This window comes from Sciurus vulgaris, assembly GCF_902686455.1.
Source record: "Sciurus vulgaris genome assembly, chromosome: 3".
Lineage (NCBI taxonomy): Eukaryota > Metazoa > Chordata > Mammalia > Rodentia > Sciuridae > Sciurus > Sciurus vulgaris.
In genome coordinates, this window is record NC_136463.1 from 9,815,385 (window position 1) to 10,103,742 (window position 288,358).

The following is a 288,358-nucleotide window of genomic DNA, read 5'->3' on the forward strand; positions in this document are numbered from 1 at the left end:
GCAGCAGCATTAGTCTTCACTTTCAGAAGGGAGAGCAACATTATGTCAGACATGATTTAAACATAATAACAATCGCTTGACTTGCGAGGCAAGGAGAACATGCGGTACCCTTTTATAGTGTCTGTCTGTTTTTAAAACGCAAACCACACCAGTTTTTTCTTCATGCTGTATCTGTGATTCTTGAGTAAAACTTGGAATCAAAAACTTTTTTTTTTTTTTTTGAGTGCTTGTTTTCTTCGTGTTTTGGAGATTTTCTTTTGAATTATGAAAAGAAAATCCTCCGAACATATGTATAAACAAAACCTGCTTTTGTCACTCGCACCCTGTAGAAACCAAAGATGAACATTAAATTATACTGAGTGCATGGCTACTTGCCAGTAATTATTCAATACGAGGTTTAACCAAGTTTATCTAGAATACGAGGACCGTGTATACACAGCTAAAAGGAAAGACATGGTTAAAGTAATTATCTGGCATATTCCCACAGTGTAGACAGTCAGTCTGGCTCATTTGGACTAAGAATAATAACCCAGCACATTCTTTTTGCCAAAAGGAGTTATTTGGCAAATCACCTCAATGTGCCTCAACAGATGAACATTAAATCTACAAGATGCCAAAAGAGAAAGAAAATATGACCGCCCTTGGGTACTGGAAAGCCTGCACTCAGGACAGCCGTAGGGAGCACTGAAAGAGAATGTGTTGGAAATCAGGCAGTTGCCTTGAATTTCTGTGCCCTTTCCTGGGGCTTGTGAATTAGGTTTCCAGAGTCTTCGCATCGGTCTTCTGTGATTTGTCATTAGTTTTCTCCATGAGACTTCTGGTCTTTTCTTAGGTGTCTATTTATCTGGCATGCAAAGATCAGACCTCTCTTTCTCAGAGCTACTGTGAATCTGGTGACTAGTTCAATGCACCGGATAACCCCACCTTGAAATTTTCTTTTTGCTGGGTTTCAACACGGAAAGAAAGCGGCCCTGGTTGAGAAGCACAAAGCTCCTTTGCTTGTTAACAAACACAATGCAGACCTTGGTGTGTTCTGCAGATAATAGTATCCTCTTACTGTTTTCCACTTTGCTCTAATTTCCTTGAGATGATTCTTTTTTTTTTTTTTTTTTTTTTTTTTTTTTCTTGTTTGCAGAGCTGGGGATTGCACCCAGGACCTCGTGCAAGTACTCTACCAACTGAGCTATATCCCCAGCCCGAGATGATTTCTTAAATGAAACAACATGGGTCTACTATCATATAAATGTTCTCTCCGTGGGAGCATATAATCCATTCACGATAGTAGATTTTTCATTTCTAAACAGCAAAAAATAATGGTGATGATGATGATGGTCGTGGTGGCTCTTCTCTTTTCTTGGTTTAGGACAGATAATATTTCTGAAAAATTCAATTAGATTTTCTTCTCTTTATTCTCCTGTAGTAGACAGATCAACAGGACAGATGCTGGAGGTAATTTTTTCTAGGTTCAAATCTTTCCTTTCCTGTCACTGGTTGTATGAATTGCCTTGTCTTTACCTCAATTTCCTCATTTTCACAAGGGAGATGATAACAGTCTCTAATACATAGGAATTCTTTGAGGAATACATACAATGGTGTATAAAAGCTTAGTACTGAGCCAGATGCGATGCATGAAGATGTGTTGATAGGTATTAACAATTACAGTCAATAGCATGTCAAGAACTCCTACTCTCTCCACTCAGACTGATTTTGAGTCCTTAGTCAAATTGCTGCGTAATGTTGTTTGACCTAGTTTCCTCATCTGTTAACTAGAATTATAGAACAAACTTCATAAACAATTAGGCATTACAGAGATTAAATGAGTCATTTCATAAAAAGCAAGAGTATAATGTTTTATGGTCTATGGTAAGTGCTCAGAAAAATTAACTACTACAAATATTATTTATTCACTTGCAGTAACAAAATTATTCAAAATTAATGGAAAATAAAATTTTAAAAAAAACATGAAACTCTACACACTCAAAAAAGAAATGCTTAATTGTCAAATTTTTAAAAAATGAGTGCACTTAAATATACAGTACAATAAAACACAAATATCTTAACAAAGAAAACATTGTTAGCAAGCATATTGTCAGTCTCCTCTCTGCAGTGAAATGTAATAGACTATAGATGATAATCAGCCATAATATTCACATTTTGCTTCCAGAAGCCAAGTTTAGATTTTGCATACAGAAATGCATTTGGAAACACTCCAAAGACCACTTTCCTCATTGCCATTAATAGTGTTTTACTACCCGACTTGAGCATGACATACTGTATACATGTATCAAATTTCACACTCTTCCCCATAAATTTACAATAAAACTTACATATTAATAATTAATGAAACGAGTCAATTTACTCAAAAGTTTAAGAAAGCCTACTGCATACAAAATCCCTTATCATAATAATGTTTAACTTTACTTATTTATTTTTGCCTCCTTGGGGACCCTTATGGATACACCTGTCTTTTGTGATCCAACGGAACAAAGTGGAACTGTATTCTTTTGGAAATGGATTCCTAACATCATTTCTAGTCCCTCTCAAGAATCAGGTTTAGGGCTCATTGTTCTCCCAATCCCTAAAGTTCTGCTGTCTTCGTTCAGTGTGTGGATGGTTTGCCAGACACTGTGGATGGTGGCCAGGTTTTGAGCTATTATCTCCAAGTCTCTGCTTTAACATTCTGCCCTTTGATATTGTACAGATCACATTTCATTTCCCCTTGGCCATCTGACTCTCTCCTAGAGATCATGCGATAGATGAGATTAAGGAGAGACTGGAAGGCTGGTGGAGGCAGGGACCACTGCTCCCTGCTGGTGCCCTGTTGTCAGAAGCACCATCCAGACGAGATCTTCATGGAAGGAACAGCATTTGCTCCCAGCACACAGTTTCATCCAGCATGTCACATTCAATTTCCTCCATCATCTGGAACACCCAGCACCAGCCTATAATTCTCCTTCAGAGGCAGTACCCACTGGGAAGCACCTCTTCTCACGATTCCGAGTCCAGCTCCCAGTTTCAGATCTCTCATGTGAATTCCAGAGCTTACAGCCCAGCAGTAGTCTCTCCTCCTTGGCTTGGGTCCCAGCTGCACTGTCTCCTTGAAGCTTCCAGTATTTGAAAATGTCTAGCAACTCCTTCCCTTTGTTCTTGCATCTTGAACAAGATGACCCTAACATCCCCTTCACTACATCTTGACTAAATGAGACCAGGTCTATTTTGAACATAGGCCCCTGAACTCCTTTTTCCTAAGGCATTTACGTTCACACCAGCAGTGAAAAATTCTTTCGCTGCCCCTTTTACGATAGAAGAATGTCTTTGTCAAGGACATGGGGACCACCCCTTTGACACACAATCATCAGTGAAGATAGCGTCCTTATCTTCCATTCTTTGCAAAGACTGTTAAACTAAAGTAAATTTGTGCTAAACCAGTCTCTGTACTTGGATGATGAAGTTGGGCTCAAAGCAACCTCTGTACACAGTGACCTGTACCTTAGGTTGTTGTGTAAAGGAATCATAACCTAACCTAGTAACTAAGCGACTGAGTCTCAGCCAATCCCTTCTGCTGAAACTCCAGTCAATCTGAAAACTGACAAATCCTTCCCACATAAGACAAATGCCACTGCAGCCAATCAGGGACATGTCACTTCCTTTTTTCTGACTATCAATTATAGATAGATAGATAGATAGATAGATAGACAGACAGACAGACAGACAGACAGATATAGGTATAGCTATAGATAAAGATATAGATAGATGTAGATATAGATACACCATCTTGGTCTGGATTGCTTCCAGGTCCCAGAAACTTTTTCTTCCCTGAGTAAACTTTGTTCAATTTAAACTGGTCTCAGTTTTTTTTTTTTTTTTTTTCCTTTAGCGCTTGAATAAGCAATAATTAGCAAACACAGATGGTCTAATGAATTGACCAACTTTCCCCTAACTTCCTCCACTGCTTTTCTGCTTGTTTTCCCTGACATTTGAAAAGTCCTCCTCTTTCTCTTGGGGAGTTCCGTCCTGTACTGAAGTCTCTCTCCTCTTCTGCTGTAACAAATAAAACTGGCCTGGCCCCTTTCCTAACGCTACAGTTCAATTTCACTATTATAATATTCACTATTATAATCTTCACTATAATTTCACTATTATAATCTTCTCTCGCAGTGTTACTTCAGTGTATTTCCTTTGCCTTTTTGATCTTCCCACATCTGTAACATTGATTCTTTATGTTAAATTCTAATAAAATAACTAATGCTCCTGGCTGCACTGTAACCAACACTATCCCTGTCCCTCTGTGTCAAAAGGAACAATATTCATCATTTTCACCTTATTTTTATAAAAATAGAAAGACACTCCCTGCAACAATTTAAAAAGCATACGCTTAAACTTAATAATAAGAAAAATATTAAGTGTAGCAAGTTTTTAAAACATTTATGTATGTAGAAAGTTGTATAACATTCAGATGTCAAGAATATAAAACAGAGGAGTTCTACCTGTGTGCTCAACAGTTCTTCATCCATTTCAATAAATTTGAGTCCCCAGCTGTAATCATGACTCCTGGTTTGCTTTTTCCCTCCTTGCAGGAGGACAGGGGAACACAAAAATACTATTTTCTGATGTGACACAACTCAGCATTTGGAGATGTCCTGCTGTCCCTCCTGGTCCCTGTTGGTCACCTACATTTTCACACCTAAATGACTAACTATGGCTTCTAACTAAAGGGGAATTTAGGTGCCAGCTTTTAAGACAACAGACCCACAAAAACTTCTCAGTAAACAGGCAGTCCAGAAATGTGTTCACTGCCATCTTGCTACCCTCCCACCCTTTCCAAAAGGAGCCACGTGAACCAGCAACTGCTGACGTTTTCAGCAGAGCTATGGACAAAATTTCAGTTGACAAATGAGAAAAACAGTATACATGATATCTGTCACAAAATTTCGAAGTTTTACTTCAGTGCTTTTTAAAAATTTTTTTATATAAAGTAAAATTTAGGATGTTCGAAACCCTGTAACCCTTCTTTGCTGATGCAGGTTATGTTTCTTCCTAGCTGGGCTGATTCCTTGCTGTGATTCGAACCTTTCCAATTGACTTCCTACAAGCACCGTGGTGCAGTTTAAAGGCAACCCTTTGCAGGGAAGGGAAAGGAAAGAAAGAGGAATTGAAAAGGGGTGTATTTCTAACCTTGGTCATAGGTATCCTAGGAGTGTTTCTGTTTTAATAATTAATTAGCTTATCAGTTCAGAAATGTTCCAATGACTCTTGGAGTCCCTGGCTGTAGGCCGGTTGGCACCATGCGTGTTTCCTGACCGGTTTCCGTAACTTTCCACTTAATATTTTTCCCCTTGAAACTGAAATCATTTAATGAAACCTGACACTTCAAGGCCACCGACCGATCTTCTGAGCAGAAGGTATGTGAAGGTGGCCAATTCCATTAAATTACAGCCCCTGTCCAGGTTGGGAGATATCATTTCTAGGCAGACAGAGCGCAAGGGAGTCAGGAATGCTAGAAGACATAACTACTAACAAGGAAAAAAAAAAAGGAATAACATGAAAAACTTTGAAGGAAAAATGAGTTCAGCACACAGAAAAAGGACGATCGGGAGGTGGGGGGAGGAAAAGGCACACAGGCAGGTTTTTTTTTTTTTTCTTTTTCCCACTTATTCTATTTCCTTTATGCTCCCTAGTTCAGGGCTGTTGGTAGAAGATTGATACATTTATTAATTCTCCATGCAGAAAGACAAACAGTGGACTTGGTCCGGTGGGACCCAAACGTCTAGCTCCAGGCGTCCCTGTGGAATCTTCCAAAGATGCCTAATGGTTTTTGACCACCACAGACCCATTCAAAGATCACGGTACCATTTTCCAAAATCTCATTTAGACTCATATATAAAATAAAATCATCCTGTCATAATGCACTGGTTTTCTCTCCGGTTCTTCTTTTTATTTCTTCTGCTTAATTTAAAACACAGAGCCAGGAAAAAGAAAAGACAGAAAAAACAATTTAAAGGATGTTCAAGGTAGTCTTCTTAATAGGATTTTTTCCCCTTCCTTTCCAACTGCAAGGACACAGTAAAATGACCCAATTCTTTCTACATAGAATGATATTTATGCCTTCTCCCTTAGAAACTATTTTAGTATTCACAAAGAAATATTTTTACCTCTTTTACATTTTTTTTTTAAACTTTAGATCTGATGGCAAGGGCAGAGAAAATTATGGAATCTATTTTATTAGGGTTAATACTGGCATATTTTAGAGCAGGGTGGAAATTATGGTTCATCTTTTACTTAGTTCCTGGAGTGGAGCCTGGCCGTATTTCATTTTTAGAAGCCATCTTGGATCTTAGATTCTTACTGAGTCTTAGTAAATTTCTATGCATTAGGTGAAGTGTAAGTGGAATCTTAATTATGTAGCAGGTATTTGCCTTTTTTATATGTCCCAGTACAATGCTCACAAAGAAAAGTCACTAAGTGGAAAAAAATCAGAAGATCAGAAATTATTCTGATTTTAATTTAGATCTTGAAAATCAGTAAGTTTAGTTCAGTGGTGTTGAGAGCCCCTTAGGTAAATTTCTGAGATTTCCTCCACACAAGATGAGAATAACTGCTACTTTTATATTCAAGAACATTCAGTTTTGTGAAAGAAAAATATATTAGGATATTACTAGGAATGAAAAATCGCCTTTTGAAATCAATTTGTACATGAACCTGAAAAATAAACACGATTTAAATTTGTGTTCTGGATAATGAATTGCAAAGGGTGTTATTTTACTGAAGTGCTCCGTAATGCCTGTTTATGTTATTAAGTGGGATGAGATAAAGCATATACTCAACTCTTTTTTAAAAAGGATCAAATATATCATTTTAAGCAATTAGGTTCGTTTATCTTAACTTTTTATTTATTTGAGTCAGTTCCTGAAATAGAGCATGAAGCCAACCTCTTTATAAGACTTGCAAAAAAAAAAATTGAAAATTGGTTAAACGTAGAATACCTAACACAAATTTCCACTATATTAGGTGCAAAATTATAAATTTATATTTTATGTGTAAATTTATCCTTTTTCATTTTCTAAGATGTATATTTTGGTAAAGAATTATTAGTTTAAGGTAAATTAAAATATTTGGTGGGCAGATAAAATACATATGTATACAAGATTACAAGAAATAACAAATAGTTTTCTCTGTGTATATGCAAATGAATATTTGAATGCTGTATTTGTTAAATGTGAAGTATACATCGTTAAAAGACTTCTTGATATTTTCCACCTAATATATACCTGATGGAGAGTACTTTCCTCATTGCAAACTATTAGATTTTGAGGATAATTATTTAAAAAGTAAATAAATGCAAAAATTTTTAAAGGTTCAGATGCCTAGCTCACACCACATGCCAAATAGTTAAATGTAAATATAAATCCTTTAATGGAATGAAAACAAATATAGATGATGTTTTCAAATAAAATTTAAGTGGAAAATTCTTTTTAAGAATGTCATTAACTAAATAGCAGAAGGAGAAGTTTAAATTCATTATTCTAACTAAATGAAAATCTAAAATCTTGTATAACAAAAGAAAGCAAATAAAGACCAAATAGCAGAATGATTCTTGAAAAAAAACAAGGAAAATATTTTCAACGCAAGTGGTAAAAAGTATTAATGCCTATAAGGTATACAAACTATCAGAAAGTCCATTAGACATCAATCTATATTCCAGTAATAAAAATATACTGAATTATGACTAGGAAGTTCACAGAAGAAATATGCATTGATAATAAAATTATGAAAGGAAAGTTATTAATGAGGGATGTACATAAAATTTGGAATGAGAGATAATTTTTTATTCACCCAATTTGAAAGAACACAGGGACCATATCAAGTTCAGACAGGGTTAAGAAAAACAATCATTTGCTTTAAACTGCTGGTGGAAGTCAAAAGTCTTAAAATTTGTGATAAGCAATGAGCTTATATCTATAGCATTATGTAATATATCTACACAGCAATTGTTTCTAATTCTAGTGGCTTTCAGAAATACAAAGAAATGCATGGACAGATGTGTCTTTTCTTAATATTTAGTTGTAGATGGACAATATATCTCTATTTATTTATTTACTTTATGTGGTGCTGAGGGTCAAACCTAGTGCCTTGTATGTGCTAGGCAAGCAATTTACCTCTGAGCTACACAACCCCAACCCCAGATGTATCTTTATTTGTAAAAAAAAAAAAAAAAGAAAGGAAAAAGAAAAAAAGAAAAAGAACACTTGAAAATTTGCATAAATTTAAACCATAATATTAGAAAATGCAGTTATTAAAAAGAATGAGATTCATTTGTGACAAATTAGAAAGCAGCACACTGTATGTTTTAACATGAAAGGTACTACAATGACATGTATTTTATTCTGCTATATTTTACAAATATTCGATTTATAATTGGGTAAAAATAGCTTTCTTTAGAGATATCTTTTATTTATTAGTATTACAGAGATATTTCTGTATATTTCTTAACAAAATTTTTACATTTAAGATAATATTTCATTTATGAAAATAAATTCTGTATGAGTTTTCGTTTGTCTTCTTTTCTGTACAGGATGAGTTGGCCACAAACAGCACAAAGCTGTGTATATTATCCACTCCTCCAAAGTCCCCAGAGCCTGAGGCACAAGAATCTCAAGGTGTTGCTGATCCTAGTCCCAATCTATGCCAAGGGACAGTGTGACTGTGAATGACATTGAATATCGAAGTCACATTCTTACGTTTTCTCTCTCCTTGTGTGTCTCTGAATCTGTCTGACCTACAGTCTGTGCCTCGATCTATCACTATGTCTATGTCTTCTACTCTCACGTCTACACTGGAGAGTCGTGAGGGTCCTCATGCTGCTCAGGTGCAAACACCCTGTGGCCACACAAGCGTCACTTCGGAATATTGCTTCATCCCTCCCTTGGTTCCCAGGTACAGTTAAGTAGCCTGTGCTCTGCTGGCTAGAGGGCTTCCTTTGCTCTAATGAAGAGCATTGAACTTATTGAATTCTTTAGAAAAATGGGAGAAATTACACAGGAAGATAGTAATACTGAACAAAATCAAGGACTTGTGAAGGCAAGGTACTTAGCAGCACATCTTCCAAGTGAGAGGAATTCAGCTATTTTAGTCTTCAACTATCCTTTGCCTCAGGTTTCTTTTTGGCATAAAATAAATGGAGAAGAGTTTTAAGGGTGTCATAACACAGAGACAGCCGTGAACATGGAAGGACCCAACTAGCCCAAATCCTGACAGCCATGATCAGTAACTGAGACGTTGAAACAGAGGGTGCTGTCTATGCGAGTGCAGGGACATGGCCGATTTCTCAGTCAGGACCACATGATTGGGCGTGGCAAGCCGGTGGCCGTCAAGCCTGTTGGTCTCGCTATGTTCCTTGGTAAAAGTACCTGACAGTAAGAGCAATGAGAAAGGATGGAGCGAAAAGAGCAGGATTTTGGGAATAACAGAATTTTAGAAATGCAAGCTTCTTCCTTTTTATGCAGAATGCATTGTAAAGGAGCAAAGGGCGGGCATGGCTTCAGGCCCCTCAGTTGGTCTGGGCATGTATTAGAATAAAATTAGCAAGTTTCTAGGTCAGTTAAAGAAATCAACAGCTCTCCCAACCCCACCAGGCAGGAAGGGATCAGGATGGATCAGGGGCTTATACAACTAAGGAGAATACTAATGGAAGCTGTCAATTTAGTAAAGTCCCCATTCATGACTTCCAAACTGTCAAAGGAGGCATGCAACAGGATAGACTTGTTTGTTGTATGAATCTCAGAGCCTCAAAGAATCTTTTTTAGGTACAGCAGAACGAGATTAATGTATCCAACAACCACTGTTGACACCTGTCATGCAAGGTAGGTCACGGTAGACACACGCTTTGGCCTGGAACTATTGCTACTGAATTAAGAATGGAGACTGTGATCTGCTTCCTTCTTGTATTTATTTCTCAACAGAAGTTTTTTATTGGTCATTTTGTTTTCCTTCGAAATCTTGAGAAACCACCAGAGTTCTCACTCTGACTTTTCTCTCTCAAGTTTCAGACTACTCACACACACTCGAGGCTGCCCACCTCCAACATCCAGAGCTTCTCCCCTTCTTTATGCGTGGCAACCCGGCACTGAATCATGCCCCAGAATCGGTTTATCCAAAGATTTTATCATAACTAAACACCATGTATTCTGTATGCATAATACATAAATGATATAATAACATCATAGTGCACATTTTGGAGTATAATAATGCTTTATATTTTATTAAGTTATTCTTTTTAGCTTTAGTTAATGTAATAGACACTTATTAATCTTGGATGTATCCATGACTTCTTTTTCTCCATGGGTGCCTTTTTCCTATAAAATCCCTTCTCTGTTAAGTTTAACCCAGGAGGCAACTGGGCCACATTTCTGGGCCTTGGAAGACCCTTCCCTATTGGGACGTGTGGATGGGTTTTCAGGAACAACACTGTCAGTATCTCACTCAGCTGCTGTGCTCCCTCTTCTATTTCCTCCCTGCTGACAGGGGTTTGCTGTGGTCTTTCCAAGGGCTGCTCTTTTTCTCTTTCCACATGCTGTTCTTTCTAGTTCTTTCTATAGGCCATTTCTCCTAGCCATAGAGCTCTTTCCCCTGGACAATGCAGGCCTTATCCTCCCGACCTTCTGCAAGTTCCTGGGTGAAAGTCACCTTCAAAACAAGGCCTTCATATCCACCCTCTGTAAAACTGTAGACCCGTTGTCCCTCATGCCTGTTTCCCTCATCCCTGAGCGCTTCTCCACATCACTGATCATGTTGTAGCATATTTCATCATTGGTTGAGCCAATGGACTCATGGCTGCATAGGGCAGGAATTTTGTCTTTTTTGTACTACGATGTGTTTCAGTGCCTAGAGTTGTGGTCAACACAGTTGTAACTCAATAAATCTTTGTTAAGTAATGAATAAACCATCATCAACCCCATCTCACAGTGTGCATTTGAATGTTTTGACTTAGTACTACAGCTCTGAGCTGAAGGAATTCTCATGAGTTTCGACAGTAAAAACCAAGAGTACTGAAATTTCTCAATATGAAGAGTTTATGGGTAGTTCTTGTAAGATTCAAATATACATTTTAAAAGAATCAGTAAATCCTTGAGATGAGAGTCTCTGACATTGGTAAAAGATGTAGAGAGAGAGAAAAAAAGATATAATGTGACTGAAAATTATCTAAATAATAGAAAAAATAAGCAAGGGCATACTTGACATCCTCCAGTCTGAAGATACAACAAAGGAATTAAAATAGCATTTTAGAAAATTGAGGACTGGGGTTGAAGCTCAGGGGTGGAGCACTTGCCTAGCATGCACCAGGTCCTGGGTTCCATCCACAGAACTGCAAAATAAGAAGACAAAAGTTGAAAATCATGACCATTTTCAATTTTCAAAAGTGTGGAGCAGCAAAAGGAGAACTTCAGCCCCAACACTCCCCTTGTGTGCCGGCCCAAGCATGCTAATATAAGTTTCCATGTTTTAGAACTTGGCAGTGAAATCCCTGTAAAAATAAAAGCGATCCACTAGACATTCATTGCAGCTGGGGCCTCTATAAGTTATGTTCTTGTCTCTAGGCCAGATGAGGGTGGCAATGAAAATATCTGGAGCTGGTCCTGGCACACAACTTTTGACATTTAGGTAAAATTCACCGGGAAGAGAGTCATTTTAGGTTACCCTGAATGTGAAGGCTCATTATATTTGAGACATAAGCATTCATTTTTGTAGCCCTGCGTTTGGTCTTCAAGCCAAATGTAGATGTGACTGTGGTCCTAGAGGCAGAGAGGCAGGAAATACTGGGGAGAAAGAGAGAGATCATTTTGGCTTTCACCATCTTGTCTAGAAGAATGGCCACCTTTTGCTCCTCAAAATCCATAAATTTAAGAACATGTGTAAAAATTATATGTATATACACGCATTATCATCATCTGACCATCGTCTCTACATTTATGGATCACCTGGTTCAGAGCGTCTTACTTTTTCTGTTAAAGGACTCCAAGGCACTGTATCTGAAACACTGTAGTGGAATATACACCGTGGGCATGTGTTTTCCTGGGATGTACTTTTGTTCTTTCATCCCTTCAATTTGGAGACATCATAGTCCAGGGGAAGGTGGCTGACACCTCTTACCAGTTAGGAGATGGGTAGATGTCCTTAGCCTCACCAGTCAGATGTCACTACTGAAGACTTTACACATTTTGTCATTTTCTAAAATCATGAACCCCAGTTGGTGATGGTGTCAGGAGTAAAGGTACTAACCAAGCTGGTCAGTGTCCTGGGAAGATGGTCCAGGAAAGGCACTCAGATCAATTCCTCCTGGGCTGTGGTACAGTTTCTAATTTGTCTGCTTCTGTCTTTACCTAAACCTTTGTCTGCCATCTTTCTCTCAATGATGAGAACAACTTAAAATCTTTGTAATAATCCACTTCAATTTAATCTGATCTAGATTTTGTTCTTTACATATGAATATTCAGATCAGCACAATATAATATGAATGTATCTTCTGTACTTAGGGATAAAACCTTATATTGTCTCAGATCTGGAAAATATTGATGAAATTTAGGCATTTGTTTTCTTTTTTCTCCTTAACATTCCCATTTACATATTCTTTAAATAGTCTCACGTACACATAATGACAAGACTTAATACTGTATATTTAGGTGGCTTCATTGTTCATCCACATTTCCTTTCTATCATGTCTTTCCCATGAGTGAATTATTTTGGTTTATTTTTCAATTGGCCAGAGAGTTTCTCTCAGGAAAGGCATTTTCAGCCTTTACATTTCAAAAATGTCTTAATGTTTCCTTTACAACGAATGTGGTTTGTTTGCTTATTTATTTGCTTTCCTTCTTTATTTAGGTATGTATTGAGACAGGATTTCCCTATGTTCCCCAGGTTGGCCTATAATTCCCAAGCTAAAGTGATCTTCCTGCCTCAGCCTCTCAAGTAGCTAGTACTATGAGCACCCAGTTCAAAGCAATAGTGAAAATGAACATGAAATTATCAGGCCTCTTTCTTTGTTCCTTAAATCTCTTTGTTGTATGCTCCACTATTCCCTAAAATTTAGTTCTGGGAGAAGAAATTTCACATATATGGACTTCATTTTTATGAATTGGCAAGTTTTTTGTTTTTTTTTTTTTTTAAATCCTGCTACCTCTTATTGGATGTAGATTTGAAAAACTCTCCTAATCACTTGCAAGTGTATTTGTAGACCTGAGTGAATGTGCAGGATCAGAGATGTTGGTGTCTACCTAAGAATTTGAATACTGCAATGTCCAATATAAACCTTGAAGTTAAAAATGAAAGATAAAGCAAAGCATGTGGATTATATCCTTAATTTAAAAGATAGCACATTTTTCTTGGCAATAAGATGTGTATATTAGCACAAACCAATTTATTGTTGGGACAATTATTCAGAGGGTTCTAACTTTGCCTAACCATATCTTTTTTTATTTTATAACAGCTACATAGAAATTATTCTATTGGCCCTCTCACTTATTTGGCAGGTATGTTGTTGTTGGAAAGTTGCAGAATGGACCATGAGCTGAAGGAGCACATGAAGCAACGGGCCTTAGAACCCAGTCTTTTGAGCCTGAGCTGTCCAAAATCACCCTGAGGAAAGTGCTAAAATCACCCTGAGGAAGGTGCTTGGCACGGGTTTAATGAGCAGACTGATGAAGAAACAAAGCAGAAGTGGGCAATTCTTTAGTTTCAGAAATAGAGGACAGTAAAGCAAGAGCTGGAGCTTGAGGTTTTCAGTGCATAAGAATTAGTAGAAAAGGACCCAGGCTCCATCTGACACAGGTCATGAGAGACAAGTATTTCCACAAAGGCCCTTTATTCTGAAGGGATGGACGAGTTCCACACTGCAGAACGTTACCTAAGGATCTGGAAGTGTCTATAAAAAGAAACCTAAGTAAACTGGGTGGAAAGAGACTTAGGAGAGTGAACTCCTGCTCTGGCTACTGCCTCCCTAATGAGTTCTTTGCGTCTGCCATTTGTAAAGATGGCTGGCCATTGCAACGTTGAGCTCCTGGTTTCAGAAACACCACAGACCCTCACTTGGTGGTTTCACTCCTCACAACCTCTCCAGCCTCTCAATGGCCCAAGAACTGAGTACCACAAAATTAGGACAAATCAGAGAACCACAGGACAAAAAATCCTAATGCATGTACAATGGGAAAGAGAACTCTGTATCTTCAGTCTCAGTAATGTGCACATTTTTTTCCCTTCCAAAGCAGTTGCATTTTTTTCTATTATTATCAAGATTAGTGTGTTCTCATGCAGAGTCATTTTGGATGGATGCTTCTAAAGTGAAGTAAAAATGAAATCATGTGACCCTGTGGTTCTAAGGTCATGGTTGGGAGGTATGGAGGCTTCTGCACCTTTATCCCATAACATGAGATTGTAGAAGGCCTCCAGGTCTACACTGTTAAGGCCTATGTCTGGTTAGGGTTAGGGTTAGGGTTAGGGAGGGGGGCAAGAATGGAGGAAGGAAGGACTGTATAGAGGGAAAAGAGGGGTGGGAGGGGTAGGCGGAAGGGAAAAAGAACAGAATAAATCAAACATTACCCTATGTAAATTTATGATCACACAAATGGTATGCCTTTGTTCCATGTACAAACAGAGAAACAACACGTATCCCATTTGTTTACAATAAAAAAAATCAGTGAAAGCATTCACTTACCTTTGTGAATTATAAGTAGCATCTGATCTTTTCTATTTAGAGATGATTTTCTTATAGTGTTGTCGAAACAAATTTTTTCGTGTTGTAGTGAAATTTTGTCTAAAAAAACGACCATAATGACTTGCATTTTAAAATTGGTATTAATTTAGCTGAAGAAACAGCATTAAAACAGACAAAAACTTAGTTTGCATTAATGCCAATTTGTCCTTGCAAACAGCTTTTTCTTGTTACAACATGGATACAACTTAATACATATTTTCAACATAGAAACGATCTATGGTCATTGCATGGCTAAGTCAAGTTGGAAATTCCAAATTTCCTTAAATTGTTAAGCTATGTATAATAATTTTATTCTTCTAAACTTATCAAACGCATTTTTATATGTACCATATTCAATTTTCTAAGCAGCATACTACGTCTAAAGAGCAAAACTCTTCAAAATATTTAACCGCTAAGTAAATTTAAATGTATGAAGATGGTGAAACTGAGATTGGCTTAAGCATTAAAAAAAACAATTAAAACTTTAACCAAGTTCACTTAAAAATTTCAACTTAAAAACCCCAGTTCTTGTGGACTCCTTCAGTAGCAATATGATTGCATACTAGATGATAAATTCCTTGAGAAAAGAAACTACTGAGTCTAATATTTTATAAAATTTAACAATCTGCAGAGTCAAATGGCAAGTATTAAAATATTAATTGAAAATACTACTTTAATTTATAGAAAAACAGAAAAACATTTGAATTTACAGCACATAAAACATGTTTTCCAGTTGTCATCTACCAGTTTTTAAAAATACAGTTTTTTAAACTTTACAAATCCTATTCACCATAAGGAGCTGTAAAGTCTAATGATTTCTTTCTAAACCATGCTTTTACAATATATAGCATTACTATACCTTAAAAGAGAACATCCATTTTAGCTTTAAACTATTTTAAGTTATGTGAATATAACAAATATATTTTTCTTAAAAATGAAAGCATTTAAAAATATATAGCAACTGAACTCAACAGAGAAAGAAGTAACCTGTGCACTAGAAAGAATCAAGAGTTTTTCTCAATTGCTTTCAGCCTAATTTAGTTAGAATGTCAGAAACCACAACTCTTGTAGAAATACCGAGGCTCCAAATTTTACTAAAGGTTTCTAGGGTAAGTTTCTTGTCTCCAAACATCAGATTCTTATGGTTTCACCAACTGTGACCTTTTCCCCATTCCCCATCCTGAAATAGAGAAGTAGTGTGAATTTTTTTTCCTAATGTCAGTTACTCAATTATTTATTTTAAATCATAATCCCAAAGCTAATCAATTACATTATCCAAAAAGTAGCATTTTCTTTAAACATTCCCAAAGCTGGGAAAACCAGTTATTCCACAAGATAGGTTATTAGTGGGTACAATTAATTTGCACATCTATATTTCAAAATTGTTAGAATTAAAAATGAGTGATCATTTATAGAAATAATTATGCAATTGCTGAAATGCTGGGGTGCCATCTCACTAGTCTGAAGCTCTTTACTGACAGATCTTTGACTGGAATGTGTTCTTGCAAGATCATTATTCACCTGGCACTCAGTGAAAACCTGAGCTCATTATTGCAGTCATCATGGGGATTCAGATTCCTCCAGATGGGTTGATCTTGGAATACAAAGTCCCAGAATCAAAATTAAAGCACAACCTACTACACTTCATTTTTTAAAATTTGACTTTGCTCAAGTTATTTAATTTCTTTATTAAATACTATTCACTGCCTGATTCTATCTGAATAATTTTCATAGACTTCTTGGCATCTGGTTCTCAGCTCTTGCCAATATTGAAATGCACTTCAGTGAGATTCTGCCTCTATTGCTTGTGTTTGCTGGCTTTGCGAGCTTATTAATGACATTCATCTAGAGGGTCTTCTGAATTACAATCGTGTTTTATTTTTCTTAAAAATATGCTCTAGCATGGAATGTTTTGAAAATGGGACATACAGAAAACTATTCATAGGAGATGTGCTATAAATGAACGATTAACAAGTAAACCCCAAAGCAACAGAATCCTCAGAATTCAGTGGGTAGCTTTCAGCTATTTAAATATCTTTTAACATAAACGACTTGTATGGAAAGTGATGTTTTATACAACCCCCAAACCACCAAACCACAGGTGTTTAAGTAAGAATGAACTTCTATTATTTTTCTATTCAAATAGATTCTTTGGGGTTCTAGGAAAATACTAGGCAAAACATATACTATGTCGCCAGTATTGAGGTGAAACATTTTAGAGTTGGCAACTCTTCTCACTTTCATCTCCTCTGCAGAGTATACAGACATAAATCACTTAAAAATATTTTTCTGAGAATTTATATGCAAAATATTCTTCATCTCAGAAACCTTGAACCATTCATTCATACTAAGCATAATTTTAATCTTTCTTTGGCCTTTCCACCTATGTACTGTCTAAAATACTCTAATTTTGTGATAGTGTTGCCAGAATGCTTTCATTATTGTTCTGTTTCTCCGTAAATCGTGGATCTATTCTAGATGGCTGCAGAAAGGATTGCTCACAGGACCTTCAGTCATCAGACCTGAGCAACAAAAGTGCTGATTTAAGTTGGCAATCAAGCTCATGAGACACCACAGTCTCCACCCAGTACTAAGCTTACTTAGTTTTACGAAAGAATAAACACAAATAATATAGAATATGCATGCCAATCAAGATATTGGTTGTGCACCTTCTAGATTCAGTTTCCATCTTCTCAGTCATCTTGAATTAAGTACATGTGTGATTGACAATCTTTCTAGGAGGCATGGATCACCATTGTTCCAGGTAGCAACAGACTTTAGGTCCAATTAACTTTCATACATTTTAATTTGTGTGCCTCCCTCAGGCTTAGGAGTAGCTAGCTTCTGTGTGTTCTCTAGTGCAACTGCATCTTGTCCTTATTTGTTACAAGGTTCTTCAACAACCTTGATCATGAAGTGGAAGAGATTGGTCTGCAATATATGATTTTACTTCTATTTGGAAACTGAAGTCAGTGTGTCAAGGAAGATGTAATCAGTGGTCAAGGTCTCAAGGATCTAGCTGGGAATCCTTTTTTTTTTTTTTTTTTTTTTTTTCCTGGAAATAGTCTTCAAGAGGTTCTTAATTTCAGTCTCCGAAAATCTGATAGTTTGTAACTTAACCTATCTTCAACACTTCTGTTGGTCTTTTCCCCCAAATCTTCTTAAGAACCATTGATTTCCCCATTTGCCCCCAATTTTTTTTGCCTTTTTTATTTGTTCTAATTTGTCATACATGACAGAAGAAGCCATTTATACATTTTGAAGATCGTACATAAATGAAGTGTAATCTCTCATTTTTCTGATTATACATATTGTCTTTTAATCTCTTCAACTTCTTCCTTTTCAATTCCTTTTTATATGGACCATATATACATGGATGGATTTTTATAAAGGAACTGAAAAAAGAGTCTATCGGTCCTCCCCATTTTTGCTCCCCCTACCCTTCTCCATCATATAGGAATTAAGACTACATCCCATGGTGCTTTGCTTCTATGCTTCCCTTCCCAAAGGGTCATGCAAGTCAGAAGGTGCTAGCCTATTCCCATACTACCTCAGAGAATAATCAGCTGCTCTGCCTCAATGTGCCCAGCAGCTTTACTGTCCAGGTTTGTCTATAATGTAGGTAGAGATGACATTGACTACCTGGTAAGCACTCATCCAAATACACCATTGCCACACATCCCTGGGAACATCTCATCTTATCAGTTATCTTAGTTGTTTCAGTGGCCCATGCACATAAAGTCCCATCTAATTAAAGCCATAGATCCATTCACACTCATGGAGATGTTCTCTCTCAGGGTGGGTTAGGCAAACCCTTTCACTGCTTCCTGAAAGCTGTAGCCCCAGGATTAACGATGTTTATATGCTTCCAGGAAGGATAGATATTTCCAAGGTGAAGCTCAATGCACAAACTCAAGTACAGGACAAGCTGAGTGCAAATGTCCTCTAGACTCTCACTATTTCATAAGATGTTTGCTTTGGCTGGATATTGACACTTGCCATGAGTTGCTGTTAGGCAAATGTGGCCACTAAATCCCTGCCTCCTTGCACAAATCATTTTACATAGAGTGAACATGCATCTTTCATCAAATATGGAAAAATTCATGTTTGTGTCTTCTGATGTGCTACCACAAACAATGTGATGTTCTCCCATAGCTAATATTTGGGCAATTTATCTTGAAACTTCAAAGTCAGACTGGTGAGCCAGTTCATTGCTGGGGTGCATATCAGAAAGCCATCCAGGTCACTGCAGAGACCATCAGGGCTGTTTTTCCTCAACAATATGCCAAGACGTTCAATAGAAAATGTGCTAACCTCTGTTGGTACCTTAGCACCATCAGAAAGATCCACGAAACGTCATTCCTGGCAAGAGTTGCCTGCTATCTATCCTGGTTGCCAAACTGAATATAATTTAATCCATATGCTCTTTGAATAAATGGGGAAACTCCCAGTTGCTCCTCAGAAAATTCATTGGTTGTTAATTTATTACTTCAAAGGTTATATTTTCATGATAATGCAAGCTGGTGGCAAACTATTTTTGCACATCAGGGTGTGATCTTCCCTCAAAGTGTGTCTCCTGGTATATAAGACAGAAAATAAAATACAGTTTTAACAACATCTTCACAGAAGTGCTGTTTTCCAGTTAAAAATAAATATCTCAATTCCAATTAAATAGCACTCCACTAAACACTGGCAAAGGCTGATATTATTTCCCCACATTTTCTACTCATATATTCACCAAGTTTTATATGTACTAAAATATTTTATGCAATAAGTTTGCTATGAGGTTTTATTTTCAGTCTAATGTTCTTTTCGAGTGCCATCCTTTTAAATTGTACAAGTTGCATTGGGAGTATCGCTCAGTGGTGGAAACTTTGCTTAGCATGCATGAAGCCCTGGGTTCTACCCAGCACCCCAAAGACAAAAAACAGTTTCCAAAGTACTGCTACATATACAACATTTTGGTATTCTCCCATCCTCCTGAAAATCAAAGCCAGGAGATTATCGTCCCCAGTTTACAAGTGAGAAAATTAATATCCTAAAGAGACAGACATGGGAGCAAGAACTCAATCACTCAAAGAGTCGAAACTGAGGAGTATCCCAGGTCCCTGCACTCTGTATTTAGTGGGACACGTCCACATGGCGCTGCTTCCTGTGGAGTTCAAAAATGACAAAAGAAAAATGACTATTTCCAAATTTCTCAGAAGAAACAAAAGGGTAGGAAAGAATTCCAGCCAATTTGAGTGGATGGCAAAGAAGCAGATCTGGATTCGGAAAAGGGAAAGGGAAGGAAATCATGCAGCCAGGGAAGGCTCACTCCACACTGCACGTCCGTTTTGCCATTGTTTAATCTTCTTAGTCGAAGCCACTCATCTTGCACAGGGATCAAACAAGCTGCTGGTGAATCGGCAGATGGTGGGGAGAGGACACGAGCTGAGGGAAAGTGGGGCGGTGTTGGGAATCCTGGTCCCTGAGATTCGCTGCGACGATCTGGCCACAAGGCTCCAGGGAAAATATTGATTTTTTTTTTTTTTTTCATACAAAGTGAAAAAGAGAAATATAGACTTCTCCTCCGCAAAACGTGCGCCAGGGATTCCACCACACACAACCAACCCCTGGTACCCCTAGACCTGTATCAGTTTCAAAGCCAGATAGTTTTCCGCTCCCAAGATAACAGACAGCCAGGATGTTGTGAATCACCAGTACCTGCTTCCGGAAGCATCTGTTCACAGCTACTCCTGGAACAGCAGGTTACCAGGGCCCTTTGGAAACCAGAGATGGAGAAGATGTACTTTCCTTTATTCCTAGACAGCTGCTTGAAGGCTTCTGTGATGAACAGTCACTGCAGAGCCCTGGGTTCTAACTCAGACAAATCTTACTGGAAGGCGAAAAGTGGCTTTCATTATTTATAAGTGTATGAAAAACTTCTGAGTATCTTCCACACTAGAAGGGGAGAGTCTTCCAATAAGGTAGATCATTCCATTAGTTTTACCTCTTCCCTTCAACAACACCATACAGAGATACTGGGGGAGCAGGGTGTGAACTGAGAACCCTCCATGTCAGTGAATTGATTTCCTGCCCAAATCCATACATCCAGACAGGCTTTGAAGAAGTGGGAGTAGGAGAGGAAACTGGAAATCTAAGTTTTTTCCTGCCAGAGAGCAATTTCCTGGAAAAAAAAAAAAAAAAAAAACTGTTTAAAATCAGAAAAGACTAAGATATTCTCAACTGCCAGGTCATTATCCCTTTATTATTATCAAAGTGCAAATCCTATGTATTCTGTGAAATTTTGTAATGTGATGCATTTTATGAACATTTTCCATATCAGGTAATTTCCAAGAAGTAGTTAACAACCAAAACCAACCAACCAATAAAAAAAAAAAAAAAAAAAAAAAAAAAACCCACCAAGGTAAGGCCTGCCAATATGGGAAGGGTGTTTGAATGGAGACAAAATTTTGAGTGTTAGTAAACCTGAATTGATGATTAAATCATATATGTACTCTCATTCAATGCTTCCCTTTATAATTGTGAAAATTTTGGTAATGAATATTTGGAAATTGAAGAAATTCTGTGTTCAGTTCAAATAGTAATTAATTAAAATTTCCACCCAATGAAAACATCCAAATGTCCAAAACAATAGGTCTAGTTTGTTGCTCTCATTTTTGACCTCGCTTGTCCCAATCATAATAATTGAAATGGGTGAAATTTTTGAATTAGGATTCACTAATTTTTACAGTTAAGATTGCGTAGTTAGATCACTTATGTAAGATTTTTTTTTCCTCAGAAAATGCGATAAAATCCTCTTAGCCACTGCCTGTTTAATCTTTACTACTCATTCCAATCTTGGTACTTCCATTGACGTCAGTAGAAATCCTTGATATGAAATAAAAATATATAAAAGAGAGTAAGTATAAAAGGACTCTGTATTTCATGTTTATAGTAGGTTATAGACGTATGTACAGGGCTCTTTGCAAATTGGTGTACTTAAATAAAATGTGTGCTTTCACTTGTACAAATATAGTTTACTTATAAGATGAATTAAGTATGATGAAGAAAATAAATTTGCAGTAGGTTGTAAGTACCCCCAGTTTTCTTTATTTTTTTCCAGAATTATCGTCTCTTACCATGGAGACATTTATTCTTCCCATGAAGTTGCATTCAACTGTTTGTTTTAACATGTTCTAGGGCCCCCACCTAATGCTACAATAAAACATTTATACTGACAAACATACAGGCGAGATGCTAGATGGTGGCTCAGTCACTGACACGTTACTTTTAGAGAGGAAATATTTTATATTGAAAGAACATTCAATAGTAGATGTTTGTGTTTTGTAAAGATCAGAGAAAACTGTATACATTTTAGAGATGAACTGTTAAGTTATAAAATTTCTTAACTGAAGAAGTAGTACAAGGAATCAATACAGAATTTCTTATTTTTGCAGTTTGTCGGTTCTTTTTATTTTATTTTTTTCATACTGGGGATTGAACCCAGATCTTTATACAAGCCAAGCATATACTTTATCACTGAGTTATACCTCAGCCTAGATGCAGACTTTTGAAGTGGTAAACTAGATACCAATGAAATATAAAAACCTAAATTAATCCTCAAAGATTTAAGGACATCTCACAGCATCAAGTGTGTTCAAACCTTTTAGTGACTGCTTTAGGATTTTTCTGTAAAAAATTAAAGATATCATTATAGACACACACATATCTGATAATAATCTGAAAATGTTGATGCACTCGCTCTTAACATATTTTAAGTATCATTCTGTCTTCATAATTTGAATGTTTCCAGGAAAATTTTCTTTAAATAAAATACCCAGATAATTGTCTCCATTTCCCATTAGTCAAATATACTTGGATTAAGCAGAGAGAGAGTGTCCATAAACTAGAGCGAGGCTAACAAGAAATGTTGGTAGCTAACCTGTTTCACATGTGGCAACCACAATTACATTTCATACCGGAGCTTGTTTGCTTTCTTTGCCTGCCCCAAATGGATTCCACGGTAGCTGGGAACTTGCAAAATTATTGCCAGTTATAACTAGAGGAAAAAATATATTGAGTTTAACTTCATTACGCTACAGCACTTGTATCAACAGGGCCTGGCATAAAATGGGAAGGTTGCCGAAATCTATCCAGTGACGTTACTGTTTAGAGTAGGTGGGAGCGACTGTTCCTGCTCCTGAGTTCAGATCTCTGCTGGATCCTGTTTCTGTGGTCTTCTGGCTCCGAGGTCTGTCCAACCCCAGACGGAGAGTCTAGCAGGCAGGGACTGTGACTGAGATGAATCTACCCCACTTAGACTGGAGCAGAGGAAGTTAGGGATGTCCAGAAGCAATAATTACATAAGTCTAAGCAGACTGACAAGATCCAGGGTCAAAGAGATTAAGAGAGGATGTCAGTGATTAAACTGAACACTGATTCTAGTTTAACGCATATAATTAATGTGAATGTTTATTTTATTTATTCCTTAGTCACTTATTGAATTCTTAATAAAAGCAAAGCTCTGGCTTAGCATTGTCATAGACTAGAGAAGGGCTCCTCCACTTCATGATAATTGCCACTCTGTGACAAATAATTCTTTGTTGGCAGCGGGGTGAAGCTGCCTGTGTATTCTGGGATGTGTAGCCATATCGGGCCACTACCCACCAGAGGTCAATAGCAACTCTACCCCTATTTGAGTCCAGTAAAAACATCTGTAAACACTGACGAATGTCCTCTGGGGGTCAAACTCTTCCCTGAACTACAGGGATAGAAATTCCCCTGCACCAGAGTCTGCAAGAACTCTGCTTTTGCAGCTCTTTCCACTGATGCTTATGTAGAATTCTGGGTTTGCATTATGTCTAGAGAGTTGTCTGATAAAAACAGGAGAACCATTTCACTCAGATCCTCAGGAGTTACCCCTAAAATCCACCAGGCAAGCAGGCATGACATTGAGAGGCTCTTCTTGTCCCTGGGTAGCCTTGTACTGGAAACATTTCTGAGCTTCATATACGGGTCACATTGTCTGACTGGTGAGGAGAAAGCAACACACTGGAAATAATTAGAGAACATTTAATGCTGAACTTTTGGATATTGACTTTGTATAAAATTGGGCTTCCAGAAAGGTGAGAAATCACTTGAGTAATTGGAAATGAAAGTGCAGGAAGAGAATGCAATTCAAGAATGGCATGATCATATTTGCTGTGATAAGGGGGCTGACTAAATAGCAATACACACGTCAGGACATAATGAGAAATCACTTTAGAAATAGAAGCTTTGTTCTGCCCTGCAAAGGAAACAAGACTGTCAAAAGGAAGCCAATAGATTGAGAGAAAAATCTTTGCCAGTTACTCTTCCTACAGGGGATTAATATCCAGATCAAAGATATCAAAAATTTTACTCCCCCAAAATAATCACCTACTCAATGAATGGGCCAAAGATTTAAACAGACTTTTCTCAAAAGAAGAAATACAAATGGGCAACAAATATATGAAAAAAAAATTCAACATTCTTAGCACTCAGGGAGATGCAAATCAAAACTACAGTGAAATCTCTTCTCACCCCAGTTAGAATGGCAACCATCAAGAATACAAATAATAACACAATTGCTGGCAAGGATGTAGGGGATAAGGTGTACTCAGACTTTATTGATGGGAGAGTGAATTAATATAACTTTGGAAAGCAGGATGGAGATTCCCCTAAAGGCGAGGGGAATCCTAAAAACCATAGGATCCAGTTATCCCACTCCTTGACATTTATCGAAAAGATTTAAAATCAGTATACTACTGTATGATGCACACCTAACGATGTTTATAGCAGTATAGTTCATAATAGCCAGGCCATGGAACCAGCCTAGATGCCCGTCACCAACAAATGGATGAAGAAAATGTATATAAACACAATGGAGTCCTACTCCATCATAAAGAATGACAGTTGCTGGTAAATGGATGGAACTGGAGAACATCATGCTAAGTGAAATAAGCCAGACTCAAAAATCAAGGGTCAATCGTTTCCTCTCATATGCAGAAGCTAGAGAGAAAAAGGAAATGGAAAAGGAGATCTCTCAAGAATAAAAGGGTGGACAAGAATAGAGTAGGGGTGGGGGGCAAGGGAGAGGGAGGAGGGAAGGGAAGTGGTCCTAGTCATGATACAAGCATGTAGAAATGAATTCTACTTTTATGTAGAACTGTAATGCACCAGCTAAAAACAATGAATAAAATGAAGACTAATAAATTAGAAGAGGGGAATCTAAAATGAAGACTAATAAATTAGAAGAGGGGAATCAGGGAGAGGGAGGAGGAGAGGGGAAAGGGAAGTGCTGGCAATTGGGATGGAACAAATTATGCTACATGCATTTTGAATTCAAAATGAATCCCACTAGTAGATATAACTATAATGCACTAAAAAAAAAAAAAAAAAAAAAAAAAAAAATTTAAAGAAGAGAAAAAGAAATGGAAGCTTGTCAATCCCAAGAAATCGAGTCTTTGCATTAACCAGAACACCTCTACTGCACTTGTTTCTTTGATCTTGATATAGAAAATTCTTGAAGGAAACACTTAATTCAGGACATTGGCTCCTTGAAGTGAAGCTCAGTCATCATTTAAATCTCCAGACATAATCTGCAAGCTGTTCAGTCGCAACCACTATCACCATGTTCCAAGATCGGGTGTCACTTCCATCATGGAAAAGAAACTTGAGCCTGACTGTGTGGGACCTGCTGAGTCGTTCACACGCCCAGAGCCCGGTTCAAGGCTAACAACATCTGACATGTAAAGTAAACACAGTTTGCAGCCTGTTTGTTGCAACAAGCAGGACTGCAAGCTGAGAAGAGAGTCCATGCACGGGGATCGCCTAAGCCCAGCTCTCCGTTATGCTTAATGAAGTAGTCGCATTGCAGAGCCCCTACCCCGAGAACGGAGGCTGTCCAAAGAATTCAACACAAAAAGCTGTAAAACAGAACATTGAAACAAGCACGGGGTTAAAATACACTCCAGGGGTGGGGAAGGCGGGCATGCGGAAGGGGTTCACTTGTTTTTATTTGCGGGTTTTATTCCAGAAGGCGATGTGGTGTTTCACCTCCTGCACTGCTGCTGGAAGGACACCCACGGCCCATGGAAACAGCAGTGGACCTTACCAGGCACCACTGGGAGGAGATGATTGTCAGGCTTCCAGGAGTTCATGAACAGCTCCCCAGATTCCCCCAGCTCGCTGTTATTGAAAGTGGCTTTCAGACTGATGAAAGTTCCCAGGTCAATAGCCTCAGAAAACTGCAGTTTAACAGCAGGGAAGATAGAGCAAGGACACCCTCCAGTGCAAAGACAGCCCCCCTTCCTCCCGCCACTGCCTCCAGCAGAGCCAGCCTTTTGGCAATGGACCTCAACCTTGGCTCCCGGATCCTAGGGGAAGAGAAAGTTATTCCAACACCATGACACTTTCATGCTAGACCCTGATTTCTATAAAACAACCATGGCTTGCCAGTGACCCTGAAGGTGTCTAATGAGGAACAGGGAGATTTCTCAAACATGGAGAAATAAGCAAAATGGAAGTTGTGGGGTTGTTGAAGCTGCTAAGGTAAGACAGCGAAGTTCTCATCATCCTCGCTTCTGTCAGCTTCTGACCTAGCTGAAAGAATCCGACAGGTCTTCCCTTATGTAATTTGGTTTGTGGATTATAGCTCTTTAGAAAGTTCCAGATAAATTTAATCTTTTCTCAGAGCTGGCTTATTCATAGATGGTTTTGTCTCCAGTAGCTTCTTCAAATGCCTTTAGAGTTGTAAGGGAGGGAATGTGATATTTGCATTTCTTTTGTTCATCTCTAAGGAACTTAGGCATCAATATCATTTCTGGATTTTTAGGGTCACTACGTTGTTTTTTTGTAAAATGTTTTAATGTTTTTATGGTTAATCTCTGCCTTACAAATCATGTGCCTGTAACTACTCTGTCATTTTTATTTGACTCCTGGTGGGAGAGTATTATGTTTCCAAAATTCTTTCCACTTTTTAGAAGGTTATGGCTTATGTTATTTTGTATTAATTGCTTTATTCATTATTAACTTAATGACTAATAATGGATTGCATCTGTAGGAGAGTTGCTCTTAATCTGGATTATGAAAGTTCCCAACATAGTAATGATCCATAGAATATTTCACTATCATGTCTGCTTTTCCTAGCCATCTTTTATCCAACATGCTCCTGGTATGCCACTCCAAAATATATTTAGAATGAAAATATTTTGTTGTAAACTAATTTTCAAAAGATATCTTGGAAAAAGTCCATCATATAGATATGTATTTGAGTTTGCACCTTTAAAAATACACAAAACTTAATAAAACCTTGTCTCTAAATAAAATATAAAAAAGAGTTTGGGTGTTGCTCGATGGTTAAGCACCTCTGGGTTCAATTTCCAGTACCAAACTCACACACACACACGTCTTCTAGGAACTACAACCAAATGATCTACATTTAGTGTGTGATTAAATCAGTTCTCTTCACAGCATGATGAAATCAGCTTGGAGGATTAAACTTTTGGAAGATAGAGAAAAATACCAGTTATGCATTTAAACTGTGGTGCTCCCAGGTCCTAGGTGTAGATACTGACAGCAGGAACTTGAGGTAAGTGTCTCATTACTCCCATGCTCCATAGTTACTCTGGCAAAGATGAGTGGAAAAAAAGAATAAATTGATCCTTTTAAGCACCTCAAAAACTTTGTTTGCCATAAACTCAATGTCCCGGAGATTTAGTTTTCTATGCATTTCCTGTGATGCACTTAAGTGGATAAAGGCCATAGATCAGAAAGGAGACCACATAGAACAGGAAGCCATGTAGAGATAATTTCACTACTGCAGGAGTTAAGGTCCATTTAGCTGACTTAGAAATGTCACACATTGTCTAACATCCAGCAAAATCCTAATTCCCTTAGCAAAAGTAAGATGTCAGTCAAGTTGAGTGGCAAATATATCCTTTTTCAAAATTTTCCTCTAATTATCAATATGTTTAAATACATGAAAAATTCATTTCCTCACAGGAAGCTATCTTAATTACCTCTGATAATTTAATTAGACTGATTCTTCTTTCAGAATCTAGGGAGCTATTCTGCTGTTATTGTTATTGTTTTTATCCATCATAAATGATATTAACAAAGATAAGAAAGGAATATTGTTTTTTTACCTTATGTTTTGCCTATAGTACCCTATTTACCTGTTCATTCATCAGATTCATTAAAAATTACTTAACTACAAACTATGTATTATGTATTATGCTAGAAAGTGAAATAAAGTAACAATCAGTACAGGTAGGATTTTCCTTTGCAAGGAGCTTGTAATCTAGTACAAAGCTCTTAATTGATACTATCTGCCATTCAGCTTTCAGAACTCCATGCGATATTTTTGTATATATCCACAATTTAATGATATTATTCTCCTAATACAAAAGATTTCACTAGACATTCTGGTTTTAAAAAACATCAAATAATGCTATAATATCCCTTTGGTTATTATCTCAACCATCAGAACTTACGAATAGTAGCTAGCATTCCACCTGTATGGACAAAGTGCTTTTCTGAGTGCTAAAAAGTATTCCTCCTACCTTGAGAAGTTGCAATCCAATTTTTAGAGGACAAATAATTCCCCCAAAATGATAAGTAATCCTCCAAGAAAGTTTTAGCTGAGTGCTGCTGAGCCTGTGATTCAAGTTAAAGGTTATATCAGACAGAATCTTTGAATCAAAGGCAAAATGTGGAATTGATATCACCATACAAGTGGAGAAAAATGAAGAAACCTGTAAAACAGGAGCAGGGCTTCTGATAGAGGAGATTTGAGAGAAGGTAAGAATGGCAGACACACAGATATATGCATTAATACATCTATATTGCAGGGGGAGAAGCTTCCACAGACTCCATGTTGCTTAGGGCAACCAGCTATCATGATTCCCTAAGAAAAACTTAATTCTGCCAATTTGTCACTATCGGACTATCAAAATTGTTAGAATAAAAGAAAACAAATATATGTATCTGGAACTAAGTTGACTGTAGAACCTCAATAAGTCACACATAGAAATGGTATTCCTTTATTTAAAAATAGAATTCTCAAGAAATACCTGAGCGTTAAAATAAATTTTCTGACTTTGTTTTCCAACTCCTCCCCCTAATTAGACTTTATGAAAAAAATGAGTGACATCCTAGTTAGGAAAACTGTCTTGGTTTATTCATAATGATTAATACTTTATTTTTATTTATCTGTCTCAGATCTTAACAGTATGGGTCTCATAGGCCAATGCTATCACAGTAACCTGTCAGAAACACTGAAGTCTCCTGAAGTTTAAACAAACCCGTGCATTACAGTCATGCCAAATTTTTCCTCTAGAGTTAATTCTTCAATTGTGAATATAAAAATGTTCTGTTAGCAAGAAATAACTGCCCCTTGTTATGAAATGAATTGATAAGCTAAGGCTAAGATATTTTGCAGAAAACATTGTTGATCCAAAACCTTTGGGTGTTATTAAGAATATGGCAAAATATGAGAATCAGCTCGTTCTGGTGTTCAGGAATCTGTAACTAGGCTGGCATGAAAGTATTGGGGGAGGAGGATGAGCAAGTCCCCGTCATGCAGTAAGTGAGGAGTGGAGGTGACTGGCTGAAGAACTGGAATAAGTTCATAGGCATTGAACACAGGAGACAGGAAGCAGGATGCATGGTTATTCATCAAACCAATTCTTCTGAGTGCAAAGAATTAAATCCGTACTGCTCAAAATACAGGAACTAGACCTGGACCTTACTCTAAAGAACCTACACTTTCTTGAGACAGGAGGACAATAACCTGAACACCATGGGAGAAGACCCTGGAGATAGTGTTATATTGGCCGTTGGGCGAGGAGGAATGAATTCATTTGTACAATTTCAACGTGAGGAAAGGGATTGCAAAATCTTGGTGGTCTGGGTGGGCTCCATGTGTCTGGTATCCATTACGATCCAAAATTTACTCGAACCTGTGGATTAATTCTCCTGCAGGAACTGAGGCAAACCAATAGCAGCTGAAAGTTAATCAAGTAGTGATCTCTCCCCAATCCCTCTAATCACAGCCAGCTGTGGTTTCAAACCTTTGCACCGAGGTTCCCTGGGGCACTTCTACACGAGCCCTGGAGTGAGCACCCTCAACTTTTGAAGGGCAAGAACGAAGTTAATAAAATAAAACTTAATGCCTTCAATCAAGCAGCTGAAGAATAGGACTGGGCTAGTCCGCAGCTTTTTCTCTATTAATCTCTTCCCTCTTCTCCAGCTGCTTGTTCTTAGAAGGCATATGATTTTTTTCTTAATGTCTTCTGGGAATCCTTTATTATAAAGGGTAATGCAATTGGGAACAGTTGGTTGTTTGTCCATTGGAGAATCTTTCCTTGACTCAGGAGAAGGGGCTATTTACAGAGCCTCGAGAAATTCTCATAAATGGCATAGGTATGTTAATGGATTTTTTTTGAGTTTTTTCAAATATGTCACCTAAATGAAGATGAGCCTTCGTAGCCAAAGCTTAAAGAAATCAAGATGCTTTATTTTTTAATAAAAAAGACATCAACATGAATTTTTAGTACAGGCATCAGAGTCTATTCAGTAACGTAAGCTTTAATTAAATACTTCACCAACAACACTTTGCAGAAGAGTGTTACATAAGGATGGTGATTTTTTTGATTTTGCTTTTTGTTTATGGATGTTCTCAATAAAGAATACTAGATAAAATGAGAATTTTCTCATTGTTCTGCCAAATGTTCATCCCATCTACTAGTCCTTGTACCTTAACTTTCTTTTCTGTGAGTTACTCTTCTTTCCCTGGCCCTCATAGTTCTTGGCCTACTAACTTGGATCTTCTCCCTCTGTTGTTCAAGTTCAGAAGCTACTTGTGCTAATGCTCTCCTTTGCCAAGTACCTAAAACTATTCTAAATTCTTCTCTTTCCTTCTCAGCTCTGCCATTGCCTTTTTCTTTCTTTTTCTTTTTCTTTCTTTCTTTTTTTTTTTTGGCACATTTGAAATCAGGACTCAGGTGAAGACACCATAATACAAATATCACCTATCGTCTATTGCTTGAAGTTTGGGACACCACATTTTGTCTATTAAACTAAATTTTCTTCTGTCATTGAAAATGGATTAATCTTTCCAGAATCAGCTCTGCTTAATTTAGTTCCAGGTCCGACTTTTCTGGTCTGCCCCATTTTCTCACAGTTGACAGATAATCCCAATCATGTTCTGAGAAAAGACATACTCCCTAACAGATCTTCTCAGGTGGCCGATAGTGGCCCTGACCACAGAAAATTTCCAAATTTACCAAAGTAGCATGCAAATAGAAATTGAATCCACTACACTGTCCATTGCAGTTGAGAATTAAATGAAGTCAAAATGGGTAAACTGATGTCTGGGCTAATTTATAAAATGATGAGATAGATACTCTACTGTTAGTGATTATGTTAACATGTGAATTTCCCTGAGAAGTGTTGCTTGGGGCACACGTGCTGAAGCCCAACGTTTAACTTATAATTCTAATAGCCAATGGGATATACAAAGAATGGAGAAGAAAGCACTCATATCAGATTTAGAAATAAGGGTGGCTGCAGTCCATGTAATTTTCAAAAAAGAAATTACTTCATCATACACAAATAATAAAGGATAAATCAGTTCAACCCATAATTCACTGCATGTACGGAAGCTGATTAAATTGAAATTACATGGAAGATAAGACTGCAGCAGAACCACATCAAAATTCCCTATCTCAAAACTGCAAAATCTGTGGGGACCATGGCAGGATGTGGGACCATTGGTCAGCCACAAATTCAGATCCTTGCCAATATCTTGGCATATTCTCCAGCACCAGAGAATCAAGAAGGGAGGGCAGTATCCTGCAGAAAGTCTTCCTCCTGCTTTTTATTTGATACAGACAGAAATGGTAGGCAAAGCCAGGGTTGGGCTGCACCTGATCATAATCATAGATGCTAGGTCTGACAGATAGTAAAGGCACTCCCCCAAGAAACTTTGATCGCTGCACACATACACAACTGTATACTCTCTGCACCTATGGATGAGTGAAGCCAAAGTAATCAAATACGTAGAAAAGGGCAGCTGAACATAGAAGTTTCCACTTTCCCTCCCCAAATCCCACTGAAATTACAATAAAGCTATTTAAAAATGGCGGACCTCTGCAGGTAGCAGAAGTAAAGGGTATGGCTAGTGGTCTAAAAACTTGATCTTTCCTAAAGAAGAAACTTGTGGTATAAATAAGACAGAGAAACAAAGTCAGAGCAAAGTGAGAAGCTGAATTGATGTTCCTGTCTTCAAGGCTCAAGAGAAGCTGGTTGCAAGCTTGGGTCTTGATAGCACAGAGCAGATTAGGAGTCGGGTTGTGAGGTAGTAAGCATGGGGGTTCCTGGAAGGACAGCCATAGGGGATCCCTTCCTCTTCTCCAGCAAGGGGAAGCTGGTGGCTGCTGCCATCACTCCCAGGCGAAGCCCTGAAAGCTGTTCTCTAAGTAGAGAAAATTGGGGAGATAGCCTGGATGAAAGAGTGGAAATTGAGAAAGGTCTCTACTGCCCAGCAGATCAATAGGAGAAAAACAGAAAAACAAGCAACAAAGCAAAACAAAAGCACCAACTCTATCCAGAAGTGAATCACACTACAGGAGTCTGATTGGAGTGTAGAGAATCCCCTGCAGTTATACTAAGTGGCCCATAGAAATCAGCACACAGCCACACAAGTCTCATATGGTCTGGAGACTGGAGATCGTAAATGGGCTCCAACAGTCTACAGCCAAAGCATTAGCAGGGCTCAGACTCTCCAGAGGCTCTGGGGAGAAACCATTCTCTGATATTTTCTCCTTTCCAAGGGCCAAATGCATGCTTTGACTCATTGCCTCCTCTTCTGTCATGAAGGTCAGCAACAAAGCATCCCCAAATCTAACTCTAACCTTCCCACCTACTTCTCTGATTTGTGAAGACCCTTATGATTACATGGAGGTTCACCTAGGTTGTCCCAGATAATCCCCCATCTCAGCATCTTTAACCTAATCGCAACTTCCAGATCCTTTTTTTTGCATAAAAAACATAGTCACATGATCCAAGAAATAAGTAATAACCATCTTTGCACTTCTGCATACATCTCACCAAGTAAAATGATTCTTAATCTGACACTTTGGAAACTGCTTCAGTTCTCCCTGTCCATACAATATATACAATATAAATGGAAATACGATTGTGGATGAAATCATGATTTCTAGGGCAAACAAACTCCACACAGTAGCAAAAGAACCTTAACCATGTTTCCTATGCAGACTTCGACAATGATCACTCACGCAGGGTTAGTCAGCAATTTTAAATGTATGTTGTTGGATTAATGCCTTAGCATTAGTCTCATATCACATTGGGGCATGTATATTTCTAGAACAGGGGATAAAGAAGAAAACTATAAATATAATTTTTCGGCATCTTGTATTATGCATTGTTAGGGTAGGAAAAGATAGCAAATAAATTGTTTTCATTGACTCTTTCGACAAATCTTTACTGAGTATATTCTGTGCACCAAAAGCTGTCCTTGTCATCAGTATTGCAACAACGAGAAAAACAGAAAATCCCTGCTCTCAAAAATCAATGTTCTAATGTGACATAAAGGCATATAGTCTAAAGTGTAGACATATTATCGGCAACATATTTTATATGCTTCTACACAGAGACATTTATTCTCATGCACCACGTAATAATCAGTGTTAGGACGAAAAATCAATCAAGTAGCAAATGTTTTAAGATTGTCCAATGCTTTATCCCATTCAGTCCAGAAAATTACAAGAGTAATAGAAGATGTTATTAATTATTATGCCACAACAAGAGGCATAACATGAGACTATCCTGGCTGATTGCAGAGTTTGTTGATTCTAGGTGTGACTGTGTGTGCACGTGTGTGTCTGCATGTGTGTCTATGTGAGTGTGTATCTCTGCACAGCGAGGCAACAGAGGAGCAGAAGTGTTTTGTAGAGAAAAGCTAGAGAAGCTTCCACTGATTCACAGGAAATCTAGGGAAGCTTCCATTGATTCACAGAAATTTTAAACAGTGTCTGACAGAAGAGAGAAAGAAATAAGAAGGAAGGAAAGTGTCAGATCTCGAACAGGCTGCACTCAGTCTTGAAATAGGCTGCTTTTTCCAAGACTTTGAAGACTACTTGAAATAAGGTCTGAAAAGTCTTACTAAAGAGGTGGCATTCTTGTTGGATCTGAAGGACAAGAAGAAACCAGCCCTGAAAATATTGAGTAGAAAAAAATTCCCTTTCTACTATTAGATGACAAATCCCAATTGGACTAACCATCCTACAAATAACAACAAATAACTTCTGGGCAAAATACAAAACCCACTCTCCTGCAGGCAGCAGAGAGCAACTCAAAGGAGGCAGAATGGAGTTGGGGTTGATGTTAGGAGGAAGTGGTACCCAAAGTTTTCTATGATGGTTTCTTCTAGCCTGAGGCATGTAGCACCTCGGGGCAAGACTGTGGGGGATGGCTAAAATTTCTGTAGAATATTCATAATAATGCTTGTTTGAAGATCCAGGGGACAGAGTCAGGGAGTTTTACAAAAATTACAAGGTTCAAATATACTCAAAAATATGCTGTGATTTAGAGCAATAGGTGAAAAGCAAAATAATAGTGAATTTGTTCTGAGGGTTTGGGATATTGTCCCTTCCTTCCTTTCTTGCTTGCTTATTAACAGAAACCTCAGGAAACCCAGATCAAGATCACAGTTCTCATATTTCCAGGAATTATATATGGTTATGCCCTGTTCTTTTGATGAAGTAGGTCACTAGGAGTGTATAACAATGTCACAAGATGGTCTCTGAAGGGTGAGAGCCGTCACCCTGCCCAAGCCCTGTCTGCCCTGCTTCTTGAAGAGGGACATGACAGGCTGCCAAGTTTGAGCAGAGACGGATCTGCCTCCCTCTGCACTTTGTTTATTTGAGGCAGAAATACCTTGCATTTATTTGTCAATACACTGGCTGGGATTCTTTACTCGTGACAAACCGAACCCTGACCACATGTTTATTCTCAAGTTATTTCCATGAGTGCTTTTATGATATCAATTATAAATACCAAGGACAACATTATTACCTCCCCAAAGAGCACCCCAGTTCTAAAAATCTCATATTCTGGACAATTTGATGTTTCCAAAAAAAAAAAAAAAAGTTACAATGTTTCTATAAAAACATACAAGAAGTATATACTGTTTTTAAATTATCCACAAAACAAATGTATCATAACCAGAATTTTACACTTTGGAGACAATGTTTGTGCCTTAATTCAATTATGAAAATATCATAATTATTCTTTTTTATTATTATTATTTTTATTTAGCTTTTAATTTTTTACAGACTGTGTTTTGATTCATTGTACACAAATGGGGTTTATAATTTCGTTTCTATGGTTGTGCACAATGTAGATTCATACCATTCGTGTAATCATACATGGACAAGGGCAATGGTGTCTGTCTCATTCCACCATTTTTCATAGCCCGCTCCCTCTCATTTCTCTCTACATATTCTGAAGTTCCCCCATTATTCTCTCATTCCCCACCCCCCACCCCCATTATATATCATTCTCCACTTATCAGGGGAATACATTCGGCCTTTGGGTTTTGGGGCTTGACTTATTTCACTTAGCATGATATTCTCCAATTCCATCCATTTATTTGCAAATGCAATGCTTTTCCTGAAATTGCAAAGTAGAAAGTTAAATCTATTTCTATGCAGTATTTGGCTCAATAAATTAAGGTTTTCTGAATATTGTATGGCCAAATAAAAATACAGTCTACTTCATGGACAACCAGAAAAATGAGAGGTTATTCTCCATTTATGTATGATGTGTCAAAAGTCATCCTTCTGTCTTATATATCTAATTAGAACAGATTCTAAAAACACAGGAATACATAGCAGATTAGTGTGTATGTAAAACTGCCATTATCATCTAAAAGGCATTACTCTGAGATATTGCTATGTATCAAAGTAGTTTCACAGTTCCCATTAAAAGGCTCAGTAAGAATCTGAAATTACAAACAGTAAACATAAAATAGATACACAATTAAAATACTTCCTTACTTGTTTCATATCTTAGGACTTTCAGTAAAATTATATATAAAATATTTTGCCATTAAAAATTTGCAAATCAGGGAACTAATATAGAATGTTCTTACTGGATCTAATTTTTATGGATGATCTAGCAAAATGTATAAATGCATAGTACTGTCATATACAACTAATGAGAACAAGTAAATAATCAATAAAAGAAAAAAATTTTTTTTAAATAAGTCTAATGTAGAATATTCTAAAGCATTACTTTTTTATTTTGATTCATTGTATACAAATGGAGTACAACTATCATTTCTCTGGTTGTACACGAAGTAGAGTCATACCATTTGGTATTCATGCATGTACATAGGGTAATAATGTTTGTCTCATTCTATTATCTTTCCTTCCCCCACCCCTCATTTCCATCTACACAATCCATCCTTCTTTCATTCTTCCTTTACCTACCCCCCACCCCCATAATGTATCATCAACCACTTATCAGAGAAATAATGATGTTTTTGGGATTGGCTTATTTCACTTAACATGATATTCTCCAACTCCATCCATTTGCCTGCAAATGTCATAATTTTATTCTTCTGAATAATATTCCGTGGTGTATATGTACCACAGTTGCTTTATCCATTTATCTATTTAAGGGCATCTAGGTTGGTTCCACAATCTATTGATTGTGAATTGAGCTGCTATAAACATTGATGTGGCTGCATCACTGTAGTATGCTGATTTTAAGTCCTTTGGTTATAGGCCAAGGAGTGGGATAGATTGGTTAAATGGTTGTTGCATTCTAAGTTTTCTAAGGAATCTCCATACTGCTTTCCAGAGTGGCTGCACCAATTTGCAATCCCACCAGTGATGTATGAGTGTACCTTTTCCCCACATCCTCGCCAACACCTATTGTTGCTTGTATTCTTGATAATAGACATTCTAATTGGGGTGAGATGAAGTCTTAGGGTAGCTGTGATTTGATTAAAAATCAATAAAAGAAAAAATATTTTAAAAAATAGGCCTAATGTAGAAATATTCTAAAGCATTACTTTTGAAGAGAAAAATTTTCTTCTCAAATATTGCAATATTTGTACAGTGTGTTTATATGTTAAATTTCAAATTCTAGTTGTTTTAATCCACTCATAAAGTTAGGTACATGCATGAATATTAATATATTAAATCATGATGATCATGCTAAATTTATAAAATAGATGGTAGTTAAATTACATTACTTATAATGTGAATATAAGGAGTCATTTTGATGATTTAGTTAACTTACTAAATATATGATCTTTGTCTGCAAATTTTTCCAAGAAGTTGTCAAAGCCTAGTTATGTCATTTACGGGATCCTATAATCATCTTGCAGATTGCTTTACAACCAGCCTCTGGCTACAAGCTTTGCAATGGCTGGTTCCATTCTGCATAAATGATTATTAATGACTCAAGCCATCTTATTCTCTGTGCATTTAAAAAAAAAAAAATCAGGGTTATCAGTAGTGCTGGGTCACCATGTCAGTGAACCTGAGGGGCTTCTCCCTGGACAGTAACAAATCCCTCTCAACTGCTTGGCAACTCCCTGTGTTTTCAGTAAAGGGAAGTTAAAACCCATTATGCTAAGTTACTTTGTCCTGGAAATACCACAGCTTTACGTTTCATAGCATTGAAATCAGACTATGCAGCTGTAAGAATATTCTGTTGAACAAGGGGAAGCCAAACAACGCTACACATTTGGGGATCTACTTGAACTTGAGTGGAGAAGGGTGTAAAATTTGCAACATGTTCTCCTGGTCAATCCAGTTTCTTGAATGTAATCTGCTGCTTCCTTCTGACCCCAGCAACACTACTGTGGGACTGAAAAATGAATGAACAAGTCTCAGATCTCACAGCTCCTTGAAATCGTGATCACATATGTCTTCCTGATTTTGAGAGTAAAACCAGAGTGGAGGCTGCCAAGTCCACCAGAATATGAAAGAAGGAAGCCACACAGCCTCTCTAGTAAGTGTAGCTACAGTGCTTTGTGGTTCTAACTCAAAAATAAAAAAAAAATGTTCTTGGATGATCCAGGAAGACTTAAAGTTCCAATGCTATCCATTGAACAACATCACTTGATTCACTTTGTTTTTTCAGATTCTTGCCATTTGGATCCTTTTTTTTTTTTTTTTTTCTTTTTTTTTTTTTCCAGTTTGTTGGAAAGTGTTACATTGGGATAGTGTAACGTTTTGCTGTTTCACTAGCACCTACTTGTCCCAAACAATGACAATATTGAGTGTTGAAACTTCCAGTCACCTCTCTCATGGATCATAATGAGATATACATTAACTGAGCAAAATCATGGAATGCAAAGACAATGCATCCTAACGTGTGGAAATTTGTTAAGTGAGGCAGACGGGTTTATGCTTTATGATAAGACAATGAACATCCAGATTCCATGTCTGTTTATTCAGGTCTCCTTTCACTGCAATTTACTTCATTCTTGCACTTTAAAGAAAAGAGAAAAAAAAAAAATCATTTAAGCATTTGGAGACATTGATGAGAAACCCTAAATATCTTTTTTATTATTTTTCTGATACTCCAGCTTTTCAGGCTAATATATGTATATATATTATTAATCCAAAAGGTTTTGCCTGATAATATGGTGTTTTGCTAAAATGTATACATAAGGTTTGATCATTTTGGGGGCATGCATGCAAAAATACAAACCTTACAAAAGTTTTTGAAAAACCTCTCATGGACATGAGCTAAATATGATTGTAGTTATTTGATATATGGGGAAAATAATTTAAAATAAAATATAGTCAATGTGTGCCCTCCATTGAGGCGGCGTAATGCAATTTTGAAGTGTTGGGGAGAAATGGAAAACTTTTGAAGGGTAATGGAAACCTAGGATGACTTTTTATCTTACAACACATTGTATTTATTAAGCTCCCATGGTTATCTTAACTAGAAGAGGATGCTAGTTGTTGTGGTTGCCTTTTTATTCCATCCTGCCAAAGGAATTTTTATTCTATCCCAGAATGCAGGTACTTTAGGTGATGATATCCATTTGTGAGTTAGTGCAGTTCATAAGCAATTCAGACTTGTCCAGAGGGCTGATAGGACTAAATAGGTTCTTAAAGAATCATTTTAGTGATAGCATCATATCCATGTCTTAAGTGAGAAGTTGATATTCCAACATTGCCAAAATCTGCCTTTAATTTTTTTTTTTCTTTAATTTTCTTTCCCTTGGAATAAAAATGTCTGCTTCCATTTATTTGAGGCCACTGGAAGACAACAGAGCAGAAGGAAAAGTTTAACGCTGGCACGGCAGTGTCTTGGAGTTAATCGTTTTTCACCAAACACACACATGTAGCAGTGAAACATCCTTAAAATGTAAAACATCTTGCTTTTTTTAATAACCCCTTGTGGTATGTTTTTACTTTAGCAATAATTGTATTTTCTTTTTGCACATTTTATTTAACAACATTGCAGTGCCAGATAATCGGTTCCATGTGTTCAGGGCACTAGCAAAATGCCTAACGGAGAAACAATTAACTTTATTGGGCTCCTGTTATTGGCAGACACAGCCTTACACCCCTACTCGTTCATGGTGCTGAGCCACATATGAGCTGCAAAGAATTCGGTGTCCTAAGCAATCACACAGCAACCTGTATTTAGAGCCAAGTTGTCATTAAAAAACATCATGATCATGAACTAGAAACAGAAGTTAAAGTCCATGACAAGATCAGAAGATAAAGTTCACTTAAGTAACAGAAAGCGCAATGATTAGTCCAGGGCCTGTAGCCAGCGTTTGATGAGCAAGGGCTTTTTGCAAAAGAACACGCAGCATGATTGGAGGCAAATGGGAGTTCTGTGACTGCAAGACTAGCACAAAGCTCCTGAAATAATAAGCATTGAAACAATGGTTAAACGCAGTTAAGTGCAAGGAGTAACATAGTGAGGTTTTATCAAACATTAACACTTGTACTGGAGAGTCCATAAAATTCTAATTGGCCTCTTCTGTGGAAAGCAGCCCCAAGAGGTTCTTTATGCACAAAGCGGCTCTGGCTCATGCCATGAATGTTATGAGAAAATAAACTCTTCCAGCATAGCTGCCACCGATTGGTCCAGGAGACGTTGTTCAGATTACAGCATTGAAGAATGGTTGGGGCGCGTGGTGGGGTCACCACACGTTGGTGACACAGCTTGAAATTCTGCACTGCATTGGACAAGTTGACTCGAACAACCTGTGTCTGAGGAGATGTGAGAATGGAAGGTAATATTTATGGAGGGAATCACTTGGGCTCGCATAATATCCCAAATAAATCTGAGTCCTGAGTCCGTTTCTCCACGAAGCTGGTGAGGTGCGCCCATGTTATATCCTCCCCTACCTCTTCAGGCACCCTTAGGATCAGCTGCCACCCTTGGAGATAAGCCAGACAATTCTCTTTTCTTTATGAAAATACACATTATATTTACAAAACATTCACCTGGGTCTATAGGACGGGTGCATGGAAAGTAGAGTCTACGGGCATGAAATGATTGGAGAAGCATTTGGTGACCTGTTTATTTCTCGCTCTGGTGATTCCTTCACAGTTGGGAACAGCATATAAAAAAAAAAAAAGAAGCAACTTCAGGGAATTTGCACAACTAAATGAAGACTGGCCTCTAAAGGAGGCATAGTGAAAGGTTGAAGACACAATTCTTTATACTTTTGCTCTAGATTTTCCCTCTTGATGAACACAAGTTGACTACGGTTATATAATGCATTTCATTTTTTTAAAATGAATTGATTTTTGTTTTTTAAAATGACAGGTAGAATCTATTTTTTGAAAATATGACCATATTGAGTTCTGAAATGCCTGGAGCTGACCCAAAGATTATTGCTGCTATTGCTAAAATTACCAGTCTTCCACTATAAAGGAAGACAAAGAATCAAAGGATGAAATTATTTCAGCCTTAGATATTTTTTCATGAATGAATCTTAAATAGTTTGTATTTATTTAATATTTACGTCTGAGTTAAATGTATTGGAATCAGACTTGATTTTACGCACATAGACTTTTCACTTTTACAGTACCAATATTCCACAAATGAGATTTCCCAAGTTATCCAGCCATGAGGGTCAGAATGTTCTTCAAGAGAGAATCTGCTGAGAGAATCTGCTGAGCTGGGGCTGATGGCCTCCAGCTTCCACATCTCTGGCTTCTCCCAGACAATGCCCACACACAGTGGGGTACCAGTGTGCACAGTGTGGCCTCAGGACTCAGTCATGCCTTGTGAATGCAGGCGTCCTCTTACAAACCTTGTTTCCTCCGGATCTCCCCCATCAGCCTGACTGAGATATTCTCAAACTGTGCTGCAATCTGAAGTTCTTTCCATCCTGGCCCCCTGCCTTCCCTCTGTGCCCCTGCACATGACAGATGTGTGTCTGCCCACTGCCAATCTCTCCAGTTCATCCTTCAAAGCATTTTTCCGATAAATCTTTTTCATGTCTAATTCATACTTGACATTACTTCACTTAGATAATGTAAATCCAAACTCTTCTATCCATGTTCTCTACCTTTTAATTTTAGCAATGACCCAAAGATTAAAAAGGGACAATATTATCTACCCTAGAAGTCATTGCTTAAAAATTTGAAAATCACCTAATATCACAGATAATTTAGGATGGACTGGTGCAGACTTATTATGGCTTGTAAATAAAATGTTTTAGAAGCAATAAAGAGGAATAGTTAGAGATTTATATACAGATACATTGGAATTGCAAAATTGAAAATCATTGCAGAGATATCCAGTGTGTGTGATTTAAGTACAAATATCCTTATCATATGTAGAAATCATAGGCAATTTTTATAACTCAACAATGTCCTCACAAGTAACCCCTCCTCATTGATATGCAACATTCCACTTAATGAAAGTGACCAAATGCTTTGCATGTGGTCTATGTTGACAGACATCCCCAGTTATTGTTACACACAGAAGGTTCTCATGTGCTCAGATGTAACATGGTTTACGAACAATCAAGTTCAGCTTAAAGTGTCTACCATGGATCTCTACATGTAGCAGACTCACCCAATAAGTTACATCATATTTAGAAATCATCCTAAGTAGTTGGAGTGGGTCCTGGATCATAATTCAATATTCTCTTTCTTTAACCATGAATACTTTTTTTTCTCCCTTCTGCAAGTAGATCTCATGGAGCATAACCCCTCTCTCAGACTACTTCACTCTATATCTGGAAAAACGATCTCACTCAGCTCCTGTGATTCTTTAAACAGATGAAACATGCACTAAATCTGTCTCAAAATGAAGTGCCTGAACTAATTAAGCTAAAAAATATTCTTAAATTCTCTTGGTCTTCTCTTCCACCCACCCGGAAGACATTTGGGTTTTTAGCAGCCCCAGGAAAACAAGAATCTTTTCTTACCCTCCGGGTGATGTGAGAAGGGAAATTGGTTTCATATTATATTTAGCACTTCATTGATTCTGCCTCCCCTGTTGAGAGACCCTGTTAGGATTAAACAAAAGACATCACTTTTATGAACTGCCTATAACTCTATGTCTTTGTTGGATTATGGAAAAGTCTGCCAGTGTGGAAAGCTGAAATTCAGAGTGCTCACTGAGGCTTGCCCAATGCAGGCTGCCTCAGTAAATCATATCTGACAGCCTTTTGTTAAAGGACTTTCTCAACTCTCCCCGTCTCCCCGTGCTGGCCTCACCGTCTTCACGCACACTATTGGAACCTGTGTTAGTATTTACACGTGGTGATTTTATGGTCCCCGCCAGCACTGACTTACCAAATACTAAGCAGCCCAGGACTTCACTCCGCCAATAATTTAGAGAGATCTTAGAAGTCCCTTTTGGGGGGGATTGCTCTGCAGTGATGACTCTCTTGCAGGGACTTTAGAAAACTTGCCAAGAAAAGTTCAGCAGAGGAAGAGAAATCCAACTGTCATGGTGCTGCGTCCCATGCACTATTTCCACCGTCTGTCCCTCGAAATAAAAAGATCGAAAAACAAGGCAAATCCTTGTATCTGGACACATTTGTAAATCAATCGATAAGATCATCCAGGGATTCAAGTTCAAGTACCACCATCTGTGTTTAAGTACATTAAGAAGTAAAACTGTCTCTCTGGAGAATGTCACCATTTTGCAGCCAAAGAGAGGGTGTTTTTGCCTGCACCCAACCTGTTGGGGGGTGTCATTCCCATCTTTCTCTCAGACCATCTCTGGCCCTGGACACCTGCTTGCATAGGAAAGCAGAGAACTGTGATTATCAATTGCAGTTCCACTTTCCACCTTAGCGATACCATCTTTGGGGTGTGGAAGTCTGGTCCCTGTCCTCTTCCATACAAGTCATTTTTATCTGACTCTCTTCAATAGGAACATTCATCTTAATATGTTCATCATTGTAGCATCACAAAACCTTCATGAATGCCCAGCATCCTCGGACTTAACACCTGCAATGCAACTGTGAAATAGTTTAACTCGGTCCTCTCTAAAAGTGCCTTTTAAGAAAAAGAATTTTTGAAAGAATGGAAATTGTAAACCGGGTGATCTTAAACCAATGTGGTAAAGATATTTCAGACAGTTTGTCCAAAACATTTTACTCTTGTTGGAGAAAAACTGACAATGTAGATGAAAGCTAGATGGTAATACTAGGAGGTGATTAAATCTTGAGCAGACAGGAGAGCTACATACATAATCCATGAGCATGGTTTCCTGGCGGATGACTCGATGTCTATATTGAAATTCTTAATGCTGTAGTTTATCTCCCCTTTTGCTTTTTACATAATAAAATATGTAAGAGAAAAATTGAATGGGAGCCAAAAGCGTACCTAAGAGATGACTGCAATGCCACTTGCTCAGGAGTGAATTATTGCAGACTCTTTTTGAATTTGAGGAGTCCCGCGTGAAAGGCTACTAAGGTGTTTTCCCCCCAGGGGAAGCCAAGTCGACCACTGTGAAAATTACCTTTATAATTCAGGCAGAGAAATGCTGTTATTAAGGAAAAAGTGAATATTTTGGCATGTTTCTGCTTTTTTTCTTAAATTATCCAGTCTTGCTGTCTCTATCAATTTAATAATATAGAAAATATTTACTTTCTTTCTCACTTCTAACAGTAATTGCAAAAGGAGGGCTGAATTAGGACCATTTTTATGCAATCAAAATCACCACCAAAAAGCCCATCCAGAGTCCAAATGGAAAGTGTAAAATCCTGATTTTGCAGTTGGTAGTTGTGATGCTAGTTAGGCAAGCCCTTGACTTACATTTAAGCTTCATGGAACTAAAAAAATCATACCTGTCCTTCCTAACTTGCACGGTGGTTACCAGAAAGGAAAAGAAAATCTTGCTGGGCGTAATTTGTTACATGCCATGGAAATGTCACCTACTATATTTATTGAAAATACACTTTGGATTGTTTAATACAAACTAACCCCAGATTTCATAGTTTTAAACCACATTCACTATCTTTTCCTATCCTGGTAATATTTTGCAGATTTAATGGTAAGAAAAAAAAAAAAAAAAAAAAAAAAACTAAAAACGATGTGTACTATGTTATAAATATGTTGTTTAAAAGCAACTAATAGATCAAAAACTCCCTGCTGCCAGTGTTTGTAGATACAGCCTCACTGGACGGAAGCTATGCCTAGTCATTTGCATATTGTCTGAGGCTGCTTTCAAATCACAAGGGCAGAATTCAGAAGTTGCCCAAGAGACCTCATGGCCTGCAAAATCTTAAATATTTACTATCTGGTGCTCTACAGAAAAGTTTGGCCGTGTCTTGGCTGGAGGGGCAACATGGGAGCAAACCTATCTAAATACCCTTCGCATGGATCAAATATTTTATAACTTTGTCCTTAACCCATCTCACTAAAGCTGTCGGGTTTGGTAAGATGTGTGGTGTTACACACACACACACACACACACACACACACACACACACACACATCACGAGTGTGCACTTGCTTGGAAATGTGCACCTTGTCTGACTGCAAATTTGGTTACATTCACTGGTTTAAATATTCTGACACCCAGCCAGAATGATTCCATGGTGATACTGAAAGGAGGGCTTGCTTTGCAAATGAAACCAAAAGCAGCTGTCATCCACTGTCACTTCAGCTTAATTATTAAAATAAAGACAATTGGTTTTGAGCACAGAGAACATGGGAGATTTGAAGATAATTGTCATGAAATAATTCTGCCTTAAAAACTAGCAACAGTACATGATTTTTTATTGTGCGCTTGTCAGTGCAAAAAACCTGACTGTCAAGCCCACTTTAAATGTGGACCCGGATAACGGGAGGTTGACCTGCATGTGTAAATGAGCAAACTGGAAAAAGAAACAATCACCTACGACAGAAAAACAGGCAAGCAACCTTTAAGGGCAACTCAGGAAAAACACTATTTATTGAAGAGAAAAACTCATGATGAAAACAAAAGGTGAGAGCTTGTATCCAGGTAGCATTCTGCATAGTTATTTCGCTGTTGAAGACTATGGTCCTTGGCCTGCTGTTCCCAGCACAGATGTTCATCTGCATCCCATCTGATCTGAGTATTTGACTTTCTTGGCACACATCTCTTTCTATCAACTGTGTGTTCTTCCTCTGGGCCAAAGTCCAGCACCACAGATGTGCGAAGAGAGAGAAAGGAAAGAGAGTCTAAGGGAAGGAAGGGTCTGAGCTCCAATTTATCAACAGGTCCTTCTGGGTACTGTTTATTTCCCTAAGCTCCACCTGTGTTGCTGAGAGTCTGATAGCCAGACAAATTTAGCAACAAATCTCCCAGCCGTGAAAGGATGTTTTAGGAATTTATGCTTCATGGAGTTGAGCACAGCATAAACCACCCACAAATGCTTCATGGACTTACTTATTTGATATAGAGAGGGAATACCTAATTCAAAATTCAATCTTCCTCGCTGGAATTTCAGAAACCTGATAAAATCCGTAGAACCTTTCTTTTCCCATCATCAATTCTTGAATGTAACACTGAAGAGCATCAAAGAATCATTTGCAGTTCTCTGTCCTAGAGGGTACAGAGTCTCTGGTGAGGGGTCGCTTTTTGTAAATATACATACATTTTCACTTTTCTAATCTCTCATTCTGCCAATGAAAATTTCCAAGTGAATCTCTTTTTAAGAACTACTTAGAAATCCTCAATGTAAAAACCGTGCTATACTAAATTTTACTTTATTTTTCTGACTCTCTGCTTTTTATCCACCACAATAACATTTGTCCATTTTTTTTTTCTTTTTTTTTCTGTAAAGAACCAGATGCAAACAAAGTGGCCCCTCAGTCTTGCAATTGAAGGACAAAAACATCCGTGGACAATATGTAAATGAGTAGGCGTGGCTGTGTTCCAGGGACCCTTTATAAACAGGCACCAGAGAGGACAGCCCTGCGCTCCCAGTTCATGCCTACTGCTGGGAGGTTCTGTTTCTGAGGACCGTGTGTTTGGTCATTTTTTCCATCAAGTGTATTTTCCTTCAGCTTTAAGACATTCTTTGAGAATTCTCAAAATATTGCAGTTAAGTCTCCTCAGCATTGGTTTGAGTGGTATTGTCTTCACCCCATTGTTTTTGAAGACTATTTTCAGCGATTACTGAATTTTTGGTCAAGTTTTTTTTTTTTTTTTCCCCCATGACTTTACAGATGTTGGATTGTGTTTTAGCATCCATTGCTTCTGATGAGAAATTTGCTGTTTTCATATAATTGTTTCTCAGTTGTATTTTTTTTTATTTAAAAAAATTTGGCAGATTCTAAATTTTCTCTTCAGCTCAGCTTTTCCACAGTATGACTTTGATATGCCTAAAGATGGATCCAAGGATCCTTGGATAGGAAAGTTGTTTAGACTTTTCTTTTTCTTTTTTTTTAAAATGGGAATGGGAAATTTTTCAAAATAACAAATTTCTGCTCATTTCTGGGAAAAGGACCCCAGTTGTCTGGTTTATATATACTAATTGATATTTTTGCATAGGTCACTGCAACTCTATTAATTTGTCTTGCTTTAAACTTCTTTTCATGAGTGATTTATTTATTAATTTTTTGTTAGCAGAGTTAGCTATATTTTGTAGGCTGGCTTAGAATTCCTGAGCTCAAGCGACCACCCCTCCTTCAGTCTCCCAGTGCCTGGAACTATAGGCATGTGCCATATGCCAGACTATTTTAAAATTTTAATTAGCATAAAACAGTTGAATTTATTTATGGGGTACAGTATGATGTTTATATAAATAAAATGCCATAAACATATACATATTGATGAATGATTAAATTGAATGAAGTAACAACTCTCTCACCTTGTACACTTACTTTTCAGTTGTGAGAACCCTTTAAGTCTACTCAGCAATTTTCCAGTATACATTACACTGATATTAACTATATTCACCAATTTTAGTTAGGAGGGATAAGGTCTGTTAATTTTCTTTCAGTCTTTTATTCTCTCTATTTTTTAGGGTAGATATTTTCTATTTGGTTAGCTAACACATTTGTAACCAGTATGAAAACTGCTCTTAAGCTCACTCAGTGATTGTTTTTCCATTTTAAATCCCTTATCATTTAGTGCTACAATTCCCATTTAGTTCTTTTCTTTAGATTTAATTTTTCTACTGAGATTTCCCATCTGCTTGGTCATTATTACTGTTTTCTCCTTTAAGTTCTCAAGCTTTAAATAGTTCTATCATTTAATTGCAGCATCTAGAATATTGCATGGTCTGTTTATATTGACCACTTTTTAAAAAAATCATGTTTCCCTGCTTTTTCATATATCCATTAATTTTTATTATATCCCAGACATTCGTGCGCTATAAGGCATCTGGATTACATCATCATTCTTTCTTGTTGGGAAGGTCAATTGCTGGCAGATCCTACTGCTCTTATGAGGTTTGGTTTTAATAGTTCTTAGGATACAATGATTTCGTTTTGACCTGATACTTTAGAATCTGACCTTTATGCTACAGTGTAGTTCTTATAACTAAGTTGTAGCTTTTCTTGGATCTCACTTTGATATCTGAGTCTCTTGGAGAGGTTTTTCCCTTCTTGTTGGATCCAAACTCCCTCTTCAATGGCTGAGAGTCTTTGCTATCACTGTTCCACCCACCTCTCTGCAGAAGGCAGTTCCCACTCTGCCTTGCTGTTGCTTGTCCTCAGAGTCAAGAACCTGTGAAAAACCCTCATATAGACACCTAGGAAGCTTCCCTGTGCAATTCCCTATTATATGGGATTGTGCTCTGAAAATTTCAGCCATATAAGGAGCCTGAAACTCCTAAATATATCTCATCTGTTCAGAAATGCTGTGTCTCCTCTTGAGCTCTCACTTACTGTGAAATGAGAACATGGTCCCCAGCAGACACCAGAGAACATACTTCTCCTCAGAGCAATAGCAAGGTGTGGCATGAACTCTGACTCCTGACAAGGAGTGGCTTATATATTTTGTTTTTTCTCATACTTGTTTACTGTGGACAGAGAAGTCCTGGACAAAAACTGAAGGGGAATATAGAATTAAACTTTCAATGAAAATAGCTAAAATACAAAAAATGCATCAATACCTATAAATGATAAAATATTTAAATAAGAAAATCTAAACAAGTTAATCCTGTTCAAGTGAGAAAGCTTCAAAGAGTAGAAAACAAACACAGGAAAACAAAACAAGACCCCCAAAAGAAACCCTGCCCATATCCAATTCCTACCAATAGCTTTCTAAGTGTTCATTACAAAATTAATAAATGTGAAGTTTAGAGTAAGGTCTCTGTGTTTTTATTTGCAAATGATGTTCACATTCCTATTCCCTCTGCACAGGAAGCTCTTGGGACATAGTATGGTGTAGTATTAAAAAGCATTCCTTGGCATGTAATCTTTATGCAATCAAATCTTGGACAGGTTCACTGCCCTTTCTGAACCTCACTTCTGTCTCAAATTGCAATGATAATAATTGTCTCAGTGAAGTATTAAAATAATTAAATAAGGCAATTTATGATACCTCTCTTATCATCTTAATTGTCACAGAATTGTACTTAACATCAATGTTTATAGCAGCTCAATTCATAATAGCTACAATATGGAACCAACCTAGATGCCCTTCAACAGATGAATGGATAAAGAAACTGTGGTATATGTACACAACGGAGTATTACTCAGCCTTAAAGAATAATATGGCATTTGCAAATAAATGGATGGAATTGGGGAATTTTATGCTAAGTGAAATAAGCCAATCCCAAAAAACCAAAGGCTGAATGTTTTCCCTGATAAATGATGATATTGGGGGTAAGGGGGTGGAGAGTGAGGGAAGAATGGAGGAACTTTAGATTATGTAGAAGGAAATGAGAGGGAGGGGGATATGAAAAAATCATGAAATGAGACAGACATCATTACCCTATGTACATGTATAATTACATGAATGATATGAATCTACATTGTGTACAATCATAGAAATGAAATGATGTACCCCATTTGTGTACAATGAATCAAAATGCAGTCTGTAAAAAATAAAAAAAGAAATAATTTAAAGAAGAAATACCAACTAGTAACTATATTAGCAATAATTGCATTAATAATAAATGAGAATGTTCAACCAAGCAATTCAATAAGATATTTAATGTTATTGATGACACATTAAATCATGAGAATAGTCTCTTGAATTTGAAAAGGAAACTCAAAATCCAGTTTAAGAAAAAAACTCTGCTTTGATTCTGGCTAAATATCCAATTAAATCCTCTTTTATCAGGCAAACATTTGATACAACTTAGACTAACTAATGAAATTGGGAGAAGATTATAAGTCATTGAAGTAGAGTCATCATTAAAATGTATGTACCGATTTGGAAAAAAAGAAAGGTTTTATTAAAATATTCATATTCATATTTTTAAACACATTTTAAAAATATTTCCTGTTTTGTCATTGACAAGAACTTTCTGTGTTTTATCAGCTCTCGTCATATTGCTTTGGTTCCAACTATTCTCTTTTGCTTTCCAATAGAAACAGAAATGAAGAAAATAAAAAGCATTTGGAATCCATTAATATACACGTCTGTCTACAGGAAGTGTTGATGCTGCCAGCTGTCATGGTGTTATTTGAGTAACTTTCTGTGCATACTCTTTCTTTACAGATCTCAACACTAATGGAAGCAAAATGTCATCACAGAGAATCTTTGAATTACAAGGATTTTATCCTAGGAGGGAAGAGTTGGAGGTCGCATGAACAAATGGAAAAAAAAAAAAATCATAACATAGAATGCAATATGCAGGGATATATTTTGAAGGTCTCTTTTTGAATATTTTAATTTCAAACTGGGCTTTATGGGAAGTACTCAAGAGTATAACGGGAACAGTGGTTAATAATCGTTAACTGGAAGTTTCTCTGCAAGACAGAGCTTTGATGATTAAATGTCACAAAAATGCTAAACTCATACTGAGTATGCCAAATAGATATGAGAACTCACAGGATTCGTGGTGCAAATAATACTTCGACAGACCCCAGAAATGTGCTTTTAAGAAAAGTTATGAAGTAGTAGTTCCTTGAGTTTCAGTGGTCTACCTAAATTTTAAGACTTTAATGTCAAATGATGGACTTTTTTTATTTTTTAAAGTCTTAGATGGTCGTTGTAGCAATATTTTAAATATTTTCTCATAAACTATACTGTTCACTTAAATTCAGGCAACATCTTTGTTTTTGTTAGAGATCTGATACATCAAGAAACACTATTATCCAAGTTTCCAGTAAGTGTGAACAAACACTACATAATAGCTGACAAAGGAACCTCATTCTAGATTTTAGTGATGAGTATATAAAGAGAGATGGGCATTGAAGTTTTCTATTACCAGTCAGAGAGAAAGAACTGAAAATGCTCTCTGCTATACTCACTCCATTGTGACTGTTTCTGATGTGTTCAATGATAGCAGCAAAATAGTATCTGTTCACATGGACTTTACATTGTGAAAATTGTCAAATCCTTTTGTTAGGGAGGCAGTAACTGCCGTCTCCACCTATAACAGGCAGGATACAAAAATGTACCAAAGACTACACACACAGCAAATTATTAATCCTGATACCGAACCTGCTTGATTTTCTTGTCTGTGGTCAGCATGTCCATTATTTCTTTTGTACCCCATACCATTCCTCACTTAGGACTTTACAGTAGATGTTTGGGCAAAAGGTTCTTGTTGATGAATTTCCTTTGACACGGAGGCTTTTTTTTTTTTTTAATCTTCATATGATCAAGAGCTATTTATTGAATATCTATTATGCAGTATATTTCAACAACCATAAATGGCGGAGCGTTGTGTAGCTGAGGAGATGGACAGGTAAGAAAATCACAATGCTGTGAAATGTGATTGGATACACAGGCAAATGTATGGAGGCATTGGTCCTGTGAAACAGGGACGCCTCCTTCAGCTGAGGGATGGACATTGATAAGGATGCTCTGGCAGGAGAATGGAAGATGTGGTGATGCATAGGCAGAGGATAGGTGTACTGCAGAAACAAATCGGTTGAATGATGTTCGGCTGCACATGGATGAAACTACCACAAACTCCAATACAACACACACAGCATACAAAAATACCTGCCCACAACAAAAATGAGGTATACCCACATGTCAATAAAAACCACCATTGTCTGGAGGGATTAGGGTGATTTTTCTTAACATTTTAGAGTGTTTATACTTGTGAAAACCAACATAGATTGTTTAAAACCAGGAGTTGGTGAGATCAAATAAGTCAAATAAGTACCAGACATCTCTCTCATGTGCTCTCTCTCTCTCTCTCTCTCTCTCACACACACACACGTACTCACACACACGTGCACATACATACAAATGGATGAGAAGGAAAACAATAACATATCAAAAGGAACTGGGGTATGCAAACCCAAGTAGACCACTTTGAGACTCAGGATATTTTGAGCAGAAGCAATTGAGAAACAGCAGATGCAGGGAATATGTCTGCCCTCTCCCCTTCTGTCCAACACAAAGGCATAAATTTCCATTTGTAAAGATAATTCAGATTTCTCTTTAAGTCTTTCCTTCATAAAGATATCAAAAATTTTCATCCGTGAAGGGGTCTCCCACTGCCCTGAGTAGGAAGTGGAGGCCGTCACTGGAGAGGACTCCTGCGATGGAGAAGGCCCCCACAGCAGTCTGATGAAGACCTCGAGGACACTTACCTTCTTTTACTTTCCCTGTATGTTTCCCTTCCCACCCCCGACCTGTCCCAGACATCCATCAACCTGGTCCTTTTGTAGTTACCTCTTCACAATTGATCACCTCCATAGACGGACATGTGAGCCTCAGATACTTACTTCAAGTACTCCGTTTCTTCTTCTTTGGTCCATCTGTCCATTGTGAGTAGAAGCAACAGGTTCACAACTACTGAACATAAAAAGGTAAAGGGAGATTTTCCTCCTTTCTGACACAATGAAACACAATCCCTGAATTAGATTTTACGTAAGGACACTATCTATGAAGGCTAGTGCACGCAGATAGATGAAGAACTTCAAATAGTCAAATCAGCAACTGAAAGTGCCCGTCTTAAAACTGAGTCTCTGGCTTTCATATCCACATCTGCTATGTCCACTTTAAATTCTATTTTTATGTATTTATTTTTAATTTTTCCAGATTAGAGCTAAGGGTTTAGATGGTGGGACAGATTTTAGAAGCTACTGACCATGATGCTCTTAGTCCCTCATCTCTTGACCTCATTGCTCTCTTGCTGAAGAGTGTGTATCTGCTTTTCACCATATATTGCAAAAAGCTGGGGCTGACGGAACTCAGAGCACTTGACATTTGTTCATACAGCTATTGATGTATTGAGTAAGCGCCTACTATACGGGATATACTCTCTAATGAAACAGGAAGGACATTTTTTAAGAGTAAAAGGAAAAGTTAAGAGGAGAAAAAGAGAACACGATTGAAGATTGACATAAATGGGAGTAGAAAACTCTTACTCAACAAGTGAATTAATGTCCCTGAGAAGCAGAGGTGAAATGGAACAGAGGAGATAAAGCTGGGCTTGTAACAGAGCAGTGGAAGGAGAGTTATCAACCAGTTCAAAAACAACGAAAAAGGAAAATATCGGTCAGTTTGCATATTTAAACTTTCCAAAAATGAGTCTAGCTGCTACACCTGGAAATCTACAGCACCACCGTCTCCTCTGCAGGAATTCGATAAGGAAGTAGATCCACAGGAATTGAAAGAACAATATTTGTTCACATGATCTGAGTTGAACTGAACTGTCAGAGAGTAATTTTAAGATAATTAAATGACACTGTATGGGAGAAATGGTGTCATGGCTCAGCACTGAGACGTTCCTCTACAGCTCATGCCTTGATGTCTTGCTCACCAGCTGGTGACACCAGGGGGAGGTGGTGGAAAGTTGAGGACACGATACCTTGTTGGGGGAAGGTCATTGGGGCTGCCCAGGTTTACTTGGTTTCCCCACCCCTGTCCTCTCTCCCTCTCCCTCTCCTTTCTGTTTCCCAGCCATCCGGAGATGAGAAACTACCCCCATGGCACATTTCCATCAAGATGCGGTTACTTACTCTAGGTCCAAAAGCCACCTGCCCCGCAACTACAGACTAAAGCCTCTGCAACCGTGAGCCAAAACCAACCGTTCTTTTTAAGTTATTTCTCACAGGGATTTTGTCCCAGTGTTGAAAAGCTGACTAACACGAATAGGGACCTGAATTTTGTGACCTGATGTGGAACTCTAACATAAAATGAACCTAAACCTCAGAGAACATTAACAATGGAACATTCAGCGTTTCAAAAACGAGGTCAATGAAAATGCAAACATGAAGTAAGTCCCAAAAGATGAGAGAGGAGGGAAGATATCAGGCAACATCTATAGATAAACCAAGGCTGGAAAGGAATAAGACCTGCAAAGATTCCATCTGATTGGATAGAAAATATTACTGGAAAATGGTAGGTAGCAGAGTTTTATCATGATATCTTAGCAAGTAAGAAACTGATAAAGGTTGGAATCACTTAAGGCTATTAAAAATAACCTTATTAAAAGTCAAGCCTGTATCAATGCATGTTAAGGGACTAATATTAATCATAGAAAATGCATTATGAACATGTGAGCTACTCACTCTAGCATATACATTTTATTTACGCAGAAACTTCCAAGACATTTACTGCCTTGGGATTTAATAATTATGTCTTTGGAAAACAGGAGGACACATTCAACACTCTAATGGAAATCTCTGAGTTCACATACGTAAACCTTTCAGATAAAAGCAAGAGGCACTGAGCCACGTTTCTACATCCAGTGTTTCAGTTATTCATTTGCACATGAGGCCGTTTCAACTCTGTATCTCTCACTATGACCATTTGTAAAATCCATTTAAATATAATATGATCAAAACTATGAAAAATGTCCTAGTAATCATGCTTGAAAATTTAGTTCTAAACCATTCAATGAAAACTTCCATTCTTGGAATAAGCAAAGACTTCAGTTAAAATTTCTAAACTTGAAGACATATGAGACCAGTACAGGATAACCCTTGCTGTGGGTTAACATGAGCCCCTAGCTTTGTACTCAGAAGATAGAGATAGATAAACTCAAAATGCCTATATCTAGGGAATTTTTCTTTCTGTGTCTATGATTTCAATAAGCAATACCCTCTTCATGACAATAACAACAGTAATTATATATAATTATATCTACCTAATGTTTCTTGCACAGCTAAGCTTTACAAAGTGTGTTCAGTTAGCACATGCCTTTTAGTGCTCACAATCATAAAAACAGGCCCTTACCAGGACTTCCACCCCTCTTAAGAGAAAACCAAACTAAACCAAAACATCAAATAAGTTTAGATTTAAATGGAGAAAACTGGTTGAGACTCAGATCCAGCCAACACCTAAGTTCATGGTTTGAATCACACATTATGCTTACACCGCTCTTTCTGAGCACTTTATAATAGTAACAAATTCAAGATAGCCTCTCTCAGAAATAGAGTTGGGAATAGTGGACCCAGACAAATAATGCCATCACCTTTTCAGATACAAAAGCATATTGCATTAGGATCTAAAGAACCTTGTGTGAAGCTCTGAGTTAGGTCACAAATCAAATGAAAGAGGACTGGTTTCACCCTGTGGTCAGTAGTAGGAGGTTCGGTAGTTGACTGTGCAATAGGCCCGTTGCATCAGTTCTTATGAAGCTAAGCAGTGCCCACACGCTTGTGTGTGAACGTGTGTGTGTGTGTGTGTGTGTGTGTTGGAGCAGGGCAGGGGGCCTCTTGTTTTCCCCTTTCTTTTCTTCTTTATTTTCTCCAGGCATGAGTTTGATGCCAAGCCTATTTACAAAGTTCAGCTTTGGGGTCATGAGAATTCTGCAGCGTACAGCTGACAGTTTTATGTTCCTGAGACTCACAAAGCTTTTATCCTCTTCCTGATCTTTCTTTACTGCCATGTATCTTAACCTTTTCTTCCCAGCCTGACCCAACTACTGTTCAGAGTCTTATAGGGAAGTACGTTCACAGACAGCTGCAAATTCACCCTATTACCTGAGTTCTATTGTAAAACACAAATGATAATATTTTGGTGAACTTTTCCTGCAGTGACATCTACTCAGGAGTTGGATATGGTTTTCCTTTTAAGCTAGCTAGACCTCTGGAGAGAAATGCAATTGTCATTTTGGAGAGATATAGCTTTTCTAAGATTTTCTTGCAGTCGGACAAAGTAGATGGGAAATAACTCAGGAGTCTTAAACATCATGCCCCTCTTTTACATGAGACTTGGTTCCTATGTACATATCAATAAATTTGTGGTTTTCATCAATAATCTCAAAAATAAAGTAATAAGCAAATCCCTGTGGAAACAATGGTCTACCCAAGGCAAAGTCCTAGAAAAAGCACTTTTTAACTAAAGGTCCAAATTAGTCCAGACCACAATTTCCAGATCTGGGTATAATGTAGTTGCAATTAATGATTTGGGGGCACCCACTAGCTTTCAGCAGTATAAGCAAACAAACAGAAAAACTACACAGAGGATCTTCCACCAACACACAGGCTGTTTGAATTTGCTTTGAGGTCATTTGTTTGAAACTTGGAACAAGTTTTCCCCATGAAAACAATGATGTCAATTATGGTGGTTAAGTTCTTATGATAGTCAACAAAAAGTCTATTTCACTAATAATGGATTTGAAGTGTAGTACAAATGGCATTAATCCAAGGTCCAGATTGTGGTTGTAAGAGACCACGAGGCTCCACCAGACAAAGAAAGATAGGAAAGTCTCTCCCTCTTCACTGGTCTAATACTGAATCGATCCACAAATAACACAAAATAACTTTTGCTGATTTTTTAAAAACATTATTTTTTGTGTTCTGAGGTTTTGAAAAGGAAGAAAGTCAATTATCATCACCAAATTAGAAATTGGAAAACACTATTAGTATATTGACGGGTAAAACTTTTGCAGTAGGTGTTTCTGTCTCCAGCGCTATAATATTAGCTTCTCCATGCCCTTTCTGAAGTCATTCTCCACACACACACACACCCACACACACACACACACACACACACAAACACTTTGGTTGCTTTTTAGTCTCCAATTTGGAAGGTCTCAGTACCTTCTATGTCCTCTAAGCCTCTTCTCAATACCCCGCCGTGGCCTCCTCTTAATTAAACATCCTGTTTCATTAGTTTTCAGAGATTACCCCTTGTCCAAAATCCCCCCTGGCTTCCAAAAATTGTACATCATCATCTGTGAAAATACCCCAAGTAGCGCATTTCCAAAATCAAGGAAAGATTTGCTTTAGAAAGCATGTTCACATTTTGAGGATCAAATTTTTCTACAGTATGTTTTATCCATAATTCAAGGTGTACAAAAGAATGTTTTACAAAAGAACCACTAAAATAACAGACTCCAAAAAGCACAGAAATGGTGAATTACACTGAGAAAATAGTCATCAATAGCCTTAAAGATATTTAAGTTTCCCTTCAGATAGTCCATTTCTAAGACACACTCAGGGATGAGCTCTAAAGTTTAAAGTAGCTTCATGCAGAAAAAAATTATACAGCTAGGCACAAATGCCAATTACAACCCAGTCCTGTGAAGGAATAGACACTTCCACACAGGAAGTTTGTAATGGCATATGGAAAATGGGAGCATGGGATTAAGTGAGACCTAGGGACAAAGTTTACATGCTCACAAATTCATAAGAGCTTGATTCATGGGTTCGTCCAACAGACCCACAGACAGACAGACCCACTGTGGGTCCTACTCAGCTTGGATGTTGGTCGTAAATAACAATATTGATTTTCTGTTTCAAATTGCTTCACCATGAGTTTATGCCTCTTTTCTAAGGCTACTTAGCAACAAAAACCTAGAGTCCAAAGTCAACAATACATGCTTTGGATTGTGTGTTTAAAAATTTCCATTCAGGGGCTGGGGAGATAGCTCAGTTGGTAGAGTGCTTGCCTTGCAAGCACAAGGCCCTGGGTTCAATCCTCAGCACCGCAAAAAAAAAAAAAAAAAAAAAAAAAAAAAAAGTTTCCATCCAGTGTAGACTGTAGACAAGCCCCCGGGGTAAGACACAAATTCAGGCCCCATAAGTCAATCTTTAAAGAAACAACAGCTTTGTCTTTACTCTTGCCATTTCCCATCTTTGAATGGGGCAGGTGCTTGTTTCTTTTTCCCATCTCTCTTCTGTTGTATGGAGTAAAAATAAATAAATAAATAAACGTGCGCACAAATGCACAGACACACACACACACGCACACGCACACGCACACGCACACACACACAAGGCTCCTTGTCATTGCTGTGCTCAGCAACCAGCATTTCAACTGGGGTTTATGAGGTAATAAATTATTGTTCTCTGTCCTGGCAAGTTGCTTTTTTGAAAGGCCACATCCGGTCCTTGGGGCACCAGCTTTTATTATGCATTTCATATTGAACCCAAGGTCAAATTAATTGACCTTATCTATGTGAAAAACCAGCTGGTTGCCTAGGGAAATAAAATCTTTTTACGGAGAGTTTAGGGACAAGGAAACAACAGGAAAACTCAATCCCATGGCAGCTGGGACCTCCAATTAGAAACAGCAAGATTAGAGAAACTTGATATTTGAAGGCTCAGTTAAGAATCAGTGATGACTTTGTTTTCTCTACAGAACAATAGAGCCCATGAGATTCCAAATGTCATGCACATCGTCACACGCATTTCCCATGTTGCCACATGTGACAAACTTGAGCAAAGCAGGAAGAGTTGCAGACCGTCCCTTGTGGACCCTGAGGACAAGGGTGGAGAGCCCCTCCGTGGAGGTGACTCAACCTTCTAGATTCTGAAAGAACTCAGGTGAGACCTAAAAGAATCAGTCACAGCAAAGGCTTCCCAAAAGCACAATGATGTTCCTGTTTCCGGAATTTCCTACAAGCAGATATATCAGCGCAAATACCTGGGCATCTAGTGGCACCACTAAACACAGAAGCAATAGTCCTTTATTTCCTAAAACATCTGTTTCTGGGCTTATTCATTTGGAAAATGGGATAATAATGACTGCATCTTACAATTGTTTATAAGACTCAAATCCGTCCCTGTGAATAAGCATCCTAGAAATTAAGCTCTGACAATAAGCAATGAAAACACCAGCCTTCTGTGTTACTTTAAGGAAAACAGGTGAAATAATCGTTGCCAATTTCACTCAAAGTAATAAAATATAATTTTTTCCATATGCAATAGATCTAAATAAATAAATAAATAAATAAGACACAAACTATGTTTCCAATTTATTTAATGTTTTACTTCTCGGCTTCTTAGTTATGTATGCAAACAGCTCGTAGCACAGTTTCATGTGGGAAAATGATTTAGAGGGGCAAACTCATGTGCTTGTTTACAGGTACTTTGATACCGCTGATAATTTGTGACTCTAATTTAAATTTGCAAATTGGCCAGATATGCGAATCAGCAAGAACAAGAATAAATAATGGGAAGAGAGACATAGCAATAGGACTTACGGGCAGAGATACTGGGGATAACTGTCCCTTATGGCCATTACTAAGTGGATCTTATGACTTCCTGTCTGTGTGAAAAAAAAAAAATTTGAATTTATCATCTGGGCAAAATGGGCCAATCAGATTTGATAAATGGGACTTTCATGCTGCAGCAGTACCCATATCAGGTGGAGTCCTACTGCCCAGAGAGTATGGAACAGATTAAGCCACAGAAAACACAGCTGCTCGGTGGCACTCTGAAGAAGTCAGTGGCTGTGAAACAGGGTTTGAACCTGTTGCTGAGGTCAGAGACAAGGTGAATTTGTGGCTTCAGTAAAAAGACTTCTAATAGGTAAAATAAAGCTGCTTTTATCTTTAACAATATATGCAGAACTTCGATAAGGTTTTCAGTGCTCAGAGATAAGTTGAAGACCTAGTTAGAAAGAGAACTGATTATAAAAACCAATCGTAATTGTATTGAACAAATTCATTGTTAATAATAAAATATTTTCATTTCCACCAACCCAGGAAATGCTTATGGAAATGGGATGTAGAGATGAAATTGCTCAGTGAAATTAAAATATGAAGATGAAACAAATGAATCCTCTGAAATTCATAGAACCCACTTTCAGGTCTTCTCCAAGTCATATGGTGGCAAGGAATGACATCTGTCAATCCGTAAGAAAAGTTGATGTAACGTTACAAAACCACGTTAACGGATTGCTTTTTGAAAAAATTCCTGTTTTTGGTTTATCATGCAGGATTTGAGGTTCATGAGAAGGTCAAAAATAAAAGAAGATATCAGAAATCAGTAGCATAGGCTAAGTGGTTAATTTTGGAACTGTGAATGTGGACAGGAGAGAGGTTAGGCTAAACGAAAAACCCCTGAAAAGAAGAAATGTCTGTTTCCAAAGACATAATAAGAAAAATTCTGTCTAGTCAGAAAATGTCTCCTCTAGAAACTCACATGCAGATGAGAGAATAGAAATAATCTCTTAGGAAACTCATCATTGGAGTTCAGCTCACGGGGATGGATCTGTTGGTTTATCAGATTTGCCGGAGCAGTTTGAGATCATTAGCAGTTGCTGATATTTTCAAGGCATTTTGTATTTCCTTCTGAGTCTTGAGAAGGAGCAGGTGTAGTGTCTTTTGGGACATAGAAAGACCAACCAGGGGACCTGGAGTTGATCAGAGGCCTGTGGCCTCCCTGTCTCCATGTCTCCCCCTGGAAAGCAGGAACATAGCAGGAACGTGCGGGAGCTCCTTGGGCTGCATGTACCCCAGGAACCGCCAGTGAACCTGAAAGCCCCCACATCTGGCTGCAGCTCGCCCTTGTTTGCTTTAAGTTCTGCATGCAGACCATGACCACCCTGGCTGGGAGGTCAGGGATGGCCCAGCCTCCTTTGTGCAAGGCCAGGGGAGGCGCAGGGTCTGTGTGCTCACCTGGTCCTAGGGTCAGGTCTACAGCATTTTGGACTTGTCTTTATTTTTGTTAGCGTTACTCCTTTTGAAAGAGATTTCTGCCATCAGGCACACATTTATCATCACCTCTCCTTTGCTTACTCTTTCTCTATCAGGTATAAACAAGGTTCCAGTAAAGAAATGGTCAGAGCAACGCCCCCAAACACCTTATCCTGCAAGAGCAGAAACTGCTGGTTCAGATGCTTCTAGTGACAACTGATTTTCCAGTGACTGTGTTTAGCTTTATGAATGTTTGGATTGTTTCTCTTCCCAGAAATGATCTTCTCAGAGAATTCATTGAGTATAAAAGCAGATTCTCCAGGAACCTTAGACAATGACCAAGGAGAGCGAAATGCACTCGAAAATCAACATAAAAAGCACAGGACCAGCAGATGCAGAAGAGAACAAAGTCATGAATGACCTGAGAGTTGATCGTTAAAAGAATGAACTACTCTCCAGGTTTTTCAGAACTTCTTAATATTTTGTTGTGAATGTTGTTCCTGAACATTCAGTGTTAGTCATTTTAGTCATCTATCAGTAGTAGTCATTTTTTTTTTTTGCTTTAATAGCACGTACAAAATTGAAAAAGAGGTTCCTCAAGCGATAATCCTTAGAAAAACATAAGACAGTGCGATTTCTATCTTCTTTTTCTCTTCTTCTTTTTTTTTTTTTAAACAAAAAGATTATGAACTTGGATGGGAACTCTGGAGCTCGAGAAACACAACATCAAAACAACTAGTTAAAAAAGAAAATTTGTATTTACTCTACCAGTTTTGTCACAAAACAAACTGGACTTATTTCTCAATGTAAATGGAAGAATGGAAGGTTATCTTCTCATATATTTAATACGTATGCCTTAAGTTTGATAGCAAGTAACTAAAATTTTCCATGGTATTCAGAAGAATAAAATGAAACAAAACAAAACAAAACAAAACAAAAAGAAACAGAATAAGACCAACAACAAAAATACAACCTACTTGTATTTGCTTTCTTCCTTTATATGTAAAAGATGTATTTGGTAACCCAAATAGGAAAAGAGCGGGTCATGTGGAGGAAGCACACCCGACTGCCACTAGCCCCACTACCAGCATCTCATTCTTTTTCCTACCACATAGTTCAATCAGGCTGTGCCTCTGCTACAGTGATAGATCCGTGGGTGCCCGTTACGCTGCCTCCTACTGGCCGGGCCCTGCCTTGCAGAATTTTTCCAAAGTATTAATTTTTCTTTATGGAACTTAAGGTCTACAAGTCATAATCCATGTACCCTTTGACTAAAAGTGTTGTTTTGTATTTGTCTAGAGGCTGGTGAGAATTTGTTGATAACTGTATTTATGCACTATCACTTAAAAATTAAGGAGAGGCAATGCTGTCCCTCAAAGTGGGGAAGACGGGGCACACTAATCCCACACCTACTCCTGGAAGCATGCATGATCTCCCTCTATTCATTTGAGCCCTGGAGACTTTACTTACTGGAATTTTTGCCCCAAGTAACAAGGATTAATATTAAATTCATGGGTTTGGACATAAAAAAAAAGAAGAAAATAAAGGGGAATATTGTAACTTTTCACTGATGAGGATGGCAAATGAATCTTTTGAAACTGATATCAACATCATGTATGTGATAATTCATCAACACAGAAAATGTTTCCCAAACTGGCTAAACTATCAATGGCAGATGATATGTGCATACACAAATTCAAAAAGAGCACCTGATTCTTAGAAGTCGGTAGTGTTGCATGTTATAATATTCTTTCAGCAGTGAAAGTTTTAATTTTAGGTCAGTTATTTCTAAATATCGATGATAGGTTTTCTTTATTTAAAAGAGTATCTATGATTAGTACTCTTGGTCCATGAATTTATCAATAACTGAGAGACAATATCTTAGAGTTCTAGAACATTTTTTTTTTAACCTCAAAAGTAGGCAAAAATGGGACATCAGCATGAAACACATTCCAAAACTTGTAGAACTCACAAAATGGACATGGACTTATTAGTACTTATTTCTGTATGGGTACAATTAAACACAAGGTGGCATGTGGCAGTAAGTCCATAAGTAATCTGTCAAATTATGACTGAATTGCTAGATTTCACTTTATGCTATGTCTAATAATCTTTCTGGAAAGAATTCTAGTTGTGCTTCAGACCAGTATCCATCTTCTGTGGGACAGTTTATGCAGAGAGTAGAGTTTTTGATTGACAGTATCCAGAACATACCAAAGCCTTGACTGTTGAAACTATTCGATGAAACTGATGTACTGGAAACTACAAAGAAAAAAAAATTTTTTTTTGATGGGAATACATTCTAATTCCTTTTTTGTTTCTGTCATCTGCCTTCCTACTTACGCTTTGCATTGGCTCACCCTACAAAGCTCCTGTATTTCCTGACTGGTGAAAAGTATCATCAGGAAGGTGGCAGGGGGCATGCAAAGGGGCCCTTCCACGGTGGCTTTCAGCCTGACAGCTTTGCCTGTGCTGGGAATATCAACCAAAGGGAAGCCCTGAGACAGCAGCGGCACGGAATCTCTGAGCTTTCCGTGCCTTGGTAGTTTCAGACATTGCATGCTACACTTATGTCTGGAGAAAGATAGATGTCCATTAATTCTCCAGATGTGCTATCTGTTAACTGCACTTATATCCCAGTCTGGAAATGTTTAAATAAATGGCCAACATATTTTTTCCTCAATAGTTGTGGCTTTCTCAGTATCTTGGAGCCCTGTCCACGGCTAGTTTATATATTTCTTGATATTCATCACAAGACCGGGAATTCTTCCTCCTACTCTTCATATAATAATGGCATATCATTACTTGTTTTCAAAAGTTTTTTTTTTTTTTTTTCCAAATGGTAGTTTTTAGCTTCCCAAAGAACTTTGTTTAAGTGATGTGGCAATACTGTCACCTGGTGGTCAGAGTGGAGAATGCCTGCTTCTCATTTTGAAAATTTCACTGTCTTTGCAAATACTGAACAATCACCTCTATATGTGTATTGAAAAGCATAGCATGTAAAACATTTTATGTGCGGTTTTTAAGAAACATTTTATTCTTACAGAAAAAAAAACTTTTAAGACAAACTTGAAAAGATAACATAGAGTCCCTGTGTACACACGATTCAGTTTCTCCTTTTGTTAACATCCTATGTTACTGTGGTATGATTGTTGAAACCAAGAAATCAGCTTTGGTCTTTTACTGCCTGTACTGAGAACCCTTAGACTTCTTTTGTTTTTTCCCAATACCCCAATATTTGCTTTTCTACCAATGTTCTCCTCTCCCCCTCCCCTACCCCCACCCCAGGATCTGATCCAGGAGAGCACATTGCATTTCACATATCACCTTAGTGTTTTCCAGTTCATTCTCTTTTAATCTGCATATTAGTATACCCTTCCACCATTATTATTTTGATATCAATGAAACAACAGTAAGATCAACCAAAATGTGAGTATCCCGTGTATATGTATGATAATTAACTATTTTGGTGATTTTCAAGGTTGAAAGATTTTAAGAATTTTGGACAAACGAGAAAAATCAAACAGGAAGAAAATATGTTGAGCACGTTTTCAAAAATAGTAATTTAAGGAAGAAGTTTTCTTTTGGCAAGGGATCAATTTTTATCCAGTGGTACAGCATTCTTAGTTGTTCATTTAGCTCACTCATGCTATTGTGTTTTGCCCACCTAGCTATTTTGTAATCGATCATAATTAAGTTTAATGTCTTTTAATTCCATCCTCTTATGTGATCAGCAAAGATATACGAAGACAAAAATTGTGAGTCAGCTTTCGGTCACTGTAACAAACACTTGAATTGAGAAATTTATAAAGAGATGAGGTTTATCTGGCTCCTAGTTCTGGAAGTCTCAGTCCATGATCAATTGACCCTGTTGTCTTGAGTCTGTGTTGAGGCAGCACATCAGGGCAGGAGCACGTGTCCAAGCAAAACGGCTCATCTTATGGCCAGGAAGCAAAGAGAGAGCAAGGGTCTGAGGCCCTGAGATCCCTTTGATGGGCATACTTCCAATGGCCTAAAGGCTCACTAGGCCCCACCCCTTAAAAGTACCACCATCGCTCAATAGCACCACCCTGGGGAGAAAGTCTTTAAGACACGGGCCTTTAGGGGACATCCGGGATCCAGATTACAGCATCACTGACTTCACAGATTCACTCCTAATCCTGCAAATGTGTTTGCAGTGTCCACTGAAGGCTCTGTGCTGCTTGTCAGGCATGAAGAGAGGACAATACACCACCCTGCTCTCTGGCAGCATTACCGACTCGGAGTTTAAAACGAAGGCTTTGATCAGTCATGAGAGACAATGCCTATCTACACCCTTGCCTTTCCTCTTCTCGGTACATTTCTTCTGCCATGATTTTCTACGAGCAAACCCAAAAGGATCTGTTAGAAAAATGTCTCAGGATCAAGTAGAAAAGTCAGATGGATTCAGCTGTAACACAAAATGAGCAGATTGTCCCTAAGTGTGTCACATGGCTCGATTTCTACATTTTGTGACCCCGTGAGAGAGACACCATGGGTAGGAACATGGAAGTGTGTGGTAATTAATTAGAACTTGCTGTTTTAGGGGAAAAAAAAAAATGAATGGAAAAACAAATAAATAAATTATTAAGGGCTCTGGATAGAATTAAGAATGTATAGGACCTCAGCTCGTGATCAGAAAGATATTTAAATAGGTGAAGCAAGATGGGATCATGTAGAATGTTGATTGAAGACCAAGACCTTTCTTTGAGGAAAAAAAGAGCAGACCACTCCCGACTCACTAAATATACATAAAAATTAAATTTTGACGATTCAACTGGTGCTGAGGAGAGAGAGCACCTATCTACACCGAAAAAAGAAGAACTGAATGTTTAGTCCGTTTTTTTTTGTTGTTGTTGTTGTTGTTGCTGCAAGCAAAGGCCAGACTAGAACAATTTTAAGGAGGGAAAGTTTATTTGGGAGCTTATGTTTTCAAAGTCTCAGTCCACAGACAGCCGACCCCATTCCTTGGGACCTGACATGAGGCACAAGGTCACGGTGGAAGGGTGTGGAGGAGGAAAGAAGCTGGAAACATGGCACCAGGAAGCAGAGAGACTAAGCTCAGGTCACACAGTACACACCGCAAAGGCATGCCCCAATGACCCACCTCCTCCAGCCACACCTTACCTGCCCACAGTCACCTCTCAGCCAACCCCTCAGGGAATAAACGCACTGATACGTGAAGGTCCTCATAATCCCATCACTTCCCCACTAAACTTTCTCGCATTGTCTCACACATGAGCTTTTGAGGGACACCTAATATGTAAGCCATCGCACTGAGTTTAGGACTTTCTTTAAGTAAAGGGGAGCTGTGCTCTGGGGACACGGTGTCCCTGGTTGCAAGGCAAGAAGCGTACTGCTTATGGAGATTTGGAAAGATAGAGTTCCAGGTCTGGCCGACTTTCAAAGTCAGGAGGGCGATGTCAGCTGTAGAAGGGAGCTGGTCGTTGTTTGCCTGGCTTTCAAAAATGTGTTTATGGAGCGAGGCCTTTGCTGATTGTTTGACCTGCAAGTACACGTGACTTCACGGGCTGAATTTGACAAGCAGGATCACTGACGAAATTGGTCATCAGACCTGAAGCAGATTCCACATACACTAGAGTTAAGAATGGGAACAAGATCTGAGGAGACACTCAACAAAAAAGAAATCCAATGGCAAACGAGAAAGCTGGAGGGGGGCCTTAGACAGGATTAGAGAAATGCAAACTGTACTGTAATTGGCTCCTGCTATACATGTTTTAAATTGGATTAAATTAAAAATATTGAGCATCATAAGTAATAGAACGGAAGCGAAGGAACTGGAGTCTTCAAGCACTTATTGGGGATAAGTACTTACTTATAATGGTAGATTCACTTTGGAAAACAACTTGGCAGTTTATGAAAAAGTAAACAAACGTGACTTCAATGTGATCCAACCATTTCACTTCTAAGTATTTAATAGGAAAGATGGAGGCATACACAGATGTGTACCCTAATGTTCACGGTGGCTTTAATTATATTAGCTAAAAAGTGAAAGCAGGATTAACAATTCCTCAGCATATATACAGAAAAAAATTTGAGCTATGTCTATATATGGAATATTACTCAGCCATGAAAAGTAAAGAGCTACTGATACATGTAATAATATGAACGAATCTCAAGAATTTAATTATGCTTGGTAAAAGACATAAAAGGGCCATATGTGGCATGCTTCTACTTCTGTATTTCTAGGAATGAAAACCAATTTCTATAAATTCAGAAAAAAATAGCAAGACATAAAATTAAAACCCACAAATCAATTGTGTTCCTCTACATCTGTGAGAAAGTAGGAAAACCATCCTATCCTATTCACAAGAGCCTCAAAAAAATAAAATAAAATATGTGGGAATCAATCTAACAAAAGAGGTGAGAGACCTCTACAATGAAAACTACAGAATACTAAAGAAAGAATTTGAATAAGACCTTAAAGATCTCCCATGTTCTTGGATAGACAGAATTAATGTTGTCAAGATGGCTATAACTCCAAAAGCTCTGTATGAATTTAATCTAACTCCTATTAAAATACCTAGGACGTTCTTCATAGAAACAGAAAGAGCAGTCATAAAATCCATTTGGAAAAATAAGAGGCCCAGAATAGCCAAATCGATCCTTAGCAGGGAAGGTATAAGCTGGAGGCATTGACGCACCAGACCTAAAATTATCCTACAGAGCTCCAGTAACAAAATCGGCATGGTATTGGCCTCAAACAGACATGAAGACCAATGGAACCGATTAGAAGAGACAGAGACAAGCCCACATAAACACAGTCATCTCAGACTAGACAGTTTTTAGTGACATAGAGTTTGCCTCCTTGCCCTTCTTGGTTTTCAGAGGCCACCAGCCTTCCCTGGCTCCTGACTCCCCTCATCCCCCTCCTTGAAGTCAGCAGTCCTGGGTCAAGTCCCAGCCACCTGTGGACTCTCCTCCTCCTTCCATCTTATGGGACTCGCTCTTGCTCCCTCGCCCACCTTTAAGAGCTCCCTGATCGCATAGACCTCACCTGGATAATCCAGGCTCTGGGTGAATTAGCAGTCTTCACTCCGTCTGTGTCCTCCATTCTCTCTGGCCATGCAGTATATGCACAGGTCCTGGGGTCAGGCGATGAGCAGTCCATGGAGTGGCATTTTTTGGTGACCCACACGCAGCTTCCTTTCGCACCTACGGCAGTGCCCCATTGATGCTGGCCGGGCCTCGCTGCGTTCCTCACCAGGAAGGTGGCGAGCGCGTTCTTGGTCCTGTGCGTGCTCCTATCCCAGGGCTTGCACGTCTCCTCTGCCACCCCTGCCCCACCCCACCCCCTTTTCCTGGGCAGCTCCCCTGCTTCTTTTCTTCCTTAAGGAAACTGCCACTTCCTCCTGCCGTCATTTCCGACTTCTCCGACCTTCACCAGCAGGTCAGGTCCCTTTGCTTTGGCATGATCTGCTCACCGGTTCCTTTCCCTGGTGAAATGTGATTTTACGTAGGTAAAGGAAACACCGGCCCCGCCTTCTCTGGGGTCCCTGCAGCTAGCCAGCTGAGTGCCCGGGCCCAGGACTTGCTGCCTCTCTCAGCCCATGGTGTTCCCTCCCCCTTGATCCACTTCTGACCCCCACTCCCCGGGCGCCCACGTGAAGCTGGCTGGCTAATTGCTACCCACTGTTTAGGATTCAGTTCCAGGTTTTCTCTGTTTGCAGGTTCACTCTGAGCACAGGCTCTCAGCCCAGGTTCTGATAGCGTCCCTCTGTCACTGCCTCGTGCCATCAGAGTTTCATCCTCAGTTAGATCTGGGGAACAGACCTGTGTTCTTCTCATCCACTTGCCTGCAGGGCCCAACCCGTTGCTGAATAGAATGGGCGCATTCAATAAAAGGTGTCAATGAAAGGGTTATTGTAAGAAAAAAAATATTGCTTCTCTTCATTGACAAGAAGAACATGAAGACACGCTGTGTGTGTGTGTGTGTGTGTGTGTGTGTGTGTTTCAAATTCCTTTGTTTCATTTATGTGGGGAGGGTAGCATGAATCCATGGCATTAGACGAAAAATCATTACACACGAGAAAATGATTCAACTGTCAAATTCCATGTCACCACCAGGTGGCAGGGCAGCATCGTGCTTGCCCTCTGCCTAAGTATTAACAAGTGTTTCTATATATTCTAGTAACACACGCATAAGACAGCTGTGTGTGTTACAGTCCCTGCTCTTTCTTAAATAATCAGGAGCTGTTAGTGCCGAAAAAAATCACTGATCCTTGTCTTTTTGTACCAATGAAGTTATACAGAGGAACATTCTGGCTCAACTTCTATTCTGAGTCAGCTAAAATTCAAGGCGTAATCACTAGTTAGCAATTCTGCTTTCCTCCCCAGCATTCAGGAGCTATAATTTGATGCATGCCTGCTATGAGCAGGGATCAGTCTTACAGGTAGATAATATCTATGATTCCTTAAGGAGACACTGATGTTAAGAAATAGTCACCACTTCATCTAAGAACACGTGGTCAAATTCAAAGCAACAATTTAAAGCCAGATCTTTAAATTTAAAAAATTCAAAATCATCAATATCTCTAATGAGCCATTCAGCCACTGTAGCTATTAATGTGTGTGTGTGTGTGTGTGTGTGTGTGTGTGTGTGCATATGTGTGTTTTCTATCCCATGTGGTCCTGTTATCCCACTGTTGTTTGTTTCTGAAAGATAAAGTTATGATCCAAACAACAGACATTTTTTTGTATCCAATCAAAACTTCAGGTTGGACTTCCTCTCAGGGTCCCAACCCAATGCCAACCCTCTGCCACTCCTCAGGCTTGCCAGGATGGGTTAAGCCACAGAACTCCCTGTGGCTTGGGGGCAAGGATGATGCTTGAACTGGTAAGTTGAGAACTCTGAAGTCAAAGAGCAAAGACATCCGAAGTCAAATTAGCAAAGATCGGAAAAGTATTGCTTTTTAAATCTCTTCTACTTGGACCTCGTGAAGTTGCAATGGGATCTTTTAGAAACAAAGACATAACTAACACCTTTGATACCCAGGCATTCCATTCCATTGGTTAGGTGTAGAGTTTTTAAACAGAAGCTTTGGAGATGATTCTAAAGGTCGTTAGAGCTAAAATGACTTTTGGTTGACCATGTCCCAGACCTCCACAGATAAATAGTCCCTGCCTCACGGTGGGCACCACTTTACAGAGATTCTGAATCTTGACTTCCTACTTCTGGTGCAGGTTACTCTCAGAGTCTTCAGACCTTAAACAACCAGGATAAATAATTGTATTTATTTTGCAGACAGCAAAGAGCTTGAAGCTTTACTTCTGTGATTCTAAATTGTAAGAGGGACACACGACTTTTTTGAACCCAGAGGCACTTAACTCCTGAGCCACACCCCCAACCCTTTTAAAATTATTTTTTATTTTGAGACAAGTTCTCACTACGTTGCTTAGGGCCTTGCTAAGTTGCTGAGGCTGTCTTTGAACTTGAGATCTCCTGCCTCAGCCTCCCCAGTCACTGGGATTACAGGCATGAGCCACCACACCCAGCCACACAGATGAATTTCAAGTCTGTTGCAGGGACAATAGCAGCTGCCCCCACTTGGGATAGGTATACAAAGATGCTACAAGTGCAGCAGTAGCTTTCTAGGAAGTAGTTGGAAAAGACTTGCTTTTAAGGGTTAATCAGATACCTTGATGCATTTATAAAGTCTATCTGCTTTGAAAGCCCAAGTTGATAGCTCCTCTTGCTGTCAATGGTTAAAGCAATTGACAGTGCGTGTTACCAACTCTGATGCACACAAAGAGCAAATCCAGGAGTGCATTAGGAAGTTAATATCTGCAGGAATGTATTATTAACTAATAGAATTAAACTAATGCATCAGGTTGCTTCATTAGTGGGTAGGAGAAGAATGACTTCTACCCACTGAGACATTTATTTACCAAGGAATGGAAGCATGCATTTTTAAAATTTAATAGATGTCTCATAAAGGTTCTTTAATTAAATATGTAAGTTTTAGCTCTTACAATGCATCAAATGCACAAAGTATTAATTACAGATACAATAAAATATTCTAGAAGTCACAGACATTGCTCTTTTTCAAGAAACCAGTATTTTATCTAAAAGTTTTATCTTAAAAGAAGAAAAAGAAGCACTTTAATTAGCTCTCGAATTCTCGGAGCCCTGTAATAAATTCTTAGTAACAAATTAAACTATATTCTTCCCTTCGTAAGACAGAAGTGACTTGTTCATTCTAAAAGTAATATGAAGCCAGGTGCCACGATGCTCATCTGTAATCCCAATGACTTGGGAGGCCTGAGGCAGGAGGATTGCAAGTTTGAGACCAGTTTCAGCAACTTAGTGAGACCCAGTCTCAAAAAAAAAAAAAAAAAAAAGAATTAAAAAACAAAACAAAACATTAAAAGGCTGGGGATATAGCTCAGTGGCAGAGTGCCCCTGGCTTCAATCCCCAGTACCAAAAATAAATAAATGAATAAATAAATTTTTGAAAAGTAAAAGCAATAGGAATCTCTCCTTACACCAAGGAGTAGCCCAGTGAGTGAAGTATAGCTGCAGCTATGTGAATGATTTCAGGTGTGCTCTGTAGGTGGAGAGACCCAGCGTGAACCGCCTGCCACTGTACTGTCCCTTCTTCAAGAAGAGGTGGCACTAGTAGTCTGACACTAGGAAAAAACTCCAGGAAGCACAGACAGGTCACATCAGTCCACGTGGGTACTAAAACTCAACTAAGCATCCCGAAGAAACTTCTGACTGATCCTCTATCTTGACATGAGTTGGTGGATCCAGTGTCCAAGGAAATATGGCCCAACTCTTGAAACTTAAACTCGTCCTAAAGGACCGTCCAAGCGGGAAGGGACGCTGATTCTGTCCAGAAGCCAAGGCTTTCTGCATGGGTTACTAATGTCAATGACTCCTGCTTCGTGCCGCCAGCTTCCGGCCAGCCAGTGGCTCTGTTCCAAAACAGGGGGGCTTTGCCACAGCGGTTGCTTAAATAATGTCCGACTGTGGAGGGAAAATAAAATAATGGAGCGATGTTTTCTTCCACATCATTAGCATTGGAGCCAATAAATAAAAGAAGGCAAAACAAAATCCTGAACACCCTCCGAAGATGTCTTTTTAACGATCCTTCGCCTGGGATTAATAAGCGTGGCCACTCATTTATAGTAATGAAAACATTTCTGGGAAAACAACTCCTCTCATTCAGAGCCGTTGTGGATACAAAGGTGGACACCATCATTGGCAAGGGGATCGTCCAGTGAGCTCCTCATCCGAATGAAAACAGTAAACAACTTTGATAGTTTTCTGGTGAAAAACCGCAACTGTGATCGACCTGGTAAGATTTTGGGCAAAACTGTCCACTAATGACTTTTAGTTCTCCTATTAGTAGCCCCAAGAATGATCTGGAAAGACCAAACCTCAGAGACCAAGCCAGGTTCTCTAATCAACCCCGTGACACACACAATAGCTTGCTGATTTGCTGTTCCGCAGAACTGCATGTTCTAGGCCACACCTGAGCATTTCCATGCAAAAAATCCCCTTGCTTAGTATTATCCCTGTTTATGTTTAACACTGCTTGCCTCAAGAAGTTGTGTTCCAAAGGCAAACACTCAATAATTCACAACTACGCCCGCAATTCCACTGTCATGTAGAATATGGATGCTGATTTTCTTCTCTTTTCTGCTTGCCATTTCTGATCCTAAGACAGTCTTCACTGAGATCAGTACAGTTTTTAAATTCATAGTAGTCAGTTTCTTGAAATTTATTTTTCCCTATTTCAGGCAACAATTACTCTGTTAAAATCTTAACAGGGATGTGTATGCTATGGTCCTTAACCCCCCAAAAGTTCTAACCAAAGGGGAAGAAAAGCTGAGAAATAGTGAGATTATTTCAATTTCTTTATTTTTCTGAAAGTCACTATGATTTGTTATGCAAGCTTATATATAATGTTGCCAGAAACATAGTAAGGGCAAAAACCAAACTTTTACCTTTATTATATACTCTATTACTAAACTTAAGGGATGTGTTTCTTATGAAATAGTTTTAAAAGCTTCTTTACATAAAGTGAAATGCATGGGCATTTTCTGGTGGCATCCAATTACTTTCTGAACCCAGCAGGAAGTACATTTCCAAAGAGGATGGCAAGACTAGTCTTCAGCCTGAGATGTCAGGAAGTTTCACCAGCATACAGAGAGGGACACAAGGCATGGGGGTTAAGCTTTCCGTGTCCTGGAGAGCATTCTTCCGGGTAGAACAGCCACATTATCTCCTTTTGCTTCGGATTCCTTCAGTTAAGTTTAGCAGCATAAAGCCAACCGCCAGACAAAAAGATCCTTAATGAGAAAAAACAGACTCCTTTGTTCTCTTATTTGACATTGTGGTGGAGGAGGGGCTGACTTCTCACAGAAATCTTCAGGGAAGGAAGGGAAACTGGGGAAGTCGTTGTGGTTGGTGGGCAAGGAGGGAACTGCTTCCTTATCTCAAGAGTAAATACTTCCCTTCCTCAGCAGGCCAGGGAACAGGTAATGATTTTTCTAGAACCACATTTGGACTTTCGTAGGAGACAGAGCTGGCCTGGAGCTATTTAAATCCTGCCCCAAATGACTCTTAGGAAGGGAGACATGGTACTCCAACATCTAAGAGGTGACAGGGGCTGTGACGTTGATACCGCCGTTTACTGGTGATGAGTTCTGCTCCTTCTAATGTTGAAGATTGAACACCAGAGAAGCACGCCAAGGCAAGCAGATTAAGCAGGTTTTATTTAAAGGTAATAATACAGACTTCTCCCGGCAGGGAGAAGGGGGCCATGGCTGATGTTCTAAAGTCCCAAGAAGTGAGCACACCCTACATCTTGCATAGGTTAAAGGCTCTTTTGTTCTCCAGTTCTCTGCCACTTATCTCTCCTTCCTGTGACTAGGCCTGGTTTTGCATAAAGTGAGAAGCCATGGGCAGGGGGAGGGCCAAGGTGATTCAGGCAGGTAAGGGCCCAGGGGCCATTAATTAGCAGCTCCATGCTTGCAGTCCTTGATAAAGGCAGGTAAATCAATGGGCTCCTGAGATCCTTGACATTCCATTCTTCCAGGGGCAGTCTCCAACTTCCAGAGGCAGATGGCTTCATGGCTTCATTTCCTCGATTTGATCCGATCCCCATTTCTACACTAACTACCTGTCCTTAATTCTGGCTTCAACATGAGCCTTCCAAGGTCCAGGGTGTTGGAAGGGCAGCAGCGGATAGAGAGGAGGCCTTGCACACACCTAGAACTTGCTGGAAAACCCAGCCAGAAGTTCCTCCAGGAAGCCCGAGAAAGTACCCCTGGTAGACTCCTCTCAGGGTTCACATTAGGTCCTCTAAACCTCTTCATTCTCCAACTTTGGCCACAGCTTCAATGATGGGTTGCACATGAGTAGGTGCATCCTGGTGCCACCTCACCTCAAGACCAGGTGGCCTTCCTGTTGCCCATCCTGGAATTTGCAGCAGACACTGACATGATGTCCATCACGTCCACCCTGGGACTCTAGGAGACTTCATGTCACACGAGCTGATCCCTTGAACAAAGGTGGGAAGAAGCAGCAAATAGCAGGCCCTCTTTCCTCATTGAATGGTTGACTCAAAAGCTTGTGCATACAGCTTCTCGGCAGGTCCCCCTGGACGGAACGCCCATTCATCCCGACACTGAACTGTTTGGTAAGCCATCCTTATTCTGCTTCCCGTTTTCTCTCAGTATCCTTGTTCTTCACTCTTGTTCCGAGGTTGCAGGTCCCAGTGGCTGATGCAGCTTCTGTTTGCAGAGGAAGCAGTGCTATATAGCTGCATCCTGGAGATGCAGAGAACTCTAAGCCAGCAAAGAAATAGTCCAGATTGGACATTTCACATTCCCATTTCCTATGCAACACCCTTTCATGCTCTACCACCCGCCTCGTAAAGTACTTTTGTTCTAGCTGATCACCAAAGGAAGAGGCAAACAGGACTGAGGAGGTCCCATGTCACCATAGGGACTACCCCAATAACCCAGCTGGGCAAGAGAAGACGATCTAACATCAACTACGTCCAGACACGTGAATCTTGCATAAGCCTGGGAACTCCAGCTTCAGAGTTGAAACAAAGTGTGTTACCTTGAAGTGATTGAAGAACTGTTCAATTTGTGGGCAGAAATCCAAGGGTCTGTCCAGTTTATCATCCAGAGTTAGGGACAGGCTATGTCCCTGGATAGGTTCTTAAGGGGCAGTAGGAAATGACATTAAAGTTCCATTTGCTTATACACCATCGATGATGGTTAGTCAACACTCAGATTATGTAACAATGGATGCCTTACTTAAGATTGCTGAGATTTTGAGTATCCAGCTTTAAGAATGCATTAAATGGACCCTACCTCATTAGAATAATGGTAAATAAGATCATGCAGGTCAAAGTATCTAGCAAAGGGCAAGTTTTATTCCAGTCAAACAGGCTTCTGCTTAACAGGATGGTCTCCAGTTCCATCCATTCATCAGCAAAAGCCATAATTTCTTCCTTCTTTACAGCGGAGTACAACTCCATTGTGTGCATATAACACATTTTCTTTATCTGTCTGTCTATTGATAGGCCCCTCAACTGGTTTCATAATTTTGCTATTTGTGAATTGTGCTGCTATGAACAATGATATGCCTGTATTATAATAGGATACTGATTTTAGATTTTTTGGATATATATACTAAGGAATGGGATAGCTGGGTTGTGTGGTGGTTCCATCTCTATTTTTTTTGAGTAATTCCCCTGCTACTTTTCAGAACAGTTGCACTGGTCTGCAGTCCCACCAGCAATGTAGGATACCTTTTTCCCCACAGCCTCACTGACATTTATCATTATTTATTTCTTGGTAATTGCCATTCTGAGTGGAGTGAGGTGAAATCCTAGATTCGTTTCCATCTGCCTTTCCCTGATTGCTAGAGATGTTAAACAGTTCTTCCTGTAGTTCTTGGTCATTTGTAATTCTTCTTTCGAGAAGTGTCTCTTTAGTTCTCTTGCCCATTTGCTAATTGGGTTATTTGATTTTAGGAGTTAGGTTTTGTGAGTGCTTATATATTCTGGATATTGATCCCTTATCTGAGGAGCAGATGATAAAGATCTCCTTCCATTCCGCAGCCTCTCTCTGCCCCTCATGTTTCCTTGGCCGTGTGGAAGCTTTTTAATTTGAGGCCATCCACTTATTGATTCTTGGTTTTATTTCTTGTGCTTTAGTTTAGTTTTGTTTTGTTTTGTTTTGTTTTGTTTTGTTTTTCTCTCGTATGAGGAAGTTATACCAAAATAAGGAAGGGGAAAAAAAAAAAAAAAGGAAATCCCTTGGAAATAGAAAAGTAGAGGAAGGAGATTGAGGGGGAGGAAGGTGGAGTGGATCCAACTACTTCCCTATGTGCCCATGTGAGTACACCACAGTGAATTTCACCTCTCTGTGTATTCACCATGCACTAATTCAAAAAATAAATAAGTAGAAGAAATAGCAGTAGAGAAAAGGGAACGGGGGAGGGAGGAGGAGAGGGAAGGAAAAGCAAAAGTACCGGAGAGTGAATCAGAGCCAGCTCCATTCTGTGCTCCCATGATTATGTCAGAGTGAACCCCAATATTATGTCTAACTATAATGAACTTAGAGAAAAAAACAAAACCGGGCTTCCTTTCTGGGTGACCATAGCCCACCCAAAGAAGGCAGCCCTTCTGTTGACCAGGTCAACAGGTGGCGTCTTTGTGCCGAGAAGAAGGAGGCCCTGTGGGGACTTGGTGGCCTGGCTCCTGTGGGGTTGGAGATGCTGCTGCCGACCAAGCTTCCGTTCGCCCCCTGGGCTCAGCGCCTGAACTGCACAGGATGACGCAGCGGCCTTGATTTCTAGTTGTTCCAGAATGTTCCTCCTATTTGAGCATTTGACTCTGCCATCTGAAGTTCTGTTACCTGGTGAATCGTGGCTCAGAGAAGGGCTGCTATTCTTGCATAGCTTGTTCCTTTGCTGAGGAGCGAGCAGAGCCAGTTTGGAGCCATGCAGCTTGCATTGTCATCTGGGTTTTGGCAGCCCTCGACAAATAAACGGTGGTTGGGTGAAATGTTATGAACTTTTGGGAAAGTAGTAGGAATTATGCAAAAACATAACCCGGATGACTTTTATTCTTTGCTCTTGGTGTTCTTCATTTCAAAATAAAAGTCACCCCCCAAAAAAAAAAAAAAAAAAAAACAGAAACAAAAACAAAACAAAACAAAGCATAGAACATTCTCCGGTGGTGTGTTTAAAACAGGCAGACTCTTTAAGTGATATCATTTAAATATGCATCATTGCCTTTCTACTACAAGATAAACCAGAGGTTAGTTCTCTTGATTTCATTAAAAATTCACTGCTTTCTCTTCAGAGCCTGGCTTTGACGATTCTCTGCCCTGGTACCTTCCTCTCCCCAGGGCAGTTTAATTTAAGTATATTGCTCTTCTTTGTTTCCTCCCACGCTGTTGAGAATTGTTGCTATGAGGCTGCTGAGCAGCTGCTGTGCCTGTCCCCAGGAGTGGCTGCTTTCCAACAGTGGGCAAAGGGAGTTATGTAAAGATGGTTTTTCAGGGTTTCCTAGGAAACCCGTGATGCTGGTCCAGTTTGAATTTGACATGGCAACAAGAAGATTAAGTCGAACTCGGGCAGGATGGAAGTGGGGGCCAGGGAACTCTGGAGGCTACTTGAATACTAGTTTGCTTCATTTTTATTTTCAAAGTACCTATTAAATTCAACTTCGGGGGTTGCAAGAGTCTAAGCAAGAGAAGTAGCAGTGCTGGGCTGAAGTTAATGGCCTCGCCCACACATTCACAGTGACCTAAATGGGCGTTCATTAAAAATGAGAAAGAAATAAAATCCAGAATGTTTCCCTTTCTAAACTTAAGAAGCAAAACCCAGTAAAAGTTGCAGCTACTATTTTAATATATAAAATACCAAACCTGGACAATTTGGCCCTAACCTTCTTCTAATTCATTTGTTCTATTTAAGCAGAATAGAGAAAGAACTTTATACTTAGTACTGTGTGAGATTTTGAGAAAACAGATTAGCATGAGAGTATTCCCTGTTTTGGCCCATTAGTTAGGAAGACAAAAGACTAGAACTAGACTAGTATAATACACAACTTAGAAACCAGTGAGGACCCTGGAGCGACTCTTTCTCATAAGGGCTTCCTGTTTCTTAGCAGATATTTCTAGTATGTCTACCAGTGCATGACACTTGCTAAATGCTGGAGGAAAGTGATTTAGAGTTGGTTCTAAAAACAGTCTACACGATACCCAACAAAGGGTCGAACACCCAGTCGATTGGCTGCATGATGCTCAGGAGCCTATGGTCCCAAACCAATTTCACTGTGATATCCAACAGCAGATGAAGTCCACTAGATGTTTCGTAAGTACAGGAACGTGACTAATAAGCTAGTCCTGACTCTAAGAACCTTCGCTCTAAAGACATAGATGCTACCCAGAGACACTGACTCTAAAAAGGGAAATTTGAATAATTGCAGAAACACATTCAAATTAAATTTTTACAAAGGTGTGACAGCTTGTAAACTTATTATCATCGTCATCATTGCTATTACATTTCAACTCTTTTTACAGCATTCTTTTTACACCAGTGAGGAAATTTTGTTTTGGCATCTGCCTCCAGGGACTGACAATATGCTTTTACAAATAACTCATGTATTTCATTTTCAATATTTTAATCATTAAAAAGAAGCTTTTATATTTCTCATGAGATTGGATTTCTCTGTTATTTATTGCTCAAAAAAGAAGTAGATATTTATTTTGAATTGAGTTCAGAATCAGAGAAATTCAGATTTGGTAGCTTTGATTGGTAGATGTAGTAAATACTGACTCTTTCCTATAATCCCATGACAAAGTTTTTTTTGCAAAAAAATAAATAAAAAAGAAGAAAAAAAGAATCGGTTACCATTGAAACCTATCACACAGAGTGAGTCACATCCCCTTTGTCATTTCTATGAATTGATCAGGGTCATTTGTTTTCCTTCTTGTTCTTTTCCTCTTCCTGCTTTTAAGACTCACAGTAGAGTCCTTAGGTGTCATCTGAGTCCTCACATGTAACTTAGCCAGAGCTGAGAAACTTAGTGAGGATGTTAAGGGTTTCCTAGCAGGGGCCCCCAGAACTCTTCTGTCGTATTTCTTCTGGCCAACTCCCATGGCCTAAATCCAAAGGTTGTAGCTGTGGCACTTGGAAGATCACATTCTTATAAATTACACCATTTCAAAGCAGGCCAGAAACTATGTGGCTTCTGGTTTGTAAATAGGAACTGTCAGTTCTGCTTGTTTTGAAAATATGAATTGGTTTCAATGCGATCGGTGTGTCTCTTACCAATTGAGAATAACACATTTTTTCATTTGCTTGTGCACATTTTCATCCATGAGAACCCTGGGTAAACAGAAAACTGAGTGGAGCCACCAAGCAATATACAGGGACACAAATGCACACACCTCCCAGGACTGTGAGGCACACTCATGCACAGCTGGTATGACATCTTTCTGTCTGACTTCAGAGAACAGTGTTTCTACCACTTGATGGTAACACACAGCCTCCTACCTCCACAAGCAAACCCCAGGCGCCACATTTATTGTAATATTTAAGCATTTCTTATTCACTAAACATGTGTAAAACTGTGCTACCATCAGATTCCTGTGTCACTGATTAAGTGTATGTGTGTTGTACCCCTAAACCAATTTATCCAAATCCCTGTGGTTTCAGTTATTGGATATTGCACTAGTAGTGACTTTTTGGGTTACATTATAGCAGAGATGATGACGATACACACGAGCTGATTGACCAAAAGATGGGCAGGGCATGTGCAATCAGTACCAGGAAAGATTGGCATGAGGACACTAGCCTACCATCCACAGTACAGCAGGAATAATGTTGGTACTCCCTGCAGACCAGAAAGGACAATCCTAAATCTTTTACATGCATTAGCAAATCCAGCCTCATGGAGAACCTATTAAGTAGACATTGCTGTGTGGAAAGAATGTTTCTTGCTGCCTTCTGATGTTCCCACTCATGGGAAAGAGGGCAAACATTTGCACCTTCTCACCACTCAGGTTGCCAACTGTGTGTTCTCTTTCCTGAGCCCTGAAGCATTCACCTGAACTTCTTCCCATCCATCCTGTCTTCCACATCTCGCCCGCTTCTGGAATGTTCTATTGCTCTGGGAAAACTCATCATGTCTCCCATGGACCCACAGTTAATTCATAGGAAGCACCCTGCTTCTTTTTTTTTTTTTTTTTTTTTTTTTTTTCTGGAAATAACTTGGAAGAACAGGGCAATTTCCATGGGGAAACAGTTCTTGTCTCTCCTAGAATTTGGGCTCTTCAGACGGTCTCTCACATGCCCTGTGCTTAAGGTACATGGATCCCCAACCTACTATGCCCCTCGCTTGAGAGAATTCAATGATTTGCTCTCCAAATAGCACTTTGGAAGGTTTGAGGTGAGGTGGATAGGTGGACCTCTCATGCTTGGGATAGAATGGGATGAGACCTGTGTATTTCTCCAAAAATTTCCCCTCCTTACTCTCTTGACATTTCATATTTTCAGAGTAGACAAGGACAATCAATGGCAGTGACACAAGTTTGACAAACTCTTTCAAGGACTTCTGGATGTGCCCTATCTCTCAATCTTCTAGACCAGGATATGTATGAAGAACGAGGATGTCAATTCCCAGCTACCCTAAAAGATTTAGGTATCGATAATAAGAAATAAAGAATAAAGGAAGAAGTGGAGTGCTGAGTATACCCACAAAGACATTTTTGATGTGGCTAAGAACTCTGATTTGGGGCCATGAGTTTGGTATGCAGGAAGAACATTCTTATGTTAGTGGTTTGCAAAAGTTTACATTAGCCTAAGCAGATTTTTGCCATCAAGACTGGCCCGTGGCTGCTGAAGACAAGCCATCAAGATTAGATCAGTGTATGGTGCTGTTTATGGTGGCTTCATCCACATGGTACCCACGGTCTCAGGAGTGTATGTACGGAGACTGTTAAGTGAAAGACGCTCAAGCTGTATCTGCCTTAGCCAAAGGGACAGAGCCCTCATCCACAGCCATGCCCCTGAGCAATGGAGGGCTTCTGAAGATACCCGGGTCATGTGGACTCAGGCAGACCATGCAGGCCATGGGTATGGCTTCAGTCAAGCCATGGTAGCTTCACAGGGGCCTCCGAGAATGCTGAACTCTCCACATGCCAGTTGTGTGTTGGCCTCAGCAGAGTCAGGTGTGGAAAGCCTCAGTGTCAAGTTCCTGTAACCTGGAAGTACAGCCTGTCATTAGCAAAAAATCAGCCAGGAGAAAATATCCTGCACACAGCCTTTTAGGTCTGAGAGGGTTGGACCACATTTACAGTTTGTGTCTGACTGAGCTATGTGTCCATTAGTAAGGGCCAGACTCTAAAGTATAGGTGCGAGGTCTAACTAGGCAATACTAGAACAGTCTGAAAAGAAATTGAGAAAATAAATCAGCCTGACAACTGCCAATACTAGCTCCAGAATCACCTCCCAACACAGGCATGGCTTGTGCTGGTTCTGAACTGAGGAGGAAGTTCTCCCTAGAGAGCCTATGTCAGACATATAAGTAATTCAAATCAGGATACAGAGGGAAGGGTCACTTTGACACAGAATTGAAAATGTTAAGGCCTGCACCAAGAGAAGAGTAGACTCACAGAGGAATGCACTGCGGAACATGAGGATCAAGGGGTAAATATAAATCAACAGGGTCGGAACATGGAGATAGACCAGAAACACACAGACAAAGATATGGGGGCAGGGACTGCCCCACAACAGAACTTCAAACTTGGCACTAAGCAGTGATGTCTAAGAGAGTAGTGACAGCAGGTGCTGATTGCCAAAGGAACCCTTTGCAAGGGGCTTGCTTCCAACAGGGCAAGGTAACATGTTGCAGACTCTGAGCCACTGCTGTGAACTCTGAGCTGTTTTGGTAAAGATAAGACCAAGGTGGTCTTCCTTAGCTCAGAGAACACTAGGTATCTTCTGCAGCTTTTGACAATGGCAAGATTTAGGTTCTGGAAGCAAAATATTTCCAGGGCAAATCTCCAGAGGCTGAGGATTATCTTTATCTTGTTTTCTAAATTTGCTGGTGATAATTATGTGAGCTTATTTCTATTGGATCCTTTTTCAAAATGTCATGGGCATAAGTTTTGGTGAGGAACTAATTTAACTTCTAAATCCCTGAAGAACCTTTATGGATACTTGAGAAAATCAGCCCAGGCTACAGCTGCTGAAGGAAAACGGACTCTATATTGGTGTTATTATTGGTCTGTTAGCTAAGTTTGAGCTGCAGAAGAAGTAGGGTTCCATCTGTTTTGGAATATAAATATCTATATATCTATATAACTATATCTGTGTGTGTGCACATGCATGTGTGTATAGTCTTTGGTGTACAAAAATTCATTTGCAAAGGAAAGAGAATTTGGCACTTAGTTTTTTTATGAACACCAAATATTGCATAGGAGGAACAAAATTATTACATAGGAGGAACAAAATTTAAATAACAAGGGGATATACTATTTGAATTGATTCCCTTCTGGAATGTCTAGTTGGGAAACTTTTATTATTGATCACAGATTATACTTTAATCTCCTGCAGCACCTTGATAGACTACATTGAACTCTGTTACTGGACATAGTTCTAAATGAGAAAAACCTTGGGTAAAATGTCACCTTAGAATCCGTCTATTTAGCATTTGCTTCTGACCCACTTCAGAAACTTCTGAATGTAAACAACTCATTGGGTCTTTTTGTGATCTAGTGGAGATACAGCTAGTTCTTGAAGTGTTAAAGTAGCTGGACACAAGACTGTCCTAAAATTTGCTTCTCTGCTCCTGCAAAAGGGTGGCCACTTCCCTGACATACAAGAAGCTCAATGACTAAGCACATTGGTGAATACCTCAGATACCTGGAGGGATGATATGGAAGAACAGTTCTCTCAAAGCTCTGAAGTTTTTCCCAATATGAACACTATTGTCCCTTTCTAGCCTTTAATTTCTGTTCTACCAGGAGAAACAAAATTATTCATCTGATCAGGAAAGTTGAGGACAGACTGATTTCAGCTCTTTTTCTTTTCTTTCCTTCTTCTCCTACTCTCCCTAAAAGAAGTTAGGAAATTAAGATCCTCCATACCCTAGGTCCAATCTTGGAGGTCTTTGTCTCTCAGGTCCAATTTGGCATGAGGTTAAATGTCTCAGTGTCAGACACATATTGCAGCTGTCCTTGACTCGGACACTAAGTTACCTTCTTTTCTCAGTCTCTGCCATCAAACCAAGTGAAAATTTAATTCCCATTTCTCCTTCTTTCTAACATTTTCTCCAAACTTGGGTGAGGAAGGGGGATATTATTTATTAAACCTACCAAATTTCCCAAACAACTGATATGATCCCAGTTTTCAGATATGAGTATTGAGTCTTTGAGAGTTAACAAGCTAATCAGGTTCCTTCACATCACTAGCAAAGGAAAGAAGGCCAATATTTTATGAAAAGTCTCTCTGACTCGATTATCTGAATTCTCAGTCACCTTGCTGATTTTCTGTTCCTTCTTCCTTCCTAAACTGAATATATACTTTATTTACTATTGAATGAAACTCTTTTAGTCAGCTCTTTTGATGGAAGGACCCTATCAGAACAACTGTAGAGGAGAAAATGTTTATTTGAGGGCTCATGTTTCAGAGGTCTTAGTCCATACAAGGCCGGATCCATTCCTGGGGGCTTGAGGCAAGGCAGAACATCATGGCAGAAGATGGTGCAGGGAAGCACCTCACATCATGGTGATCAGGAAAGAGAGAGAGAGAGAGAGAGAGAGAGAGAGAGAGAGAGAGAGAGAGAGAGAGAGAAAGAGAGAGAGAGTCTTCACTCACCAGATACAAATGTATACCCCAAAGCCATGCCCCTAATTCCCACTGCCTCGAGCCACACTCCACCACATCAGTTACCACTCAGTTAATCCCTTTCAGGGGATTCATTCATTGATTGGGTTAAGACTCTCACAACCTGATCATTTCACCTCTGAACCTTCTTGCGTTATCTCACACTTGAGCTTTTGGGGGACGCCTCACATCCAAACCATAACAGAAGCCATCTTCTTTCTTTAATTAATGAACCTATTTGGTAACAAGCCAAATAAATATCATGAATAGATGGTCTTAGAGCGCTTTGCCCTTCTGAGATAATGTTAATCCAGAAAGAGAGTTGAGACAGGGGAGAACAAGACAAAGGTTAGAGAGGGTGGACTCTGCAAATCTCAGTCTGTACTCTGTACTCTCCATGGTGAGGAAATGATCTTGAAAAACAGGGCATAACTTTTCAGTAGTAGCTTCCATGGAACACAGGACAGGGAAATAAGCTACTTGGTTAAGTACTATCTACGCTAGTAATTATTTTTATTTATTTACAGTCGACAAAAAAAAAAAAAAAGGCTACAAGACATCTCAGTCATGGATATACTTTTGAAAGAACATGTTTTATGGTATATGCACACTTTCATTCACTCAATGAGCTATTTGAAATCTTCAAACCCCATACAAAACAGCCTAAGCCAAAGATTTGAAAAAACATTTCCATCCCACGGAGTTGGTGATGCCAGATATTTCATTAGAGGTCAATCCACTAGATACCACTACAAAAGGAGTAAGGATTTCTCTTTGCTCTGGATGCAGAAGAACGGTTTAAGCCATTACAGAACAGGGGCAAGAAATGTCTTTCTAAAGTCATTAGTATGGTTGTTAAGTATCCCTGCTGCTTTGGGACTAAAGGTAGAACGTGGGGAGAAAGTCTCAGAAGGCAGCTCACATCTAGTGACTTATAAAGCCTGGCAGAAGACAGGAATGATGAAGCAGAGTCGCCTCATAAAATATCTAGCTCATTATATGCATGCATGCTTTCTAAAGTTCTAGAGCTCTCTAAATATGTGCAGGTTTAGATTTTTAAAGAACGTCATGGAGATGATAAGAAGGGTTTCAATGAAGTTTTATTTGAAATTTTCTCCAGTGTTTTTTGAATTTCCATGTCCAATAATTGATGGGACAATCCAGAAATTAATAAAAGCAAACAAGTAAAATATATCCATTCCATTCCTTGTTTGTAAAGTATATTAAAAAAAAAAAGAAAATGTAGTTAAAAACTTTCTATGATTGACTTGGTTAATATTGATGTCATCTGCTAACCCAGCCAATTATAAGAGGCTTATTAGCACATTTTCTACAGATTCAATCCCCTGTTCCATACAAAGAGAAAGAGAGAGAGAGAGAGAGAGAGAGAGAGAGAGAGAGAGAGAGAGAGAGAGAGAGAGAGAGGGATTGAGATTCAACGATCTATATAATTTGTAGGCTTTGAATCAGCATTAAGAAAATGATGCATTTTATTATCTGTCAAATCTCCCCTATACCAAAGCATAATGCTTACACTTCACATTTTTAGTTTGAATTATTTGAGCTCCTCACTAAAAAAATGTGAAACATACAGGTAATTTTTAATGTTTTCATTAGCACATATTAGTTATATATAATAGTGGGGTTTATTTTGACATGATCATAGAAGCATGGAAAATTATGAGCTCCAGTTCCATCCCAAGTACTTCCTGTTTCCCTCCCCTTATCCCTCCGCTTTCTTCCCTCTACTCTACTGGTCTTCTTTATATATATATATATATATTTTTTTTTTTTTTAAACATAGCATTTTATAGATATACATAAAGGTGAAATTCTCTGCAGTATTTATATATATGGCTGACTGGTACTTAACAGGAAAGCGCTCAGGCTTGTTAGGTTGTAAGAGCCACCCTGACTCCAGGGAAGGAGACTCTTGGAGCTCAAGAATTCTATATTTGCTGCCTCGTTTCTTCCCTGGGTCCTAAGGCCACTCCTCCTGTGTGTGGAGGACAAGGGAAACTTCCAAGCTGACTAGAGTTCTCACTTCTTCTTAGTCCTTTGGATTAATGCCTTTATTGCCAGAGTGGGTTAGTATTGTTAGCAAAGCAGGTTCAGCCCCTCCTGCTCACTTGCTCTCACCCGGTTTTGCCCGTCTACCTTCCACCATGGAAAGATGCAGAATGAGATTCTTGTCCAGGCCTTCACCAAGTTCTTACACCTCACAGCCTCCAAAACCATGAAGTTAATTCATGTCTGTTTGTTGCAAATTACCCAGTCTGTGAAACTTGAAATGGAATATGATAATCTGAACATTAAGACTGGCAGGGCAAATGAAATAACTCACATGTTTTAAATAACTGGTTTCTTATTTCAGACTCATCTTCATATTAGTCATAGGACCCTGGGTCATTTTAACTGCTACATGCCTTATTTTTCCTATTAAAAAATTAACAAAAGAGGGGTTTTTTTCAAGATGGTGGACTAGAGGGTGACTGCATTTCATGTTGCTCCAGGACTCAGGATTCCAGAAGAGGAGGTATTGAGAGACTCAGGACCAACTCAGAGCCACCGGGTGGGTCTTTCCCACTGGGAGAAGCTACCCGGACAGGGTGGTGGTCCCAGAACACAGGGAACTTCATGGGTTGGAGTTGCCCAGTGAGGATCCCAGGCTAAGGCAGCAGGACTGGATCGAGGGCAGCTTCTCGGAGGCAGCTTCTCCCAGCGAGAGACTCACAGGGCGAGGCTCCCTGGCTCAGGCAGTAGTTCAGGATCCCAGGGAACATCGCAGAGGAGGGCTGCCCAGCCCAGCTGGTAGTTCTGGACCAAAGGGAACTTCTCAGAGGAGAGCTACCCAGCGAGACTTCCCCACTGGGTGAGTCTTCCCCGCCGGGGAGGCTTTCCCACCAGGGTGGTAGAACCAGAGACCCAGGCCCAGACCAGCCATGCACTAGCCCGCAGTCTAGTCCCCCTTTGGCTGTCAAGAAGTGGAGGCATCTCTGCTCACTAGCAAGGAATATACCCCACCTGAAGGCCACCACTCTTAGAGGGGCACTTCTTTGTGGATCACTGCATTATCAAGTGCCTCCAAGATTTCAGGCTACTGAAGGCTAGAATGTGAGTTATTGGAAATCTACAGTGACACTATTAGTCAATAGAGGAAATCTGCAATATCTCAGAGTTTCACTACTAGAGGGGTAGATACCTGACCAATATGAGGGAAGAAAATGTCCCAAACAAACCTAGATGCTACATCAATAAATTCCAATGACAGCATGGCAGAAGAAATGTCAGAAAGGGAGTTCAGAATGTACATAATTAAAATAATCAGAGAAGCAAATGATGAGATGAAAGAGCAAATGCAGGCCTTGAGTGATCAGACCACTCAACAGTTAAAAGAGCAAATACAGGAAGCAAAAGATCATTTCAATATACAGTTAGAGATACTGAAAAAAAAAACAAACAGAAATCCTTGAAATGAAGGAAACAATAAACCAAATTAAAGACTCCATAGAAAGCATAACCAATAGGATAGAACACCTGGAAGACAGAACCTCAGACATTGAAGACAAAATATTTAATCTTGAAAACAAAGTTGACCAAACAGAGAAGATGGTAAGAAATCATGAACAGAATCTACAAGAATTATGGGATATCATGAAAAGGCCAAATTTAAGAATTATTGGGATTGAGTAAGGCACAGAGAAACAAACCAAAGGAATGAACAATCTATTCAATGAAATAATATCAGAAAATTTCCCAAATCTGAAAAATGAAATGGAAAATCAAGTTCAAGAGGCTTATAGGACTCAAAATACACAAAATTACAACAGACCCACACCAAGGCACATTATAATGAAAATACCTAACATACAAAATAAAGACAGAATTTTAAAGGCTATGAGAGAAAAAAATCAAATTACATTCAGGGGTAAACCAATACAGATATCAGCAGAATTTTCAACCCAGGCCCTAAAAGCTAGAAGGGCCTGGAATAACGTTTTTCAAGCTCTGAAAGAAAAACCGATGCCAACCAAGAATCTTATACCCAGCAAAACTTACCTTCAGATTTGACAACAAAATAAAATCCTTCCATGATAAACAAAAGCTAAAAGAATTTACAAAAAAAAAAAAAAAAAAAAAGCCAGCACTACAGAACATTCTCAGCAAAATATCCCATGAGGAAGAGATGAAAAACAATGTTGTAAATCAGCAAAGGGAGGAACTACCCTAAAGGAATAGCCAAATAAAGGAGAAACCAAGTCATGTCAAAAAACAAGAATGAGCCAAATGACCGGGAATACAAATCATATCTCAATAATGACCCTGAATGTTAATGGCCTGAACTCATTAATCAAAAGACATAGACTGCCAGATTGGATTAAAAAGAAAGATCCAACAATATGCTGCCTGCAAGAGACTCATCTCGTAGAAAGAGATACCCATAGACTAAAGGTGAAAGGATGGGAAAAAACATACCATACACATGGACACAGCAAAAAAGTCAGAGTATCCATCCTCATAGCAGATAATGTGGACTTCAAGCCAAAGTTAGAAGGGATAAAGAAGGACATTACATACTGCTTAAGGGAAGCATAAATCAGCAAGACATAACAATAATAAATATCTATGCCCCAAACAGTAGCTCATCCATGTATGTCAAACAAATCCAAATCAGAATCAAATAGACCACAACACAATAATTCTAGGTGACTTTAACACACCTCTCTCCACTGGACAGATCTTCCAAACAAAAATTGAACAAAGAAAACATAGATCTCAATAACACAATCAATAATTTAGACTTAACGGATATATATAGAATATTCCATCCAACAAAGAACGAATACACTTTCTTCTCAGCGGCACATGGACCCTTCTCCATTTGACCCAGCTATCCCACTCCTTGGCCTATACCCAAAGGACTTCAAATCAGCATACTACAGAGATACAGCCACATCAATGTTCATAGCTGCTCAATTCACCATAGCCAGAGTGTGGAACCAACCTAGATGCCCTTCAATTGATGAATGGATAAAGAAACTGTGATATATATATATATATATATATATATATATATATATATATATATGTGATATATATATATATATATAGAGAGAGAGAGAGAGAGAGAGATGTAAAATGGAATATTATTCAGCCATAAAGAATAATAAAATTATGGCATTTTCAGGCAAATGGATGAAATTGCAGAATACCATGCTAAGTGAGATAAGCCAATCTCAAAAAAACAAAGGATGAATGATCTTGCTGATAAGCGGATGATGACACATGATGAGGGGTGGGAGGGGGCAAGAATGGAGGAAGAAGGGACTGTATAGAGGGAAAAGAGGGTTGGGAGGGGTGGGGGGGGGGAGGAAAAAATAACAGAATAAATCAAGCACCATTACCCTATGTAAATGTATGATTACAACAAATGGTATGCCTCTACTACTTCATGTACAAACGGAGAAACAAATTGTACCCCTTTTGTTTACAATAAAAAAAAATTGACAACAAAAGTATTTACTAGTTTACAATAAAAAAAATTGACAACAAAAGTATTTGACCTGAAGATTAACTAAGAAATATGTGAAAATTAGTTCAATAAATGTCTAGAGTCAAAGTAGGTATCCTGTAACTGAAAGGTGTTTTACAGAAAAGAAGCATTGATTTGCAAGCACATAGTATGGAGAAAATGAATACAAGACTTCCCAAAATAAATTGGATTTGTAACGAATGAACATTTGACTGAGCAATTTTGTTCTGGATATTTTCAGAGAGATAAAATGATGATATCAGGCCAGTGAACTGTAGTAGTCGGTCTACCCCTGAGGTCTCAGCTCAATTCCAACCTACTGTTGGACAAGCCTGGCTTTTGCTCTGGCATCTAGTGCTGATCATTCAGCTGAGTGGAACATAAATAAAATCCAGTCACAGAGATAAAATAGATTTTGAAACAGTGTCCCATTGAGGAGCACATTATCATTCATCTATTCATTTCAAAACAAAGTGCTTTATATTCTCTTCATAACAAGAAAGACAATATACAATGAAGTATTGTTCTCAGCTGTTGGTTTGTTGTTGTTTTAATGAATCAAGAAGTATTTGTTAGTCTATGATAGAAAGAGGTAAGTAAATATCAAAATGTATCATAATACTTTGCAGACTCAGAAAGAATAAAACACTAAAAGGGATCTAAACAAGAAGACACTCTGACTGGGGAGGTTAAGGAAAGAAAATGCCTACCCTTGTTTTCTTCTGCCCACAGTGCTAATACTGATGCTGTTTAGTTATTAATTGCACTACTTCTCTCCCCTCATGTATCTTTCTCCATCTTATTATTCCTTATTTTGTAACTTTGCTGACTTCATTTTTATGTCAAGCATCCTGATTTCCATTGGCTTTAATTATCATAAAACCTACATAAGTAGAAATCATAAAATCTAAACTGCAGTTGCATTGTTTGTGCTATAGTAACACCAGAGAGTTGGTTAATTACCTTTCAATTCCAATTCATTTCCATTCAAGGGGTAATCTACGGACATTAAGCATAATAGAGGTCTCCTGGTATTTGTATCCCAAAAGGGTTTGGAATAATGGATTCAAAAAGGAAGAAAGCAGGATTTGGAGGGAGGAAAAAGTAGGACCTTGTGTAAGAATTCAGGTACTCCAATTCCACCTGTTCTCACCAGGAATTGGTGGTAGTGGGCTCAGACTTCTCTACCTTTAACGTGTATTTTTCTCCTTTGTAAAGAGAGCAGACAGTTATCTCCAGTATTCTTTGATAAACTGTGATTATGCAAAGGTTAGGATATACTTAACAATGATGAGAAATTTGAACACACTGAAGCTTGTGATAAGGTGGAGGAAAGTATGGAGATCAGAGCAAGGCCAGTTTGCATTCATGTCCAAACCAACAGCTTGTGGGCCAAGTGACCTTTCTAGGCTGCTGTTCATCTGTAAAATGGGATGTTCCGAGTTTGGTTGTAAGGCTAAAAGTATGTCTGAATTGTCCAACAAAATCTTTATACACATTTACTGCACAGTAAACATTAGTCTCCATCCTCTGTTCCAATCATTATATGAGAGAAACAACAACAACAATAACAGCAACAACAAAACTTTATGAATCAAATACTTGCTTAGTCATGTCTCATTGCTAGAGGCCTCAGACACACCAAGCACACTCTCCCCGACCTCAGAAGAGAGGTGACAAAGAAGTCTAAGACTCAGAAAGAACTCTGAGTGAGCAAGTATATTAAAGAATTGAAAAGGAGCATTGTGTCATTGTAGTTATTAAAGAAGGAATTTAAAAAGCCTCTATCTGCAAAGCATCTTCCCATTCATGCATACTGACTGGCATGGGGGAAGATTGCTCAGACACAGTGTCGAGTTAGTGGGTGCTCCTGCAAGAAGATAAGAGGGACTTTTAATTACGACATTGAGTAGTCACAATAGAGGAAAGAAATTATGGTGTCCACTGAACTGTCACTTCCATGATTTTAATTTGCTTTATATATTCTCTTATTGCAAAAGATTATTGCAAAAGTTAATTTCACTAGATTCCGTTAGCAGGTCAAAACCATTCAAAATACAGAATTATTGTACTTTAGGTAAATGAGGTTTTGGTACATTACATTTAATATCAGGTTTTTTGGATACTTTTATATAAATGCAATCACCACTTGCAAATTTAAAATCCTACTCTCTGTCATGATTTATCTCTTTTCCCCTTGTGGTAAGGGATTGTTTTTGACTTTCATTTAACTTGCAATGAAAGAGTCAGAAACTAAGTATGTGTTCCTACAAAAGTTAAGAGAAAGGGAATACCTGCATCTACTCTAAGTTTGATCATTATTTGGATACAATCAATTATGTTTTCTCCTCTTAAAGGGATATATTTGTGATCTTATGGTTAAAATTTATGTTTTCATATAAATTATAGAAGAAAATATAAGTTTGGTAAACATCTATGGCACAATAAATTAGTAATCTTTGACTTGATAGAGATTTTAAAAAATGGTCATTTATGCAAATTTTCCCCTAGTTGTGTTCATGGCTTTGTGAACTGTTAATGTTTGCTGAGAAGGATGACCCATGGTCCAAGAAACTTGATAAATAATTTATGAAAAAAGATATTTCACAGAAATTATAAGAATCTTTAATCCGCTAAAATATATTGTGATTCTCCCATTAGAGGACATAGAATGTAAAGTTTCTCGAACTTCACTGATACATAAGCCATGGAGCCAGAGACTCCAAAGCATCCTGGAGAGGGTCTCCCAGGCCTCTAATTCAAACCATCAACCCATTTTAGTAATGCACACACTCTGAGCACATCTTAAATAATTAGAAGACCCTGAGACGGAAAGGAAAATAGTAGATTTAAATTAGTCTCAAAATTGTAAGAAATCAGACCTTAAAATTCACTTGCACTGGGCACTTTTCTAAGAAGCCATTTCTTATTAGACCAGAAATAAATTAGTACCATTTTTCGCATTTCTTTGAGAAGGAATAAAAAAGTATGAGTAGATGGCAGAGAAATCGTTTGATGTCATTTAGCACCTGATCACCAGAAAATCATTCAGGACAGTAGAAATAGAAGGGAATTTCCCCAAATAAAGTATACAAGATAAGACAGATTAATTCGTGGAGTACGCCCCAGATCTTGATGTTGTATATGCCCTACTGCGTGTTATTTATCAACCTAACTACATTATACACAATTTCACCAAGAATAGAATGAATTTAGAAACGGAATATAATTTCTTTTATAAAATTATACAAAATGTCCCTGGAGAAAAATGTAAATAGAATATAAATGTGACCACAAACTCCACCATCCATTTGTTAATATTTTATTTATGTACCTATATTTGAAATAGTTATAGGTACATGAATATACATGAGGTATATATGTAGTAGATAAACACATACCCATAGACATGTACACCTATATTTACATAAAATTTACATGTACACTACATATATGTACATATACACTTATACATCAGAATGATGAAATCCTTATATTTTGTATTCTTTGCATTCAGCTTAAAATATATTTGTATAGTATTTGCTATCTAAATTTTATTTTCATTTTCTTTTTTCAGGGCCGCAGACCAAACTCAGCGCCTTGCACATGATAGGCAAGTGCTCTACCACTGAGCTAAACCCTCAAACTCTCTAAATAATTTTTGACTGTAACATATTTTTGTTGGCATAGTATCTCCTATCACAGATATACTATAACATATTCAATTAATTTCCATTTTTCAACATTTAGTTTGTTTCCAGTTTTTCATCAGTTTTAGCAATTACAGATTAAATAATAGAAGAATTGTCCTCAATGCATTTTTTAAAAATTACCCTCCAGAAACTGGAATACTCTATTTTTTGCCGCAGTGATTTATTTTTTGAACTTTCCAAGAATTTAGTTATGCAGTATCTGACTTTAATCTGTAATTATGACAACCTCAAAATTTTAAGGATTCAAAACCTTTTGTTTTAATTTTACAGATATTTTTAAAATTCACAGCTAGAATCCAGTCTTTTCTACTCATCAAGTAGCAATGCAAAAACTTAAATTTCTAACAAGATACACAAATAATGCATCTCATTCTTCTAAAAGCACCAGTAAATACACAAATTCAGAAAAAAATAAACATGCCCTAGTTAATTAACTGAATATTTTCTTTAAACATTTAAAGAGCTTGTTTAAATTCTAATGAAACAACATATTCTCATATCTTAGAATAGCAAGGGGGGAACATACATGAGAAAATTGCCACTGCTTTTAGTAAAAGATTACCTGTAAGACATTATTGTTTAAGTAAAAGAGAGAGGGACAAACATGATTTAGCACATGAACATACATTTTATGGTTCTGTCTGCTCAGTGGACCCAGGAACAATAGCACTGAGCACCAAGAGAATGGATTCTAATTACCATTTTCCAAAAAAAGAAACCCTCTTTTTGAAGAAAATTCCAGGGTTAGGGCAAGAAAAATAAAGGTTGAAAATGGAATGTTCTATGATGCCAGAAAATAAAAAAGTGACCAAAAAAGAATGGGGACATTTAAAGGGGATCTCAATAACCAAAGATAGAAAAATTTGGCAAAAATTAACGAAGAGTAATTTTGGTAGATTTTAACCTATGCAATAACCATCTGTGAGAGAGTTTATGCAGAGAACTGGAGCTTTTTTGTAACATAGTATCCAAAACATACCAGGTGCTTGATTGTTCAAACTAATAAATGAAACTGTTGGGCTGGAGTCTACAAACTGTGATAAATAGATGCATAAATAAATAATGAATGGAAAATAAGGAACAACTCTTTTTTGTGAAAGAATTCCAATTAGCAAAATTTAAAATTAAGGAGAGATACACAAACTCACCATTGGCAGACATTATAATGACAATTGCTAATAATTACCATATAAGTAAAATGAAATTCATATGTACTTGCATATTTTAAATATCATAAAATACTTCTATTACAAAATAGCATAACATTAAAATAAAAATGTAAATATTATATAATTCTTATATAGGTTACTATGTAAAATTATGGGAGTTAAAGTCAGTATTAGGAAGTTGAAGGTGCAATTAGATATTTGCACAATCTCAAATTATCTCCCCCAAGATATCAGATACTACTAACATAAACACAGTAAGTTTACTGTGAAGACAACTGCCAGGCAATCACTACTGTAACCAGGCAATGCCCAGTAATGACTTTGACATCATATCCCTGCAATGATACACAGAGAAGGGCACCATATCCAAAATGTGTATCTTGAAGCTAAATATAAGAAAGTATCAGGAAGACCCAAATTGAGAGCACTTTTCCTAAGCAACTGGGTGTACTCATAAAAGATGTCAAGGTCATAAGAACAAGGAAACCTGAAGGGCACTAGCTGTCACAGATTGAAGAAGACCCAGAAGGCACAATGACTAAATGCAGTGTGGAATCCTGAATGGAATCCTACAAAAGAAAAGAGGATTCTCATGGGAACAAAACAAAACAAAACAAAACAAAACAAAACAAAAACCAATGAACCCTAAACAGTTGGTAGTATTGTGTCAAGGTTAATTTCCTGGTTTTGTGCACTGTCCACATTAGGGGACACTGAATGAAGGATATACTTTCTGTACCATTTCTGCAACTTTTATCTAGGTTATTAAATATTTTAATACAAAAAATGTATTAAAACTAAGTGAGAGTTTTAAAGTATTTTCCATGATTTTCTAATGTTCTCATTTGCAGGTGTCCAGACAGGTCATGTCTCAGCGTGGATATGGACTATTAAAGGAAGACCTAGTTCAAAGAAATGATGGGACCCGTCCTCTGGTTTTAGCTCACCTTGTGTTATGACACCTATGAAATGTATTTGATTTTTAAGCTCATGAATGAATACAAAAAGGAATCATCCAAAAAAAATTTTCTCTTTTCCATGATGTTCCCTGGAAAATATTGGCATTTTAAAACAAATTTCACTTTGACTGTTTTTGGTTTTTGTCATTGCTTTGTTTTCTGTTGATTTGTGTAGTTTCTAGGAAAATCTGGAGTACATACTGTATTCATGGAGAAACTTTTAATAGAAGAGTTACATTCAGCCATTTTTAACATCGAGTTCTTTTTTTTTTTTTTTTTTTTTTTTAATCCAGGCATAATGTGAAACAGAACTACAACATTCAGCTCAAATATTGCTGCTTTATTTCAACTGGGGTATGTATAGGGCTTCTGTGGGTTACCTTCTGGAGGTCCCTGCAGAAGTGACCCTTAAGAATATTCTTGCAAGTCATGAGGTTATGGCTAACAAGGTTTGAGAACTATTTATGCAGAGAAAGTTTCAGAACATGGGAATGGGAGGAGGGAGCTCAAGAGAGGATAGCTTGGCTCAGAGAGTCTTCATTTCCTTAATGGAATAATAATATGTGCTGTAACCCCTTGGGGATGATGGGAATGAGCAAATTTGTGATTATAAAATATCCTGCAGTTTGAGAGTAGTATTTTGTTTTCAGTGCCTTATTGGCAAATGCAGTACTTGAAGTGGAATCAGTTGAGATACTTTATTTCTTTTCAAGACGTGTGTGGGAGAAAGAGATCAAAGGAATACAGGAAATGTGCAAATGAGTAAAGAGAGAGAAATTTTAAACGAGGACTCTATTTGCCCAAGCACAAAAATGCTTATGCTGCTTTTGAGGACAGAAATTAAGCTCGAAAATCAGAACCTAACAGTGTTAACATATGTGATGTATAGACAGAAAAAAATGGTGGGGGATTTGGGTTAGGGTGGAAATGGAATGTATGTTCAAGTAAACTGGGGCATAAAAACATGTTTACGTCCAAGGCAAACATGTTGAAAGGGTAAGGGGAAAGCTCCTCAGACAGATACAACCACTACAGCTTAATATTTTTAAGAGAAAAATAAGAATTAATTTAGAACTTTCAAAGTTGCTTTCAATTACAGCTATGGTCGTTTTTACATTATAATCCAAAAAGATCTATTTTTAAATGCATTAAGAAAAAACTAAAGGACGATTGATCTCACTGATAAGCGGATGAGGACATATAATGGGGGGTAGGAGGGGTTAGCGTTAGGGTTAGGGTTAGGGTTAGGTTTAGGGTTAGGGATAAGGAGGGTGGTAAGAATGGAGAGAATGGAGGAAGGAAGGACTGTATAGAGGGAAAAGAGAGTTGGGAGGGGTGGGGGAAGGGAAAAAAATAACAATGAATCAAACAACATTGCCCTATGTACATTTATGATTTTTAATTAAAAAAAAAGAAAGTAATCAGAAAAAAAAGATTATAAAATGTGTTTTCCATCTTCAGATTAAAACTTAAATATTTGAAAAGACAACTATCCAATTAGAAAACACACACACACACACACACACACAGTGAAATGACTAAGGTGAAACAGAAATAAAGTAGGTGGCAAACAATGAATAATAAGCCAGAGGAAGCAACTATTAAGCTTTGGTGATTAGTAATGAAAAATACTGGTGGGAACCATGGGGACCACATGTTCATCCAGAGACCTAAGGAATTGAGAAATTCTTTGATGTCTGAAAGGGCATTCATGTTAGTTCACTCCTACCTGTGGGGATTTTCAATTCACCTCCTGCAAGTTGAAACTGGTCTTCTTACTAAAGGAAATGACATTCCATGAAAAAATGCATTTTACATCTCTTTTTTAGTTTAATATTTATTTAGTTTTTATAGGTGCATTAAACTCCGATAAAATAGTGAGACGCATTATGATGTATTTGCACATGCATGTAACATAATTGGTCAATTTGTTCTTAGGTAATGCATTACAGTTATATTTGTTGTATATATTAGTATTCTTAACCCCAACTAACTTTAGAGACAAAAGCCATTTTTACTCACACTTGTAGAACCTGTAAGGAGACAGTGGGCTCTAAGTTAGGGTTGATACAAAGTTTACGAAGACTCCCTGTTCATTTCACATTTTCCCCTTGAAATTTGACTCATTTTGTAGCAGAATAGATACTAGCAGAAGTAGAACAATCTGTTTTCTCAACAGGAAAAAAGAGAGTTATTCCAGGGACATTATAAAGTATTCGAGAGTATGGAGAAATTAAACACTGTGTATTTTTGTTTCTCCTTAGTGTGCTTTTTCCAGATAATGTGAAGATGCATTGTCCCAAGATTCATGGCACAGTAAAAAAGGCATAGGCTTTAACCAGTGGGAGCAAGTTCATCACTGATCACAAAAGGAGGAGGTTTCCACACTATGACAGAAGAGATTAAGACATGCATGTTCAAGACCAAGAGGCTGACTTCTCAAGAAGTCAAAATCGTTGACTGTGATCCATTTTAGCTGGTTCACTTGGGAATATGCTACCATCAGAAGATTTTAGTAATGCATGGCATTAAAGTTTGGGATAAGAAATGGAAGATGATGAAATTGCAGGTCAAGTTCAATTTTCTTTTAAATGATGTGTCATCTAATAATTTAAAAAAAATTCAACATGGTGTGTTATGAAGCAAAATAAAATAGCACCTGCAATTCCTCTGGCTGATTTAATAACCAGAACACTACCAATACCACCAAAGTCATTGAGAGCTTCCCCACCTCATCCATTTTCCTCTTCTCCGCACAACATACACACATAAACATACAAACACACATGGACACAGACACGCGTGTGCAATCTCAGAACATATTTAGCTTCATTGTTTCTATGTATTAAAATAGTACATGATTATTGATGTTTAGATTTCTTTTCTAGGTTAACCAAAGACACAGTTTAGAATTATAGAGCAATGTCATTCATAAAAGTAAAAAAATCAGGTGTCAAACATTTTTTCATATATTTATTGACCTTTCACATTTCTTCTGTGAGGTGCCTATTTAGCTTCTTTGCCCATTTATTGATTTTTTTTTTTTTTTTGGTGTGAAGTTTTTTGAGTTCTTTCTATATCCTGGAGATGACTGCTCTATCTGAGGTACAGGAGTCAAAGCTTTTCTCTCATCCGGTAGGGTCTCTCTTCAGTTCTTGATTGTTTTCTTTGAGGAGAAGAATAAATATTCAGTATATTAGACAATGAAGGGGAGATAAGAAAAGGAAAGACAATGGAGTGCATTCAAGATAATTTTCCTGTGTACCTACATGAAAACACCATCGTGAGTCCCAGCATCTTGTGCATCCTCAAGAATGGGATCCGAAGTAGAATAATATATATTCCATGCTTGCATAATTATATAAAAATGATTTCTACCATCTGTAGAACTAAAAACAACCAATAAAATAAAATAAAAATCAGTGTGTTATCCTAATGCTCACCAACAGTCGAATTATCCATTAAAATCATATATAGCCGGGCACGGTGGTGCCCACCTCTAATCCCAGCTGCTTGGGAGGCTGAGGCAGGAGGATCATGAGTCCAAAGCCAGACTCAGCAAAAGTAGGGCACAAAGCAACTCAGTGAGACCCTGTCTCTAAATAAAATACAAAATAGGGCTGGGGACATGATCAGTGGTTGAGTGCCCCTGAGTAAAACCATATACATACAATTAATATATAATTATATATGAATATATATATAACTATATATGAATGTTTCTGTGGTAAAATATGAAATATACAACAACTTGTAACTGTACACAAGAATATTTTTTTAATTTTGAATCATTGTACACAAATTGGGTACAACTGTTGTTTCTCTGGTTGTTCATGAAGTAGAGTCGCACCATTTATGTAATCATACATGTACATAGGGTAATGATGTTTGTCTCATTCTGTTATTTTTCCTTCCCCCACCCCCATCCCTCTTTTTCCTCTATATAATCTATTCTTCCTCCATTCTTGCCTCCCTCCCACTACCCCCCCCCATTATGTATCATCATCCACTTATTAGATAGATCATTCAACCTTTGATTTTTGGGGATTGGCTTATTTCACTTAGCACAATATTCTCCAATTGCATCCTTTTACCTGCAAACGTCATAAGTTTATGCTTCTTTATGGTTGAGTAATATTCCATTGTGTATATATACCACAGTTTCTTTATCCATTCATCAATTGAAGGGCATCTAGGTTGGTTCCACAATCTAGCTATTGTGAATTGAGCAGCTATAAACATTGATGTGGCTACATTACTGTAGTATGCTGACTTTAAGTCTTTTGGGTATAGGCCAAGGAGTGGGATAGCTGGGTCAAATGGTGGTTCCACTCCAAGCTTTCTGAGGAATCTCCACACTGCTTTCCAGAGTGGCTGCACTAATTTGCAATCCCACTAGCAATGTATGAGTGTTCCTTTTTCCCCACATCCTCTCCAACACCTATTGTTGCTTGTATTCTTGAAAATAGCTACAGAGTGGGAGAAAATCTTTGCCACACGTACTTCAGAGAGAATACTAATATCCAGAATCTACAAAGAACTAAAAAAACTTTACATCAAGAATATAAATAACCCAATCAATAAACAGGCTAAGGAAATGAGCAGACACTTAACAGAAGAAGATCTACATGCAGTCAACAGATATATGAAAAATGTTCAACATCTTTAGTAATAAGAGAAATGCAAATCAAAACTACCCTAAGATTCTATCTCACCCCAATTAGAATGGCGATTATCAAAAATAAAAGAATATTTTTTAATCTTATCACTGAAATGTTTTGCAAAGTGAAACACATCAGAAATGGTAGCATACATACATACAATAACATTCATACAAAGAACCTCATAAGAAAATGAGGCAAATCCACCCTGTCAGGACCTTAATTAGGTGATGGAAATGGACTATGGAATCATAGAGAATAAGTGAAGAGATTTTTGTGATACTGATAATGTTCTGTTTCTTGGATGTCATTTTCACGATGTGTGTGTTCAATTGTAAAAATAAATAATTCATCAAGCTGTGATCTTACATGTACTTTATTGTGAGAATATTGTAAATAATAGAATTCCTAACGTAGGCTAGAGTAAATGTTTTAGACAATAAAGCCAAGAGAATCAGAGACAGCAGAGAACATTATGGAAAATGGACAAAGAAATGGCACTATGATTGGAAAGATGAAGAAATTGCAGGACAGTTATGGATTGCAGAATGCCCAGCATAGAGAGACTTTAAAGATGAAAGTAGAAGCTGAGATCACATGTGAGTGACCAGAAGTAGCAATAGCTTCTGACCTCTCGACATCAATATTAACCCCAAGGTCCTCAAAAGTGTGTAGAGAAAAGCTGTCCATCACAGGCCTCTATACCCATTCAGTTAGCACCTAATTGAACAAAGTAAGGTGTTCAAACATGCAGACTCTCAAAACTTACACTGTTCTTATGCTCTTAAAAGCAAATAAAAAACAACTTCTGGAAAATATGGTTTATGAAAACAAGAAATAAATCAAGGAACATGAAGAAATGAGATGTAGGAAGTAGGAGACCTTACTCAGGAGGGTGACAAAGGAAACTCTCAGCGTGAACACAAGACAGGAATGAGGTAGGGCCCTGAAGGTCACTAGCTCAGATTGCAGGAGGACAGAGGACTCCAGAAAGTCTTCAGGGTATGTGATGGACGAGATGGGGCTTGCTTTCTAGCGTTTCAACTTTGTCCACGTCCAAAACATGCTTGAGGCTGAACTCCTTACCTTCTCCCTCAGTCCCCTCCCAAGGAAGGCTCAATACTTACTGGACACCATGTGGTTGTCCAGGACTACTCTGGTCGCCCTCCACTTACAGTCATTTCAGAACCTTGAAAGCTCTTCCTTCAAAGTATTTCCCAGAAGATCCCTATTCCAGCCCCTTCCACTGCACCCATCCTGGTCCAGGCACCCGTCTGTCACCTGAATGATGAATTTACCTTACACTTTTTCCTGTATCTACCCAGAAGGTAAACAGCAGCCAGTGAGCTCCTTCAAAACCTAATCCAGATAATGCTGTTCCAAATCTCAAGAACCTTCACTAAGCTTGCTCACCGTGACTTCAAGGACCCATCCCACAACCTCCCTGACCTTGCTCAGCAGATCTCTGTTTCCTGGAGTACATCAGACTTATTTTGTCTCATGGCATCTATTTGCTTTGAAAGACTGCATTACCAACTGTCCTGGCTCACTCGCCTCCCTAACCCTTTCTTGACTTACCCTGACCATACACCCTGGACCATTTCCCTTTCCCTGGCACCAATACTTTCAATCTCCCCAGTTGACTCTACCTTCTCTTCTTTCATTTCCAAACACTTTTTTAAAATTTTCGCTTTCTGACATGCTGTATAATCAATCTATCTATCTATCTATCTATCTATCTATCTATCTATCTATCTATCTATCTATCTCGATTTCAACATAGATTTCAAAAGAGCCAGAAATCTTGAGCTGTTTTGTTCACTGAGGACCCTAAGAACTTAGAATGCAAACCTGGCATTTAGTTGTGATCAGGAAGTGTTTATTGAAGAAGCAAATGTGTGATGCAATTAAATCCTTAATGCTGATGATCATCCTGCAAGGATGATACACATTATCTTGATACAGAGAATATTTGGCTAAGATTATCTTTCAACGTCCCTTTGTTATTACAGTTCTGTTATTTTATGACTTTTGTTTCAAATAAATACCAGAAGTGTATTTTGACATGGTTGGCAACCTTTTTTTTTTTCATAGAACATTTTAAGATTGAAATGGATGTATTAATAAGTGAATATTGTATTCTCTGATTCCAGGAGTCTCTGTTGAGGACATCATGGGAGAGAAAAATGAGTCTCTGAAAGCATTTCAATTAGATCTGAAAGGCCCATTTGGACCAGGTAGTCTGAGCACACCCCGAAGTTCACACCTTCAGGTACAAAATCTCTAGGGGTAAGCCACTGGATGGTATTATTCTTTGTAAGTAAATTTTAAAAATTAGAATGCATTAAAATTGGTCAATCATGATAGTTCATCACCATAAAAGCAAGGATGATTTCTTTGGATTGTAGTACTTGATTCTCTTGACATATTAAAACAGGAAATATCTGTGGAATTATAAAAATCATAACTCATGGCCTTTTATTTATTTCATAGATAATTTTTTTAGAGTTTTTTCAGGATTTTACAGCATAAAAATAATTTTTGTTTATTTTCCACCTTGCTAGGTAGTTTTATCAAGAAACCACTTAGGGCATTAGGTGAAAAACCAACATGAAGAGAGATTTAATTAACTAGTAGGCTAAGGCTAGAAAGCTTGAGTCTCACAAAGCACGTCCCAGTTCCAAACTGCCTGAAGAAGTGGGCACAGATGCTAACTCCTGAGCCACTGACTATTAAGGAAGTTTTGGTAGAAAGAGTTACACCTGAGGTGAGTTATTTCAGCTAACATTCTCTCTGTGCTTTGACAAAAGACCCTTCAGTATATACTAGGGATACATAAGGGAAACCCTCATGAATCGTGTCCTTGAAGTGTGACTGGTGCTCATGGGGACCGGAGGGGATTTGGAGCATAGGAATTGATCAAAGTCTGATCTGATGTTGGATCAGAGATCTTGAAATTATTCCTGTTGGGAGTTTTGAGAGTTCCCATTGTAAAAAACAAACAAACAAACAAACAAACAAACAAACAAAACTTTCATAATGAGCTCTACTCTGAAACAGTAGTCCGACTTGGTTATAACAAACACACATGCTGATACACTAAGAAAGAAAGGACTCTGGCAGGGACCTGCAAGACCTCTAAAAAACCTTGCTCTGCCCCAGGTTGTGTATGAGTCATCAAACTTTAGTGAAACGTTGCCTTTCCTAACCTGAGGCCTCCAAGTAGAGACTCGAGTGTCTTCTCTGTGTTATTTATTCTCTTTAGTTGAGGGTTAATTTTGACTCTTTAAAGTCTTTGGACATAACAATCCAAGATTTCATCTTTCAAATGTAAAGCATAGGGACTGGGGATATAGCTCAGTTGGTAGAGTGCTTGCCTTGTATGCACAAGGTCCTGGGTTCTAATTCCCGGCACCACATTAAAAAAAAAAAAGAAAAGAAAAAAGAGAAAAACAGAAAGAAATCAAATGTAAAGCAGATTCAATAACTAAAAGAACAATATAGAAACATAAAGTGAGGAGTTCACCCCAACCTAAACTCTGCCCTGATAAAATGTGGGAAGCTTACGGCATAGTGGAGCGACTCAGAACCTCCAATGATTTAAACAATTTGTTTCTCTTCTGTTGAAATGTGTCTCCTTCAAAATGTCAGCCAGGCCCATGATTCCTCTTCCTGATGTAAGGCAGTAAAGGGTTGTTGTGGCCGCTCCTGCCCAGCTGGTATTCAGACAAGCTCCTCTGTTCTAAGAGCCCAGATTTGGCTTTATTTCTAAGTCTCACATTTATACATAATACTACCTATAGTTTAAAACAAACCAAAAAATGCCACCAACAGCCTTAGCCTTAATGGTGGCTTCATCCTCCTTCCTAGCAAATCAGGAACTCACCAGAAACAGGGAATGCAGACAGGTAAGAGTCGCTTCCACTGTTGAGGCTGTGAGTGTCATGAAAAGCTTGGAAGTGACTCATGTGGGAAGACAAATGAATTTGAAGAATTGAAGGATCTTCAATTGGGTCAGCAGATGTCCTAACTAGTAACACCCCAAGCGGAGCCTCTGCTCAGTCAGAGCTCAGAGAGGAACGTTCCAACTGTTCAAAGAGCACAACGTAGTGGCTTTTCATGAAAACGACATTATGTTGAGCTTGTTCTTAGGTTGCACCTGGGGGAAAGGCATTCTGCCTAGCAGTGTGCTTTAACTGATGAGCACATCCACACCAGCTACCTAGACCAGAGACACTGCTCTGCCCTCAGCAACAACTGTTACCACCTACCTCTTGGTCTCATTTCCTTTGTTTGATCCCCCATTGCTAAGTTTGGATCTGGAATGTACCCCAAATGCTTGTGTGTTACAGAGTGGGCTCCCAGCTTAGCACCATTGGAAACTGGTGGAAACTTTAAGAGGTTAGAGATCCTCGGTCACTGAGAGCATGCTGTTAAAGGGCAGCAGGGGAAGATATCACTTCCTATCTCTCTTTTTGCTCCCAGGCCACCATGACTCCCACATGTTCCCTTTATTATATGCTATCTTACCAAAGGCACAAAACAATGAGCAAACTGACCACAGACTCCCACCCCCAAAACTGAGGGCAAATATAAACCTTTCTTCTTTTTAAGTTAATTATCTGAGGTGTTTTGGCATAGTAACGGAAAGTTGAAAAACAAACTCATGAATATTTGCTACTCTATCCCACCACAGGTTACTCTTTTCTTTTTTGTATTGAGATTTCAATTTTTTGAGACTGTTTTAATACACTTAATAACCAGAGTTAAGTTTGGATTCTTATGTTTTTCTTCTTTCTGCTTCTGAGGACATAGATCTCAAAATAATGCCTTGATACAAATTTGACATGAAGATACCAGAAACTCACATAACAGACCTTTGATTGACATTTTCGTTTTATGTGTTGTTTTTGTTTTCCAGTGAAATTGGTTCTTTCAAAAGGGTGTCAATAGTTAACCAAAAATAAGGTTACTGCATGAAATCCTCAATAATAAAAACTCCAAATTGGGAGGTGTTGGATTTATAACACAGGATGAAATAGGATTAGGTAAGTTGATTGAAGGACTCATAATTGGGGAGGAATGATATAACTTTGTACAATTTACCTTTGAATCTCACTCTTGAGGTGTCTCACTGCCTATGTCCAAGATGCTGTTGAACTTCATTCGGTCAAATAGATTTCCAAAAGATCTAACAAGATAAACTTGTCTCAGTTTTCAATTTGCTATACTTCACTATTGCTACCAGAGACTATACATGTGTGTCACTGAGGAGAAAAGAGCTTTGTGTTCTCTCTGTGCATTCTGTTCAAGAGAATTTTACTTTTGGAGACTGATAGGGTCTGAACTATGCATGAGGGTTAAAGGGCTTTAACGCTGGGCAGAGAGAAAAGACCCAGATCATTGCTAACTGTGCTCTTTCCTTTCCTAAAAACACTTCCTATTTTCTTTCTCTGTGTTGGTTGTATGTGTAAGCTTGTGATTTATGCAAATTCTCTTATGTAGGAAAACAAGTTTGGCTTTTTCTACCTTAAACATAAAAATGCTATTTCTTATGTTGTGACCTAATAATCCAATTTCTCAAACATGTGTTTTCAGGAACCCCCTTTATTGCACTTCTGTGTGTTCAAACCTGAGTTTCACTGTGAGCTTATAAAATGGCTAATGACAAATGGGGTAGATGACTTTGTGACCATCAAATGCGGGCTCCTCTCCCCAGGTGTTTTTGATTATGTCACTGTCAGGTTTTCTTTTCTTTTTTCCAACTTCAAAAGTTCAGCCTGACACTCTCTTTTTTCTTCATTGCATCTAAATTTTTCCTGGGGTTCTCCGCCATTCTCAAACTGGCAACTATTCTTTATTTGCATTATTATGAAATACATTTCCCCCCACACACACACACTGGGAATGGGGGCATCCCTGATTTATTGTTTTAATCCATCCTTCCATATTGAGTCAATCACTGAATTCTGATGATTTTCCCTATGCATTATTTCTCATAGTCTTCATTTTTCACGGTGAGTGCTTGCTGCACAGTTGCTTTGTATCACAGAGAAATAAAATTTCTGTTGGCAAGTTTGTGCTCAACATTTTGTTATCCTGTTAAAAATCTTGGACTTTTATTACTGAAATTCCTCCTCATCGAGACAGACCGCTTTATAAGGCATTCTAAACCATATAGTTGTTATTCAATAAGCATTTTTTTTTTTTTTACTGAGTGCATAGTAAATGTCCTGCATAGAGATAATGAGAGTTTGTATATAATAATTATAACCCTATGTTTGGATATAAAACCTAAGACATATTCCTTAGCATGTAAATACAGATGTCTAGTGACTCATTGTGGCATTTATTGGTGTTAGTGATCATAACAATAACCCTTTGATGATTCCATATTGGTTATGATCCAACATTTCATGGGAACAATTTTAAAAGGTGGTTTCCAGGAATAGCTTGAGGAAGAAGCCAGGGATCTCTGAAGTTCTCTGGTAAGACAAACTTTGCCCAGTCATTTACTCCTAGCTAACTCCTCCTTTATAAATAATATTAGTTTCAAGTAGAAAGAAATATGCTTCTCTCTTTCTTGCCTTTGCCTTTCCAGAGTACATACTATTCCCTCTGCAGTATTTACATTAATTATTTGAAATGAAAGGAAAAATGCCATGTTTAATGTTGCCATATATAGCAGAACAAAGTAGATGGAAAGTTTCCTTTAAAATGTTTTATTGAATATGAATAAATCTTTTGTGGATTTGAGAAGATTGTTAGAAAATAAATCCACATTATATCCAGTAGCTCAAACTAGACTTAGTAGCTTTCAAAAGACTCCATAAATCATTAATTCAAATACAAAATATATTCATTCCATCTGTGCAAAATTGCTAGTCTTAAATTACAAAATAATATAGCAGAAATTTGTTTTCACCCACAGGGGAAAAAAGTGTACCAGGAAATTTGGTGTTTTGCAAAACTGCTTTTCAAATGTAGAATTCCTAAAAATTGGCTTGTGTATAGTGAATTTCCTAAATAGTCATCAAACTTATCAGTATTTATGAAGAATAATAAAGTCTGGATTTTTTTTTTTGTTTTTGGAAAAAATAATTTATTTATGGCAATAATTAACATGTGCAGTTACGCCAGACAATGTTCTAAGTCAGGAACCAATGAATTATTCTGAAAAAGGTCTAATAATGAATATTTTAGAACTTGTGGGTTATTCAGTTGCAGTTGCAACTACTCAACTGTATTCCTCATAATAATAGGAAAGGAACCATATTTAATATATTAGAAAATGAACACAGCTGAGTTCTGATAAAACTTTATTTTTGAAAATATGTGGTGAACAGAATTTGGCTCATGAACCAAATTAGCTCTTATTCTAAATACTTTGTTTTTATAATTTTAACATCAATGCCAGTAGATATTCCCTTATTTCTAAATTAATTTTGTGACTAAGCAAGAAGTACATTTTGGGGGGACTGGGAATTGAATTTAGGGGTGCTTAACCACTGAGCAACATCCCCAGTCCCTTATTATGTTTTATTTAGAGACAGGGTCTCCCTAAGTTGCTTAGGGCCTCACTAAGGTGTTGAGGCTGGAAAGAAGTACATTTTATTACAAAATATTTGAGAAACACAGAATGCTACAAAAAAGTGACATTCAATTACATCATTGCTACATATTATCCTAAGTTTACACATGAAGGAACTGAGGCCGAGGAAGGTGAGATAATTTGCCCAAACTCTATAGCCTATTAAGGGTAGAAGACCAAGACTCACATTCTAACTTCTATTATAGGCACTCGACAATACGAAACTACTCTAGGTACAGCTTTGGGTGTCTCAGGGGTCAAGTCAACAAATAAAATTAAAATGAGGCAAGACTTATAAAAGCCACAGGATCAGGAAGCTTTATAAGATGGTACAAATCTAATGTCGGAAAGCAGAGCTGGTGATCCCAATTGCTGACTGATAATATCGTAGTAAGTGGAATTTAGAATAGTTGAGATAAATGAAAACAGCCAACAAATTATTTTTCAAAGTATCCTCTTTCCTTCCTTTAACAAACTACAATACATTACAGAACTCAATATTTTGCAGAGTAGAGAAGAAGATACTTGCTGTTTTCCTCCAACTAATTGGGTCATATTGGTAAGAAAGCTCTTTGACAGCATCTCCATAAATAGAAGGAAGTGGAAAATTTAGGCATATCTGCTCTGGAGCCCAAGGCAAGTATGTTAGTCCCTGGGGACCTCAGAAATAAAATGAACAGGTCACAGGGATGTGTCATCCTTGAGATCCTGTTCAGTTTAAGATTTCTCAGATCATACATGTTTAAGGCCCTAAACTCAGATTTACCACACACTGAAAAAATTGTTGAGATATTTAAATAAGACTTTTGAATGTCACTGGAATAATATTACTTAATACCTCACACTATTTTGTCAGTGAGCCTTGAGAAACAAAAGAAATAATGATCATAATAAGAGGTTCAGCCATTTTTTTTTTCTCTTAACAATGTCATTTTCTCCTTTCTCCTCACCTCCCTCTGGGACTCCAGCTACCTCCTGTGCCCTGTGATTAAGGCCTACCTGTCTCTTACCTGCATTTATATTTCTGGATTCACTTGTTCCTGTGCTATTGGTTGTGTACCTTATGTTGACCTGCCCTCCAGTTTAGAAATCTTGCCATTTCTGTTTAATCTCTCACTCACCGATTGGTTGAGCTTCTGATCTTGTATGTCACATTTTCTGATTCACAGTGTTACTCTCAATCCATTTATACATGTTCATCTTCTGAAATTCTGTTTTTAACCCACATATTCTTCCTTTTCTCTCTCTTCTTGAGCATATTCATCTTGAGCGTTTTAAGTCATCATGTGCTAACACGAACATCTGAGTCAACTCTCCTCTACTAATACACATATATTGTAGTCTCTGATATTAGTTCTGTGCTCCTGTTGCACAAGCCTAAAACTTTCTACCTGCATGCATGAGACTCAGGGTTTGATGCCAGCACTGGAAAATAATAAAAAAATAAAAAAGACTGGCACTTTGAGACTTTTGATTGTTGGGGCTGTTTGGGGAAGGTGTCTCTGTTTCCTTGACACTCAGAGATGGTACGTGTTTTCACGAATATTTTGGCTTAGTGTTTGGGTGTCTTGCCCTAGGAAGCTTCAGAACAGAAGAAAGGTTGAAGGAGAGGATGAACTCTGTTTCAGTGTCCCAGTCTCCAGCTTCTTTACTCCACCCCTGAGCAAGTCCTGAAACCTCTCTTGACTGCTAATTCCCCAGGAGAGACTGAAGCCGGGGATGAGCCAGCGTACTCAGCCCCCGGCCAGTTCTGATTTGGCATATGTCATCCAGGAAAGCCAACGGCAGGTCCTCATTCGCCTCTGAGTCCTCCCGTCTCTTGTTTGATGTTTTAGTCCCTTTAATCCTCTTTGCTTCTTTTGTACTCAGATTTCTTTAGAAATATGATTGTTGCCATTTGGATAGCTACTCTTACCATAGTCAGAAGAAATGTCGGCCCACGTAGAAACAGAAGTGAAATTATTTAGTCTGATGAAGTTCATTTGCAAATTCCTACAAGAATGTGTCATGCTTAAGTGCTGAATTTTCAGAAACTTACCTCCTGAGATGAAAAACTAGACAAGAATGTTCCTTATCACCACTTCTGGTCAATTTTGTATTGGAAGAAATCAAAAGTATAATAATTTGTTTTACATATTTGTAGAAATTGACAAGCAGATTCAAGACTTATCAAAGACTTATATGCAAAGTACATGTAAGGTCTAAGAAAATCTCAAGAAAAAATGGAGCAGAAGGACTCAAGAGACACCAAGACCTACAAAGACTTTGTATAGCAGTGTATTAGTACAATAGAAGGAAAACCAGATCCTTGGAATGGATTAGAAAATCCAGAAAGAGACATATATGTATGGGGTCTACAGATTTATAGGTGGGTACCATATTACTCAATGAGGAGGAAATAGTCTTTCAATAAGTTACACTGGATCAATCATAAGTTTATGAACTATGTTCAAAGGATAATAAACACTAACACCCTCACCACCTTTGATTTAAAATTGTTGAAAGAATTCTCCCAGAAGATTGCATGAATTACTTATGATCTTGGGTTTGTATGGAGTAAGCACCAGACTCAAAGAGGAAGACTCTGAGATTGGACTTTATTAACAATAAAGAACTTCTGGGAATTAAAACCTGAGATCAAAAAGCAAATATGGAAGCCAGTTGTTGACAGGATACATATCTTAATACACGAATGATATAGAAACATGTAACAAGAATAGGGAAATACCTTTCTACAAATCATTTCATTCTGAAAATAAGAAACAACTCAATTTTTTAGAAAGGGCAAAGTTGTTGAACAGGCACTTTGCTAAAGAACAGAAAGCATGTAGAAAGACCTAACAAGCACATGAAAAGATGTGAAAATATTAAAATAATTGGAATTAAATCATAACCTAATTTCTAAAATGACAATGAGCAACATTGCTGAGTCTGTGTACCAACTGTGAATTTCACATACTGCTGGTGGGATTAGAAATTGGTACAATCCCCAGGTGCGGTGGTGCATGCCTGTGATCCAGTGACTGGTGAGGCTGAGATAGGAGGATTGGTAAGGTCCAGATCAGCCTCAGCAACTTAGCAAGACCTTGTCTTGAAGTAAAATTAAAAGGGCCGGGGATGTAGCTCAGCCGTAAGTGGCACTGGGTTCCATCCTCAGTACCAAACCAACAAACAAACTGGGAAAACCACCTCAGGAAATTATTTGATAGTCTTATTAATTTCAACATGTTTATACACCTAAAATTAAATAATTCTTTTTTACATATGTAACATGTACACGCACCAAACGATGTCTAAACAATCTGTAGCAATGTTATTCAAAATAGCCCCCAAATGAAAGCAAGGTCAGGGTTTTTCTATAGTAAAACTAAAAAGTTTAAGTTGATTCCCACAAAAGAATATCATCGAGATGAGATTAATGAACTAATGCTAGACACAGCAAATTTCATGACTCCTACAAACATAAGACTGAACAAAAGAAGTCAGATGTAAAATATACTTTTTTAGTGATTTAATTTTATAAAATTCAAAACAGGACAAAATCATAATTGATGGTAGAAGTCAGAGTAATTGTTACTTTCCTCTAAAGAGGAAAGGAGAGAAAGGGAAGACTGTGGAGTGCTGAGAACATTCTAGACTTTAATTTTATAAAATTTTATCCAACTATAACTTAAGCTCTGTTTATTTTACTTTATGTGAATAATTAATAACAGGGGTCTACTAAAAAATAAGCCAGGAAGAGCTCTGTCGATATCACAGATTCTATTTGTGGTAAAGTAGAATTCAGGGACTCAGCCCTCCTCCTTAACACAGAAGTGACTCAGATTCACCTGATTAAAATCAGCTCAGCAGCTGATACATATAAAAAGAATTACATGTATTATTATAAAAACATGTCAACCAGCAACAAGCAACTACATGCTAACTTTCATTTCGTAGCTTTTTCAACAAATTCAGATGGAAGATATCAAATAAAACTCTACTTTTAAAATATGTGAAACGAATTATCATTTAATAAATAGAAAGAGGGAAGTAGATTAAGAGAAAATTTAGAATGTGTCATTTTTTTTAAACCTGTGTTGTGCCTGTGTCCATGGCAGAGATGGGTCAACAGAATTTGTCACTAATACACATTCACCAAAGGGAAGTGTAAGTATGTGAATATGTGGTTTGGAAATTATTCAGTTAAGCAACGTAGATCTTTTGATGGAGTAACAGCAATTTTACTTTCACTCTATACTCACTAAGTGTCTAAATGATGAATATTACTCATTTAAAAAATGCTAGTGTATGGTTCTTTTTTATCATAATAATATTTCTTCTTAGTAAAAACAAACATTGAGTTTTATTTTACAGTACTTCTCAGCACCTTTGACGTAAAGTAATTGGTTTTAAAGTGATGATTAGTCTATTCTAAGAGATCAAGTTTTTTTGGAGCAGCCCATTTCAAAATTCCCTCTTAATTAGATAACAGTGAATTCTTACCCTCTCTTCTCTTTTTGACTAATTAAAAGCTAAATAATGGATGTTAAATGGGCCTAATTAGTTGCAAACTTTCCATTGTTCTTATACAGTCCTTATCCCAATTTAGCTAACAAATGAGGCTGAATAGTCTTGCATTGGTCTATGGGTAAAAAGTGTATTTCTCATCTTTTGAGGTAGCATTCACTCTCCTGTTTTCCAACAGCATTTATGGGCTTCTTAGAGGTCTACTAAGTTCTAAGACACAAGCACAGCTTTAAAGATAGACTTCGTCTTGTTCTTTATTAAAAAAAAAAAAAAAGAAAAAAACCTGCACAGTCCTTTCTGCAGAGCTACTGTGGGAATTCTGCTGTTTAGAAACTCTTGAAATTCAAGTGGAGGCATGGAAAAAGGAACTTTGCCATTTTCCCGCTACATTCAAACGAGTGAACCCTTCTACATCCCTGATCCTGTGCTTGGCATCGTTCTAAACTTTCTGCATGTATTCACTCACTTAAAAGCGGGAAAATTTTTTTTTTTTATTTTAAAGATGAAAAAATGGAAGCGTAATGTATCAAGATAACAGTGCTAGTGAATGGCAAAGTTTGGAATTTGAAACTGTGCCTGGTTCCAGATGCCTTGTGCTATAATGTATTCACACGAACAGGATATGCCAAGAAAAATTTAGAAACTAGAGAAGGGATGGAGAGGGATTGCAGAGAGGAGGACTTGAGAAAGTACTTGGGAACAAAAATGGCTGCATTACTCAATGTCCACGTACCAATAGACCACGATGCATCTCACTTTTATACATGATTATACTAATTAAAAAATAATAATAGAAAAGAGTTCAGTAGAGGAAGGGGATCAAGGGATGGAGGAGAGGAGGGAACAGGGAGGTTTTGGTAAATGAGATTAATCAAATTGGGTTATGTGTATGTATGAATATATCACAATGAATCCTGCTGTTATATATAATTATCATGTACCAATAAAAATTATAATAGAAAGAAAATGTATTTATTTAACTCTCCCCAAACAAACTAAAACATGAACACATGAAAAATCATTATCTAAGGTATCTTCATAAACTCCAATGGTGTTGTAAAGAAAATAATATCAAATACTGTTCCATTTACGAGTCATACTTTTGGAGTGTTCATTTAAAGATTTGGTAAAATCAGAGGATAAAAATCAGTGTTTTGACCCAATGTGACCTGGAGATGATCATTATCAGGGCATGAGCAATGCCCTGAAGTACAGTTTTATGTTAGAGTTTTATATTGTGTTTCTTTTAAAAATTTCAAACTGAAGTACAGATGCTTCCCATCGCAATTTGACATATTAGAATTTGGAAATGCATTTTCATAAGCCTCATCAGTCAAACCACATAGCTCAGCATCAAAATCCACTGGAGAGTGCAGATTGCCTCTAACCAGAATCTTATGGCTATACAGACTGGGGGCTGAGTTTCCCTGCTGCTCACAGCAGCAGGAAAGGGTACGGTATGGACTATTGATTATCTTGAAAAAGATCAGTATAATAAATTTAAGGTTCTGTTTCTACTGAATGCATATCTCTTTCACACCATCATAAAAATCAAAAAATTTGTAAGTCCAAACATTGGGGACCGTCTGCACTTGGTATACGTTTATCTGACAAATAAATGAATATGTATTATTTTCTTTTATGTAGAGATATTCATGTGCATATTTTTCACCAAGATAGCTGTGAAAAACCAAGTTTTGAAATGGAATTCTATATTTAAGCACAAAGAATAAAATTCATCAAGTTATATTAATTTTTGGTGTTGACATCTAATATTAAGAAGAATATCAAATTATCTTTTTTCTTTCCTAAACAAAAATGTTTTCTCTCCCTCTGTGAAGTGGGCTCAAGTGCTGCTAGGAGACTTTCCTTGATGGCTCTCTCCTGTCCCTGCTTGTCTTGTCAGGCGTAGTCCTTCTCAGGATTTTACTTGCAAGAACCTTGAAGAATGAGGTGCTGTCTCTTCACACCTCACACCAGCACCAAGCAGACTTGCTCCCTTTGGTTTTAAAATGTGACTTTTCAAACCCCATATTCCTCAGGTGTGGTGAAAACCCACTGCAAGTGTAGGATCAGTTGCAAGCCTCTCTGTGTCCCCTTTGTCCCTTCTCCATTATGGGACTTGGAAACAAAGGGAATTAATATAAATATGCTGGTGTTCATGTTTCGTACTGCAGATGAGTAAGACAAGTTCTTTGCTTCTGACCCGAGAGTCTCTTGTTCTGTAGGTATCATGAACAGAACAGGCTCATCGATTGACTTGTCACTAGGATGAAATCCAGTGTTAGACTTGACTCATGAAGTGATGTCTCCTTTGTAATTCCCGGGCGTTGGTCTTTATGTAGATGATCTCACAGTCCATTAGTTAGACATTATGGTATCTGTGTTCTGAAGAGGAAAAGGAAAGAAGTCACCTGAATTAGTGGCAGAACTAAGAAATGTCCCCCACTAAGATTTTCCTCTCTTTGTCTCCCCATTTTTCCCATGTGTTCATCTTTCCATAATTGAAAACAATTTACTGAGCAATTATTATGTTCTGAATAGTTTCAAGGTGAATAGGGTCATCTTTGAGACCAGATTGCTCTGGCTTGATCCAGTGCCTGGTTATGTACAAGCTATGTGACACTGACAAGCTCTGTGTTCTCTTTATGCCTGCGATTCCTCATCGACAAAATTAGAACTAATAAAAACAACTCCAAGTGTGGTTGGAAGAATTAAAGTAATAGAGGAAAGCATTTATAACTCAGTTGGTACATAATAAGAGTTTCAGTCTGAATCTTATAATGTCCATCCAGAGGACTGAATGGCGGGGAAATAAAAAGCCTTTACTATTGCAACCTGTACTCCAGTGAGGGTGATACAAAAAACATGCAAAAGTGAGCCCATGACACACACGCTTTTAAATAATCCCTGTAAAAATAAGAGAGGCTAATTTGACAGAGCATGCAGCACCATAACAAAGACAGGATTGTTTACTTCCCATGGGGATATGGTAGGCTACAAGAAGAAACAGTTTGTGGTGAGTGGGGATTGACAATCTAGATAAGGTACTTGGGTCCCCTAGGAAAGCCTGTTTAATTAGGGACTGAAGGAGGAGGAAGAGTGAGTCACACTTTTCTAGGTAAAGAGAGCTGAAAGGTCTTGAGAGACAGAAAAAAAAAAAAAAAAAACCACTGTGGATTAGAAGAAAAAAATGTAGATCTGAGAAGCTAGAGTCATGTTTCCAAGGTTGAATGTGGGGACAGAAGACATAGGCAGAGATTAGGGCATGTGGTATCTGGTGAATGATACAGGCATTGGACCCAGTTCTAAACATAAGGGAAAGAAGAACAAGCAAGGTCCCAACAAGATTTAATTTTAGGTTTCAGGGAAGATAAGGAGTGAATTGCTGAATGTATATTTTTTTTTCTTCTACTTTCCATTCATCCAGGAAGAGCTGACAAAGGAAAAAGTGAATTAATTGGTCTTTTAAAATTTAATTAATTCAGAATCACTCCTTCTTAGGAGGTTGTTGAAAAAAAAGTTAAAAGATAAAAGAACAGACAACTTACAGAAATGTCTGTAAATTAGTCGATAAAATCTGACTTCCCATCTTCTCCACCCAAAATGAGGTATAAACTTTGCTACCCAACAGGTTTCTGAGCAAGGGCATTTTCTATCTTAGCAAAATAGAACATGAACTTTTGAAAAATACATCATAATAATCACCGTACTTCTTTTTAAAAAAATATTTCATACAGACAGTTCATCGAATATAAATTTATTGCCTTGGAAAACCAATATAGCTAATCTAATGTTACTATACCTATATTTTTCTTTTTCACAGAGTAAAAATATGTCTATAGTGACTTTCAATTGTTTTGAAAAACCAATAAGATATGATCAATTCGTGGCTCCTGAGGCACGCACAGTTTTGGATTAGCATTAAAACTAGGATGCTTGGCTTTAACTAAAATACTTCTTGACGTTGATAAAGCAAAATAAAACAAAACATAACTATAAAGTTGTAATGACTAAGTAACTGGTTTAGAGTCTCAACTATGGAAAATGTTCCTGAATGGAATTAATATCCACTTTCTGGGAGGTTTAGATTTGTGACTTGGAAGAGATCTTATGGCCTTGTTTCTGTGATTCAAAGTTTGAGAAGAGCTTTAACTTTCAGGGGTGAAGCTGTTGTGATTGGAGAATGTGGACAGATTTACCTTTCCTGAGGGGAGCAATATTATAAATATGGACACCTCCCCTCCCTGAAACATCACCTGATTTAACTGATTCACCATTGTTTTACAGGTTCTGTTGTAACCCCAGTTTAGGGTCAGCCTCTTCAGTACCTTCCTGACACCTGCCATGTCTTGGTACACAGAGTTAAAATGGAGGGCAAATAGCTTGACCCAATAATGCACTTGAATTTTGTAGCCTGCATTATAATGCCTATTTATCATAAGGATTTTGAACTTTGAAGATTAGGACCAGTCACTTAATATCTTTAGAGTTATTCCATGATTGATTCTATTCTTAACATTCAGTGTTGCAGGGTCACCTTAGATGAATGATTCCACTCCGTGTGCCATTTTGTATTAACCCTTTCGTAGCGGGAAAAGTCTGAATTGGCCCTCCATGATCCCTGCCTCCTGGTGTCTGTGCCTTTTTTAAATCACCGGGACCAAGCAACTAATTTCTAATTAATAAATCCAAATAGAGTACTATAAAGGTGATGGGATCTAACATCCAAGGCATATCCAAGGGTGTAAGTGTCAAATCACATGTTCTAAGACATAAAGGAAGGTAGCTGATGCAGAGTTCAACCTTCATAAAATGTGTTAGCTATGAAAAAGATGTTATTTGGGATTCAAATGGCAGATTAGGTAGGTGCTACATATTTAAAAATAAAGGAAGATATATTTGTGAGAAATTTCTGTATCACTAAAATTAACCAGGGTAAAGAAGTTTGGAGAGGGAAGCTGCAGAACTGGGTAAATGTAGGCGGGTGAAGATGCTGAGAGCAGTTTAGAGCAGCGTGAGGTCCAGAACCAGGACAAGGATGCAGGTGGAGAATCCACCTTGGTCTCGGCTTCAGTATCCTTCCCTTCAGCAGCCCGTACAGGACAGGTGGCAGTGGATGGGACTTTTACTCATGTTTACAGTTAGGGAGCATGGACCCTCAGCTGAGAGAAGTGGGGTAGTATGCTGGTAGCTGATGCAAGCTGGAAGAAATAAAATTATCCTAAGGGAGAATTCGCGACAGATCTTTTCCCAGCAGGACTGCCTGGTGTCACCGGCACTAGCTGGACACTAAGAAGAACTGTGTCCTTTCACAGAAAGCGCATTCAGAGAGGCAGGGCAGCCAAGCTTACTCATTGTTCCACCCAACTGGAATCCAGAGAACAAGGGATGTCGTGGATCTTAGGGCTCAGCCAGGGGGAGCTCAGAGAAGTCAGAAAGGGCAAGTGCATCTAGAGGGGCAAAGAGAAGACTTCCAGTGTGGACATCGCCTTGCCAGACTAATACCGCAATCAGACACCAGTTAGGAGCTGCCCAGAGTGGGGCACCTAGTCAAGTGCTTTGCACAGCAAATGCCCAGCTACTGGTTTTCAGCACATGCATGGGTCATCACAGATATTTTTTCTGAAAAACGAAGAGACAAAAAAAAAAAAAGAAAAAAATGAAAAATTAAGAGGTGGAGGAAGAATGAGCTTTTCAATCCCACTATGCTGCACATTTTATTTTAGGATTAAATGAAGAGTCCACAAATAAATTTAAATCTTCTCAGTCCTTTTCTATATTGAATATTAATTAATTATTTTAATTATTTTGTTGGTTCCATGAAAAAGAGTTTTTTTTTCTTCCCTTTTGCAACAAGAACAGACTTTTTATCTTGACTCCTGTTGATGCTTGGCCACAGCAGCATTTTGTAATGAGAACACAATTATTTTATATGAGCTCATGCATCTTATCTTTTACATGACCTCGATCTTGACTGTATGTCATGGCTGTGAGTCCTACATATCAGTTTTGTTAAGTAATTATTAATGACAGACTTTCGTTTCTACTAGTTAAACTAGAAATCTATGTTTTGAAATTATTTCATTGAGAAATTTTTGAATAATTAAGTGAACAGTTCAGTGTGAACTTGCAAGATAACAGGTGTGTATTTTCATGACTGAAAAATGTATCTCAAAATTATATTTTGTACAGATCATTCTATGTACACTTGGAAATAGACAAAAAATACACTCGAAGAGTGTGGAGTTAAAATCCAAGACTTTTCCAATGTATTGCTCTTCAAAACCAGATGCTTGTAGAAATATTTGTCACCTTGTTGGAAAAACTTGAAGCTTTAGGGTTTTTGAAATTTCAGTATTGTATGCTGACAAAATGAATAGTCTATGTTGTAAATATTATATGTTCCAAAAGTCATTTAAAATGAAGTAATGGGTATGTGAAAACTGGAAAATATTGTGATTACTAATGTTTAGGTCATTTTCTACATGTAGCAAAATTCTGGTGTTAAATTTTTCCAAAACCTATTATCTGATTGAAGTTTTTGTCAACTGGGAGAAAGAACTCTGTTAGCACTTGCTGAATTCCTCCTGGGTTTTCAGCGTTATTATCTCAAGACACATGATTTCATGACTCCCGGTCACTGAACATTCAGAATGAGACTTGCTCTGGGGATTAACCTCTGTTTATCTACCAGTCAATGGTCCCTTGTGTTGATTATCAGAGTTGGCAAAGGACTCATGTTCCAGTTGATGTTTGTTTGGAATATCATCATGGCAATGTCAAATTCTCACCATAAGCAATGAGTGGAGAGAGAGAGAGAGAGAGAGAGAGAGAGAGAGAGAGAGAGGAGAGAGCAGAGAGAGAGAGAGGAGAGAGAGAGAGAGAGAGAGAGGGAGAGAGGAGAGAGAGAGAGAGAGAGGAGAGAGAGAGAGAGAGAGAGAGAGAGAGAGAGAGAGAGAGAGGAGAGGAGAGAGAGAGAGAAGAGAGAGGACATTTAAACTTGATATTGATTCTTGTCTTTGCTTGAATGGTGGGAATGTGGAATGTTCAGTCCTTCAAACCCAAATGACACTCATGGCCAACTTGTTTTCTGGTCAGTTTTTATTCATTGATTTATTTTCTGCTAGGGGTTGAACCCAGAGTCTCATGCATGCAAGGCATATGATGAACCGTTGAGCTACACCCTAGGCCTCAGTTTTGAAATTGAATCAGTGTTTATGGGAACAAACAAAGGGCTTTCACTTGAAAAATCTGCTCTGCATACCCTTATTCTGCGCTGGATCTACAGTGGTGCCTCTGGTTAAAGGTCTAGGTCTGCCATTATTCTTCCAGACGGAACATTCTTTTGTTACATAGGAAACAGGAGGAAGGGGTAGAAACCTTAGCGTGAATGTCCACCAAAGCACTTACTTTATTGGTTACTTACTTTATTGTCACAAGTCTCAGGGGTAACAAAACTTATTCATAAATATTTAGTACAAGATTATTATGAATCTCAGGAAAAAGACAGATAGTAAAATTTATGAATATATAAAGATTTACACTAGATTCATGGAGTGTAGTTCTGTATACTTTGCATAATGACTGTAACTGTTTCTCAAATTGTGTTTTTCCTTTATCTTCTACCCTCCCACAAAACATGGATGCAGAAGGACATATACAGTTGTTGATGACCAGGGGGGAGATGTTGAATAGTATTAATGGAGAATTTTGAGATTAGAGGAAATATTTCCTCCAATTGCAAGGTGGCTCTTTGAGTTCCTAATGGCTTTCTGTGCATACTGACTAGAAAGTGTCCTTATTAATCTGAGTCTAGAAATTCAGAATGATGGCTGATGGGATCATACCATGACAGGCTTGTCCATTCAGGCCTGGATATTTAGGAGGTATACTGTATATACTAAAAGAGTATAAGTGCAGATCATTCTCTTTCCACTAAAGGGATTAACTGATTACTTGATAGATTATTTCTTTCATTTTTCCAGAAGGATTTAGGTTCTTGGGAATTCAGCAGTGAGTTAGGAAGAGCATCTTACCTGGGAAAACTTATGAGTCTATTGGAAAGGAAAACATATCCATAAGTATTTAGTGCATGGCTATTATGAAACTTAGGAAAATGACAAAAACCAGAATTAATGATTACAAATAAGCAATTGACAATACATGTGCTACATGAAAGTATAAATAGGCTAGTGCGCCACAAAAGGGAATGAGCAGTGGACTTTCTGATGTGAACAGAGGAAAGGTCAGATTAAAAGCATCTTTTAATTAAGCAGGACAAGATGTTTCCTTGGTTGCTACATCGTGAAGGTGTCTCAACAGTTGGTGTTATGGTTCTGATGTGATGTGTCCCCTAAAAAGCTCATGTTAGAAAATGCAAGAATGTTCAGAGGTGAAATGATTATAATTATGAGAACTCTAAACTCATCAGTGGATTAATCCATTTTATGGATTAGTAATTTGAATGGAACACGGGTGGTATAGGCGGGTCGGGTATGGCTGGAAGAAGTAGGAGGTAGGTCACTGGGGAATTGTATCTTGGCCCCCTGGCTTCTAGTGCTCTCTCTTTGTCTGTGTCCCAGCCCTCATGAGCAACTTTCCTGTGCCACTCCCTTCTGCCATGATGTTTTCCCTTGCCTAGGGCTCAGAGCAACGGAGTCAACTGATCATGAAATGAACCTCTGAAACCATGAGCACCAAATAAACTTTTCCTCCTCTAAGTCCTTCTTGTCAGGTATTTTGGTCACAGAGATACAAATCTGACCAACACCGAGGGCATAGCATCTGCTGGCATTTTAGGCTCATGATGGATTTGAAGATCTGCTAACAGGTTAGTACATCTTCTATACAGAGGTGGTGATAGGGCGGGGCTGCAGGTGAAGTTCAAAAGGCCGTCCAGAGCCAGCTGGTGAAGAGGTCTGCTCAGGATCCTTATCTGTGTGGGCTTCACCTGAAACAGAAGAGAGAGGCCAGGTCAGAGAGGGGATGGTATTCTTATCTTTGAATTTGGAATGGTCACTTTGAGAGAAGTGTGAACTAATTCTTCAGAGATATCTTCCTTTCACCACTCCTAGGGTAAAAAGAACAAAGTGCATAAACTGCACTGGTCATAAAGCCATGAGTTAACAGGCTCTTATCAGCAGAGATCTTTTTGTCCTCAGACTTCACACTCTTATGGGGTTTATTTTCTTCTAACTTGAGTTAATTAAATCTCATCCCTCTTTTTAAATTGCAGTTTCTGGGGGAAGCAACTTTGCATTTCCCATTTTTAAAAGTTATTTTTGTCTTAGCACATTTTTTATACTAATAGGAGTTTGACACACACACACATAAGCATATTAAGTAAATACATAAATGAAACATAGGTACTATCACCTATTAGCTGAGCAATTCAGTTTTCCATCACTTGTGTTAGTAAAGTCCTTGTTAAGTGGGAAATGATAGGTTTAAAAACTCTGTATGGGTTTAAGCATTAATTACATTACATCTTTCTTGCTTTGAGACTACTGATTTGTCATGTGGTCTGGGTACATCAGTGGTCAAAGTACCAGAAACTTGAAGAATAAGTCCTCTATTTAAATGCATTTCATTCTTTATCAGTTGCTTAAATTTCAGTTAAAAGAGTAATTTCCTACCTTCAAATGTATCACTGAGGTCATTATTTTCAGGTGTCTTGAGGAGATAATGTGAACTAGCATCACAGTAGATCATTCAAATTCCAGAAAGATGCAATGAGCAGTAGCTTCACATTTCATCTCCCGTAAGAAAATGCAACATGACTTTTACATTTTCTTATATAAACCAAATAATGAAAAAATACTACACATCTATTTTTATAGTAATCGTATTTACTTTGGATGACAAGGATTCAATACAGACTCCCTCATTTATTCATTCCTTCTGCACATATTTCCTGAGTCCCTACTCTATGGCAAGCTCTGTGCTACAGGAGAAAAAATATATTTACCCACTACCTCAATGGAACTTATGGTATGGCGGTTCACAGTCTAGTGTAAGAAGGAGTGTGGAAAGATGATAAGAGAATTACATATTTTTTAAAATACAATAAGCACATGCCACAGGCAACATGGACTTAAATGACAGCTTCCTTGTTTGTTTAGCAAGAAAGTGATTTGACAGACTTTCCAACTTAGTCTTACCCTGCCAGGGTATTTGGAACACTTTGAAATGAAAAGTGTGTCATGAAAACTAGCCATTGAGTGATGGAGTACAGTAGGCTCTTAGACCTGGTGAGATGAACCAAAGGTAGTAAAGACATGGGGAAACACTCCAACATACCAGCAGCAAACACAGAAGACTCTGCAACCAATTTTACTCTTGTCAATAGAAGGTTAAAAGAAAGAGTAAAGAAAGGTCTGGTGGGTGCTGCATTAGTCATCATTCTGTTACTAGAATAAAATACCTGAGGTAAACTTATAAGGAGGAAAAGTTTATTTTGGCTCACAGTTTTAAAGGTTCAAGTCCATGGTTGGTTGGCCCCATTTCTTTTGAGACTGTGGCAAGACAGCACATTATGGCAGGAACACATGGCAGAGAAAGCTGCTCACATTAAGGTTATTGAGAAGCAAAACGTGAGACAGGAAGGTCTCAATTACCCATCAAGGGCACAACCCAGACATCCAACTTCCATCCACGAGGCCCCAACTACTTAAGGCTCCTCCACCTCCCAATAGCACTATGGACTCAGCACCAAGCCTTCAACCCATGGGCCTTGGTGGGACATTCAACATTCAAACTATAGCAGCTGCATTTTAACTTCCTAAAACCCAGAAACTAAAAAAGAGATAAAATACTAAAAGCTTTCATAAAGAGTTGGAGTTTAGAAGGAAACTGGATGAGGGATGGAAAGGGACAGGTAGAGAGCCATGTGGAAAGGCAAGAAAAATCTTCAGGGTAAACCCAGCACAACTTCTCCACCTGATGCAACAGAGGCTGGCTGGCTCTCATGGAAGAGAGAACCATCACCAGGCCAAATGGGACCCACTCTGCCCTGCTTGTCAGGGGCTCTGCCCCCAGGTGTTCAGACCTCAGAGGAAGAACAAGAGCAAGCCCCCAGGGGCAAAACCTCAAACAAGGTTCAGATGGTCTCTCTCTGTGCCCCACTCCCAAGTCCTCCGAGAGCAGAGTGGAGGTGAAGTTCAACCTCCAAGTGTAAAGTCCGTGGAAGGCGGGGAAAGATCAGCTGAAGTCATGCGTGGGAGGCTGGAAAAGAGGAGGTTCAGTGGGAATCTTGTTATTATGAAAAAATGATATGATCAGTACATGCAGAAGAACTATTCTGGACAACATACAAGTTATTTTCCACTGAAGCAAGAAGAAACCAAACCCCAGATAAGAAGGACATATTTCCTCTCAAGAATTAGAAAAAGATAAATCTATAAAATAATTAGCTTATAATATATTCTGATTAAGAATTTTGAGTAACAATAATTAAAAAAAAAGAGAATAGATATCAGAGTGAATGAACTGAGTCACTCAGAAGAGATTAGCTAGTTTTGAATTTCTGCATAATTTTCAGTGCCAGAAGATAGTACATTGTTTTCTAAAAAGTTTGGAAGAGAACAAAGTGCAACCAAAGAACCCTAACAGGTAATTTTTTATTCAGTAAAGAATGGGCAATGGACTATTAGGTCTTCCAAATTTTATATTGGATATATATATTTATTATATATTACATGTATATTTAATATATTTATATATTTTATATATATTTTATAAATATAATTTTTTCTTAAGATAAATTAGAAGCACAGAAGAAATGCTGAAGATTCCACCAATAAGCCCTAATTATATTTAAATGTAGAATTAAGACTAAATACCTTTTTGTCTGAAGAATAAAATGTAAAATATACAAGAAGAAACTGAAGAATTAAAAATCATTGCAACAATTAAAACGGGAGTTAAAGGGAAGAAGGAACAGAGAAAATTGTCTATTTTTTTCCTGAAATAAAATCAACTGGTAGCACTTGAGAGCAGATAGCTGGATAGATTGTTACAAAGACAGTTCGACAAATAGTTATGAGTCTATAAATGAAGACTTAGACATTTTGGTAGGCAGAATTCTAAATAAGCACCTACTGTTCTCACCCCACAAGTATAAATCCCAGTATAGTTCTGTTTTCTTAAGTGTGGATATGACTGGATTTCACACTTGTGATTAAATTTGCTGTGTAGAGAAGGTGCAGGGCTATTGCACATGAAATACCTCCTCCCCTCCCCTCCCCTCCCCTCCCCTCCCCTCCCCTCCCCTCCCCTCCTCTCCCCTCCCCTCCTCTTCTCTTCTCTTCTCTTTGGGAAAAAAAAAAATCACATTCCTCTTTATAATTGTTAGTGGTGGCTACTGCAATCCACAAATTTGGACCAAAGTCAAATATCATTTTTTTTTAATTCTTATGCTTTCTGTGTACTTTCATACGAAAGCACCAAACTAGCAGGCGAATAGCTCAGCCCGTAGAGCGCTTGCCAAGCATGTGCGCGGGCCAGGGTTCGAAACCCCAACACCTCAGAAGAAAGCAAAAAGCAAAAGCAGCAAATACCCTAAAAGGAGTAAATCAGACACTGAAGATGATGCTGTCCTTCAGTATCCGTACACCAGGCACTCAAGGGTCCTAAGAGCTTCTGGAAGGGATAGCACTCAGATCTCAGTTTGACTTCCCAGGTTTTTTACTTTAGGAAGTGCAGACGGATTGGTCCAACCTAGAAACTAGGAATGATACCAACACACTTAATGGGAAACTCTCAGGAGGGAAGGATTCAGAGCTGGGCCTCCAAGACCTACTCCAAGGCCTATGGTAGTATTGGCAAAGTGCATGACTGGGTTTGAAGCACTGGTTTCTGCAGTTTGTTACTAAGTCTGGACCCTCCTCTGAAAACTTCCACCAGGGCTAGGAGGGTACTTAGGAACCAAGAAAGATGACTATTAAAGTGTGATCCAAGAGACCTGTCATTTTGGAACACTGCCTGAGCATCCTTACTATTCTTGCCAGGGTTTATGCAAGTATCACCCTGAGTGATATGAACTGAAGCAAAGACATTTGCAAACATTTGATTTTGCAGATAGCTCTCTTCTGGCCTTTATTGTGCATTTGAAATTAGAAATAATTCTGTATGGTAAAAAAAAGTTGCAGAATTCTTGAACAATGTGGAAGGACAAAGCTACCATCAAAGAAAACGCAGTTGACAGATTAATGGACAGATGTTAGATAAATAGATGATAGATGCACACACACACACACACACACACACACACACACACACACAATCATGTCACCCTTACAACAATGTGGAGAGTTCAAATGAGAATTTAATACAATAATGCATGTGACCAGACTTGTACCCTAACTTCATGAGTTTGTTTCTACTGACTATCTGAAGAGTTCTGGAGTGACTTATCCTCCTGTTGAACTCAAATCTCCCCACTCTAACGTTCAGAAGCAGTACACTGCCCCTTCAGCCCTATCTATCAGTAACTCTGCATGCTTCACATTTCCCTCTAAGGAGTTGTATTTGTTAGCTTCTTTGCAAGGAAGGCCGTACCTGCTAACTTCTCCAGTCTCCCTGCCAATCTGTTTTGATATTTTAAGTTTTAGCAGCACGAAATACCTTACATTCCTCTGACAGTATTTTACACACCTGGGTGCAATCTCTTGCACTGTATGTGCCAGGTGTGCTCTAGCTTCCCTCGCTGTGAGACTGCACAGCTGCAGGCACCTTCCAGATTTAAGGATTTTATGAATGGATTGCCCCCACCCCTCAGTGTTGGTGCCTTTTTACCCTGATTATTTCCCAGTGCATGTCTCCACCATTGCACAGGATGGGGTTTTACCTGATTCATGTTTGCATCTTCTGGGTGCTAGAAACAGTGTCTTAAACATAGAAAACACTTCCTTAAAATTGATTAACTTAATAAATGAATGAAGGTTGTTAGCTTTTCTGCAAAACCCAAGCATCTACCTGAATACCTTTTTCATGACTTATTTGCTAATTAGATAGCGGAACTAGGCAATGCAAAATATTGCCTGTGTTTCATTTTGGTTTGTGTTTTTTCATATGTAATTATTCTTAGTTTGAATTGATTTACTTTGTTTGTGTCCGTTAATTTATTTTGAATTGTAAGAAAATTAAAAACAAATTTAGGTTTCAACCTCTGTGCTTATTTGACTATTTGAATGTTTGGGGTTAAATCACATAACTTTGTTTAAAATATATCTTCTTGAAATTTTCATTTTTTTTTTTTTTTTTTTTTTTTTTTTTTTTACTTTGGGTATTCTATTTGTGCAACTCAGGATGTTATTTTTCAAACCTGAGAATTAAATGCACCTCATTCACACAGGAGCACTATTAAATAGTGACTACTATTTTGACAAATTCATTTGTCACATAATTGAAGTTGTCTGCACTTTGGTGATAATGGGAGCTATTAGCATCTCTAAAAATGACAAATACATTGTAGGAAAGCAAATGTGCTTGCATCATAATGTTATAATTTTATAATTTTATTTTCTTAGGATTCTAAGTTTATATTTCTACAATTTTATTTTCTTAGTATTCTAAACTTATAATAGGAAATAAATAAAACTGTCCCCTGCAGGATCAAGGTGTAAGAAATATATAAACATTTCCAGGATTTTAGCAAGTATGATCTTTAGAATGACCTCACTAATCATATTACAAAATTAGACAAATCAGCACAGCTTTCTGGCCAAAAGAGCTATAGGAATTAGCATTTTTCCATAATCTTAGACTTAAATAGACCTATTACTTTGAAAAATCTAAATTTTTGAGAAAATAAAGTCGAGGAAACCTGCAATCTGAATTAGGCTGTCCTTATTTTTGAAAGAAAATTGCCATAATAATCTATTCAGTCTTTAGCCAACAAGATTATCTATGTGGATGTGGCTGATAAGACTCTAAAACCCTGAAGAAATAGTTAAGGCTCACTAAGTGAGATGAGAGTGGGTTTAAAAAGAAAGTAGAAAAGCGGGAGAGCATAATAAAATTGAGGAAATTCTTCTTCATTCACAAACATTTGTAAGAATTACAATTTTGTTACCTTCAAGGGATATGCTAATTTAAACACCAGTCAGTAGTCTCAGAAATACACTTATGGGCCTTTCCTCCACCCCCAATTAACAGAAATATTTGATTTATGCTGTTAGAATGGTGAAGTTTTAAAAAGATTATTTTTCAAACCGCGAGCCATAGGTTTAGGATTGTCATGATTTGTAGAAATGGAAATTTACAGAATCTGCCGGGATCTACTAATAAAAATTCTGGAACTGAAGCTGGGAATATGGTCTTTGAATGGGTCATTCCAAAGTTGAAGAAACTCTTTCAGAAGGACCACAAAGAGATATCATCCTACATCTGTTAGAATGGTACTATCAAGTAGATGAAAGGTAGCATGGATTGGGGAGGACGTACTGAAGAAAAGGGAGTGCTCGCTGGCCCTTGGTGGGGATGCCATTTGTCCCGCCATTATGGAAATGTAATGGCGGCTCCTCACAGTACTAAAAATGCAACTAGCTTAGATTCACTAGGTGTATATCTGAACTATATGAAGTCCACTTGTTGAAGAGATATCAATACCAAACTCCCATTTTAATTCAACATTTCACAATTGCTAAGGTATGAATTCAACCTAAGTGTCCATTAGGGGATGAATGGATTAAGAAAATGCAGTATATACACCCAAGGATTACTCTTTCACCTAAAAAATGAAGAAATGCTGCCATTTGCAACAATATAGATAAACCTGGAAAATATAATATGAAGTGAAATAAGTCAGGCAGAGAAAGACAAATACCTTATGATCTTATTCATATGTGGAATCTAAAATAGTTAAACTCCTAGAAATAAAGAGTAAAATGTACCAGGGAGCTTGGTGAGAGTTCAGTCAATTGGGCAGGAGGAATAAATTTACAAGATCAATTATATACCATCATGACTGTAGATAATAAAAATATGTTGTATAGTTGAAAATTACTCAGAGTATATTTTAAGTGTTTACATCACAAAAAAATAAGTTCATGTGGTAATGAATACATTAAATAGTTTGATCTAGCCATTCTACAGTGTATACACATGTCAACTCATCATGTTGTATGCCATAAACGTATGCAATTTTTACTTGTAAATTGAAAATCATTAAGAGAACCACTCAAAAATGAATAAGCTAATTGTCTTAGTTATCTTTTTAATACTTCACAAACAGAAAAAAATATATATATGCAGCTACACACATCACATCCTGTCTATGTTATTATACTGTCAGTCAGGTAAGTCATTTTTTTAAATAAATAAAAATGTCTGGATTCCAGTGTTGGCGTTGCATCCTAATAGCACAATTTAAAATGCACAGCTTGATATAACAGGAAAAGACCTTTGTTAATGTCAAATACATGACATTTTTTCCCCGCATTAAGTGCACAATTATAAATGATAATTTCAGGGGGAAAAAGACAACTTCCATAATAGACTAGATTAGATACAACTTGCTGGTATATTTTTGGGACTCTCCACATACCCTGACTCCTAATTACAAGCTCTTTTCTCAAGATTTTAACCACATCAAGTTATCTTCTATTACATGAATTTACTGTGGAATTTCAAAGTCTCCCTCTTGAAATGCCTGCTGATTTGCCTTGCTGATTAGTTCTGAATTCCCCTTCATGCCTTAAGTTCATTTACCTCTCTTCTGAGCTTTTCCTCAACACTTCTATCCAGTGTTAGGCATACACTATTCCTACTTCAAGACATTTATCTTTTGCTTTCTATAATTGAGTATATGTTGCAATTTAATCAATGGTGTATATGTCTCTAATTTTTAGTAGACTTATACATTCCTTGAAGTCAGAAAATGCAAAGCCATAATGGAGTACAAAATAACCTAATGAAATATAATATGTATGTGATTATCACCATCAGAATACATTCTCAGGAGCCAGCTGCCCATTCAATTATTATTCAATATTGGGGAAATTGAATTGAAATCATTATTAGCAAACCAGAGTAGCAATATTTTATTTCGCAGCAAACCTTTGAAAACAATGGGTCAAATGTGCTTATAAAAACTATCTAGAACAAGTAAATTTCCTTTATTATCCTACATCTAAAAAATTCACTAACTACTGTGCTATAAAAAAATACTTGGACTTTTTTTATTAGGCTAGATTTTGCAGGTCTGAGTTTAAAAAAAAGGTTTTTTTTTTGTTATAAAGTTGAATTTTTCAAGATTTGTCTAAGCAGAAATGGTATCACATTAGACTTAAAACAGATGCCAGACACAGAAATCTAAATATCTTCCTTCCTATTCACTGCCATATACAAGTACCTGCCAATTTCTCTTTTAATTTGTCTACCAAAAATAAAATGTGCTGTGGAAAGTAAAAAAGGAGATCAAGGGAACATCATCATTTAGAGTTCTGTATTTGCCAATGATCACGCTCTGAATTCGACCATTTTATTCAAATTGATTTTATCATATTTGTCTTAGATAGCAGAATGATAATGCATTATTTCCATCCAGAAAGTCATAAATATTCAGGAAACAAAACATTTAGAAAATGAAATAATTCTTTGCACTTTCCTTTGGACAGATTCATGCATGTATAGTTAAAGATGCACAAAATATAAATGGTACACAGAATAATCTAACTTCTATAGTAAATTCTAAGAGCCACAGAATCCATTGCATCCTTTAAAGGTCAAGGAGACAAGATGGAAAATACAGATTGAACAAAAGCAATAAAAATTCAGAAGAATTTATACATGTTTAAATTTCTCCAGTGGAAAAAGTTTAATTTGGAAAAAACAGAGAAATGTTTCCCTCCAAACAATTGGATAAGACATTAAGAGTGATACATCTTCAGTTTTTCAAAGGATGGAAAAAGTTGCCATGTGCATTTTTTCCTGAGCTATAGACGACAACAGTTGGGTTTTTATTAACAGCTCAACCCTCCAAATAAATTCAAATATCTATTCAAAATGGTGTGAAATCTTTGGATACATTCCTTATGAGGACTAAGGTCTGGCACTAAGTTTCCAGAAAACATTATTTTGCTCAATCATGTCATTTAATAGCATTTAGATATTTAATTGTAGGAAACAATGCCAAAATGTTCTATTTCTCTTTCCTTCTTGCAAATTAAACCTGAAGTATTAACAGTGATAATTACTTATTAAGAAGAGGCATGACTGATTTAAATCTAAGACAGGGGCTAGGAATGATAGTGCTAACTTAAAAATTGAAATAACATCAAAGAATACATGATGAATTAAAAAGGACACAATGATTTATAGGTGAGAATTAGTATTTGCTGCATAAAGTGGATGGTTCCTGTCTTTGTATGTGAATTATCTTGATAAGGGTACATAATAAAATGTTGTTATTTGACGGTAGTTAAATGAAGCATCTCCTTTTTCCATGGACTAGATGTCATTTTTTTTTTAAAGTTGTTGTATTCTAAAGTATTCTTTTTCCTTTTTTAAATTAATTTTATTTGTTATAGTTAGCTGTGCATGACAGTAGAATGCATTTGTACATTTTGATAGATCATACATAAATGGAGTGTAATCTCTCGCTTTTCTGGTTGTGCATATTGCAAGATCACATGGGTCATGCAGTCATACATGAACATGAGGTAATAATGTCTGTTTCACTCTATGATCCTTCCTACCCTTATACCCCTTTTCCTCCCTTCACTTCTCTTTACCTCATATAAAGTAACTCTATTCTTCCCTATCCTTTCCCCCTTTTTGTGAATTAGCTTCCACATTTTAGGGAAAACATTCAGTCTTTGAATTTTGGGGTTTTACTTATTTCACTTAGAGTGATATTAATGATCTTTAAAATATCATCAACTTAAAAGTATACTGGAAGGAAAAATCATTCCCCAGAAATTACATATTTAATCAAATGAACATTCATTTAATTTTGCAAACAGAGAGACTCCCCCCACAAAAATGCTTCTATTGCAAATAAACCTGAGGAAGACTTATGATTTCACAGACTCTGTCTACAATATCTTTTCCCCTGCTCCTGGTGGACAGAAGAGCATCTGTTTGAACATGAAGTGAGCCTAGCTAAAAGAAGCAACAGTGGAAGAAGTTAATCCACCCTGCATATTCAGCCTTATCAACAGGGCTTAAGGAAACCTTCTGCTCTGCATTCTGCTGTCTTTGATTTATGGTGTTTACTACAGAGCCTGAGTTGTAGCCCTGGAAATAAAATTTTCCATAAAGGGCAACTAATTATATATGTCATTATATGTGTGTGTGCGCGCGCGCATGTGCATATATACATAGATCCTCTGTACCATTCACTCTTGTACACATTTTAGGGACACAAAGTACTTTACTGTAGAAGAGTGAAAGATTTCTAAAAATATTCTGTGGTGGCTTCACTAGCCAAGTCCACTGTTTCTGTTAGTTTTTCAACCTGTTGATATGGTGTCTTCTTAGAACACAATAAAATGATGGACTTAGCAGAGATAAATCAAGAAAAAAAGGGCACAATTGCTTTCCTTCTTGTTTCTTTTGATTTGAGTCCAAGTCCTTTAAACACCTTTTCTATTTTAACGGACTAGTTATCTTTTCCACAACAAGGTTTGTGAGGCTTTTAAAATTCTTCCTTTGACTCATTAACATGGGAATATTCCCTAGTGGAAAGTTAGTGTCAAAAGGAAAGAAGTCAGTCATGGCTATCATTGATAGGGCTCATATTATCATCAACACACACAAACCTCAATGTGTGTGTGTGTGTGCGCACGCGCACACACACACACATATAGTAGAGTTATCCAACACAAATCAACTTTGCTGTATTAGTCTCCACCAGTTTTTCCTAACACCAGAACCTGTCTCCAAATGATCTATATCAATTAAAAGCATATTATTGAAATTAAGTATTCTTACATCTTTATTTTTTAAAGTGATTTGCTCTTTGGTATTTGGCACAGCAAGGTCTTACACTATGATCTCCTCAGTGTTACAACTTCTCTGATAATGCTCTGATTACACAAAGTTTTGGGGGAATTTGTTTTCTGGTTTAGTCTTGAGAGCCATTTTAGAAGACAGGCAGGATTCCTAGTTTCACAGGTATTCATTTCTCTACAGGTTTTTTTTTTTTTTTTTTTTTTTACATAAGTGGTACTACTTAACTATACCACCTAGTCATTCATTAGTCTTGAGTACATTGTGACCTCCTTGTAGCCAGTAGCGAACTACTTCCAACAGTACTTAAGAGAATATTTATCTATTTCAATGTGGCATTGATTGTATATTGACAATGCCTGACTATGCCCTTTTTTCTGCATAAGAACAGACTCTGGAATATTCTTGACTAAAATATATGAAGGCTCCTCTTAGCAAAACCTTGAAATTCAATCTATACATATTTGGTTTAGGATACTGTTGTTTTTATTATTGTTTTTCATAGATTAATTTTGAGACTCTGTAAAGAGCATTTACTAATGGAATACTAATCCAACTGACTGAACACTTACAAGTGTTAATGACTGGATTAGATTTTTTTCTATCATTGTTATTTCATGCCTGAAACACTGAGTGCTTTCGGTTTGTGTTTCTATAAATGGCACAAGAAACAGTCTTTAGAGCTGATCCTAAAATGAATGTGTGGATTTCAAAGAATGTTTTCCAATGGAAAGAGAGTGTAAATCTTTTATGCAGTCGAGGTGTAAAAACAGATTATTGATCAATGTCAACAGGTGAAGCCAAGACAAATGGTCATAATCTATGTCCATGTGACTACGTTAGCCACAAGGAGATAACTTTTCCAATGAATTGATGAAATGAATATGAAGTTTTTTGATTGAATTTTTTTTCGTTTGTGTGTTTTATCACTTACTCAGAGACTCAGCATATAAGTTAGAAAGAGTGAGAATATAGCCTATGGCGTATTTGAACAGTCCAAGTTTATGTATTTTGCCTGGAAATACTGATAGAGAACTATGATTGTCAATTTTAGAAAATAACTGTGGTTACTTGGGCCAGTGTCAAGGCAACACTTTCCAAAACACAATGGCGAGGAGGATTTACACGTCTCAAAGGTATTTGAAGTTGATGGAGTCTGTGGTTACTTGAAGATCATCAGCTCTTATTGGATTAAGTAGAATGGGACCAGGATCTGGGCACAGCTGATAGTGCATGTTCTGATCTCAGGCACTTCCTCCACATGATCTCACATGCCATGCTTTTTTAGCCTCATCGCAGCCGGGTTTCCATGAGAAGTAGGTTGCCCAGCCTTTAAAAACTGTCATTGACCATTGCATATTATTCACTGATTATTGATTGACAAACACAGGATCCAGTGATGTAATTGCTGTCTATTATTAAAGGGGTAATGCACATAAGTAATACAGAATATGCCAAGCCCTTACTGGAAGGTCAATAAATGGTAGTCATTCTTATCATCATTATTATGAGCTCCCTGCTGCCGTGGCTTAGCTGTAGAATCGACCTCTTCTACATAAAACTCATTGTGAAATAACATTTATTTCTACTTTGGGTTTTTAGTTCTCTTTGTGACGGACTGGGGTAGGGAAGATTATTTGTCTTTATGGACTACTCTGAGTCCAGTCTTCTCCTAACCTGTAGTTCAGCAGTTGATTCTTGATAGACACATGAAGAGCCACAGCAGGTGAGTTCCATGCATTGCCAATTGTGAAAATCATTTACTGTCTTGATCTTGCAATGTGACACATAGACTTTACAGCAGAGGTTCAAATATGGTTTTTGAGTTTTTTTTTTTTTTTGCCACTTTCTCTGTATTATTTGGCATGATTCTGAATAAGTTCTACAGTATGATTAAGTTCTTTTTGACCATGAAAGAACTGGATGAAATAGAAAGGGACAGTGAAAAAAATAACCTCAAGAGAGTAAAAAAAAAAAAAATCCCTATAGTGAAGTCGTTCAGACAGGGAACAGAGTCTCAGAATCCTGGACAAAGTTTTTCTGAACTGAGATTTATTGTATAAGAAATCCAATATGACCACATTTGGAAAACTGAGAAGATTTTTCTAGATAGTGAGAAGGCATTTCAAAATCAGACAGACTAAAAGTGTTCAAGGTGGTGTTCCTCTCTTTGTTTGGCCAGTGTGCCTTCAAATTTATTTTCATCTTATGTTTCCATGAATTATTATTGAACTGATTCTCTGTGGAAAACTGGATGATGAAGAGGTGTTTCCCACTTTTAACAGAGACGTGGGCCTGCAATTACAGCAAAAACAAATGCTAATCCTCCCAAACAGAAAAATAAATGAGCCATGCCATAGCCGTCATGACAATTGGGCCACACTGTCACTATGGGTTAGAAATTGCTCTCAGTGACAGAAATAGAAAATGGAAAAACAGTAGCTTAAATACATTGGGAGTTTATATTTCTGTCACATAAAAGAAGTTTGGAAGTAGGCCACCTGGACTGTCATGGCAAGCACACAGTGATTAAAAACTCAGGCTCTTCTGAATTCCGTCCCAGTATTTCTTGTGCTTCAAAATTGGCTTCCATATTCCCTAAAGGCAAGAGAAAAGGGGAAAGGCAAAAATGACTTGTCAGTTGAGTCAGCCCTTTATAGAAGTTTCTGGAAGCCTTCCTTCAAGGGACTTTTGTCCATATTTCATTGGCTATACTTTAGTCATGCATTGATCCACATGGGCAAATGAGCCTGGAAGTTCAATTTTAAAGATCATATACTGTCACCTCCAACAAAATGAGAAAATGTTCATTAAAATGTCAGGGGAAAGTAGGAGATAATGTGTGTTCCTTATATAAGACCTTTTAAAAATGCCTATGTTATTCCCTCCTACTCATACAAATTTTTTTTTTTTTTTTCTACCACAATAGCTCTTGGAGAATCTGATTTCTAATCTACTTAGCCCTCTAGCAGTTAACCTGGTGACTACAGGTCTTCATAGAGATGTCAAATATTCTTTTAAATTATACTCTTTCATTTAACAATGTTTGAACCATGAAAGAGAAAGCACTCACAAGCATTTGAAGATCACTCCATGTTTTCATGGAGTGATTCTATGATTCTCTGATTCTGTGTGGAAAACTGGATGATGAGGAGATGTTTCCCCCTTTCAACAGAGAGCTAGCTCTTCTGCTGTCATGACAAAAGGACCTGACAAGAACAATTAGAATAATTGGGGCTCACAGTTTCAGAGGTCTCAGTCTATACATGGCAGACACCATCGCACTGGGCCTGAGGTAAGGCAGAATATCATGGCAGAAGGGCCTGGTGGAAGAATGTGCAGGAGGAAAGTGGCTCAGGACATGACATCAGGAAGCAGAGAGAGAGATCCTAAGCTCAGTTCACAAAATACATACCCCAGAGGCAAGCCCCCAGGGACACACTTCCTCTACTCACACCCTAGCTGCCTACAATTACCACCCAGTTAATCCCGACCAGGGATTAACTGATTAATCCCTTTACCCTTAGGTAATCATCAATTCTATGTAACCACACTTTTTCAATTAACAGATATTCATAGAAATAAATTAGAAATATATATATTTTCTCAGATGAAGTAAAAAAGAAGCCATTTGCCTTTCATTAACCCATTTTGCTCACATACCACCACTTTTCGCCCTTGTATAATTTTAACATAGAATTTGTTGGCACTTCAGAATCACAAAGACTATGTTGGAAAATCCCACTCCAAGTATATATCTCGTTTAGAAAGACCCAGGCTTCTTTTCTTAACTCTCTAGATTTTATTTGCCCTTCTACTTAAAGAGGCTGAGATTCTCATTTCTGGATACTTTATAATTAGAATTAAGAAAACAAAGTTATCGTTCTCTATTTTTTCCCACTGATCTTGCTTCTGTTTACATACTGGGCATCTAATTGATTTGAATCACATCTTTTTTTTTTTTTTTTATGTGATAGGAGATCACATAAAAATGTGCCTTCTCTGAGTAAGGATTGTGGCCTAGAGTGTTCATAATGCTTACAGTTCATCAGGTTCAGAGGTTGTGTATCCTGCATACTCTTCATCTATCCTATGCTAATATTAAACAGAACCAGAGGTCTTAGTATTCTCATAAAATCTGTTGAAACAACATGAAAATATTACCTCATTACTTGTAATATCTCAGGCCTAGAACTATAGTGGGAAATAAACACCAAAACTGTGTAAGTAATTTCACTTATTAAAAATCTTTATCTCTATTATTCCTAGCCTGACTACTTCATGTCCATTTTGCCTGAAATGTGTAACTGTACTTGAATATTTTAGACTTGAGGACGCTGTTACACAATAGAAAATATGTCTCAAGAAAGTGGAAGAATGAATTTAATTTGGTCTCCTCTAACACTATATCTCATTTGTGTCAACTGCTTGATACAAATCACGAACAAGTGTTGAGTTTGTCTCTGTATTATCTCTATGTTTAGGAAAATAACTTATTTTTTCCACTGATGTTCAATATTGCCAAGGGAAAATATAGCCCCTTCAGAGTCTCTGGATTATGTATTTCTGTGACATAGTACCATAACCCTCTCCCTAATGGAACCCACCCTCCTTGCAATGGACTTTAGTCACTTAAATAATCTTAAAGACCAAATACTGGAACAGATGGTCCAGGCAAGCATAAAGTTCAGCTGTCTGTCCCATGACAACTGTTCTGCTTTAAATGATTATGGAACTGTACGAGCCAGGAAATGTTTATTGTTTTGGAAAGAGGGTGGGCCAGGATGGGATTTCACTTTCACTTTTTCCTACAGGAAAATATTCACCCCACAGATTTCATGTGACATATCAGAACTGCGGTCTCCACTTGCCAACTGTCAAGACATGGGATGGTTAAGGCAACTGGGAAAGGTAGCAGTAAAATAAACTGACTCCCAGCCAAGCAAATGCCAATTATAGTTTGTTTTAAGAGTGCTGGAAAGATTGGCAGGAAGCCAACAGCATGGGGGACTAGCTGGGGTTGCTGAAAAGGTACAGAGCACAGGCATAGAATATTACGATTCCAAAGAGACATGACTGGCACATTGGCACGGATGGAGGGTCTCTCAGAGATGACTTACACTCGGTGCCAACTCAACTGCTCATTCATTTATAGTTCAAATTATGACGGGGACTCTGGGACTAGTTTGTTTTATTTTTTGATGTACTTAAAATTAGGAGAAGCACTCTCTACCACTGTCTGGCTTGGCTTTGTCAATAGGCAATACAAACCACATTTGAAGAAGATAAGAAAAAAATTTTTTTTTCTCGTGTGGTCAATTTTCTGCTTAGGAATCAAATTAAATTACTGCAAACTTGGACTTGCATACCACATCCTGTTACCTCTAGGTAGAGACAAATAGTTGCATTACATTAAGTAGTAAGGACCCAGTGCTTACATTCACCTGAATATCCAAAGACTTTTCTTTGTTTTAAGCAGAAAGTAAGAGTATTTGGTTAATATGCTAGTACTGAGTAGTTGAAATTGTCTCATTTGTCAACATGAATTCCATCAAGCTATTGTATTTCATTGAAGAATAAAATCCACTTAACTGGGGGGTGGCAGCTCTAGTGTAGGCATAAAAGGGAGAATATGGTATATTTACAAACAAGACATTTCTTTGTAGGTGGATTATTACATGGCTGTTAGTAAAACTTTAAAATGAAAGGTTAGGATGAAAGTAGAAAATAAAACCATATATAGTTGAAATGTACTGCATGATTTTTATTGAATAACCTCATGAATTTCCCCCATAAAAGTGAATTGCATTTTCAAAAATTGTTCTAAATATATCCAAAACGGGCTTATGTTCTAAAATATATGCTTTTCTGAAAAGTGGCACATGTAATACATTTTTATAGGTGAAGCACACATCTGTGCATTAGGAAAGTTTATCATTGAAGGATTCACAATAACCATTATTCTTATTCGTAGAACCTGCTTAAAATGAAGCTCACCATCTACTGCAGGCTCTAGTTCCTCGGTTCAGGAAAGATTTTTATATCAATACGTGGATAAAATTAGGATGCAAAAGGACCATACAGATGATTTTACATACATTTTTAGGTAAATTTTTAGGTAAATAAACAATTGATTCATTTTCCAATTCAAGCACAGATTAAAGATGCATAATTCACATCAAGTAATAAGACCAAGGCAAACAATGAGGACAATGTACTAAGAGAGTACTGCTTTCTGAGGGAATCTTTGTGCAAAGGGAACAAAGGGTCTTTCCTTTATTCTCTTCAGGATTGGCAGAGTAATGCCGATGGACAACAAAAGATCAGTCATGCAGGTCGTGGATTTCCAGCCATGCTGATGACAGCAGACAGCAGACCAGGACGTCCCGTCCTTGTGCATACACAGTAACCACCTGATCGATCAGTATTGATGCCTGGTGTCCATGCCCAGAGACCGTGACTCAAATGGTCTTGGGAGTGTCATGGAGTGGTGATCATGAAATCCGCCTTGGAGATGTGAGCATGCAGTCACAGCTGAGGATCACTGGTCTACACCCATCTAGTAGCTTTTCAACTTCTTTGCTTGCAAGAGTCTCTGACGGGCTTATACTAAGTGTGTCTAATGGGCTACCTGGGTGATTTGCACTCAGGTGGTCTTTGAGTCACATTTAGAAAACCAAACACCAGAAACTGCCCCAAACCTCTGGCCTTGATGGAGTCTAATTTTTAAGCCCTGGGTTTGTAGTCTAGTGACACCAACTTGAGCCATATGAGAGTTCACCCAGAGTACATGATTCTTAATATTGGCTTTTCAACGTTCATGGAAATAAAAACGTTCACAGAGGCTTCTGTACGATTGTGCTGCCTCTTGCAATGCCAAGGGCAATTCCAGGGTCCCATTAGTCAGGCAAGCCTCCAACCAACAAAAAGGAAAAGAAATTCTATATAATAAAATCGATCACACTCAGAAATAGACAGGAGCTCACGATACTCAAGAAGGATCTTTTCTTTTTTGGATTGTTTTTGCTCTAACACACAACATTTTATTTTACAAATGTATTATGTCTGTGATCCAGCAATTCCAGTCTCATTTATCCTAGAGAAATGAAAACATGTGTCCCTAAAAAGACTTGTACGAGAACATTTACAGCAGTTTATTCATAATAACCAACATCAGAAACCACCTGGGTATCTTGTCCACAGGCGAACAGACAGATTGTGATACAAGCACATGATAATAGAAGACTGCTTAGCTAAAAATAAAAATTAAAATATTATGATTAAAAATTGGCAGTCAAAACAATATGGTTGAATCTCAAAGCAATTATGATCAATTATGTTGAATGAAGGATGCTCTAGACAAAGAACATAGCAGGTAAGCCCAATTGTATGGAACTTGAGAATAATAAAATTCATCTATGGAGAGAGAAATCTGAGCAAAGGTACCTGAGGCTAAGAGGATTGACCAAAATGTGGCCACAGGAAACATTCAGGGCACAAGGGATATTCTATATTTTAATGGGGGTAATGATAACTTGTATGTAAACAATTATCATGGAAAGGTACTAGAATTACCAAGATTAGGTGCACTAGGATGAAGAGCCTTATAAATAGCAACACAAAAGAAAAAAATCTCCTTCATAATTTCAAAAATCTCATTCAGGATGCAAATTAATTCAATTCTTTATGCAATGCACACATATCCAGAGTATGCTGTTTTCTAGGCGCAAGACTTACAGTGGAGATGGACAAACCCCATCCTGAGTTTCAGTCTGGTGAACATAAAGTCTGCATGTATTGACAGCCTAGTGTGTGACTGCTAATTTGAAGGAAATACCCAGAGATTTGGGAGTGACCAGAAGAGTGGAGGGATGAGATCTCCAAGGAGGAGACCAAGAGGAGAAGTGAATGTCAAATGAGGAAAGACTGGGTCTCCTGGGGAACCCAAGTCAGTTGAGTGTACAGGAACACAGAGAAAGTTGGGAAAGGAGATCAGGACAAGGGTCAGGAGAGAAAAAGGAGGTGAGAGAGGCGGAAAGAATCAGAAATGAAAGCTGGGGTAGCTATATAAGAATCTGAGGGCATATCTCCTGTCAAAAACGGGAGGTGTTAGCACGGGAGGCTTGGAGGCAGGAGACTTTGACGATGGTTCTTGCTTTTGCTTTTGAGGAAGGCCACCAGATATCATATTTTAAAATGTCTCAAATCAAGAAAATTTACTAGCATCAAGGAAAATTGCTCATAATCCCTTCCTGTCACAACTTTTCTCCCCTTTAATAGCAAAGAATAATTCTACATCCTTTTGCACTTTGATTATTTATTTTCATTGTAAACAAATGGGACACATGTTGTTTCTCTGTTTGTACATGGAGTCAAGGCGTACCATTTGTGTGATCATAAATTTACATAGGGTAATGTTGTTTGATTCGTTCTGCTATTTTTTCCCTTCCCCCCACCTCTCCCACCCCTCTTTTCCCCCTATACAGTCCTTCCTTCCTCCATTCTTACCACCCTCCTTATCCCAAACCCTAAACCAAACCCTAACTCTAACGCTAACCCCTCCCACCCCCCATTATATGTTCTCATCTGCTTATCAGCGAGATCATTCGTCTTTTAGCTTTTTGAGATTGGCTTATCTCACTTAGCATGATATTCTCCAATTTCATCCATTTGCCTGCAAATGCCATAATTTTATCATTCTTCATGGCAGAGTAATATTCCATTGTATATATATATGCCACAGTTTCTTTATCCATTCATCAACTGAAGGGCGTCTAGGTTGGTTCCACAATCTGGCTATGGTGATTTGAGCAGCAATGAACATTGATGTGGCTGTATCTCTGTAGTATGCTGATTTTAAGTCCTTTGGGCCATTTAAGGGGTATTACTTGGGGATCCTGGGTCTGGCTTCTTTTCCTTGATAATGTTGAGGTTCATCCTTATTGACACCCATGTTCCATCCCACTTTTGGACATCACCCCAGCAAGTGGACAGACCACAATGTGTTCATCTTATGGTTATTGAAAATGTTGATAGATTTTGTTTTACAGTTGACTTTCAGAACGATTGATTTCAGTTCTCTGAAGTTAAAAAGCAATGTTGGATTTCATAATGTTCATTAGTTCAAACGTTTCCTGAATATGTCACTTTAAAGTTGGAACTAGCATAATTGTATTGAATCTGAATGAGATGGCATAATACTAGTGGCAATAAATAAGCCATACCTCTTATTTTAAAATAATAAATTAGCCTGAATAGTAATAATAGCTTATGATATTGAAGTACATCCCAGGCGTTTAGTTCAAACAAAGGTATTAAGTTTACTCTGAATGTTAAGGTGGTTCAATTCCCCAACTTTCTCCCCTTGTCCACTCCAAAACAGGAATGGCAGGTGATTTGCTAGGAACTAATTTTGGAAACATCAGGGCACAAATAAATTTTTTTTTATTCTTTAATTTTCTTGTGAATACTTAATAAGCATATATTATCTTGATTGCATTGTATGGTTCTATATATATATTCTAGCTGAAAGTATTATATTCAAATATAATTTATCAGAACTTTAATTATTAAAATGTATTGCTTAAAAAACATCTAATTTTCAATGTAGTGCCCTTTTGTTACTGGATTCCTGGTTTTTGTTCGTGGGTATCCTTCAAAACTACTGGCACTTGACAAAACTTAATGACAGTTTGTTCTGAAAATGGCCAGGCTCATTGCCTGTCGCCCAGAGACAACAAAGAGAGAAACAGAGAAGTTGGCTAACCCCTGGCCAGGCATCAAGCAAGGTATTACTGTATAACCACTCTTTTAAAGTCATTTTGTGATTTGATGCTTCTTTTAGAAATTCCCCTTCAAGTCAAAGAAGACTTTTCTGTCAAACTATTGAGGAGCCACAGATCTCCAGTGCCATCTCAAGCAAACTTGTAATCTTCGGAGCCTCTGAAGACCCTGATGATAAAAGCATAGTAGGAAAGTTCTAGGAAAGTGATGGGAGAAAACAGGAAGGAAATAGATTTCCCAGAAATGTGCAAAACTGAGAAGCAGAAAGGAAATTACATTTCCTTTCCTCTTCAAGGGCTAAGACTTTGAAGTAAAGGCAAGAACATCTTGAATTTATCTCTGCCGGGTGATACTTGGGATCCCCGCTACTCTTACACATGTCATTCAGGGATTTCTTCATTCTGTTTTCTTTATGTAACATTTTAAAAAATATGACCGCCAGAGGGCGTAAGACATTGCATTTCAAAGTGTTTAAGTAATATTTCAGCCACGAACTCAACCTTCCTATGCATGAGCTCTTGCAAGGTGGGAACCTACGATCACATGACGCAGCCCATCTATGACCCCCTGTGGCCTTCCATGGGAAGCAGGGTCTGTGTCCCTGTCTCTCTTCTAAAACCTCCATCTGCAGCATTATTTCTGCTGCTTGCCAAATAGATCTCCTAAACCAAGTGGATTAAACTATCTCTTACCTTCTATTTTTAACAAATTAAGCTATGCCTTGTCCTTTGATTTGGGTCATCTGGAGTTCAAGGCAAAAGTCAATTATTCTGAAGATCTTCAGTCTCTATACCTATGACTTCAGGGCATTCCCCTACCTAGAAAGCTAGGGAAACATGGCAAAAGTCACAGGCCAGATGCTCACTCACCACATTTCTCTTAGTCTCCTTTTCCTGGTTCTTTCATGAGCATTCCCATCAGGGCCTATGAGTTGTGTATTTGTGTGTACTTGTGTGTGCACGTGTATGCTAAATTGATTGTCATTTCTCTATTCACCTTTCAGACTTCACCACCTGCCTCAGGCTTAGCAGACTGCATTTTGACAGCCTTGGAAATGCTTACCTATGTTGCTGTATCACTCCGGGGTGACTCGTGGCTCTTATTTCACATAACCTGCTCTGGAGCTTCAGTGGTCTGAGTCCAGGAGGAGCATGTTACTCAATTCATGATGCTGCCCTTACTGGCTAGGCACTGGGATCGTCAAGAAGTGCGCATGTGGCATGCAGGCTGGTGTTGGTGGCCAGCTCTGCTTGAAGCCCTGTGGACAATGTGCTTTGAGTGAAATGCCATGAGCAATTGTTTGGGCAAAGAGCAGACTGACTGACCTGAAAGGCTTCTTCCTGTTTTATAAGGAGGATACTCCTTCTCTAGATGGCGTATCACCAGGTGGTGGGCCTCAGCTTTCTATTTGCTGTCTCCAAGTCTCCTCCAGTGATACCTTTCAAGACCCACTGTTTTCTGCCTCTGACACTCTCCTTAAAGTCTCAGCACATTCGTTCTTGGAGGTGGATGGTATGTAGAGGATCTATGGATTGTTGCTCTATGACACCTTACTGAGCAGTTGTTCCCAAACTTGGGGTGACCTAAAAATCACTTAGAGTGCTTTTAGCAATATAGACACCTGAGCCCAACTCAGTAATTCTGCGAAAGGGTTCAGAGTTTCCAACAGGCATTCATAAGATGCTCTTACTCAATGAACTAGAAGTCTTCTGTTGCTTTTATAACATCTATACCTTCATTCTTTCCTAGGAGCAGGATCTCCGTTAACTGGTCAAGAACATGGGGACACCTAGAACTTAAAGAGAGCAGTTCTTGATCTTCTTCACTCAGAGGGTAAGTCATGATTTCCCTGAACCAGTGTGACAGTTAGGGTAGGGGTAGCTTCTCTAACGGCAAGACGCCAAAATCTCCTTGAATCAGCAACATGAAAATTCATTTCTCATTATACAGTAGCCAAAGTGGGTACTGGTCTAACAACACTTCGTGTGGTATTTCTTGGATGAATTGTGCCTCTAAAACTGTCCCTGGCCTCAGAGAATTTAGCATCCTTCCTGTTTACAAACACACACACATAAACACACACACACACACACACACACACACACACCCACCAAGATGGATGGGATGGGGAGAGAGAGAAAGGACAAGCAAGGAAAAGATGATTTGCTTCACTCCTCCAATATGGCGGGGACAGAAACTACTAAGCATCCTCCATTGGCAGGACCCAGTCCCATGGCTCTGCCTAGATTGAAACAAGCTTGGAAAGGTAACCTTTGTCTGGGCACTCCCTTCTCTACAGTGGTTCTACCCTATGGGAGGGAACAAGCTTGTGTGATGAGTAGCTGGTCTTCTTGGCCATGACTGGTCATATTGATTTGAGAGAGGAAGTACACTGAGTTCAGTTTTGTCATTTAGTCAGATGCCATGTAGCCATTGAAAATCACCGAACTTTAAAGCTCAAATTTCTCTTCTGTTAAATTAGGAGATTCCAAGTTCTTATCTTATGAGTGTGTAAAGATTGTAACTCAATTTACTACATTGACTGAGCTCAATAGAACACAACTAAAAAAGAGCCTTTAACATATTCCAGGGGATTTTATGTCTCCTTCTATGTCATTATTTTTCTAAGAACAACATAATATTTTCTACTTGTTAAGAATTCCCATCTAGTGTGAAAAAGCAACAAAAAGATGTAAATAAACATCAACAGATACACCCCCACAGTGACACACATATGTACATACCAGTTCAGCTCATTACTCAAAACTGCACATGCTCAAGTCCTGTTTGATCCACAGTAACTTCATTTTTAGCTATTTTACATTTAACTCCTAGGGAAAATGTCATTTCCATGAATGTTTCTGCAGCTATGAATGTATGGAATCTAGAGGAGCATGTTGTAATATTCCTTATAATGTATCATCTGAAGCAGGAGGAAACTCACGGTGAGGCCTTCCTGTTCCCCAGAACTACCCCAGGTCAACTTCCAGGAGTAAATGGAGTAATTGAATAACATGCAACTATGAATCATGGGCATCTAAACCAACAGATTTAAACAATTTAAAAAAAATGTGTGTATGCTTTCTTTTTTTTCCCATTTTTTATTAAAAATCATAAATTTACATAGGGCAATGTTGTTTGATTCATTCTGTTATTTTTTCCCTTCCCCCCACCCCTCCCACCCCTCTTTTCCCTCTCTGCAGTCCTTCCTTCCTCCATTCTTGCCACCCTCCTTATCCCTAACCCTAAACCTAACCCTAACTCTAACGCTATCCCCTCCTACCCCCCATTATATGTCCTCATCCACTTATCAGCGAGATCATTCGTCCTTTAGTTTTTTGAGATTGGCTTATCTCACTTAGGATGATATTCTCCAATTTCATCCATTTGCCTGCAAATGCCATAATTTTATCATTCTTTCTATGACTTATTTGTGACATGTTACTCTTCATGGCTGATAATGAGGATCCATGATAGTCGGGCTCCAAATGGCTGCTTGTGCTCCGGCCACAGGGTTTATGTTGGAATGGAAATGATCATGGAGCTCCTGTCCTTCCTAACCACATGTCACAGGAATGCCACAGAAGCCTCTTTGCTTAACATTCCATAGTAAGAACTCGTTGCAATGCCTTATCCAGCTATGAGGAAGTGATTCTCTGTCTATAAAAGTAAGGGAGCGGACTGGGGTTGTGGCTCAGTGGGAGAGCCCTCATCTAGTACGCGTGAGGCCCTGGGTTCCATCCTCAGCACCAAGTCTAAAGAAAATAAAGGTATCGTGTCCACCTACAACTAAAACAAAATATTTTTAAAAAGTAGGGGAGATGATATTGGTGGAAACGAGAGTTTTCTTCCAAGTGTGATGTTTTCATTTGACACGTGAATGGGCTAGGCGTGTAGTCAACATCACACATGCATGCACGCACACACACACAGGTAACAAAGGTACAACTTGGTGTTTTCATCATTGACCTTTCAACATTTGCCATTCTCTCCAATGTTTCTTGCTACTTTCATGCGGAGGATGTTTTGTAGATGGTACCTATTATTGCAACATGGTCATTTGGGTTCAAAAAGCTTAAAACACTTGTGATTAAAGACATGAACACCAATGGCACAATGGAGAAGCATGCAAGCGCACACACACACACACACACACGCACACATTCAACAGGCACATAGTTGTGATGTTTCCTAAAAACTCAAGGGATAAGATTCCTAATATATTCCATAAAGGAAGCCTTCTGCATGACCATGGACTTAATTTGGGACTTGCAGAGAGAATTATTTGTATACTGGAAGAATAAAGGGACAGGTAATTCAAGTAGGAGCAAGACTACAGTGGAGGTCAGGGGACCAAATCATGGACTGGGAGCACAGGGTCTCCTTCATGAGAAGTGGAGGTGGAGGTAAAAGGGAGGTGCGGAGACAGCAGATTCTGATTCTCCCGCCAGCACCTGTTGGCAGAGCTCTTGCATGCATCTGCATAAATCATGCAACCATTTGGGCTCATTCTGGGCATTCAGATTAAAAACCTAATTTCTCAAACATCTAAATGCATGAAAAGATTCCTGATGGCGTTAACCAATGGATCTCTGTGTCCATCATCATGCAAAAGACCTTCAGTACAATCATCTCATACAAATCATTCAAGTAAAACATAACCTCCTCTTTGGGGAGACCTAAATATCTTCGGGAATGTTCTGAAGTGAAAAATGAGGCTGTCAGGGTTTTAAGACCAAGCCCATGTCCCTCTGTGCCTTTCCTATGCAATGTGTCAGATCAAACATGCTGTGCAATGGAGGACTTTCTGAGATATGTGGGGACAACTGATTTTATAGAAGAAGCAAACAGGAATAATTCCCACATTTAATGACAAGAATAGTTTGATCCTCAGTCCTCTTCTTGCTCATTCTGCCAAAATCAGGTTGCGCCAAGAAATAGAGACATTTTTAAAAACACAAAGAGAAATCGCTTTTTTTCCACTGCTTCTTTACATTTGAAATGGCATTCCACACTTTATTTCTCCTTTTCTTTCTTTCTTTTTTTTTTTAAGGAATTGAAATGTCCATATGTGGATAAATTAAGCTGGGTATTTTTGGTTGCTTAAATTAGAAAGAAGAGAAGAAAATCCAAATACTTAGAATCTTCATGTTCTCTCTGAATATTGGTCTTCAATTATTATAAATTTCCAAATAAAGTGATCACTTTCTTTCCTTAATGAACCATGAACATTTCCCAGAAAGACCTCCCTAGTACAAAAGTGAAGTGTCAACTTCAAGAAATCTCAAATAAGAGACTTGGTCCTCTGACACAGATCAGGTGAGAGTGGGACATTTGACATGTGTAATCTGCCTGTCATTTTGATTGGCATGAATTATAACCCATATCCTCTTCTTCTTCCCCTGGTTTAAGGATAGTTTAATAAGAAATATTATGATAGTTTATTCATGTTTTCGTATTTGTTTTTGAAAAGCAATCATAGCAGATTGTATGTAAGGTCAAAGAATGGAATATAGATGTTACTGGTTTCCAATTGTTTTTTCCAAAACAATTATTTTGTTAAAAAATCAGAAAGTTTTTTTTTTTTTTTTTAGTAAAAGGGAATTTAGTGGCAAAAACACAACACATATAAAGCCAGTAAACCCTTAGCAATTTCTTGTATGCATCAGGTCAAGATATTTCACTTTCTCTAATTGAATTGTTACCAAAACTAGCACTACAGCTTTTCTGCTTTAGAAACAAAGAATGCATTTTTATTTTTTAAAGAAATGTATTCATTTTGTTTCATATAAGGCATTCTGATGCCTTTAAGTGAGCAAAATTCAATAAAAATAATGAATATTTGCCTGCTTTCAAATAAAATATGTATAAAATATTGGAATTGAATGGCTTCTATTAAAAAAAAAAAAGATTGGCCAAATTCTCAAATTTTCCAGCTACATGGCAGAATTTCTGAAATAGCAATACACATTAACTTTAAATATTGTTTTGGATGATCATTCCACCACCCCGCCAGACACATTCAAAGGGACTTCCTTATTATCCCTTGCAATAGTCACCTGCTATTTTTGATGACAATTTTAAAGCATTTGCATTATGTATTGAGAGACAGAGAAAATAAATCCTGGAAAAGAAAGATAGATACAAACATGGAAAGCAAAAGGAGTTACAGCCCATGTCTTTGGTCAAAAAGAACATCCTTTAATCACTGAGAAGTTGCATTTGTAGAGGTGTTGGACCAACCAGGGAAGAGATGATAGTAGCCCAGGGAGGAGGTAATGGTAGCTAAATACATTCATGTCTGCCACCATTATGTTCAGCAATAAAGGTTCCAGCTTATCTGAAGCACCAGAGCTCTGGCTTCCTTTGGCACTGTCTTCGTGTCTTCCTACTTCATTTAACTGTTGGGAAAACAAGGTAACTTGATTGACTCTGACTCTCAGGAAATGAAGGCTCTTATAAGACAGCAGTCTAAGAGGTTCTTCTGTGTGATGTTAGCAGCCCACTGTTCAAAAGGGACAAATCTTGGCTGGGAATGTTTTATTAACTTAATATTTTTCTTGAGTATAATTCTCAGAGCACCTCCTTGACCATGGCAATTTATCAAGTGCATAGCTGTATTTGCCATACAAATTGCATCTGATTATCAATGATATGTTTTGTCAGGCACTATAAAAGCTCATTTTCTCCCAATTTTCTTTTGTTACACAGGAAACTACCATCACATACAAATATGCTTGCAGGATATTAGACATCACTTTGACTTAGCTCAAGATTTCAGAGTATGAAAGATACACAGACAAATTTGTCTGACTCATTGGATCCATTATAGTCAAAGAACCCAGTGATAAAGACTGATAGACATGGTCCATACTGAAGATTCTGTTTTTATGTTTCTCTAGCTCCCAGTGCATCAATCTGCTGAGGCATTTTAAGGATTTGGATTGCTTTGCCAATATTTATTTGAGATATGACTAGAACCTACAAGCTGATTTCAGGAACATTTATTGAGCTAAAGGCATTGGCAGCAACTCAACCCACAAGAGGCAGATAAAAATAAGTGAAAATAAACTATTAGTCATGTGTGTTATTTAGCTCACAATGCAGCTACGCATTTTCTTGAGCTGAATATGAAACATTTCATACTAAATAGTATACGTATCAGTGAAGAATGTCAATATGTGTTTCTGGGGCCAAATATTTTGCCTGCTGAAAATAATTGCATAGTGGAAAGAAATGATGTTTTAGTCAATCGTGGGTAGAAAGAACCATTGGATGTAATTTTTTCTTCTAAAAATTACAAGTGAAATTACTTTAAAGATATCTTTTCAAGAATGTATCTATGAAAGACTCTTCCTTCAGTCGCTGATTTGATTTCGTGGCTCATATACTGCAATATAACTATGGTTAAACAGAAGGCCTCAACAGAATCTCTGTGTTCAAGCACCATGGGCTTCTTATTTTATTGAAAAAACATGAAGGTGCCCTCAGAAAATAGAAAAATGTGATTTTTTAAATTCCAGGACTGGAAGTTGTAGCAGGCCTCCATCTTAGCCATGCATAAAGGTGGCATTACGGGTTTGGATCTGCAAAGTCCACTCAAAGTCTCCTGAATATGGTCCCCAAGGCAGCAAGGCTCAGAAGTGGGACTTTCAGGCAAAGACTAGATCTTCAGGGCTGTAACCTCATTAGTGGTTCTCTACATTTTGAGTGGCATGAGTTTTCTTGAATGTTCTTGAAATCCAAAGATCTCGAGCCTTCAGGCACACCATTTATCACAGCTTCTGCCTAGGGCTGGTTCCCCACTTTGTGTGTATGTGGTCAGCATATCCAAGACTGTCATCTCCCACTCACTTTTATAGTGATGTTCCAGCAGCAATGGCCACAAAGGATCCTTTAGAGGGTTCTAGAATAGTTCTCTAAGAGCTACTCCTGTTATTAAAAGTTAGAAGCGGCAGGAAGGGATGGAAATGGAAATTGTAAAGAACCTTAAACATCCATCTCCATTCCATGCTGAATTTAAATTTAAAGAGGTTAGAATTCCAATTGTCCCACTGCAGGAAAATATGTATTGTCACCTTCAATTTCCATGGCTTGAGCAATTCTTGTTATCCTATGCAGAGAGAAGTTACAGCTAGTTGGACTCTTGAGTTCATCCAAAGAGAAATGAAAACAAAAGCAACTTCGTATAAATAGAATAGACATCAAAATTGCAGTTGGGGGGGTTTTCAAGATGGCGGCCTAGAGGGCGGCTGCATTTCATGTTGCTCCAGGACTCAGGATTCAAAAGAGGAGATATTGAGACGCTTGGGACCAACTCAAAGCAGCCGGGTGACTCTCACCCCCTGGCGGGGCATCCCGGATGGGACGGGGGTCCCGGAACGCAGGAAACTTTGTGAAGTAGAACTGCCGGCGAGACGCCCCTCCCCCCGCTGGAGCGCCATAGAGGAGGCCGGTCGGCACAGCGCTGGGACTCGGAGCAGCCACTGGGGCTCCGGCGGCTGCCCGGGGGAGGAGAGGCGGGGAGAACTGTGTGGACTCAGGACACCGGGGCCTGCCCTGAGGAGGAGGAGAGGAGCGTGGCCACTTGGATTCGGAGAGACTGCGCCAGAGCTGCAGGCGGTTGCCAGAGGAGAAGCCGCCCGGCGAGCTGTTTGGAATCAGAACGACGCTTCTGAACCCCGGGACCTGCCCTGAGGACGAGGAGGAAGAGGAGCAGCCGCTTGGATTCGGGTGACTATACGGGAACTACAGGCGGTTGCCAGAGAAGGGGCTGCGTGGCGAGCTGTTTGGACCCTGACCACTTCTGAACCCCGGGGCCTGCCCAGAGGAGTAGGAGAAGGAGGAGAAGGAGCGCGGCGGGTCCTTTGGACTCGCAGTGACTGCATTAGCGCTCCAGGCGGCTGCTCAGAGGAGAAGGCGAGTGGTGAGTTATTTGGTCTTAAAGTGACAGCTCCTGAACACAGGGGGGCTGCCTGGAGGAGAAGCGTGGTGGGACGCTTGGTCTTGAGGGACCACACCAGAGCTCCGGGCGGTGGCCCAGAGGACCCGTGCAGCGGGTCACGTGGATTCAGAGCCACTCAGAGGGACTGCTCCTGAACACCCGGGGGGTTATCTGGAGAAGGAGGAGGAACGGGCAGGGTCACTTCGACTCGGAGTGATTGATTGCCCCGGGCTACGGGTGATTGGTGGGAGGAGGAGGCACGAAGTGAGTTTCTTGGACTCCTAGTGACCGCACCGGCATACTGGGCAGCTGTCTGGAGGAAGAGGCCTGTGGCGGGTCTCTGGGACTCAGAGCGATTGTTCGGGGCCACAGGTGGCTGCTCAGAGGAGGGGCCACGCAGCCAGGCAATTAGGTGCAGAACAGGGTCCCAGGATCTAGGAGGCTTCTGGGTGGAAGAGCCGCACAGAGACAGGCTTAGGGCGGAGCGAAGGTTCCAGGCCTATGGGCAAATTCTCTGAGGAGGGGCAGCCTAAGGAGATTCATCTGCGAAGGGTGAGGCTCCCAGGCCCAGGAGGTAGGGCCGGGCCCCTGGAAACTTTGCAGAGGAAGGCAGCCCAGCCCAGGCAGTAGATGTAAATTGAGGGGAACCTCTAGGAGGAAACTGACCAGCGAGACCTCCCCACCGGGTGAGTCTTCCCTGCTGGGTGAGGTTTCCCACAAGGACGGTAAAACCAGAGGCTCAGGCCCAAACAGGCCTTGCCTCAGCCCACAGCCTAGGTCCCCTTTGGATGACCATTGGTCAACAAGTGGAGGCACCTCTGCCCACTAGCAGGGAATATACCCCACCTGAAGGCCACCACTCCTAGAGAGGCAGCTTCCTTGTGGAGCACCGCATTATCAACCTCCTCCAAGACTTCAGCCTACTGAAGGCTAAGAGGGGATATATATAGAAATCTTCAGGGTCATTGTAAATCAACAGAGGAAATCTGCAATATCTCAGCGGTCCACTGATATCTGAACAACATGAGAAAACAAGGAAAGAAAATGCTGCAAACAACATCTAGATGTTACATCAATAAAACCCAATGACAGCATGGCAGAAGAAATGACAGAAAAGGAGTTCAGAATGTACATAATTAAAATGATCAGAGAAGCAAACGAGGAGATGAAAGAGCAAATGCAAGCATTGAATGATGAGATGAAAGAGCAAATGCAAGCATTGATTGATCGCACCAATCGACAGTTAAAAGAGCAAATACAGGAAGCAAAAGATCATTTCAATAAAGAGTTAGAGATATTGAAAAAAAACCAAACAGAAATCCTTGACATGAAGGAAACAATAAACCAAATTAAGAACTCCATAGAAAGCATATCCAATAGGATAGAACACCTGGAAGACAGAACCTCAGACATTGAAGACAAAATATTTAACCTTGAAAACAAAGCTGAACAAACAGAGAAGATGGTAAGAAATCATGAACAGAATCTACAAGAACTATGGGATATCATGAAAAGGCCAAATTTAAGAATTATTGGGATTGAGGAAGGCCTAGAGAAACAAGCCAAAGGAATGAACAACCTATTCAATGAAATAATATCAGAAAATTTCCCAAATCTGAAGAATGAAATGGAAAATCAAGTTGAAGAGGCTTATAGGACTCCAAATATACAAAATTACAACAGACCCACACCAAGGCACATTATAATGAAAATACCTAACATACAAAATAAAGACAGAATTTTAAAGGCTGTGAGAGAAAAGAACCAAATTACATTCAGGGGGAAACCAATACGCATATCAGCAGATTTTTCAATCCAGACCCTAAAAGCTAGAAGGTCCTGGAACAACATTTTTCAAGCCCTGAAAGAAAATGGATGCCAACCAAGAATCTTATACCCAGCAAAACTTACCTTCAAATTTGACGATGAAATAAAATCCTTCCATGATAAACAAAAGCTAAAAGAATTTACAAAAAGAAAGCCAGCATTACAGAACATTCTCAACAAAATATTCCATGAGGAAGAGATGAAAAACAAAGAAGCAAATCAGCAAAGGGAGGAATTATCCTAAAGGAATTGTCAAATAAAGGAGGAAACAAGTTGTGTCAAACAAATAAATAAACAAAATTTTAAAAATGAACCAAATGACCGGGAAACCAAATCATTTCTCTATAATAACCCTGAACGTTAATGGCCTGAATTCATCAATCAAAAGACATAGACTGGCAGACTGGATTAAAAAGAAAGATCCAACAATATGTTGCCTGCAAGAGACTCACCTCTTAGAAAAAGATACCCATAGATTAAAGGTGAAAGGATGGGGAAAAACATACCATGCACATGGACTCAGCAAAAAAGCTGGAGTATCCATCCTCATTTCCGATAATGTGGACTTCAAGCCAAAGTTAGTCAGAAGGGATAAAGAAGGTTATTTCATACTGCTTAAGGGAAGCATAAATCAGCAAGATATAACAATCATAAACATCTATGCCCCAAACAGTGGCTCATCTATGTATGTCAAACAAATCCTTCTCAATTTCAGAAACCAAATAGACCACAACACAATAATACTAGGTGATTTTAACACGCCGCTCTCACCACTGGACAGATCTTCCAGACAAAAATTGAGCAAAGAAACCATAGATCTCAACAACACAATCAATAATTTAGACTTAACGGACATTTATAGAATATTCCATCCAACCAAGAGTGAATACACTTTCTTCTCAGCAGCACATGGATCCTTCTCTAAAATAGACCATATATTATGCCACAAAGCTAATGTTAGCAAATACAAGAAGATAGAGACACTAGCATGTATTCTATCAGATCATAATGGATTGAAGTTAGAAATAAATGAAAGAATAAAACACAGAAACTATTCCAACATCTGGAGGTTAAACAATATGCTATTATATGATGAATGGATAACAGAAGATATTAAGAAGGAAATTAAAAAATTCTTAGAGGTAAATGAGAACAAAGAAACATCATATCAAAACCTCTGGGACACTATGAAAGCAGTACTTAGAGGGAAATTTATTTCATGGAGCGCATTTAATAAAAGAAGTAAAACTCAACAAATAAACAACCTAACACTACAGCTCAAAGCCTTAGAAAAAGAAGAACAGAACAGCACCAAAAGTAGTAGAAGACAGGAAATTGTTAAACTCAGAGCTGAAATCAATGAAATTGAAACAAAAGAAACAATACAAAAAATTGACAAAATAAATAGTTGGTTCTTCGAAAAAATAAACAAAATTGATAAACCTTTAGCCACACTAACAAAGAGAAGACGAGAGAAAACCCAAATCACTAAAATTCGGAATGAACAAGGAAATATCACTACAGACAGGATGGAAATACAAAACATAATTAGAAGCTATTTTGAAAATCTATACTCCAACAAAATAGAAAATTTCGAAGACATCAACAGGTTTCTAGAGACATATGAATTGCCTAAACTGAATGAGGAGGACATAAACAATTTAAATAGACCAATTTCAAGTACTGAAATAGAAGAAGTCATCAAAAGCCTACCAACAAAGAAAAGTCCGGGACCAGATGGGTTCTCAGCCGAGTTCTACAAAACCTTTAAGGAAGAGCTCATTCCAATACTTCTCAAAGTATTCCATAAAATAGAAGAGGAGGGAACCCTCCCAAACTCATTCTATGAAGCCAATATCACACTGATACCTAAACCAGACAGAGACTCATCAAGGAAAGAAAATTTCAGACCAATATCCTTAATGAACATCGACGCAAAAATTCTCAACAAAATTTTAGCAAATCGCATACAAAAACATATTAAAAAGATACTGCACCATGATCAAGTGGGTTTCATCCCAGGGATGCAAGGTTGGTTCAACATCAGGAAATCAATAAACGTAATTCACCATATTAATAGACTTAAAGTCAAGAATCACATGATTATTTCAATAGACGCAGAAAAAGCATTTGATAAAATACAGCACCCCTTCATGCTCAAAACACTAGAACAAATAGGGATAGTGGGAACATTCCTTAATATTGTAAAGGCCATTTATGCTAAGCCCATGGCTAATATCATTCTAAATGGTGAAAAGCTGAAAGCATTCCCCCTAAAAACTGGAACAAGGCAGGGATGCCCTCTTTCACCACTTCTATTCAACATCGTTCTTGAGACTCTGGCCAGAGCAATTAGACAAACCAAAGAAATTAAAGGGATACGAATTGGAAAAGAAGAACTCAAACTATCCCTGTTCGCTGATGACATGATTATATATTTAGAGGAACCTGGAAATTCCACCAGAAAACTCTTAGAACTCATAAGTGATTTCAGTAAAGTAGCAGGTTACAAGATCAATGCCCATAAATCCAACGCATTTTTATACATAAGTGATGAATCTTCAGAAAGAGAAATTAGGAAAACTACCCCATTCACAATAGCCTCGAAAAAAATAAAATACTTGGGAATCAATCTCACAAAAGAGGTGAAAGACCTCTACAATGAGAACTATACAACACTAAAGAAAGAAATTAAAGAACACCTTAGAAGATGGAAAGATCTTCCATGTTCTTGGATAGGAAGAATTAATATTGTCAAAATGGCCATACTACCTAAAGTGCTATACAAATTCAATGCAATTCCAATTAAAATCCCAATGACGTACCTTACAGAAATAGAGCAGGCAATTATGAAATTCATCTGGAAGAATAAGAAACCCAGAATAGCTAAAGCAATCCTTAGCAGGAAGAGTGAAACAGGGGGTATTGCAATACCAGATCTTCAACTCTACTACAAAGCAATAGTAACAAAAACGGCATGGTATTGGTACCAAAATAGAAAGGTAGATCAATGGTACAGAATAGAGGACACGGACACAAACCCAAATAAATACAATTTTCTCATACTAGACAAAGGGGCCAAAAATATGCAATGGAGAAAAGATAGCCTCTTCAACAAATGGTGCTGGGAGAATTGGAAATCCATATGCAACAGAATGAAACTAAACCCATATCTCTCACCATGCACGAAACTAAACTCAAAATGGATTAAGGACCTCGGAATCAGACCAGAGACCCTGCAGATTATAGAAGAAAAAGTAGGTCCAAATCTTCATCTTGTTGGTCTAGGACCAGACTTCCTTAACAGGACTCCCATAGCACAAGAAATAAAAGCTAGAATCAACCACTGGGATAGATTCAAACTAAAAAGCTTTCTCTCAGCAAAGGAAACTATCAGCAATGCGAAGAAAGAGCCTACAGAGTGGGAGAATATCTTTGCCAATCATACTTCAGATAGAGCACTAATCTCCAGAATCTATAAAGAACTCAAAAAACTCTACTCCAAGAATTCAAACAGTCCAGTCAACAAATGGGCTAAGGAAATGAATAGACACTTCACAGAAGAAGATCTACAAGCAATCAACAAACATATGGAAAAATGTTCAACATCTCTAGTAATAAGAGAAATGCAAATCAAAACCACCCTAAGGTTCCATCTCACCCCAATTAGAATGGCGATTATCAAGAATACGAGCAACAACAGGTGTTGGCGAGGATGTGGGGAGAAAGGTACACTCATACACTGCTGGTGGGGCTGCAAATTAGTGCAGCCACTATGGAAAGCAGTGTGGAGATTCCTTAGAAAACTTGGAATGGAACCACCATTTGACCCAGCTATCCCACTCCTTGGCCTATACCCAAAGGACTTAAAATCTGCATACTACAGAAATACAGCCACATCAATGTTCATAGCTGCTCAATTCACAATAGCTAGACTGTGGAACCAACCTAGATGCCCTTCAATTGATGAGTGGATAAAGAAACTGTGGTATATATATACTATGGAATATTACTCAGCCATAAAGAATGATAAAATTATGACATTTGCAGGCAAATGGATGAAATTGGAGAATATCATGCTAAGTGAGATAAGCCAATCTCAAAAAGCCAAAGGACGAATGATATCGCTAATAAGTGGAGGTTGACACATAATGGGGGGGAGGGAAGGGTTAGAGTTAGGGTTAGGGAGGGGGGCAAGTATAGAGGAAGGAACTACTGTATAGAGGGTAAAGAGGGGTGGGAGGGGTGGGGGGAAGGGAAAAAAATAACAGAATGAATCAAACAACATTGCTCTATGTAAATTTATGATTACACAAATGGTATGCCTTTACGCCATGTACAAACAGAGAAACAACATGTATCCCATTTGTTTACAATAAAAAAAAAAAAAAAAAAAAAAAAAAAAATTGCAGTTGGACTCAGTCATTTCCTGGGACAGTTTACATACCAACCAAAGTAATGACTCCATGTACAAATGGAATATAATAAATAATGCTATTCATAAATATCAGTATATGTAATAAATATTGATATTTGTAAATATCAAATAGGGACCTACTTTGGACCCAGAGCTATAATTATAGGTATATAGAGGTTTTTGGTTTTCAGTACTGAGAATCAAATCCTGGGCCTCATGCATACTAGGCAAGTGGTCTACCACTGAGCTACATCTCCAGTCCACACACAGGCTTTTCTGAACCTTATATTCTGGTTGGAAAGATAGATGGAAAGCAGGGAAACAAATTTTAAACGAAAGCATTGCTAGTTTTGCCAAGTCCTATGAAATAAACCCAGAATAAGGAAGCCAGGCCCTGAGAACTTGTACCTGCTTCAAAATTTGTATTTATTGGTTTGGCAATTGGGCAGGGTCAGGTATAATTTGTCTACTATGTCAGACCCTGTGAAAATAAAGAGTAACTAGTATTTTCCTGGAGTTGTATGTTACCTCATTTAAATCTGTATATTTAAATGTATTATCATACCCATTTCGCAGTTGAGCAAGAATATCAACAAGGTTAAATACTTTGTACGAGACAGAAAATGATCAAATTGAAATGGAATTTAGACCAATTTGATGCCATAGTTGATCTTAGTGACTTACATCCTTCTCTCTATTGAAAAAAAGAAAGCAAACAGCTCCATTAGTACTTCTTATTTTAGATCTACGAAAATGGTGAACATCCGGTGTTTTCAACAAGGTGTATATTTACATATACATATATAAATTAACTGACTCACTTTCTGACAGTATAAAAACTTAGTTGAAAAAATAGTTAACTGATTATCTTAAAAGAATTCCAAAATGTAGAGTACAATTGTTTGTCCTACTTAGATGACCTTTCCAAAACACAAGTGATAAATCTACTATTCTCAGACAAATTCCTAGCCATATTTTTGAGATGGCTCCTGGGTTGGCGTATGTTAAAACTCACTCTTTTAAACAATTCTTTCTTAATGGAGGCAGCAAGTAATAAATACAGTCCCACAGGCTTCCTTCCTTTTTAAAATTTTTTTTTATTTAATACATCGCATTTTAATCGAACTGTCTAAATCCCTAATGCTGATAGACCTAATGTGGTTCTTTTTCTTAAACTACTTCAGAGAGATGTAATGAAAATCAGAAGTAAAGACTGTCAATAACACTTTCTCATTGTTCAGACTGATATTGATACTTATTTATCATAGAATTTCCTTGGAAATACAGAACTCCTCTTGTGAGGTTACATCAAATAAAAAAACACGCTGAATTCATCATCTTTCCTCTAACTGTTTTATAGGTTCTGACACCTATTAATCATCCTCATGTAACAGAAATGGTTTTGAAGGTAGTATGTGTTTCAACTACCACAGATCTTTCAGTAACCTTCAACCAGTTCCAGTAGCCTAAAAACCTCCAAAGACATTTATTATTCTCCATGAGTGTAATTTTGTATCATATATATCTCCTCTTCTTCTCTGTTAATAATCTTTTCCATATTCATTAATTCCACACATGGCAGGAGGATATAAAACCTCAGTAATAACTCTTATTATGTACCCAATAAGATGAATATGTTACATACATTATCTTATGTAAACCTCAATTTAAAAAAAAAGAAAGAAAAGAAAACAAGTACAAAGAAGAATAAGAGAAAAAAGAAAAGGAAATAAGGTTTGTTTGAATGTGGGATTTTATGTCTACGAGTTTATTTTTAAGACCACTGAAACTCAGAAGATTTCAAAAGTTTAAATGATTTTCCCCAAAATAGGCAAGTGATAAAATCTGAATCTGAATCTACATCTTCTAGTTTCCAAAGTAAATCATTTTTCAATTGTATTAAACTGTCTTTCAAAGTATGCATGTTTCCCTTGAGTAGCTGTTAAGATAATTCAGGTAGTTATTAAGTGCATAGATTGATGCTGGAAAATGATAGGCATTCAAAATTGGTGTACTAATGTGCATACCCGGAAGTGGGGATCTGCTTCATGCAGCAAATACCTAATGAGGTAGAACTAGCCTTGAAATGATTGAGATTCAGGTCGGAAGAAACCTGTATCCCCTTAGGGAATTTCTAGCTTACTACAAACAGAATACTAATAAAAATATGGACAACATAGGTTTGGTGGTGAAGAAATAGTATGTGAGGAGTACAGTAGAAAGACCCTATACCATCTTAGAAAATAACTAAACTGCCATAAACAGAATTTTGCCTGGAAATACATGAAAGCATTTCTGATGAGAGCTCAGAAGAAAACAAAAATCATACCATTGGAAACCAGAGGAAAGAAGAGTTTGGGTACCTAGTGGCCGATAACTTAGTTGAATTTTGTGCTAATATAAGTGAAAAGCAACGCATTAAGTTATCAATATGGAAATTTACCTGAAGAGATTAGAAACATTTAGAAGCAGTTTAGAAAGTGCAATTTAATTTCTTATTACAGCTTATCATAAATTATGAGAGGGAGACGAGAGGTTGAGGGAAGATCTGCTAAGCAAAAACAAAATCAGGGCTTTATGATTTGAAGATTTCTCAGACTATCTGGACTTCAAAATATATTAAAATTAGGAGAGTCTCTTGACAAGAAAGTGTGCCCTGGACAGAAAGCCAAGGTTTATAGTCAGACCACATTTTGCTGGTGTCTCACAAGAATTAAAAGGTCGCCCTGTTCAATCACCTCTTTAGGTAAGTGAGGATGAATCCAATCAGGCACTATGGCAGAAGCCAGGAATAAAGATGTAATTATAAAAAAATATATTGTAAAGGAGGCCCTCATCTAATGAAATCTCCAGATACGCATAAGAGACCCATAAGAAATTGGAGAACGTTGTATCAGTAAAAAGACTGTGGCTAAGAGTGAAAGGGACAAAGTAAAGAGGAAGAGAGAGCAGACTGTGGGATCCCAAATTATTTAGACAGGAAACAAACTGATAAAAATACTGCTCCACAAATACACATTACCTTTAAAAAAGAAGAAAAAAAAAAAAAAAAAAAAAAAAGGAAGGATAACTCTGAAGGCAGCGTTCTGGGCCCAAAAGGCAATATTCAAGGTAATAAGATTACTCCCAAGTCTTGAATACTAATGAGATTTTCCCAACTAGATTTTAAAATTGCTTTGTACTTTTGATTCCTTTCTTTCTTCCATTTGCTGTCCTTTGGATCAGGCATGCACGTCACTTATCCTACGTTAGCTCAAACATTGTATTTGGGGAGCAAATACTTTTGTTTTCTAGTTTTACTGATCTGCATACAGAGATGAATTTTTTTTCCCCATCATGTATTATACCCAGAGTCACACACAACCTAATTTAAATGATTTCAATGATTAGGTTTGGGACTTTTGCCAGACCTTGTTGAGACTCTGGGGAACTTAGGTAAGGTGAATGTGTTTTACATGTGAGAGGGACATGAGCCTTTTGGGGTGGGATTGCAGGCTCTGAGGCAGGCTGCATAGATAGTCCCCAAAGAGACCAGGAACCCAGGAACCCCAGGATTCCAATCCCAGGAACCTTGGATTACATCACTTTTATATGGAAAATGTGATTTTGTAGATGGAATTGAACTAAGATCCAGAGATGGGGAGGCTGCCCCAGATTATGCTAGTGGCCCCAATTAATCATGAGTCCTTACAGGTGGTAGGCAGGAGGTGGGAGTAAGAGGAGGTAGTGTTATGATAGAAGCAGAGGTCAGAGGGTCAGACTTTAGAAGCAGAGGAAAGAATTCCAAAGCAGACCATGCTTGTGACCTCTAGACACTGGAAGAGTTGAGGAAGCCCGTTCTCAAATGGACCTCCAGAAGAAATGCAGCCCTGCACAGATCTCGATTTTGGCTCATGGGACCCATCCAGCACTTCTGACCTCCTGAAATGTAAGGTGACACATTTGCACTGGTTTAGGCCACTCAATCTGTCGTGATGTGTATAGCAGTAATAGGAAACAAATGCAATAGAATAATGATAGCTGTCATTGTGCCTTTTAATGAATGCACTTAGCCACTAAAATAGGTATTTATTGTATACCTGTTGTTTGGATTATCATTTTCTTAGACAGAAAATACCATTGGGTGGGGTTTTATCATGAGGGACAATTTTCACTGTGTTTATTGCCTGATGTATTCTGTTACAATGAAATGAAATATACATGAAATGTTTCCCCAGATAAAATAATTTGAAGATTTACTATTGGCTTTTACAAGAGTTTTTTTTAAAATTTTATTTTAATCTGCATCAGTGAAAACTTATTCATGAGTCAGCAAACTGATCGCCCACTGCCCGTGGAGCACCAGCTGTCTGCTGTTGCCTGGAAGCTCACTGTTACAGTACCTGCAGGATCCCTCAGCCCTACCGATCACTCCCTGCCTCTGGGGCCCTCACATCGACTGACTGCTCCCTGCCGCCAGGACCCCCAGACCAACTGACGGCGTCCTATCATCGGGACACCAGACCAACTGATTGCACCCGGCCTCCTGGATCCCACAACCACACCAAACACACCCGACCTCCAGGACCCCTGCCTGACCAACCGCATCCCACCTCCAGGACCTCCACCTGACCACGGCCACCCCTGAGCTGCAGCTCCCCATTTGCCAACACATTTGGAAGCCAGAGCTGCCATCTTGGATAATCCTGGAAGCCTTAGCTCAGATCTTAGGTGGGGCAAATCCCATCCTGCCACGCCTGCTGGAGGCTTGAAGCTCATTGTCAGGTACCTCTCATGCATCAGGCTACTGAACACTGGGAGGTTTCATTACTATATGACTGTTATACTGTAGATTTTCTTTTTTCTCCTTATTGAAAAATTTTAAGTTTTTATTTCTTTACTTTTCTTGCTCTCTTTTCCTTTTGTTTACCTATTCCCTCAGAGTCTCTTTCTCCCTTTTTGCATGCTAACATCCAATTTCTTTTGATTACACTCTCACCCTTTCTATATCTAGAACTTATTCATGATGTCCTTTTGCTTCTGGTGGTCCTGTTTCCCTTGTAATTTTAAACTCTAATTCACCACTATTTGAGTAATGGCAGCAGTAGAATTGCTGAATTTTTTGAAAAAGGTGAAATGGAAATTGAATTTTAGAAGGAGATGTTTATGTGGCTTGACAAAATTGAGAGAATTCTCTGTCAAGTGAAAAATAAAATTATGAATTTTTGAAAGAAACTTGTAATCTGACTTTATGGGACAGTCTGAATTTGGCAGTCTATGTGACTTAGTAGTTTAATTATTGTTCTTCAAAGCTTTGTGGATCAAACATTCCTGTCCCTATGGATTTTCATCGCCAACCCAGAATATGTGTAAATTTTTATATTTCTATCGTGTATTATATCTCACACAAATATAATTTTTAGAAAAGAAACAGGAACATTGAAATGAACCTCCTTCCTGTTTTCTTCTTACATAGGCCATTTCACATACCTGCAGGGATGTGCACAGCCAGGGCAGACGTGATGGTTCTGCTTGGAGGTAGACCAGCAGTCTCCTTATGGTGACCTTTGAGAGAGCTGGTTGGTTTTCTGAGTGAACAAAGTCATTTAAAGAACATCAAACACTTAACTTTGCTCCCGGAAGTTAGAAAGAGCTTTATAAACATTTAAGTAATGATTGTGGTTATTGTTATATTTGCTTAAAAACTTATTAGAAAAAAATTTTTTTTTTACTTGTATTTCTTCTGGGGTTTAGCCTCACTTTGGGGGAAAAAGTGTCCTTGAGGTAAATGACAAGTCATCATTTGGGGGTAATGCATTTATTTTAATTTTTGACTGTTTTTCCCTACTCACGATATCTATGGTCTAGGTATGTTCTGGTCACTGCCTTTCACCAGCATGTGTGATTTTACTGTTCGCGTTTGTATGTGTATCCACACAGATTGTGTACCTGTGTGTCCTTTTATGAGACAGTTGAGAGGACAGAAAAGCCTTTTCTATTGTTTATATACCTACTTCCATCTCTCACATACATAAAAAACAAATGCTTTCAAATTAAAATTTTTATTTTCAGGAGTATTCCCCAAGGAACTGTGGTTTGTGAGAATCCCAAATTCTCACTTAAGGGGAAACCAAGTTTTCCAAAGGGAAATGTTTTCCTAATTCTATCTCCAACATCTTCTAGATGCTTCTAAGCAAGCGTGATCAGCAAACCCTTCATTTATTTTTAAATGGTACAGCCCTTTATGTTTTAAACCCACAAATCGATAATTCTTTGCACTATATGAAGTGTTTTCCTTTTTGGGAGGAGCCCCATATGTCCACTGAATGGTAGCAGAATGTTTGAGGGGAGAGAGGGCCTAAGAGACCTTTGGTCCTTTGTGGTTTGAAACTAGCATGGCCTCCTTTGGCCCTCACCCCACCCCCTCATGTACACATACCCACTCAGAGCAGGCAGGTGTAAAATTAGAAGGGACAGAAATAATAAAAGCATGGAAAATATGAGATAAGATTTCTAAAAATAATTCTTGTAACAGAAGCAGACCATTTTGAAACCAGTAAGAGGGCGTTAAGCCCTCTCCAGACCCAGTTTCTCAATTATTCTTCAGGGCGCTGCCTTTGGAAGCAGACTGGACCTCACATTTCTCAACTACCTTCCTATGTCACTCCCCGACGACTTTTAAGATTGCCCAACCTTAGATGCCAAGTTTCTTTTTACGTCTAATATTAGTACGTGGCCCCACTACACTTCCTCCGTGGGTTATTTCTTCTTCTGAGAGGTGCTGTTTACTTCCGCCCAATATGCAGGGTCAGACTTTGGTTAAGTTGTGAAATGCACAAAATTTTCTCTAGGCTTCTCTAATTTCTAGCACCTCTTTAGAGCCAGTTAGTGAGATGTCCTGTAGAAAATGTATTCGGCCTCTTCTGGGTGTTTCCTAAGGATTAAAAGTCGAAGGGACATTACAGGAAAAGAGAATTTCCATGAGAGAGAGAGAGAGAAAGAGAGAGCGAAACCTGCTTAATAACAGAAGTTGTCCAAGAATGACTTGGCATAAGGTGAGAACATAAGGCAGTTTCCATGTGACTACTTGAAGGACTGGCTGGAGAGGGTTACATGTGTGTTGGAACTCAGGAAATTAAAAAAAAAATCTATCTTTATTAAAAAATAATGCATTCTCATTGCAATAAGTAAAATAATTCAAAGGTGTAGAAATAAAGAGAAAAAGCAAGCAAACATAATTTTCCTTTGTCTTGGGCCCCCTGACAGTGTAACTAATTTCATGTATATCATCCTTTTTCTTCTTTGCTCATAGAAACTTGTCTTATTAAGTAACTAGAAGGATCCTTGTCAATCATGGTTCTGTTTTAAACCTTCTGAGGATTCCCAGCTTCTTGCAGAGTAGAAGGTCAAGTCCAGGGAGGAACTGCGCCCCTCCGGCACCTGGTCAAGCCCTGGCTCTCCTTCCCACTTCTGATGCATCAGCTGTTTCCCCAGGTCTTCCTCTGGTTCACAAGCTCCCTCAGGGCCTGAGGGCTTTGTTCTTTCTGCCAGGATAGCTCTTTTCTGTCCTACTCCTGTGGTTTCATCTTAACTTCTCAGCTTAGGTGGCATTTTTGCAATAACATTTCAGTTCCTACCTCCATCATTCTGGATATTTTTATAAAGAGATTTAAAACCTGCGTAGATGCCACAGCAAATCTTCCCAGAGTCCCCAGCCGGCTTCCTTCTCAATCAACAGAAGAACAGGAGTTAGGTGGTAGATTGCTTAGGTTCTTAAATACTTTCTTATAAGATGACCTTCTAAAACTGCATTTAACCTGAAGATTTTATCCTTGAATTTTCCACTTGAGAGAGCTCTCTTCTCTTTCTGCTTTTTTACTGGGAATCTTGCTTGCCATTTTCGTTGCCTGAATTTCTCCCTTCCCGGGACAGATGCTTTTAGTTCTAGTCTAGCTGATTCGGGATAATGCTTTTCTCTGCTTTCCTTCTTATTAAATTTATCTGTTTCTGTGGGAAGCTTTTCCCTAATGGAGGTTTCTTTGGAAAAAAAAAAAAAAAATAGCAAATTTTTTTAAACTCATGTGATTCCTTAGTAATCCAAAGAAATGCATTTCAAAGGATGGGATTCAGGCATTAGGCTTCCTATGGGGTATTTTCTGAATCTAGCAGCCAAGGAATAAAGAGATATCTGGGTCTTGGAGGATACTTTTTGTTTTGTTTTGTTTTCTTTTCTTTTATTGCAGTTGAGAAAAATTCAAAGAACTGGAATTCATCATGGTTTCCCAAATAGTGTTTGTTATCACTTAAAGTACATGCTGCATGTAGATAGGAAAGGTCACCAAGAAAGTTGGCTTTTCCAGGTCTTCACTGTCTTGGAGTAGTTGTATTTTTTCCCAGTTCCCAAAAGCAAGGAAGCAGTGTGAAATTAGCATGTGCGCCTGACAGCTGCAGTAGGAAGATAACTGTAAACTCACAGGAGGGAATATGTCAAGAGAATTGGAGCTAAGTGAGATAAATCTTGATGTCGATGATAGCAGTATCTGCCTAGAATTACCTATCACCAATTTCCTTTTCTGTTCACTCTCACACTTTTAGATTTATGAATTTATTTAGTATTTCCTCTTTGACTTTGCCAAATGAAAATAAGAGAGAAGCAAGTTTTCTTTGACTCCCAGTACCTCTCTATTATTCAGATAATGTTCCTGGTTCCCTTGGCATCCATCTCAATATGGAGAATATCTTCTCTTGTAGGGAGAAACAAACATCTAATAAAAATGCACTATTACCAGAGATGTCTTCATGAAGATAATTCTGGGTGATGAGTGATCAGAGAATACCAAGTTAGTACATTTTTAAAAAATTAAATGATGATATTTGATATATTTTTTTCCAATGAAAAGATCAGCTAGATACTTTGGTTTCCTAATATCATGCAAGAATCTGTTTTAAAAGCACATCCAATGTCAGATGGAACTGTCATTTTCCCTGGTGTGTTGGTTGACAGCGAATGTGCTATGCTTTCATTGTCCTGGGGATGTCTAACCTGCCTCTCCATATTTATTTCACTCCAATAATAGGGGTTGACGTCAATACCGTTTCCTCGCTTCCAACTTCATTCACTCCATGATGATATCAAATAGTTTCCTGAATGAAAGAAAGAATCATAAATATTTTATTGTGGCTGAATCACTATGTCAAGTGCTTCCTGATCATCTTTTTGAATTGTTTATTTTTTGCTTCTTAATAGGTCGTGGTTTGGTAAGAGTATGTGGAATGAATGAGAATTTGGGCTGTTGACATTAGCTCATGCTATTTGGAATATTTTACAAGTGAGTTTAATCAAGTTGTTGCAGTTGAGTATATTATTTCTAAAACATTGCAAATAGTTACTTGTATTATATTTGTGAATTTATTTTTTCTTTGAATCTACCCTCATGTGTATTGAGTTGGAAATTAATTAAAACTGTGTCTGAATTTTTAATTCAAACTTAATAATTATATATATTATAGGGTACAGTGTGATATTTGATATATGCATGCAAGGTGTAAAGATCAGGGTAATGGGCACACTTATTACCTCAAATATTTATCGTTTCTTTATGTTGCGAACATTCACAATCCTCCCTACTAGGTATTTTGAAATATAAGTACTTTGTATAAAGCTTGTACTAGCCAGAGAAGATTTCTCTCTCTTTTGTAACTCAACTTTGAAGCAGTATCTCATTTCAAGAAATTTCAAGATTAAAGAAAAACAAATATTCCAATATACTGAAGTTTTCTGAAATAGTTATTTGACATCATAAATTAAAAATGTTAAGTCAGTTTGCAATGTTTTATGATGAGGTAGAGATAATTTAAAATGCATATGTTAAATACAAGTTAGCAATTGTGTCTCAAATTAATCCAAATGTTAGACTTCATTATGAAAGCCCAAGCAGCCAGAATACTATTGAAAACAGCAGTAAAATAGTCACAATAATTTGGTCAAGCATAATTTTTAAGTGGAAAGTTGATAAAAATTAATTATAATTAATGAGTTCTTTTTCAAATAAAGCTCTCAGTTTTGCTAAATCTTAGTAGTGAATCCTTCTACAGTAACTTTGGTTGTCTTAGAAATGAACTGGAATTTTGTTAATGATCTGGTTTTAAATTTATTGACCTGAACTCCCAAATTGATTATGATGTCAAAACTAAGTCTCTATTAGGAACTGTATTTAAATGAATAACATCCTGCTTAACAGAAAACAGGGCTTTTTCCTGTTCAAAAGCAAAAGTACTTAGAAGTCATGCTTCCAGGGCTGATCAGTCCTGCCACATAGTTTAAAGACACCAATCAGGTTCTAATCCATAAAACTCCAGGCCCCACACAGCATCTTTCCAGATTCTTTAAATGGTAAGAATAAAATCCAGCCTTCAAGAACTGAAGATGAAGGAAAATCAGCTGGAGTTCTAGAGTGTTTTTCCACCAGTGTTACCTTCTAGCTGGTCCAAACTCATCCTCTGCCTACTTTCCACCCAGGGGAGCTTAATTAGAGGCTGCCCAGCCTCGGCTCAGCGCCTCTGGTTTCTTTTACGATCACCCCCCTGCGGGTTCCTGCGGAGAAGGTAAGAGAGTGTGATAAGTTCCTCTGCCCCTTTCCTGTCAGGCAGTTGATCTTCAAATGCTGCCCTTCCAAGCAGACCCTCTCCAGTGTCTCTAAGTCCCTCTGGGTTGTGGGAATGCAGCTTGCTTTCTTCTCTTCCGCAGGCCTAGGAGTTTGTGGCTGGGCTTCCTAGTGTCCTTTCTGGGCACTTGGCCATCCCTTTATGACTCTGTGAAATCCGACCGCACAGCAGCGAATGGTCCTGTCCTGACTCTTTTCAAAGAGCCCTTTGAGGTAACTGTGTCACCTGCTGCCTGCGGGGCCCCTGTCTCTTCCCAGAGCAGGATCACTGCTCAGCACGGTTGCTCTTATCAGTAGTGTAGAAACAGCAGCAATCACACCCCACACTAAGACCAGCTTCCCACATGCCAGAGAGGGCGCCCAGTGCAAGGTGGAACACCTGCCGGGGACAGTATCTCTATTATCGAGTGACATTCGGCAATCTTGTGCCGTAGAGACAGTGATGGTTCCCGTTTTACAGATGAAGCAGTAACCGGCCAGATCCTTGGGCACAGGCTGTGGGGCAGAGCTTCCATCCGGGACTCCTGACTGTGCACTGGACTTCCAACTACTCCACTCTCATTCCTGTGTGTAGCCAGCCTAAGGGGCTGATGTGGGCCACAGAACAAGGAGTTTCTTCTAAACTCTCTGAACCTAAGTATTCCGTTCATCTGCCCTGAGTCTCAGGTTCCTACTTTAAAATTCCATATTCAGTAATGAGAATGGGATATCTAAAATATTTAAATTGAAGGCATAAAATCTCTAAGGAGAGTGTCCCACAAGAGTCCATGTGTTAAAGCCTTGGGTGGCATTATTGGAAGGTGCTGTGTCCCTGCAGGAGGCTGGGCCGTGCGGGAGTTTTTTTTAGGTCTTTGGGGGCATGTCTCTAATGGGGCTCCTGGGACCCCAGTCTCTTCCTCTTCGCTTTTTGCTTTCTGGTTGATGAGGCGAGTGGTTTTGCTCCACTACACATTCCTATTATGATGTGCTGCCCCAGCACAGACTCAAAGGTATGAGGCCTGCAATTATGAATTGAGACCTCCAAAACTATGAGCCAAAATAAACCTTTTCTGGACTGGAGTTGTAGATCAGTGGTAGAGAGCTTGCCTAGCAGGTGTGAGGCACTGAGTTCAATCCTCAGCACCATATAAAAAAACAAATAAATCAAATATAGTGTCCATCTATAACTAAAAAAAATTTTTTTTAAATAAACTTTTCTATTTATAAGTTAATTATCTCAGGTATTTCCTTATAGTGATGGAAAGCCGAATAACATAACTGGTCACTTGGAAGCCCAAAGTGACTGGTGTAAATTGTGACCTTTACATTGGGCAGAAAAAAACACCATAAAAATAACTTATTTTTGCATAAACAGGGATGACAGAAAGAAATCTGAGGTCTGGGAAATGTGGCCAAAGGTTCCTAAGTTGTTGCAGGGAACAGTGGGAAAAGGTGGAAGAGACCAAGAGAGAACCCCTCTGACCAAGAGCAGAACCTTCAAGGTTTCATCCTACGTTCTGAAGAAGCAACAGAAAGATTCTAACACTTGCTCCAAGCCTGACTTTATCATTGTCTCCATTTTATTTTCCCAACATTATTCACAACAGTAATTGTGTATTGAATGAAATGCTGAAGATCTGAGGTCTTGCAGCAAAGGCCTTTGAGCTTTCAACAATCAGTATTAAGAATAACTTTGAGCTGAGAGTTTCAGAAGACATAAAAATATGAATTTGCATCACATAATAGAGGGTGCCTCAGAATTCTCTATTTCCAATGCAAGCTCTTCTTATTTGTTTTATTCTTTCCATTTTCATTTAGTTCTCTATTCCTGCCTATCTGGAATTCACTCATTCTCTCTTTCAGAGCTTCTTCCCCCAAACCCACCTGACATGAGTTTCTGGAAGCAGAGCTACCTACAGGTTGAACTCTTCACTGGTGACAGGAACTAAGGACAAGAGCAACCAGGACTCATATCTCTATGCTGTCCCTTATTTGGTTCCCTGGTTTCTCCGCTTATCAGAAAACAGTGCTTCTCTCTCACTGTTAAGTCAACAGATTTAAATGGGTATCAGACAAAAGCATGGCTCTGTGCTTCTTCTGGTTCTAAGGCAGCTTTTATGATGAGGCCTTTGTGCTTCTGGGGCCAAGATGTATTTGGAGTTTGAACAAAGAAATGATGTACCTGCACTAATAGAATTTCCACAGCGTGTCAACATGCATCCTCGCCCCAAACAGCCTTCCCAGTAAAATAAATAGCAGCATGATATATTTAAGGATTTTTTTTCCTCTGCTTTTCCAATTAGAATAGAAAACAGAGTTGCCTAGATGACTAAGAAATACTGGGACATCTGTCCTGATGGGGCAAACCATCTCTGCCATCCCTTGGAAAGAAAAACACTGGTGATAATTTTGGAGACGTGCTAACAACAGCATTCAAGGGAATGACTCCCTGGGAGGACATGGAGTTCAGGAAGGTGAGGCGGGAGCGTGAACCACGTTGGAGAATCCACCCTGTCTCCTTTCACATCATGTCTGAACCAGGGTCTCCATAGCCGTGATGCCAAAGGTGAGTTTCAGTAACTCAGAGAGATGCTCTTTTGATTTTAGAAGATATTTTTTTAAATGAAGTTAAGATATTTAAATAACACATTATAATTCCATTATACTGAGGTCCTATTAACCACGGGACCCAGAAATCCACTTATATTACATAAAAAGGTTTGCTTGAGAGAAAATGTCAGTATGAATATCATCAAAAAATAGCAAAAGCAAAGGCAGGAATATGTATTCATGACTAGAATTTAGGAGCTATGGTTCTATCCTAAGAATTGGATACCCTGACACTTGATTTTAAGCCAAAACAAAATTACGGTTATGGTATCACATAATAGGATATTCCCAATAAAGTCTGACTTAAAATCCCAGCTGGGTTGTCTTGCTTAAGTGTTTCACTTGGATACACATGATGCTTTGTATAGAAGGAAAGATAAATTATTTTAACATAAAATTGTGCAGGGCTGGGGTTATGGCTCAGTGGTAGACTGCTCACCCAGTATGTGTGAGGCACTGGGTTCTCAGCACCACAGAGAAATAAATAAATAAAATAAAGGTATTGTGTCCATCTACAACTAAAAAATTTTAGAAAAATATAGAAAAAGACATAGAATTGTGCAGTAAAAAATTAAGAAAACAGAAGCTACGTCCATTTAATTAAAAACAACAGCACAGTTCCTTGACAGAAAGCTACACTTTCAGTCTTCCCAACACATCCTTAAGATCGCTTTTGCTTTTGTGGAAATAGTTTGTTCACAGTGCAAAGATTGGACCTGGTTTATTTTAAAAGGTTGGGCTTGATTTTGTACATCAAGGTCTGGCTTTTTGTGTGTCCACCAAGGCTTTGCACTTCATTTTTTATTTGAACAAAATGAAAAGGAACGTGGAGGAAACACCTGAAGGGAGGAGCAAAAAGTCCTTCTTCACGCTCAGCAGAATGCAGACCCTCTTCACTGTGGTTGAGATACAAAGCAAGGAAACCTTCCAGGACCTGGTGACACGGTAGAAAGACTAGGGATTCTGACTGTTGATAGTTTCCAGAATGAAGTAAACATTTGGCAGCAAATGAAGAGAAAAGGAAAATAGAATCCCTTGAGCAGTCTCTGTTCCAAGTAACTCCAGGAGTTGCTCCTTCCTCACCCATCCTCCGGAATCAAAAATGGCAGACCATTGGGTGGTTCACCTATGCTTCTTTGGGCTGAAAATCTACGGTGAAAATTTTCACATGAAAGCATTATTTATGAGATTCCCTGTCTCCTTTTTTATTAAAGAAGTCAGACATTCCTCCTAAATAGACCTTTCATTTGAATCTTGAAGTTTGGGTTATTGTCCTGGAACCAAGAACCATAGAGACTGGTTAAAGTGGAAAAGAAAATCTCTAAACAAACATGAACCAAATGCCTTACCGAGACCCATCTATGCAGTTCATTCCACTCGCCCCTAGGAATAATGTGTATTTAAATATGTTCTTAAAAAAATACTTACTGGGCATAAATGGCACATACCTATAATCCCAGAAACTCAGAGGCTGAGGCAGGAGGATTGAAGGTTCAAGGCCAACCTGGAAAACTTAGATTCTGTCTCAAAAAAGTTAATTAATTAATTAATTAAAAGGGCTGGGGATGTGGCTCAGTGATGGAGCATTCCTGGGATCAATCCTCAGCAACACACACACACACACACACACACACACACACACACACACACATACACAAAGTGTTTAACACTTTCAGAAAGATTAATAAAATTGTATCACACTTTTCTTGTTGTAGACATGAGAAGAGAATGTCAATTCCATATATTTTAATTTGTAACCTCTTACCACCAGAGCATTCTAAAAAGAGATAAACAACAAGAAGGAGACACATCTCTATCAACATTTCTCTTTTTTTTTTTTTTTTTTTAACAATAAATGGGTTTTCTAACTTGGAAATTTCCCGACACATCTGTAAAAGGCACTCTCTCGTGGCTTGAGTCATGTTATTACTGTGATTCAAGAGGTTTATTGCAGGACTAACTAAAGACACAGGACCTATAAAACGAAATGAGATGCTACTTTAAATCACTGGAGCTAAGAGGGCACAATAAATGTGTTTGTCATATATAGGCAGCAGATTCAAAATATAGTTGATCGATATTTAAAAAGAGGTATCATTCTGAGAACTATAAAGATAAGAAACAGAACAAATTCTCTTTCCAATCACCCTTTGGCCAGTCCTTATAAACATTTTTCAGAAATTCATATATTGAAGAATGATTTAGTACCCAACAGGAACCAATAAATTTGGATTGGAAAGTGGTCTCAAAAATTTTTCACATGGTATATTTAACTGTCCCATGACTTTATAAAAGAGGATGTATGAAACCCAGCTGCTAAAAACAAGGCCTGTTGCCAGGATTTCTTTTTGTATTCTCTTGCTTATCTCTCCATCGCATTCGCCCATGAACTTTTCTCTCTGTCATTTCTACATCCCATTCCACTTAGGATATTTTTGTATCATATATCCATTTCCAGAATTAATTATTGGAAATGTCCACCTTGGAAAAATACCAGATTTAGAGAAAGGAGGTGAACAGTAGAGAGACCCTGTATTTTGTTACCATTGATGCAGCGTACATTTTCCCGGGTCTTTAATGGGATACTTATTTCAGGACAATGACAAGGTATCACACTCAATCCTGGAAAAAAGTAGTGGTATTGTGCTGTGGTTATGTGGCCTAAGATTTCTGGCAATGCACCCATCTTAGAAGGGTATGAATATTATTGATAATACCTATGTAAATGTTGTGCCCAAATGCTGGTGGAGTAACCTTCATTATGAAGCTCTCTGGGGAATGCAGAGTGGATAGGTCATTTGATTTCATTGCTACACATCCATCAAATGACTAGGTCTGAAAACAAACCAAAGGAATCCTGGATCCTTTAGTGGACATGTTGATTTGAATAACACTTTCCATTTGTTTCCACTCTTGTTTTACTATTTTTTTGTTGCACTTTTGATGTCTCTACCCCATCACCCAGGTTAGACAGTCTAAGATAATATACAGTAATATGTTATCAGAGGATTAGACTAGTAGCATGGCTATGTATCAGATTTCTTGAGAACCTGAGGAGTAATAGGCAAAAAGGATGCTACTTCAGTCTTGTGAATGCTTCATAAATAGTTGAAGGTTTTCGTCCGTTAATTCAGCAGAGCTCAAATGGGTCATGGTACACAAAGTCACAAAGTGAAAAAAGTAACATTTTCCAAAGATCGTCGGGGGACCAGCTCTTCTGCTATGTTCCCAAATCATTGATTCCATCAATCTGGCTTTTCTCTCCTGGTTTTCTTACCCACCTTCCATGTCTGCAGCTTTTCCTTCTCCTTTGTAATTCATTGCTTGGTTTATGGATTTCACAGCAGGGCTAGATGTATTCCTGCCATATCTCCATTTTATTCATTTTTTTATGCTCTGTAAGAATGTCGTATTTATAAATAATGATGAAATTTAATAAAGAACACTACTAATAATGATCACCTTAATACAAGACTAGCTCACCAGTGTGAGTTTTAGGAAATGTACTTAGTTTCAGTTGGTGGGGCCCCATGCTATTGTATTTCTGATCACTCTCTGTTCCATAGTGGGTATCTCAGTTGTCCTGTCCATCTTTGATTTCATTAATAACTAACTGGATAGCATATATTACATACCAGTTATTTACTACACTATTTGAAAGCAGTAATCCTCACAAACATTAAGATCAGTGGAGGTCAAAGGCACAATAGGTTGTAGGCTAAATAGATTGTGATAAAAACAGAAACATCAGGGAAATATATAAAGTAGCAACTGCCAGACACCAAACCCATACCTCCTCTGTCCCGATTATCTACCACTTAAATTGGTGACATGTTAAAAGGGATAATTCTGGGAGATTTCGATTTACATGATCTAGAAGGATCATGTAACAATCTGCAGCATTTCAAAGCTGCTGAATTTATTTTAGTTACAATCAAGTCAAGGAAACACTGATCACACATAAAAGGTGAGGCCCAGGACCAAGTTAGAAAAAAATACCAGAAGATTTTAATCACCTAATATTCAACATGAGTGCCCCAGATACCTATGGAGGTGTAACTCATGCACACAGAAAGCAAGGAGATAATCCATGTTGACAAATTGTACCTAATTTATACTTTTCACATTGACTAATCTCATTAAGTACAAATTCTTTATTTGATGTTATTTTAGAGATAAAATGAGTTAAAAATGTAGCTACTTAAAGCACCACAGTTATCCACCTCATCACCCAGCCTGGGCAAATACCTCATTTATCTATCCTAAGAGAAAGAATCATCAAATGATCACTTCAGTGGAAAGTTCCTCAAAGGACTCTAGTATATTCTGCCTCAGCATGTAATCCCAAAGGAAAATATTGTCAGGGGCTGCTCAGCAAGTTGAAAGGCAAGAAGACCTTTGAATAAAGCTCTCTCTAATGATCGGTGCAAGGAGAGGCTTTGCCCAGGTGTGTTTCTAAAACATGGCTTCTTCTGCAGTGTTTCCAGATTGACCACCTCTGTTTTGTGACTGATATTTTTTTTTCACATTTCCTGTAATATATTATTCTATTCCATTCTGACTCTTAAATAACTCTGCCCTGATCTAGTTTGTATTTCTCTGAAAGTATAAATGTTTTTTCATGTTCCAAGGTTAGATTATCTCATGTGCTTGTGAAGTGAGCATTTAGGAACAGATCTCAGAATAACTCCTCCCTTCATTTGATATGCTCCCATAACTAGTCAGTCAGAATACAACATAATTTATAGATCAAGTGCAAAGTGTAAATTTTGGATTCATTTTCAAAAAGCAAGGAAAAAGTATCATTAAAGATAGTAAAATATAAAACTGTATCCTTCAAGACATATATATATATATTTATATATACCTATGAAATACACAATCTAGCTGACAGTGATGCATGAGTATACCATAAGTAACACTTTATTAAAGTGGTGGCTTGATTATAAAGCTTTTTTTGGCTCCATTTTCTTCAATTTCACTTATTTCATCAAAATCGATATGCTTAGCAGATTCATTTTCAATTAATACGACTTAAAGAAATGCCATTTATTCTTGGCAAATTCAAGTTTGCAAACATATTTTGAAAAAAAATTTTGTAGAAGGCTTTTTATTCTGGCTAACTATTACTAAAGCTACTAGGAGTATTTTTTAGGTAGTAACAGTTTTAGGATAGATTTTATTATTTTCAGATTATTATTTAAAAATGTAAGTTTAAGTACATCTTGAGCTGATGATTCACAAAGAACAATTTTTCTAAAAAGATTTAACTCTTCATGTGGGTCAATTTGTGATATTTGTAAAATTTTCTCTGATATCCTATAACTTTTCAAAGTCTTACAATAAAACAAAAGTGACTTAATGGTTTGCTCATAATTCACAAATCCTTTGTATGCATTCTGTATGTTTACCTTCAATTATTAAAAAAATATGGATTTTAAAATTGTCTTTTTTTATTACTAATTGATTCATTGGAAGCTTCAAGCGAAATTACTTCTTTTTATTTTGGGGCAACAATCCTTAAATTTAACTTCTGCTAAGAGCCAAATTGTGTCCACTTAAATTCATGTGCTGAAATCTTAAACCCCTTATCTCATAATGCAACTAGTTGAAGATAAGGCCTTTAAAGAAGGTGAAAGGTAAAACAAGATTACATGAGTTGTCCCTAACCCAAAATTACTATATTTATAAGAGGAAGAAAGTAGGATACATACACAGAGAGAGGGGGACAGGCATATGAAAACAGAGGGAAATAATTGAACATTATAAGCCTACGGAAAAATACTCGGAAGAAATAACCTGAAGATACCTTAGACTTCCTGCCTGCAGAACTCTGTAAGGATAAATTTTTATTATTAAAGCCACCCAGTCTATGGTATTTTATTATGGCAACCCTAAACAATTAATGCAATTTCTATTTCTAGCAGCATAGCTCACAATATCCAAACTATGGGACTAATCTAGGTGTCCTTCAACAGATGGATGAATGAAGCAAATACAGTAGGTACAGAGAGTGGGGTTTTATTCAGCCACATCGATCCTTTTAAGAAGAATTAAATCATGTCATTAGCTGGAAAAATGAATGAAACTTGAAAATATTATATCAAGAGAAATAAATCAACTGCAAAAAGTTGAGGCTTCTAATGTTTTCTTTCATATGTGGAAACTAGAGAGGAAAAAGAAAAGAAAAATTGTGTGCGTGTGTGTGTGTGTGTGTGTGCATGTGTGCAGGGGGTAAGCTCATGAAAATCGAAGGGAGGCCAATGGAATAGAGAAAGAGGGAAAGGAGGAGGGAGTAATACAGAGAACCATACTGCCTAAATTACATTGTTATAATGTGTGTGTGCAAAAATATGTAGCAAATAGTCCCACTCTTATGTACAATTACACCAATAAAAATTTAATTAAAAAACAAACAGAAGCAATGGATATTTGCTTTGTAATGTTTTAGCAGTTTACATAACTTGAGAATTTGTACCTTCTTTAAAGTATCAGCTATATGCTGCTTATATTCTTAGAATCCTGATATCATTATAATAGCAGGGCAGTGCAAATAAAGCATTTCACCTGCTTATTTTTCTCTAACACTCAAATGCATACTGTATTCTCTTTGGTATACTGTGAAAAACATCATCTTGAAACTGCATTGAAACCGTAGCTCAAGCTGGGTAGAAAGAACCTTATTAGAATGTCGATATTCCCACCAGTGAATTCCTATTCTTTTTATGTATTCCTACTCTTTTTATGTAAGCTCATTTTAATGTCTACTGATATTTTGCCGACATCTGTATAAAGCAATTTTTTATGGTCTCTACCTTTATGTCTGTATTTTGTAAAATTATACTTGTGATTAAATTACTTATTTCTCCCTAAGACAGAGAAGTGCAACCAATTTCTCTATTTGATTGTATACAACAAAATTACTTAAGTATTTTCTCATAAAATTCCTATGCTTTTTTTTAATCCATATAGGCAATTGTTGCATCCTGTAATGTAGCAGATTTATTTTATTACTTTCCATTATTATACCATTTACATTGGCTTATTTTCTTAAGTGTCTTAGAACTTCAATTAGAAAATTAAATAGAAATGGTAATGATATTTCCCATATTCTTTCAATACATGTTGAAAAAGAAATGGTTTTAATGGTCATTAATAAGCTTTCTGATTTTCATAGATTTCTTATGGTCTTTAGCACGTTGAAGACATTAACTTCTTTTTAGTTTAAGATAATTTAAAAAATTATTTTCTAATACAAATCATTCTTGGAATAAACCTCAGTTGGTCTTGGTGTGCTAATCTTTTCATTTAATGTTATGGTGCGATTGCCAGTTTCTAAAAATTAAATTGAAATTTATGTTTACATATGTAATTGACCTATTGAACATGTATATGTAATTTTCTTTATACTTCATTTATTGTATTAATTCAAAACCAGTTTCTTTTACATGACTAGTATCTGTCAATATATTCTTTTTAAATTTTTTATTTGTTCTAATTAGTTATACAGATAGTAGAATCAACCCCTATCACTACCATTTCTACTCTCTCAATATATTCGTTCATGAAATATTGGCATTATGTTTATAAAAGTCTTCAAACACAGGGTTGTGTATTCTAATATATTGCTTGAAATATTTTTTTTTTTCCTTCTGCATCCTTTGGCATCTATAACCCTCAAAGTGCTGGACTGTCAAGAGTTGCCTCTCCTTGCTGGAGGTCAGAGGATTCTTGGCAGTCCAGTGAGTGAGTCTTCTTGGAAGTAGATCAACTATGTAGTCCCAAAGAAGCCTTCAGGTCATTGTAGCTTGGGTATCATATTGGTTGTGACTTTTAGAAACTCCAAGCCAGAAACATCCAGTTAAACTACACCCAAACTACTGAAAAATAAAACTATGAATTTGTAAAGGTGAAATTATAACTCTGACCTTTCTATTTAAGTGAAATAAAATGCTCATCCCCTATTCCAAGTGATACATGACTAGTGGGAATAACTAACAGGAGTGGAAAGATTTGAATACCTGTTCCACAAGAGACTAAAGTTTAATCCTTTTTTTTGGAGAAGACTGCATACTCTTAGATTTTAAAATTATAGCATGTATCTTTGTATAGAAAGTATCAGTTCTTTCAAAGTACATGACTGTTCTTTTATCTTAAGCAACAGGATAAAAAAGAAAGTAGAAAGAGATCAACAGAAAATCTTATAGGTATCTGATGAAGGTCTATGTTAGGTAACCCAAAACGAAGAATTGATATTATAGTTTTCAATGGGATTCAAAGTACTTCCTTGATTCTTTTAAAAACATTAATCAAATTTTTATTGTTGTTTTTGTTGTTCATAGTTTTGGTGAGGAGTGAGTTTTGCCAGCCGTACTGGAAAGAATGCATTGTTCTTTCATAAACACATGGAAATTCTCTCTTTTTTTTTTTTTTTTCACTAACTTGCTTTTTATTTCCATGGAAGACTCTTTGGAAACATAGCATTTCATTTGGAATGGCAGCGAGTGATGAAAATCCGTTTCTAGTCTTTTGCCCATCGTTTCTACATGGCCAGTATTCAACTCTGGAAAGATGGCATTAACCATATACTCAAAAAGTGGCCCCATGTTCCTTAAAATAGTATTTCTAAGTTACCAATCTCATGTTTCTACATATTGTTACAAGATGGAAGGAATTAACTATTTGACTCTTGAGAGTCTTCCTAATTAAATTTCCATGTGTCCAAAATTGGTCCTTAATAAACAAAATACTGAAACAACAACTGGTCTTCCATAACCTATTTTCTCTCCTTATTCTTATTTGGATTATAAACTCAGTAATGAATCTATCAGTAATCTCTCTATAAACAAGACAATGGCCAAACGTCCCAGTTTGGGGTTACCTTGATGTCTAAACAAGATGCAGTGAGTCAGTTGACTAGAATATTGCAAACCTTTTTCCTTTAAAAAGTGTATTAAGGGAAAGGAGTTTTGGAAGAAATTCCATATTTAAAATATTTTGCATTAACAATTTAGACAACTTCTTTGGTAAAAGAATGGAAAGTTGGCAAGGAACACCAAAATATATACTGCAAACCATGGCAAAATATCCAGTCTATTTTACACATTGCTTACATATGGCCATGTAGTATATTTTAGAGACAGTTTTATGAAATTCCCAACATTAGAGGAAATGTATGTTTTTATAAGTGACAAGAAATAAGTCATTCTTTGCATATATTATGAAAAAACAACATTAGAAACTCGATACTGTTGTATTTTTTTCTTAAAGTCTGTTTAATCTGTATAGAACTACAGTAAATATTCAGTTCATTTTTTAGTTCAAAAGTAACTTCAGAATGAATAAACTGAACCACAGCATTAAAGAATTAACTGGAGAATTTGAAATACGTAGGCAATTGATCTTGTCCTTTAGATGTACAATCTTTTCCTCATACTGCTGAGACTTTCAATATACATGTGAGGTGTGTGTGTGTGTGTGTGTGTGTGTGTGTGTGTCTGTGTGTGTGAATGTTGTTATTATAAAGAAATACCTGAGGCTGGGTACTTTATAAAGAAAAGAGTTTTATTAAGCTCAGAGTTTTGGAGGCTGAATGTCCAAACATGTTTCTGGCTCTGGTGAGGGCCTCACTGGATGTGTCACCTCAGGGTGAATGGCACCATTATGGGAGTGCATGAGATGGGAGTAGTCACATGGCAAAATAGGAAGTCAGGGATAAGGGAGAGGTCAGTCTTGATCTTTTTATTACAATTTAGTCTCACAAGAGCTACCTGGGGTTTCATAAGAACTATTTTGCTTCACCAGAAAGCACTGCTCCTACAGATCTCCCACTAGACTCCACATCTGAATGGTTCCACCATTTCTTAATACCACTACACTGGGCACCATACTTCCAACACATGAACCACTGAGTGGCACTCTCAAACCTTATCCTACCAAGGCAGTGTGCACCTGTGTGTTTTAATTAATATTTTCAATGGAAGTTGAGATATGCACTTGATTTGGAAAAATTTCTGTTAATCAACAAATTATGTTTGACACAATGTTCTGTGAATCAATTATGTATGCGTGTGTGTGTGTGTGTGTGTGTGTGTGTGTGTGTGTATGTGGATTGTGTTTAATCAGTTTAAGCTTCAATTTGTTGGTATGTCAAATCCTTAGTAATAATCACTTTGCTTTAATTATAGTGCACTTGTTGTGAGTCAGATACTTTCTAACAAAGATAGCCTTTTCATTTTTTGGGTTTAATGTTCAGTTGAGAATGTGATGAAGAATCTGTTTTTACAGACCAATGATAGGTTTTACTAAAACAACATCATCTGCGTCTGAGTGTTATTGGAAATATTTTCATACACTTATGTATAATGTAAACATATAAATATACACATATGTAATTTTAGCATTTAAATTGGAAGAATAAAAACATTTTCAGATTTTCCAATAATTTGTTTGCATTGTGTGCTCCTAAATACGCCTTACACACAGGCCCATAGTCATTATTTCTAGCCTAAAAACCATTAGCGTTTGTGTGCACACTAGGTGGCAAAAAATACATGAAATTCATATAGCAGGATGGAAATAGGGCACAATGGAAATAACACCATTTCCCATGCATTGGAAGATGTAAGACAAAAACAAAATAAAATAAAACGTGGCTCACACTGAAAGGATACTATGATAAATATGGTGGACAAGGTAAGGCATTACCATCAGAAGCAGCATTAGCTTTATATAGAATTGGATCTCCAGATTTTTAAAAATTTTCTGTTGTTGTAAGCAGAAACTCTTTCGACTTTTTATCATAGCACCAATAAATTAGAAAAACCAAGTAAATCAAGAAGTAAATTCAAACTTCTCCCTATATGGTATTTTTTTTTTCCTTTTCCAAGTTTCCTTCACAGGTCTCAGCCTTTTATCATGCTGATTTAGTCCAGAACGGAATACAAGATACAGGAAGTCTTTAAGAAAGGCAATGTGACTGTAGCAGCCAGCCTTCGCATGACCCTGCGACATGGACAGGGAAGGTAGTATCTCTCATTTTTAGAGAATAAAATGGAGGCAGTGGTTAGATGGCCAAACTGGAGCTGGAAACACTCTTCTAACATTAAGACTAAGTCTCTTTCTTCCCGAGCTTACCCGGACTCCATTGTCTATTTCTCTGAGAGTGTGTGATCTAGGTAAACATAACAAACCTGGCTTCTTTCTCAGGGTCTTTCAGATCCTTTAAAGAATCTCAAAGAGAAAGAACTAGCATAAAATATTTTCAAAGTTTTGGGATACTGAAAAAAAAATTATTATTTTCTTTTTCATGAACCTCTTATTAAGAACATTATGTCTTTCTAAATAAAAATTGAAAGCCATTTTTGTTTTCAAATGTTTCGTTAAAGTTTTGAAAAACTAGTACCTGATGTGCTGAAAGCTTAGCATGAAGTCACAGGGCACGGTTCTCTCTCTTTCCTGGATAGTAGACTTCTGAGGAATGCTGAGACTTCCATGGAGGTACTTCAGTCTGCAAGAGGAACTTTGGAGCCCAGAGAAGAGTTTCTTTTCCATAGTTAATTATGATGATGATGATGATTTTGTACAATTTCTGTGTTAGTTTCCCAGTGTTGCCATTACATATCGCCACAAATTTGGTGGTTTAAAATGACAGAAATGTCTTCACTCATAGTTGCACAGTAGGAAAGTTTGAATTGGTGTGGCCAGGGTCACGCTCCCTCTCTGTGGAGGCTCCAGAGAAGACTCTTCCTTGCTTCTTCTTGCTCTTGGAAACCTTTGACTTCTCTTGGCTAGTACTTAAATCTCTTCAGGCTCTGTTTTTTTTTTTTTTTTTTTCTTTCATTGTTCGATTTCTATTGTAAACAAATGGGGTACAACTTGTTTCTCTGGTTGTACATGAAGTAGAGGCATACCATTTGTGTAATCATATATTTACATAGGGTAATGGTGTTTGATTCATTCTGTTATTTTTCCCTTCCCCCCACCCCTCCCACCCCTCCCACCCCTCCCACCCCTCTTTTCCCTCTATACAGTTCCTCCTTCCTCCATTCTTGCCTCCCTCCCACCCCTCATTATGTATCATCATCCACTTATCAGCGAGATCTTTCGCCCTTTGGTTTTTTGAGATGTTTATCTCACTTAGCATGATATTCTCCAATTTCATCCATTTGTCTGCAGCAATGTGAAGAGAGAGACTACAGAGTGGGAGAAAATCTTTGCTGCTCATACTTCAGATAGAACACTAGTTTCCAAAATTTATAAAGAACTCAGAAAACTTTACACCAAGAATACAAATAACCCAATCAACAAATGGGCTAAGGAAATGAACACACACTTCACAGAAGAAGATTTGCAAGCAATCAACAGATATATGAAAAAATGTTCAACATCTCTAGTAATAAGAGAAATGCAAATCAAAACTACCTTAAGATTCCATCTCACCCCAACTAGAATGACGATTATCAAGAATACAAGCAACAATAGGTGTTGGCGAGGATGTGGGGATAAAGGTACACTCATACATTGCTGGTGGGGTTGCAAATTAATGCAGCCACTCTGGAAAGCAGTGTGGAGATTCCTCAGAAAGCTTGGAATGGAACCACCATTTGACCCAGCTATCCCACTCCTCGGCCTATACCCAAAGGACTTAAAATCAGCATACTACAGGGATGCAACCACACCAACGTTCAAAGCTGCTCAATTGACAATAGCCAGACTGTGGAATCAACCTAGATGTCCTTCAATTGATGAATGGATAAAGAAACTGTGGTATACATACACAATGGAATATTACTCAGCCAATCTCTGTTTTTACATGGACTTCTTCTCTTTGTGCTCTCAATTCAAATAAAGACACCAGGCATTAGATACAAGGTGCATCCTGATCCAGTTAGAACTCATCTTAACATTTAAAAACACCATATTTCTAAATAAGATCATGTTCTGAAGGGCCAGGGTAACTTTCATGAAACCCTGGTTCAACCTGCTCCAATGTGTCCAAAAAAAACAACAAAAAAAACCACAACTTTTTATTAAAAGGAACTGTTCCTGTACTAAAAACAGGGTTTAAAACTTATAAGTTTAGAAAAGACAAGCATTGTCAATTTCTTACATCAATATGCTGCAAAATAATAAGAATTTATTTCAAAGTATGAAGAAATGGGGAAATGCTCATCATAATTTGATCCACATTTTGCAAAAACCAAAAATGTGTACAGAGAAAGGCAAATGCATCCTAAGACGGCATTAAGTTCCCATGAAACTTTCCACTGATACCTCTGAGTGACAAATCGACAGCGTTTCTGTAACATTTCTCATATTGCTCCAGTGCTGAAGACTCCCAGTTGCTGTGTTTTAGATCTTAAATATCTCCCCAAAGACCCATGTGCTAAAGGTGCGGCCCCCAGGTGACACTATTGGGAAGTGGTAGAACTTTTCAAAAGTGGGGTCTAGAGGGAGCTTTTTCGGCCATTGGGGGTGTGCCCCTGAAGTGGGTAGTGGGACCCCAGACTCCTCTTTCTCTCTTTTGTTTCCTGGCTGACATGGTGAACAGTTTTGCTCTATCATTTGTGCCTAGGCCCAAAGCCATGGACCAATCAATCACAAACGGAAAGATTCATAACTGTGAGCCAAAGTTGAGATTTTCTCTCAGATGTCTGTCATAGTGATTCAAAGCTGTCTAATGCACCCATAGGTACTGTTCTTTAAGTCATGATATTATTGGTCGGCTTAATAAAAGTGACTCCCTAATCCAAAATTTATCCCAGAGGAGATCATTGACCTCTCCATCCATGTGAAAATAATGGAAGAGCGGGTTGTGATAGTTACTCAGATGCAGAAAGGGCATCTAGGTAAGCCATGCAGAAATCATAGCAGTAGAGGATGTTTTCATAAAAACAGAAGAGTACAAAGTACAAATAAATTCTTTCAATATTTTATCAACCAGAGGCTGTTATTTCTCAGTGATTCTCTATGTAAGTTCTTATAGAAGAAAAAAAATAATGATAAGCTATGCTCCTCAGTCTAGAACAGACTAGTTTTCAAACTTGAGCCTGAATCAGACTCATACAGAAAGTTAATTCAAACACAAGCTGCTGGGTACTATCCCCAGTGTTTAAGATTCAGTTGGTCGATCTGAAACAGAGCTCAGAATTATTTGCCTTTTCACAAGTTCTCGAATAGATCTTGCTAAACTGAGGTCAGGCTTTGAGAAGGACTCTCCAAGATGGATCACTTAAAGATCTTGTCAAATGGAATGAACTAGTAACAAAATACAACTTACCTTCAATCATCTCAAAAACAAGTTCTTAAAATTTTCTTCCCTTCATTCTTATGACAAAGACTCTGTACTACAAATATCAATATTTAATACCAGTATGACTCTCAGAGTTGGAAATAAATAGTTGAAAGGGATATTTATTTGGAGGAGAAAAAAGAAAATGTCATGGAATTTTTATATTAGTGATGGGATTTTTATGTTTCTTTGAAAGTTACATATATAATTTTTTTTTCATTTTTTTCCCTGTATACAATTCATAATTGAATGACCAAATAGTAAATGAGCTAGTACATGGAATACACCCAAAAGAGGATCTGGCACGTAGCAAGCTCCATGGAAGAGTTAATTTTCCTCATGGAAATATCCACACAACGTGGCCTGCTTAGTCCTTCAGTTGCTTGCTCTGACACATCCTGCTCCTCACCAACAGAGAGTGACAGAAGTCTGGGGTGTGCCCTTCTAGTTTTTTTATGCATATATAACACAGAGGAATATGCTTCTGTATTTGTGTAATGGAGTTAGTTAAAATGTACCTATGACTCTTGCATACTTCTCATTTGAGTATCACAGTAACACCATGACAGTCCAGGGGAATCTGCAAACTTTCTTGGTTTGTGGGATTGCTATCTGTGTTTATAATTAGGCTTCTGTTCCTTAGTCTGGAAGCAGGGTGTATGTACCTGTGGTTAAAAATCACCATGGGGCTTATACCAAGTGGAGGTCAACCCCCTTCTCTCCCATTTCCTGCCCAGTCGTGGCCACAGCCTTCTGTCCTTTGCCACATTTAGGTTGATTTTTGTTTTAAAATCATCCAGTGATGATCGATCCTGGGGCTGTCAGTTATGTACTTTAATTTCTCGTGGTTTGGAATCTAAATTTGGCAATGCCGGGCTAGTTTAATAATGTTTTTTTTTTTTTTTTTTTTCCAGTGCTGGGGATCAAACCCAGGGCTTTGTGCTTGCAAGGCAAGCACTCTACCGACTGAGCTATCTCCCCAGCCCAATAATGCGTTTTTAATATGGTCAAGGAACCTGAGAAACATGCGACTTCCCTGCAGGGAAGCTGCCAATCCAGGCCAGAGAGCCTTTCACTGCACCATTTCGAGTAGGACGCAATTCTTTTTGAAAGACGCTTTTCTAGCGTAGAGAGAAACAAACCAACCCTATTTTTAACCACCCAAGCAGTTAAAAGTTAGGGTAAGCTTTGAATTATACATTGAAGGTTGTTTATAAACTTTCTCCATGGGCTTGTGCGTGGGGTTTGTGTGAATGAGAAGGAACAGAGTCAAGCTTTTTAAAAAACAACGATTTAAACGCCATCCTCTGATCCCGTTTGCCTTCCAGAAAGCAGACAATTGTGCTGTGGAAGAACAGAAGTGCTATCAATCTCAACTCTATTTCAAGTTCAAACTTTCAGCAGAACATGGCAAAGTATAAATGTAATTGCTTTTCAGGCTCCAAACTTTATCTGGTTGAAATGAAAAAGAGGGAGGAGGGACTCTTTAATTCTGTTTCATAAATACTGGGAGGAAAATAGAACCCTTTCATCTAAACCCGCTTTGACACTTTGACAACGTATCATGTGGTGGTCTTCAAAGGCATGATCGAAGTCATTTCCAGTAAATCAAGGGTTTACACATTTCCAAATGGCTGTGAAATTAGAAAATTCTCTTAGTTACACAGATTTCACTTCTGTTGTGGATTTAACCATCAGAGTTCCTCGAAATATCTAGATCTTTCTTTTTCATTCCAATCTCAGTGGAAGCCTTTCACAGACCACTGTAACTCTGCCTTGACCTGCCTGTGGGAAGGCCTTGCATCTTGAGAAGGTCTAGTCCAGGTGGAACTGGAAGGAGAAGGTAAAGAAATCAGAACTGTGTGCTGGGGAAAGAGGAGAGTCTTAGATCTAGAAGGAACAAAAATAACTCATTATCGCAGAACATAATCTTTTAAAACCAGCATTTTCTGTTGCTGGTATCTATTTTCTTTATCAATAGTATATTGGCTCTTATGCAGATATGCTCTTTCTCTTAGTTTCTTCCTGTAGTTTTGTCACAAGTGGCAAGGAGGAGTCAATGAGAGTAAATTTGGTCCAAAATCAATTGGCTTTTATTTGATGCTGATCGCAGAATTATTTATAGTTATTCTAACTTCAGTCATACCAATGTCACACATAACTTAATCACTAAATTATTATAGGCCCCGAATAAGCAAGACTCTCTCCTTACTGAGACCCATTCCTAAGGTCCACTTCTGTGTGACGTGTCTTGAGTCGAAGGGCAGCAACTCCCAGAGGTCGCTCAGGAAGACAGCTCAGGAGATCTCGCTGGGGGGCTCCCTCCGGCTGCAGTCCTGATCTACCAGGACGGTTGGACAGAGAAGGAGGGCGGCCAGGTCACGGCAGGCAGGCCGGGCGGAGACGTCTCAGGCAGGATGCGCACGGGGCAGCTCCACGGTCACTTCCACAGGAACGTCTCAGTCATGGTCAGGATGATGAATGGTCCATCAAGCAACGAGCAAGTGAGTGAGTCCCTTTCAGGCTTGGCACAGCATTGGCGTCATTGGTGTAAAATGGGGACTGGAGCTAGGCTCATCATGAATCCTTTTAAACCCTTTTTATCAGACCCTGCCAGCCAGTCTCCGTCCAAGGGAAGTTAGTTATCTTATTTGGGGGTCAGTTGCACATGTCTCCAACTTGGGGGCAACGACAGTCTTATCTTGGAGCAACACCACATCATTACCTCATTACAGCACAGAGCGCTCAAGGTATTTCTTGTAAGTTACACAGCACAGAGTAACAAGTTGTTTTTGTAAGTTACACAGCACACAGAATGTCACACATTTAATTTTGCTCCTTACAGGTTTATTCCTATAATGTAATCTAAGTGCTCAGCAATTCATCATACTGGGAAAAATTACCCAGTTCTTAAAAATAGGTGGGCGCAGGGAACAAATAGGCACCCTTTCACTGGTGTTCTGCGTGCTGAGGCTCTCTAGGGATTGCACGATACAAGAAAGGTGTGCCCACTGGATTAGTCCACTGTTAGCTGGCTGTGGGGGTCCAAGCCTGTAATTCCAGGGAGGCTGAAACAGGAGGATCATGAGTTCAAATCTAGCCTCAGCAAAAGGAAGGCATTAAGCAACTCAGTGAGATCCTGTTTCTAAATAAAATACAAAAAAATAGGATTGGGGATGTGACTCAGGGGTCATGTACCCTCGAATTCAATCCCCAGTATAATAATAATAATAATAATAATAATAATAATAATAACCCACTGTTGTTATCCATTTGACCTCTTTGTAGGGTATAAGTTAATTTGTGGGAAACTGGGAACAAGGCATATGATTCCTGTTCATTGCAATGTAAATGAGTTTGTCTGTTAGAGAATACATGTTTCTATAAATCCCATTGTTATTTCAATCGGTTAGAACATCTTACTAGTTTGTTCACAAGTCAAATAAAATTCTTAACAGCTGTTCATTATATGTAAGTCTCTTTTCTATCTCTGAGAACATGTATACTTTCGCAGTTTTCACTCTTTGGAAGAAGGTTGAACTTCTCGCTCCTACTTTGGACTGAGCTTTTTCTTATCTTTCACAAAAATTCATAAAATGAGGAGGAGTAAGATTAATAATATGTTTTCGGATGGGTTCAACCCATGAATAAATGTAAGTGCACACTGAATATCAGGAAATGTATGAAACTTACATGAATGGGAGCTGTGGTTTAGGGATTGTATTTTTTGTAAAGTGTCTTCTCATGTTAAATCTTGGAATATGTGACTGTAATTTTGAAGAGACATCTTCCAGATTCAGCAGTTGTACAACCCGTGGACCAAGATTGCACTTTCTCAAAACCTTTAACGATAATTACAAAAACAAAATCCAAGCTCCACAACTTTTTAATCAATCCCCAAACTCTAAAGGATAACTTCTTGGTGAAGCACTCCAGCATGCAGCATATCACGAGTGTCAACTTTGAAAACTTAATGTCATGTTTTGGCATCGACTGTTTCCCAAACACAAGCAGGATTTCTCCTTAGGTCTGGGTCTGTGTAAGTTCTGCGGTCTTACTCATTTTTTCAATTTGCACTTGAATTAAACATGCTTTCAGTCACATTGTTCCTTATGTGCTCAGGAGTTCAATATTTTTAATTTTTAATTTTTTAATTTTTTTATTTTTACAGACGGCATTTTGATTCTTTGTACATAAATGGGGTACATCATTTCATTTCTATAGTTTTGCACAATGTAGATTCATACCATTCGTGTAATCATACATATATGTAGGGTAATGATGTCTGTCTCATTCCACCATTTTTCATATCCCCCTCCCTCTCATTTCCCTCTATGTAATCTAAAGTTTCTTCATTCTTCTCTCACCCCACACCCCCTCACCCCCATTATATATCATCAATCACTTATCAGGGAAAACATTTGGCCTTTGGTTTTTTTGGGATTGGCTTATTTCACTTAGCATGATATTCTTCACTTTCATCTATTTATTTGCAAATGCCATAATATTATAATTCTTTATGGCTGAATAATATTCCATTGTGTATGTATACCACAGTTTCTTTATCCATTCATCTGTTGAAGGGCATCTATGTTGGTTCCACAATCTAGCTATTGTGAATTGAGGTGCAATAAATATTGATGTGGCTGTGTTACTGCAGTACGCTGATTTTAAGCCCTTTGGGTATAAATGGAGGAGTGGGATAACTGGTCAAAAGATGGGTCCATTTAGATGTTCAATTTTAGCTCCTCTATAAGGGCTGGCTTTTTTGTGAACTGCCTTCAGCGTGTTCTCTGAATCCTTTGTTTTCTCTTGATTCTGGAGCATATCACTTTTATTATAATTTCCTTGCATTATCAGTAAGTTTTGTTGTTGTTCCAGGGAGAAGCCTTTTCTCATCTGTATATTGTAGGCACTTAATAAATGTTTTCACATCAAATACATAAAGTGACAAGCAGAAGGAGGAACCATTAAGCCCATGTGGCATGAATTCCTTTGCACCTCTGCAAATTCTCTCCCATCTTGGGTGTCCTCTTGGGGATTCATCTAGTAAATGTAGACCCCCCCTTGAGTATCTCGAACCTCAGGGGTATTCTTTCCAAAGAGATTGCTCTTGGAACATAAGTTTGTGTTTCTCCCTTCCTACTTCTCTCACCTCCTAATTTTCTTCCTCCCCCTCTTCTTTCTTTCTTTCTTTCTTTCTTTCTTTCTTTCTTTCTTTCTTTCTTTCTTTCTTTCTTTCTTTCTTTCTTTCTTTCTTTCTTTCTTTCTCCTCCTCCTCCTCCTCCTCTTCCTCCTCCTCCTCCTCCTCCTCCTCCTCCTCCTCCTCCTCTTCTTCTTCTTCTTCTTCCTTTGAATTGTAAAAGTCCTAAGATTATAAGATTCTGGAGGTAAGGACAATGTGATATAACTTGATACAACCTGCATTTCCCCAAGTAGTGCTAATACATGTTAAGTGTTCAGTAAACTCCGGTTTGGTGAAGGCAGTCGTCACTTTTCTCATCAGTTCATCCGGTGACAAGCAGCCTTCCCAAAGATAAAATAGCAGGACTGTAGACCTTGTAGGGAGTTTATGGTTCAACTATCCCTTTGGAACTGGTCACAAGCAGGACTTGCTGATCAGCACTTTTTTACCACATTGGGTTTCAGAATCTCAAACAGCAATAACAATGATCAACTAAATACTCAGAAGACACCAAAGGAGAGGGACAAGAAAATAATAGAGAAGGAGGGAGAGGAGGGCTCAGACTTAAGTCTTGGAGTACATTTGAACCTGGCGTTGAATCCATGACCACTAACAAGCAGATGTATACAGAACCTCACTCAATACAGAGGAGGTTCTATTTCAGCTGTAGGAATGTTTGTCCTCCCAGGTGTGTGGCACTTTTGAGAGTCCTGAATAGTTATTTATAAATACACTTAAATGACATGAAAATAGCATTACGTGCAGGAATACAAACTGAAGCTGTTTGGCTCCGCTGCCCGGTGTCCAGTCTGAATTCCTGGGCCCCTTTTCCATCCTTGGCTTTGGATGGTCTTTCTTTCAGCCAAGGGATGCAAAAGAAGAACAGGCGATTTTCCGAATTCCCCCATGAAATGCAGGATCTCCCCATTACCATTAATTGCGATGCACTTCCTAGGTTTCTTTTCAAGAGAGGTGTTGGATTAAGATACGTATGGACTCGTTAACTAGAGACGGAAGGCTGGCTACCCTTTGGCCAATGTAGGATATATTTGGAAAGAAACCCTGGAATTGTGAATGTAAAAAAGGACAACCTAGGACCAATGCCCACCATTGAAAAGTGAGTCACAAGTCTATAAATATTGAAAAACATATTTTTCTTTTTTTTTCATAATATGTCAATCATTTGTTAGGTTTTAGAACTTAATTATCCTTTTTATGTTCAAAAAATTTCTGAAATTGTGTCAAGAAAATGAAATAAAACAACAACAGCTCTGCTACCTGGCAAAGGATAAAACATGACTTCAAAAAGAGATTCCATAAAACATGCCAGCCTTAATCAAAGTCCTGATGAGAACCAAGACACAATCTATTGTAGATAAGGACAATTGTTCAGGTTTGATCTCCCCAACATGTATTAGTCCCTTAGGTTGTTGCTTCTATAAAATCATGATCAATGTGAAACCATTTTAGCTTTCTGAAAAAAAAATATGATTTATATAAGTAAATTAAAAGTGAAGCTATTCAAATGTTTGCTTCTTCACTTGGCATAAGTGAAATAATGCAAGTCTTGTGAGCTTTACCTTTTATTTCATACATTTCCATGTATTTATTACTGAGTACCCTGGTTCCCTTGTTACTTAATTGAAGTTGATTTGAGACGTGTGTTCCACGAAACCATTACAAAGTTTCTTAGGCATCAATGCCAATTTCAAAAGCCTTAATTTAGATAGAAATGCAGACTGCCAAGCTTGTTACTATCAAGACTGCAATCATGTGTTTAAAAAGTGAAGACTATGACAATATAAAAAGAACGTTCATGAAATAACTTGGACAAAGCTAAAACTGTTCACTCAATTAGGACTCACTTAGGATGTTTCTGTTTTAGTGACACTGGTTATGAAAGTTTGTTCTTTGGTTGTGTTATTAATCTCTTCATAACTTCTAAATAAGCTTTAATATATTAGAGGTTCTGATCTAATGAACTTTCCAGTGGCTTCCATGTTTTGCTTTCAGAGGAAGAAGCAATAAGAATAAGAAAAAGATGTGCTATGGGGTTGGAGAGACATGGAAGCAGAGGCCACCCTGCCTTTGAACAATTACGTAACCACTCTGAACTTTAGTTTGGGCATTGCTACAATTAGGATATTAAGATGGCCTTTGCCTGCAATGTTCTAAGGGTTTGAAACAATGTAAGTAGGTCTTTAGTACATGTTAGGTAGTTTTAAAACTTCTCTTCAATTTGTTTAGTTGTAGCCAATTAGGTGGAAACTTCCATCTTGCTCGATTCTGTCATGGTTAGCCCCAGCTCAAGGGCTTCTTGGACAAGACGATCCATGTTAGTCAGGCATCCTTCCCTCCTTGATGAATTTCCTCAGGAGGCTACTGTGAAAATTTCCCTCCATGTCTGATGGAAGAAAGATCAGACTCATTTCACTAAAATAATTTTAAAAATGCAATCTTGGAGTAATTCCTGTTTTATCCATTCCCTCATTTTCCAGAGAAGACAAACCCGTTTACCAAAGTGCAAGGATTGTTAACAAGTTATAGGAGAAGGGAAAGTCCAAAATTTTCCACTGTACTTTTCCAACCAGTGGAATTATTTTAATTTTCAAAATGAGTCCAAAGGTCTACATTATTCCAGCAAAATCTTTGTGTATGGAAATATTTAGCTCACCTGTTGAATGGATAGCTTTGGCCTTTGTTAAGAAACGTTGCATTAAGTTTGCCTAAATTTTTAAGTAGAAAACATGCCAAAGGAATCATTTCTGTCTAAATCCATGGAATGTATATGAATAATCTTTTATTAAAAAAAAGCAAAATATGTCTAACATGGTATAATTTAATACATTTTATGCAAATAATACATGATTACTCAAATAGAAAAATACTTGTCCAGTAACTACAAAAACCTCCAGAATTTTACAAAAACAATGTATTTTCCTTTCTTTCCTAATAATTGGTATCAAATATCACTCTGATCAAACATAATTGATTTGTCATCTTAAGCGTCAGATAAGAATAAACTACTACACACATTTGTCTCCCTAATTTATGCTGCTATAAAATTTTCAGTCATGTATGCTGCTTTTTTAAGCAATTATTTCCTAAGATACAGTTCCTGAGAATTCTTAGAGCTGATATAGCCTACAAATTCCCCCCAAATTAAGACATAGTTGGAGAAAATCAGAAGTAGCCTAATTATGGATATCATCTATGAATCCTTTGAGTGAATTTTTTCCATGAGTAAATAAAAGATTTGTCTGAAAACTATGTTGTTGTATTAAAAAAAAAAAAAAAAAAAAGGCCATTCATCTGAATGTTTGGACATTTCTACTTTTTTTTTCTTTTTTTCCAGTTTTATTGAAACATAATTTTAAAAATTGCATATGTTGCAGGTATACAGTGTGATGTTTTGATGCAAGTATAATTTGCAAAATGATTGCTACTGTCAATTACCATTCCCTTATTTGTTAGCCATTTTTGGAAAAAATACTGAAGATTCAATCCCTTAACAAAGTTTAGTTATACAGGTCATTTTTATTATCTATAGTCACCATACTGTATGCTAAGTCTCCAGAATTTAGTTATGACTTCAAATTTGTACAGTTTGACCAACATCTTCTCCCTCTTCAGCCTCTGGAAACCACAATTCTAGTCTGTTTCTGTGTGTTTGTCTATTTTAGATTTTACCTATAAGCAAATCATACAGTATTTGACTGTGTTTGTCTAACGCCACTTAACATAATGTCCTTTGTTTTGCCTCCAATGTCAGAATTTCCTCCTCTTTTAAGGCTAAATGTTGGTATAGCCATAAAAATTTAAAATAGAACTACCGTAGGATGTAGCAATCCTACTCCTGCGGATGTATCTCAAAGAAAAAAAAAAAAATCACTATCTCAAAGAGATATCTGCACCCTCAAGTTGATTCTTCACAATAGCCTAGATATACGAAATCAATCAAAGGGTCCATCCATACATGAGTGGCTAAAGAAAATGCAGGGTATACATGTTCTATGTAATATTTAGCCTCAATGTACATACTTTATTGTTTATTCATTTTTATTAGTGCACTGTAATGATACGTAATAGCAGATTCTTTGTTACCTATCTGTATGTGCATATAACATAATTTACTTTAAATGAAGAGCAATGTGAAAACCTGAAGCAGGCATTCTTTTAAAGAAACTTTTGAATGCGTTCCAGAAAAAGAGAAATCAAAAGATGATGGTATGAGGGATAAGAGGAAATGAAAGAGTAAGTTCAGTACAAAATGAAATTTATTTGCACATGTCTTCAGAGTTCCTGGATTTAGGAATGTTACAAATGAGAATGTGGCCATTTGAAATGTTCAAGGTCATTTTCATTCTGAAAAGACACTCTCCTTCTTCTCTCTTACACAAATTTATTTATCCATTTTTGGCACCGTGTTTATCTATTATGATTAACATTATCACTGTATATACAGAACATGGGAGACAAAAATTCTACTTCACCGTGTTTCTCTGTGTTGTCTTGGACCTCGCATTAAGGGTACTCCTAAGACCCAGGGACTGCTCAGAGGGAGTATGATCACTACACTTTAGCTCACAGACCAGGGTCCTTACTGAGAAGACCATCTCTTGTCACTGTCTCAAAGGGACACTTTTTTCCGTCTGTTTTAATTTTTCTGCCTAGGATTAATACTTGGCTCCCATTTCCTATATGGGCATGACTTTTTATAAAAATATAGGAAAAATTTCCCTACTTTAAAAAAAATTTCAAGTTTATAAAGGTAAAGTTGACAAATTAAAAACTGCAAATAAAAAAAAGCAGTGTGGTATTTTGTTACATGGACATATTGTGAAATGATGCACTCACCCTAAATAACATGACCATAACCCCGGATATTTATTGGAGTCTTCTTTTGTTGTTGTTATTGGAAGGACATTGAAGACCTCTCTTCCTGATTTTAAAAGTTCATTAAAGAATTAACTCTAACCGCCATGCTATATGTCAGGCCTCCAGATCTTTCTTATTTTGAATAATTGAAACTGGTTCCTTTGACGAACATCTCCCCGTTCCTCTACTAACCCTGGCAACCTCCACTCTACTCTGTTCTTATGAATTTGACTTTTTTTCAGATTCCACATATAAGAGGAATCATGCAGTATTTGTCTTTTGATTCTTGGTTTATTTTCTTTATTATAATGTCTTTGTTCATTGATGATTGAGGTATTTAGAAGTGACAGGATACAGGATTCCCTATGTTTTTAATACTAAATAATAATACTATATTAATGTTATTACATAATAATACATTACATTACATAATAATATATTAATAATAAATCCATTAATAATATATAATAATATGGATATTATTATCCTTTATTCATATCATATACATTACTTATTATATTACCTATTATTCATATTGCCCATTACCTAAACTAGTCATATTATTATTCATATTATTATATACATATAATTTTGTATTATATATATCCATTTTATATTTTGTATTCATTCCTTTGTAGATGAACACTTAGGTTGATAGTGTATCTTGACTTTTGTGAGTGCTAATGCAATAAACATGGGAGTGCAGAGGTAGCTTTGAGATAATGATTTTATTTTATTCACTTATACACCCAGAAATGGGACTGCTGAATCTTATATCAGTTCTATTTTTACTATTTCTTTTACTTTCTGTACCACCCCTCTCCTTCTATAGGATACAAATGGTCATAATTTTCTTGACTATGAAGGAAATTTTCTTTGATTGGTTTGCACTTAAAAACACCTCCCCTCTTCCTCCCCAGATTCTTTGCATATATTTCTCAGTTTCATGTCATGAGGAAGCGTTTTGAGCACTTGAACAGAAGGACTCCTAGTTTTGATGCAGAAGGTATAAGGGAAATTCAGCATACATGGAAAAGAAAATGAAACAACAGAGACAAGATCAATGCATATAATAGATATAATATCATATCCCAAGGAAGGAGAGAGGCACTGTACCTAATGGCCACAGAGTACAATAAAGCCATAAAAGTAAAATGAAATAAAAGGATGCCACCCACCCAAATATTGCCATAAACCTAGCAGCACCGCTGGAACATGTGACTGGAGGGCTTTTCCATGATGCATGGGCCACCAAGGAGCCCTGCCGAGAAGGGATTCCAGGGTTATTTTCTTTGTTTATCTTTCAATAACAGCATAGGAATTTGACTGTGGATAAAGCAGAAAATTATTTCACAAAGAGAAATTTAAGCTATTTATAATTTATAAAGTCAAATACGTGTGCATATATGCTGTTAATAAGGTCAAAATTAGCTGTTATTAGTGGAGACATAATAAAATTCATGTATTAGTGATAATTCCTTTTTTTAAAAGGAAATTATACATTTTAAATATGTATATTACATACAATATTTAATTTTAAAGACCAAACTTAATACAATTAAAATACTGGCTTTATTGAATTATCCATTTAATTTTTAAAATCATGGAATGAAACGAAGAGGTAAGTAGTGCATAAAACATAAAAGAGTGTCATTTCAAGCTTCATGGCATCTGTGCAACTTACACCTGAGCTGAGGACAGAATGTCCCTGCACCAGAAGCTGCCGTAGGGGGCCTTCCTATCATAAACCACTCCTCACCCTGTGGCAACTGCTTTCCTGATTTGTAATGGCTTTATGGATGTGTAACTGACTACACAAAAATCTGCAATTTGATCAATTTTGACATATATAGATGTTTGTAAAACAGCATTCATAGCAGAGAACGTGAGCATATATATATATATATATATGTTCATATATATACACTTTATATATATGTATACATATATATAGATACTATATATATATGTATATATTTTGAATTTCCCTGAGTGTTCTGTAAATAGAATCATACAGCAAGCATTCTTTTTTGTTTCTCTGGCTCTTTCAATTACATGATTTTTTGAGTTTCAACCATGCTGATGTATTTACTAACACTTCATTGTGTTTTATAGCTAAGTAATAGTCCTGTGTATATGGAGCAGGCACGTGCTACACATTTACCTGTGAATAGAAAATATATTGTTGCCAATTTTTTTTTCCATATCATTACAAATTAAAGTGTGTAATGTTGCCATGAGAAGATTTATGTCCACGGTTTTATATTTGATGTATGCTTTCCCTTGAGTAAAGGTCAAGGAACCCAGTGACTGGGTTACAGTGTAGATTCAGTTTTAAATATTCAGATAACCACCAAATAGCTTCCCCACATAGTAGTATCTGTTGATCTTCCCACCAGCAATGAATGAGAATTCCCATTTTTCCATGTCCTTGCGGAGCATCATGTGCTCAGTCTTTAAATTTAAGCATATGTCATAACTGACACTCTTCATTGATAGTTTTATTTTTTAAATTTCAGGTGGAAATTTCATCCCTCATTATTCACTTCTTATCCTTTCTCCGCCTCCCCAGCCTGCTACGCATAGCCCTCTCTCAAATGAACTAGGAAATGCATTTTACCTTTCCAGACAGATTCTCATTCTTGGATTTTGAATTGTAATGGGAACACCTCCCCTGGATATCATCTCCAATCATATCTAGCTTGTGTAGCATGATGAGGGTGATATGAGAATACAGAGTTTATTATCACATCCTATCAGACTCACATTGGTAAAATAGACCCTATGATTATAACCAAACTTTTGGAATGAAAAAAAAATTTTTTCTTTTGGTACCAGCAGTTGAACTCAGGGACTCTTAATCATGAAGCTACATTCCTAGATTCTTTCCTTTTTATTTATTTATTTTATGAGACAGGTGCTCCCTAAGTTGCTGAGGCTGGCTTTGAACTTGTGATCCTTCTGCCTCAGCCTCCTGAGTTGTGGGGATAACACATGTATACTATCATGCTTGACTGAATGAAAAAATATAAAACATTTAATGCTTAATTCATAATACTTTCTTCAATCTTTTGAAATCAGAATAAGAAAAAGTAATGAGAAAAGTTATGAGAACCTGCAGATGGAGATACATTAGCAAAAGAAAGTATGGTTAGTTTTTTCCTGTCGATAATTGAATATTATTTTGTAGAAGTATGACCAAAATGTATTATTTCATATACTGAACATATATTGATATGCAAACATATTTCCACAGCATTTGATTATTTCAAGTCCTTGACCTTGCAATTAGTAGAACAGTGAAATTACTAAATATGAGGCAAAAGCATACCTTCTGCCATATTATCAAGACAATAAGGAAGGCTCAATTTCATGTCAGCTCTGAAGATTCAACTTGTTGGTTTTCAGTAAGAAAAGAGTTGAGATGTTTCTACCATTCAAAGAATAATGTAAATATTTTTAACTCATAGAAATAAGTGTATGGTATTTTTCTGTATCTTAAAAAGGCTGATCAAAAGAAGAAAAATTAAATTTTTTATGAGGTAAGAGCCCATGTGCCTTTCTGACCTTATTAAATTTAGATGAAGAGGCTAAGGGAAAGCAAAGTCTTTTAAAATCCAAAAGAGAGCAGTTCATAAGAATAATGTTGGGCTGTATTTTGCTGCATTATGTAGACCTTCTAATTCATATAGATTCTTCTTCACTTATTACTTTTTAACATTTGTTATACAAGCTACTTAATCATAAGTAGGCAATGAAGACACAAAGCCCTAAGAGATTGTTAGGCCCAAAGAAAGACCAATGCTAAATTTGTACTTTTTAGCTCATTATTGATAAGCAAATTTTGCCAACAAATAGATTTTATTCTTTACACTTGATACAGCAGTGAGTGGACTACTTAAGTATTCCATATATTATTCTAAAATGGAAATGAATTTTTAAATTTTGTCTAGAATATCTTAATAAGTAAAAGATACACTGCAAATATTAAAACTCTTTCTTTCTTTTATCTTTTTTGGTACCGGGGATTGAACTCAGGGCACTTAGCCATATGAACCACATCCCCAGCCCTTTTTTGTATTTTATTTAGAGACAGGGTCTCACTGAGTTGCTTAGGGTCTCGCTAATTTGCTGAGATTGGCTTTGAACTCATGATCCTCCTGCCTCAACCTCCTGAGCAGCTGGGATTACAGGCGTGTGCCACCTGTAAAACTCTTTCACATCTTTACAGAGTATTAGAACAAAGTACATACAATGAGTCTTTTACTAAATTAAGAAAAATCTAGTAGGCTTCCCCCTACCTTGCCTTTGATTAAAATTAGCATGTCCAGAGAAGACTGTCTTAGCAAATACCTGAAGTAACTGTCAGTGTGTTGCATGACTTTTAGTCACATTGACTTGGCACTGTTACAAAAGAAAACCGACTAAGCACTACAGTATAAAATTTCTTCAAGATAATATATTCAAAAACTGGAAATGCAAATAAATAACTTTAAACTCTCAGGTGTCAATACCACTTGCTCCATGGACGTTTTTCAATATGTTTATTTCACAGCTGAGGTAGTAGAGGGAATATGTCTCACTGAGAAACAAAATAAAACACTGCTTTGCATTTATAAGAATGTTGAGGAAATGTATAGGAAGAAAACAATAAACCCAGTGATCGTAATCCTGAGGGTAAATTTAAGGTCTACAGAAGTAAATGTTGAACAGATAGGAATTCCATTTTGTTGGCTAAATATAATTTTTGGTAACCTATATTGAAACACCCTTGGTGAAACAATTATATGCCATTCGAATGAATAAAATTATTAAGTACCATGAAAACACCAAGACTTAGATTTGAAAAACAGCTATTTTATTTCTTAGTTGTATGATATCAACAACTTTCTCTAACCATTATGATTACATTGGTGCAAGTAAAAAAAATCACACCTCAAAGTGGCTCAAATAATAAAAGTTTAAGAAAAAAAATATCTCCAACAATTTAGAAGTAAGCCAACTTTAGGAGCAGTAGAATCTGTTTTCTACAAGATAGGCTACACACTTGCCATGCTATCGGACACCACCCCCGCAACCCCCATGCCATGCTTGACTTTGGGACGGGTTCCATTGAGGACTCAAGAGGACTGAGGCAGTTGAGAGGGCTTCCGAGTCAGTCAAGCCGCAGGGAAGAACAATCAACAGTGGTCAATATGGGGGTGGCTGGCCCAATTTTTAAGTCAATGATACTGTCCCTGAGCATTTATTTCAAATGAACAGTGTAGGCTCAGGACAAAGAGAAAAAAAGACAATTGTTGCCACAGATAGAAAGGAGATAAAGAGCCAACGTCAGAGGAATATCATATAATGAAAGCCAACAGCTGGGGGTAGAAATCAGTGGTGAGGACATTTAGAGTTCTTTTTGTTGCATGTATCTGGTGAGTCTGAGTTCATTGGAAAGTCATAAATCAAACTAAAGATGTGAATACACCTAACCATTAAAACAAAAATGCTCCAAATTATCAGAATAAAAATGCATACCAATAAAACAACATAAAATAAAACATAGTATATAATAAATAAGGGAGCAATAAAAATAAAAATTAAAGGTTAAATGTGATTATTGTCATAAGATTGAGTGTATCTACTTCATCAGCAAAATATTTAAAATGATGATAAAGGAAAACGACATAATGATTCTGAGTGAATCCTACTCAATGTCATATGCAGAGATTCATTTGAAAAACTTTGACTTAGAAGGCTCAAAATAAAAGTTTATGCAATTTTTTAAGAATGGGGCATGCCAAAATAAACAGTAAATACTTAATTCCCATTTAGCTCTCCATCTCCCTCTAGAAATTACTTTCAGCAACAACTACACAGTTTTAACCTACGTCCAATGTAATCAATTGTATTATTACTTTTGAGTAGTTCAGCATGATGTCAAAATAATATGAAATCTCATATTTTTTCCAAAATATCAAATGGAATAAAATGATGCTTGTTCACTGCTAAAATGAAACTACCCACTAAATTTAGGAAGTAGCAATTTACCTACTGGACATTATAGAGGAGGAAGTACATTATTCCTTTTATGAACTTTCTTCTGTTGAGTTACAAATACTTTTGTCCCTCTAAAATTCTTGAAAGAAATTATGGTTATTAAACAAACATTGTTGCTATAAAAGTCTAATAATATATAGAATTACAAATAATCTGGTGATAGTTGGAGGGATCTGAGTCTAAAATCCTTATTGTCCACTTAATCAATATTGCCTATATTGATATTTCAATAAAGATGATAATCTATCTCACATCGGTTGAAAATTAAATGAAAATAGAAAAAAATCCATAACTATGTTGAATCTCTCATAGTCTCATATCCCTTGCTAGTAAAATCTTTTTCCAATAAAGTTCATGTTACATCTTTTGGTGTTATGAATGTAGATTGACTAGACATGAAGAACTGCTTTAGCAATTGTATCTGTGCAAGCCTAGCCCAGTAAAGATCTTTCAATGATGAAAACAAATGTAATTGCTTTTTTGTTTCTGCTTACTACAGTCCTTTTCTAAATGCCCAGGGTAATAGACATTTGCAAGTCAGAGTTAATGCCCCAAATGGTGATTGGTGCCAGAGAATTTCTAGGAGAACACAGAAAATGACGTGCTGTATTTCCATGCTGGGAACTCAGAAAATAATTTTGTAAATGGACAATATTAAGGTCCCAGTGTTCATGTATGTCTGAATCAATGGGAAGGTGATCATTTTTTGGGGATATTGGTTGCATCCTCCATATCCAAATCACAGTGGTTTAAAACAAACTAAAGATGGGAAATAGACTTTATGAAAAGAAAATAAGCTAAGAAATTGTGTAGCCTGAAAGAAAAACAAGAATAGAAGAAATGAGGCTGATCATATTTTATCACATTTACTGAGCTATCATTATAGTAAAAATAGACAATTGGAGCTGAGAATACTAAGGCATGGGGAAGTTATACATATTAGGTATTATTCAGTAGGTGCAGCCTGAAACAGGGATTCTGCTGTTTATACTCTCGGAAGGGTAGTGAGAGAAGCAGAGGCAGGAAGGAAGAGCCAGGCCAGGGGTGTCACCTGCAGATCAGTTTCTCCTGGATCCTGTGAGAAGTTCTGGGGCATAAATTACGCCACAGAAATAGACTTACTTAGAGGCAACTGGTTAGTTGTTTTTTTTTTTTTTTTGGTTTTGTTTTGGTCCCTTTCTCAGTCAGTCATTTGGGTGAGATGGCTGTGACTCAATTGAGGGCAAATTTCTGGGGACAGGGCAGTTTTCTGATGCTACTGTCAATACTCAGAGCAGCTTGGGGGTAAGGACACTTGCTCAGAAAAGGGATGCTGGCAGGGTACAGATAAAATCCACTATGTGAATTGATTTGCTCCCGGCTACACAGCAAGCAAGCAATGGAGTCAATATACAATCCAGGCATTCTGACCCCAGATCCTGAGCTCTTAGTCACTAAGGTAAATGAACAGGTTTTGATATAACTCAATTCTCATTAACATGCAGTTTAATAATCTTAACAGTCAGATGCTTTTCATCAATGATATTTAAGAAATTCTCTGGTGGTTAAATGTTCATATGCATTTAAGTGATAGCTGAATTTATTTTGTTCTGAACTTTTTTCAATAATTATTTACTGATATTTATTAAGTACCTGCAATAGACTATGCACTTTTCTGGGTACAGAGATTTAACAGTGAAATAGATTGATGAGGTCTCCTCTAGAATTTACATTCTGTTGAGAAAGCAATAACAAAGCAAAATAGAAGTATATGTGCAATATAATATCAATAAGATTTTGAATAAAAATAAAACAATGTAAGGGGATAGAGAGTTGTGGTTTTTAAATTATAGAGCAAGGAAAGTAGGCTTGGAAATTTTACTCTTTTATTTTCTTTCCAACGACTCCAAGTCTAATGGAAATATATTTTCCTCTTTAGAGCAACGCCTAGGAAATTATTCTGTCTCAATATCCTGAGTGCTCTATTCCCTATCATCAGCAAGATAAAGGTTGTGAATTCTTGGAAACAGTCAAATGCAATGTTTCACTATGCAACTAAAATTTGCTGGGAGTTTTCCACCAATCATTGACAGCAGTTTCACCAAGACACACAGGAGTATTTGATGAAAATATCAAATTCTTATCCCAATTAATTAAAAATAAATTTCAATATTTGTTCATAGAGAATATAATGGATTACTGTGACTAGTGGTTGACCCAGGAAGAAATGCCACTTCAGTCAGAATCAGATTTCCGGCTACTTATGATGATCCACCACATCAATAATGATTTTAGTAAATCGCCTTTGAAAGAATGTCACCAATAACTATTTGAAGTTGATAGGTATCTGGAGCTGACTCTGTTGTTATTGTTGTTGCTATTGTTGTATGGTTTTCTTTCTTCTTTTTTTTTTTTTTTTTTTTTCTTTTCAAATAATCCAGAAAACAGTGAGGCTAAAACTGAAAACAATATGAGAAAGAACAAGGCAAGTAGAAACTGAGGTTATCTCTTGAATCCAAAATTCTTCAAACTTCATTGGACTTAATTCTATTCTAGCCCTTGTAGTTTGAGAACCACATGATGTTGTGCAACAGACAGCTACAGTATTTTTATACATTATTTTAGCTTTGCTGAGAGCTCATGCTGAAGCTATAATAAATACCACACACACACACACACACACACACACACACACACACACACACACACTTAAGAAAATAGGTTATAATATAGTCACTTTGAAGAGATAAATCCCTAAGCTTTATTTTGTCCAATATGGGTAAAAACTAGAAATGAAGGCAACATTCCCCTTAGAACACTAAGAACATAAATCACAATCCATCCTGGCTGTCTTCCTGTCTGACTGACTCTCATTCCATATCTCGTTACCATGAAAGTCTCACGGCTCCATTTCAGGATGTACTCTTGGGACATTTTGGCTTTAAAATATTTTTGTTAGCTTCCGTGAAATGTAACCGACTTTTTACGATTCCAATGATGTGACTCTGTAACTTAGCTAGTATATAAATGGCTTGGATGTACCTCATGAAGAAATAGCAAATGGCTTTACCTTATTTTTTCCATTCATGATTAAAATAAATAAAAATCATACCCTCACAGATTGCTTTATGAAAATGCACACAGTGAAAGATTTTCTCCAACACACTCAGTATTTACCTACTCTATTTGCTCTCTGTTTGCATCTACTGTTTTAAACATCTTATGATAAGGGATTGATACTCCATAAAAAAGATATGTTTGGAAATAATTAAAATTCAAGAAATTGTCCCTTTCCAAACATGATGTAAATAAGATTCAGTTATGATCTACTTTACTTCAAAAAAGACTGAAATAGATTATAAATAGTTAAAAAAAACTAGAGCTAAGCTAAGGGGATCTTTATTTAATGAGTCTGTGTTTCCAGAGCTCTGACTAGAATCTCCGTTTCAGGACATGGTCTCCTTCTATGTGACGGAAAACATAATTGCAGACACAGCTGAATCCCTTCCCCAGGACTGTTCTTGGCGGAAGAGAGCTTATACCCTTCTCTGGAGAAGTTCTCATCCATTGATTTATCTCTGCAGCAGGTCCAGCTTCTCTGCTTTAGCATGAGGCTGGTCAGCTTGCTGGTCTCTTCCTTCCCTCCTTCCTTCCTTCCTTCCCTCCTTCTTTCCTTCCTTCCTTCCTTCCTTCCTTCCTTCCTTCCTTCCTTCCTTCCTTCCTTCCTTCCTTCCCTCCTTCTTTCCTTCCTTCCTTCCTTCCTTCCTTCCTTCCTTCCTTCCCTCCTCCTTCCTTCCTTCCTTCCTTCCTTCCTTCCTTCCTTCCTTCCTTCCTTCCTTCCTTCCCTCCCTCCCTCCCTCCCTCCCTCCCTCCTTCCTTCCTTCCTTCCTTCCTTCCTTCCTTCCTTCCTTCCTTCTTTCCCTCCTTCCTTCCTTCCTTCCCTCCTTCTTTCCTTCCTTCCTTCCTTCCTTTCTTCCTTCCTTCCTTCCTTCCTTCCTTCCTTCCTTCCTTCAATCCTTCCTTTCTCTCTCCCATTACAGATAGAATTGTACTTAATTGCTGGGTAATGTTTCAAAGTCCATGTATATCATGGAACTACAAATTCTTGGTAATAAATGTTATTATATGCATTATTTTGCATAGGTATCTCTTTTGGAGTGAGAACATTTAACATTCACTCCCTTAGCACATTTCAAGGATATCATAAATTGTTATTAACTACAATCACCATGTCGTTCAATAGATGGCTTGACCTTCATTCCTCTTGATTGAAATTTTGTATCTTTTGACCAATATCTCCCCCAACCTCCACAAGTACCCAGCCCTTGGTGATCAAATTTCTACTCTGGACTTCTATGCATTCCACTTTTTTGGATTCCACACGTGAGTGCAATCAGGGTGTCGTATTTGTCTTCCCGTGCTGGGCTTATTCCACTTTACAAACATCCGACAGGTTCACCCACACTCTCTTAAATGACAGGATATCCTTTTCTCATGGTTGAAGAAAATTTTGTGAGCAATCTACACCACATTTCATTTATCCCTCAATTCATCACTTGATGGACACTTTTAAATCTTGGCTCTTGTCAATAATTTTCTAACAAACATGGGAATGCAGAAAAATCTTTAAGTGTTGGTTGCATTTCCTGAAGACACATAGCCAGTAGCGGGATTGCTGTATCGTAGGGGGATTCTAATTTTAAGTTACTGAGTACCCTCCATACTGTGTAGGGCGCTACTACTGTGTGTCCCCACCCAGAGTAGGCAAGGTTTCCTTCTTCCACATCTTTGAACTGCCACCAACTTTGAGGACTGGGGAAAGCCCTTGTGGAACCCGCATGTCCAATCAACCTTCTCCTTACTGGCTCTTCTGTCATTGCTCCTTATAAAGAATGGCCTCAGGACGACTCCTGTGAGTCATCTGTATTCCCTCTGGGAGTCTGTTTCTTGGAGACTTTGACCTACTATACACATGAGTTATAGGATGGAGGCAGCACTTGACCATGAACAATGTACACATCCAGAACACCCCAAATCAGTTTTGTTACACAATAACTTGCAATCATTCTCTACCTCCAGTTTTCCTTTGGCTTTTAAAATCATGAGGAATTTTACATCCGCAAGAGAAACCAGGTTTGGTTACTGTCTCGGTTCCCACCGATTTAATTACTTCAAATAATAAAGGGTGATAAACCGATTTTACGCTTTTTGAGAGTCCAGGTATTTCCACCACTTTCTACATTTCAGTACCTTTCCCACCCGTAGGCAGGACCTGAGGGAGGGGCTGTGCTCAGAAGGTTCTCAGGCTCTGTCGGTCTGCTTCTCCATCAAATTCCCATAGTCTCATAGGTTGTAAATTCTTCCTATCTGCTGAGTCAGTTCCTCTCTTGCATCTGTGGTTTTCTTAAAGTCTGTTGAAATTTCTGAATTGCACTTGAGTCCTCTCCAATTCCCTTTTGTCTTTGTGGATATATATTTTTTTCTTCTTTTTATGTTGTTTTGCAATTATTTTACTGAGTGTTGTCAGGGGAGAAGAAATAAAGGTGTATGGGCCATCTGCAGTGCTTAACTGGCCATTTCTCCTTCCAAATATTTACTGTGTCTTTCCAGAATCTGCTCCTGGTCTTCCCGTACCCACATGATCACTTGGAAGGTCAAGAGCAGGACTGTTTCTCTCTTCCCTCCCATCACAGGAAGCATCTTTTAATATCTTCTGCCTTATCAAATATGGATGAAAAACTCTTAAAAACACAACCTAGCCTATAACTCTAGGTAGATGTGGCACCTCTTAGGGTCAGGAAGAGTCATGGTCTGATCTGCTGTCGTCCTCAGAAGGGGCTTCAGGGAAACCTCAAAGCTTGCAGTATCTATGTCCTTGGATGAAAGCCCACCTCAGAGACAAAGGGCTAGTCCTGCCTCTGGCCTCCCACAGATGGATCACTTATTAATAGACATAAGGGGATACTTTGACTTCCTCACAAGACTACTCTCTGAAAGTTTTGTAAATAAAGTTCCCAGTATATCATACTATGGGACTGTTCCAAGCAGGGTTCCATCTTTTTCAAAGCATGAGAGAAGCAAAAGGGTTTCATCCATTTTCATTTGTGTCTCAGCATCTCTGCTCAAAATCTTCAAGGACCAAACGCTTGAGTAAGAACAGGCTGACATCCACACATCTTCCCCAAGAAAGGTGGAGACACACCTGCAAAGGAATGAGAATCAAACTAGAATAAAGAAGGCCACACCGACTTAGTTCTGATAACTACAACCAACTTCAAATAATTGAAAGTACTCACCAAGGCTCCTGAGTAGCCTCGGATTTAATCATTTGGGTACCATTGACTAGATGGCTTGCAAACAACAGAAATCCATTTTTCGCAATTCTAAAGCATGGGAAGTACAAAATCAGGGTGCTGGTCGATTAGGTGTCGGGTGAGGACTGTCTTCTGCAACCTCCTGTGGTGGAAGGGGCAGACAAGCTCTCTTGGGCCTCTTTTATGAGGACACTAATGCCATTCACGATGGCACCCCATCATGATCCCCAGGACTGCCTCCCAAAGGCCCACCTCCCAGGACTATATCACCTCGGAGGTTAAGATTTCAATACATCATTCTGGGTGTTCTGGTTTGGACGTAAGGTGTCCCTCGAAAGCTCACATGAATGTGACAGTGCAGGAAGGTTCATAGGAGAAATGATTGGGTTGTAGGAATCTTAACCCAGTCAGTGAATTAAGCCCTGATGGGATTAATCGATGTGATGGGGTGTGCCTGGAGGAGGTGGGAGTTGGGGTGTGGCTATGGGGTATATATATTTTGTATCCTCAGAGTCTCTCTCTCTCTGTCTGTCTCTCTCTCTCTCTCTCTCTCTCTCTCTCTCTCTGCCTCCTGATGATTTGAGCTGCTTCCCTCTGCCATACTCTTCCTCCATGATGTTCTGCCTCACCTGGAGCCCTGAGGAATGGAGCCAGCCTTCTATGGACTAAGACCTCTGAAACTGTGAGCCCTCAAACAAACCTTTCCCCCTCTTTAATGTGCTGTTCAGAACATTTAGTCACAGCAGCAAAATAGCTGACTAAAACACTGGGGGACAGACATTCAGTCCCCCTTCCCCTCCTCCAATCAACTGGCAAGTACAGGGTTTGAACTTGCAAACCTGAATTCCTGTCGAGAGGGCCGTTCCACAGTAAAGAAGCAAGCTCGATAGCACAAATTGAATTCAAGTTGCCATGTCTTGGATGGAAAAAATAATGCTTGCAGGATGAAGAAGGCAGGGTTTTCCTAGATGCTAGCATTACAGATTTTTCTAGTACGTGGGGACTCATTCTTATTCCTTGTCAAAAGAGTTTTGATAATAGATGCGACATGTGTAGTTATGTGTGTGTGAATGTGTTCAAGGAAAACTTATTTGTAAGCTATTAATCGCTGATTATGAGCGACTGATAACAGATTCAGACAAAGAAACTCAGGAGTATGGTTTGACTAACTTTGTGCTTCTTTGATTACATACTCAGGATGGAAGATATTCTTGTTTACCTCAAATAGTTAGTTGTTCATAACAAGAATAGGGCTAAAAGAGAACATGTTTTGCTTTTAAAAATTACAAGAGGGATCATAGATTATTCTCTTAACACACCAGTAAGTAAATGCTATCTGACTGGATTGACCCTCTTAGCAGCCTGTGAATGAAGCTTGAATTAACACAAGAAATTAGGGCTCCATGTTCTCTTTTCTGTTAACTTGATTTAGATTTTTTTTTCTTTCTTTCTTTCTTTCTTTTTTTTCTTTTTTTTTTTTTTGTATTTGCTGTCTGCTTTATCTCAAAACTTTATCATACACCTAAAAAAAAAAAAAAAAACTTTCCATTTTCTTAATCAGCAATTTAAAAGACCTCAGATGATTTTGTTTTTCTGTAGGATGTCAACTTTACACAGGGATTGCTAACCTTGGTTTTAGGGGAAAAATGCAAATCCTAGCATTTCTTTAATCTGTTGTGTCTTTTAAGGGTAAGCTGTTGAAACTTGGAAAGGAAAAAAAGAAATGAACTGCACTCAGGGATTATTTGGAAAAAAGAATGACCTCAAAAATTTGAACTTAGATGCGTGAAAGGAAATGCATCATATATTTTTTTCTATGGGCGATGACAGGACTTAACATGCAAAAATGCTATGCTTGCCTGGAAAAGCTACCTATCGAAAAAAAATTAGCCTTTAAATGATCTCCTGGGTACCACTATGTTACTCAGGACTGTCGACACAGAGCAATGAGAAATTCCAGTTACTGAAATGTTGAGAAATGGCCCAGACAGTGCCAAGTCCATGTCCTCTACCGTGAACCATTTCTCCTTTCCCTGCACTCTGGCCCAATTACAGAGCAATAGTCCCTGGCTTGCCAGGCCCGGGGAGTCCAGGTGCCAGGCCAGAGAGTCCCCTGATGTTTCCCTTGCATACGTTCGAGAGAATGAACATAGAATTGTTTGCTGTGATAAGATAATGCCTCACTTGCTCTTGTAAAAGCGTCTAAAATCTCTTCAGATTTTCCAGTAACATTTGGAAAGTGATATGTATTGTATGGTCTCTGCCAAACTCAAAGTTATAAAGCCTTATTCTTGGCAATGACTACTGACAATTTCCATTTACTATGAAAACTAAAAGAACATACCACTTTGCAGTCTTCTCTGGGATGTGTTCGATAGATGCATACAATGTCTTATCTTTGAATAATTGTGCTTTTCTACTGAACCGCATTTTATATCAGAATCAGACATAGTGTAAAAGGACAAAGTTATTTTATCTTATGAACCTATGATTAAAAAATACTAACATACTATTTATTTTAATTAATTTTAAAAATCATGGAGTTAGGCCATGGAAACAAATAAAATTATCATGGTAAACTCTCACCTATTTCTCCTATGTTCAGAATTAATTACAAGGGATGGAATCACTGAGGATATTTTTCAGATATGTATGTGTGTATGTGTGTGTATGCACATGTATTCTTTATGGGTATGCTCTTGTGAATTTACTTTGCCACAATTTTTATCACACTGTCTTTATCAACTTTTAGGTCTGCACTTACAGAGTACATTTTTAAAGAATCTGAACTCATGAGCACAGATAAATTTTGCCAAATGTTTTGGTCAGAAAATTTTTATGATGATAAACCAGGATCAACTATAAGCACTGCCAATATAGAATGACATTTCTGAAAAGATGTAAACAAAAACTTTATATCCCAAAATAATGTTATTCAAATAAGAATATTTGATTCAATCCATAGAAGTTCCAAACTTTCTCTAACTACTTTCTTTAACTACTGCTACAGACTTTCTTTAACTACTGGGAATCCATTGGTTTCTGGCTGCTACCTTTTGTTTTTATTGTGTAGATGCCCTAGATTTCTTTTTATGACTTGCTTTTCTATTTGAAGGAAGTGGAAACAATTTGGTTAAGTGTTCCTTTAGTTCACTTTATGTATTTTTTGTTGCTCTCTACTATATCTGTTAAGGACTTTGAGGCTAGACTTTAGCCCTGTGCCCCTGGTCTGCCTCTTAGCATATTTAAAATACTTCATCTGCTTTGCTTGAATTGCTGCCTTCCAAGATCCTCTCTGTTCCCGCCCTCTGTTTCTTTCAGGGAACAATTTTAGAGCTGCCAGTTTTAGAAAATTTAAAAAAAAAAGCTATACTTATATTAAACATTTTATTGTCATATATCTATAATTTGAATTTAGTTGAGCACCTCGTACATTTTACCTGGTAATCCTGGGAATGTTGTTAGAGTTCTGGTGTTCTCTCATCTGGTTTATCTTTGAGGTTTTTTTACCTACCATACCTAAGTTATAATTGGACCCTTTGTGAATAAATCCTTCTCAGATCTTCTTTATTTGTTTATGCAATGTGTTTCCTTTTGGACCCATCAGGGACATAGTACCGTATCTCTGCTTTTGACAACAAAGTTCCAAATCAATCAATTTTAGATATATTTTCTTGGCATGTCTTGATTTGAACCTGTGTTAGAAAAGAAATGTCTTGTGGGGTAGGAAAGATGGTGGAATGAAACAGACATCATGACCCTATATGTACATGTATGATTACATAAATTGTATGAATCTATATCAATGCACAACCATAGAAACAAAAAGATGTACCCCATTTGTGTACAATGAATTAAAATGCAGTCTGTAAAAATTTTAAAAATAATAATAATTTTAAGAAAAGTAATGTCTTTATTACCTCAGTGCAAAACCAAATAGTAATCGACTTTTTAAGACTACGCAATTTAACACATTCTTTCAAGAACAGTAGGCAAAATAGTCTGTTGGGTAACCATGTGTCATGCGTCCCAGCTGGCAGAGGTCATTCTGGACCTGTGTAATTCAACAAAATTATTCATAGAACACTCTCCCTTCAGGTAAGAGAGTTTACAAAGGAATCGTCATACACATCATGGGGAAAATCTATAAAAATATAAATTTTATTCTTAGTATGTTCACGGTATAGCTGTGTGTCCTTCAGTAGGCAGACAGTCTCGAAACTCATATTTTTCTAATGAATAATACAATAATAATATTAAAATAGTTGGTAGAGCACACTGGGGAAGTGATAGCTATTGGTCACTATTAGCTACATAAAATAATAAAAGTCATGTTGCCCAACAAATACAGCTGAATGTGAGGTAGCCTTTCTTCAGAACTAGAGATGAACTGAACATATAGTTTATCATCCAAGAAAAGCAATTAAATTCACGTTTCTTTATTATCATAAAATGCACATACACCAAAAATACATCCACTTTAAGTATAAGTTGAATGAATTTTGACAAACATGTACATTTGTGCACTCACTGAATATCTCCGTCATTTTAAATAGCTCCCTATGCCTCTTTACAGTGATTTTCCACCCTCAGCCAGCCCCAGGCAACACTGGGCTGCTTCCTGTCATTGTCCTATATGTGAGTTTTGCAAAGAACTTATAAAATGCAATTCATTTGCTAAAAGTTCCCAGATGGAACCCTTATTCAAGGAAGAATTTCAGTTAAACCAAGGAGTCACTATAGGAATCAAATTATAATGTATAAAGAAACATCAGATTCCTTATTCTTCTTCTCAACATCTGATATTAGCCATTACTGAAAAATTTTAAAAAATTTGTGAATAATAGACAAGAGTACAGGGTGCTTGAACTTTTGCTTTGATCTCCTTTAATACTTAACAATGACACATGCATTTCTAGAATGCTCTGCAGATCCTATCTATTCTTAACTTCTCCCAAAAAAGTTAGATTCCAAATTCAATTTTGTAATTTAAATTATCTCACTAGACAATAGCAAGAATCCATGTTTTGCCTTTGGTTTGTCTAAGTTGGTGGAATGTATTTTTCCTTCATCTCATACATTTCTCAGCCTCAGATGTGACACACCTACACACACACACACACACACACACACACACACACACACACAGACAACAGCTTAAAGCAGAAAGCATCTTCATTATTATATCAGGGAAGAAATATTTGCTTGAAGTTTCTACATCTTAGTCCCTTATATATTTGACCTGATGATTATTATTTTGGGGGGAAAGTTTCCAAATATTGCCAAATGTCCCTGAGGGAGAAAATCACCTCCTTGAAGAAGCATTTTCATATAGAATATTCAGCAGTGTAATTTTCCCTTTTGGGTCTCCTATTAAGATAGCTCTGAGCTCACAAGTGGTCTGTAGCTTCCTCCTGCAGCTTTTACTAGTTTTAGGTTAATGTTATTACACATTAGCATTATTAATATTCTTTGTGACTAATGTACTAATACCACGCTCATAAATATAAGCTGTGAGAAGACAGGTAAAGAAGGGATTGTGGGATTCATTTATTTATTTTTAATAAGATCAGAATGTGATGCAAAGATTTACTACGTCTCTTACAATTAACTATGGAAGGCTTCCAGGTGACCTCGTTTTTTCCAATGAGGCAACAGTTTGCAATAAAACCATTACAGATTACATTCAATTTTTGATTTGTGCATGAACTAGTTACTTTGCCTGAAACATTCAAATCATTAAAACAGTGTGGTTGTGTTTTCTCTATGAAAGAGAAGGCAGAGCAGGGTTCCCCTAAGTTGATCCAGTATGTATAAAGCTAACAGATCCATGAGTGATAGGGGAAAGCATTTTGATGCATAAATAAGTGAAAGAAAGGCACCAAAATTTTGCAACGGAGGAAGATGTCTTTTAGATCATGAAAGTTCGTATCAGCAGCTTATATTTAGCAAATTGCTCAGAACAGGGCTCATCGCTTTGTAACAGTGCACATTGCAGGTTGGCTGTTACTATAATACAGAAACAATTTGAGTGCCAGAATCCCTGACACGTACACATGCAACCAAGATGCACGTCCAGCGTAAACGTCTCCATTCCTCCCGTTTCTCCACTGACTGGCAATCCAGAGCATGTTTCCCGAGAGGAAGGACTCTGGGACAGCTTTCACTCTTGTACTGATGACTAAGTACTGAGACTCTGTGGTGGAAAGCTCACAGAGGACTCACCAAGTGAGTGCGCGGGGGACACAGAAAAGCGCCAAAGCCTTCCTTCCTCAGGTGGCCTCAGGTTTGCTCTCCACTGGGCAAGTTAGAGTGTCTCAATATGCCTGGGGAGCCCAGGCCTCCACACGGACTCAGTGGAGAAGCCAACTCTGTAACTCCTTTCAGCTCGAATCTTTATCATCTTCTTAAATTTGTCATTCAAGAAAGAGTTAAATTTTCTGCCTTTATTTCTGCTCTGATCCCCTAATCATATTTGTAAAACTAAATTAAAGCTTTTCAAACTTTTACCTCCAGTCGGAAACACAACCAAAGCCCAATTCTGCAAACAGTTTTCCCTGTTCAACTCTTTCTTATTTATACTTAGTTTCCTGTATTAAGTTCACAGATTCATGGGCCTAGTATGCATTCATAGATATATTAAATATTCACTCCTTCATGAAAGATTAAGAGGATTGTTTTCATTTGTCAAAGCACATATAGCCTTATCTATTGTGCTTTTATATCATGACCCAAACTTTATGAAGATTGAAAATTTGTTTCGACATTATTTCAATTAATAAATCGTCATGGTTAAAACAAGTTTTGGTCTTAAAATATGGAACTTAAAAAATTGTGCTACTATTGTTTCCATTTTCAGATCAACAGTAGGGATCCTCAAGTTCTGATTACAAACTGAATGTCCCCTTTATAAGCACCTCAGAGTTTAATGGCCTCAGGCAGTAATAAATAAATAAATACACGAATAAAATAAAAATAATAAAAATGAAGGGACAGAAGGACAGAAGAAAAATAGAAATTTTACAGTTTTAATCTATGGTAGGATTAGGAGAACTGTAAGACTTGATCAAAAGCAGACTTATGTGTTTGTAGAAGCTTAACTGGGCAATAGCAGAGGAGAAAATATGTTCTTATTGCAGCATTTTAACTTCGAGGAAGCACCTCATCATTTTACCAACTTAGATTAACCAACTGGAAGTTGTAACAGATTAAAAATACCATCTCTATAGAGTTTATTATTTAACAAATCTTTATCTCGCCTAGCACCTATAAATTAAAAGCAAGAACTCTAGCCATGATAATTCAGGCAGGTAATGGCATAGCTGTTGACCTAAATTTTTAAGGAAAAATTGCATGGAGCCCCTGCACGGATCTTATGAAAGGGATTGCAGAGGATAGGAAAGTCTTGGATAGTGGCAGGTAAGAAGGGAAGAAGAGAATAGAAAACCAAAGAAATTAAAGGGAATTTTAAGAAAACTTCTACCGAAGACAGCTAGCTGAAATTCAGTTTTCACCTTATGTCATAACTTGTTCATGACAAGAGGACATATCCTAAAATTAAATCTAAGCATGATCCTTGAAGTTGTGGAAAAAAAACGCAACAGGGAGATATTTTCAATTCCTACCTGGTTAAATGTACATATTGTAGCCAAAAGTACTAAAAAGAAAGAAAGAGAAAAAAAGGAAGGAGTCTTGTGTCCTTGTGGCATGAAGTGAGCAATTTATGACGATGCTCTTACTCTCACGAGGAGCCCCAGGAGTATGAAAGTTTCCTCCTGCATAGCACCTTCTGCAGGACTTTAATGGATGCACAAAATGAAGAAGGAAGTCTGTGGCTGAGTGACTAGGGTTACACCAATCTGCATTTAAGAACACATGAGTAACTGTCTTAGAGATGGTAGAACTCTACCCCAGTAAGTGTCTGCCACGCCAGTCCTCTGAAATAGAAATTCGTCCCAAACTGATGGACTTCGTTATCTATGAAGACCTGGCATCTTTAAATTAGATGTTATCATTAATAACTAGGAAATTGAGTTCAACATACTCTACTTTTGAAGTAGAAAAAAGAAAGAATGGAGTCCAATATTAGTTTCCACTACATAGTGTGATCTACAAAGAGCGGAAAACAGGTTATAGACTTGAATTTAAAATGACTCTGTTTATATGCAAGAAACTAGTCAGGAGAGACCAGAGCCAGACAGGCCAGGAATTAAAACAAGGAAATTTACTCTTCTGGAAAATTTAATACCTGGGAAAAAAATCCTATTAAATAAAAGACATTTTACACAAGAAATAAAAGCCTAACCAACATTATATGATTCCTAGGAAGAGAAAGATCATATATTATCTTCAAAAAAAATTTTTTTTTTTTTTTTTTTTTTTTTGTTTTGGTGCTGGGGATTGAACCCAGGGCCTTGTGCTTACAAGGCAAGCGCTCTACCGACTGAGCTATCTCCCCAGCCCCCCAAAAATTTTTGAGAGCAGAAAAACTCAGGAAATGTAAGTGGGGAGGAAAGGAGTCAGGGCTCTTCACACCACTTTGACCTAAACCAGATTAATATTAAAATAGCATTTCTCTAAAGCAATCTGTGTTTTGACGTATAATTAAATTCTAACTTTGTAAAGATATTCTGCCTCCATTTAATATTTTAAGTTACTGCTGGAAATGGGTTGATGTGATTCAAGAAATATTCAGCAGGCAATTACTAGGTACAATGTCTTAGTAAAAAATTATATATATTTCAGAATTTTTACTTCTCAATATTGCCACTACACCTTTACATTTCATTCTCACTTACTAATATAGATTTAATTATGTTAAGGTGGTTAATTATTTTCAAAAATTACCTATTGTAGCCAGGAATTTGGGGTGTGAGTGTCTAAATTGATTTTAATGAAAGGCTAAGAGGGAACATAACACAGACCTGGTGGTGCACGCCTATAATCCCAGGGCTCTGGAGGCTGAGGCAGGAGGATCATGAGTTCAAAACCAGCCTCAGCAAAAGTGAGGCTCTAAGAAACTCAGGGAGACCCTGTCTCTAAATAAAATATTAAAAATTGGGCTGTGGATGTGGCTCAGCGGTCGAGTGCCCCTGAGTTCAATCCCCTGTAACGCCCCCAAAAAAGAGGGGACATAAGCGAGTCTTTGGCAACTGAGGACTAGGATGTTCTCACTACGGCAGAAAGCAGCAGACTGAGGAGCCCAGGGAGACATTTATTATCTCTGTCAACATACATGTCATTCTTACTTGTTCGCAGTTTGGCGTCCTTTGCTGACAGTGAACTGGGCAAGAGGGCATGCTGTCTCCAAGGTGGGGCACGCTGACCTGGGAAACCTCCCATTTCCTCCCCTTCTGAGAGCAGCCAGGTGGAAGATAACCTGGTCACCCTAACCTCAGGTTCTTCAAGTTGAGCAAACATCAGCAAAAGTGTCTTTTTTTTTTTTGGTACTGGGGATTGAACTCAGGGGCACTTGACCCCTGAGCCACATCCCCAACCCTATTTTGTATTTTATTTAGAGACAGGTTCTCACTGAGTTGCTTAGCACCTCAACATTGCTGAGGCTGACTTTGAACTCACAATCCTCCTGTCTCAGCCTCCCCAGCCACTGAGATGACAGGTGTGTGCCATCTCATTCTGCAAGAGCGCCTTTAAATATTTCATGAAAAGAAAAAAAAAAAAAGAAAGAAAGAAAAAACAGTTAAAAAGGATTCGGGCAATTACATAATTGGTCGTGAGTCCTCCATGGGTGATAGAGTTAGTTTTGACCTAGTGTTCTCGTTACTGTACCTTCTGCTTCCAGATCCCTCTTTATCACTGGAGGAAATATATAAGATGATACCTCAGATCAACTGCTGTTCCTTCATTTTTATCCAAAGGGTTAAAATTGTTTCCTGCTCCTCTGTAGTATGCGTACATGTTACGTGGTTGGGTAGGAGAGCTCTGATTGTACAGATAGAGAATAATCATTGAAATAATATTTATCATGGCATAATTAGCAGATGACTAGTTAGGAAGTGTTCTTGTTACCAATATATAACTCAATTTCCTTTGGACCTTCTAGCCTCAAATCAGGTATTTCAAAACATAGTTCTTTGAGATGTGGATATCTCCCCAACTTTAAAGAAAAAAAAAGAAAAAGAAAAATTATTTGACAGCATAATTTACACCTCTAAACCCAGAAAACAGGGATACTGTTTTCTGCTCTTTATGGAAGAAAAGATTTTCGGAAGGACTTCAAATGTATCCAGCAAATCCTCTTTGCTTTCCAACATGAGGAATGAGTCTATAATTCTCCCAGCAATTTTGCTTCTGTAGAAGGGGAATTGAAGAATAAATGCATAGGAAGGGAAAAATGAACAAAATTTCTTTTAATAGGCAGATCATGAACAATGATTTTGAAAGATTATTCTGCCAATTAGTAAGTACTTCTGGAATGACGCAAGGGATGGGAGGTAATTCATTTGGAAAGTCATCTATCCACCCCTCCCCTGAAGTCACAAGGTGTTTAAATAACTTTGAGAAGGAAGTAGGAAATGGCTGTGGTAAAATTGCGAACTTTATGTCTTTCACTCTTGTGTGAGGAGCTGCCAGATTGAAAGCATTAATAATAAGATTGAGAATATGTGAGGTTAAAATGTGCAAACTTGAGCTCATTCCTTGGGCGAGGCCTGTAATGTGCTGCTTTTCTTTCTCATTGTTCCCACAGAAGACTGAGGGTGGATGAGTCAAGGATTTGATTTTTGAGCTACACTTTTGGCTGGATTCATCCCTGAGCTAAGCAAATAGAAGACTCTAGTACAGAATCTGGCCAGTGGTGAATTTTCCCTGTGACTATACTGCTTATTAAATCCAAATCGAAATCATTTAAAATGCTTTCAAAGTCACTAGGTAGATGGGGCAGTGTTTAGTAACTTCTAGGTGAAGTTGGAAGATGCTGTAGGAGTTTGAGACAGGATCAGAAGGCAGACATGTAACGAACCCGTAGGAAAGTTCACATTACCACCAAGTCAGGTCCCAATCTCAGTAGACAAAGGTTTAGCTTCTTAGAATCTTAAATCATGTCTCTGAAAACAGCATCCAATACCCAGTGAAACAAATACACTAACCGACCTTCAGCATGATTAGGCAAAGAGCCCGCAATTTTTAAAAAGTGTTTACAGAAGCAATTGGCAAAGTCCCTACTAGTATAACATGATTAGGGGATCATATTATCTCATCTCCAGTAGAAAACATAGGAGTAGAAGTTAAAGCACCACATTATTGAAAATAGGGAACTCTTAATTCAAAAAATTTTATTATCTTAAATTCATAATACTGGTGACAAACGGATAAATGTGTGTGCTGCTTCCGTTCTAACAGCAAGGTTGTTTTTACACAACCAGTGGGAGGTTTAATGTCTGGGACTGCACCTACAAGAAAGGTAACACTTTAAAGAATAAAACAAATCACGTCGTCTCTTACTGTGAAGACTTCACAGGCACAGAGAAAAGGCTGATTTTGTTCTTAAATTGACAATTTATTTGGGCATGTACAGAGCATGTGTTACAAGATCCAGGAAAGCAGATGTATGTATGCAGTGAGATTGTAATCTCTTTCACATTATTTTGCCTCACTTTCTAGTCATGATCAGTATATAGGTAGAACTGAAATACTAACCTGGTAACTAGCTGTGGTTAAGTGAGTTAATTCAATGAATAAATGGTGAGAATGTTGTACTGCTGCTTATGCAGACGTGCTGACAAACGAAAAACATATTGGTCTACAAGAACAAGTTCATTTGGAATTTATCCCACATAAACTGACATGTATGTTATCCTCTTTGCTCATTTTAACACTTGGAATATATTATATATATATATATATATATATATATATAATAGTTATCTAAAGAAAGGCATTGGGAATACAGCCTAAGAAAACTACCAAAAGTACATTTGCAAACATTAATCAACATAAGGCTTGTAAAAGCACAAAGGACTGACTACATTCTTGGGCATCAAGCCAAAGAGGTATTAGTTGCTTCAGAAATTAATTCTCCATTAGGTGTTGCAAATTGCCAATAACCCGAGGTATGTACAGTCTATGCACCAACAAGTACATGCACATTTATAAACAATTTTAAATCCCAGAAATGAAATGAAGCAGTTTCATGTACATGTGCTTCATTTAATTCTGTGAAGCAGAAAAGGTGTATAACAGAGAACTAGCATCTATAAAGTACATGTTATATTCTAGGCATGTAGTCATCTTCAAAGAGTCCAGCAATAATGTGCACTTGCTACGAAATCTCAGAACGTTTAACTGCACCCCCACCCAGGGTTTATATTACCAAAAGTTATGCCACTAAGATTCAAACCTAGGTTAATTTAAGACCAAACTACAAGGCCTTTTCACTACACTCTGTTGTGAAGTAATATATTTCCTTGTCCTAGCCTTTCCTTGTCATCATGGGATGGTATGGTAGCATTTTGAAAAGAATTTGTTTTTTACACTCCAGATAAATGTATACTTAAGGTTTTCTTTCCAGTATGATGGAATTAGGAAGACCATCAATCCTCTTCACAAACCAAACACATCCATAAGTCTGGGCCAAAGTATCAATCATCTCAGATTGCTAAAACTGTGGACATCAACCCAAGTCTTATACTAATTCAGGTAGTATTTATTCAGGAATGCTACAAAACATGTGCAAGAACAGCATGAGTTTGTGGTATTCTTGTTCATGACAATTTCCATGCTCCCACCAGGGAGGGCAGATAGGATTTACAACATTTTTATTAAAATATGTGATGATTAATTTCATGTGTCAAGTTGAAAGGGTCATAGGGTGCCAGAGATATTTGGTTAAATATTATTTCTGGATGTGTCTGTGAGGGTGTTTTCAGAAGAGATTAGCATTTGAGTCATTAGACTGAGTAAAGCAGATTTCGCTCCCCAAGGTGGGTGGTATCATCCAATCTGTTGAGAACCTGCACAGAACAGCAGTGTAGTGGAGGAGAGACTTCTCCTTTGTGACTGGCTACTTAGGCTAGGACTTCAATCTTCAACCATCAGACTGGGGCATATACTATCCGCTCCTGCTTCTTAGGTGTTTGGATTTAGACTGGAACTACACAGATTCTAGATCTTCTCCAACTCCATATCTCAGGAGTCAATTTCTTATAATAAATCTCTCATTCTCTCTCCCTATGTATGTGCATGTGTGTGCCTGCACAAGAGTGTGTGTAGATACTGTGACAGTTAGTGTTATGACTGGATGGATGATGAAACATTTATGGTACTTCTGTGAGGATGTTTCCAGAAGATATCAGCATTTGAATCAGCAGAGAAAGTAAATCCTATCTGCCCTTCCTGGTGAAGGGTGCGTGGGAGGCATCATCTAATCCTCTGAGGTCTCAAATTGGACAAAAAATGCAAAGGACAAATCCCTACCTCTTTCTCTTTTCCTCTCCTTTTTGTCTCCCTCTTTCCTTGATCTTAGTTGTTCATCTTCTCCTGCCCTTGTACATAGAAAGAAGCTCGTGGTTTTGAACCTTCAGAATCTTCTACTGCCACCAAAGCCCAACTCCCTCTACAGGTCTTCAAAATTGAACTGAATTACACCACCAGGGTTTCTGATTCTGAAGTTTGCATATGGCAAATTGTGGGACTTGACCACTATCATTAAGGACTCAATTCCCAAAATCAGCCTCTTAGCTATTCATTGATCTATCTCCTACTCTATTTCTCTGAAGAACATTAACTAATAGAAGTTGCAGTTTTCGTGGCCAATGAGAAGCAATGTCCAGTCTCTCTGTTACCTTGGATCTAAATAGGTAGAGATTAAATGACCGGGTTCCTGGAAGTGAGGCAGACATAGGGTCTTGATAAGCTTTCCACATATCTAGGGTTGATCAGAGGCTATATTAGGAAGTAGAATTGTCTCCAGCCACTCACCATTCATGGCCTATGGAGCCAGTACACATGTTCAGAAAAGACTCAAGAAAACACCATGAAATTAGAGCATGGACCAATTTACAACAGTCTGAAGTTTGAATGTGCTCCCCAGCTTACACTAGATCCATCACCAGCGAGTGGAAAGGTATTTAAACATAACCTCTAACTAACCTTTGATATGACTGTAAATTATGCATGCACTGGGCCACCCCTGAGAAATTAGCCTTAAAAAACAGAAACCAGACAAAATAACAACAAACAAAAAAGAGCAGAAACATCAGTAGCCACACATTTGGAGGAAGACAGACTTCATGGGTTTGATGAAGAGAAACAAAGAAAAGACAAAATAACCTGGGGGATGAGCAAAAATCAAGAGTCACTACAATCTGTTATGTCAAATATACAATATGCAATTAAAAATTATGTGAAGGCAGAATAAAGTGTGGACCCTATGCAGAAAAAAACAAGGCAATCAAGAGACTTTGTGTTGAAGTGCTCCCCTGCTTGATTTTGGATTTGACAGAGACTTCAAAGGACCTCACACAAATACGCTAAAATAATGTTTAAAGAATTAAAGAAAAGCATAGTGACAATAACAATGAGTAGAAAATTTTTTTAATTAAAGGGACAACAGTGAAAATTTTGCTATGAAAAGTAAAATAACTAAAATGTAAAATTCACTAAAAAGTCTCCACTATGGATATATGTTGGTAGGGAAAAAAAGAATCAGTGAACTTCAAGATTGATCAGTGAATATTCTTATTTGAAAATATGTCAGAGGAAGAAAAGACTCAAGAAATCTCTAAGACCTGGAAAGCACTAACAAGCATACCTAAGTGAAATGAAAGTCCCAGAAGGAGAGGAGAGAGTAAAAAGGAGGGGATTATGTGTATAATAAGACCAGAAAGTATCCAAAATTTAACGAGAGTCAATAATGTACAGATCCACATGGCTCAGTAAACACCAACTTTCTGCTTTCCTCCTTCCATCCCTTCTTTGTTTTTCTTTTATTCTTCCCTTCCCTTCCCTCCCTCCCTTCTTTCCTTCCTTTCTTCCTGCCCCTTTCTCTTTTTTTTTTGTTTCAGCTTAAATTATAAATAATTGCAAGCATTAGTAAAATAGAAAGCTTAGGCATATACGCAAAGCTAACAATTACTTTGCAACAGATGTTTGCAGATCTCTTGATTTGGGGTACTTAAAATGAAAGAAATAGTTACTGGGCAGATGGGGTCCTGATATTTGTACTTAACTATTTGTTCTCACCTTCATTAAGTTCAATTTGTTCTCATGTTCATCTGCAATGCAGAGGAGAAGCCTGGAGCTACATTTCTGGGAATATTCTTCTGCATATCATATTAGTTGAGAACATATGAAAGACAGGGATTGGAGTGTGATTGGGAAGCCAGGGTCAAGGCATGCATGGGGAGACAGGATGTTTAAAGCACCTTCCAAGAGAACATTGGATAATCATCAAAGATGTTAGGAAATGCCCAGGAGTTCTTGAGATCTGCAAAACCTTTCAATTAAGTGCCTTGGAATTACCTGCTTTGTTGCTGAGGCCGAGACTTTGGATGGTGGTTTCCTCAGATCTTCGTGTTCCTACGCCCCTTCAGTTGTTGTATAAGCCTGAATAATCCCAGACATAGTACAATAACATTATACTATCAAAATTATGCTGAATATCATTTTACAATGGTGTTTTTCACACAACCTTTAATTCCTAGAATGTCTCTAAGTCATCGTTAGGAGACTAAACAGCACACTACACTCAACCTGAAGAATAGAAAATTCATCTTAATACTATTGTATCTCCAGATTCTGTAACAGAAGCCATTCCTAAAATGAGGCTACCGAAGTCACTGGTTTTCTTCCCCTTTGGAGAACTTCCGCTTCTCTAGATTATCGTACCCCAACAAATGCCCTAATTCTTTATCTCACTCATTATATACATTTTGGCCATGGGTGGTTTTTAGAAAAATGATTTGGATTTACCCAGAGGTGCTAATTTTGGAGACAATGAGAACTAGATACAGAAGTAGCAAAGGCAAAAATTTCTTATCTACTAAAGTACAGGTTTTAAAAGAAAATCCAGAGGGGAGAATTAAGATTCCATTTTCTAAAAATTTAAAAACTGCATTTAAATTTTTAATGCCCTCTCTCTGCAGCTTTTTTGTGTTGTCAGCTCTCTGTTAGAATGAAAGTGAGGAAGGAAAAAAACTGATTGCCTACAAGTTAGAGAAGTGATGGGCAGCAGCCAGAATGATAGCTCCAAAAGTCTTTACTCCTGGTCTCATCTCTGGAGAGAAATGCTGCTTTTTGTATCTCTGCTGTTGAATAACTTTCCAGTGATCAGAGTTTTTTTTTTTTTAATGATCTTGAATTGTTACAGCTTGTCTTTTCTTCCCAAATCACAATATGGCAAAAACCAAGGAAATAAGAAGTTTTTTTTTTTTTTTTTTTTTTTTTTTTTTTTTTTTTAATGATTCAGGGACAATGCACAAGGGCAAATCTGTTTAAAGCGATTGGACTTAGAGAATCTGGTCATTATCTCTTAAGACCTATGTTGGTAGAGAAGCCAGTAACATTAATTTGTACCTCTGTTTTCTGTGAGCATATGGTGAAGGTTTTATTTGCTTCTCAATTATACTTCTGTAAAAAAGATTAATTGATGCATAAAAAGTGTTCATATGTATAGGACACCACATGATATTTTGATATCGTGTTCATTGTATAGGGCTTCTTTAGATTCAAAACAGTAATGAAGAAGGTCAAGGTTTCCCATATACCTCCTGCCCACACACACACTGCTTCCCCACTATCAAAATGCTCTCCAGAGTTCCATATCATTCTAAACCTATGAACCTACCCTAACAGCATGCATTGTTACACAAAGTCTGCACTTCATATAGGACTCATCTTGGTGTTATAAATTCTGTAGGTTTTGGCAAGTTTATAATGTGTCTACAGTTATAATATGATAAGGAATAGTTTCAGGACCCTTAACGTCCTCTGTGCTCTGCCTGGTCATTCCTCTTGTCCCTCTTTTCCAGGTAAATGAGGATCCTTCATACTGACTCTACAGTTTTGCTTTGTTGGAATCATGCACCTTGTAACCACCTCAGATTAGCTTCTTTCATTTAATAATGTGCATTTGAGCTTTCTCTACTTCTTTTCATGGCTTGATATCTCCTTAATTTAAGCACAGATAATATCTCATTAACTGTACGTCCCAATGCTTATTTATTTATTCACTTACTGAAGCACAAGTTGGTAGCTTCTGAGTTTGAAAAGTATTAATAAAGCTGCTATAAATATCTCTGTGCACATAGGTTTCCAACACCTTTGGGGATGTACCAAGGAACAGGATTTCTGGTTTGAATGGTAATAGCAAATTTAGTTTTGTAAGAAACTGTTAAATTATCTTCCAAACTTGCTGTGCCATTTTGTAGGAGTTCCTGTTGCTCTATATCCTTGCTGATTTTTTATTTCCAGTGTTCTGGATTTTTCTATTCTATTAAGCATAGAGGGGTATCTCATTACTATTTTCATTTATAATCTCCTAATGACACATGATACGCAGCATCTTTTTATATAATTTTGTCAACTGTGTATCTTCCTTGTTCAGGTCTTCTATACATTTTTCAATCTGATTATTCTTTGTACATTTTGAAGTGAGGACTTTTAACATAATTCTCAAGGATGAAGTTTATGAAATAAGGAAATGCAGGAGTTAGATAAAATTAACAGATGATCACAGGTGTTATTTCCTCCTCTCTAGAAATCCAGGAATGCATGTTGTGGTGTTTTGACTCTAAGGCATTTGAAGTCAGTTTGCTTTGTATCCTTGGTGAAAACTTTCACAACATAACACATTTTTACATGGGAAACAGGAGAGTAAGCTTAAAAAAAAGACATGCACAGACTTCCATAAGTGATTTAAGAAAAAATGAGTTGAAAGAACCACACCGATGGCTATTATGACTTATTTTTAGTTCACCAACAGTCTCAGAATCGTATTTATCCTACCACAAATAACTTATCCTTCAAACGACAGAAGAGTGGTATAAAACCAATATCACTTTAAAACCAGGGAGGGGAAAGATGCCAGAAAAGTCTGTCTATAGTCTTTCCTTAAATGGGTGCTTGTAAATTCTTCCCCTGAAATATATAGGTGAGAAATATTGTACAAAAGTAAGAGAAACTAGCATTGGGAAATGTTCAGATCCAAGCTGTGCAGAACCAGATTGTGTCCACTTCCTCCAGAAAGAAGATGAGCATTCATTTAGAAGTTCCCTTTGTGAGTACCAGAATGATATACAAGATCCGGTGGGACAGGAATTACTTCCGTTTTGGGAATTGTTTCAGGGTATGAAGAGACGGACTTATCTCTGAGCCCCTAGATGGTGTCAGTTGACCTCCATCTGATGTAAGTTTAGTGGAATTCATGCCTACATTTCATGAACAATGTAAATTAGCTTAGACCTTTAAAAGTCATTTAGAAATACACATGTACAGTCATGAAAAATATATTTTCAGGGCAATAACTTCACTCTTATTCTTTTCCAAAGTTTCAAAAATTTGGATTTGAAAACTCTAGAGTACAAGAGAAATATTCTTTTTGTGTTCCCTCGTTATCAGAGTTGTCATGCTGATGGCCATTATTTCTGCAAGTTTCCATTTAAGATTTGGCTTAGCATGTAAACATATTTCTTCCTAATTGTTTTATCAATAATCAGGGTAAGTTGTGCTAATTTCTCACTAGAATGACAGTGGTTACTTTGAATTTGGCTGTAGTAACTGAGGTTCTTCTATAGGCATAGCTTAGACACAGAAATAAGTACATGGTTGCTGTGTTAACCTGCTTTCTGTTACTATAATAAATGATTGTATAATAAATGATTGGGGTAAGCTAACTCCATAAAGAAAAGAGGTTTACTTAGTTCACAGTACTAAGATTTGATGGCTTAATGCTGGCTTCATCTCCACTCTAGTGAGGACCTCATGATTGATGGCAGAAGTGGGTGTGAGAGGGAGCTAATGTATCACCAAATACAAAGTCGAAGAGAGACCAGGGTCCCACGATTCCTCCTGAGGGCAGTTGGCTGCACAGTCCTTAGGTTCTCTCACTAGGTCCTACCTTTTGAAGGGCTTGCTTCCCAATATCGCCACACTTGAGAACCAAGCTCCCAGCATATGAATCATTGAAAGAACAAACTAACCATGTGCCAGCCATGCTCCACGACATTTAGAAACATTCATTTATTAGAACTTACAAGGAAAATAGTATCTCAAGGTAGGTTTTGGAGCATTGAAGTTTTAACATTTGATTCAATATTTCCTTTTTTCTTCTTCCTTCCTTTGCTCTTCTCTTTCCATCCTGTCTTTCTTTTTCTCTTTTCAATGAAGGGGTGAGGAAATGGAGAGGCTGAGACGAATCATTCAACCTAAACTTTAATTCCTTCCATTGTAAAATGGAGGTAATAAAATCTACCCAGCACAAATTTAGCCAATAAGCTAATGGTCATGAATTCCATGTTATTGTTCTTCAGAAAATGAACATTTAGACAGTTTCTAAGTGAGCAAATTAGAGGCTTGCAATTATCTTTGCATGTAAACAGTGTGGAGAATGGTTGTTGTCTAAACGAAGACACTAGGGTATCCAAGATGGTGAATTAAAGGGAGGCTGCACTCCTTGTTGCTATGTGACTAGGAATCCAACCAGAGGAAATACTGGTTCTCTGCCAGGGAGCCTTCCCTGCCCTGCTGTTTGACACCCATTGGTCCACCATGGTCGCCCACCATTTGCCTGCAGACTACCCACAGATTGCCTGCTGCATAGCAGTCCATTGTCAGGGTACTCGCAGGCTTGGTTACACATGGCTGCCACCATCTTGGGACACTGGCTAGGGCCTGGGAGTCTAGGGCCAAGGGCCATACGGGTTTGCTGCCACAATCACTGCCATCATGGGTTGCAGCCACCTCATTCTGGGAACACCAGTCAGGACATGGGATGTATTGTCAGGATACCTTCTGGTCTGGTTGTACCTGAGGTCCTCCTGCTTGGTGTACTAGTGTCCTCCATCTGGCTGCCTCTTTGCAGGGTAGCTCCTTTGTGTGAGCCCATCCCTGGTGGTCTCTCTGCAAGTTGAAATGGCATTGAGATCTTGGGACTACAGCAAGGTAGAGCCTGGGAAATCTGAAGCCCTGGTCCATCTGATTGAAGCTGGGTCTTCGTGGGCCAGTCTGGGCCTGGCAAGACTGTGGAAAGCTGGAGGCTATGGCAGTTCCCCATGGGAGCACAGGTTGGAGACTCTGAAGAAAACCAGGCTGTCTCCAGCTCAGTGAGTCCAGAAGTGCATGGGGGCTGAAGGGGCTGGCTGCAATGGGTGGGAAGAATGGAAGAGGGTGTGAGCACATCTTGCTTTTGGCTCTCCCAGCCAACTGATCTGGCACCCACTGAACTGGAGCTACCATGGAATTTCTGACAATCCCACCTATTGGCAGTAAAGGGAAGGTGAGAAAATTTTGGAAAGCCAATGGAAGCAATTTTCCATTGAAGCTTCTTTCCCTCTTCCCCCCCTCTTTCTCACATTTCTACCATCTTTGAATCCAAATATTTTTCATGCATCATTTTATTGGGAAGTGGGATATCTGAATGGTATATTACAGTTTTATTGTGTATTCTTATATTTTTACTTTCTTTTGATTCTGTATATATTTATTTCTCTCACTTATCTGTCTCCTGGGATTATCTTTCTTACTTTCTCATGCTAACAGCCAACCTCTATTAATTTCTCCTTTGCTCTTACTATAAATTTTTACCTCTGTCTTCTCTCCTTCTCCCTCATAAACAGCACATGCTCCACTGCTTCTCTTCCCTCTTTGTCCATCATTTGAAACAGTAAACCCTTTTAGCAAACTTGCCACTCATATTGTAGACAATAATTGAACACAGCATGTCTGTTTATTGCGACAAAGCTGTAGACGCTGTAATAGGAGCCATTTGGTTTAAGGTTGTAAATTATTTGCATTTGGGTGCTGTTAATATTGGTCTCCCCCTTAAAGGCGAGGTACTGGAAGCCTTCAGGGACACTCTAAGAATACAGGGTAGAGACTATACTGCTTCAGATCCATAACACTAGATGGGAACATACATGACATGAAAAAATAAGGGAACAAAGCACCACAAACAAACCAAGATGTTCCAAAAACAGAAGTCATAGACAACACAGTAGAAGAAATGTCAGCGAAGGAGTTGAGAAAATAGAGTTAGACTGATCTTCCTAATAAAGGATGGTATAGGAGAGAAAATACAGGAAGTGAAAGATCACTTAAATAAAGAAAAATACAAAAAGGAATGAAGCAGAAATCCTTGAAATAAAGGAAATAATAAACCAAATTAAATTATTCAATGGAAAGTTATCACCAACAGACTAGACCACTTGGAAGACAGCACCTTAAGCAATTAAGCAAAATATATACTCTTGAAAACAAAGTCCACCAGAGAGGATGGTAAGAAACCATGAACTGAACTTCCAAGAAATATGGGATAACATGAAAAGACCAAATTTAAAATTTATCAGAATAGATGAAGGTATGGAGATACAAGCCAACGGAATATACAATCTTTTCCATGATGTAATGTTAGAAAATTTCCCAAATGTAGAGAATGAAATGAGAAATCAACTACAAGAGGATCACAGGATCCCAAGTGTACAAAATTACAGCAAACCCACACCAGGCACATTACAATGAGAATGATTAACATACAGAATAAAGACAGAATTTTAAAGACTGTGAGAGAAAAAACTCAAATTACATAGAGAGGGAAGTCAATTCAGATCTCAGCTGATTTCTCAACCCAGACCTTAATGCCAGGTCCTGGAATAACATACATCAAGCTCTGAAAGAATATGGATGCTGACTGATAATTTAATATCCAGCAAAACTAAGCTTAAATATGAAGCTGAAATTTTTTTAAAAAGGCAATGAAAATCAGCAAAGGGAGGAATCACACTAAAGGAAAGGTCAATTAAAGGAGAATCTAAGCCAAGTTAAAACCCAAAAATAGACCAAAATGACTGGGAATACAAATCATGTCTCAATAATAACCCTGAATGTTAATGGCCCAAACTCATCAATCAAAAGACATAGACTGGCAGATTGGATTAAAACAAAGACAGAACAATATTCTTCCTTCAAGAGACTCATTTCCTAGGAACAGACTGAAGGTGAAAGGTTGGGTAAAAAGATATCATTCACATGGACTCTGTAAACAAGCAGGGGTTTCCATTCTCATATCAGATAAAGTGGACTTCGAGTCAAAAATAGTCAGAAGGAATAAAGAAGGACATTTCATACTGCTTAAGGGAATACTACATCAATAAGACATACCAATCTTAAATATATATGCCCCAAACAATGGAGCATCTATATATATCAAACAAACACTTCTCAATTTCAAGAATCAAATAGACCAAAACACAGTCATACGGGGTGACTTTAACACACCTCTCTCACCACTAGATAGATCTTCCAAACAAAAACTAAACAAAAATACCATAGAACTAAATACTATAATCAATAATTTAGACTTAATGGACATATTTAGAGCATTGCATCCATCATCAAGTGAATACACTTTCTTCTCAGCAGCCCATGTATCCTTCTCTAAAATAGACCATATGTTATGCCACAAAGCAACTCTTAGTAAATACAAAAAGAAAAAAAAAAAGAAAAACAGAAATACTACCTTGCCTTCTGTCAGATCATAATGGAATGAAACTAGAAATCAAGGATAAAATAAAAAATAGAAGCTACTACAACAACTGGAGACTAAATAACATGCTATCGAATGATGAATGGAGAGCAGAAGAGGAAATGAGGAAGGAAGAAAATACTTAGAGGTAAATGAGAACCCCAATACAGTATATCAATATCTCTGGGACACTATGAAAGAGTGCTAAGAGGACAGTTCATTGCATTGAGCTCATTCATTAAAAAATAAAAATTTGGGCTTTTTCCACAGGGTGATCCAAGAGGGCAGACTAGAGGGTGACTGCATCTCCAGTCACTCCAGAACCCAGGATTCAAGAAGGGGAGGCATTGAGAGACTCGGACTAAAACAGAGCCACGGGGTGAGTCTCCCCCACCCGGTGAAGCGCTGCCCGGATGGCAGGCCCGGATTTGGGTGGCTTATTAGAGTAGGACAGGGCAGCTAGAGTCTTCCTCAGGCAGCTCTGCGCGCTTCGGTGGTGGGCTCCTCCCACAGGGCCAGATTCTCCAGCATCTCAGAGCAGGCCCCCCAGTGAGAGCCTTTCTGCACAGAACTAAGCTACAAGTCCCTGAAAAAGGGTGGTGAGTTCCTGCCTGTGGATTGCTTCAGGGACCAGGACAGGGCAGCCAGGGACTTCCCCAAGCAGCCCACAGCTCGGCCCCCTCCAGCAGGAAGCACCTTTCCAGGCTAGCTTCACGGAGCAGGCCCCCCAGTGAGAGCCTTTCCACACAGAGTCAGCTCCAAGTCCTGGAACCAGTAGCAGGCTAGGGGCAGCTTTCCTTGGAAGCACTGCATTATCAAGTTACTCCAAGACTTCAGGCTACTGAAGGCAGGAAGGTGATACACTGGAAATCTACAGGGACACTATAAGCCAATAGAAGAATTCTGCAATATCACAAAGTCCCACTGACATCTCACCAATATGAGAAAACAAGGGAAGAAAATGTCCCAAACAAACCTAGATACTATATCAATAAAACCCAATGACAGCACAGCAGAAGAAATGTCAGAAAGGGAGTTCAGAATGTACATAATTAAAACAATCAGGGAAGCAAACGAGATGAAAGAACAAATGCAGGCATTAAATGATTGCACCAATCAACAGTTAAAGGAGCAAATATGGGAAGCAAGAGATCATTTCAATAAAGAGTTAGAGATATTGCAGAAAAACCAAACAGAAATCCTTGAAATGAAGGAAACAATAAACCAAGTTAAAAACTCCATAGAAAGCATAACCAATAGGATAGAACACCTGGAAGACAGAACCTCAGATATTGAAGACAAAATATTTAATCTTGTAAACAAAATTGACCAAACAGAAAAGATGGTAAGAAATCATGAACAGAATCTACAAGAATTATGGGATATCATGAAAAGGCCAAATTTAAGAATTATTGGGATTGAGGAAGACTTAGAGAAACAAACCAAAGGAATGAACAATCTATTCAATGAAATAATATCAGAAAATTTCCCAAATCTGAAGAATGAAATGGAAAACCAAGTACAAGCGGCTTATAGGACTCCAAATATACAAACTTACAACAGACCCACACCAAGGCTCATTATTATGAAAATACCTAACATACAAAATAAAGACAGAATTTTAAAGGCCGCGAGAGAAAAGAATCAAATTACATTCAGAGGGAAACCAATAAGAATATCAGCAGATTTTTTAATCCAGACCCTAAAAGCTAGAAGGGCCTGGAACAACATTTACCAAGCCCTGAAAGAAAATGAATGCCAGCCAAGAATCTTATACCCAGCAAAACTTACTTTCAGATTTGATGATGAAATAAGATCCTTCCATGATAAACAAAAGCTAAAGAAATTTACAAAAAGAAAGCCGGCATTGCAGAACATTCTCAGCAAAATATTCCATGAGGAAGAGATGAAAAACAACGATGCAAATCAGCAACGGGAGGAACTAGCCTAAAGGAATAGCCAAATAAAGGGGAAACCAAATCATGTCAAAAAACAAAAGTGAGTCCAATGACTGGGAATACAAATCATATCACAATAATAACCCTGAATGTTAATGGCCTGAACTCATCAATCAAAAAACATAGACTGGCAGAATGGATTAAAAAGAAAAAATCCAACAATTTGCTGCCTGCAAGAGACTCATCTCATAGAAAGAGATACCCATAGACTAAAGGTGAAAGAATGGGAAAAAACATACCACGTATACAGACACAGCGAAAAAGCTGGAGTATCCATCCTCATTTCAGATAATGTGGACTTCAAGCCAAAACTAGTCAGAAGGGATAAAGAAGGACATTACATACTGCTTAAGGGAAGCATAAATCAGCAAGACATAACAATCATAAATATCTATGCCCCAAATATTGGCTCATCCATGTACGTCAAACAAATCCTTCTCAATTCCAGAAATCAAATAGACCACAACACAATAATACTAGGCGATTTTAACACACCTCTCTCACCTCTGGATAGATCATACAAACAAAAATTGAATAAAGAAACCATAGATCTCAATAACACAATCAACAATTTAGACTTAACCGACTTATATAGAATATACCATCCAACAAAGAACGAAAACACTTTCTTCTCAGCAGCACATGGATCCTTCTCTAAAATAGACCATGTCTTATTCCACAAAGCTACTGTTAGTAAATACAAGAAGATAGAGATACTACCTTGTACTCTATCAGATCATAATGGACTGAAATTAGAAATAAATGAGAGAATAAAAAACAGAAACTTCTCCAATACCTGGAGATTAAATAATACACTATTATATGATGAATGGATAACAGAAGACATCAGGAGGGAAATAAAAAAATTCTTAGAAGTAAATGAGAACAAAGACACATCATATCAGAATCTCTGGGACACTATGAAAGCAGTACTTAGAGGAAGATTTATTTCATGGGGCGCATTCAACAAATGAAGTAGAAATCAACAAATAAACGACTTAACACTACAGCTCAAAGCCCTAGAAAAAGAAGAGCAGACCAACACCAAAAGTAGTAGAAGACAGGAAATAGTTAAAATCAGAGCCGAAATCAACGAAATTGAAACAAAAGAAACAATCAGAAAAATTAACAAAATAAATAGTTGGTTTTTGAAAACATAAACAAATTGATAAACCCTTAGCCACACTAACAAAGAGAAAGAGGGAGAAAACTCAAATTACTAAAATTCAGAATGAACAAGGAAATATCACAACAGACATGAGTGAAATACAAAACATAATTAGAAGCTATTTTGAAAATCTATACTCCAACAGAACAGAAAACCTTGAAGACATCAACAAGTTTTTAGAGACATATGAATTACCTAAACTGAACGAGGAGGACATACACAACTTAAATAAATCAAGTTCAAGCAATGAAATAGAAGAGGTCATCAAAAGCCTACCAACAAAGAAAAGTCCGGGACCAGATGGGTTCTCAGCCGAGTTCTACAAAACCTTTAAAGAAGAGCTCATTCCAACACTCCTCAAAGTATTCCATAAAATAGAAGAGGAGGGAACCCTCCCAAACTCATTCTATGAAGCCAATATCACCCTGATACCTAAACCAGAGACACATCAAGGAAAGAAAATTTCAGACCAATATCCTTAATGAACATCAATGCAAAAATTCTCAACAAAATTTTAGCAAATTGCATACAAAAATATATTAAAAAGATAGTGCACCATGATCAAGTGGGTTTTATCCCAGGAATGCAAGTTTGGTTCAACATCTGGAAATCAATAAATGTCATTCACCATATCAACAGACTGAAAGTTAAGAATCACATGATTATTACAAGAGATGCAGAAAAAGCATTCCATAAAATACAGCATCACTTCATGCTCAAAACACTAGAGAAAATTGGGGTAGTGGGAACATTCCTTAACATTGTAAAGGCCATCTACGCTAAGCCCATGGCCAATATCATTCTAAATGGTGAAAAACTGAAAGCATTCCCCCTAAAAACTGGAACAAGGCAGGGATGCCCTCTTTCAACACTTCTATTCAATATCGTTCTTGAGACTCTTGCCAGAGCAATTAGACAAACCAAAGAAATTAAAGGGATACAAATTGGAAAAGAGGAAGTCAAACTATCTCTGTTCGCTGATGACATGATTATATATTTAGGGGAACCTGGAAATTTCACAAGAAAACTCTTAGAACTCATAAGTGAATTCAGTAAGGTAGCAGGTTACAAGATCAATGCTCATAAATCCAATGCATTCTTATACATAAGTGATGAATCTTCAGAAAGAGAAATTAGGAAAACTACCCCATTCACAATAGCATCGAAAAAAATAAAATACTTGGGAATCAATCTCACAAAAGAGGTGAAAGACCTCTATAATGAGAACTACAGAACACTAAAGAAAGAAATTAAAGAAAACCTTAGGAGATGGAAAGATCTCCCATGTTCTTGGATAGGCAGAATTAATATTGTCAAAATGGCCATACTACCAAAAGTGCTATACAGATTCAATGCAATCCCAATTAAAATACCAATGATGTACCTTACAGAAATAGAGCAATCAATTATGAAATTCATCTGGAAGAATAAGAAACCCAGAATAGCTAAAGAAATCCTCAGTAGACAGAGCGAAGCATGGGGTTTCGCAATACCAGATCTTCAACTCTATTACAAAGCAATAGTAACAAAAACAGCATGGTATTGGTACCAAAATAGACAGGTAGATCAATGGTACAGAATAGAGGACATGGACACAAACCCAAATAAATACAATTTTCTCATACTAGACAAAGGTGCCAAAAATATACAATGGAGAAAAGATAGCCTCTTCAACAAATGGTGCTGGGAAAACTGGAAATCCATATGCAACAGAATGAAATTAAACCCCTATCTCTCACCCTGCACAAAACTCAACTCAAAATGGATCAAGGACCTTGGAATCAGACCAGAGACCCTGCATCTTGTAGAAGAAAACGTAGGTTCAAAACTTCAACTTGTTGGCTTAGGATCAGACTTCCTTACCAAGACTCCCATAGCACAAGAAATAAAAGCTAGAATCAACCACTGGGATAGATTCAAACTAAAAAGCTTTCTCTCAGCAATGGAAACTATCAGTAATGTGAACAGAGATCCTACAGAGTGGGAGAATATCTTTGCCACTCATACTTCAGACAGAGCGCTAATTTCCAGAATCTATAAAGAACTCAAAAAACTCTACACCAAGAATACATACAATCCAATCAACAAATGGGCTAAGGAAATGAACAGACACTTCACAGAAGAAGATCTACAAGCAATCAACAGATATATGAAAAAATGTTCAACATCTCTAGTAATAAGAGAAATGCAAATCAAAACTACACTAAGATTTCATCTCACCCCAATTAGAATGGTGATTATCAAGAACACAAGCAACAATAGGTGTTGGAGAGGATGTGGGGAAAAAGGTACACTCATACATTGCTGGTGGGGTTGCAAATTAGTGCAGCCACTCTGGAAAGCAATATGGAGATTCCTCAGAAAGCTTAAAATGGAACCACCATTTGACCCAGCTCTCCCACTCCTTGGCCTATACCCAAAGGACTTAAAATCAGCATACTACAGAGATACAGCCACATCAATGTCCATAGCTGCTCAATTCACCATAGCCAGATTGTGGAACCAACCTAGATGCCCTTCAGTTTATGAATGGATAAAGAAAATGTGGCATATATACACAATGGAATATTATTCTGCCATGAAGAATGATAAAATCATGGCATTTGCAGGCAAATGGATGAAATTGGAGGATATCATGCTAAGTGAGATAAGCCAATCTCAAAAAACTAAAGGACAAATGATCTCGCTGATATGCGGATGAGGACATATAAGGGGGGGTAGGAGGGGTTAGCGTTAGGGTTAGGATTAGGTTTAGGGTTAGGGATAAGGGGGTGGTAAGAATGAAGGAAGGAAGGACTGTATAGAGGGAAAAGAGGGGTGGGAGGGGTGGGGGAAAGGGTAAAAATAAGAGAATGAATCAAATAATATTGCCCTATGTAAATGTATGATTTTTAATTAAAATAAAAAAATAAAAAAATTTAAAAAAAGGAAATTAAAAATAAAAATTTGACAATGAATGGCCTAACATTACATCTCAAAGCCCTAGAAAAAAAGATCAAATGAACACAAAAAGCAGTAGAAGACAGGAAATAATTACAATCAGAGTGGAAATCAATGAAATTGAAACAAAAAATTCAAAATTTGACAAAATGAAAAGTTGGTTATTTGAAAAAATAAATAAAATAGGTAAACCCTTAGCTACACTAACAAAGAGAAAGAGGGAGATAACTCGAATTACTAAAATTCATGATGAAAAAAGAAAATATTACAATTGACACTCCTGAAATACAGAATAAATTAGAAACTATTTTGAAAATTTATATCAAATAAAATAGAAAATCTCAAAAACACCAACAAATTTCTAGAGACAGGACCTAACCAACTGAGTCAGGAAGGCATACACAATTTAAACAGATCAATGTCAAGCAATGAAATAGAAGACGCTATCAAAAGCCTACCAACAATGTAAAGCCTGGACCACATGGATTCTCAGCCAAGTTCTACGAGATTTTCAAAGAAAAATTAACACCAATATTCCTCAAGGTATTCCATGAAATAGAAAAGGAGGGAATCCTTCCAAACTCATTCTATGAGGCTAGTATCACTCTGATACAAAAAACAGACAAAAACACATCAAGGAAAGAAAACTTCAGACTAATATCCCTGATGAACAAAGGTGCAAAAACTCTCAATAAAATTCTGGCAAATCATGTACAAAAACATATTAAAAAGATAGTGCACCACTATCAAGTGGGGTTCATCCCAGGGATGCAAGGTTGATTCAACATAGGGAAATCAATAAACACAATTCATCACATCAATAGACTTAAAGACAAGAATCACATGATCTTCTCGATAGATGTAGAAAAAGCATTTGAAAAATTACAGCACTTTTTTTCATGTTCAAAACACTAAAAAAATCTATGGATAGTAGGAACATGCCTCAACATTGTAAAAGTTATCTATGCTAAGGCCAAGGTTAACATCATTCTAGATGGAGAAAAATTGGAAACATTCCCTCTAGAAACAAGACAGGGATGCTCTCTTTCACCACTTCTATTCAACATAGTCCTTGAAAATCTAGCCTGAGGAATTAGACAGACCAAACAAAGTAAAGGGATGCTAGTAGGAAAAGAAGAACTCGAACTATCACTATTTGCTGATGACATGATTCTATATTTAGAAGATCCAAAAAACTCCACCAGAAAACTTCTAGAACTAATAAATAAATTCAGGAAAGTAGCAAGATTTAAATATCAATAGCTATAAATCAAATGCATGTCTACACATTCATGATAAATCCACCGCAAGAGAAATTAGGAAAACTATCTCATTCACCATAGCCTCAAAAAAAAAAAAAAAAAAAAAAATGCATGGGAATCAAGCTAAAAAAATAGGTGAAAGACCTCTACAGTGAAAACTATAGAACACTAAAGAAAGAAATTGAAGAAGACCTTAGAAGATGGAAAGATCTCCCATGCTCTTGGATAGGAAAAATTAATATTGTCACAATGGCTATACTACAAAAAGGGTTTTACAAATTTAATGAAATTCTATTAAAATCCAAATGTCATTCTTCATAGAATGAGAGAAAGCAATCATGAAATTCATTTGGAATAATAAGAGACCCAGGATAGCCAAAGCAATCCTTAACAAGAAGAGTGCAACAGGAGGCATCACAATCCCAGAGCTTAAACTATACTACAGAGCAATAGTAACAAAAATGGCATGGTATTGGCACTGAAATAGACATGTAGACCAATGGTACAGAATAGAAGATACAGAGACAAACCCAAATAAATATGGTTACCTTATACTAGACAAAGTCACCAAAAACACACATTGGAGAAAATATAGACTATTCAACAAATGGTACTGGGAAAACTGGAAATCCATATGTAACAAAATGATATTAAACCTTTATCTTTCACTCTGCACAAAAATCAACTCAAAGCGAATCAAAGACTTACTTAAGCACTAGAACAGAGACCCTGTGCTTTATAGAAGAAATGACAGGCCCAAATCTTCATCATGTCACCTTAGGAACTGACTTTCTTAACAAGACTCCTAAAGCACAAGAAGTAAAACCAAGAATCAATAAATGGGATGAATTCACACTAAAATGCTTCTTCCCAGCAAAGAAACAATCAATAATGTGAAGAGAGAGCCTACATAATGGGAGAAAGTCTCTACCACACACCTCAGATACTGCACAGATATATAAGGAACTCAAAAAACTTAACACCAAAAAAAACAAATAACCCAATCAATAAATGGGCTCAGGAACTGAACAAAAGAAGAAATACAGTTGATCAACAAACATAAAAAAAAAAATGTTCATCATCACTGGCAGTTGGAGAAATGCAAATCAATACTACTCTAAGATTTCATCTTACTCCAATCGGAAAGACAATTATCAAGAATACAAGCAATAATAAGTGTTGGCGAAGATGTGGAAAAAAAGTTCCAATCATACATTGCTGGTGGGACTGAAAATTGGTGCAAACACTCTGGAAACAGTATGGAGATTCCTCAGAGAACTTGGAATAGAACCATCATTTGACCCAACTATCCCCCTCCTCGGTTTATACCCAAAGGACTTAAAATTAGCACGCTATGGTAACGCAGCCACATCCATGTTTATAGCAGCTCAACTCACAATAGCTACACTATGGAACCATCCTAGGTGCCTTTCAACAGATGAATGAATAAAGAAAATGTGGCATATATACATCATGGAATGTATGTATACATATGGAATACTACTCAGCTTTAACAAAGAATGAAATTATGGCATTTGCAGGTAAATAGATGGAACTGGAGAATATCATACTGAGAGTAAATAATTCAATCCCCCAAAACCAAAAGCCAAGTGTTTTGTCTGATAAGCAGATGCTGATCCATAATAGGAGGGGAAGGGTAGAATGGAGGAAGTTTGGATTGTACAGAGGGGAGTGAGGGGAGGGGGTGTGGGGATAGGAAGGATGATGCAAGGAGACAGACATATTACCTTATATGCATTATGATTACACTACTGGTGTGACTCTGCACCATGTACAGCCATAAGAATGAGAAGTTGTGCTCCAATTGTGTACAATGTGTCAACATGCATTCTACTGTCGTGGATAACTAATTAGAACAAATTTTTTTAAAAAAACTAAGCCATAGTGCAGAATTCCCAATTCGATTATTTCAAGTCTTCAATTCTTTCTGCTAATGAAGGATAGGTTGGTGTTCAATATAAAAAAGTAAATAAAATTTCTATTCTGTTTAATGAAATAAGAAAATAAGAGTTTTAAGAGTCTTAAGTGACACGATTAACTAATACATAAACAAATAATTTTCTGTTTTTTCCCTCTCTGTGCTTCACCTTTTGAAAAAAGCAATGGAAGTCTCAATCTTTTGACCAAGAAAAACTTTCTCATCCCTCAAATCTCTTTTTGAGAGTGACATTGATATTAAAGAAGGAGGCATTAGCAGGCTATGTTTTGTCATTTAGAGTTACTGTGATCATTTATGTGAATTCCCTAGAGTAGTCTCAACAAAACTCCCAGGACATTGTATTTTTCTAAAAAAGCTTCCATGAAATGCTGGAGATATAAAATCAGTAACTTGGTTTCCCCTGAGATGGCTGTGAAGTTGGGCTAGCTGCTTTTCAGCATTTAATGCTACACTTGCAAAATTATAATTTTCAGCATTATATGGATTGATTTAATACCAGAGTGATGCATGTGTCTTAAAATAAAAATCTCTAATTTTCGGATATTTCTAAGGAACTGCTATACATAGTTTGGTAGGAGAATATGATATGATTCCATAAATTAAATTCAGCAGAGATAGGTCTTGGGGCACAAGTACTTCTAATACAATATTTGGAGGCAGAGGAAAGAAAGGACCTGGGTATCACATGGAGCTGATTTCATATGGACTTTACTACGCTGAGCAATTGTCTTGAATTAGCAGGTGCTGTGGTCAAATTCATCAGTTGAGATGCCTAAGGGAGATTTTTCACCCATTTCTGCCATGTAAGGACTCAACAAGAAGGAGTCTTCTGTGAGCAATAGGCCCTCTGGAGACTTCAGATCTGCTGGAAGCTTGATTTTGACAGCCAGTCTCCAGAACGTTGAGCAATAAAGCTGGTTGTTTGTAAGTTAACCATGAAAAGGAGTTTTACTGTATCGTCCCAAATGGATTAAGACACCAAGGAATTTGCAAGTTTTTCTGCAGTGCTAAAATGGGAAGTCCCGAGCACATATGGTCACCAAAGCTATACCACTTCCTGGAGCCAATCATTCCACTCCTTTGGGAACTGCTCTCTCATTTATTAAATGGGGGTAAAGTGTGCTTTTTTTTTCTTGGGGTGGTTTTTAGGATTTTTGAGATGTAACTGATTACCAACCATTTATTAAGAGCTAGAGATCAAGTCCTTCCCTAAGTATTAATATACTTAATCTTATTTTGCCCTTAATAAATTGGTGAAGGGCTCAACACTGCCACTCTGTAGCTGTAGGACTCTGGGCATGTCCTCCAAACTCTGAAACTTCTTTCTCAGCTGTATGATAGTGATAGTTTCCACTTCAGAGTGTGGCTGTTCAGATAGTGTGTAGAACACAGTCAATGGACAAGGTCCCTATCCTTAGGAAGTCTGCACTGTCTTCTGGAGAGATCAAATAATAACAAAAGTTAAAGTCCATGGATGATTCCAGTATGTGATGAGCACCTTGAAAAAATAGTGTATTGTAATAGACACCTGCTTTCAAAAAATGGGGCCAGGGGCTACGTTCAATAGAATGTTCTATGAAGAATGCTGACCAGGGAAAAAAAATAGATGGGTGGACTTGAAGGATGAAAAAAGGACCCGCCACGGGAAGAATTTGCAATCATTCCTGTAGGAAAATTTGGCCAGTGCCAGAGATCTGAAGCGAGAAAAATTGTACTGTAACACAGTCAGAAATTTACAGGGAGTTGGTAAGCGTGGAGGATTCACCCTGGAGAAGATGCCAGGTTACCTGGGAGGATCTCATCTAGCAATCCACCAAGTACTCATATTTAATGGATCAAATCACAGGCACCCGAGAGTCAGGATCACTTTTGATTTTACAGCGAATTGACTTGCACGAAGCTCAGCAACTATGCATCAGCAAGATCTTCTAGAAAGTGACCCAGGACCTAAAGATGAAACTTCTAACGCACTCACTTGCAGTGACAGCCACACATTGGGGACACTGGGGGAGGGAGGGAGGGGGTGGGATTGTGTGGGACAAGCAAAGAAGGCTAGAGAACTCTCTTTTCCCTTTCACTTGACTGGGTCTCACTCTTTTTACCAGGAAAAGCAAGTACTGACTACTTCTGAGGGAACACAAATAAATTGATTTTTTGGTTTTGCTGTCTTAGAAATGCTTCTGCTTTTATCAACGATGATCTTTAATGTTCCAGCCTTCACTTTGCCTAAAGAAAATGTCATTCCTTTGCTATTCTCTCTTTGCTGCCAACAAAATTAGATTTCCGAAGAAAAGAGAACAATATGAGCTTTTAGAAAAATTATGTAGATCCGTGTTCTTGGGGATAATATGAAATAATTATCCCTCCCCTCAAAAATCTACATCCACCAAATTTTATGGCTACTGGCCATCCTACCATTAGCCATTAACTGCCTGAAGCCGACACTGGCTTCTCTATGGAAATAGGCATAATACTGGGCTGACCCCTAAAATCTGCTTTCAGCTCTTGCTTTGGTGAGCCCGTCCTTGACGATAACATGACAGCTAGCAGTGGGTCTTGAAGAAGCCAAAAGCAGAACGAGAAGCATCTTACAGAGATGGTTTAGATGCAGAGTGCATGAAGCGGGTCTCAGGACCTGAGGGGAAAGAGAGAGTCAGATGAGACTCACTCACAATGGGCAGAGTGGGTGGGAGGTCAGGCCAGGCAGGGAAAGTGGTTATTGTTCAGTTATTCCTCAAAATCGATTCTAGCAGCCAAAGCTTTCCTAAGCTCGCCCACCATCATAGTCTGCTACAGAATATTGTCACTGCCCCCAAAGTCCCCTGCTCTCTGACTAATCATCCCTCCATCCCCACCAAGGCCGACCAAGCGCTGCTACTTCTTCTCTCACCATAGCTTTGTCTTCTCCGGAAAGTTGCACAGTCAGCATCAGGCGGCAAGCCAGCTTTTCAAATGGGACTTTTTCACAGTTTCCTCCATGTATTTTCTCGGGTTGGAAGGTCATTTCTTTTTGGCGCAGAATAATGCCCCATTGTCTAGATCTACCATATTCTAGATCTACCAGTTTGTCCATCTACTCAGTTGCCGGAGGACATTGTGTTTACTTCCACGTTTGGGTGATTGTGAATGAACCCGCCATAAACACTGTGTGCAGGGTTTCATGTGAACATAGGTTTGACGACCTTCCAGTGGACAACAAGAGGGACAACGGCTGGCTTGTACCTGAGGGTAAGATCGGCTTTTAACATGACCTGTGAAAGTCCACGTCATGAACAACCCCAAGAAAGGGATCTTAATTAGAAGAAGTTACACTCCATGTATGTATAAAATGTCAAAATACGCTCTCCTGCCATGTATATCTAAAAAGAACAACAACAAAAAGTGATACGCTTTTAACCTTATCTAGTTTAACAGGTAAGACCTGGTGTTGTTAAGTTTTCTCTTTCTCTAGGAGTAAATTTCAGTATGTTCTCACATGTTAGAAGCCCAGTTTCAATCATAAGTTAGAATTGTTTGTGTCTTTTTTCCCTATGTTTCTGTCCTCTTGTTTGCCTCTAAAACATTTTCCCCTCTATTTTTGTTTTGTTTTGTTTGCGGTGCTGGGGATTGAACCCAGGGCCTTGTGCCTGCGAAGCAGGCACTTTACCAACTGAGCCATATCGCCAGCCCTCCCCTCTATTTTAAAGAAATTTGAATATGTACGAGTGATAGTCATTTGCCTTTGATAGAGGTGGCAAACATCTCCTCCCTGTTTTCCAGTTCTCATTTTGAATTTTGTAACTCTCATTTTTAATTTGTTGACAGTTTTGTTTTGTTTTTGGTATGGAAAGTCTTCATTTTTATTAATCAGATTTATCAATCTTTTCTTTTATTACCTTTGAACTTTGATTCATAGAAAATCTTCCTCTATGCTAGGCTCATAAATAAACCCATTCCTATTTTCTTCTTATTTGCACAGTTCCTTTGCCTTTTACATCTGTTTCCCTAATTCAGTTGGCCATAATGTGCATGGTGTGAAATGGGAGTGTAGTTCCATTGATTCAAATGAGATGATGACCCCTTATGCCAGCACCCTCTATTGAAGCCCCCGTACTCCCAAATACACTGGAGATCGCATGGTGCCATGTTTTAAGTTTCTGTAAGCATTGGATTCATCTCTGATTTTTCACTTCTTTTTTGCCCTTCTAGTTGTCTATTGATACCAGACTTCTTAGTTATGATATCACCACCATGTATCTGATTATGTCTAATCCTCTTGGTTTTTCTTTTCTCTTTTGTGTATATTTTTTCTAGATACTTTTGCATGTCTGTTTATCTAAATTGACTTTATTATCAGCCTAACTCCACAAATATGTGTCATATTCACCCCAGTGCCTTTGTACTAAAAATCTGATATTCTCCTAGAGATATTGCTAAATTTACAGAATTTATAAATTAACGTAGGGAGTTCGGACACACTTGGAATGTTGAATTTTCGGATCTAAAGAACAGGGCACGCTTTTCCATTAGTTTAAGTCCCCTTTTACACATTTCCCAGTGATTCTCTCAGACATGTTTTGTACATTTTCTGTTTTATTTTGTTTTCTCATCTTTCTTTCTTTTTTTTTTTTTTTTTTTTTCCCTTTGGGCAGGGGTTGGGATACCAGGGATTGAACTCAGGGGCACTTGAACAATGAGCCGCATCCCCAGCCCTATTTTATATTTTATTTAGAGATAGGATCTCACTGAGTTGCTTAGCACCTCACTTTTGCTGAGGCTGACTTTGAACTCTTGATCCTCCTGCCTCAGTCTCCCGAGCTGCAGAGATTACAGGCCACTGCACCTGGTTGTTTTCTTATCTTTCTAATGTGATCATTTTCCATATTCTTACTTAGCATACATAATAAACTCCTAAATAATTTTATACTGTTTTACTGGATTTATGTGTTTCTTGTGTGAGGAATTTTGATGTTTTCATTAATACCATATATGACTCTTCATTAAGCATATCATATACACAAGTTTTTATATATACACATTTCTACATACATATATGTTTTTAACTTTATGATAAATTCCTAGAAATGGTATTATTTATTGAAATGGACTTCACAACGTTGTTCTCAAAAAGCTGTTTCAATTTAGAATACAGATAACTTTAAATAATTTTGAGAGCTTCTGCATATACCACTTAGCTCCAATGAGAGGGGTCAGTTTTCAATTTGGCTAAGTTAAAAGGGTAAAATATAATTTCCTTTTACCTTTGAATAGTTTTGATATTTAAAATTGCTTGCCTGTTCTATTTGAATGGTTCATCAATTCTTTCTGGTTTTCATAATTTTTTTATCACATTTTAAAAGACTAGAATATGGTGTCATATTCACCCCAGTGCCTTTGTACTAAAAATCTGATATTCTCCTAGAGATATAAAGGCTATGCTTTCATTTAAAACGTTTTCTTCCTTGTGTGGTTTTTATATGTGATTTAAATACATAATTTTAGTTTCAACTAAAATGCAGCCTTTGGCTTCATCCTTGAGCATTATCAATGGCAAATACACAAACTTGTTTTTGATGTACCTTTTTTCAGCTCCCACTAGAATCTCTTGTACTTTTAAATAGCCTGGAAAATTTATTAAAATGGTTTTTCATTTCTTTCTGAATCTGGGCTTCCCCTGTAGCCAACTGTTAATGTCTTAGAAATTAACTGCTTTCCAGCTTTTATCATCCTTTAAGAAATTTGGACCATGCCAAAGTACAAATACCCCAAATGTGTGCTCTGTATTATAGAAGTGACTAATGCTGCCAAGGTGAGTTTTGAAGTGCCCCAGTTTTTTTTTTTTTTTTTTTTTTTTGGGGTGCTGAGGATCGAACCCAGGGCCTTGCGCTTACAAAGCAAGGACTCTACCGACTGAGCTATCTCCCCAGCCCTCACCCCAGTTCTTAACTGCTAGAGAAGTCATGCTAATTATTTGTCACTCTGTCCCTTGCTCCAGGGTCCCCAGATCTATCATGGAGAGCCCTTAAATAGAGTTAATCCAGTTTTATCTCTATGTCTGGATGAAACTTTGCCTAAGACCAATCCTGATGTATACTTGTATCAGGGGAACACTCTGTTTTTGAAGATCACGGTATTTCTGAACTGAACGATAAGTACTTTTTTATTCTGAAGGACTAAAAATGTCATCTCTTCAAACTGACATTTTCAGTCAACTGCACTTTCAAACTAAGATTTCTCTGCTGTGCTCCAAGGCGAAAATACTGTGCACTACATACCAGAATGCAGGAGAGATTGGCAGTTGTTTGAATTTGTTGGAGTGAGTGTGTGTGTGTGTGTGTGTGTGTGTGTGTGCATGTTCATGCATGCATGTGAAAGAGAAAGAGAGAGGTTGCTCACTGGAAAATACTCTTCAAGTCACTCTAAAGGAACAATAGTTGGAAGTGTTTGCACAATAACTTACAGCCAACCTACCTTCTTAAAGAATATTTTCCATGTGCAGTACCAATGAAGATTAAGAATTTTATGCTTTGTATAGAATAAACAAGTAGAAGTATTGAAGCATTCTCTGAATTTTTTACTTGATTTATTACTAGTGTGTCAGAATAATCTGTAGTTCCATAAGTTCTTAAAGTTTAGTAACGGGGTTCACATTACTGCATCTTCATGAAACTATCTAGGCGCACTATAAACTTGATTATTTCAGGCAAAATTAGTTACTGATTCACTCATCTGATAATATATTGAAGAATTCGTCCACTTATTCATTCTTTTATTCCTTTATTCCTTTACCATGCCATGTCTACAATTGATTTAAAGTGGCTAGAAATGTGGATTGGTTAGGGGTAAGTGCTTCTTAAACTTCAAGGAGCATATGAATAACCTGGGGAAATCTTGCTAAGATGCAATTTATGGGTAAGTAGTTCTAGATCTAGAAGGGGATTTTTCTAACACGCTCCCTGATGCTGCCAATGCTGGTGGCCCACATGTTATACTTTAAGTACCAAGGCCTGCCTGGCTTTCTGCCTCCCAGAGGAGTCTTGAGTTTGGACATGTAAGGCATATTGGAGGCCATACCACTGAAAGTAGCTTCCCAAGTTTGCACTTGTGGTTGAGGGCTTAGAATGTGTTCAATATTCTTAGACGTGATACGTAATGTTTCTATGCAATTAGAATTTTATACTCAGTTCAATTTTTGAGGAGAAGGTGAATCTTCTCACTGATGATCCCTTACCATGCAGTCTATTTTCAGAGTACAGAGAAACAGTGATCCAACAGAGGGACCAGAGTGACCCAAGTACATTCGTTTCAGAAGAGATGAAGACTTATCCACGATCACTGAGAATTGTCCCTAATGCCACAACCTGAATGGCCCACAGCCACTCCATCTATCACCCCGCTTAAAGGTCGGGTGAAAGACAAACACTGATTCTGAAATCAGCTCTATGTACCTTGTCATTTGTTTTCAAATGTGTATAATTTTTTTTTTTTTTTTTTTGTTCCACATACTGAACTCAGGGGTGCTTAACCACTGAGACACATTCCCAGATCTTTTTATCTATTTATTTATTTTTATTTTGAGACAGGATTTTACTAAGTTTCTTAGAGCCTTGCTAAGTTGCTGAGGCTGGTTTTGAACTTTGGATTCTCCTGTCTCAGTCTCCTGAGTTGCTAGGATTGCAGGCAGGTGTCACCGGATTTGTGCATAATTCTTATGTTAAAGGATGGTTTCAGTAGATTTAAAACCATCTTATTTCACTTTATCTTCTCATTTTTCTGCCTTTATAAAGCTCTGTTCAAAGAAATCCTCTAGATATCCTTCTATATTTATGCTTAAAGAGTTACATGGTACCTGAGTATAGAGTTAAATTTAGCAGTTGGGGAATAAGAGACTGTGGTCAAAATCTGGTCAGGCACCTGTTTTCACAAAAAAAAAAAAAAAAAAAAAAAAAAAAAAAAAGAAAGAAAGAAACAAAGCAAACCAACTGAGTGAGAGAGAGAGATTAAAAAAAAAAAAAAAAAAATTTTCTCCTAACACAGATACACCCATATTCATTTTGTATCACTCATGACTTCTTCCACACTGCAATGGCAGAGATGAGTAGTCACACCAAAATTGAATGGTCAGCAAAGCTGAAAATATTTAACAACTGGTCTTTACAGAAAGAAAAAATGCAACTACTGGTAAAGATACTGATAAAAATCTGAATTAAATCTCCTCCCTGTATTATCAGGTATATCACTACCTGATATGTTATAAAGATGATAAAAGTAAATGTGCACATGCACACATACACACACATGAGGAAGAGAGAGAGAGATACAGAGATATACGTTCCCAGTAAATAAAAATCTGATGATCATTTCTTCATTAAGTGAATATCAGATCCATTTTCATGGAATTGCCAAAGCCAAAAAGAGATACTGAGGACATAAGAAAGAACTTTGACACTGAAAATGAGCTATCACCATAAGAAGAGGGCTCCCTACACACCAGAAGATTATGCATACAGAGTAATCAATTAAATATATACATGAGAATACAGAAATAACAGATGTGCCCTGGAATAAAGGTCAAGTTTAATAAATTTAGCACAGGAAACAAGGGCAAATGTTCTGTGCCCTCTTACCGACTCTCCTTCCTCTCACCCACCTTCCCAACACCTAAAAAGTGATCCTGACTCATGTTTTTAAGGTGTCTGGGAACAAATACAGGAAGGGCAATAACAAACAACAGGAGAACAAGAAACATAATCGAGATGCATTTAACCTAATGGGAACATGAATGAGGATTGTGTCCTTTCTGTTATAATGTGATTGTTCGCGTCCTTCAGAGCATCCTGCAAACATAGCCAGGGAAAACCCATGCCAAACAAGGCAGAGAATCTCACGGGGTCAGAAAAAAAAAAATAAATAAATAACTTTGCTTTGCAGAGGTTAAGAAACTCAACATGATCAAGAAATCAGAATTTCACAGGTCTCTGGTCACTCTCAAGATCTGGTTCTTTTGGGATCAGAGAAAATGCTATGTCCATCTGCTGCTAAGGCGTTGTTATCCATGTAGCAATTTCTTACCTCGCACTCCAGTTGAGTTGGGATCTAATAACTGAAAACAAATTTGTGGACTAAATGAAGTTTATCTCCTGCAGAGTTACTAAGATTTCTTTTTATCTCGCCTTCCGAACATGAGTAGGTTTTGTTTTGCTGCTCTTGTCTAAATCGATAATATTGTCAGCAATACTATATGTGAGATTTCCAAACATTTTCGAAACATCTTTTAACCTCCTTGAATATAAGAGTATTCACATATCAAAACCAGGGTGGTACGGTGTTCTCCAACAATTTGGAGAAGCTTGAAATCTAGAAGAGTCTGTTTTCTAGTCTAGTGAGAGCATTCTACCCCACTTCCATTGTTTTCACATGAGAATTCTTCCAGATGTTGATTAAGCAAGGCTCCTATTAGACCCTCACATCTCAAGCCCTAAGTGATTGAAAGAACAGAGTCCTTGCCACCTGGGTGCAACTTGGCTCAATTTCAAAGTGACAATGAAAGTCACAGCAGCAGCTTTGGATTGCCAGCAGAATGGAATCAGTCCATCCAGCTGACATCTACTCTGTGTCCATTTGATTGTGAGTGAGTCCCAAATGGCCATGAATTTCTCATTCCCAGCCTGCTGGCTCAGTCCCCTGGATTTCTTGAAACCATGGAATTTCTGCTGGTAATGTAGCCATGTTGGTATTGAAGTTCTCTGTGTAACTGGATTCTGTTCATTGTGCTTCCAGATACAGTTTTTCTCCTAAGAATCTGCCTAATTATCAAGGACAAAGTGATAACACTGAGTAACCATTTTCCACCAGGTTGGGGCCACCATGTCTGATATCCTAAATTTATTTCCTCACTTATCAAGATTGGCCCAATTCAAACTCAATTCAACCATGATCTTACACTCTGTGTATTGACTCTCCTCCTCATATAGAGCAATCCCTGTATGACGATCCTACCACATAATCAGTTCTGTCAGGCTCTCCCTGACCAATTGAGCCAGGCTGTTATTCTGATATGATTTTTGTTTCCACAATTTCCTAATTTGGAAATCAGGTTGTGTTACAAATAACAAGCCATGGAGAATCAGATTTTCCTGCAGAATCTTAACCAAAGAATCTCTATCAGTGACAATTGTTGGTCTCGAGCTACAGAGCCTGACTATGGCTAATGTAAGAAGAAAAGAAATTATTAGGACACACGTAGTGCATGGCTAAGAAAACCAGGCATCAAAAATGGCCAATAACCAAGGTAGGCAAGAAAAACAAGCATTAACTAAGGTGGAAGGAAGCATGGTCAAGACCACATCTCAAGAAGCTTCTCATTAGGTGACTTCTGTGGGTACCACCTGTATGTTCCTGCCACCTTCAAAAGTGTGAGCCCACCACAGCCGGATTCCTGACGTCTTTGCTGTGGCCCTAACAATTCTCATGGCGACTTTTGACATTGCCACCATAAATAATCTTTAATCCCGTTTAACTGAAATGCTCCACCAAGGTTTACCATCCAGGGTGGTACATCTAGTTGGCCTATGTCAAGTTGGGAGATGGTATCTCTATAGGGGGAGATAGGGTCCTGCCTCAGTTTTGGACAATGAGGAAGACCTCGAACAAAGAGCCATGGTCTTCACATGGGTAGTTTCCCTCATTGCTCCCCAAAACACCCCAATGGTAGTTATAGTAGGAAGAATAAGGGCCTCCAAAGATGCCCATGTTCTAATTCCTGAAATGTATGAATATATTCTATAGGTTATGTGATGGGGAAAGGGAAATAAGAGTGGAAATAGGATAAAGCAGACAGAGGGAGAATGAATTGGTCTTAAGATAGAGGCTATTCCGGATTCTCTAGGACAACTGCATGCTCTCACAAGAGGGAGGCAGTAGGAAGGGTCCCAAGGAAGTCATGTGAGAAGGATTTGACCAGCGCTATTTGAACATGCCAAAAGGGCCTTTGGGTCCAGGAAGACAGGGAGCTTCGATTTTGGCCTAATTAGACTCTTAGGAAATGTAAGCTAATTGTATTGTTTAAAGCCACTGATTCTGTGTTTTGGAGGGTTTTTTTTTTGTTGTCATTTATTTGTTTGTTTGTTTTTTTGTTTTTCGCAGCAACAGGAATTGAACACAGGAGTCTTTGACTTCATGCTCTTTTAGAGCTAATTAAATTTTATACCCCAGCTGGCATTGTTTTTACTCTGAATGCCCATTAACTTACACTTCATTAACAAACAAGAACTTTGACTATTTGGCTGTTATGATTTCTCCCCCTTCATAATTATGTGAAGGGTTTCAACTTTAAATACTTAATAAAAATAATCCTCACAACAATATTTATTTAATGTGTGGAAAGAGCTCAGCATATTCCAAAAACAAAGAGCCACTTCAGATGACGGTGATACCAATAGGCAAGCTAGAGGTTACTCCAAATACTCAGTACTAAATTACATATATTTGGGTGTATAGTGTGATGTTTTAAAGAATTAAACCAAAGTTATTATCATATGTATCACCTCACCTATGTATTCTTGTTTGTTTGTTTTTATAGGGAGAACCTTTAAGATCTACTCTTTTAGCAATGTTTATAGATTTACCATACAGCATTATTACTATTGCTACCATGCAAAGTCTCTGTCACCCCTACACAATTCTACTGTTGTAGCATGGATACAAAAATGTTCAATATACAAACAGGTTTGGGCTGTAACCTAGACACCATAATTTTTTTTTTTGGTACCAGGGATTGAACCCAGTGGTGCACAACCACTGAGCCACACCCTCAACCCTTTTGATTTTGAGACAGACTCTCTCTACATTTCTTTTTTTTTTTAATTGTAAACAAATGGGATACATTGTACATGGAGTAACAGCATACCATTTGCGTAATCATACGTTTACATAGGGTAATGATGTTTGATTCATTCTGTTATTTTTTCCTTCCCCCCCACCCCTCCCATCCCTCTTTTCCCTCTATACAGTCCCTCCTTCCTCCATTCTTGCCTCCTCCCACCCCCCATTATGTGTCATCATCTGTTTATCAGTGAGATCATTCGCCCTTTGGATTTTTGAGATTGACTTATCTCACTTAGCATGATATTCTCCAATTTCATCCATTTGCCTGCAAATGCCATAATTTTATTATTCTTTATAGCTGAGTAGTATTCCATTGTATATATATACCACAGTTTCTTTATCCATTCATCAATTGAAGGACATCTAGATTGGTTCCATAGTCTGGCTATTGTGAATTGAGCGGCTATGAACATTGATGTGGCTGTATCTCTGTAGTGTGCTGATTTTAAGTCCTTTGGGTATAGGCCGAGAAGTGGGATAGCTGGGTCAAATGGTGGGTCCATTCCAAGTTTTCTAAGGAATCTCCACACTGCTTTCCAGAGTGGCTACACTAATTTGCAGCCCCACCAGCAATGTATGAGTGTACCTTTTTCCCCACATCCTCTCCAACACCTGTTGTTGCTTGTATTCTTGATAATTGCCATTCTAATTGGGGTGAGATGGAATCTTAGTGTAGTTTTGATGTGCATTTCTCTTATTACTAAAGATAGTGAACATGTTTTCATATATTTGTTGATTGCTTGTAGATCTTCTTCTGTGAAGCGTCTGTTCATATCCTTAGCCCATTTGTCGATTGGGTTATTTGTATTCTTCATGTAGAGTTTTTTGAGTTCCTTATATATTCTGGAAATTAGCGCTCTATCTGAAGTATGAGCAGCAAAGATATTCTCCCACTCTGTAGGCTTGCTCTTCGCATTGCTGATAGTTTCCTTTGCTGAGAGAAAGCTATTTAGTTTGAATCTATCCCAGTTATTGATTCTTGCTTTTATTTCTTGTGCTATGAGAGTCATGTTAAGGAAGTCTGATCCTAAGCCAACATGTTGAAGATTTGTACCTACTTTTTCTTCTGTAAGATGCAGGGTCTCTGGTCTGATTTCAAGGTCCTTGATCCATTGTGAGTTGAGTTTTATGCAGAGTGAGATAGGGGTTTAGTTTCATTCTGTTGCATATGGATTTCTAGTTTTCCCAGCACTATTTGTTGAAGAGGCTATCTTTTCTCCATTGCATATTTTTGGCACCTTTGTCTAATATGAGAAAATTGTATTTTTTTGGGTTTGTGTCCGTGTCCTCTATTCTGTACCATTGATCTACCTGTCTATTTTGGTACCAATACCATGCCGTTTTTGTTACTATTGCTTTGTAGTAGAGTTGAAGTTCTGGTATTGTGATACCCCCTGCTTCATTCTTCCTGCTAAGGATTGTGTTAGCTATTCTGGGTTTCTTATTCTTCCAGATGAATTTCATGATTGCTCGCTCTATTTCTGTAAGGTACGTCATTGGGATTTTAATTGGAATTGCATTGAATTTGTATAGCACTTTGGTAATATGGCCATTTTGACAATATTAATTCTGCCTATCCAAGAACATGGGAGATCTTTCCATCTTCTAAGGTCTTCCTCAATTTCTTTCTTTAGTGTTTTGTAGTTTTCACTGTAGAGATCTTTTACCTTTTTGGTTAGATTGATGCCCAAGTATTTTATTTTTTTTGAGGCTATTGCAAATGGAGTTGTTTTCCTCATTTCCTTTTCAGCTATTTCTTCGCTTGCGTATAAAAATGCTTTCGATTTACGCGTGTTGATTTTATAGCCTGCTATTTTGCTGAATTCATTGATGAGGTCTAGAAGTTTTCTGGAGGAGTTTTTGGATCCTCTAAATATAGAATCATGTCATCAGCAAATAGTGACAGCTTAAGTTCCTCTTTTCCTATTTGTATCTCTTTAATTTCTTTGATCTGCCTAATTGCTCTGGCTAGAGTTTCGAGGACAATGTTGAATAGAAGAGGTGAAAGAGGACATCCCTGTCTTGGTCCCATTTTTAAAGGGAATGGTTTCAGTTTTTCTCCATTAAGAATGATGTTGGCCATGGGCTTAGCATAAATAGCCTTTACAATGTTCAGGTATGTTCCTACTATCCCTATTTTTTCTAGTGTTTTGAGCACAAAGGATGTTGTATTTTGTCGAACACATTTTCTGTGTCAATTGAAATAACCATATGATTCTTATTGACATGATGGATTACGTTTATTGATTTATGGATGTTAAACCATCCTTGCATTCCAGGGATGAACCCCACTTGATCATGGTGCATGATTTTCTTAATATGCTTTTGGATACAGTTTGCGAATATTTTGTTAAGAATCTTTGCATCTGTATTCATCAAGGATATTGGTCTAAAATTTTCTTTCCTTGATGTGTCTTTGCCTAGTTTGGGTATGTGGGTGATATTAGCTTCATAGAATGAGTTCGGTAGTGTAACCTCCTTTTCTATTTCCTGGAATACTTTGAGAAGTATTGGAATGAGTTCTTTGAAGGTCTTGTAGAACTTGGCTGAGAATCTGTCTGATCCTGGGCTTTTCTTGGATGGTAGATTTTTAATGGCTTCTTCTATTTCATTGCTTGACATTGATCTGTTTAAATTGTGTATGTCCTCCTGGTTCAGTTTGGGAGGAGCATATGACTCTAGAAATTTGTCAATGTCTTCGGTAGTTTCTATTTTGTTGGAATACAGATTTTCAAAGTAGCTTCTCATTATGTTCTGTACCTCAGTGGTGTCTGTCATGATATTTCCTTTTTCATCACAAATTTTAGTAATTTGAGTTTTCTCTCTTCTTCTGTTTGTTAGTGTGGCTAAGGGTTTGTCTATTTTGTTTACTTTCTCAAAGAACCAACTTTTTGTTTTGTCAATGTTTTGAATTGTTTCTTTTGTTTCAATTTTATTGATTTCAACTCTGATTTTAATTATTTCCTGTCTTCTACTACTTTTGCTGTTATTCTGTTCTTCTTTTTCTAGGGCTTTGAGCTGTAATGTTAGGTCATTTAGTTGTTGACTTTTCATTCTTTTCTGGGATGTGCTCCATGCAATGAATTTTCCTCTTAGTACCACTTTCATAGTGTCCCAGAGATTTTGATATGTTGTATCGTCATTCTTATTGACCTCTAAGAATTTTTTTATCTCCGCCCTGATATTTTTTGTTATCCATGTTTCATTCAATAGCATATTATTTAGTCTCCAGTTGTTGGAGTAATTTCTGTTTTTTATTTTGTCATTGATTTCTATTCTCAGTCCATTATGATCTGATAGAACACAAGGCAGTATTTCAATTTTTTTGAATTTCCTAAGGGCTGCTTTGTGGCATAACATATGGTCTATTTTCAGAAGGTTCCATGTGCTGCTGAGAAGAAAGTGAATCCGCTCGTTGATAGATGGAATATTCTATATATGTCTATTAAGTCTAGGTTATTGATTGTGTTATTGAGTTCTATGGTTTCTTTGGTTGGTTTTTGTTTGGAAGATCTATTTAGTGGTGATAGCGGTGCATTAAAGTCACCCTGAATTATTGTGTTGTGGTCTATGTGATTCCTGAAATTGAGAAGGATTTGTTTGATGTACAGGAATGCACCATTTTTGGGGGCATAAATATTTACTATCGTTATGTCTTCCTGATTTATGATTCCCTTAAGCAGTATGAAATATCCTTTTTTATCCCTTCTGACTAACTTTGGCTTGAAGTCCACTTTATCTGATGGAAAGCAGGATGGAAAACCCTGCGTTTTTACTGAGTCCATGTGCATGGTAGGTTTTTTCCCATCCTTTCACTTTTAGTCTGTGGATGTCTTTTTCTATGAGATGAGTCTCTTGCAGGCAGTATATTGTAATCCATTCTGCCAGTCTATGTCTTTTGATTGATGAGTTTAGGCCATTAATGTTCAGAGTTATTATTGAGATTTGATTTGTATTCCCAGTCATTTGGCTTATTTTTGGTTTTTAAGTTGGCTTGGTTTCTCCTTTGAGTGATTTTTCTCTAAGATAGTTCCTCCCTTTGCTGACCTCCATTGTTGTTTTTCATTTCCTCCTCATGGAATATTTTGTTGAGAACATTCTGTAGCGCAGGCTTTCTATTTCTAAGTTCTTTTATCATGGAAGGATTTTATTTCATCTTCAAATCTGAAGGTTAGTTTTGCTGGGTATAGGATTCTTGGTTGGCAACGATGTTCTTTCAGAGCTTGAAATACATTGTTCCAGGCCCTTCTAACTTTTAGAGTCTGGTTTGAGTAGTCGGCTGCTATCCGTATTGGTCTCCCCCTATATGTAATCTGATGCTTTTCTCTCGCGGCCTTCAAAATCCTATCTTTATTTTGAATGTTAGGCATTTTCATTATGATGCGCCTTGGTGTGGATCTGTTGTGATTTTGTGCATTTGGTGTTCTGTAAGCCTCTTGTATTTGATTTTCCATTTCATTCTTCAGGTTTGGGAAATTTTCTGATATTATTTGATTGAATAGGTTGTTCATTCCTTTGGTTTGTATCTCTGTGCCTTCCTCAATCCCAATAATTCTTAAATTTGGTCTTTTCATGTTGTCCCATAGTTCTTGAAGATTCTGTTCATGATTTCTTACCATCATCTCTGTTTGGGCAACTTTATATTCAAGATTAAGTATTTTGTCTTCATTGCCTGAGGTTCTGGTGGTCTAGTCTGTTGGTGATGCTTTCCATTGAGTTTATTATTTGGTTTATTGTTTCCTTCATTTCAAGGATTTCCGGTTTTTTTTTTTTTTTTTGAATCTCTATCTCTTTGTTGAAATGATCTTTTGCTTCCTGCAGGTGCTCTTTCAGCTTATTGGTATTATCATTCATTGCCTGCATTTGTTCTCTAATCTCATCCTTTGCTTCACAAATCATCTTAATCATGTATAATTTGAAGTCCTTTTCTGACATTTCTTTTCATTTCTTCTAACATACTGTCATTGGATTCTATCTTCCCCTCTAGCAGTGCAGAGCTGGGGTATTGAAGATTTCCCCCTATAGGCTTATAGTGGCCCTATAGGTTTCCAAAACCCTTTCTTTATGGGGAGATCAATATTAGCAGTGCCCAATTCAGACACTATGCAATCCTAGACCAAATAGCCCCTATGAGGACAATAACAAAATTGTCATAATAAACAGAATGAGTTCAAATATTATCTTCAGTAAAACAAACAGATTTGCAATAAGGTCTGCAGTTTCTAATGGAGGACAAAGAGGATGCAGAGGGATGTAGAATGTGGCTGTTAATGGGATAAGAAAAGAATATACAGAAGTTCTAGATATAGAAAGGGTAAGAGTGTAATCAAAAGAAATTGGATGTTAGCATGCAAAAGAGGGAGAAAGAGACTCTGAGGGAATAGGTAAACAAAAGGAAAAGAGAGCAAGAAAAGTAAAGAAATAAAAACTTAAATTTTTTCAATAAGGAGAAAAAAGAAAATCTACAGTATAACAGTCATATAGTAATGAAACCTCCCAGTGTTCAGTAGCCTGATTCTTGAGAGGTACCTGACAATGAGCTTCAAGCCTCCAGCAGGCGTGGCAGGATGGGATTTGCCCCACCTAAAGATGGGAGGTATGGCTTCCAGGATTATCCAAGATGGCCGCTCTGGCTTCAAAATGTGTTGGCAAATGGGGAGCTGCAGCTCATGGTGTGGACATGGTCAGCTGGAGGTCCTGGAGGCAGGATGCAGTTGGTCATGCAGGGTCCTGGAGGTCCGGTGTGTTTGGTGTTGTTGCGGGATCCTGGAGGCCAGGTGAAATCAGTTGGTCTGGGGTCCCGGTGATAGGGCACAGTCAGTTGGTCTGGGGGTCTTGGCAGCAGGGAGCAGTCAGTGGATGTGACGGCCCCAGAGGCAGGGAGTGATCTGTCGGGCTGAGGGATCCTGGAGACGGGGCTCAGTCAGTCTGGCCAGGGGTCCTATGGGGCCTGGCTGTTGTCCTAAAATGGCAGCAGCCACGTGTAATCAAACCTGCAGGTACTGTAACAGTGAACTTCCAGGTAACAGCAGGCAGCTGGTGCTCCACTGGCAGTAGGCGATCAGTTTGCTGACTGTTGTCGTACAATCAGGAGGTGAACCTCATGTGCTGGGTGATGGATAGGTGTTAGGCAGGTGATGGACAGGTGAGAGGCAGGCAAATGGCGAATGTTAGACGCCTGACAATGAGCAATCTGCACTCAAAAAATGCATCAATATGCTGGCAGACTTCAGGTGATCACAATAGACAAGTGGGGTAAACAGAGAGGATCAATAAGCAGCAAAAACTACCTCACCAAGAAACAGATATCCTCTGCTTAAAACCGAAGTTACGGAGCGACAAGGAACGCAGCCTCCCTCTAGTCCACCATCTTGGATCTCCTCCTCTCTCTACATGTCTTAGAGCTTTGCTAAGTTGCTGAGGCTGGCCTTGAACTTGCAATCCTCCTGCCTCAGTCTCCTGAGTCACTGGGATTAGAGGCATGCACCACAGCACCCAGGTAGATGCCATGATCTTAAATATTTCCCATTGTGATTTTAACTTCAACCCATGGTTAAAACCCCCTAGCTTAAAAAATATTCCCTATGCCTGAGTGGACAATCATCAAACATATCTGGAGAGATATACATACAGAGAGGAATTAAGTAAATTCCTAGCAAGTCTTGCTATATATACTGATTCAGAATTTCTGAGGGTGAGTTCAGGTAGTATATACCATTTTTAAATGTTCTATAGTGGACTTTGATGATATGCTATAATGTTTAAAAACCACCCTCTTCTTTGCCATTTCTGTACTTCTTTTGCATAAGTAATAAATTTCTATAAGTGCTGACAGATTAAAAAAAAGACACGTTGAAGGAGTTTTCTTAAGAATTAAAAAAAATAAAATGCTGCTATGTGAATCATGAAGGACTATCAGGTACATGACTGAATACACTGAGTTACTTCCATGAAGTAAAGGATCAGGGTGAGGCCAGCTTGATTTGATGTAGCTGAAAATTCGGGAGGTCTGTGAGACAGTGTTGGAGGACTGAGAAGGAATACCAGAGAGAAGTAGAAGAGGTCTTTGGAATTTATGGTTCAGTCTCCCTTGAGAAGATTTAGGCAAACATTATCTTGCTGTGTGAACTCTCTTCAAACACGTTGGTCTTGTTAACATTAACAGACTTTGCATTGTGGACACATATCTCACGTATTTGAGATATGTAGTTAGAGTTTTTACTTTAAGAAATAATGGGATACTACGACTTATTTGTGAAGACTAGAGACCAGGTCTTATCAATTTCTGAAAACTAAGTTCTTAGAAAAGCAGATAGAATATAGTAGGTCTCAAAAGAAGACTATTTAGTGAATGAATATAGGGAGGAAGAGATTCTATGCAGAGGGAAAAATGTATTTTTAGAATGAAAAAAAAATCTCTGGAGGAATTTTAGAGGCTGGGCTGAGTCAATGGATATTCCTTTGTCCAAAAGTACAGGTTTCCAGACAATTTCCACGTGTATGTTGTACTGTCCTTGGAGGAGCACAAACCTAGCATCAGATGACGTAGAAGGCATCCCCTGGAGATCCTATGCAAATAATCTCCGTTTCCTCCTTCCCACACCTTCAAAGATAAAAAGTCATCAGTTCAGGATTGAGTGGGAAGAATTTTGCAGAAGACTTGATTGAATAATAAAGAGTATTAAATTACTTCCTGGAGTTTATCTAAAAGTGGTTAAAGCTCTCTTACCTTTGATCAGGAAAGGTAGCTCCTTCTTATTTGGGTCTTGAATCATGGTGAAGAGACTGGCCCCTTTTCAGAATTTCAGTGCCTTCGTTATTTAGGGCTGCCTATAAACCCATTCTCCTTCACCTCCCTGGACAGCAACCACAGGGCCCAGACACCAAGCTGGGAAACATATTTTTCCAGGAGCAGCTGGGTTCTCAGAAGCACTTCTGGCAATGGTATGGTCCTCTTTGAAGTTGCCTAGTACTCTGATTGGTGTTTTTAAGATTCATGATGAACTGTTTGGGCCACTGTGCTGTTGAACATGCTATTTTCCTTTTGACTCACCTCTTAAAATATGAGGAATTTATAACCACTTAATCCATTTGGAAAAAAGGCTACTGAGTACTGCAGGAAAATAAAAAGCCCATATTTGGAATTTCCACAATTTTTTAATCTTAATGCTGGAAGGCATAGACAGGCTACCTTGTCCAACTTCCTACCAGCGCAGGAATTTCCTCCATAATGACCCAGAGCAGAAGCAAGTCAACATCTGCTTAAAAGCTCTGAGTGACAGGGCGATTACTACTTCTTAAATCAAACCACTTTATCACTGAAGTGCTCCAATTGTTTAAAAGTTCATTCTAATTCTAGGACGGGACCTGACTTCCCATTTTTTGATATGAATCACAGCTCTGCTTTGGGAGCTACAGAGAATCTGAACCACCTTCAACTCAACCACCTTTCAGATGTTTTCAACCAGAAAATCTTCCATCCCCCAGTGTCATTCCCCCCAGGTGTTCCATCCATCTCTATTCATTGGTCAGAAAACACTCCTGGTGTACATCTTGATAGTTGCCATCTTTTTTCAGGATAGTTCATTAGAGTTTGCTCTGCTTGGTACTGGAATGTTATAATTCTATCAAATTAGACTTTGATGGTTTGAACTTTTATGTTGGAGCCACCCCACAATGTTAGCTCCCAATTGATCAGGAACTGTACTAATAATCCCTTGCATGTCTTTGACTCTAGAAGATTTTCAATACCTGCAAGAGAAGTACCATTATAATTTTCAATTATATTTGAGGAAACTGAAGGTCAGAGAGAGAAAGATATTTGCTCAAGGCTGCTTGATTAATTCTAACTGCAAAGCTCTCAATTAATAAACTCCAATTTCTCTCTTGACATAAAGGCCAATTAAAACTTATTTTTAAAATAAGTTGCTCTCAGATGAGGACTTCTTCTTCCTTTTTATCACTTGTTGCACAGTCTGCTTTTATTCTGCAACATGGACAATAATACAGTATATACTTTCATCACAGTAATTCACTTCCAAATATAGTTAATGATTTCAACTCTTACAGCAAATTTGTGGGATTCACTTTTGTTTAACTGTATTTTACATGTTGAAAAGTAAAGTTTCAAGTTTCGCAAAAAGACATTGCTAGGAACTGAATCATCTCTGAGTCTGTTTCTATTAGTCATTTTGTCTTTTGATTACCAGTATATGTTTTGCTGCTTCATTGACATATATAGTACTTTTTATTGCTTCTTGAACGTGGCAGTAATAAGTTATAGATTCACTGGATTATGTTTTCTTCCCATAATTGTTGAATTTTATTTTGGTAAGCAGTTAAATTGATGAAGAATCCCCTTATCTTTTCATGTCTTATTTTTGGACATGATTAAATATGATATTTGGGGGTTTGATGTAGAAAATTGTCCACTCTCAAAAATGTGGTTTTTCAAGGACCTCATCTAGAGTCTCAGGGTATTTACCAAGGAGTCTCTACTATAGCTATGATTGAACTTTATCTCTCCAGACTACAGATCTCAGTAAAATGCAGCCCTCCTCTCAGTCCTTCAGCAGATTCTCTCTGCTGGTCTTGCCAAGATTGCCCTGGACATGCACACGTACAGAGTGATCAAATATGATGCTAGCTCCAGTATATTTGATAGATATCCTTTATCAGATTGAGAAAGTTTCCCCTGTGTTTATAGTTTACCAAGTGATTTTTTTTTTCTTTGCAGTGCAGGGAATTTGAACCCAGGGCCTTGTTCTTGCGAGGCAAGCACTCTACCAACTGAGCTATATCCCCAGCCCACCAAGTGATTTTATTATGAATGAGTGTTGGATTTTTTTCAGATGTTTTTTCTACAGCTATTGATATGATTATTCTTTTTTTTCTTTAGCATATTGATATGATGAATTACAATAATAGAATTTTTTTATGTTGAGTCAGTCCTGATTATCTGGAATAAATCCTACTTGATCACATATGCAATTATTTTTATACATTGTGGGATTTTATTTCCTAATAGTCTGTTGAGAATTTCTGCATCAATGTTGAAAAACTCACTCATACTTATTTTTTCTCACCTTCAGAAATTAGTAAGTGTATCCTTGGATAAGGAGTCTGAGAAGCAGAATATGCTATGCATGTGTCTTTACTTGAGGACGATAATTTTGGGCCCTTGGGGGAATGGAAAGGATCAGTTCATGAAAGAGAAGTATTCTCCACTATAAAACAAAATTTGAGGAAAAAAAAAAAAAAAAAAAAAAAAACACAGAGTGCCAAAGGAAATTCAGAGAATCTAAAAAGCAAGAGCATTAGAAATTACGTATGTAAGGGTATTCAATCTGAGGATAACACTGAAAACCAATCAATCAAATCATTATTAATACAAATAACTCAGGAATGATAAAGATTTGTTAATGAGCATCACAACCATTTAAACAAAAGCATTTTAAATACTAGGAGAATTATAAAGAAGAGAATGTGAATGTGCAAATCTTGAAAATATAAAATTAAAAAAACTCATCCTCTTAAAACTGTGTTAACATTGAAGAGATTTTAGAAATTAACAATTCCTTTGCTAAGGAAATATTTATCTGAAATTACCAAGTTCTTCCTTTTACTTCCATTTTTCTGCTTCTATTATATTCTAGAATACTAAATGTAATGCTTACTGTTAAAAATACCAAGTACAGTTTGTTGTGTGTTCTCCTACTTCTCTTTTGCTGAGTATCCCTCATCTTGTTCACTTACTGAGAGGGTGCATCTTTAAGGGGTACTGGGCTCCTCTACTGCTCCAAAAGAAATTTTGTTTGGTGTAAGACATTATGGTGATCTTATCTTTCTTGCCAAGTGCCAAGAAGAATCTATTCTGGAAAAGTCTGCTGGGTAAACCTCTGAGAAAGTTTTCATTCATTGAAAAATAACAAGTGGGAAATTCCATCTTCTCCTTCTAAAATTTAGTGCCCTATATTTGACTGGACTCGGACGCACTCTAACTATAGAAACTTGGGTAAGCTGCGGTTGTTTATCATCTCTGTATTTGAGTCTCTTCAAGAGTGTACCAGGAACAGTAATAGGTAAAACCCACTTCTAAGGATTGTAATTAGGTTTAAAACACTACAACCCCTAGAACAGGGCTTGGTAGACTCCAACCCAATGTATCTGACATTACCCCTATTGCACTATTATGAGGAGACTAAGAAAATACTTGAACTAAAATGAATTAGTAATCACTATATCCTCACCTCAGGTGCTTCAAATTCCTCTCTGTACCTTCCATTTTATTTATTTATTGTTCTTTGCTTAAAGTTCCAAAAATAAAATCCTGCTCTGCCTGCCCTCTGCTACTTGTGAGTTGGCACCAGTTGCTAATCATTGCCTATAAAATCTTCTTACTTCTTTGAAGAACCTTCTGGATCTTTTAGGACTTTTCCTTAACTAAATTCAATCTCTACCCTTTTAATTTTGTCTTTTTTCATGTATGAGATTAATCTGTGCTTGGCATATTTAAAAAAAAATCGAGATGTATTTAGCAGCTATGATGAGTAATCATTCTGTCCTTAATTCATTCTCATTGGAATTATTTGTGATTTAAAAATCAGAATCACATCTCTCTCTCTCTTCAAAAAAAAAAAAAAAAAAAAAAAAAGGGATTTCTCTGCCATGGGATCATACTTATTTTTTCTCTATGAACATTTTGAAATCTGCTTTCCCAAAGCCAAGGTCACATTCAAATATGCCCAACGAAGATAATGATGATTATAGGAAAAGCAGATGTCTGAGAAAATGGAAATAGTTTCAGGGAACTATCAGTTTGTCTACTAAGCCAGTGAGGGAGGGACATGTCAGTCAGTTTAATACTGTGTGTGCAGGTGGAAATTAGAGGATCAGCGAAGACCGATATGATGACCTTTCAGGTTTAAAAAAACAGTGACTAAAAAAGAGTGAATGAGTGAAAAACTCTCATTATTCTTTTTATGATAATTTTTTCTTTAGCAAATAAAGTTAAGAGGCCTGTTGAAATAAGAAAGGTTGGGTCCAGGGAGTGGTGGTAGCAAGCCTGTAATCACAGGGAGCTGGGGAGGCTGAGGAAGGTCTGGGGATGTGGCTCAGTGGTAAAATGTCCCTGGGTTCAGTTCCCAGTACAATAAACAAACAAAAAAAAAGTAGACATCTCTATTCAGATGTATTTCACCAAGATGATTCCTCCTTTGCAGAGCTGTATGTCAGGCACCGTACAGAGAACTTCATATCAACAGTTCATTTGAACCTCTTGCAGGTGACCGTGAGAGAAGTTCAAAATCTTTTCAAGGGCAGGTGGCAGAGAGATCAGGCGCTGTGGGATGGGGGACCAACTCTTCCTGTCTGGGGTTTATGCTCTTCTTAGGCATCATGTGCCTCATTAAAGGCTGGTCTTCAGTGCACTTTCAGAATGAGATCTTTGCTGGGATGGATGGAAGGTTGAAGACCGAGCACATCCAAGGCCCTCGGCACCAAGTGTGAATTTTTCAGCATTGCTTGGTTCGACTCGGAGCACTTCATATGCAGTGAGTCCTGCTCCTTAAATCCAGAGGTATAGAAAGGAGTGTCTCCAGCCCATCGCTGCATTTAAAAACGGAAAATGTGTAATATTGCTTTCCTGACCTTGGGATCATGGTTGTGGACATATCATTTTATCATTTCTCCTTTTATTCCCATCTTATTATTGTTAGGTGACCAACAAACTATCACAGAGAAATTATTAGCATGTCTGATTTTTTGAAGTCAATAAAGCAAAGGCAAAGAACAAGATCAAAGTATCAAGTAAGAGAAAACTACCTAAAATACAAGTTGCTTAATTTTGAAAAATTACTCTCATTGAAACAATATGAAATATGAAGCATTTTGCGTGGGGGGAATATGTGAGTGTACTGCGGGGTACAAGTGTATGCAGTCATTTAGATTGTTGTAAAAACACAACATTGATATACTTTAAAAATAAATGGCTCTGCTTTTGACCTTGGATATCCATGGCCAGAAAATTAAGTCTCACTAGAACTACCTCTATTTGCTGTGTGTCTGGGTGTCCATAGAATGTAGAAATGAGAGAAGTATTCATGGCAGAAAATTGGGAACACATTTCATATTTTTGTATTAAGAATGAATACATTCTTTCCACTTATTGTATTTATCATAGTACATTTTCACAAGTCAAACCATTGTTGTAGAGCACACTATACCCCAGCTGGGAGTCAGGAGGGGGAGAGAAAGAGAGAGAGATTTAGAAAGGCAGAGAAAGAAAATAACATATCTAATTTTAAAGTAGTGATACAGCTCTTTGGGCAGACAGAAGAGGCTTCATAATTCTCATTGTTCTGAAATCTGGTTTTAACTGAATGGCTTTCTCTGTGCTAGACAGTTTATTCACGGAGTTCTAGCCCAGCTTCCTCTGGCTGCTGTAATGACTCACAGATATGTTGTCTGACACTTTGGATGATCGCAGAGTTCATTGTGTAAAGTGGGACACTGGAGTGTAAATGGGGGTGCTCTGGTTAACTGAACCAAGAGAATATGTTCACCTAAGCAGACCCAGAACAAGCACGTTCTTTCTTTCGCACAAAAGGGAAAGAAAGAACTATTCCCTATTGTTCCTCATGTTTACCTATCTTCATGTGTTAAGTGTGTTTCTGGGAATGAATATCTTTTCTTTTATTTTTTGTACCAGGGCCTGAACCCAGGGGTGGTTAACCACTGAGCCACATCCCCAGGTTTTCTTTGTTTTGTTTGTTTGTTTGTTTTGTAATTTATTTAGAGACAGGTTCTTGCTAAGTTGCTTAGGGCCTTGCTAAGTTGCTGAGGCTGGGGGTGAATATCTTTCAACATGTTTTAAGTGAACTGTTGTCACATGGCCAGTGCATATAAAAATAGATAAACAGCCACCTCGAAATACAATGCATAGGTAATTTTTTCCTAAGTCTTAATTTAGCTAGTGGGCTGGAAAATGTCAGCGTGCAAATGGTTAAAGAACAGCTGATGTCTAATGGAAACTTTGCAAAACATTCTATTTATAAACAATTCTATTTGGATATCACATTTTCTATAATGCTATTGGCTTGTTTTATTTTTATACCTTAGAAAGTTTCCATGAAAAGATATGGGCTCAGAGATATCACTCTCTTAAAGTGATTACCTCTCTTCTTCCACGCTGAACTCACCAGGTTTATCTAGATGAATTGCTCTAGAGGCTGAAATTTGTTTTCCTGTGAATTACACAGGCTAGGTGTAAAAGCACAATTAGGGATGTCTATGAAAGTGTTGACTTTGTGTATCTAGATTATTGTTTCAACAGGTGTATGAGGGTCATTTAAAATCTCAGGGATGTGACATTAGATATGAATAATGATGGCTCCCAATTGAACTTCAAATAAAAAGTATAATTCTTTAGTGTTGGTGAAGAATTCAGTCCAATGAAAGTCAGAAAAAAATGAAATATACTTTCCTGGGTTTAGAAAGAGTGACAAAGTCTTGGAAGATTGTGAGGGCACTGAGTATGTTTCCAATAAATTGGACAAATACTGTGATGTCTTAGAAATGCATATTTCCACACCCCTTGATGGGGTTTTTTGAAGAATGGCAACCTATAATTTGAAGGACACCCCATACAAATATCATAATCCAAGTCCTGAACAGCTTTTAGGGTGTATTTGTGGATCCAGGGGAGCCGGACTTCCGTTTTGAGGAACTGAGGAGTAGAATCAAACTACTTTTGGTCCCTGGAATCGCTATTTACTTTGAATTTGGGTCTGTGGTCTTATTTCCCACTCTATCTTATATTCAGATTTCTTCATTCTCTTGTTATCATCTTTCCCATCTTGTTTCTTTTACTTCTCTTTTAATGCTAATGTTGCAGGTAAAACTGGACTTCCCCTAAATGACACATGCTTTCCCTCTCTCTGTGTGTCTTTCCTCAACAAATTTATTCTGCCAGGAAAAAAAAAAAAACAAAAACAAAAACTTTTTTGCCAGAAAATATCATTTCATCTCCAACCTTAATCTTCATGTTAAGCTGTCTGGAACAAGTTAGGTGTCACTCCTTCAGGAACCTCTTTGGGGTCACAGTTGTTGAGTTTCTCTAGGTTCATCTCGATGACAGATGAGTCATTAAGAGGAAATCAAAGCGCAGAGACGATTATGTAAATAACCTAGGCAATGCGATTGAAAGCAATAGAAAGGAGAATCAAGTTTTTAAATATCTTTATAAGTCAACTAGAGAGCAGGTTCAACAGATTCCTCTTGAAATCAGAGAAAATGATCATCGGAAAACCTTGATGTGGAGAATTGACAAGAGAGACACAGCGTATTAATCTAAGATTTAAAAGAATTCCCTAAATTTAAAAATTGGAACTATGTCTAAGAATTCCCTAACTGAGGGAATAGAACAGTCTTCCCAGCACTACCCTTTCTCCTCCTCTGACACAGTTACGCCCACGTGCAAACGTGTATACACATACACAGAACACGTTTGGAAGAACATGTACTAAATTGAAAAGCAAGAGAACCACAAAATTCTGGTTTATATTTTTGGTCTTGGAGCTTAGGGAACTAAATCTTCTTGCTTATGCACATTTGGTATTTTTTCTTTTTTTTTTTTGGCAGTGTTGGGGATTGAACCTGGGGCCTTATGCTTGGGAGGCAAGCACTCTACCAACTGAGCTATCCCCCCAGTTCATATTTGGTAATTTTTAAATCTACCTGTATTAACTTTACTGAGTGAAAGTTCCAAATCTGCTTCAGATCTTTGAGAAAATCCCTCAGCCAGCACTTATTGTAAAGATACCTCACCTAAAGTTTAATGTTTTAATTCTTGATGTTCTTCATCAAAACCTATAAAATCCAACTAAATACCAAGCGACTTTGTTCTTTTTTTTTTTTTTTTTTTTTTTTTTTTTGTTAGTGTGGGTCACTTGTTTGGAAGAGAAGTCCTCTGATCAAAATCCAGACTCCTTTCCTGGGGAGTTTTAGTTGTTAAAACTTTTCCCCCCCTGATTCATTAACATGACCTGAATTTTATGCTTCAACATGAAGTAATTTTTTGAGTACAGATTCTGTGTAAGGCTACTTTTCTTGCCACCAATGTTATTCTGTGTTTTGTGTGACTACAGTTCTCTCCCACGAGAGAGCCTGTATTGTTTGACACATTGTTCTTTTTGTTTTAGGTAGATTTCCCTTTTCTCAGGTTCCCAAGGGCTTAATTTAGGTTGGTAGGAATTGAATGAAGATTATTTGCCAAATATGTAAAAGAAAGTACATGAAAAAATAAATGTGTTGCTTCCTGTCATAAATATTGTTGGTGCCTTCAAATACTCTCAGAATTCACCTTTATTCATCAAAGGCTATTTACTGTAAACACCTGTGAATTTTTGCCTCAGGGTTTATTTCTGGCCCAGGATATATGATCTGCCTGTGTACATACGAGGAAAGGTGGAAGTTTCCACAAACAGCTCATAACCAGTGATGCACAGAGAATCGGTTCACTATATCCATATGCCTGTTCCAATTTGGGAAAACTTTTTAAAGTGTATCTGATATGTTTATAAGTTTTCCCCAGAAGTACTGTTGTCCACTTTCCCAGGATGGTGATAGGCTGAGAACACACCGTGTATTGGTTTTCTTCCCTTACTGATTTGTGTTTCCACTCGCACATCAGAGAGGCCTGTGATGACCACACGTCTCCTATAATCTTTACCTTGGGGTTAGATTCTTAGGAAGCCCAAACTATGACGGTAAATATTAGAAACAGTCCTAGGAAGTAGTCCCTTAGGAGGGGAACTGTACCACTCAGAGATTTGAACCTCACAGAAATGTGGTTTCTCTGGGACTCTCCAATCAGCCCACAGGCAAAACCTTTGGCACACCAGCCCAAAGGCTCTGAAAAAAAGCAAATGAAATCCTTTTGGTAATGTTTGCCAACGTTCATCACGTAGATCATCCTGCCACTGCCAATTTCAAGCCATCTACATGGAGTCCTTCAAAGTGTCGTTGGCAAGGGTCGACACACTGGCTTGCGGTGGGAAAAACCATAGATTTCTAGAGCAAGCCATGCTATATTCAGCAGAGAACTAGTAACTAGATAAAAAGCAGCTCCACAGCTTGTTCTGACCCTTGTTAGGACCTGAAGACCTAAGTGTGAAATCTCAGGTGTCTGTAGTACAGGAACACTTCAGGAGAAGCTCAACAAGACACAAGATATTTCAGACATCACAGAAACATATAGGAAGTTGAAGAGGTGCATTCAGAATTGACTCTGGGATAATCCAGGAGGCACAAGTGAGTTGTATGAACCAGTTTCCCATGCTCCCATGTCACCGAAAAGTTTTTCACTAATGCCTCTACCTTGGCTCACCTCTGTGACCTGGTTGACGGAGAAGGACAATTTCAGATCTAACTTATAGGTTGGCAAAATCCAAACCTGCTCTGGGACTAACCCAGTCTATGGACTCTGTGAAAGTCAGTGGTGAAGTGAAATGCTCCAAGTAGACACCCTTGAAATGCACATCTGGTCATTCATTTGGTAAGTAGGAACATGTGGCCAAAAGTAAGGACATACATGGATATCTGGGCACCAGCAAATGGTTTAGCTGGTTAAGCAGGTGTCTGGAAGGCACAAAGTTAAAAGATTAGATTTAAAAAATGTTAGAGGTAAATGCATGTGGACCTGTGGATGGATCTCTTGGGTTGGGCAAAGAATGTGGAGTCCAGCTACAAGTCAATGGCAAGGAACTGTAGTGTAGGGCAGCAAATCCCTGACTGTGATCAGTCTAGTACTTGCACCAATTGCTCAAAAACAAAATGATAGCAAGAGCAAGGATGGAGGCTATTTTTGTAAGAGTGTGATTTGTTTTCTTCTCACCAAGACTGATATTCTTACAGTCAGACAAATTATTTGTAGCTGCAATGTGGTATTATCCCTTGGGGAGACCAACGAGTTACTAGAATCAATTCATATTTGAAGTTTTGCATTCTAAGTTATAGGCACAGAAGTCCAATTCTCTTGTTTCTGTAATTCATTGGCCAGCACTGTTATCTGGAGCACACAGAACATTGTATTCATTGATATTATATCTTTAATTTCATCATGTCAGATCCCACTACCTAATTTTATGGCAAAGGAGATGTGACATTGGCTACAGAGTCATATCATCTGTGGCGGTTTTTCATCGCTGTGACAAAACACTTGAGAAAAACAACTTAAAAGAGAAAAGATCTATTTTGACTCATAGTTTCAGACTATGGATGGCTGACTCTGTTACTCTGGGCCTGAGGCGAGTTGGGATATCATGGCAGAAGGGAGTGGTGGAAGAAAACTGCTAACCTTATAGCAGCCAGGAAGTAGAAGGGAGGGGCAGGGATAAAACATACCTTTCCAGGACATTTCCCTAGTAACCTACTTCCTTCAACCGACTTACCTCCTGCACTTTCTCCAACTCCCAAAATGCTGTCAAATTATGAATCCATCAATAGATGAATCCACTGATGAAGTTGGAACCCTCCTGGTCTAATCCCTTCCCAAAAGCCACACCTCTGAACTTTACTGCACTTGGGACAAAGACTTCAAACATGTGAGCCTTTGAGGAACATTCCAGATTCAAACAATAATGACATCCATTTCCCTCCTATATACCATGCCACCCAGAAGCTGCCAGTCACATGTGAAGGACCCCATTATAATTGTCCTCAGCCCTACACACATTTTTCCCAATTTTAATGTAAAAAAAAAAAAAAAAAAAAAAAGACACACACACACACTTACATAGATGTGTTCTTAAATATAATTTATTATTTTGTTAGTATGAACATGAATACAATGCAGACGTTATTCATCATTACATATTCATTATTATTATATTTATTTATTCTGATTTTAAAACATATTAAAATTGAAACATTGTCATAGCCCCTGTCTAATGTGGTCCTAGGCACTGTTGTGCATATGGATAAGTTGCACTTGCTCATGAGAATTTCAGAATGGCCCCTGAAAGGGGCAGCTAAGATAACATAACAATAAAAGGGAGTTTTTACCTTCAAGATACAGTTTTAATTTTAAAAAGTGTCCTGTGTTGCCAAATCCCTGAAATCTGCAACACATGGAATGGAAGCCAAAGATACAAGGAGTGACCTCTTTCTACTTTAATGATCTCAATGATCCACAGTCCGGGTGACTTGTGTCCTTGGACTGAGAAGAATGTTCCAGTAGACAATTCTAAAATATTGGAGGGTCAGATTGTTTTTAAGATAATGAGAGATATAAGTGGATGCGACACATAGTAGGTCTGCTTAGAAATGGTGGGTATATCTGAAATGAGATGACTTCTCACCATGTGTGCTTGCTTGAGTAAATTTCCTCAAAGGTATTCAGGAGCTTTGGAGTGACAGCAGAAAATTGAGATATCAATAGTATTCATTGATGAGAATTGAGAAGTCAATAAAACAAGGTATTGACCTGAAGTATGTCAACATGATATACCATCATACTGCATTGAGGAAGAAACAGGACAAGGAAGTTGATAAGAGGACTCAAGGAAGCAGGGGATCATGGTGAGATAGGTTCACAGAGTGAGTGTTGAGGTTGACCAAGAGGAAGGAGTAAGTATAGGGTTAATGGATAATGGAAATTAAGAAAACATAAGTGGAGAAGTTTGATGTCATACCAACATCCAAATTATGGCACAAGAATGAGTAATATTTTTCTGTACCTTGGTTGAGTTTCTTTCTAATTCCCTATCTGCAATACCCAGAGATAAAGTTTATTTGTAAATATGGAATTTAAGGAAGTATGTGGCTGAATTATTAAATGTTAGTTATAGGATGCACTCTGGGATGTTAAGAAAAGGTTAGAAAATTTTATTAACATTGTAGTGAAGTTTGTCTGTATTGATATGGCTTAATTTTTCATTTAAGAAGTCCTATATTAATCAAAAAAACAATTGCTGATTCGTCTCAGGAAACTCCTCACTAAGCCCAGTTGTCTTGGGAGACATGAGATCTCTGTGCCAGACCTCACTAGACCAATTCAGTTGTATATATTAGAAAATCAAGAATCAAGTTTGCTTGACTGATAAAATATTGTGATTTGAGTCCCATCTGATATTCTGAAAAAGTTTCTTTGCTTCCTGAGGTCACACACATGCCCCTTTAATTGGAAATCCTCTGAAGACCGAGGTCATTACTTTGTGTATCTTTATGACACCCTTCATCCTGGGCACTGGCCTGACCCACAGTGTGTGCTCATAAAAGTCTACTGAGTTGAACAGCAGAGTTGAAGGCCATTGGCTCAATCTTCATGGATGGTCACAGGCATAGACCTCAAGCGCAGATGCTGTGTGTGAACCTCATGGGAAAATGCAGCCAACCAACTCCTGTGCCACAGCGTAAGGATTCTTTGGCGAATGACTCTTTCCACGAACTCACAGCTTATTTGTAAAAAGGAAAGAAAAAATAAATAAAATCAAATATCCTGACTACCCTTCCACTGGCTCCAGAAGAAACATATCAAACATATTTTTCAGAGAGTAACTCGGAACACAAAGACTGTCAAAAAACAAGTTTAGGATAGCACTTGGTTCTATGATATAGCAAATATTAAGGTGAGATGTGCAGACAAGTCAAACCCACAAAGTTCATACCCTCTCCCAAATAAGAAGTCAAAATGGCTAATCAGCAGAACAACAACTATGAATCAATTATTTTATGCTATGTGTGTCCAGAAAGACAATAATTATATAACCTCCTCTACCTTGGAAATGATGAGTAGTAATGGATGTAGCTGTATTTGTAATGGATGTGTTGCACATGGTTACCATGATTTATTTAACCAATCTTCTATATCCATGAACTTTTAGATTGTTTGCAACTTTTAAAACATAACAACCTTAATATATAAATAGTTTTCAATGGTTAAAAGTAAAGACAAAAACATTAATACTGAATCAATATTGTCATGAAAATTTCCATCCACAGATTTGAGCATCTGTTCTATTATATCTTCAGGCAATCTTCTAGAGATTCGAGTGTGTTTTGAAGAATATTCACAGTTTCCACTATTAAGTGCCATCTAGAAATATCTACAAGGATAATTCTGTATCCTCTTTCTCCCACCAACACTTTGAACAAGATGTGTCTTTTGCTTTCAGGATCTGATCGACTAATCATGATCTTTAATGATTGTTACTTGCTTTAGTCACCAGCAGGGTGACTACCCTTGTACAAGGTTCTTATTCAGGTCTTAGCTCCCATAGCTTCTCCTCAGAGATGCCTTACCAAAATCTTCATCTATAGTCGCTCTGGTTTCATCTCCCACCTCCCTCCTTTTTTGATGACAGTAATTGTGACTACTTCCTTCAAGCCTTGTTAAGGATTGCAGACTATTTGCATAGGATTTAACCACACCTATGCTCCCTTTGATAATTATAGATTCACTTTGTTGAGAGTAGTACTATTCTATGTGCTTTGGGGGTTCTCCACCTAACAACTCTGGGAATGAATGCTGTCACTCTCTCCATGCAACAGAAGAGGGAACAAAGTGACTTGCCAGAAGATCACAGGGCTATAGGACAGTGCAGATGCCATCTTAACCTGCTGCTCAGATAAGGTAAATTGCTTGTGAGGACACACAGCTGGCTAGGTAAAGAACTGCCATTCAAACCCTAGTCTGGGTTGCTCAGCTACAATTCAGTCCACTTGATAACTAATCATCATAATTTACCCATAGATACCTCTTTTCTAGCTGTCTTCACTAAATTTCAGAATCCAATTCTGAAAGGTGCTTTCAAAAATTCCATTTTCACTTTAAACCACAAGGGTATCTTCAGTTAAGAACTAATAATAGACCAGCAGAAAAAAGGGTCCAGATATTTTAGTTAGCTCGTTATTTTCAGAGGTAAAGAATGGGAAAGGAGAGTTAGTATACTCTACAAAGCTCTCCCTGTTGTAAGTGATTTACATGCTACATTCAAGGTCATAAAGGAATTTTCAAAGAGAAATAATCAACAGATCATCCATGTGTCTTTCTCTAATTTTTGGTTTTCTCGTCCACTGACCGCTTCAATTCATCAAAAAATAAGCCTGGGAAAAGAGTTTTGTTTTTATTTTTATTTTTTTTAATTCCTATCAGTCACAGTGTTAACCCTAGGGGTTAAAATAGATTTTAAAATTATTATTATTTTTTTTCCTAACAGGGGGAAGTCTACAGGAGCCAGTAAGCCTCGGGTTTCCAAATGTTATCTCAACATCAAATGTTCATAAATCCTTTCCTCTGCTCTTTCCACTTTTTTCCTGTTTCCTCTTTAAAACATTGCCTATAACTTGCTTCAGTTACCATTCTGAAATTGTTTATATAAAGAAAATTCCACATAATTGGTTTTCCCAAGTTGGTTTATGAGTGATTTCCTTGTCACCTGCCTGGCCCCAATGGTATCCATCAGAGCTCTTTACATTTATGTAGAACTTTCTCAAATTACTTCAGGAGCACATGAAAATTCAGGTGGATAAAGAAACAGTTATAGATTTTCATTGATCATCCACTTTTCAAAGCTTTCTTTGCCTTAAATGACTGAGTTAATGTGACACTCTAAAAGCTTGGAAATCTGACTGCTTAGTACGGTTGAGGGATGAGGGACAATGTTACCCTCTGCCTTCCTACAGATTGTCCTTAAGCACCTCTTTTTATTCCACCCCCTTTTTGCCTATGGAAACCCCTTTCATAACTATCAAAAATGACTGAATGCTACATTTCAAGCATTATGTAACTAAAGATGCACAATATGGGCTTTCCAGGTGAGAGATAAAAATGATTTACATAGTAAATCCCACAAACAGAATTGAACAGACCAGTAAAACCATCGAAAGCAAAAATAGCTGAAATGTCCCCAACATCAGTAGTGGAATTGCCCTAGTTTTAATACAGCACTACATGCTCCATGTTCTAAAACATAATCCAGCCTAATCTTAAACATTATCAATAAGTAATTTCCATGAGTCAGTTCTCCGCATCCGGAAATGTCATTCCGTATGGTTTATGCTTTAAGTTAACCAACGTAAGATGCACAGTGTTTACTCTAATCCTTCAAAATAACGCTTTTTCCTTCATAGATTTTAAATTCACAAGTGGAGTCATCCAGAAGTTTAAATAAATGAATTCACCAAACCATGGTGATTACAGAAGTAGAGCTCAAAAGATCACCTTACAACCTTTATATCCAGCTTGGACCAGTTCTACTGGGAACTGTGAGGCCCAGTTCCAATGATAAGCAGATTAAATGATAAGCATCTGCTGGCCTGTCTTTTTCTGACTTAAGAAAATACTGAGAAGAAAATCATTTCTCTGAACGTACTAATAACCAAGTGGCTGTTATTTTCCTCCCTTTGCTTGTAACTCCAGAGAAAAACACCTCATTACCCTTAACCCTCCATCCAACTTCACCAGATTTTGCACAATTACCAGCTCCCATTTAAACTCCTTTCTGACCTTCCAAAGCATTAAGTATTTGTTTCATCTATAAGTGAAAGTATAATTATCTGAAGCACTGTTGAACTCCCAAAGCACCTGCTTTTCTTCCTTTGATTGGCAATTTCGTGTGCTGATCTCTTCACCCTGACATCAGATGTCCCTGAGTCCTCTTGAAGGCATATCTTCAGCTGGGGATTCTATTTCTTCCTTCTCTGATTTTGTGCTGCCTAGATTTTTTTTTTTTTTTTTTTTGCCTTTTGAAACGATCATGCTATGAACTTCCTAGCATGTTGAGCGACAGTCAAGTGCACAGAAGAGCAATTGAGTTTGAGAAAAATTAACTGAAATAGCAGACAGTACAGCTTCCTTCTTATTAAGAAAATGAGATTGACATTTATATTCTAATGGTTTTAAGTGTAGCTTTGCCACTTCCTAACTATGTGATCTTGATCAGGTTATTATTCCCTCTGCACTTCAGCTTTCTTTTACCTAAAACAGGGTAATTGCTTAACTATCGTGCAGAGGAGGGTAGAGCCCAGTGGTAGAAGCTTATCTCACCTGCTTGAGGCCCTGTGTTCCATCCCCAGTACAGTGAAAACAAAATAGAATTAAATTTTAAAAAACACAAACAAATCAGAACAGCTGTCTTACAGTTTAATGGTGAGACAGAGACAGAAAGTCCACTTCAATAATAGCACAGAATCTTATAATGCATTTTTTTATGAATAATGATAACATTTAAAATGCAAGGAAACATTGGGAAATGGTAAATTTCTCCAGCCTGGCATCTTTAACTTTGAATCCACTAAATATCTTCATGTACCAATTACTTGTCATATGTGAAGAAAACAGGTAGACGTGGCCTAAGTGTTTGCCATGTTAAAAGCTTCCTTGCAATGGAAGATGATAAATTGGTTAATCAATTATTGAATTGATTCATTCAAGATTCCTTTTTCTTGTGTATTACTTACAATTTAAGTCATCAAAAGTCAGAGTAGGAGACACAAAGAATGTGATTGATTATTATGTTGATTCACTAACAAGAAATTTATGACCATACTTTTCATGTGTTATGGGATTTCAATAAATGCAACCAGATGAAGAACTGGCTGGCATTTAAGGAATGTTTATATTTGCTAATTTTCAGCAATATTTTGGACCACATTGAATTTCTAACAGCACAACCAAATCCCATCTGGATTTGTATTTGGATTAATTTAATGATAGGCAAAATAACCACTGTCAAATTTACGAGTCAGTGGTTAGTCAGAAAGGGCATGCCATTTTTTTTTTTTCATTTAGGGTTGAACAAAAAGGAGAATACACTGTTCTAAGGAATGTAGTGCAATAAAGCACTGCATCCCCCAATAAACAGGATACAGTTGTGAACACAGAATAATGAATATTAGTAATATCTAGATAGCTACTGATATGCTTATAATCACACAACTGATAACTTATCACACAATCACTAATAGTAGGACTATTCTTGCCTTTCAATGTCTACCTCACATAGTCTTACTAAAGCCAAAAGAAGAGTGTTCTCCATAACAACACCTAGATATGAGCTCACATAAAAGAAAATTGAAAAGAAAGTGAAGATAAGATTTCTTCTGGTTAAATAAGACATGTTAAAATAACATTATTTGGGTTTGTAGAGAATCCTTTAAAGAGCATCATTTAAAGAGTGCTGGTCTCATCTAAACAGGGAAATCTTCCTTGTCCTCTTGAATCATCTTGAACTCTCTATCTTTTGTTCATGGATATAATCATACACATAGTAGTTTAAAAAAAAAAAAAGAAGACTTTATGAGTTTATAGATAGGAAGTGCTTTTTTAATACCTTGAAAATGTGCACATGCTATGACATTTTGCTCTTGTCTGCCTTCTTTTTGATGTAATGAGACTTTTTTCTATGTTATTATTTATCAAAATATTGTTCTTCAATTTATTGGAGATAATTTATCCTTCAATTATGATTTCCATCTATTTGTTTTCTATTTTTCAAGACCATTGGAATTAGGTTATTACCAAAAATTTCTCTATTTGTCAAGTGATAACATAAAATCAATATAACAATTGTCATCTTGAAGATATAAAAAGAAGTGGTCATTTGTCTTTGTTGCACAGAGAACTTGCAATGACCCCCAACGTCCATTTCCAAATAACACCAACACCTTGTGCTAATTGAGGAGGCCTCTAAGTGACAATTATGAAGTCATAGACTTGTTGCTTCCTGTTTGCAAACAAACAGAATGCAATCTAATGAGACTCAAGAGGAAATGTCGCCCAGGGAATATATTTGGAGCCCATGAAGGTGCTCAGACAACTCCAGGTCATGCTGAAAGAGGTCAGTCTTGTTGTGTTACGTGATATGCCTATTTTTATTTCCCTCCAAGGCTTTAGGAAATAAATGAGGCTCCAACAAAGAATATGGACAGCAGGGTGATTTGGGTTACAGGCCACAGGTATAAAGGAGATGAAATTTTCTGCATAGAACACCTGCTCCATTGTGCATAACAAACAAAACTACCAAGTGCTATTAAAATGCATTCGCTTTTAATTGCAATCGAGTGAACATGATCTGCTATGGTATTTGCCTTTGTATAAAATTTTCTCCTTGTAATGATACTTAATCATTTTGGCATATAACATTTCAAGAGACATTAAATTACCATGGTGGAAGATTGACAATGGTTACTGAGTCACCCGATCAAGGACTGGAAAATATTCTTCAAGCTACCTTTTCACTCTGTTAATTAGAGAGAATTATAATCATCTCATATTATAAGGCATAGAACCCACTAAAAATGTGTGAGTTGAACATCTCCTGTAATTATATGGACTTCAAAGACCAATACCTTCTTGGTAATAAGTGCTTTTTTGCCCCTGGGATACATGATTCAATGTGTAGGAAAGGAATGAGTAATTTTCAATCCATAGGACACTATTAATTCTTGGATGAAAAAGTAGAATCCTGTTTCAAATGGACATCACTATTCCAATGTACACAAGATTGGAAAGCCACAAAAAACTTTTGTCTATCCATCACATATATATCATTTTATCTCACATATGACAAATGATGGCATATCAGCACAGCAAACCACATGTGTATAGAGTCTACTTAAAATTCAACATTTAAGTTTAATATTTGTTTGTTTTTCCAGATAACTAGAAGGTATTGAATTTTATAAGTGATTGATCTTCAGCATATTAATTACATTTAAATCTTATCTAGTTGGATCTTGCAAATTAAGAAATTAATAAAAATTCCGAAAGGCTCGGTTAAAATGTACTTTTGTGTTACATGGAAGAGGAAACGTTTTTCAATGGAAATCAGGACAAATGTGTCAGGGGTGCCTTTGACCTCCTCAACAAAGATTTCTTAAATTTTCAAGTTTGCACTAACATTTTTTCTCATCATGTCAACAGTGACTGTAGTTTTAAAATTATTATTCTCTAAAGCAGGTCTAGCAAATAATACTTTTAGCAATTACTGTATGTATCAACTATTGTAGAGGTAGAAAAAACCTCATATTTCTGAAAAGTATAGTAATATGCAAACATAATTTAAACTATAAGCACTTCAAGCATAATTTATCTTCCACAGCTTGTTTTCCATTAATTAACAGAAGCATGTTTTCATTGTTAGGGTAATACAAATTATCCATATTCAAAAGAATGGAGGTTAGAAGTATGTCTTCTGGCCCAAATCTTATTGCTTTAGTTCACATCTTGGTTCCGACCTTGCTCACAATTTAACTCTGAACATCTTACTTAGTCTCTCTTGGAAGTCATCTTCCTAATCTGTAAGATGAAGATAGTAATAATAGTATCTACTTCAGAATAGCTATGTGAGGATTTTATCAATTAATATGGTCAGCCTCAAAACAGGACCCAGAATGTATGAGTATGTGTGTTTGTTACTGTGAAAACTATTAGTAGTAAGCATTAATGGAGGAAAGAAAAAGAAGAGGGAAAGAAGGATAAAGAATGGGCAGGTGGAAGAGAAGGCAGGAGAAGCCTTTCTCTGAGTCATAATATTAATAAAAGCCTAGAGGAAGACCCACGTATACTAAGACCAGGACACTGATGCATGCTTTTAGTTTTTAGTTTAGTTTTGTTTTTTTTAATACCAGGGATTGAACTCAGGGACACTTGACCACTGAGCCACATCCCGAGCCCTTTTTAATATTTTATTTAAAGACCAAATCTCACTGAGTTGCTAAGCACCTCACTTTTGATGAGGCTGGCTTTGAACTCAAGATCCTCTGCCTCAATCTCCGGAGTCTCTGGGATTACAGGTGTGTGCCAAGATGTTCTGCTGAAGTCAGTCTTAGTTTTCCATTTTATTTTGCTTTTAAGACCAGATTTCTATAAGGTGTGTCAAACTTCTGAGGATAGAAAATTAAAAGGGTCTGCTGGATTCTGTTTTTAATGGAATGTGTTTATTAAATCAGACCGGTGGTTCATGGCACATACTAATGGTGCTCTCATACATAAATACATTACAGCTCTCATTAACCATCAGAAAGTAGATCTAATTTAAGGGGTGCGTGTGTGTGTGAGTGCATGTGCACATGTGCGTGCACGTTTATGTACACGTACAGACATTTGAATGCAGACACACTGATCCATCTACACGCACTTTTCTTCAATCCTCTGAGACTGCATCTGACAGATGTCCGGCAGGGGCAAAGGGTGAGCCCTTTGCCAAGAACAGAACCAAATCTTTGGCATGGACTTGAACTGAACTTACCACCTTACACGCATCGGTATGTTTCCCTAGCCAATTGAGCTAGATGGCCACAGGCAACAAAATAGTCATTTGAGTTACTTCAATTGATCCTAGGACTTCTGCCATGAGAATGCACCAGTAAAAACAACTTAATAATAGCTAATCTCAAATTATGAAGCAAACCCTAATAATGCTTCTTACTTACTAATTGTCTTCCCACCAGATCTAGATCACATGGCACCAATGTGGTAAGTTAAAATGTCAGTAAATTGACATAAAGCACTGCTTAATGTGCAGTGTTTTCTGTCCCTATAGCCCTTCATAAAAGGCAACAGAGAGGCAGCTAACCAGACATATTGGATGGAGAATCCCAGAGTGATATGCTATTAGCTTTCATGTTGCAGAGAATACTTCCCATCCAGTGGTAGGGATTTAAATTCTAAATCCTCCAGATAAAAACCTGCCTAGGGGTTCCTTTAGTCTTAGTATTTACAAATTAATAGTTGCCCAAGACAGTGGAATATTCTTTATGCTTCCTTACAAACAGTGCCAACCAGAAACTAGTTGTAAGATCCAATAAAGAAAAATGAAATAGTAGCAAACGTCTCTGCTGCTCTGACTTGTTTAATGCATTTTCTGCTTTTCTCCTTTTCTACCACCTCCAGTATATATTTCAAATCCTCAGCTTCCTATATAGATAAAGAAATGTGAACCAATTTTATGGCTGCTACTTTTATTTAGTTCTCTCTTACATAATTAAAACATGAATATTTTACATCAGTATTTTCATATTATTATCCTTTCCTTAAGGACAGGGAACAAACCTGTAAGCTATCTGGCTAAATCTTCCTTCAACATTCTGGGGCATTTAGATGTGTAAGAAAAAACCTGGAATACCCATCAATCAAACCGGCAGAATACTCATAATCAACTCATCATTTAATTTGCATCTTGGAACAACAAACATGGGAGCAAAAAACCCTCAGCTTTAAAACCTAAGTTATTTTTATTTTTCCGTTTCTCTGCCAACACACCTTCATCAAGACCTCAATATTTTGGAAATGGTTCAAAACCCATTTATCCAAGAACAGGTTTATGTATGCCCATAAAGTATGCCTTTAATTTAGGCTTATTTAAATTTCTGGTGACATGAAGAGCCTTGTAGAGAAAAGAGGCAAATGCAACATGCCATTGTGCTTGCAGAAATCAATTTTTTTAAATAAGCATCCTTCACTGCAGTATATTCAAACTTCCATAGCTAAGAGAATTTGAAAGACAGAATCAATCTTTTTGTTTGCTCAAAAAGAGAAGTCAGATGACTCTTTTATTCAAACACAAATAATATCAAATGAAAAAAAAAATCTGTTGCCTATATACGCTCCTAGTGAGGTATTGGAACCCTAATGCTGTTAAACATTCTTCAAAATTCACACTATTATATGCAGATGTGATTTCAGTTTTAATAATATTTGTCCACAAATTATTTTTTCTTCAAATATTTCTTAGTGAGAAGAAGAAATTATAAATATTGATTTTACATAATTGGCTTGGTGGTCAAGAAGAAGAGTTTGGAATGGATAAAATGGATGAGAATAAATCTTAATATCAATGATCTAGATGAGTACCCTTAGGGCTAACACTTTGACATGTGAACAAAACCAAAATGAACTTCCCTCTGAAGACTAAGGATGTAGCTGGTAGACTGTGTTGTAACTGTTATGAAGTATGTTGATTGCTTACTGTTCCAAATTACCTCTGTCTCCTTGTTATTGAACTCAATAAAGAATAAATAATAATTATTTTTCTAATTCTGTCATTCTGAGGTAGTGAGTTTAGCTACAACCCATAGATCACTTTGGATTGTTGTTTTCTTGGATATTGGGCTACATTTTACATAATTGGAAAACAAGCTGCTTCTCAAGGCATTAAATCAACTTATGCTCTGTTTTACTTGGAATCTGAGTCATCCTCCATCAAGAGTTTTGCTATAAGAAATGGCTAATGGCAAAAAAAAAAAAATGCATTTGCTCCAAAGCAATGGTATATCTGCAATTTGCCTATGCTCATGGCAGATACTATGGGACTCCAGGTTTATTCATTATTAATTTCAGAGCAAAATATTCTGCTGTGATTGCTACCCTCTGATCCAAAAATTTAAAGTAGTAAGTCTAATTTTGGGTCTTAACCTTTGGGTCCTGGGTAAACAAGAGCTCTGTTTTGCAAAGTTACCCAAAGTCCCAAGAATAAATAATGTTTCCTCAAGAAGCCACTGCCTAGGGGTCTATTGGGCAATGATGTCACTCCTGGGCACATTCAACATGAGCAGATAGATAGACTTGCAATCCAATGAACTCAAAATAAAACCAGCTAATGAGGACAGAGTTCCAGACCTATGAGGGAACATTTAAGCTTTGATTTTGGAGGATAGTTTTCTGGGAAATTATTTTAAATGTAGCTTGAACCAAGAGAACAATATTTCTTTTTAAACAAGGTACCTATAAAACAATGGTATAAAACCTTTCTCTATATTGCCAGCACCGGGAGAAACTTACATAATACTAATTGTTAAATCCCACCTCAAGATCCTGATATATTTATCAGTACAATATAGAGAGTACAATATAGGCATCCGTGGTGGTGAAATTTCTCCAGGTGATCCTAACATGTAGCCAAGAAGGAGAACTATTGAATTCAAGTGGGATCAGACATGACACAGAAGGTAGAGAGAAAATAGATGAGGAACTTATGAATTTATGAAAAATGCTTCTAATAATGACAGCAAAGCAAAGTGGAACTAATCAACATGGCCTCCAATAGCAAGTGGATTAATCGACTGAATTACATTAATAGCAATACTATGTTATTCAGTGGTGAAAAATAATAAATGACTCCAGCTAGGAAAGTCTACATCAGTAATCTTGCAAATGTAATGTGGATTGGAAAAGAAACAGCAAAACAAAATTGCAGTAAACAACATTTAAGATGCTGTCATTTGGTTCCAGTTAAAAATTGCACAATACCTGTCTCAGGGACACATACATTTATGTGCTGGCTATAAAGAAAAGTAATGAACTGATAAATACAACATTTAGGGTAGGGTCGACATTTTAGAGAAGGCTATTTGGAGACTCCAAGACTCGTGGTGATGTTTTACTTCTTAAGTGGAATGTATAATTTTGAAAAGAGAATTCATCTACAAAACTTGTTATAATTCCTTGGCCACCACTTTCCTTTGGCTTACCTTAAGAACCTGTGACTCACCGAAAGCGTGAGTTAACCTAACAGAAGGAAGATGAGCATGCGTGACTGTAAACAAGGAATGACAATCAAAACATCATGTACGGTGAGAGATCCTGTGCACTTAAGTGGTACTGTCCTTGTAAATTGTTGGGGTAGCAGAAGGGAGAGACGGCAACAAAGGGAAAGAGAAAGAAACAGGAACAGGAAAGGAGACAAGGAGAGGAAGACTGATATTTTAGTTTTTATATTTTGTATTTTACATAAATGTTTTATAAAACCTTTTTATTCACTGATATGATATTTGCATTATAAAGACAAAATTAACAGGGTAACAGTGCAATAACAATTTTAGGAAAGAAAAAAACTTGAATTCTAAGACCTCATCACAAACAGAGAAAATCTGTAGTCTTCCAAAAAGACTAGACAATTAAGAACTCCAAGGAAAGATACACTATGAAATCAGGAACTGGATTGTTAATAAGGAATAAAATTATTTAAAAAGTATGTATTTTATTGAAATCAACAGATGCAAGAAATATGTTTGGCATATTATAAAGTATTCTACAAATACTAAATAGAATAGCATAGCAAATATTCTAACTGGTAGGGTCAATCTGTTTGGTTTGGACCCTGTTTCTGCCACTTTCTAGCTATGTGACATTGGACAAGTTACCTAATCACTCTGACCTCTATTTTCCAACTGGAAAAAGGAACATTTTGTAAAGACTAAATGAGAACATACCTCTAAAGTGCTTAGCACATACAGTGCTAAATACGAGGCACCTCTTATGAATACTTTTCTTTATTCTGGTTTAAAATGAAAATGGATATTTCAGCTATTAAGTGGCTGACTGGTGGGCACAGGTTGAGCCTCTATGCCTTAGGGTTTCCTTGTATATAAATGGTAATAAGAATGGCAGAAAAGGCAAAGCACTCAGAGTGGCAGACACAGGTGAACGTTCAATAAATGTCAGTTATTATTTCTACTTTTGCCACTCAGATGTTATCTGGCTTCTCACCTGTCTACTCCTGTATCCTTGGTTTGCCCCCTCCCAAGCCTCCTCAGACACAACTGAGAGAGAGTCCCTAAGTTTTGCTCTGAACCCATCATTGAATATATCATATGAGCAACAGAGAAGGATTTTCCATGGCAGACCTGAAAGCAATGTCTAAATTGCTTAGTTATCTGTGTAGACCATTGGCCTCCTTAATAACGATGGTGGGCATTACCCCCAATTCTCTGACTTTTGTCTTTTGTAATATACAGTTTAGACAGGATAACTCGCTCCCTTGCAATGACTATCCCAAAAGTGCAAAGAAAATTAAATCAGTGCTTTCTCTAAAGTGGCTATTCATTGTGGCTCTTGAACTGGGAAAATCAGCATCACCTAGGAACTTCTGAGAAATGAGAACTCTTAGGTCCACCACAGCCATGCTGAATCACCATGTGAATTTTTAACAAATTTCCAGGTGCGCCCTATGCATTGTAAACTTTAAGAAGCAGAGTTCTTCACCACCAAAGAGGGTGGCCATGTACGTAAGTAAAGTATCATTACTCTCCTTTGAATATTTCTCAGCTACACTTTATTTACTTTAATATGAAATAGCAGTCTTAGACACAACCCTAGAAAACTAGTTAACATATTTTTTCAAACATTAACTATAATCTGATTCCCAATAGGAATTCTGAAAAACAAATATCTCTCTTAATTTCGTCATCAACAGATAAGCCTATTATAAACCTGAAGCATTGGATAAAAGGAGAATTATGAATCACTCATTTTTCTTCTGTTTTGCTCTTCCTCTGGTTGACCCCTTGTTATGATCCTAGTCAAGCAGGAAAGATAATCTTTAGATTTAGCAGCAGGTCAGAGGAGTAAACTCACTTTGCTCCCGCTGATTAAATCTGTTCAGCAGCTTACCCGGATTATCCCAATTGAGGTGACTTCAAGGTTGACCTGTTTAAGGTATAAATTTGATATTGAGAGGGAATGAAAGTGAAATGGGTATGACTAATCTCCCTAGGGTAGAAAATCGTGTTTAAAGTGATGGCAAATCAACTTTTCTTTCCAAGAAGAAATATTGATTTTTGGAGCTTCCTTCCAGACAAGTGAATATATATCACCACCTAACATCTTCATGGAATTTTACCTCTGATTAATCTTACTCTTTTGCTGCCTGTCAGTGCCAATTTTATCTCTCCTCTTGTTGTTAGAAATAATAAAGGCAATCTATGCCTAATCAAGCACCCAGTAAGGAATTTATCATTGTGCTATCTCAGATACTAAATTGAAAAAAAAAAAAAGAAAATTGAGTTGGTTGCAGATGATCGTGAGAATAGTTCACTTTTATTAAAAAGATGTGTATGTCTCCAATTTTATCTAGATAAATGAGGGTTTGGGGGCTTTTGTCTATTTTCATTTGCTTGTTTTTGTTTTGTTTTGTTTATCACCCATTGGTTCTGAAAATTATAGGACAGAAAGACTTTCCAGACTTTCCATAGTCTTTAACCAGATTTTTGCCCCTGTTTGTCTATTTCCCTTTGTGATGTTATGTCCATGAAACTTAGATTTGGCTTCTATATATTGGAGTTGGAAACCAGGTTATTCAACATCATTTCTTGAAGAAATCATGCAATTTCCAGCTCTATGCTTTCCACAATAAGGACAATTTGACCCCAAGACCTCAGAATATTATCTTAACTTTTGCAAAAAATCCTTATCTTCATCCTCCTAGTCATACAGACTGAGTGCTCAGTTTTTCCATTTTTAAGCATTAATTAAATAAATACATTTTCCCCCAAAATCTCCATAAGTTTATTGAAGAGCCACCTAGTACCTGGTGTTCAGTATCCACCCCAAAGGGGAATGTGCCTTTCCTACCCAGTTCATTCAGCTTGGCTGATGCTTCTCATGGAAACCGATAGAAGGTGCACGTGGCCTGAACAGTGTCCCCTGGCAGTTCAGCAGTTAAGTCTCTGTGAATGTTCTTTTCCTCCCACTGACCTCCAAAGGCTGATAGGAGACATGCGAGGAAGGAAATCAGGGAGGGCAGCTTGTAAAGTCCTCAGTATTCCAGGACTTAACATCTCCTAAATAAAGTGGGCTTTCAGCTCCAGCCCTATTTAAAAAGAAGAAGAAGGGGAAAGAAAAAAAAAAAAAAAAACCAAAACATTCTTTTGCAGATGAGACAGATGCCAGATGGAAACTGTTCTGCTGACTTTCTCCAAACAGGCCTGCAGCTGTTACTTCTTCCATGACTTTTTCCAGTGAAATTTTTAGGCTTCACCTGTTGACAGACATGACAGAATTCTGCGTCCCTCCCCCACCCCAGCTCGATTCCCTCCTCGAGACTTCCCTTTGAAAGGACAGCAGCGAACTTCTAGGAAGGCCCCTTCAGAGTTACATCCCTGAACACAGCCTGTATGTGTTGCAGGTGAAGAGTGGAACCTGGCTTTGAGACTGGAAGGTGGTGTTTCCTTTCTTCTCTTTGTCCATAGGGACCACTCTTCAGAGAGATAAAGCAAGCAGTGAAAAAGGTGTCTGGGATCCTCCTGGCTGTATCTCTGTGTTGCTCTTTAAAAATGAGTATTCAGAACCTGGCTGAGATTTACCCAGGAGCTGGGTACAAGCCACCATTTCAGAATAACAGAAATAGATACCAAACCTCAGGTTAGAACACAACAGTGATACACAAAGGTATGAATCAGATCCGTTACAAAGCATGCAGATTTTCTTCAACTGAAACTTCCTTGAAGGAAGAAAGAAAGGGGCAGGAAGATTTTCAGCAAGAGAAAAGAATTTTTTCCTCTCTCGCTTAGACAAAATTGCTTCTGCCACTGGCTTATATCACTGGGTACGGTTGCTTTTCTCTAAGATAATTAGTTCTATTGACACAGAATTTGACATTCAAAAATGATCTCTTGATAGATCTCCAGGCATCTGTTATCATAGAAAACATAAGTCACCATTGGAAGATGGAGAATTGATAGATAACACGTTGAAAATGAGCAATACAATAAAGTTAATTAAAACTCAATCAAATATTGGGGACAAGTTACATAACATTCTGCAAGCTCTGCATGTAGCCTACAATAATCTAATGTTTTTCATTATAAATTCCACTTAGGTTTCTCGAGTTAACTCACTCCTTTGAATTTAAATGGCATTTAAAATTTTTTTCATGCCTCTTAAATTAGCCAGCACTGCCCCCAACCCCTCTACCCTGGGTGGATGATCTCACCTCCTACTCCACAGACAGAGCAGAAACCAAAGCATGGAAAATCTCTCATTTTCCTCCATCTGCCATGTAAGTCCACAGGCATCGGGAACTTCCTTGTGCCATGCCCAGCCCCTTCTTTTCTTCTAGCAAAGAGAAATGTTGACTTCCCTTCTACTTGTTTTCATGTACACCTTCCACTTTGTAGTGACCTTAACTGATGCGTTCGCCCTTCTCTAAGTTGTATCCTCAACCTCTGTGTCACTGGGTTCATGCCTACCAGCTTTGTTCATGATCATTTTTCTATTAAGCAATAACAAATCTTCATCTTCATATCACCTTCCACCTAATTACCCACCTTGTTTCTTTTTGACATTTGAGATTGGGCATCTTAATCAATCTGTATTTATCTGTGTGTGTGTGTTGCAAGAGACAATTATGTTAAAGACCTTGAATACTTTATACCTTTTAGTAAGAGTTTCCCAAAGGAGAATGGATAGGTTTAAGGGAAAGAGTGCAGCATGCTAGGCCTGCACAAAATGGAATAAAAGAACATAACTACCCCCCACTTCCGGAGAAAAGACATAGAAGGAAGAAACGCTTTCAAGCCTCAGAAAATCCAAGAAATGAAGGCAGCCAGTGTGTTATAATGTACATGCCAGAAATATTGGACGTCAACAGGCTGTGGGGATAGAAAGAAGCTGAAGAAGCCTCCCCAGCTGCCTGCTTTCAGGAATGCACAGGGTTATTTTCCCTAGCTGAGCTGGCGGTGGGGATGAGGGCAAGTCTCTGCTTCGTGGGATGTTTTACTGGGCTCTAGCTGACATAGAAAAATGTGGAGCACCAGATATAGTGGCTGAGATCCAAAAGTGCCTGCTCATGGGAGGAAGCAAGGGCCATATCCCTAGAGAGACAGCACTCAGAGTAGCACCAGGGCACCAGAAAGGTGGCTTTGAGGGAGAGAGGGGGAAGGAAGCCTGGGTCACAACCTATCAACAGGAGCAGTCAAAACTGCCAACCAGCTTTGCAGGCTTGCTTGAGCATCAGAACCAACCTGACTTCCATGTTCATGTTCATAAGTGTGGGTAATAATGATATTGCCTTGCTTCTGGGGTCCCTACTGGACACACACAGGGCAATTGGTGTCTGTCACCTACTAAATTCCAACAGTATGATTTTACATAATTGGTCAGCTGGGCAGGGAAGCAGGGCAGGTTTTATCATCCCTTTCCTACATCCTGTATAAAGTGTCACAATCCCACGTTCATACTGTATAGAGTGTCCTAATTAGCAGAAGCAGGGAAGGTTTCTCCCAGTGGGGTTTAACTTCAACTCATGGAAACGAAGCAGTTGTCATTGTCTGACTTGCATCTTGGTTCATCCTGGGGAAGATGAAATGAACTTTCCATCCTCCCCAGGTTCCTTTCCTGGGTACTTCGAAGTCTCTTCTACAGTATTTGACTTCAGGAGTCTAGATGAAATATTTCCACTTGGCAACATCATTGCATTATCTACCATAGGGGCTGCAGATGAGCTTGCTTTTCACATTTTAGGAAGATGGAGTTAGTGCTGTGACCCTCATCTCCTGTTCACTCAGAGAGCATCAAGTCAGGGCCCGATAGACTGGAAGACCTGCCCCCTTCCCTGGGAAGGGCTTCCATGCTGCAGTTGCTGGACCAAGTCTCCCTTGGAAGTACATTATCACCCCACTGAAGGAAAGCCTGCTGGCTAAGACTAGGCTTTAGTAAAATGATTTTTAATCCATGATTTTTATTTGGATATTGCTCTGAGTATAGACTTTATTTAATATTTAGGTCTTTATAATCCTTTAGAGATTTGAATGAAGGAGTGTTCATATTGAAATTTTGATATCTCTATGTGCATGTATTATACAGAACATCCTTATTCTGCTGTTAGATTTTATTCCCTGATCTTCCCTGAGCTCTAGACAAGGGATGGAAAACAAACTAAGAAGTGATTTATGTCTATAAACAACTCCTAAAGAATCAAAGAGAAAAAAATAATAAAATCCAAGATAAAATAGGTGAGTTTAAAACAAGCTATTGACAAAAGAGAATATTAAATAAAAATACACATATGAACAGAAATTTAACTCCCTCAGTCATAAGAAATATATAAATTAAAATCCTAAATTAAAAGTACCACTACAGGCCTAATATAATGTCCAAAAATTTAAAAAGACTTAATAGCAACTTTTGATGAGGAAGTATACAGTAACTGATGAGAATCATACTTTGGGGCAAATAAATTTGTACAATCAGGTTCAAAACTGTTCAGCAGTATTTTACTAAAGCTAAACATAAGAACCCTGTATGATCCAGCAAGTTCACCTCAGATGTATAACAAACACAAATAAAAGCACATGATCACCAAAAGATGTCTACAAGAATTGTCCCAGCAGTACGATTTTATTATTCCAAAACTACAAAGAACACAACAAATCATTTTTTAAAGCCATGACAAAGGCTAAATTGTCAAAAGATCCAGCAAAATGTGTTTGACTTTAAACCCTTCAAGAAACTTCTGAGTCATTCTATGAAGTTTGATAGAGAGGGAACGTTCCCAGAAATGTAAGTCTCCTTCCTTGATGGATAATCACATCACTAATAAAGTTGTCTTGCCAAAATCATCAAGCCAGAATCTTATCAAGCCTATCCACCCAAACCAACCAATACTCAGGAAGTACAGAGGCACATGTGAAACTTCACCATGGGAACGCAATCAACAAAACCAGGACTAC